Here is a 242,500-nt window from a genome sequence, read left to right on the forward strand (position 1 = left end):
TTATGGAGCGATTTTAGGTGCAACAGATGCTGTTTTCGTCAAATAATGACAGTATATTCAAGACTTTTCTTAGTTTTATGGTCAAATGTAAAACGGCTTTGACGCCATAAAATGCGTAGGGCTGTGCCATGCAAAATCCTTGTGATCGACCTTTCATCAACACTTATCAATGAAGCCTCCTTTTTTTTATTCTGTGGATATTTGTGAGCTTTGCCAGAAACTGTCTTGCTTTCTTTTTTATATCAATGAAATAAAACTTGTTTAGGTCAAAAAATTCTAGTCGATAAATGTCATTTAAAACCCTTATGTTAAAACCAGATGTATAACGGGAAATCATCCGAGTATAAAGTTAAGTGAATTTTAAGCAAATTTTGAAGAGAATCAATTTTATTAACACACAAAATCTTTGCATCGAAAATGACCATGTGAATGTTTTGGTCACTGTATCTGTGGTTAAATATAAATTACATTTTTTTTTTACTTTTCGTTCCTATATTAATATTACATAAATTTGTGATAATATGTATGTTAACATTCATCAAATTTGATGGACGAATTACAATATTATTCCTTTCCTTTTACTAATGTATACAATCCGCCTCTATGAGAGATTAAAATAACGATTATGGTACGTGATAAGCGGAAGTATAAATCAGAAAGATGGAAATTTTAGATGGAAATTGTACAGGAAACAAGAGGTTTGACTAATGTAATAATAAATAAATAAACAAATAAATAAATAAATAATAAATTCACATTTATAAACCGCCAATATCCAGAGGAACCCGAACCTTCAATGGCGCTTTGTGCTCAGGAATATGCCATAGAAAATAAGTATGTCTGGAGTATATTCTTGAAAACATTCATGTTTGGTGCTGAGATGATGTACGATGGGAGTTGGTTCATAGAGAAGGAACAGCATTGGTGAAAGATCTTCGATCAAAAGACTTGGGCTTCCATTTTGGAACATGGAGTAGTTTCTGAGAGGAGGGACGGAATGAACGGGCGTATGGAAAGCCGTTTTAACATTTAATAAGGTGTTTCAGATATCTCGAAATAATTTCAGATATCTCAAATTAAATTACGTATATCTCCAATTTATTTTAAGATATCTACAAATAATTGCCGATATCTTAAAATCAATTTTAGATATCTCGAAATACCAGAGAATTTCAGATATCTGAAATTGAATTCGAGATATTTGAAATTGAATTCGAGATATCTGCAATTCTATTTCAGACATCTGAAATAGAATTTCAGATATCTCGAATTCAATTTCGGATATCTAGAATTCAATTTCAGATATCTCGAAATCTATTTTAGATATATTGAATTCAATTTCAGATATCTGAAATAAAATTTTAGATATCTTGAATTCAATTTCAGATATCTGAAATAAAATTTCAGATATCTCGAATTAAATTTAAGATATCTCGAATTAAATTTAATATATCTGAAATAGAATTTTAGATATCTAAAATAAGAGGCAATTTAAGATATCTAAAATTCCCGATTAAGTGTTAAAATAGCTATCCATACGGGCGGTGAGCATGCGACTGATCATAGTACTCAGATATTGTGGTGGTAATCCATTCAGGGCCTTGGTAAGTGTTTAGGGGTATGTCATCTTGTGAAAAGTTTGTCTAGTGACGTCTGTTTTTCTTTTCTGTTCTGGTTTGCATTCTCTCTTTTATGCAACTCGTAGCCGTATACTCCGTCTTTGTAACGCTTAGGACATTTATTGTGGTATTATGATCATTATTGAGTAATTGATATAAATATATAAAATGATATATTCGTGACTGAAATGGCCAAAATTAGCAGAATTCAAATGTTTTTAGCAGTATTATTAAATTATAAACTTTATGATCATTTTCTTAATCAATCCTATACATCTATGTTCTTATATGAATAATTCTGATGGTAGTCACGTGTTTGTGTTTGAAGCTTATATTATCATAATATAAAAAACTTTAAGCAACTTTTTCATTTCTTTCCGAGGTGAAACCTTTCATACCGCATGATATGCTGGTGACAAGGTGAAAACGTTCTTATTTAAAAACATAAACAAAATATACCTCAAATATTCAAGTATTCCTTGACTGAATTATACCACAAGAGTAAACATTATAAAACTATAAAATAATAATTAAAGAAAGATGATTAATGTAATTAACAAATGATGTAATCACTTGTGTTCTCATATAAATATCTTTATGAATCAGTGGTATATTGTGTATCTTACACGATTTCGTATGTAAGTTTGAGAAATCATTATGTTTTGCTGCAACTGGGTGTAATCGCATCACGAGTGTTCTTTCAATGTTATATTGCTTCATATCCATTTTTTTTAACAATGTCTTGTCAAAATAAAGTAGACACCAAAACAAACTTGCTCTGTTTATAAAAATTCATGAAATAATATAATACTTCAAGAAAAAATGATTACTGTAATATATATAATAAATATAATTTACGTTATCATTTTTGTCTTCATATTTTAAACTATATACATTGTTTTACGATCCAGTGTAATATCTTTTTAATCCTCACACGGTTTTTTGAGAAATTTGTGGAATCATTGTTTTGCTGCCAAAGGGAATTCTGGATCACACTTTAGTGTAGTTGCCATGGTTATTGCGTCTTCTATCATATTGGACAAAGTATTGTCAAAATAAGGTATGGTCACGCCATGAATTTTTGTAAAATACATAAATAATAATAAAAAACAAAATATGTTTTGAAGTGTTATCATAAAAGGATTAAAATTCACCGTTATTAAATAGTGACTTGATACGTATTTATAGTTTTAAAATTAGTAGAGTAATTTCACCCTATAAGACCTAAATTTGTAAGACCGCAGTATGACGAGAAGACTAAAAAGAAGGGCTTTATTATGGACACTCTCACAAAGTGAATTATCCCTTTCTGGAATTAAGATAGTATGTCCAAGTCCAATGTATGTATATCTTACCATGTTACCGTTATACTGTCATGTTTAATGATGATTCAATTTCCATATAGGAAGAATACAAATATTATCTTTCCGCGTTTTCTGTTTGTGCTTGTATCATTTATTCATGAATTGCCCTAACATTGTGAAAACCTGTCAAATAAAGAGTGGTTTGAACGTATAGAGTTACCTATACCTATTCAGCGTTTTTTTTTATGTTTCTTTCTTATATTGTGTCAGAAATCATCGTAAAATAACATGCATTTATCCAGAACAATAAACTTGTTACCATAGTGATTAGTGTTGATTTTCGAGAAAATGAAATACTATGCGAAGTACAGTTTCTCATCCTTTACAAGTTTACATTCAAGAGCTAAATCTATTTTATGAACCAATAAATGTTAAATAATAAGTTTAGGCATATTTGTTGTGTAAACGTGAATTGTAAGGCTTGTTTTAACAAAAAAATTGACATGCCAGGTATATTCAAAAATGATTTCATCCAGGTATGAAATATATAAATGCTCTTGTTATGAGAATAGTGAAAAAGTAACAGTTTCCTTTGAATTACATTTTGCCGTGAAATGGAAACGTTTTATAATGAACGAGCTGAAGTCGTTAAATCTTGTAACATCATCTATAAAGGATATGCCATCACATATATGCAATATTTATCATTTTCACAGTGATTTTTTTCATTTTTCATCTATAATTTAAAGTGGTATCTTAAATCTCAGCTATGTTAGGAAGTCATTATAGCAACAGCGAAGGAATTATTATGTAAAACAACAACTATAAGGACATGTTTATAGATTATTTTATACATTTGCAGAACAAAAATCGTAATGTCCATATCTCAGATAGCGATTTATACACTGCAAGATACCGAGAAGTTACCGTATATCAATTATTACACTGTGTCCAAAACGAACGCTATAGCAGTTAGTTCATTTAGTATTTCTATACCCTTTGTTTCTTCTTTCTTTTGTTTCAAAACTTTTACTTTCAGATTATATAACAGGGACTTGTGTGTTGTACTAGTCACAGTTGAAATGAGCAATGCTTGAAGAGGCCATGACACGTAAATTCCAACTAATCGATAGTAATTTCCTCTGAATCTATATTTAAATCCGTTCTCAACTCCTTTAAAACCTCCAGGACTAATTAGCTAATAAAGTTTAAATTCGCATCCGTGAGCAAACCTCTGAAAAATGAGATTTCAAAACAACACAAGAAAAATTCCCCGTCCACCCCAACCCCCCCCCCTAACACCAACCCCTCAAAAAAGAAAGAAAATAAGCTAAGGAAAATAAAATGTTTCTTAGGGAGTCACCCTAGTTTAAAAGTCATGTCTGGAAGATGTCATTTAGTAAATCTGTGATGTCATAGTGTTACTAGGATCTGAAACCATTTACTTTTGTTCTAAGACAGGGCTGGGCAACCTTTTTGAATGAATGGGCCAGATATAAGGCGTGAAAAATTGACAGGGCCGCACCTAACCAACGACCTGCTGTTGACTTCAAACCTTTGATTCCGAGGACTTTCAAGCAATAGGTGCACGTGTGTACTTAATCTGTATTTACAAAAACATAAATGTCAATACAGTACAGTTGATAATTAATGGGGATAATAGGCCTACCTGACAGCATCATTAGTGCCGATAAATTCTAAGCAGCTAGCTCGTTTTCTGTGATGATGTAAAATAGATTGATTTTTTTTTTCTTTTTCTTGAGACATCTCACGGGCCGCAAAATAATCACTGGCGGGCCGTATGTGGCCCGCGGGCCGTATGTTGCCCACCACAGTTCTAAGATGTGTTTCACTTCATATTTTCAAGGTAGACTGTATAACAGTGTTAACACTGAAACCAATGTCATCGTTAGATCAATATTTAGATATTAAATTATTTAGATTCAGCGTTTGAAAAACCCATCTCCATTAACAGAAGATATTAATTTGATATTAATAAGATGTTAATTAATAAGGAAAAGCATAACAAAATTGAAGCATGACATAGGTAAGACTTGATCAAGCCTTCTACTTTGTGTTTGAAAGAACATCAGTTACACCTATGTAGCATATTGGGTTAGATTCTCGCAAGCGACATAACACTCATATGAGAAATGTTAAAACTGTATGGCCTCATATAACATGTTTGCAAGCATTAAACATTGTCAAGTACTAATGGTGTTGGATGTCACCAACAGGTGTTCTGTGGTTTGTACGAAATGAAACGAATATTTTTGGTTATACCAATACTGTAATATAGGTTACATTTTCTTTGGAGGCTGGTGAAGGAGTCAAGGAGGGTGCGGGGAAAGGCGGGGGGGTGGTAGCCGGGGCGGCGGGCGACGGGGTTGATGGGAACAATATTAAATTATTTTTTTCACGTGAAGACAGAATAAAAGAAAGACACAACATATCAACTTTTTTTGTAGTAAATTTACAACTTTCTTTTAATCGAACACTATAAACAAACAATGATTTAGAACATTTGATAGACAATTATAGACAAGACCTATGCATATGCATGATTCAATATATCATTGGTATATAAACACGTGATACCATGATATCATGCATATGCATTTTTGTGTTTTCTTCTAGAAGAAACCTACTCTGAACTTTAAAAAAAAAAAAAAAAACTATTTTGTCCTTCCTTATAAGTCAGGATATGAAAGAGAATTGCACCTCATAGGACCAAGGTGTCTGAAAATAATTCTAAAAGTGATTGTTTGGGAAATAGTTACAAGATAGAATAAAATAATGTTTTTTTTCCCCAAAGGTTCCTTTAGTTTAGCCACATCATGATGTAAATGTCTTTGGATGTCAAATATTCGAGCGATCCAAACGACGCTGCATTGCTTTCGATATAGATAAAGCATATTACCCTATATGGTCAGAGTATAAAAACAACTTGTGTCCCTCCAGCATGTCATGATAACCAAGTATTCATTAATCTGTCAATATTGATAAATTAAAGAAGAAAAAAATCTTTCACCATTTAGAGAATCATGATTACGCGCAAGGCTAACAACACGGTTGTGAATGAGGATAACATTTTTGGTTTGTTTGCCCCATTGAAGCCTTCATAAATTAATAATACAGTCACATGCACAAGAACACATCATTCTCAATCCCCATATTTTCCCGAGCCCCCTCATTGACCCAGGCTCCGGACTTTAACGATATTCACCCCACCCCCCACCCCCCAACAACACTCCTTCCTCTTATTACGTCTGTAGAAAGTCAATATTTCAGTTATTATCGATCAGCGAGTCACATATCGATACTAGTTACAGATTGACAAAATAAAATAAAATTTTATTTTAAATAAATTTAAATGTCATCATATTTCCCCCTATAGAGTCCGTGTAACTAGTGTTATGTAATTAATGATAAAAAATAACTGAAATAAAAAGATTCATTTGGCACTTAAAATTCACCATGGCAAGAAAAAAATGACATGCAATTTTTTTTTAAAAGAGACAACTGTTACATTAATTTTGTTCAAACAATTAGAATTATCAGTAAAATATTGATAAATATTTTCCCTTATTATGAAAGTGTTATAAAAAGAACAAACTGATAGCTAGAGTTATGGTTATAAATACGCTGATTGTCATTTCTGATAAAGTTCATATCAATACCATGCGCATAAGGGTTATTCTTCTACCTAGCATATAATAATGACCATTATTTGACACAAAATCACCGATTTGTATCATTTACGTCCTAATTAATGGTTCATATTTTAGTACAAAAGAACAAAACACAGATTTCAAATTCTACCCGTTGCATGGTTAACACCTATTCCGCGTGCTCTTTTGTATTTTAATTCTTTACATAACTACACAAATTAATTTTTTGTTTTTTAAAGTCATGAAAAATATTCGATACGTCAATATTCTTTTACTGTAGATAGGGTTACCAATTAAAACAAAACTAATTATAAGTTTCTTAAACAGAAACGAATTCTTCAAGTTTAAATCTTCTCATAAAATACCTAATGCACTTTTTGTTTTTTCTCTCAGTCAAGGGAAGTAGGTCACGATTAATTAGATGGTAAATAATTAATTACTTAGATAGAAAAGGATTATCTAGATTAAACAGATTTGATCAGTTGATCAAGACTACATTAATTTAAGATGAATAGTACAAACGGGCTTTTCTTGAAATGCTTACAAAAACCCTTCAAATTTTGAGTTTTAGAGTATTATATAAAGACAATTTACCAGTAATCGAAACAAACATGCTGTCTATTAACGAGGTGAGATAGTAGTTTGATGCTTAAAGTTTGCGAGAAACGAATTCATAAAGTATTCAAAACGCTACAATGCATACAATTCGTTTTAGGAAATAGAACAATTTGAATTATCAACTGGCATCATGGGTCATATACGAGTTCTAAGATCTTTAGTTTAGAAACATACATACATACGAGCAGACGGACAGACAACCCACATGATTGACTGTGTCACGTGATAGGAAAGTAAAAACCCTAAGAGGATGGTCTATAGAGGTAAGAGAATAACCGATAGAGGCAAATCTGGGGGGAGTCTATCCGAAACGAAAAGTTCCTTCCAGGAAAAATGATAAGGACTCACAATGGCAAATGGGATACATCATGTTGCACATGAGGTAACGATGTACCATATATATATATTTAGTGAGGGAGGTATCGCTTTTTGCGAGCTTACATCTATTAGTAATTATAGTAATTCACACAAAGCGCTAAGATTCTTATATTGATCATATTCAAATCAAGATATCAGTTTCTCTTCCTAGGCCATCCTTATCGCCCGATTATTTCACGAATTCGTGGTGATGTGGGGGTATTAGGAGGGGGGAGTGGGGTTACCTACAGCACCTTATGAGAACACCGACACACTACGCTGCGAAATCTTTCACAAGAAATAACGTTTGCCATTAACAGTTTCTCTTGATTTGATTTGCATGTTTTACGATAAAATCTATTATTATTATCCCTGATATTGATGGGGTCATTAACCTAAATAACTGAATTCCAGAAAGAATAATGCAAGTAAAATTCGTCGACTTTATTATCGAAACGATCGATAAAGTATGATAGAAAATTCTTAATCTCTCTATGTATTCAGACTCGGATCCAAAAGTGTGAGGTAAACACCCACCTATTTTTGAATAATCGCGGGAATATTAAACATATACACCGCAGCAAGGGACTCACTGGTCAAACACTTCTTGCCATTGGCATACACACACAAAATGGTACCCAACTGTGAAAGTTATCAAGAAAAACGAATTAACAAAGAATTAGCATATATGTTATCGAAATAATAATCTTCATAATTTATATAATTAGGACAAATTACTCATAGAATTTCTCAACGTTGCAAAGCTTAGGCCGGATTCCAAAAGGCGTAACAGTGTTTCTGCAATATTTGTAGCGTTTCATAAAAAAAAAGTTGGGGGGGGGGGGGAGTGAGCCACATATATATATATATATGAGCGATTCATTACGTCATAGACTTTGTGTGTGAGCAAAATAAAACAAATAAACACATCTTTTCTCTTCAAAGTTTGATGGTTCAACACAAATGAACAGCATTCCATTCCTTTCAATGCCTTGAAACATATTTAATATGTGCATTAACATGAAAACTTGTGTATTTGAAAGAAACACGTGGTATAGGAAGCAAACATTTTATTCCTAAACTCATTCGTCAATATACTATGTTTATTGATTTAATATGACAATGGGAGTTCTATTGTCTTCTTGAAACCTCAGAGTCAAGCAAACAATGACCCTATTGTTCGAGTATAAGATGAGAACAATACAATTAAAATGCAAAACAATGCAGCAAAGTTCACAGCTTCTTGACTGAGAAGATTTTGTGATGAAAATAACACGGCTTTTATCATGCAGTCGCTTAAAAGGCATCGAAAGAATATAAAACCGAACAATAACTGCTTTGACTGTCATGAGCTCGGCTTGAAAGGACCCCAGCTCTATAAATCGGGGATTTCATAGCTCACTGAAAGTCTGGAACTTAGGCAGATGAGTTATTCATTAAAATTGTCTAGACTTCGAATAAAAAATGAACGCTTAACTTTCTGGAGGAATCTATCCCTTTTTAATAATCTAATAACAAAATCCCTAAACAATTCGCTTTTCTGCAGAATAATGGACACCTAAGCGTTTTGACCAATTTGAACGAAAATATCCCAGTTAGCACAGTGTTTAGTGATATTTTTTGATAACATAAATCTGAAAAGGTTTTAGACATATAAACCGTAACTTGTTACAACCGGTTTGAACTTCAATGATTACTAAAAGTGAAAAAAAAAATTGGATATCCGAAAAAAAGATGATCTCCCCATCAGAACACGAAAACGTTCATTATCCACCGAGCTAAATACTTTTTGGATGTTAATCAATATACACCACGTGATACATTTTGTGTTCCTCCACTTTACGGCAAAACAACCCTGCAAACTACCCTCATCAAAGTATATTATCCAGACATTGTTTTTTTATCAGTTGTTCTTGTCGACTATATAGAAAGTTTTCAAATCATGTTCTGGATGACAAAAAAAAGGTTAAAGATCTACAATCACATTACACCGATGACACAAACTGACAAGCTAAAAAAAGTGACTTCTTGTTTTTGTGTTTTTGGTTTAATCCATGACCTAAAAAAACCCGGATGTAAAAACAGTGGTACAAGTCACATTGTTTGAGTGAAGAAAACAAAATGACAGTTCCATATCTAAATGATGTCAAAATGAAGTCAACACTTTTTTGCCCCCTCTTTTCACCTTTCACATCATTTCAGGGAGGCACGTGTACTTCTTTTTCCTCATAAAAAAATGGATGACGTTTCGCTTGGTCATTATCGTGACGTCATAAACGTGGCATTTATACGTTTGGACAGAAAACAAGACTCACATTTACGACATCATGACCTAGCGGTCGCGTCCATTAAATTAAAGGTTTGATTTTTCTTCTCTTCTCTTCTTCGTCTTTTTCATCGAATGGTATCTTCTCTTTCCTTGATTTCATGATCGTCGCCGGAAGAGGAAGAAGCTGGTCCTTTCTTACTGCTGCTGTTGGCTTTTTGCCTCTCTCGTTCGTCTAATTTCTTCTGTTTCATCCTTCTATTTTGAAACCATATTTTGACCTGCCTCTCAGATAAACTTAATGATTGCGACAGTCGTGCTCTCCGATCCCTTGTCAAATACTGTTGAGCCTTGAATTCCTTTTCTAGTTCAAAGATCTGAAGCTTGGAATATGGTCTTCGTTTAGTCCTACGTGGAAACGCTGCAAGTGTGAACATCCAACCAGGAGCATGAGGATCTATTTTTGACGCAAAAAATTGTCAGAAAAGAGAAAGAGAGATAAAATGCTGGTGAGATCATGTGGTATGGATACATACATATATATAAATATATATATAATACTAAAGTTAATAACTTGCTTCAATTTCTATGTGACGTCATTACTAAGTAGCCTACTAGGTATGATATGCAGCTTGGCCGGTAGCGGGGGGGGGGGGGTTCAAAGTTTAGTAAATTCTGTAATGTTTTGCAACCTCTCCTATGTCTGAAATACAAGGGAAAAAAACATGCCGGGACATTTCTGTTCTCCCCACATTCTGTATATTGGTACATGAGTGAATATATTATACTCGCACGTTTGACTTCAACCGACGCCATCTTTACGAGCATATTTTGATACTATAGTGACATGATAAAAAAAGAAAACGCAAACTATAGAGCCACGCTGTCGAAAATCATCGTATTGTTTATTTATTTGTTGTTATATCGTCCCATAAAATGAGCTAACACAGAACGATCCCTACCAAAACGTCGTAACCTTTGTCGACACACATACATTACACGCAACATACACACACACAAAATAGTAGAAAAAACAACAAGGGGCAAATCGTGTGTGTCTCTGTTGCCATGTCAACAATGTGAACAAAGAAAGAAAGTCAGAAAGCAGATAGCGTAATAGGACGCATTTATTGGTCGGCAACGTGTGATTGATCGCGAAAGGGAATGTATCCGGGACAGGAAGTAGGACATTTCGTGAAGAGTTAAATCCAAACATTTGCATCCATCTTTGAATCCATCTAGAAAATATTAAGTAGTAGAAAGTGACTGAGACTCATATTTTTTTTTTATTATGAACATTAACTTATAATTTAGCATCAAATAGAATATTTCATTAAATTCAGTATAAATTGTAAACCAAAATTCGACAAGACATATTCCATTCTGTATAGTTAGGATGCTTTGCTAGGTATTTTTGTTGATTTGAAATTCCTTTTAAATCCTGTTGAAGACACTATAATTCTCGTTCGTAGCGTCCGGTAGGAGTTGCTGTTGTCATAAATAGAGAAAGTAGACTTATGGCTTCCTTTGCATGCTTCAAAAAACATGCTGGGATTTGCTTACATCTGTGGATCTAAAACCAAATCCTCATAGCATTTTGTATGACGAAAGCTACGATTTTTTTTTCTAGTTATATGGGGTTTTTCAATTTTGGTAATATTTGTATTATGCATCTGGCAATAACAGAGTGAATGATGTCATCAAGGCAAAATTGCTTCAAAAAATTTAAAGATGATCTAACACAGTGACGTAACAAACCGTACTACCTACTGCAATGCACTCCTTTGAAGAATCAAGGGTTTTAGCTCGTGAAAATAGGCTACACATTCAATCGACAATATCTCGAGTTAGGAACAAGATACTGAAAGTGGATTTGCCAGTAACAGTGTGAGATAATTTACTCTTTAACATTAAGGAGATGCATTGTCTGCTACGAGCATATTCCTCCAACAGTATATATGTAAATCGTAATGTTTGAGAATAGTGGCGTCGTCGACCAGGGTCAGGCCAAGGGTGACAATTATTGCGCTCATTATTTTTTTTTCCATTTTAAGACCATAATGAATATTAGTATATAAATTATTCATTATCCTATATTTGTCCGGGGCCCTATCCATATATCACGACCCATCATGACCTATATTCTACCAATGAGGTGAAAGAACTCGGTAACAAAGGTTGAATGTGACATTTAATGAAGCGGGGTTCTATAATCTCAGATTAAACTTGTCAACATCACAAACAAATAGGAGGAAATGTCGCATTTAGAATTGATATCCTATATTTGCGACTGATTATGACTATCTATGACAGCAGAGGAAACAATTGATGCTAATTGTCGGCAACATCAAAAGGACTGTATCGGTGAGATGTTTGGGGACTCTGGGCAAATCGATGACCAGGCAATTATGTCAATAAAATATTTCAATAAGTATTTCCTTTGAGGTAGATTGAGCTCTTTTCTACCCTAAGAAGAACCTTCCCGTATGTGTTTTATAAGTTCTTCTTATGTTGTTTAAAAGAAGTATGTTGATTTCTCTTTTACAGGTCAAAAAGGGCAAAAAATCTTCGCTCAATTATTTTCTCGTGACCAGATACAAAATGATCAGCTGTGAAGAGTATAATTTTAAGCGGTAATTATATCTAATTGTCTAACCTCGCCAAGGTCATTAACCGGGTGATCTTTACCTATATGACCTATCATGTGAATGAAATTAAAATTTTATTTTCCATTTTGTCACGATCTGTATGGTGTTACCAAACCGTGACAAAACAGGTATAAGGTATACATGGAAACATAAAAGCCCGCTACTTTAAGTCTTTTAAGTAAAATCGCGACAAGAATTAGGGAAAGAAACCACAAATTGTGAAAGATTGGTAACGAAATATTAGTTAAATCAATTCTATATTTTTATTAGAGGGGTAACATATCTCGCTTGAAAGGAAACAACGTAACGAAATAAAGTGATTTAGGTGCATCCAACCATATAATTTTCGAGACGATAAAAAAGTGTGTAATATTTTTTCTTCAATATCATTTTATAGCATCTCCGAAGCAAGAATAAAACAGAGAAAAACACAAAAAGAAATAATTGTAATCAAATGGTGATTTTCTTAGCAAAGTTTCAAAAAAGCATCCCACATGGTATACGTGGTCTTATATTGACAAATTAATGATGAAAAGGGCATTTTTAGGTCTTTTACGAATGGGACAGGCGCCTGCTATAATCCATTAGCTCGCTCCTCCCCCCTCCCCCCCCCCCCCCGCACACACGCTCGTTCCGCTGCCCCTGCTTATATTCATTTCAGATTTTATGTTATCCCTGAGAATTAAGACCACTTTCAAAGATTAATTGACGTGATAGCTCCTTATAAGTTTAGGGCAATCAATTAAAATGGTAGATTCATGAATAGTATAAAACAAAAAGACATATTTGATGCACAACAGGACACAGGGAAAAAAAAACAAAGACGTGATAAATCGCTAATGATACACCGTTCAGCTCTTAGAAATCAATTTCATTTTTATTTTTAATAATCACTTAACGAAGCAGTTCAACATCTATCAAGAGAATGGTAACCATATCCATGTGCTTAACATTTGATTATATCCAAGCTCACTACTTCATTTAAAAAAAATGGCTCTTATAACCGCTCATTAAACCCAACATCAAATGTTCGAATAGTGTCCCTTGATGGTATAGGCTTTAACTGACCCCTGGGGTTAACTGTCACCAATCAGATATGATACAAAACGCCTTGGGTAGAGGAGAGTCGTAAATTTAAGTTTTCTTCATTTGGCAAAACTTTCTTCTGTCAAATTGATCTTAAACCTGACGAAATAAAAATTGATTTCTAAATGCTCTAAAAAGGTCCCTTGATCTCTTAGAGATCGTTTAAATCTACAAAATACGAACTTTTTATTTTTTCACCTTTCGATAGGAGGTTCGAATTATTTTCCGTCTTCTTCTTCTTCTTTTTTTTTTTTGGCTTTTTGTTTTTAATTTTTAAACCAGGATAAAAGCAGATCATTAAAAATCGGTTTAAGTAAAAAAAAATTTAAAAAAATGGTAATTGATCTGAGGTCTCGCGAGTGCTATTAAAGGATTTTATATCAAAGTTAGAATTACATGTATGTCTTGATATAAAACAGAAGGAAAAAAGTACAGAAAATTAGATTTAGGGATAAGCTATATCTATACTTTTAATCGTATTAAGGTTATATGTCTCTATTTTCCTCTACTTAAGTCTTTAAATATAACTCCCTATTCGTTCCTCCTTCTTGTTTAGGAGAAAATAATTGACGCCTCTAAGACGCCAATAAGACAACAAAAAAACAAAGTGATTTCAAAAATGTTCGCATTTGTTTTTGAGTGCATGTGTCCATGTATGCAAAAGGTCTTACTGTGTGATTTTCATGGTGTGTCCGTGTGACATACAGATCCAGCTGTGTGTATAACCATGGTGTATTTGAAATATATTTATTTTGTGCTTTCTTTGATAAAACGGAAACTCTATCCGTCTGTATTGTGAAGTTCAAAGTGTTCCCAAAGCTTCTTTACCTTTTTTATCTAATTTGTTAAATCGGTATTCACTTTTATAAATTTGTCTTGTTACTGTTCCTGAAAATAATAATAACTTTGCAAACCAAATTTCACCATTTTTTTTTAAATAATCGAAGATCGAGCCCCTCCTCCCCGCCCAACCCCTCCTTCCCTTCATTTTTTATTTATTTATAGTGGCAACAATCCATTGGAACCGTACATTAATGTGACAATAAATCGACGTTATTTGAGAAAATCAAATCCTGATTTTAACCCACCAAATTCGTGTCAGGCCAAAGATATTAAATTAGACATATGCTTTCAAGGTTTTCAAATGAAGCAGTAAAAAGGTCACATTAAATTTTATGCGAAATATATACTTTTGACGAAACTGAGATATCTCGAATATCATTCATATATGTACATTAGATGAATAGATATCCAATCATTTTAGACTATTTTCTGTTAAAAAAACGGGAAGTTATAAACTAACGTGAAAAATGATTTTTTATTTCAAATTCATTCTAGGTTACATTTGAGGATTGTTTACATTGTGCAATAGCTCACTGATGTAACCTAGCAACAAGAACACATCAAACTTTCTTCAAGTCGATACATCTCAAAAATGTCAAGAATAGACACAAAATATAAAACCGTTTTTCTCTTTTACAATGTCTATAATTTGTTATTTTGCATTAAATTAGGAATAAGAAGTTTTTCCTGCAAATTTCGCGTGACGCAATCACGTGAAAGAAATTAATGATAGGCTAATTTGCTCATATCTTTACTTGACGAAATAATTAACATCGCAAACGTAACAAGCTCCGTTATACAAAACTAAATATAAAAAATCCGCTGACGATAAAATAAATCATTAATATTCTCTATGCATATTCATAATTTTTGTGACATTTCCTATTCTTCTTTTGATAAACGTTCGTTCTATTCTAACCCAAAAGTCACTGCATCTGAAAGAGGACTCACAAACGGATTCTTAAAGAACACACCTTTTGTCATTTTGGGCGGCGCAATAAACTTTATCCAATTTTAGAAATATTTAATGGTTGGGCAGTAAAACGGCGACAGACTCTATTTATGGGTCCTGAAAATATAGAGAAGTGCAAGCCAAGAGGCACGGAGCCGTGACACTAAATAGAACTTCTAAGGTGATTCACAAAATAAGCAAAGGTCACTAACTTCTTGTCTTGTGCAGAGAACAACCAAAAGGGATTGATTTTAGATACATCTGTTATTCAAATTGGTTAAATTGGTCATATTTAACCAAAAAACAAAAATGAGAAGAAACCTAAAGCGAAAGAAAAAAAGGACGGAAATATATACATTTTATGTACCCCGTCCCCGTCCCCGCACCCACCCCCCCCCGACCAACAAAAGTATGTATGTCCTTCGCTGCAACTTACCTTACTTTATTTTATGATATGTACAGTTTTAAAAACACGAGAGGACCTTACCGCAAAAGACAACACCATTTATTTAATAAATGGTTTCTATAATTATTCCATTATGGTAGGTACTGTAATGTTTATCATTCGATGAACAATAAAATATAATTTGAAAATATCTTCTCTGAGGCTATAACCACGCTGTGTGGTAAACTAAGTTGGGCTAAATCCACACAAACTTTAACTTTATGGCAATTTCAAAATTATAACTATTCCCCCCCCCCTCCCAAAAACAAATATAACTTCACACTAAGGGCAGTATAGTTGAACCGTGCTATAGCCACGGGGTACATGGGAGACCGCAACATGCTCCCTCCCCCACCCCCAGAAAAAGTATATCAGACATTCTTCCAAGTGGCTTAGTCTACATGTTATGACGCCCCTCGTCTTACAATCGTCCCCTTAGATTCTGCCCAGGAAGGAAATGCGCCAAATTAAATCAGCTGAGGCTCATCAATGAAAATGGCTGGACTACCTAGTTTAACAGAGAGATCAATAGGCAAGTTCCTCAGATGCAATACAAACCTCTATAAGAAAACATGAGCATTTTGATGGCCTCAAATAACATGTTTTTCATTGCATTACTTATTCGTCGACGACAAATGGTAGGTGAATATCATTAAAACCCCCAGGGGTGCTCTGTTGTTTACGCGAAGATAAAAGATCTTGTTTGCAATGGGGCTACTATAAATTTCTAAACCAATGTAGATTAACACTAACATTTAGGTCTAAACTGAGGAGTCCGAATGTCATGATCAAAAGGAGTATTCATGATGTGAAACATATTTTAAAGCGAGTATATGGGAAACCAGGATAGTTATAGAAACATTATATTAGCACTCACTTTAAAGACTAAAATTCTGCCTAATTTCAGCCCTGAAATCGTATGTTTTTTTTTCTTTATTTAAAAAAAAGAAGAAGATATATATAGAGATATATATGTGTGTATAAATATATATATATATATATATATATATATATATATATATATATATATATATAAATATATATATATATATATATATATATATATATATATATATATATATAAATATATATATATATATATATATATATATATATATATATATATATATAAATATATATATATATATATATATATATATATATATATATATATATATATATATATATATATATATATATATATATTTATATAATATTATTAACTATATTGTTTGAAAACGTTTCTTTATTTATGATGATACGAGCCATTCCCTTTGTTTTTCTTTTTATGTCTCTCGCATAATATGACATCAATGTTATGTAATATTTAAGATTCCGACGAACACTCAAGAATCAAGTCAGATCAAAAACAGTGTGAACGTATCCGTGCGTCCGACGATTTTTTCTGTTTCTTCTCCTTCTTTTTATATATATAGTTCCTTTTCCGCCACGAGGGGCCTCAATGCGGCGACGGCCGTATAAATTTACTTTATGAATGGTTAAAGAGGATTCCAAAGAAAAAAAGTGTGTTTTTAAAGCTTCGTAAAAACTTGGCTAAAGCTGAGATAGGTAAACTCCGTCCAACGAACTTGCCTTTTTCTTTTATTCAATAGGGCAAGACAAGATTGTTGGGAAATCGTAAAATATTTCTGGTTGTGCGCATGCAGATCCCTTTGATGTGACCGACAAAGTAACAATATTGCATTTTATAGATACTCTTCGGCGCCAGTTTATAAGGTCAGAGTATTCTGTCGTGTGTGCTCGAAGTATACATGTCATATGTACCTACGTTTGACAGTGACAAGTCGAGAATTTTGATTAAAAGGAATGAACAAGTTAATAAAGAAAGAATTAAATATACTAGATTTTTTTCATCTGTGTGTTGTATCAACGGCCCATTGTGATATCACGGCGATATGACTGTTAGTTAAAACAAATATGTTATCTATATCATAACCCCTGCCCCCCCCCCCCCAAAAAAAAACTAGCACAATTTTTACAGCTCTTTATTAGTATTACTATTATTTTTTCTTCTTTCCTTAGGTTTTGAAATTTCAAAATATATCATCCTAGTTCTATAAACCCTTTTTTCATCATTTTAAACATTCTTTGCTATTCTTTTCATAGAGCGTAAACTCTACTTTTCACACTCCGTAAAGCCTACATTTACGATAAGTTGATTACCAATTAAATATAGTCTTCGAAAGAAAAAGAAAAAAACCGACCATATCATAGTTATTACAAGTCCTATATGATATGGTCGGTATAAGTATAAAGCACGCAGGTTACGACCTTAAGGGCACAAAACCATGGATCCACCCTATAAATTGAATATATTAGCGAGTTAAATCATGACAAGGATAAGTAAGTAAGACATTAAGGAATGAAATTAAGCAACTTTGAAAGAACAATAATTAACAATAAGACCTAAATTATTCAGAAGTAGGAAATATATCTGATACAGTTGGTATACTTGTTATTATTATCAAAATATTTGGATATGAAAGCATTATAATTTGTTTCAGTTTATGAAGAAGAATTACAACACTTTTTTACCCTTTCACTGTTCACTTTAAAATATGGAAGTCAGTGTTAAGGCCTTTTTACTTACTTCAACTGTGGCTAGTTTCCTTTAAGTTTTGACCAGTTTTGTCTAGTTGTTTGAGACACCTTTTTTTGTTAAATATAACCTCGCTTGTCAAATCCATTGACAGTATGGAAAGTTAGGGAGTAGCCAAACTAGCAACATGAAACCTGTATATATATATATATATATATATATATATATATATAAATGAAAATCGTAATGAGTTGGAAAATCAAGAACAGTGAAAAAACTTTCAGCCTCCACCGGGATTCGAACCACGGGCCTCCCGCTCTGTACGCGGACACCCTAACCACTAGGCTATGGACGCTGATTGTATGTCCAGAGGTTCGAAACCGGTAAGGAAGATCGTAATTCCACTGTAGGCGTTTGTCACCTATATCGAACAATACTAGTTCTGTTTTTGGTGACATATTTTGCCCTACTCTAGAGATCAAACATGATGCTATCCAACTCGAAAATCATTTGTGATTCCTAAAGCCGGATCTCGAAAGAGATACTTTGAACAGACTTTATGTTAATGCAATGGAGGTAAACGACAAAGGCAAATGAATATATATAAATGAAAATCGTAATGAGTTGGAAAATCAAGAACAGTGAAAAAACTTTCAGCCTCCACCGGGATTCGAACCACGGGCCTCCCGCTCTGTACGCGGACACCCTAACCACTAGGCTATGGACGCTGATTGTATTTCCAGAGGTTCGAAACCGGTAAGGAAGATCGTAATTCCACTGTAGGCGTTTGTCACCTATATCGAACAATAATAGTTCTGTTTTTGGTGACATATTTTGCCCTACTCTAGAGATCAAACATGATGCTATCCAACTCGAAAATCATTTGTGATTCCTAAAGCCGGATCTCGAAAGAGATACTTTGAACAGACTTTATGTTAATGCAATGGAGGTAAACGACAAAGGCAAATGAATATATATATAAATGAAAATCGTAATGAGTTGGAAAATCAAGAACAGTGAAAAAACTTTCAGCCTCTACCGGGATTCGAACCACGGGCCTCCCGCTCTGTACGCGGACACCCTAACCACTAGGCTATGGACGCTGATTGTATGTCCAGAGGTTCGAAACCGGTAAGGAAGATCGTAATTATAATCATAATATATATATATATATATATATATATATATATATATATATATATACAGTAACGAAACATATATGTGTTTTATAGAGTTATAGGCTAAAGAGTACTAAACTACAGAGGCAGATTTGAAATGAATAATAAAAAAGTATGTATAGACATACTAAGGTGTGGGTGGGTATCAATGAACAATTCCTTCTTTATAGAGCAATTTAAGATAATATTATATTTGTCTATGTTGATATAATTGTATATAACGTACGATATAACAGTGTTTCGGAATGCTTGCTAGAACTGAAATATTTCTATTCCGGAAATTTTGATTTCGTATACGAGAGTATGGAAATTTATTAAATAGATTCATTAAAAAAATTGTCAGAAATGTTTCACTTTTTTCATAATGTTTCCTAATGTTTCATGCTATACTTGGTTCACCTTTCATAATTGGACAATTATTAAAGTTACAGATCAACTTAACAATTTCAATAGAACTGAAATTGAAATCATGAAATAATATTGATGAGTAAAATATATACATTCACATTGAAATATTTCAAACGAGAACCTATACCTACAAAATAACTTGTGCATTTTCCCCCTGAAAATGATACTTTATAGCACAAAAATGCATATTACCTTACCCCGAAAAAAAGAAGCTAGGCGACATTATAGACATACCAAATATAAGAAAAAGACACATATTTTATTCTCATTTAAAATGGACAACAGAAATCCATCCTACCGTGAGAGATACTAATCCGTAGATGGCAAGATTGAGGATGAAGGGGCCATATTATGGGGTCCCAAATTTGCAAATGTGCTTTATTTTACAGTTTTTCTTGTAAGCTTTACATGATATTAAAGAAATGTTAGATATTTTCCTTGCTGGATTTTGATAGAACTTTTAAGCGATATAAGAACACTGCGTAAAGTTTATGCGTCATACTTATATAGTATTATATACATCAATGGGAAACGACAAATAAATGACTCGAAAACTATCATATATGTAGTTATCGCTACTTTCTTTTGTTTCAAATTTTGATTGGCATGTGAAGAGGCGTTTGCGTAGGCATATATATATATATATATATATATATATATATATATATATATATATATATATATATATATATATATATATATATATATATATATATATATATATTATATAGCAACGTGGGAATGGATGACTTTTTTTCCGGAATTTAAGCAATAACTCCACTTGAATTATCATTAAGTTTGACTATTGCGCGGCTACCGTACCTATAGGCGCTGCGCTGTAGGAGCAAGTGATGACAAATGATAACGCATGCAATATCGTTGCGAATTCTTTGAATTATGATGTTTTTCTTTTTATTACTGGTGGTGTACAAACCACTAACACCTACGATTGTATGATTAGTAACGTAGTCCGTAAATAACTGAAGTGTCTTTATAACCTCTAGGCTATATAAAATCGTATCTAAGCCGACAAGTCAAGTCAGATTTTAAAGAGTGAATAGATGTGTGTATTGTGGTTAAACGTACGGAAATAATTTGTTCCCTTTTTGCTAAACAAACTTTGATTCTACTGTTTACAACAACAAAAATATATATCCATTGTAATCCTTTCATTCAATTGTTACAGATATGCACTTTATATCCTTTGATCTTACCGACTATCCATTCAGGTTCATAATCGGATAAAATTCTCTCTCTTTTTTTAAATACCTTGTTTCTTTAATTTTTTCATCTAAATTGATAAATATCTACAACAATAAGATGCAAGGTTGAACAAGATTATAAACAGTTTTGTAAGAACAAAAAGAAACCCTCAAGTTACAGTGCAACCACTCTGCTTATGTGTGGTAAAGGTCATTGGAAAGAACAATAGTACACAAAGGTAGATCAAATTGAAAAGTCACTGAACCCCTTTCAAGCAAAACTCACTCCATAATTGACTCGCTACCGCAGACAGGATGCACCACCAGGTTAGCGTGCAGAGAATTCGAGCCAACAAAAAGCAACAACTATAAAAGTCCAGTTAAGGACACCTCATACAAGTACATAGGTACACCTACTTCGCGAAGAAAAATACTATTTTTTAGGCAAGAGAACGGAAGTAAACTCATCACAATTGATTGGATTGGCGAAACAGGAATAAGGTCCTAAAGGATGGTGATGGGAAGATGGGGTGGGGTGGGGTGGGGTGGGGTGGGGGTGGGGTGGATAACACATACGATCTAGATCGAAGTCACGGTATTAAAGGTGTCAAGTCTTCGACGCCAATTTAAGATAAGTTCACGACCTTATTTTGCATCTCTTCCGACACTCATACTATATTTCGTCTTCATTTCATATTTTGAATACAGTGTAATATGGAATTACTTTTTACAGAAGAAATTTTTAGATATATATTTACATAAACTGGATAAATCAATATGACCTTACCTTTTTTTAATTTCACTTGTATGTGCACACAATTCTATCTAAAGTATCTTTTTATCATTTCAAATTTTAAAACTATTGGCCTACATCTCAATTTCGATTTCTGTTGATATATATGCTAAAGTCGCATGAACCAAACAAAAATCAGCTTATTTATAGATTACCATCAGATGATCTTGATTGATTGTTTGGATGTATTGTGTCACGAAATGTTTTCTCCAAAGGATAGTAACTTCCCAACCCCTCCTACCTACCCCCCTCCTCCCCTCCCCGCCAACTAAAAAGGTCACTGGTAATGTCAACTTGAAAGCAGCAAACATGTGTTTTTGCTGCAGCCTGTAGAAAAGCTTACAAAGGAAACCTCCGCAGCTGCGGTATTGTTGACATAGTCAAACAAACCGTGTGTGCATAGACGTTAGTTTCTTTGCTACAATTGTTATCAAGAGTGGTATGATTTCATTTGCACGAGTATAAAGGGGAGACTTACTATACTGCTACCTAAATTAAACAGTCTAGCCACTGGGAAGGGATTTTTATTAGTTTAGTTTTTCTTCCGGGTTGGTGGTATTGCTAGGTCTGGGGCAGCCTCCCAGTAAAGTCTGCTCCCCACCTCATTGTTTTTTTCTAATTATTATTATTATGATTGTAATTTGTAAACTTGCTTCCGATCTGTTAATTACTTGCTTGTCTTCTCCTTAGAACCCCTTCTGCTTTATTAGTCTGTTTTTTTTCCATAATTAAAACTAACCTGCAGGAGCCGTTCGCACGTTTCGATCAGGCTTGCCCCCCCCCCCCACCCTCCCTCCTCATGCATTACTTAAAATAAAGGCTACTTTCTGTATTTCTATTTTTTTTTAACTTAAAATGAAACCCTTACCTATCGGAACTATAGCGTCTAACCATGTCTGTGTCTGTGATTTTTCTATATACTATCATGTAGTGATGATGCATGTGTACATATATAATACATGTCAAATCATTGTCATTTTCTAAAGAGCAAATGATAAGTAGGACACGTTCAACAGAGGCCTATTGCTTTTTTAACGAGAGTTCAGAACACAATCGAAACCTCTCTTCACAAATTTGAAACAAAAACTAAAATGCGGTTTCAAGTGGTATGATGTCGGAAAATGCTTTTTCATTAATTACTTTCTGATTGTCCTTTTTGTGAAAGTACTAATTGATTCCACTGTCATAAAAACGTAACACACTCAGAGAGATATCACCCATCACTTTAATAACAATCAAGATAGAACTAATTTAGTGTTGTTCCCTGACGATATATGGATTTATTGTCATTCCCAAATACGTCGTATGTAGATAGAGTAAATGGATAGGCGAGGCTGGTGGGTGGGGGACGTCATTCCCCAGGGGGGTGTACCCGTGCTCGTTACTCTCACATGCGGAACGATACCAAGGTGATTAGACTAATAGCGCCCGTTACACGCTCAGTGGATCGGGAAACGCGGACTGGGTAAATATTTTACGATTCGGGTCTAAAACATGACTTTTCTTGTCCACTTTTTTTCTCTCTTTATTCCTTTTCCTTCTGCCTGACTTTTCTTTTCTTACCTATTTCCCCCTTTTTTCTTCTTCTTCTTCATTTTTCTTTCTTTTTTGACTTTCAAACTAAGAAGATATTTGTTTCTTTCTTTCGTTCTTTTCCCCTACTGCCATTTAATATCTACTAATGACGTGGCGTGGTGATAGGAACTGTTTTGGGGTAGACACACCTTTGATGATACCCACGGGAGGGCTCTTAAACGAGAATCATACGCGATGTCTTTCCTGGTTGGTTGAGAAAAAAACCTTTTTCTACGTTTTAGGAAAAAAATGCAAGAGCAATTAAGGGATTTAAAACCCTCTCAGTCTAGCATTAAAAGTTTGAAATGATGCAATTCAAGACAAACGAACAAGCCATAAACGGATGCAAATGAATGAAAAGAATACACGCGCTTTCAGTAAAATTTAAGGAAAATAGCTTTTTCAAATTGGAAATTGACTATAAAATGGCTGGTTTATCGCTATCTCTCTAATATACGATTCGTCATAAAATAGTAGTATCAAAAACCATGCAAACTACTCTGATGACTAAACAATAGTCTGAGAAAACCGATTCCATCTCGCTTATCATTTTACTCTAGTCTCTCACCTCCCCCCCCCCCCCTCCCTTCATCATCTTTTCCTGTTTAATCTATTTAGGCTTGGCTCTGGATTTATGATTATTAGACAAAGTATAGTCTATATGCAAAGGAAAAGATGGGATCAATTCGAATGGTCGGGGGGGGGGGGGGTTCGTGAAAGGTCACAAGGATTACACGAGAGTTTAGAACTCCTGGGGTGCATTTTGCCTCACTACCCAGTGCATGCACCCGGAATATAATGTGTAGAAAGAGGTGGCGTTATATCTTCATATGGTTCCCCTGAGCCTATAGAGGTTCCACTTCATACATAGCTACTCTAAGAGTCATAGATATTGCATTTGACTGACATCCCATCCCCACCCCCACCCCCGTCCCCACCCCACCAAACTCCCCAACATAAATACGCTTGAAGTAAAGCATCTAGTATACGTTGTAATGTTAGTTTTGTTACATTACTGATCAATCAGAACATGAATAAACATACCAGATGCTTAAACTCTTGCGATTACTGGTTTCTTATTAATAAACCACAGAGAAAGTGAAGATCGGACTGGATACTTTTAAACAAACTTGAAAGGACGAATCATGGTTATAACAAGATTCGAACTATACTCAGTCAGCGGCAAAGAGTTACACGCCCTCATTAAGCTCTACAAACTGAGCTATCTAGGCCTTGAGTTGGTGGTTATCCCTGTATGATCATATCTTGAGTTGATGGTGATCCCTATAACATGATATCTTTGCTGTATATGTATCGGTCAGAAGCCAAGGTACTTACATACCGTTCAACCGGGTATGTCACCGTCAGAAGCCAATGTATAATTTGCATACCGTGTAACCGGGAATCGCACCGTTCAACCGGGAATCGCATCGTTCAACCGGGGATCCCACTTTGATTTATATTTTGGTACAATCCAGATAGCGGCGGGAAAGGGATTCCCAGAGAAAACAACCGGGCTTAACTCTTTCGTAACTTGGGTGCCTATTGGAGTATTATATAGATTATCCTGATCGTTACACGGTTCAAATCTTGCAATGCGGAGCATCCAATGATTCCAAGGCTTACAATACCGTCTACTCCAATACAACCCAACTCTATATATTAACTATGCCGTTTAAAATGAAGTGTTCGTGTACCATCCATATACATCTTAGTTTATATTTATGACTTTACACAGGTTATACAATATCATAGCAATTATACAACTGAAAAATCTGCTATAACCTCTAATGAAAAAAAATAAATATCCAACTCTTGACTCGTGACTTTCTTAAGCTGTTCAACTATTAATAGCCAGTCGTTAACTCGGTATCACTCTCTATATGCGTTATTAATTATAAAACTCTAAACTTTAAAATTTATGATTATGCCCTCGCCATTATAACCTTTTTGGGTTCATATCTTCCGTTAAATATATGTCAGATTTCCCAACAGGCTTAACGGACGGTCATCGGTGGACATATATCTCTTCCTTTTTGATGAAAAATTAACTTATTTTCATCAGTTAGTGTGTCGGTATACTAGTCTGGACGAATATTAAAAAAGTTTTTAGGTGTAATTTAGTGATACAATATTATTTCTGACTGATTATTATTATTATTATTATTATTATTAGTCATTGATTGTTAGCTTTTACCCGACCTCCATTGTTTACTTTAGGATATAATCATTGCCGTTCATAGTTTCAATTTTGAATGGTCTAAACCAGGGTTGTCCAACCTACGGCCCGCGGGCCACAGTCCGGCCCGTCGAAGGGTTGCGTCCGGCCCGCCAGAGATGCTGTACGATGCGAAATTTTAGTGAGCAGATTTATTGATAACAATTTGAAGCTATATAATCAATCATTCGAACCTTCTGGGTCCAAAAAACTGCATACAGGTCAGTTTGTGTGACACTCTCAGCGGAGGAGGGGGGGGGCGGCTGTACTTTATTCATTTGTTTTATCAGGAAGGTAAAATAAATCAGTTCTCTCCGCGCGCAGTGCTCACATTTTGTTGCCTTGGGCTTCGGGCAAAAGATCGAGCGTAGGGTTCATGTGGCCCCCTCCTTCATCATAATCATTCCATGTGGCCCTCCTCTGCAAAAGGTTGGACAACCCTGGTCTAAACGCATATGTAGTCTGGTCTGTTTAGCTATGTTATTATTGTATGCGAGTGCTGTTTCGTTCTTGTACAAACACATAACATATGTAGGTTAAAGTACAATAGATCATCAATCTAAAAAATTCTTGACCAGAAAGATTCAAATAAATCACTCTCCAAAACATTTTTAGTTTTAAAGAGAACTCATGAGCTATGTACATAACAGATCAACGTGAACCGATTCCATTCTTGTATTTTCATTCAACTCAAAAATGTGTGCGTTTTATAAATTCTTTCAATTCGCTATTTATTAATTAATTCATTTATTCATTCATTCATATAATTACATTTCTATAGGAATCAGGTTACACACAAAAGTGGATAATTGCAACTGTAATATATAAATATATACAGTCGGAAGAAAGTTCAAATGTTACTGAACCGTGAAATTCTTTTAACCTCGTAATCAGCTATATGTAACAGAAACTGCATACATTAAAAAATGACTAGGAAGTCACATAAAATTTATGTTTCCATTTTTTTTTTCGACGGAGTTGAAACCATGCACGTGTGCAATTGATAAATCATCAAAACACATGCAAGAACATATACACAAACAACTTAACATATTTATTAAAAAATACTGAATAAATATTTATATTTTATTAAAAAAGAAACTGATTTATTCAGTTTTCTAAACTTGTTTTGAGATATTGAATTTTTTAACATTCTAATGTACTTGTTTTAATCTCGTCTTTCTTTTATGAAATGGCATTCTTATCTTATTATTATATTATGCTGCATGGCCTATCCTATATTTCTCCGAAGAGATATAGGATAGATGTGTTTATTTTATTTCCTTCAAATATCTGTCTTCTTTTTTTGCCCTCTGTTTCTTCTTCTTCTTTTTTTATCTCACTTTTTTTTCGTTCTTGTCGAGTTAACGATCACATTCAATATTAAAGAAGTTATGGTTATAACACCTTTCAGGTTGTTTATGACATGTCTGATTATCCAAGTCAAAATGAGAATATGAATCTGGATGTCAAACTAAATAGAAGAAAAAAAGGTAATTTTGGGAAGGGGGAAAACTATAAACACACTGATGATATAACAAGATAAAGAGTGCCAATATTATATAGTATAATATAAATGTAAAATATATATACATATGTATATATATATATATATATATATATATATATATATATATAGATATTTATATTTATATTTATATATATATTTATAAATATATATATAAATATATATATATATATATATATATAGATATATATATATATATATATAGATATTTATATTTACATTTATATATATTTATAAATATATATATATATATATATAAATATATATATATATATATATATTTATATATATATTTATTTATATAGATATATAGATATTTATATTTAAATTTATATTATATTGCATTATATTGTCTATCTGCAGTATATATATTATATATTGGCACTCTTTATCTTGTTATATCATCAGTGTGAATATATATTCACATATATATATTTTAAAAGATATATATATATATATATATATATATATATATATAGCCTATATAGCCTATATAAAGCCTATATATAGCCTATGTACATACCAAAGCATATATATATATAGCCATATCCTATGTATATAGTCTATATATATAGCCTATATGTATATATTCTATATAGCCTATATAGACTTTATATATAGCCGATATATAGCCTATATTTGTACACACATATATATAGACTGATTCCACCTGTCAAACTGTCACCCATCGCAGACACACATAGACATTGATAAACCTTCCATGGGATTCAATGTTCATAGAAAAGCACACTCTGAAATGGTTTGGGCTCAGTATAATGACTTGAGGGCGATTTGATGTGAAGAAGGATAGCAAGGTGACCAAAGCACACCTCGTAAAACTTTAAAAACAAAACAGAGACAGATATAACTTTAAAAGAAATGGACAGGTGAAAAGGTAGAAACACCCTCCTAGTTTCAAAGATTGTTGTTTCTGGCATGATGCTTTGGATATCAGACCAAAAACGGCACTTTTCTATGGAATCTTTTATAGGAAGGAAAATATACAAACTTGATTTGTTTTTCTTCTTATTTGATGAGCAAGAAGCGATCATGGTTTTGTGACACTCAAGACTGAGTCACCAATCTACTAGCTAGTAACTATTAATTCGATGTATGGGTAAACCAACTATACACATTAAAATGATAGAAAGTTATAAAATGTCAGAGCCCTTTTAATTGGCTGCTAAAAAGGTATCTAATTAAATGATGATGTAAGACAGCTATATTTATCCTCCATGTGTCTTGGAAGATCGTCCCTCAGTAAAGAAAATATAAACAAATCGTAAGGTATTAACTTCCAATAGTTTCTGCTCATTGTTGTACCCAGTAACGTTCCTATGCAATGGTTACCATTGTAATGTAAATGAAAAAATCACTGTGTCGGTAAATTACAATTTTCGGCACTTCATCTTTTGTACATATTACCCGATAAAGTTACCCGTATTATATTAATATGAAAGTATTACTTTTATTTCAATCATCCCTCACCCTCACCAATCCTTAAGTAGCCGCCCTGACCTAGTACGATTCAGCAGAGAGAGACTGGATGCAACGCCTTCGCACCATTCAACCTCATGGGCTTAACATTCAGGAAGGACATGACTCACCTTTCTTCTAATCCCCTCCCCCACTCCATGTCCCCTTGTTCCCCCTCTGCCACCCCTCTTCTCCTAGCTCTCTTCCACCTCTTTCCTCCCACTTTCCTGTCGTTGTCCTTCTGCAATTTATTTCCTACCCTTTTCCCTTAATTTTCTCTTCTCTTACAGTTTATCTCCTACCTCTCCTCTTCCCCTCTCCCCACCCTTTGCCTACTAATCCTCAAACATCAATCTCTTTTGTATTCACCCTGCTCATTAACCTATATGTATCCTGTGCTTGTATTTTGTGCCTTGTAGTTTCTGTTACTTATCATTCAGCCACTGAAGAAGATCCTGCTAGGAATCGAAACGTCAGGCCCACTTTACTTTTACACATAAAAAAAACTTCAAACAGTATACGTATTTTGAAGTGACTGTTATTGCTGCATGCTGATGGTGTATCACACGATGTACAATATAAACTAACATTACGATAACCGCCCCCCCCCCTCCCCACCCCCATATTGCGGAACTGTGCGTGGCACCGGAAGTAAAACATGGTCGTCAGGCGATGTTAAGAAAGTCCAAACGATAACCCTATGAAAACAGGAATCTCCAACTAGTTTAGTTCAAAAACATTAAAGCTTATCGATATTGCGTGCTGCAACCACAGTTATTGAAAATGTTAGATTAGGCAATGTTCCTCGCAAATTTCCGTCAGGATATACAACAAAAGAAATTAAGGAAGGGAATTACTCCTCTCTCGAGTAAACATCCTCCTTATTCGCCCCCCATGAGCAACCTTAGAGATTGAACGTATTACTGATTTGAAAGAATGCGTTCGTGACGTTAGCAGCAATCCACATGTCTGTCGTTTTGTCCTAAGGACATTACTATGAAGATCTAAAGCTACACACACTTGTTTATAAATTCTTAACGCTAGACATGGGCTCGTCACCATTTTTTAGTACTGGTTGGAGTAAAAAAGCATTTCTCTTTGAGCTTTAACATTTCCTATGCTAAAAGAAGAAAAAAGTTTACAGTTCGTTGACTTCTGTGTTTCTAACCCTATTTAATGAGGAAAGGATGACAAAATTGGTTACAGTTATAAACTTTCTAAATGACATAGAAAGGTCATAATTATATCACATATATATTAATATGTGATATATATATATATATATATATATATATATTAGATATATATAATGTGATAAATATATATATGTGAGATACAATTATATGTATATGTATATGTATATTTATATATATATATATATATATATATATATATATATATATATATATATATATATATGTAATTGAAATCGTAGTGAGTTGGAAAATCCAGAACAGTGAATAAACTTCCAGCCTCCACCGGGGATTCGAACCCAGGCCTCTCGCTTTATATGCGGACACCCTAACCACTAGACTCTGGATATATATATATATATATATTTTGATTATTGTGGGGTGGGGTGAACAACCCTACCCCTATAACACTGCCGATTACTACGCCTCTACACAAGTATATTATTTTAGCTCCCTCACCCCCTCCACCCCACCCCCCCCCCACCCAAATAGGAAAGAAAGAGTCTTCTGTCGTTCTATTGATGTTTTATATGGCTCCAATTTCGAGGAGGAGGAGCAGACATATAGTGTCATATATGGCATGCAATAGTTGGCCATTGTCCACACACATTTAATAATGATTCCATTTAGTTACAATCGTGACCAGTGATTCTTATTAGCAACTTATGAATTGCATAATCACTGACAGAAAACAGTTTAGTTACGTAAAAATGAAATTGTTTCATTTGTATCCTTTGTTCTCGCGCGCTGCGATGTTGTCCTCCCAAACGATACACTTGCTCTTATTCTTTATTCTTTATTGATGTATGATGTATGATGTATGATGATGATGATGATGATGATGATGATGATGATGATGATGATGATGATGATGATGATGATGATGATGATGATGATGATGATGATGATGATGATGATGATGATGATGATGATGATGATGATGATGATGATGATGATGATGATGATGATGATGATGATGATGATGATGATGATGATGATGATGATGATGATGATGATGATGATGATGATGATGATGATGATGATGATGATGATGATGATGATGATGATGATGATGATGATGATGATGATGATGATGATGATGATGATGATGATGATGATGATGATGATGATGATGACGACGATCATGATGATGATGATCATGATGATCATGATGATGATGATGATGATGACGATCATGATCATGATGATCATGATGATCATGATGACGATCATGATGATGATCATGATGATGATCATGAATTCATGATGACTATTATTATTATTATCATTATTTTTGGGGTGGATGGGTGGGTTGGGGTGGGGAGGGGAGTTACTTCTATGCGTTTAAGGTCATATCAGCAACTGTTGTATTGCTGACTATATCAGTAATAATCCACAGTAAGTCAAGAACCAAAACACGTACAGCCTCTCTATACGCCAAGTATAGTATTCAATTTCAACTACGATATTTTCAATGGTCTCTCATTTACGAATGTTTTGCAGTGGCAAATATTTGCTAACTCTTGATACAATGGACAAAAAGATAAAGAAATAAAAAAAAACACCGCTGTCAACGTCCTATTGTAGATAGTCGTTACATTTGCTAGCTTCGATCTGGTAAGACATATGATAGCCTTTCACATTACATACACTTGTTTGAACGATAATGATCTTGTTAGTGTACAGTTTACAGTGAGTTTACTTTAATTACATCGATATAAAAATTAATTAAGGATTCAACAAGTTCAAATTCATTTTTTTCTTATTTTCTGTTTCACCAAACTAATATCCATCTCCATTATTTCTTTCTTCTTTCCTTTCATGTGACAAAGGGACCTTTCGATATCGCAATCAAATTGAACATTATATCAACGCGAACACATAAATTTCATACTGTATCAAAAAAGGTTACTATATATATCATATTTGATAATCGTTCGCGGTCGGGCTGACGCGCAAAAGCAAAGCCATATTAAGAGTTTTCTACGAATTCGAAACGCGCGTCCATTGATTTTGCAGTTCAGTCGCGAAATAATGTAAACAGTGACACGCGTTTTATATCCTCGTCTTATGACTAGATTTCTGGCAACATGTTTGCTAACTGTTATAAAAATTGTCAATAGAGAAGTAACATTTACAATCAGACGTCAAACGAAAAGGTTAAGAAGGCGTACAGATCCATTATAGTATCTTGCTTGTGAAAACCTTGCTATTAATCTTTGCCGATTGTAATGTTTGGTCAGGAAAGATTGATTAATGGACTAATATAAGTAGCCTCTATAGTATCTCATTATGTACATTATTGTGCAAAATGTTGCTCATGCTTTTTATTGGCTTTAAAATAAGAATATATATATGTATACATACATATATATATATATATATATATATATATATATATATATATATATATATATATATATAATATATATATGACTCTTAAACAAATATATTTGATGAACCATTCAAGGACTTTTGTTATGAATATTAATATTACAAATATATATGATTTACAGAATGAGAACGAATTGTATGTGTAATATTAAAAAATCATATATATATATATGAAGATATAAGCCTCGTAAATTTTGTATATATACCATTCATTTATAGTACAATAAGTAAGTTACATATCGATATTGTAATTTTCACTAATTTGTTTTGCTGTTTTACCTTTTGTTTTATTTTCACCTTTATTAACCCTACAGATTTCCTTGTATTACTCATTACTATATATAACAAAAATATCTCACACTATTGTTCGATAGACAGGTAGATACAGATAAAAGTGAACTCAGAGTGAACTCAAATTGAATCGGGAACTAGCCAACCATTTACTGACTATATACTTTCCTCTACCCCCCCCCCCTTACCCCTCCCCTCTCTCTCTTTATGTAAATAAAGGTTTTTATAAATTGAATGTGAAACTTATAATGACCTATTGTTCTGGCATTTTGTTATGACCTTTCGTTATGACCTATTTTTTATAAATAGAAAAATATTAAAGCTATATATTAAATCAGATGAACTGATTTTCTGCAAAGTTTAAGTGTGTGTTGTGAGATATAGTTGCTATAAATGTTAGGCTTCCAAGGGCGTAGGAACCGGGGGGCTGGGGGCGCCAGCCCCCCCCCCCCCGTGAAAAATGTGGAGGGGCGGAAGTATCATTCCGCCCCCACTTCGCAAGTCAAAAAAAACCCTTTTTCATTTCCAAATGAGAAAAAAAAATCTCATTTGGAGCACCAAATTGCATCTAAGGCCAGGTGAAAATACAAAATTAAGTTTACAAAATGGAGTGGGTGTTGAAGTGTGCTATATTGCACCAAATTGCATCTGAGGCCACCTGGAAATGCAAAAATATCCAAAGGGGGAGGGGACACCCCCTCCCCTTAGACCCCTCCCCCAGGCTGGCCATCAGTCTTCAGCCCCCCCCCCCACTCAAAAGTAACTTCCTACGCCACTGTAGGCTTCTACATACAGTTTGTACTTGTTCACTGCATTATCGCACGAAACGTCTTCTAGTGTATTGTTTGAACTTCCTCCATAAAATTTTACTCTCTCATATAGTAAATTAATGAAGGTTTTGTATCTGTATAGTATACATCACATGTCAGGGTGGTTTTACCTCTTTATAAAGAAAAACGTTCAGGAGTTAGGTATTAACTAATAAAATGCATGAAATATATCCGATGACAAGATGCCAAATAATACGCGTTTGGATGCTGTAGGCCTAATTACTAGTTTTTGAGTTACTATAGGTGAAGTGTCTTACAAACAATATATGCATGGACTATATATATCTATATATTGTGCTAATCGTACCAAAGAAAAGTTAACAGACTTAAATCTACTTTTAGGCTCGTTAAATACGTTTTCCCCTCTCTATATCCGACTACATATCCCTTTCTCAACCTGGGCTTTGCTGAACTCTACGGGATCCGTTTAGGGGGTCCGCGGACAAAAAAATGGGGTCCGTTAAAGCCGAAGGGGTCAGTTGACTTGATATTTCTTCCTAATAAGTGTCACAGTGTGACTCACGTCAATATCACACGTGTTACATAGTCAGCCCAAATCAATAAACTCGCTACTATTCGAACACTGAGTGGAAGGGAGTGCATAACCATTACGTATGATAGACACCTCTATATTTACACTATAGAATGCATATTGATGTAATATCAAAGCTGCAATTGGCTTTAAAATTTGAAACAAATTGATGTGATGTTAAAGTATGATGTGTTCCCACCCCCCACCCCATACCATTCCCTCCATCCCTACCCTCTTATGAAGTTCTACGGGCACATCCAGAAAATGGGAATTTGGTGCGTCTTGCCGGAAGCGTTCATGGTATGGCCTCTCTATATGACCCTCATTTGGGGGGGGCTTGACCCAGAGGACACCTGTAGACTATCACGTCATCTTATTATCGGATAATATAATAACATATAGCGTTTCACAAGGGAAAGAAAAAGGCACATGAACGGTTACATTTCGTCAATTCGTCATCCTCGGAATAATGCCTAAATCATAATGTAAGGGAATACTTTGTAAGATATATAACATTTTATGTAGTTGGATTAAACGGCTAATACCACAATGATTACGAGCCGTGAATGGATGTTACGAAACATTCTGCTAAGTTACATGGAAATGTATATTATTATTATGTGTAATTGTTTGCATAACTTGGATAGTATGATAATAATAATAGTACGAATAATCAACAGTTATTATAGACAAATGTGGGAGAATGTGGGAGAAACCCGCAAGGGCTTATGGATTACAACTTACACCTCGGTGGCTTCCAGTTAAACATTTTAACTCAAATTTGGAATCTTTTCAACTGTGAAAGTCTTCCCACCTTACCATGACCCGGAACCTCCCGAATGCAAAGCCTCATTGCTTCAAATGTCACCGCCTTTATCCACTCGGCCACAGAATCGGTCTAAAATGATGTAAAGTTTAGCACTCAATTCAAGGCTTGCTATATTGTCAATGTCCGATGAAATATTGCCACTACAGATGAAACGTCCAACCCCTCCCCCTCCCTCCCCCTCCCTCCCCTCCCTCCCCCTCCCTCCCTCCCCCTCCCTCCCCCTCCCTCCCTCCCCCTCCCTCCCCCTCCCTCCCCCTCCCTCCCCCTTCCCTCCCCCTCCCTCCCCTCCCTCCCTCCCCCTTCCCTTTCCACCTCCACCATTTCCTATGTGCTTCTTTTCATAGTTCCCAAGACACGTATACAAACAGTGTTGACATTTTGCCAGTAATGGCAGTTTTTAATATATACGCTATAGATATATGTTGTGGACTTAAATACGTTACATTCATTACTGATTATCGCTCTCTGTTATACAGAAAACAAATATTGTAAAAAAAATATATAAAAAAACTTCCATTCAACCTTCAAGCAAATGAGATTTGAGGATGTCATATTTAGACTCAATCAATTCTTTAGTCTTGTATGTGAAGTCTAACATTAGGCCGATACGCCATTGTCTCCGTCTCAATGGGATCATCATTGTTTTTGAATAGCTGTTTGGGGTAACTTATTATTACAAGGGCATATCTATTACATAGACCATTGATAATGTCTGTGTTTACTTCTATCATGAGTGTATGTGTGTATGTGTGTATGTGTCTTTATTATAATGTATGTGTCAAGACTGGCTCTCTTGATATAGCCTATACACATTGGTGACAGGCAAATAGCCTTATCCTTATCACTTTCTGGTTGCTATGAAATCTTATATAAACACTACATTCTAATTATTGTCTTTTTTAATGAACCAAGGCTACATGCTAGTTGTCAATAATCTTCATGGTCAGACCTCATAGCTAATTGCAGTTACTAAGTCATAGAAGCAAACCCCCAACAAGTAAATGGTCATCTTAATCCGTTAATTATAAACTATGTCGCAGAACTGCTACTTTTGCAGAGTGAGCTATACAAGAAGCATCGTAAATTTATATTAACAGACTGGATCAAACATGTTCGTTACACAGGAAGCACTCAACAGGCAGAGACCGTATCGGAGCACGGCTTCAGTTTATGAGTTGCTTTATTCAAGCTCGTAAAAAGGAGGCTTTGGTAAACTAGGTCTGAACAAAACGGTTTCCTCCATCGACAGCTTAGCATACATATAAAAATTTACTCGAAAATTTATGTCGGCGTAAAAGTGAACCATAAATATGCAAACGATACGCATAAACTTCAAGCTCATATAAAACTATAACAAATGCGTTCATATGAGAGTGCTTTACATTCATCGGCGTCGTGTCGCTTCAGCTTATATTCAGTTACCAACAGGAGAAGGAAACATTTCACCCTTTCATATGTTGTGACCCACTTACAACCATATTTGCACTCTTTCAGGGGTCAGTCATTTTTAGAGCGACAAGTTTTCAACCAACTGCTACAATCCCGTAACAACATCGAAAACACTATATATAGGCTATACCAGTACAAGTCTTAATTTCTATATTATAGCTACGGTGGGCATATATTTTTCTACTTCCAAATGGACATATGCTACGATTTCTCTTCTTGTTCAAATTTCGAATTGGTCATGTGACGACATTCTAAATTAGCCTTTACCAGTAACAAAGAGGGTTATCTCTAGGTTAAAAGAGCTTTTAAAACGAACTTGATAAAATTACTGCTTTAGAAATGGACTATAAAACGTTTACTGAACTTTGATAGAGAGGCAAACTAATATAAACCCCCATAATAAGAAGAGGGGGTGGGAGGTGGAGGGACAGCAGAGAAGCATTTTTACATGAAGTTATTCTATTACTTACGTAGATAACAGTGAAATTTATACATAACTAAATAAGTCTCCGTTGTATGAAAACACATGCACAAATAACACATTCTACACATTATTATGCGTATAAAGGCTAAATATACCTTTGACAGTAAACGAGAAGATTTACTCATCAATCAATGATACTAAATTGACGGTCCACAAACTATGTGGTGCGACACAAGAGTGGGTCGCAAACAATTTTCGGTGGGTCGTGGGATGTTATCTAGAAATTATATACAGTTTTCGGAACTTGTCAACATCCCAAGCCCATCCTAGCTTGGGCTATGTATACTTAACATCGCCGATTCTGAGTGATGGTCTGGGCGGGTCGTGGATCAGTGCTAATAGAAGCTCCTGGGGCCCTGGTCCTAAAACAATTCGAACTTCGAACTGCTCACAACATATGATGATACTTTGAACAATGTCAACGATATGTTCATAATGTACACTAACATGAGGCTGATGTCAACAGTTATGCTGCTTCTGTGAAGAAGTATCATGTACACGGCAACCATTAGACTAATTTAACGTTATATACATGTGTACCTCATCACATTTGGTGTGCCTATACTTTGTAAACTGATACATTTAATGTATATCACATGAGATGTCATTTTACAATAGTAGCCTCCATGATTACAACAGCCATATATTAGTGAATAACAACTACATGGACATAGCCTTCAGAAACATGGTCATATCTTGTGCGCCTTTATGACTTTCCATATTGCCAAAAAAAAAATAATAATAATAACAAAAAGGGCAGAAAAGATTTGAACATATTTCAATTTGCACCTGTGCAATGTGATCATGAAACGGTTTATTTGCACAGTAGGTTAGATTTAAACTAGAGCAACAGTCAACAGTTGAAATAGTAATTAAAATCAAGCGGCATGCTGCATGCGAAAATTTGCGACCTTTTTATAGCTTTTTTTAAATGAAGTCATGTGATCATGACAAACAAATACCTAAAATGGAGTATCCGAAAACTGAAAGGGTCGGTGCTTGTTCTTTGACAGTATTAATTAGTTAGTCGTATCACAATTGTACGTGGTAAGGTTACACAGCCTGACAAGAAAACACTTCTACATTCAACCGAAGAAGAAAAATAGGATGAATAACGAAAAAGTGAAATGGAAATTATAAACAAAGTGGAAATGGGCAAAGAATATTGTTCTTTGTTCATTTACTGATTATGTTTACTTAAAACCGAGTTTCTCTTGATATCGCTTCTCGGCCGCTTTCTGCGAGTATTGAATGAAAACATTGAGGTGCGATCATTGATGTTAACACGGTAGGCAAGCAGAGTGTTGTTAGCTCCCTGATGCAAGGTACCACTGCAGGGGCTCTTGATTGGCACCCCAGCAACGGAATGGGGTAACCATCGGCCAGTGAGGGATAGCCCAGCTGGGATACACATAGCTTGTTTAACCTCGAGTTACGGGTTCTAATCCCATTTTAGCCCAACATATCTTCCCACCCCCCATAATAATAATAATAAAAATAATAATAATAATAATACAGTTGATTACTTCTTATCACACACACACACAAATATCCGTAATATGGTGCTCGCCAAATAGCATAACACTATAACTAAGATTCTGGTCACACTAAAGGAGGTCACCGTTTAGCATACTAATATAAAGTTCCATTGTAAAATTACGTTATTTTAAGAGGGAGTCAATATTTTTTTAACCTACTTTAATGACGATTTTAAAATGCAATAAATATTAAAGTAGTAATGGGACATGAAAAGTAAGTTATGGTAAGATAAACTAAAATTGTTTGAAAAATGCACATGAAGGAGGGGAAAAAATACATGTTTACGACCAGGATGTCCACGTGACAAACAAGCACGATCAGTAGCCAAAGCAACTTTTTCACAAGTAATTTATCTTTTGTTTTTAAATAATTCGCTGTGGTATTTGTGTCATGTATGGAAAAATCAGCCATTGATAAAGGAAGCCATTACTATAAATGGTTCTTTTTTGGAAAATTATTTCTCCTGTTAAGAAATTATATGAGAATTAAAGTCAGATATTGTCTAATAGCTGCATTATGTAACAACATATATTGTCCAATAGCTGCATCATGTAACAAAATATGATTTAATACAAGCCAAATATGTTTTAAACGACAAAGACCGCTTGAGGCAAAAAATGTTTTGCCTTTGACCCCCCCCCCCCCCCATTCTACAATTATCAGCAATTTCTATTTTCTACTGTTTGTTGTTTTTTGGGTTTTTTTTTTTTTTGGAAGAGGAGGGACTCTTCTTCTTTGACGACCGTAAAAATTGTCTCAATTCCCACTATGAATACCACGGGTGGGTTTAGTAGTAGCCTATACATGTATTGTCACCACACTGTTCCATACATGAACATGAATTGTAAGTTCTTGTCAGCATTCTGTATGAAGACATATACAAACGTCGCGTGCTTTAAGTAAATATTACAGGAACACCCCCTCCCCCCCCCCCACCCACCCATTAATAAAAGCTCTCAAATCCAAATAAATACAATCGTCCGTGACAGAGTTCATCAATGTGTAATGTAGAAGATGTAACTTTTCCTCTGTCGATGGAAATACACGTGAATATCACCATAGTTGTCATATATCTCACGACCAGGGGCGTTACCGTTCTGAATAAAATTCGGGGGGGGGCTCAGCCTCCGCCTCTCCCCCCAACCAAAATGACAGACAGAGTATTACCCAAAAATTCCCACTTGTATACCTTAATAAAATTGTTTTCGAAGGTTGCAAAATATAGCACCGATTCGGCAATCCGCATCTAAGCACTTTCCACTTTACCACAATTTCTCCAAGGGGAGGGGGCCAAATTTTCCGACATACCCCTCCCCTGGACGACATAATATCTGAACCCCCCTTCTTACCCCAGTACAAAAGTGATCTTTTCCCTCTTGTTCAAGACCCCTCATGGAAACAAAATCAGCATGCAGTGCGATGTTATGGCAGGGATGTCTCACTAATATCCGCTGACGGTTACAAAGACTTGTTCATCAAAAACATTCAAATTCCGAATCTGTATAAACCTCAAAGCTTGTAGGCTACCGTATACCGCAATGGTCTATTAGGACTATACTACTTAAACCATTGTATTATTCCTCGGCTTGTAGGAAGAAATGCTCTATAACTCTTTGGCATTGGTAAAGTATATACTGTTTACGCAATGTGTGAAACCGTGCACCATCAAAAGTATAAATATAAATAGTATACGCTGATGATGTGTATTTCAATGTGTATTTCAAATGACTGTGTCTTCTTTTGTCCTTTTTGTTATTATTTTCATAATAGCAAACAGAGGTTTTTGCCCTTTCTATATATGATATAGTTGTATATAAGTTATATTATAAGGTTTCATAAAGGCTGTACATTCACTTTGCGAGATACCATTTTCTCCCAATAACTGCAATCATGACAACAAGTGTCGCTAATTAAAAACTGAGTTATCGTGTTAATAATCATAACCTTATGATGTAATTGGAAGCTTTCAAAACCACAATCTGATGCTAAGGGAGGAAAATGCATGGATATATCATGACTGATGATGGTGTCATGTGCGCGCAGTCTGCGCGCTCTCCTACTGTCATAACGTAGGCTACTTTAATCATAGTAAAGATGAGAGGCCACAGAAAAGACATATACGAACCAAAGGTAAAAACATCGGTCTAAAAACAGCAAAGAAAAACGAAATCCTGCTGCGAGAGCTGAGACATCTCTCCTGCTCAAACTTCAAGAAAAATTTCCCGCCATGCGCTAATGGTGGGAAAATTATTTTGGATGCATTATATATACTTTACCAAGATCTGTAATGTGGCTATGAGTATTCGTTATGTTGATGTTAACGTTTCTTACCTCACACACGATTAGTGAAAAGCCGTGGAAAGTGGGGGGAGGGGGAGGGGGAGGGGGAGGTGGGGCGGTGGACCCCTTCTGATTACCCTTGCCATTCCCTATACTTGTCTTACATGTAACATCTCGTGTGTACCATATATTTAACTTATAAAACTTGACCAACTGCTACGATGTGTCTATGAGGTGTTTTTTTTATTATTTTTATTTGGTGTCACTTCCTTCACACACGAATGGAGACAAGCATGACATAATCATACGTCCGTACAGTTCACTATAAATATACCTCCTGTCGGATCACGTGTGTCACTGTCACCATTTTGCCTATAAATTTCTCGCTTGTGACCAACAAGGATTTATTGGCGCCGTGTATTCAGCTTACGGAAGAATGATTCAAGAGCAACCCCTTACCGCCCCTCCCCCTCCCCCACAAATGATACTGTATTTGTGTGGCAACAGGATCACAAAGCTATCACTTTTCTTGCTTACTTTTTTATTCGCCGAAAGCAAATACTATAGATTCTGCACCACCGATCATTTACTCCACCTTTTTCGCATTTTAAGTAGGCCTATATATCGAAAATAATCTTAAACAGAATATTACGAAAACACTTTTATCATTTTTAGAAATAGACTTGACGTTATATAGATCATAAAACCTGAGCGAATAAATTGAATTCAAGATCATTACTGAAAAACAAGTACCTAACAAACCCCTTAGGTAAATTTAATAATTTACTTAGCAACAATCTTTCAAAGCAAATTTTGACAAGACAGGGATTAATCATCTTTGGATTTAATCATCTTGCTTAGGTCTAAATCTGTCATTTCTTTGTTCATTGTTCGAAGTGAATGACACAAAGTGTTGGAAAGAAGATTTAATTTTACTGATGATACTCAAAGCAGCTTTCTGAGTTTGGTTAGAATTTTCTTCCAAAATACAGAAGTATTTTCGAAAATAAGATCGCAATCAACAATGATATCTAAATAAGTGAGTAATAACAAAGCTGCATGTCTAGGGTATATGGAGTAAATATATCAACTTTACGTGTATCTCCTGGTTTTAACATCATTCTCGATGTGTGGTAATTATGATAACCGTAAAAACAAGAAAGAAACATACGAAAATACCCAAAGAAGCCCCTCTTTCAATGTCACGTGGTTATATAATCCTAAACCCTTAATGACAATGGTAACTACAGCCCAGATTGGTATATGCAAAACAGGACGAGATATACACATATAGGTTAAGTCTATACTTCTGCTATGTCACAGTGTTGCAAGCCTATAGGTTATAAGTTTTATTAATTTGTTTTTAAAAAAGGAACCGATATTCACATAATGTTAGATATTTTAGTAAATATTTCAGATTTTTACATACAGCAGGATAACGTAGAATATATTCTATGCACGAGTATCTGACAAACGGAAAGTTACGGCATGTTGGAAAACGCGAACGTCTGCCTTTAGGTAAAACTATTTCCTAAACATTGTAGTTCTTTGTAACATATTGCTTAAACATGTGCAGAAAATATATTTACACACGAGGTAAAACAACCAAATAAAAACAAAAGCGATGACAAAACTAGGAAATAAACAGGTTGACTATAAAATAAAAAAATTGATCTTAAAAAACTTTCGACAGAAACAGAATCTCACGCAGCCTCCAAATGTATATTAACTTCTATAGCATGCATGATGATTATGGGAAAACCGTGTATGCTTGAACAAGTCTGCTGTTCGGAGGCGAACTATAAAATTCCTCTACTGTTTGTTGAAAATTGTCAGACTTGACGAGACAACTCTAACCGATTTTGTGGACGCGATTAGCGGTTTTTGTGGTGAATAAATCAGTTTTGGCAAATATTACACACACACGCAAAAAAGGTCGGAAGCACAAACGACAACCAGATTTGTTCTGTTCTTGTTACATACATAGTACATTGGTGTTAACAACAAGGAGATGGCGTAACCATGGGTTTAAATAAAAACAAAACCAAGGAACAAGGTACCTCAGCAATGAAAACACTGCTTAGTTGTTTTTACCAGTGGTTAAGACTGGAACCTAACAGAGACACAGTATAATTTAAGATGTGGCTTTTCGCGTAAAGTTTTGTGCATCATGGATAAATAACAGCAGAAAATACTCGGATTTGTCACGGATCTATTCCTTTTTAGGTCAAATTCTGTCCCAGAGATGATTTGGCAAAGAGTTTATGATCTTTTGTAAAATTTCATGAGAGATTTACTAATATATGTCCTTTATCAAAAAGAAAAGCTGCATTGTTTGACGTTGGAGTAGAGAGTATAGCCGACATGAATGTGCTAATTATAGATATGTTACATAGTTTGATGAGAATCCTTATAATGTGCGTGATGATAGCCTGGTTGGGCCGGAATGAAACCAACCTTTAAGTATAACAATATAAAGGAAATATGGTAAAAACCTATAATCTCATAGATACATTGAAGAAAGAAAAAACACATCTAGATTGATCGAATTAGAATAAAACATCCAGTGACAACTGTTGCTAAGTTTCTTTGTTTAGGAAATAAGACTCATTTATAGCTATGCTTCATCATTACTGTACTTTTTAAAAAAAAATATTTTTTCCGACTTTTAACTATTTGAAATTTCACTTAAACATGTATTTAGTTATATACCAACGCTATTGATAATATTATGTAAGTCTCAGCTTAACATTACTTGCGTTAGGATACGTATATGCCTATACATTCAATATTAAATGACATTTAAGAAAAAGCAAGAGAACTGTCTTTTACTTTGATTGATTGACATTTCTTATCTAATATTTTTGTTAAATCCATACTTTATATTATCTACATCTCCATTTCAAGTACAATGAATAAATCAGTCTTTATATTTATAGGAAAAAATATTTATATATTTGCATATGTAAAACTAAACCAATACATATCAAGGAAGTTATTTAATAACTAGTTGACTAGAAAATATTTGTTTACTCTTTCTGAATTTTAAAATATATTTTTTATTTTAATTTTTTTTTGGCAAAATATACATATATATACTTTTCAACAGCGAGTGAGAATGTGTAAGTAAAAAAGATGAAATAAGAAAGACAAAGCAATTTATGGCTAGCACGGGATCACCCAAGTTACACGGTGTACAAGATACTATGGACGTTAATATGAATCTAAGAGACTGACTTAGGTCAGCTTGCGGCTTTGATAAGCCAATGATGGCTTCTTTGCGAGTTCCTGCTTGCAGGAGGATCTAAAATACATACATACATACAATAGCATCTGACTGGCGCCCCAGCACATAAATGATTATATATAGGGATATCTAGATAGCTCAGGTAGAGCGATGGGCTTGTAATACAGAGGTCACTGGTTCGAATCCGGTTCTAGGCATAAACTCTTTTGTTCTTTTCCATTGTCTTAAATGTCCCTGTCAATCTTCCATTAAATCATTTACTTACATAAAAAACAGTTAAAAAATAGCGTAATTTAGCGTCTCCAAATGAAATACCCGTCAAGGAAATATCGAACTGCGTTTTAGTTCAAACTGGAAGTCATACGGTTATTCTTTCTTATTTCAAATATGGAGCTGGACCCACGGAGTATATGTTAGGTAAATTTTTGAAAATATTGTATAAAATCTACTTATAAAAGTATCGGAGAGTTTATCAATAAAAATGAAATTAATATAGTTATAGCCCAATTGTTTTCTAACTAATAATAATATTAAAAAAAACACGAAGCAAGAAAGGTTATTAATTCAACCACATTGACGTTGTTTTATACATTTGAATACAACAAGTTTAATTCCAATTTTTATCACTAATAACAGGGTTCTGCCCAGGGTGGATTGAGTGCCGGCAGGACTATCTAACCGGAGCGCCACCATCGGTTGGCGCGGAGCGTACAAGAAAATTTTGGGTTTTGGAAACCCCCCAGATGGCCGGAAACGGCCCTTCCCGAGTATTCTGAGCCACATGTAGACAGCTTTGAAATGAGATCTCATGTCTGGAATTTTTCATAATTAATGAAAAAAGTTAGGACAAATATCTGGAGCACCAGAGTACAGACCAGCCGGTGGTGCCTATTAAATAAATCATTCAGGCTGAGATGATCATTTTAGATGGACAGTGAGTGAGAGTCCACTCCCAAATAAAGACGAATCATAATGAATTATGTATTTTCTCTCATTTATTCAACATCGGGCCTATGAAATCGGTCCATTGAAAGGATATCACATAATTACATAATTACCCTACCCAACTACCACGGTACATGTGCTGCAAATTTTCCCAGGTACCTTGCCAAACAACTGTGAGCTCATCCCCTGTCTAACACCTAAGTATGACACTGTGATGTGTTGGATATTTTGAACAGTTATGAACTGGATTTCCCCTAGTCTCAAACAGATTGTTTCTGTACGTTCGACCCTCCGGCTATGGAGCTGTTTTTTGGAGTTCCTATCGAAAATAAGTGCCGGTCGGAAAAGTCACTCAGGCAGATTGTGGCGGTCGGTAATTCAGCGTGCTGGTCGGGCCCGACCGGCGCCGACCGGCAGCGGCAGAACCCTGCTAATATGTCTTTTCTGGTTGTAACATTTTCTTTCTTTTTTTTTATAATTAGAATTTTGAAAAGGATTTTATGACTTTTATTTTGTCTTTATCAGAAAGACCAATATATATGGATAAATATATTAAATATCCAGATACAACCGTCATAATTTAGATCTCTCTTAATGACCATTTTACAACCAACTTATTGAGAGTTTTTATCTAAGTTTATGCACAGTTAATGACAGTGTTAAATGGCTAATTTTCTTCGTTTGTCTAATTTGCTTTCGGTATATATAGTTGGCGACCATATAGACTTCGACAAATTTAACTAATCCAGCTATCATTTGAAGGTGTTATTTGGAATGTAAGATTATAACAAATTAAGAAGACGATCTATGCATTCACACAGGATATATTTGAAGAAACAAGCCTATACCTTTGTTACCTAATATTTTTAGCTCGCAGTTTCTTTATCATTATTAATCAAACGCAAAAGTTGTTTTCATCCGGGGTATCCAGTTTTATTTTTCGGACAAGGAAACGTCTGTTTTTGAAAAAAAAATCATTTAAGTTATTTTTTTAAAACCTGCTAGGATCGTAACGCCAGACCCTATAACTGTTATACATTTAGCTCACAGGCTTTTTGCAGTATAGATGAACAATTCGTTAACAGTATCTTTTTTCTCTCTTTAAATTGCTAATTGATAGACAGACATTCATAAAAAACAAGGAATTTGCAATCTCGTGTGTCGGAGACAAGGTCCACTACAGGTCAAAATTAAATTAAGAAGTGCGCCATCGTTTAAGCAAAAGTTCGATTGTATAGAATTCCTCTGACCCGTAGAATTAACGAGATCGATTCAAGCTATTTTCATAGATTGTAGTAAACTCTTTCACAGACATGAGATCTGCCAGACAATCAGTTTCAAATACTTTGTAGCAAAATTCTTCCAGATTGTAATTGTTGGAAGTTTTATATTTGAAATTGTTTGGAAATTCTCTAAAATCTTTGATCCTTTTCTCTCTTTCTCTCCCTCGCTCTCTTTAAATTATTCACATTGCATATTTTAGATTTCCCTTGATCCCTTAGTCATTATAGTTGATATGTGAATATGGTTGATTATTGAAAACAGGTTGATATGTCTGAAATGTGAAATTTCTCACCTCGCACATGTTTATCTGTGGAATATAATATTGTGTTTGCTTCGTCAATTGTGTATCGTCGTCACAAGGAAATGCCTTTAAAACCTTCAAAAGCCCCGTTACCATATTAAAAGTCACAAGTGTCAAACGTTAGGCTGTATAGGATAATAACACGTTTAAAGCAGACCTATACCGATACAATAGTTGCCTCATTTTGTACATTGAGGGGTTACCGCAAACGTTGCCACACTATACGAACCCCAAGTCTCATAGATGTTAGAGGAAAGAACAGGTATCCTAAAAACATAATCTGTTGTTTTTGTCCACTACAGATGCAAATGAAAAAAAGAAAAAAACATTAAATTGTGGTTCATAAATGATTCTGTAAGGGATTAAATAAAGAATCAATAGCCCGGCAATTAAAGGAGAACTTAACAAAAAATAAAATACACATATATTGTAAGAAGAAGGATACCCATTAATGTGTGTATATAACGCAGCCTGATCTGCGGGAGGGGGGGGGGGTAGATAAACGCTTGCAGTCAAACTCAACATGCATTTTAACATTTATCATGTCTTAAGACTCAAATATAGAATTTGAATTATTAGTAGTATACTGGTAGGAAAATGTATTTAATTTCTATCAAGAGGTGAATATTTCTTTTTATATTTAATAAAAGTTTTATAGGATTTTGTCTTTTTTTGTCTGTTTTTTTTTTAAAGTACTTTGTGGGGGGGGGGGGTGGGGCTTTTATAACTTTGCTATTATCCTTCTTACCATATGGCTCTATTTGTTTATTGAACAAGGAAATTTTCCCGATGTCAAAGTATGGTCTTATTATTTTTCCCTTACATTTAAAAAGTATATATTTTTGTTATTTTTTTTCCTCTTATGTATTGTATGACTTGTTCTCATTGTAACGAAATTAACACTTCAAATGTGTCTTCCTAATGTCTTCCTGGAGTCGAGGGGGTTTATGGGGGGTGGTGGGGTGGGGGTAATATAGAGTATTTCTTTCTTGTCATGGAAAAAATGGAAAAGTTAACATGCCGGCTGGGCAAAACATTTGACACAGTTGTTATATGTTTGATCGCAAAAAAATAATTTAACATTAACCAACAGAGAATTCCTCAAAACACGTGATCATTTTGTGCATGAATATAACTTCGATTATTTCATGATCAGACACTTCTTTCATATAAGCATTTAAACTCATACAAAAAAAAATTGTAAATTGTCGATATTTACTTCATTATTTGAAATCACAGTATCACGGAATTTACTATAGGTTCGAAAAAAAGACATTTATCACAATCAATTTAAGAGCTATCATTTTACAATATTTTTCGCCAGTGTCTAAGTATACTTTACCAAAAACAGACGAGCGGGTGCAGTGGGGTGAAATGGGATGACATTCCCGGGGTCCGGGAAAATGTAAATATGGAGGGGGACCTGTGAAAATATAGAATAATGAATAGTGTGTTTAATTTTCATGATATAAGCTACTTCAGGAAACATGAAAAGTTCAAAAAAGGGGGATCAGGTGACGTCATTGTCTTCGATGTCCTACCAGGCGTTTGGCGCCTCTGCTTTTAACATACAAATCGGTTACTTCAGAAACCACCCAGATGGGACAATTCGTTCTATACTGTAGTGTTATATCCCGCATCAGAGCAATCGTATTGTCAGTACGAGCAGTATGAATATCATGTTTCTATCAGATCAAGGTTAGGAACTGTTTGTACTGACAATATCAGTGCTTTGAGAGCATGATATTGGAGTACAGTTTAGAGAGGTATTAGCATTAGGAAATTGTCCTAACTGGCTCCAGAAACAGGATGCATTTATCAATAGGCATAAACTATATGACCGTAGTCAATACACTATACTTTTCCATGCATATCCGACATATTTCGCTTTTTGCTGCTTTCGTATTCCTTAACTCATAATCGACAACAAAAGAAATATCTCAAACATTTGAAACATGACCCACAAAACTTATCTGGTAACATGAAAGCATACAACAAAAATAAACTGATTTTTGTTTTATGGGCCATTAATTTTTTCAAATAAAAAAGAAAATTCGAAACATCCATCACATAGAAACGTTTGAACTCTGACATAAAGATATTTTGCGAAAACAATTTTTAGTATCGTTAAAAAAGTTAAATTGTTTACATGTCACTGTTTACGTCCCTATTTTTACCCATTCAATGTTTTGGTTTTTTGGCATTATATATATATATATTTATCGGTACATTTTTGTTTTATTGTTCTATGTTCGATTTTTTTAGAGTTTAGATATGATGGCAAAACTTAGATAGCAGTTGAAAATTATTCCTTTAAACGTAATAATAATCTGTCCCTGAATGTTGTCACAACTAATATATTTTACCCTTCCCATTGAATTACCTTGGCGTACCACACCCTACTCCCTTCCTCAAACAAGAACCACGTCACTCCCCCCCCCCCCACACACACACCTTGCCCGATATTATATGTCAATGAACAAGGCGCTTTATTACGCCAAATCAGCGAGGTGAAAAAGAACAACCATGCGAAATGCGCCTATAAGTAAATCAAAACTATAAATAAAATGATATAGAAAGTTGTCTCATATTCAGAAATTTCAAAACATTTATGTCAGTTAAAATCAAGCAAGATACTGCAGAGAGATAAGTAACGGGTTCCATTGACTGAGGTAAATACACTAACGACCCTGGTCTGTTGATAAATTAGTATCAATTAAACAGTTTTCTCACATTCTCGTGAGATAAAGGCTATACCTTTGGCTTGGTTTGTAGAATGCTTAAAAGTAGCCTATTTTACTAATACTTTACAAAAAATTAAGTATGAAAGCAAATTAAAAAAATTATTGAAAATATCTAAAACAAGTTTTGTTGGTTTGACACAAATATGAACAGTTTTTTCTAAGAATAGAAGTTCGTTATGTATAAATTCATTTCATGATGACGAAGAAAAACCCCATCAAGTAGATATTTTAGCTTGATCAATCCTTATTTTATTTTGATTAAAAGTCATTGAGTTTGTTAAAACTTAAATTTGCAACCAAACTATATACGCATATAGGCATAAAATGGTCATTTGCTTTAATTTGTGAAAAGAAACAAGAATGGTCTTGAGAGATTAAATTATACATGACACAACACTTTATAATGAAGAATAATCTTAACGTTATTTAAAATACCAATATAGACAAGTTATATGCAGTTCGTTATATTTATTTCACGATTTTTTTTTCTTTATTTTTTTTTTCTCTTGGAAAGAAGAAATGTGAAATATTTCAGCCTTATGTTGATTACATTATACAGCAACAGGTAGGTACCTGTAACTCTTGAAACTGATGTACTTTTTTTTATTGTGCACATGCAAGCATTTTTATGAATATCCAGAATTTACAACCAATATGGAACCAGCATATTAAGTGACAAACAAAGCTATTATTTGTTGAAAAGTGGGTATGTGCCTTAAATTCAATTGGGGATTAGACGGAAGACGTAAAATATAACGTTTACATCACATTAGAAAAACACGCTTGAAATGTTCCACCATGAATAATAAGTATATGGAAAGGAAAAAAACAAGGCCGTCATGTTACTGATAGAATATTTGTTCTATAATTATACAGCTTATTTATAGTATTGATAATACCCTCAGAAAAGTCTAAAATTTCATTTTCAATGGGAGTCGGCTGTAACGACTCCAATGGCACAAAACCATGGATCCAACCCAGATCAGGCATGGGTAATTGCTTGCTTTTGCAGTAATTAAAAGTGTTCTTTGTTCTGTTAATGTGGTTGTGCCGTGGTCCGTTGTCTGTGTACATAGATATATATTGCTGTTGAATTTGCTGTTATTGTGGGCCCTTTTCTGGCACAATAATACCCCCCCCCCACCAACCCTCCCTCAACACCAACTAGCTCACACCCCGCATGACCCTCTCACGAGACTGTTCGAGTACTGAAGGAATGAGGGGTATGGTCAACTAATAACTAATAAACAGCTACAGTAATAAACAGATACGACCAGAAATATAGTAAAAGGCGACACGACCGCCTGTCCTTCACAAAGTTGTAAGTTTGGTTAATAAAACTATTTGGATATTATTGGTTTGTTTTAGCTGAAAACATGAATACATATTTATCGATTATTTGGATATTATTGATTATCGACAATAGTAATGTTGTCGATAATATCGAGGTGTTACAAAATTAAACGTTTATGTGAAACTAACGAAAGAGATTGCAAGACCGTATGGATATATTAATCAACTGTTAATCATTTGGACATTGTTTCAAGAAATATGGAACTGTTTATTTTCTATGTTCATTCAAGGAAAGAAATACATTTTTCAAATGAAATTTCTTCTTAATATTTCCATTCTAAAATTCAAGGTGTAACCGTACAGAATGAACCAAATATATCCATGTTGTACGAAATACAAACGGTTCCAGTGAGGTTATCTTTTCAAATAAAAGGGGGGGGGGGGAATGTCCATGCAAGCGTGCGCTTTGCGTTTTCTCATCTTAATATAAACTCCTAATACAGCAAAGGAATTAACTGCCGTGTGATGTTATGCGCTTATCCTACCCCCCCCCCCCTCCACCACACCCTTCAAGATTAGGTTTATAGATTGGGCCCCGTGTATAGAGAAGCAATTATTTGTATGAAATTTACAGTAAATTTCAGGACAATGGTGTTCTTTTACATGATTAGTACTTTCGATGTTACCCAATCCCCACCCCCACCCCCACCCCCCACATAATTCCTGTTTGTAGCCTACTCCTCTCATAAGAAATCTATAATAATCACCCCTCCCCCCCCCCACTGCATGACACCGTTGACCATATTATACGAAAAAGTAATCATATTACAAACCAGATTAATTTTGCAATGAAATTCCTAAAATTATGCTGAGTACGGTACTTTGTGTGTGTGTGTGCGTGTGTGCAAATACCTGTATTAAGCGTTTGACAATTTTACTTTCACGTTATAAAAAATTCAGGAATATATTGAAATAGTTTAATTTATTGATTATAACCTCAAACAAATTTGTGTTTTTTTTTTTGTAGTTATCTTTCTTTACTTTGGCTCCAAAAGTTACAGGTACAAAAAATATTAAAAGAAAAATGCTGGTAAGTATTTAACTTTGACTTTTCAAAAGGTTCAGATAGAGGTCATTTTATCTTTGACCATTGAAAGAGATATATTAATTGACATAATCCACCATGCCACTGTTCTTTTATCTGATTTCAAACAATTACAAAGATGGGAAGCTTGGAAATGGATACCAGTTTGTATCCCAAGTATAGGACTGGTTGGTATATATATTCGAAATACCAGTTCCTAACATGACTCATATTTGGTCTTTTAGTTTGAGTAGCCTATCTCGATGCAACAAACAGACAAGAATGGTCCCCCACCCTAAAGTTGCACACTTGTCAATTTATGCAACTTTAGGTTCGCGACCATATTGATTTTTAAAGAGATAAACTCAGCATTTATATATTTTAATTTTATATATATATACACATAATTTTGATGTTGCTTTTGTTAATGCTTTAGCAAAGAAATTAAATTTGCAAATAACAGACGCGTCAGTCTATGGAAATCCGTATATGAAAGGCGTCAGAGCACAAACACATAACCCCTTCCCCTCTTAATTGGTTCCAGTTGGATTGTATTCAATGGACTTAAATTGATCCCATACGGCGTTATGAAAATATAATTTATGAACTAGTCCATGTCGCAAACAAATAATTTCTTTCATAGTAACGATATATAGTGCTCTATTAAATTGTCATAAAAAACACACTAGACCTAATTTTCATTTCATAATATATAAAAACAAATATATTTAAGAATAATTGATTCATATCTTCAACTAACTTCTGATGGCTATTTGGGTTGAACGTATGCTGCATGACACACATATATTTAAAACTCATTTTAGGAGCAAAGACCTTTTTTTTTTTTTTTGACCTTCTATTTTGGAATCAAACAAATTTGAGCATATCTCCGGCATTCGTATTTATTCTAGCGATTAGCATTCCTAAATTAAAGATGGTTATTTAAACAGAAATAACTATTATACTGGTCACAGGTACTGTATATAAAGTATTCTAGCAGACGATGGACCATATAAAGAAAAATACATGTCATTTTTATGCATTCCATAATCTCGAGTTGAAGGTATACAGTACTATAAAGATATCATAAAAATGAAAGGGTAATTGTTATGTTTAGATATTATCATATTGAGCGGTTAACGTTTTGTACGATTCATATTTTCATATATTTACAACTGTTTCTTTGAACGTATGGTACAGTTGGAAATATAGATCAATATATTGACGTCAGTAAATGAAATTACGATGTGAATGTATTTGGAATTTACTGAAAACAAAGTATAAAAAAATGACTAAATATTTTAATTTTTAATCAAAGAAAATTAGCGTATTCATTCTTTTTTCCTGTTGGCATCTTGTGTCTTAAACAGAATAGACACATACATATGATGATTGAATATTTGTAATGAATTTATTATTATTATTATTATTATTAACACCAAAATTCGTGAAAATGTGTGTTTTTGTTTTATAATTTAAGATGTTTTAAGGCGATAATCAAATTTATTGAAAGAAATAGAAGAAGGAAAAAAGCAAGCATTAATTTGAACATGAGGAAACCAAATATTAAGACCAACATGTTAAACAATTAGATCCCCCAAATTTGATTAATATTATAAGAAAATGAAAAAACAAAGTGACTGTTATAATTATTATAAGTTAATACCTTAAAATAAGGTATCTTCCAAGGAAATGTCGGAAGAAAGGTTCAAGATAATATAGTGAAGTAAAACAAACGAAGGAACAGTAGACTTTTAAGGTGACTGAGCCCATTTGGTTATCACATTTTATATCTAATTTTCCTTATCAAGCTCAAAATATGGTTGGATTTTGATCAATCTAAGACACCTACCATAGTTATATCTTCACCAAATGATCCTTAATTGTAGGAGTAAATTAGGTTAAATAGAAACATTATACTAGCGCTCACTTTAAAGACTAAAACTCTGCCTAATTTCATCCCTGAAATCTTATTATTATTATGTTTTTGTTTATTTCATAAAATAAGAGAGGATGATTGTATATATATATATATATATATATATATATATATTAGATATATGTATATATTTAAATACCCCAATTAGCAACAATGACATTAATAAATGGGTCCATTTTGTATTCTTCATTAATCGTGTTCTTAATTAATTTCCTCTAATCTCAGATATAACCACTTTCGGCATCTATTTCTGTATAGTGATTCTAATGCAGACCGCACCGTCCAGTTTTACCAAGATCCACATATCGTTCGCGCTCTTACTGTCTAGTACACAATGACACACCTGTCGTTATCCCGCAGGAAAAAACCGAGTACCCCGAGAAATATATGCTGTTTTCTTCTTTTTCTTTACTTTTTTTTTCACTCCAAACTAATAGAGGGTTTCAAGAGACTTTTTATGGCCTGCTCTGCAACAGTAAATTTCTTCTGTTTTTTTTTTATAAAAGCACCCGTAATATAGGGATATGTGCCATGACTATAAAGCCTGACGGGAATGACCATACAAGATACTAAGTAGGAATAGTACCCGCCGTATACCATACAGCATAAGAACGTGACATACATCTTACTCCTTTGAAAAGTATAAAAAGACAATGTCTATAGACATAATAGACAAATACCCTAAAACATGAAGGACCTGAAGGGGAACTTCCTCCCTCCGCCCGCCCACCCACCCCCCCCCCCCCAAACTCAGCCACTGCCTCCCCTACTCGCAATGATACATAGACTAGTCTTATCAATGTGATTTTAGTACCGTTACAATATTTACGTGGATGTTTAAGTAAATCGATTTATAGAGATTGCAAGAATCAGTTGATCAGCAAATAAGGAAACATCCCCCCCCCTCTTTCGTCCCACACGATGCATAAGCTAATAATATTAATGTTTGGTTATTTTATGAAATGCCGGTACAATATTTATTTGTATTTTAACGTATAGTTGGAGAAGAGAGAGAGATATTTTCATACATTCAAACCGGATAATTACATATATGTTATTCATAGTATTACATCAATATTTGAAACAGGACTAAGCTATACTCCTTTTTTTTCTCCTTATTTTTAGCTCTCTTTATACATAACGAATAGCACGTCACTGACCTGATTCGAATAACCTTTCTGAATATTCCGAAACAAAATATAATCGTTTTGCTTATTTGAAATATTAACCTTGTTCGTGAAACCATTGGTCAATAAATAACTGCATTGGACCTGCTGTATTATATCAATGTCTTATGTAGCATTCACTAACCTAGGATATTAAGTTGCTATCATATATAAGTTTCGAAATTAAGTATACTGGCTTAATGTTTACATAAACCTCCGCGTAAGATATATAAATAAAATATGACATAACCCGGATCAAACCAAACAACTTCCTGTTGTTGTTTTTTTTTTTTTGTCGCTATAATTTTTTTCTTCTCCCCCAAATCCTTCTTTCTTTGTGTCTCTTTCATTGGCAACAAAACACAAAAATATGCTGGATATAGTTGGTCTCCTAAAAAAAAATTCTACCAAATTCTACACCTGACCACAATAATCAATTGTTTGTTATGACTCAAAGAGATACCGGCTGATCAATATGACATCTTTTCATCAGCCCGTATCCAATAATTTTAAAGACAATAGCAGATGAAACGTCGTTTCAACACCTATTTCACACTTCGGTAATTGATTTATACCCGTCGCGGTCAGGACAGATGGTATATAAAGGGGTCCGTTGGGTCACCCCGATTGGTATCTATATTCTGTTGACCAGCGGAAACAAGATGACCTTCGCTTAAACATCTAGTATGTGCTTTATCACCTTGCTTATATGTCTCAAAACTGATGTTTTTGAACACATTTGGGGGTGCACAGGGAGTAATTTCGGGCCTCCCCTTCTCTTTTTTTTCAAGGCTGGTTTTATAAGTTATCTCCTAATAGGCTACAAGAAAATCGGGATGCTTTGACATCGTAATGATAACCAAAATGAAATAAATTTAAAATACTCTGGAGCACAGGAATTCTCTATCCTCTGTACAGTGGGACAGCATAGCGAATCGAAGAGGAAACTATAGCCTACATTTTTATTGGTATAATAAAATATAGTTAACAAACTAAAGGATGTATTACGCAACAGCATTCTTGAAAACTAATTTTTACGATTATCGAAAATCGTCAAGATTTCAACATCATAACCACCCACAAAGACAAACAGAAAAACTTATGTTTGAAGAAAACACATGTCTTTGTGCCTAACTTTCAGATTTTCGAGGGGGGGGGGGGGGAACGGTGATAATAATTGTACGAATTAAAAATAGCTTCTATTGAATTTTGTTTTAAGAAGAAAAAAATTTACGCAAGGACTAAATATTCTTCTTTCAGCGTCAAGGAGCACTATGCGTTATAAAAATCATTCTGGTATAAGATCAAAAAGTATAACAAATCTTGTAATAACATCTAAACTAAAAACAAACAATTGGTTCAAATAAGTGATAAGTTAGGTAGAGCTTAGGCGACACATGTGAGTGTGTTAGTCAATTTTAGTATGTGTCAGGTTATCAAATATTCAAAAGAAAGGTTTCATTTCCTCGTTTTGTTTCTCACCAAAGACAGTTATTTTGATAATAAAATTATAAATTGTTATGACTAATATGAATAGAGCGATAGAATAGCCATGCCACTTGCAAGTTATCATTTAAACCGGCATTCTACTTAAAAATAAAGGTGTATGGTTTTGGAATATAGACTGCAGTGTAAGGCGGTATGACTTTATAGTTAAATCAACCAAGTTGATCAATCATGCAATTCAATTACTGAATGAATTCATTAATTCTTGAAAACAATTGAATGAAGATTGATCATGATCTGATGAGGATGTTTAATGATATTTTGTAAATTTATCTTTTACGAATTTAAAATTTATTCTAATTCTAATTAAGGGCTTCATACAATACACTTAGTTTCATTATTAATTATATTAGTTTTAAAAACAAATATATTTGTCAATTTGTTTGTATAAGATTATTACTTAATTACTATTACAATATTAAATATTATTAGATATGGAATGAGATAGCAGCTTTTGTTTTAAGATCAGAGATGAAAGAAGACCGACAAGATCAAATAACAGCATAGGCCCATACTAATACATGGTAGTATGACTTATACAGGTTGAACAGACTCTGCAGGGTTGAGATCATTAATATGATATTATATTATATTACACCGCTACTACTTCCTGTATATTAGGAAGGAGTCGGCCATACGATCCCTTCATGCCTTTTCTTTCTTCCTTCCTTTCTCAATTATTTTAAGAAACCCACGTGGATGGTTTAATTAAAAATTGTCGAGTTATTCAGAAATTAAAATAATTTGTCGGCCATCACACTACATGTTAAAGGCTGTAGTTTCCGAAATAGTTTATGAAATCCAAATGTTCTTTATTCTACAAGTGAACCTTGCTTTAGCAACACACAAATTGGGTATGTTTAAATCATGCGAAAAATAGCATATTTATAAATAAAAAAATCAAATGATAATAAAACACAAAAGTTACGTTTGGCAAAACATTTCAATTCCCTATCTGTACATGCAAAGACAGTTAACGCTTTCTGCTTAATAGCTAATTTCGATGAAGTAACACATACAACACTAAACATCAGTATTGATTTCGAGTGAACGAAAACAAATATCGGCTGACGAAACTATAGTCATTCAGAGAGTCATAGGTAAACTGTTATTTCCTCGTTGGACGTTGTAATACATTCCTATACACTATATCGAGTCAATACAATAATAAAAGTACCTTAACGAGCTGTATCGACTTATCAAAATCCACCTTAAAAAAAATACTGAATTCATACTCTTTTTCAATTCGAAGAAAATTAAAAGAAGGTTTATAATATTGTAATAATCTTTTCAATTTAAATTAGAGGTTAAAAGGTACTTCAAAATGTCTTCCTCAAATGATGGGTTTTGCATATATATTTAGCTGAAACTCATCACCTTAACACTACATATCTAAGGTAGTAGTTCCACGAGAAGGTGACGCCGGTATGTAGAAGTCGGTTCAGTGACAATGTTAACGCGTAACCGAATTGTAGTTTGAAAGTGATATTTGTTAATTATTTATATCAATAATGAATATGCTTTTCACCTTAAAGTGTGTATTTAAAATTTATATTCCATATTTGTAATTTGTTTAACGAGAAGAAGGAGTGAATTTCGTTTGAAACGACCTTGCCTTTACAAATGAAAACAACGTTATTCAATAATGGCGTGGCATAAAGTTGGGAATCTTGATAGTACCGTATGGGTTGTTAGAGAGCGGAAAAGGTGGTTAATTGCTGCAATACATAGAGGATATGTTGTGCAGTTCAAAAAAATCATTTAACATTTCTTGTAAAAGCATCGAAAACTTGTTTACAAAATATTAGTAATACACACAGATGTTCATATTTAATATCGTAAACGTTTGTAATAAAAAAAAAATAGTTGGAAGTTAATGTGTGTTCGCTTCTACTCGATTCTCTTTAAAGTTTTTTTTTCAGAATAAAATGTAGACCACAGTCAACATATGTTTTAAAAGATAAATTAAAAAACCAAAAGATTAAAAATACAAATGTTTATTTCTTTTATTAATAATTTGTTTCCTAATTTAAGCTTCTGACATTTTTGTCTGCAGACTAAATTTAACCAAAAATTTTAAAAATGGAATTATTATATGGTGAGAGGTCTACTCGAATTTCAATTCAAAGTTTCAACATGAGAAATAAACCCCTTTCGTTCACACAATTTATAAATCTTTAATCACAGCTTCTATGCATTTGATTGCCATAATAAAGGCTATGTAAATACTCCAATAAATTCGCTATGAACCCAATCGTAGATTAGAAAAATGCTTATTATTCTTGCAATACTCCTTTCTATCTATAAGTAAAATCGTACACTATCCCTATCCCCTACCCTACCCAACCCTTATGAAGATATGAGGAGAAAACAAGCATTTTATGGGGCGGAGGGGTGCTACTTCATAACTTACCTTAAGTCAATTAATAATAAAAATGGGTAAAATAAGTCTCTCTTTTTATTTTGAATTACAGTTATGAATATATTTTTCAACTCATGCTTCTCACTCCCTCGGCTTCTTTAATGCATTTTGTACAGGCGATGTGAATACGATACTCTTTTTTATCTCTATGTTTTAAGCCTAATACAATATTACAAAAGCTAATAGTAAATTTTCGGTATTTTAGGGACATTTTGTCTAATTAACATTAATATATTGTAACCTTCGTTGTCGATGTTATTCAATTTTGGGGGTTCATATTTCTACCTAATTTCCGCACGTTATGATAATAAAGGAATAATCGACAATAAATGGAAACAACTTGACAATAAATGGAGGGGTGAAAAAGAGACGTAGGAAATCAAATACTTTATCAAAAGTTTCTTAATAAGCTACACTGATTAAATTTAAATACTAAGATAAGTGCCTGCGTCTCATACAGAAACCTTTTCGACAATCTCTTGAAACTTACGTTTTGGGTACCTGTTTTAATTGTTGTTTTTACAGGGCTATGTAAAATCAAATATTTAATATTTGCAAGATTTCCGGTATAGAAAGCGAACTCTTAATATTAATGTCATGACTTAATGGACGAATAAAAAATTAACATTTACTTTTCACAGAATGACAGTGATATCTTGAAACAATTCTTTTTTTTTGATCTGTTACCCTTTGCGTTTTGTTTCTCTATTTTGTTTCTCTATTAATATTTCTTCGAAAAGACAAGGAACAGAGAAGAGGATATACTGACCAAAAATTAAGTTTGTAATATTCTATTTACATTTTTACAAATATTCCCTTTTCTTTTCATATTCGTCATTTAATTATAAGTAAATAAAATACAGGAATTGTCGAGAAAACAATGGGAATATAAAAACAACAAAACCTGTAACAATTTATCAGCAATTTTGAGCGGTATTCAACTTCATCTTTGTTTTGTTTTTTTGCTCGAAAAAATTTAACTTTCTATCATATTCATATTTATATCTATATATTTATATATCATTTATGCATATATTTTTCTTTTCTTGTTTATATATTTGTTTACCAAAATAACTTAGCTTTTCCCCGCACTGCTATCAATATGATCAATGTAGTATTTATTTATTTTTAGTAATTGATTACAAAGTCTAATTTTTGAGACGGTTTATAAGAAAAAATAACATTTTGATTGGCAAACATTGTTACTTTATCTAAATCCTAAAACAATAATTCTGTTTATCCGTTTCTATCATTTCCATATATTGTTTTTAAATTTTTCTCTCACGTTTTGAATAAATTTGAGATGAATGACATGGAAATAGTCTATATAAATTGATTGACTGCATATTTTTTTGGAAACATACACCATGTTCCGTGTGTATATGTTTAATCCTAGTAATGTACAACTCACATGTATTAATAAGTAATACAGACTCGAATAGTTTATGTTTTCTTTATTTCTTTTTGCTTCTTCGTTTTTGCAAAATTTGGACAGATTGGCCAATGGTTCCCTATTTCCTATCCTCGATTCATAGACGCTAGAGTATATGAAACATGTACCAAGATCCCTTGTGAAATGCCCTGGTTTGAATCTCTGGCCAAAAGGTACCTACAAGTTCATCGACACAAGGTTCCAAAATCAACTGTCTGGGCTTGTATACACGCTGTAACGGTCTAGCCGGGTGACCTTGAGATTTTCACAGCGAAGCTATACTGTAGGAATTGTGAGTCTAACGTCTGCTATGTTCATAACACAACATACACACACCATGCTATTCAGTTATGTACCAAATTTACCTAAATTCTTGGGTACCGAATACCAATTTTTCCCCGGCATTGTCTTCAGACTAGAATGTTTCTATTTATTCGGGTTTTGTTTTCCTTGAAAGTTCTTTTACCCATATGAAAGAAAGGAATATATATTGGTTGACTTTAGTTCCGAGCTTTGAATAAAGTTGTATAGTTGACAAGGAATATACCAAACCAACTCGACTGAAGATTATCAATAGTGTTCTTTTCTTTTCTATTTCTTGTTTAATGTGTTAGGGGAAGGGGTCGGGGAGGGGTATTGTATTTAAACGATGTTTTTATTTAATAAATAAAATGAGGCTGAGGTGATGTTTCATTTTTGTTTTCAACTTATTAATGGATATGATATAATTTAAAGACAAACGAAGGAAAGTAAATAGATCCAGATCCCCAATAGAAACCCCTACACCTCTCTATCTCCCTCCCTCCTCCCCCCTCCCCTTCTCCTCCCGCCTCAATCCAATCACGAGAAGGGGCAAATGCAGGGTGAAGGTCACGAAAGAATTATTTCCTATGAGGTAGAATGACCTTTGTAAATTATAAGGACAACATAACCCAAATTGTAGCGTTATAAACCAGACCTTCTGTAAGCAATAAAAACCAGAAGTGTTTTGCAAACAACCTTGCCGTATGCGGGTTGTGTGTACAAAATTATAAGTATCTCTTGAAAAAAAAGGTGTTTATGTCTTATGTAAAAAAAAAAAAAAGAATAAGGAATTCATGAAATATTTTGCTGGTAGTAGGATAGAGAAAACAATAAGATAAGCACTTTAGCTCTGGTACGACTTTGAAAGTACCGAATGAAAAGAAGAATACTTTTTAAGTTATCACAAAATAAAAAAGTGAGAAAGTTGTGACGTCACAAGAAAACACATATGGAGCACCATATGGTCCTTTCACTCACCCCAACTTAACATTTTCAAAGTTTATCAAAGGACAATTGTTCTTTTGCTAAAATGAAAAAGAAACTTTTAGCATTGCTCGTACAAGTATAGAGTTAAACTAAAAAGATTGCCATGTGCGTCATTGGTCGGTGATGATATTATTCAAACAAGAGACTGAATCGATTTACGATGTCATTGCTTCTGTCTCTGCTCCTATACCACCCCCATCCACATCCCATCACCTCCCCCCCCCCCCACCCCTCTCTGCAACCACAACTTTCAATCCAAACATATACCTACTCTCCTGATATAGCAAGTAGGATTTAGGATTTTATTTTAACATGTGAATAACTAATTCTACAGTCTCTTTAATTATGTTAATTTCTATTTTTCTGACTTTATGATAAACAAAATTAATACCATTATGTGTTGTACCTTTTCAGAGCGTCTTTTCTGTACTGGATTGGAAACCATATCTAACTTTGACTAAAACATTATCTCACATTTTCGCCTCTTGTTTTCTTGTTTGAAGAATCCACAATCTGTTTGACTGATGAAACGAGTTACACTTGTTTTAATTTTCTACTTTTGTTAAACAGTCTTCTTCTATTTGTTGTTGTTGTTGATCTGTACTCGAACTAGTCATAATAATTATATTCTCATCCGTGAAAAAAAAAGAATAAAATAATTCCTAGCTATATGTAAAGAGACAATCTATCAGGCGATGTCATAACTACAATACTAACAGACCATGCTTTTTATTTCAATTTTGGAATCAATAATAAGTCAATAAAAAATGGTAGTTGTACGAGTATTTAAAACAAAAATAATAAAATAATAATAGTTTAAATATTGAAGCTACATGTATAGGGTAGGTTATAAGACAAATCAGGATGAATATATTATACATCGATGTTTTGATATCTAGCCTATGTTGAAGAGTAATCAAATTTCCATCTTTTTAGAAAATGATATCATAATTTGTATTCTGAATTATATTCAATCTTACTTTTGGAAGGAAACTTGGATTTTTCTTTTTTATGTTTTTAGTTTCCAGCCAGCAAATGGTCTATGGAAATTCCAACTACTTTCAAAAGGATTAATCTTTATTATTTCTGTCTGTCTGTCTGTTTGTCCGTCTATCTGTGTGTCTGTCTTGCTTTCCTTATTTATTTATTTAGTTTCTTTCTCTCTCTCTTTGCGGGGAATTAAAAATAAAATTATTGCTTGAAAGTCAAGTAATCTAGACCCTAACCAAAAACCCGAACACAGTGTATAAATATACCCGTGAACATTGTATCATCGGTAAGCCCTCACTATGTATATATTCACCAACACTACAGTGCACATAGATATAGAACCTCCTTCCATGCTGGCTTCCGAAATTATTACAACATTTTGATTTTTCCAGTAAATATATCCATCATATTTTAAATTGAAAACATGTTTTTATAAGATTTTAAAATAAGGCGAAAGATTGATGATTAAACTCACCCGCCATTCCAAATGGATAACCTGCTGCGGGATTGGCATAAGATGGATAGTTTATGTAGGAGAGATGCGGCGCGTATTGGCTCGCCGTTTGGCCGGCCGCTGCCGCGGCGTTGTACATTTGTGCCGGGGAGCCAGGATAACGCATCTGGTGCCCTGTAGTAGTGAGGCCCATCCTGTGGGCGGCGTCTTGATAAGGGTTGGGCGTTAATTCCACGGAGGGACAGTGGAGAGACCCAGTTTGATTCGATCTCATAGATTTGGTTTGGTCCACACAGAATCCGGTCAGCGGTGTGGACTCGTTTCCAACTGGACTAGAGGTTGGCCCTGTCGGCTGTATGAAACGGCAGTCAGGCCGAGAGAAATGTCCTGTGGGGGATTGTTTATGAAGGAGAGATCCGTTGTCCCCGTTCCCTTGAAGCAAACGTTCGCCCTCCGTCGGTACCTGCATGAAAGGTCCTCTTAATCCGCTGGGTAAACCTCCCGAACATCCTGAAGAAATGCGGCAAGCCTCATTCCTAAACCCCGATAAGTTGCCATCCATACTTGCAGAGACTGCCGTGTGTGTGTAGGCCCTAAACACTATTTATTGCCACTAAACACGCACGTTATGCGACAGAGCCAAGCTCGAATGCACACAGGTGAAGACGATTGAGGCAGATTGTAAAAAAAAAAAAATTGAAGAAGAAGAAGCCGGTAGGCACGAGTCTGTGTTGACGAAAAATGTTATGTCACCTTTTCTTCCGCCCCCTAACAGCTTTTTATGAGCGAAATAGTACCGTGTTGGTCCTTTGGTAGGTGGTATAGATGTATAAGAAAGGCCGGGCTGGGCACCACGTCCTATGTCAGACCCAGAATATTTCTCTGCTGCTAGGTGCCAGGGTCTAACGTGCACGTCATTTAACGGTCAATATATGTGAGGATTTATTGCGTCTTCGGTAAATCGGTAAAACAGAAGAAGAAGAAGAAAAAAAGAGCCACTCTAACACAACAATTTGTATCGCTTACTATAGTCCGAGCTCTCTGGAAGCTATATAAACTTAGTCAGGTACGACGGACACTGTGCAGAGGCAAGTTTGACCATTGCTACTATACTACTACTACTTCAGACTGGTTTATGAAGCTTCGACGACTTTAATTCGCAGTCATAAGTCTGTGTATTGTGGAACTCTCTGTCAGTTCAGTCTCATTTGGTTGGGTGACCAGGTACGGAGATTTACTTCCGGGTCAATCAAGTTCGTTGTCACATTAGCTTGAAAGAATAGTCCCACAGGTGTACTCGCAGGAAGGATTTTGCTTCAACTTTTGACCAAAACCAAAAATAAAACTTGAGTCCTTTCTCCCATCAAAAAAACTGTACCTTTTGGATAAATAATTATTTTGTAGTTTGGGTTTCCTAACAGTACAGCAAAACCGTATACCAACTTTTGGGTCTTTCCCAAGCACTCTTAGTGTGAAAGTTCAAAACCAAAGTCGCCATCAAATCCATTTCTTTTTCCACGTTTTCATTCTTCATTTTTCTTCTTCTTCTTCGGGCTTTGGCCAATCGGAAGACTAAAGGTGAACAAGATTGCTTACGTCACACGTTTATTATCCACCGCGGTCACTATTGATTTAACAGCCATGTCACTTAATCAATCCATGGAGAGTTATTAAATATTCATATACAATCCAAATCTGCGCAGCCGTACTGTACAACGAGCCGGATACTTAATTTTTATTGGTCGATAAACAGACGTGTGTTAAGTGAACTCAGGGAAATATCAACTTTATATGCATTTTTTTTTTCACGCCCGCATACAGATATGGTGAGACTTTTTTTTATATTTATATAACATTTAATTTTTGTAGGTTATAGTATAGACTATACGTAAAAGTATATATTTTAATACAAACAATAGTGAAAACCATTGCCGTGTATTCTGTAAATTATAACAGCGAAGGGCGGATATATGTCCTTGTAAACTTACTAGAATCTTGTTGACACCACAATACCAGTGGCTAGTTGTTCACGGTACTTTATAACCCCCCCCCCCCCGGACCCCATCACCCATCCCCCACCCCTCCATCTTCCTCTGCATCTTTTCCTTTCTCTATCTGTCTCCCTTTAAAGTTTCCAATTCTGGGCATCTGAATCCAAAGTAAACGATTTTCATTTCAAACTTGGCTTTTCAAATTGTCCTCTGATTACAAGTAGTATCATAAAGAAAATTTTCAATTGTTGGGAATTTAATTCTATCTTTAATAAATATTTAACTATGATATATGAAGACATCTATTGCTTTTGCAATAACGTTGTTTTTGCGTTTCCCTGCTTCTTACGTGCGTTTGTTTTTTAATTCCTCTCTTCATCCATAATAGTTTGTCACGCTCTTTAATTCAGTAAGAGACAACCTGTTTCATGGTTAATGACGCTCGTTATGCACGTTTTGGAACGACCCCCTCAATTTGTAATTAAGCAAGTTTTTCACTATTTAATATTTGGACAAACGATACGTGAATTTGTCATAAAAAAAATATGGCTAGACAGACTTGAGGAATATAATGAGGGCGATATCAATTAATCAGTTGGTTCGGTCGAAATCATGACTTTGTAGGGATCAAAAACAACTATTGAATTAGGATATAATAATTCATATGATTATTCAGTGAACGCATATTAAAGTATTAGATTTAGAAGTATATTTAAGGTGGACTTAAACTGATCCTTTAGAATAACTTTCTTTTTCTTTATTCTTTTTTCTAAGGGAGAAGGGGGTTTTCTGTTGCGTTCTGATTAATTTACTTACTCTGTTTTGTTTTAAAATTTAAATTAAAAGGCTAAACAATAAATGTACTTTCATGTTTACTGTTATTTTGCATCTGAAAACTACACAATTTTAATATTTTCTGATTGGAGTATTTTAAGTTATACGCATTATTGGAAAAGGTATATAACAAGTGAAGTATTGTTTACATATATGAGAAAAACGAAATATTTCAAAGAGTGTGACAAAAAAAGAGAAACAAACATTAAACAAGCAAGTAAACAAACAAATGATGGCAGGAAGGTTTCTTTCAAACTAGAAAAGAAATTAAAAACAACGGTAAATTAAAACGTACGCAATTATTTCTACTGTATCTTGAAAATAAATCATTTAATTATGATCATAGTGTACCATTGTTGATCAAATTAAGAAAGCAGGTAAATTTTAAAAAGTAAATATATATTTCAAAAGGTTCTAATCCGTCTCCGTTTTTGTTTAACGTTTCCTTTGTTCTTATACTGAACTGAAATAAAATTATTTTCGACCAATTCTGATCCTATTATTCTCTTTTGGACATTTTGTTAAGTAATAATATAATAGTATTAAAATCTTGGGTAATTTAACACACAATAGCAAATAAACAACAGCAAAAACAACAAAATTAAAGCCGAACATTTATACAAGGCTTTGAGCAAAATACTGGGAAAAATAGAATTTATGAATGCAATATTATTAAAGTATACATTGTGACAATTATTACTACTGAGGAATATTTCAACTAAATCTTTGAATAAATAAAGTGGGGACTTAAAATCATAGTACACCAAAATTTTCTGAGTAAGATGTTTCCTTGAAAAAGCGAAAAGAGCGGACGAGACGACACTACTAATGTTTGGGCTTTGCATGCCCCTCACCTTTCCCCTCCCCATACATCGCAAACAAAGACAACGTAGCATTGCAAGTAAAATGCTAGAATTAACAAAACCACAAAAAATAGCCACAATATAGCCACGGACTTTGTCTTGAGTTTAACTGGATCGATCCTCCAAGACCTATATTTGAACATGCTATCTATTTGATTCACATAATTATATCTATACACACAATTATATTAAACATTCAATGAAGCTACATACTTTATTTCCTCCCAACTGAATAACTGGACTTAATTATCGTACAAAAAGTGCATTTTTCTCATTTGGGGGTGGGGTGAAGGAGGGGGGGGCTGTAAAGTAGGTGTACTTCTTCAATCACAAACTCACGTATACATATTTTTTTTTATTCCGTAAGTGGCAATCGACGCGGTTTCATTTCCTTGCGGAAACCGACCCCGACGTACAAGTCACGTTGGCTTACAGTAACGTTACATACTTTGATTGCGTGTATTTCGGTGTAGAATACAATTTTGTATTATCTTTATATAAATTATATTTATGTGCTTTATCTTTAAAAACAAAACGTTAGTCAAATTGTGAACTGAAGACTGTGTTTTTCCCTTGGGTTTGTTTTGCTTTCTTTGCACAACTTTTGAAAGGTAAGTCAATTCTGTTTGTCACTTTGTATGTATTTATATATGTATTTACATATGTATTTACATGTATATATATATATATATATATATATGTGTGTGTGTGTGTGTGTATATAAACATGATAAATACATGTTAATACATATATAAATACATACAAAGTGATTTGAATGTTTCATAGAAATAAGTAAATAAATCGAAATCACTTCTCCCTCGTTCGAAAATATTGTCTGCAAATCTTGAATTAATTTACGTTTTTTTCTATAACCTGAAACATGAGCAGGCTCTTTTTTATTAGGGTGATTGCATTATGATTACATTTGTCTTCGGTAAACTAATATTCTGATATTATAATGATAGTCTGTATAGTCTATACAAACTGAGATACATATTTACTCAGAGACAGTTAAACAGTCAATCGTCTGTATATAACGTCTTCTGTGAAGCTTAAAGAAATGTAAATACAAAAAATAAAAATAATTCTTACCGAAAGAATGAGTGTGCCTTTACGGTTTATGCATCAATTTGTATACATTATATATTTGTAATCCTTTTATCAATAAAATCATCTGACTTCGAATTTTTTATATTTTTTTATATTTTTTTATTTTTATTTTTTTTTGCTGAATCAAACCATGAGGTTTTTTTTGGTTCTTATGATGAAGTTAACGTTGCCACGTCCAGTTAGGTCTCTTCTCTGTCCTGGTATTTATGAAACACTATAAAAAAAATATTGGCAATTTATGTTTACATAATTCTTTCTTGACATGCATGCCATTAAAAATGTTCGTTTCCAAAATATTCAGAGAGTAATTTGAGATGGAAATTTATTTTGGAAGAAATGATCCCAAAGAATGTCATTTGTACAGTCAATGACATTTGTTTGTTATTGACTTGTAAATCTTAAGGATGTAGCAAGATAAATATTCAACAATATAGATTAAAATTGTAAACAGATATCCCAATCAATGCAATAATTCTCTATGTTGAATAAAAACAAAACTTACTCACAATGTAAACAATGTTATCGAATTCATATTCATGATATGTTGGTTAAAGTTTTACAGACGTTATGTATGGTTTTTTAATATATATTCAACGCGGCTTGGGTTTCATTTTATAGCGATAATGCATCGTAACCAGAATCCAACTTACGACCAAAACATAAATAAATAATAAAAATTAAAAAGAAATCTGAAAACATAAGAATATATACTAGTCCATATATATTAAGCAGAAACATTTATGACCTAATATCATGCCCGTAGCCAGCTCAAAATACTTAGCAAAAATACATATCAATTTCCATAAATTGATCGTATATAGATACTGTGAAGTTTGGTTTATTGTGGTTTGTAATCACAAATAAATTTACCAAGATAATAATTCCAGAATAATTTTTTACTTTGATGTTTGTGATTAATGCTTCTACTTATGATATCAGTTGCTGAAATTGCATTTTCCCCCAGTTTCCTCTGTCTATGTTGCTTGTTCATGTTGTTGGAAATTTTGTCATTTTACTTTCAATACAATGAGCATCAGGAAACTTAAAAAGACATTGAAATTCTTTAATATCAAATCATAAATGTAAAATATAAGATTTGTTCAATTATATTAAGAAATTATGTTGGTAAAATAATCTGATACTACTTAATTTGTTTATGGCGTAATTGGACCAATTAAAACGCCGACTTTAATATATTATTTATATATACGCTTTTCTCCCCGTATCAATCCACTTCATGTTTCTATTGTTATTTCAAACCATAAATTTTGAATCAAAATCTCATCAATCAATAAATACTCATGAATAGTAAAGACAAGCTTAAACATTCGCCGTAGCCCCAGTGAATTAAAATGATGAGAAAATGAATTATTAAACCCAATTCTAATCGCCACTGCAGGTGTTGGGAAGGAAAGTTACACAAAACCGGAGCGACAGTTATTTTTAAAACAAAATAACTAAAAACATTGCTACAAGAAAAAATATTATTCCTTCTGTTTGTAGGTCTATAAGGCGTTATGAAATTAATATTCAAATATATTAACTCTCTGTCTCTTTTATGAATATTCATGATAAAAGAAATATATAAATATAAAACAAAGAATTCTATTCTTAGAAAAAGGCATCTGATGGACTTAATTTCAAGACGAAGGCATAAAAATGTATTTTTATTAGTTCATCAGTTATGTCAAGTAATGTTTTAAAACCACCTTGTGACATTCTTTTAAATGATCTTAGGTGAATTTTGCATGTGCTTGTCATTTGAACATTTTTTTTCATTAAAAGGAGGAGGTAAACTATATCGATATGGCTGTATCAATTAGCCACAGAGAAGTTTGTAGATAAAATTATCCATATAAATATAAAAGAATGTCTGAACTTTAAGAAAAGTTATTTCTTCACACCTTTACAACTATAACAAGGACCAGTTAATTTATTCCGTTAATATAGTTAGAATATGTAACTATGATATGTTGGTTTTTTACCTTAATTGGTATACCTAAAAATGAAAATAATTTTCTTATGAAACACTACTTCTTCGCAGCTGTTACCTTTTCTTTTTCCAATATCAGCTCTGCCGATTTCGCTCTTCTTTAAGCTTTCTATCATCAAGATTTTACCAGTCACAGAATCAGGGGAGTGTAGGGAATCTGGTACACAGTGCAGTAGACTCAGAAGATGTTTAATATCTAGAGCAAGTCTACAACTTTCTCAAACCGAAAGTAACATACCCACTGTTCATAGTCCATGCCAATCTTTTATATGAAATGTATACCTTACATTATATAACCCTGTAGAATTTACATATAAGAGTCTGGTTTACAGTTGTTGTGATTGTTATTAAGTAGCTGAGCTAAGTACCAGCTTGTTGCACCAATTTGGGCAAAAAAATTACATCACGGAATTTGTATAAAAAAAGCAAATTTACTCAATCATTTAAGAGAGAAAATGAATAATTTAGTCCTCGCAAACCTGTAAATATGTGAGTAATAAATCAATAATCCAATTTTTACGCTTTGAGGTACGTTTTCAGAAAAGTAACCTATGATAGAACTTGGGAATATACGAAAGACGTGATCCCCTCTCTCTACCCCTTACATCGAGACCGTAACCATGTGATCACAACAGAGGTATTACGTCAAGTTTAGTACCTGGAGTCCCTACGGAAGGGAATATATATATTTCTAAAGCTATAAACGAACTGTGTTCGTTTAACATATATAGGCTACTGTGAGAGAATGCTTGCAATATTCTAGACACTTTAGATTAAGGCATAGCGGTATTTTTTTTTTTTTTTTTTGCTGTGATCCAGACATCCTGTTATTTCCAATTATTTTGTTATTATATATCAAGATTTCAACATACAAAGAAGGTAGCAGGGGAAGGGGTGTGGGGGAGGGGGTAAACATGAATAAATGGCATTTAAATGGTTTATGAATGTTACGTTACGCTCGTGATCAAAGGTTTGAGATGCACCCACTTCAGTTAGTTGACCAACACATAACACAATTGCATAAAATTAAGACTAATTTCATATTTTTTCTTTATTCACGTAATCAAATTGTAGAATAGATTTAAAGCTTTAATAATAAGCAAAAACATGGGGAATAACTTCACCCAAAACCTTAATATTAAGATATTTAGTAGTTTTCTTTTGTGATATTTCTTTATGAATTGACAATTTGGAAAGTATCTATCTTATTAATAAGCTTAACAGGTGTAGGTTAAATTTCTAAGTACATTACGTTAGCTGATATTTCCTTCCTTAATCAATTATTAATAGTTCTCTACAATTAAAAAATATTTGACATATAGAAAAGAAAAACATGAAAATGAGCTCTCTCTACTCTTCCAATTCTTCTTTTCAAAAATGACACCAAAATAGTTTCAAATATTAGACAAATGTCCTTTCATATGAAACTGCACATCATTTCACACCGGAGCAATCTTAACTACTGAATAGAAATTTCTCAACTATTTGTGAAACATGTAGGACTATTAAAACATCGATAAATGTTCTGCAAACGTTTTAATGTATCTGTGGCCATGCAAAGGAACCAAAAACAAAGCTATTAAAAATCGAAGCCACATTTTGACATTCAGTGGACCTATAGTGCTTCATCAATGTATCATCGTAGGCCTACACTGCAACAGAAATTTATTTTAAAAAACGACGAAAACAGATACGTTGTGTTTTGTCATCTCAGGTCCACAAACGTTTAGGCCCATGGGCTTAGCCACAATGTACCAGACCCACCCATCAGTAAATCGGTTGTCATGAGTGTATGGAAACTAGCTTGGACTATGGAAGCCTGCAAACTGATAGATATGTAGATAAATTGTTCAAAGTCTGGAGATATCCCCAGACCAACAGAACATTTTTTGGGCAAACAAAATCGTGTGGTCACACCCCACAGTTTGCGGACCGTAGCCTAATTTAAATATCCTAACTATTTGTTGAGAAGGTTTATTGGGTGTGTAAATGTAAGTGGGCCTGACGTTTCGATCTTATAGCAGGATCATCTTCAGAGACTGAATGACAAGTAACAGAAACTACAAGGAAAGAAAACCTTTGTGTACAAAATATGTTTACTTATTATCTGACTTTTTCTGAAGTTATCATGTATAAATTTGTCCGCACTAATGAACGGTAGGAAATGTGGATTTTAGTTTAAATTTATCAACTTTAGTTTAATAATTAAATATGTTAAATAACAATCCGAACTGACATTTCAATCGTTCAAGCTTTGTTTTACCTATTGTTTACAACTCCCCCCCCCCCTATTTTTTATCTCCTTGTTAGCTGTCGAAATAAATATAACCCTCTATTATTTACTTTCTAAACTAAAATTGCATTACAGTGAGTTTATTACTAACAAAGCCTTCTAATACTAACATATATAGATTTAACTAAATTTTTACAGAGGTGTATATGTTTCGGCTCGGAACCCTTGGGTTGTAATATTTCGAAAGTGGTTCATCAAATTCCGTCCATTTACATCTAAGTCAACATATCTTTTTTTATGTGAATCGTGAACTTTGCTGAAATAGAAATCCTGAATCTGTAACAATATTAACAGCATCGTTACGTTCTAAAGTTGCTCAAAAAAGGTTCAAACGTTATGCTTTCGTAAGTAGACTTAGGTTTATGTAAACTCTTATATTATATACAAACTCTGAGTTGGGGAGGATGGAGTGGAGCTGTCGAATCAAAAAACCGTCTTCAAGAAACCAACATGGAGACAGAAATCTCACAGTTATAAAAGTCATGAATAATGTTCAATATCCATTTTAGATATTTCCAAAATAATTTGTGGCATATCGTGATTATCATTAATCGTTTCCTTTTCGATGGGAGGTGGGTGCACCCCCTCCCCCTCACCCACCCCCTTGTGCCCCTTACTATTCTTATTCAATAACGTGACGGTTTTTACATAAAACGGTTTAGTAATCTAAAACAAAATAAATTCAAAATAATCCCCTTAATCTATACGTACTATTGCATCTGTGGCATAACTATAACAACAATTATAATGTTAATATTAATATTGTTGTAACTAAATTGATTTTTTTGTTGAAAAAATAGGAAACCATTAGAAGATCAGTCCAACGGCAGTGTAATAATGCGTAATAGTAATAGCTGCCATAATTACACTTTTGAAAACACTATTGTCAATAAATACATCTCAAATATATCGCTGCCTGTTACAACAGTAATTTATCATAGTGTATGAATAATTAAAACCAATAACGAAATTATCGACAGACAGATTTTTTTTTTACATATATACCTACAATTTGATATACCATGCATGCATGGTTGCGCATTCAATAGTGCTATATATATATATATACATATAATATGTTCGTTGGTGTATAATTTAACCACAACTGAATTTATTGAGTACGGACGGGTTCTGTACGCGCTCATATTATTGAAAAATAACACCTGCTTTGATATTAATTTGGATATAAATAATAAAATATAAATCATAAATTACCCAACACGTTAAACGTTTTCCAATTGTGGATTTTATTCTTCACGGATTGATCACCTAATGCTTTTAATTTTCAAAGTTGACACTTAATACAAAATAACCGGCATTTAATGAGAAAACGTGTTTTTTATATATTGTGTAAATATCATGAAAATCCAGTTCTGATTTTAATGGGTTTTTTTTGGTAAAACATATATCTGAGTTTTATTTCTCAAATAAATGACTTTCATTAACTAACTACACAAAGAAGCATTTCTTTCCGAGAAATATTGATTTGAAACCGTGACTGATTGCTTCAACTTTAACTTATGTATAAGATATGGGATTGGCTCCACGTAAAGACGTATGATAAGACAGCACGCTTGTCATTTTCCAAGAAAAAGCTGACAACGATGAAAAGCGTATTCTAATTACACACTACTTTATTTTAATTAAGAAAAGTCACCCAAGATATAGTCTGCAGGGCATGAAAACCAGACACTATGCAGGGTCCTTTCTCAACCTCAATCCCTTAACATCAAGCCTGTGACCGTATATAGATCATAAGCGCTTTTACGTATAGCACGAGTCCCTTATAGAAAGGGAATAAATAATGACACACTAACGATGTTTAAGGGCGACACAAACCTAGCCATCATCTTTTAGCATATATTATAGGTACCTTTTTGAGGAACATCTCCCCTTACCAAACTAAGGAAATCTAGCTCGGTTTTAATGTCATACCGGGCAGCTGTTATATTTTGTAAACTTGTGATGCCATAGTGTCCATTATAGGACCTGAAATCTTCTGACGTCATCTTTGTTTTTTGGTTTCATATTTCCAAAGTATGTATGTATATGTATGTATTTAAGATCCTCATGCAAGCAGGAACTCGCGAAGAAGCCTCATTGGCTAATCAAAGCCGCAAGCTGACCGAAGTCAGTCTCTTACATTCATATTTAACGTCCATGATTTTGAATTGTCAATTGTCAACAACTCTGTAACTGGACGACATACATTAATCTTGGAGTGACTCGAACTGGGGACCTTATGAAGTTAACTGTTGACTAATGGTATACAACCCCTTCCATAGTTATACCATGTTAAGAGCTTCGATACTTTAGATTCAGCATATGAACAACCCAATCTACATGATAGAAAATAAGCATTGTAAATTAATAAAGACCAAAAATAAGACAAAATGAAGCGCATGTGGCTCGATGACGTCATAGTTTACTTGATGAAGCCTGCATGCGGCATCTTGTGTGAAGAAACATTAAATTTGCGAATCTGCCAAAAGGGAATCATATTTTTCTTAGCTGTTGAAAGGAAGTTGTTCATGACTTTGATCTCTATCACACACATATAGACCAATAATGATGGCAAGGTGTATATATGTTAATACGAAGCCCTGTTGTCATAGAAGTGAGAATTTAGAAGAATTTAGTCTAAAGGCAATATGTAAGACTAAAGCATGTTGCTAAAGTAAGACCCGGTTCGAGGGCTCCATTGTTGTAAGTACCGTATTAAGAATGTGTCACATTATTATAAAGTTATTGCATTGTGTTGGCTCAATTACATTCTCACAGTAAGTAATATGATGATATAACATGTGCTATGTGCTATTACGAGTCGGTACGACGATACGACGGTACGACGATTCAATTCTTATCAGTGGTGAGTTAAATGACTCACTATTATAAAGTTATTGCAGTGTTAGCTCCATTCTCACAGTAATTAGTTAGTCTAATTTTTTTAATATACAATCATATAACATGCATAGTGATATAATTATAAATATATATAAATAAATGCATATGTATCTGTATATATCTGTATATTTATATATATATATATATATATATATATATAAATGAAAACGTAATGAGAAGGAAAATCCAGAACAGTGAAAAAACTTCCAGCCTCCACCGGTATTCGAACCCGGGCCTCCCGCTTTGTACACGGACACCCTAACCATCTAGGTCATGGACGCTGATTGTATGTCCAGAGGTTCGAAACCGGTAAGGAAGGTCGTAATTTCACTGTAGGCGTTTTACACCTGTATCGAACAATACTAGTTCTGTTTTTGGTGACATATTTTGCCTTACTCTAGAGATCAAACATGATGCTAACCAACTCGAAAATCATTTGAGATTCCTAAAGCCGGATCTCGAAAGAGATACTTTGAATATATATATATTCATTTTTATATATATATATATAAATATATATATATATATATATATATATATATATATATATATATATATATATATATATATATATATATATATATATTATATATATATATATATATATATATATATAAATATATATATATATATATATATATATATATATGCGTGTGTGTCTTCATATACCTCCTTTTCTGTGTTTATTATATCAGATTTCCAGAAAGTATTTTGGTGCACGAACAGACGCCACATCTCAGTCGGATTCAACGCAGAATTACAAATTGCTCTTCAGACATTTCCCGCATTGACTGGATCTCAAGTTCAGTCTATAAATGGCTTCGGTATTCCTTGGAGATAAATCCTAAATTGGAATGAATACGTTAGATTAACCGAATGAAGTCGAAAGCAAATTATTTTAAATCGAGCATGGAGTTTACCTCTTTTCCCAATTAAGAGATTATGTTGTCGCATGTTGGGAACAACAAGTTCAGCACTATTACAGGCATTTGCTTTCTTGATTCTTGCTCGGTAAGTAATTTATTATTTCTTTGAAGTCATTCGAAATAGCGAAATGTCACTTGTGTTAAAATATTTAACTTAATTTTCAGTTATACCGTATATGCAAATTATATGCTAGGGGTTGTGGGGGAATGATCAGGAGTTGCGGGAGCGAGCGGGGTGATGGGGGGGGGGGATGTGGGTTGGTGGGTGGGTGATTGGGTGCAGGCACAGTGATCAGTCAGTAAAAAATGACACGTTTCATCTGTTCTCTAACCTGACGACATTAGAGAGATGGAAGAGCGTTTCAATCCATCGGAGGGGGGAACTTCGATTGTCAGTGGGATATGTGACTTTGATTTGAGGAAAAAAACTAGTCCACAAATTTACATAGAACATTTCCGACAGAATTATGGATACTCCCGTACCATCAATTCCAGTATTTGAACAAGAGGACAATTTTGAAGTATATAGTTAATTCAACAAAGGACAGTTGTTTCAATAACAAAACTTGAAAGGTTAATTTATTTTGCTAAAACTAAATGCATGGCACTTTTAATTATGAATATGGGCACTTTTGAGACTTTTCATAATCAACGGGGTAATGCTTTGTTTATATTTACCCAGTTTCAATTTTCTTGACTATTAATATTTGGCATATAGGAGTTGGATTCCTGTCATATATTTTGTAATATTTATCGGTTGAAATTTATCTGCTTTTTAGTCAAACTTTACATCGGTTGTACACAATTCTCAACTTCTGTTCATTCTCCAAGAAGTTACAAAAAAGACTATAACAGATCAAAAATAAATAAAAAAAGAGGTGGATACCAATCCAAGTATTGACTTTAATTAATAAAATTAACGAAAAATAATAGGAAAGAAGACACACAAGGAGGGTATAATGTCAAACAATGCGTGTTACATCTTTCAGTTTAAATAAGACAAATTGTTACGAAACAGGAAGCAAGAACTATAATTAGTTTAAGACAAAAAACTCTCAACTAATCAACCCTTTCCTCATTTTGTAAAAGTCTAGCCAAATTTACACTTTCTTGATTTTTTACGAATTAATGTGTAATTTAACAATGCATCTAAAACTCGATGAGCATTTCGTAAAACTCTATTAGACTTATTGTGTTTGTGTTTGTTTTCCTTTAGCTGGAATATCCTACGCATGCGCGGTAGCTACTTCTCATGTCTCAGATAGAGGTCAGTTTTTCCCCCATGTATTCACTTCTGGTAATATAGTGTAGTATATGTAGGTGAGCTCCATCCATAAGTGGCGATATTTTCAAAAACCGAACTATTATACGGTTTATAATGGGCGTTGAATATAACAATGCGTTAAATAATCAAGAATGATTGTAATATAGGCAGAATTTTGATTTGCTCAACTTTTTGATAATAGCCTATTAGAAAAAAAAATCGCAAATTGCATGAAAGGGTTATCCGCGGTTTATATGCGTCTAAACAGGTCTTCATAATCTGTGAAGTGAAGAATCTTGAAAATATCTTTGTTGTGAACAGAAAAAAAAGGAGGTCATTTAAGAAAAATATTAATATTAATAATAATGATAATGTAGAGCAACATTAATTTGAAAGATACGTTTAAGTGTTTTTATGTCATATTTCCTTGTTTTCTCATTTTTGAATACCAGGGTTCTAATACATAATAAATATGCAGCCTAACCATCCTAAGCCTAACATACGTTCTATATTTATACGATATTTAATTTGATTTTTCCAGAAAATTTCCTTTCCAAACTACTGAACTGAACGATCACATGAGTTGAGCGCCAGCCAAACCAAGTCTCGACGTTTCATTTTCAACATTCAGCGTTACTTGTTTTTATTGATTGTTTTTCTTGCGTCGAATTGCAGATAAATAAATCAATTACAAACGCACAGTATTTTGATCTGCGTGTTACGACACCACGTGTAGGCTGTAAAGTGTCGTATATTGTCAGTTTGTAGGCTAATGAAAATTGTATTACAGCATCAGGGTGTCATACAATTCACTTGAGTTCGTTAGTTATGGAACGGAATGTACAAAGGGAAGGGCAGACGTTAAAACGACTTTCATTCTGTTACGCGAAGGTATGTCTGATGTTCAAATTATCTATAACTTAAGTCTTACCGTTTCCCTCCATTTAATAAGTGCTTCCATACGTAACTTGATGGATTAGAAGAAGGGAAAATAGGGAGAACATAAATTAAAATCTCTCAGAAAGAAATATAAGTTATGCAAACAGCCTCTCCACATATCTCTGTCTCTCTCGCTCTCTCACTAAACACATCTATCTGTTTCGTCTGATAACACATTTCTTTAGTTTGTACACAAAATGACCGATATTAAGCTATTTATGTTTGGTATTGAGGAACATACACATTTAAAAAATAATTCAATAAAATTTCTTTCTGCTTATAGGTTTTGCTTCAAAGTATTTTTATTTTATTTTATATATATCTGTGGCAGTTGGGAGAGGCTTGGGAAGAGGGTTTAGCTATTACTAACAGACGAGTATAACTTAACATAATTTTTCCCTCGTTTTTTGTGCGGCAGGGGGTGGGTGGGTTTGAAGGGGGGGGGGTTGTGTGGAGCAGTTCTTTACAATAGGCAGAAACGTTAGATTATGCTTCACTGGTAATACATACAAATTAAATACATACTACACTTATGGCAATGCAAGCGCCCAAATCAGTTCAACATTATTGCTCTGTACCCGATGAAAAAGTCACTCATAAATAGACGTTGTGACGTCACATTCGACGTAAACAAAGACACGGGTCAATTGTAACAGGGATATTTGCCAATTAAAGCTATCCTAGCCAATTTAAAAACACCAAGCTCAAGACTCGACTCACTGGGTATTATTGTCAACTATGTTACACTCCAGCATATAAGGGTTTGTTCTTATTCAATTTCAGCCAGGTTTTTCGTACTTCTGGTCTGTTCCTGCCTGGATCATTTTTACTGTCAATATTTCATAACTCGCTTTGGGTATTAGATCCCTTTGACCGACGACACTTTTTAATGAAGAGGTCAATGACTTTCGGGGGTTCGGGTGGGCTGAACTTTTGGTATTGCATGAGATCATTACCACGTAGTATTCATACACATGTAGACTTTTATATACTTTTATAGCATGGAAGGTAAACACTTTATATCCAAGGTCAACTGGAAAAAGGGTTAAAGGAATACGAAAAAGAGTAAGTGAGTAACCGAAGCACAATCTTCAAAACTGGAGAGAAAAAAAACGCCAGAGTCAACTTGTATTATGACGAAATCGTTAACTATAGTAATCCTTACAGAATCCAACCATTTTGCCTGAACCATTGAATATTTGACGTCTATTTCTGAATTTTGCGAGTTTCATTAAAAAAAAAATCCGATTGCTCGATGCATCTTCTTTGCATGATGTATAACATGATCATCCGTTATAGTGGTCTTTATTTTCTGATTTATAAGTATCAGGATATCTGCGGAATGGATTACTTATCTCTGATACCTTTCATTTCAAAGTCTGCTTAGAATTTACATCGCGAGACGTCAACGTAGGGCATACATCAGACGTGGCTGATCTGCTTGATTTGAACAATTTATTTCTCATTTTCGTCTGAAGCAAAGATAACCGAGGTAGAAGTTAATCCGCCTCACAACATGATCTATACTTAAAATTATGTTTGACTCTTCAAGACTGTTTCCGATATTTCTTTCCAAGAAGGTCGACTGGGGTTATAAGTCAGTAATTGTGTGTCTAATCTGTGTCATATTTTTCGTTTTATTCGTGTTTTAATTTTCTCTGTATAGGAACACATATTAAGTTTAGACCTAGCTGCTGTGGGTGATCTGTTTATTGGAGGGTTTTTTCTCAGTTACAATTCCTTAAGAAGAGGTCACCTGGGGTATTCAAGAGTTCTGTCTCATTTGTTTTATTTGAAAAATCTTGCCTCGGATGTGTTTTGAACTGATGGTTTGATATTTCTTGAAACAAGAGGCAAATCTGCATGCTTAGATCAATTGCGTCCTGTATGTTTTCATTCGAAATTAGGATTGTTCGTCTTCTTTGCAATAGTTCTGTTCTGATTCACATCTACAGAGCAGAGGTGTAATTATTTTTGGTTTGATCTTTTGTCAAGTTTTCCAAGTGAGGTCAAATGAGGTATTGATAACTTATCTGATATGTTTCATTAACATATTTCATGTTCCATTTATTATCTGCATGAGGAAATAATAATATAATAATATTTGTTTTTATATAGCGCTTTTTAGACGTTTTATTACCCCTGGTCAATGATAACATGTCCCAGAGACAATCCCTCCAGTCGGCAGCAGTTATATACTGCGCCCAATGACAAGTTACCTCACAGGTACCCATTTAACCCCTGGGTGGAGAGCGGCAAGTGAGATAAAACATCTTGCCCAAGGACACAACGCAATGAACTAGGCAGGAATCGAACCACCAATCCTTGGATCACGAGTCCGATACCTTAGTCAATTGGCCACCACGCTCTCATTAAATGTAATGCATAGATCATAACTTGTCTGTGATTATAATTGAAATGAGCTCTATTTCAATCTGTCTGTATACAAGAGGTGTAGAACAGCTTAAATGAGTTGGTTTCTTACTTGTTCAATTTCACAAACGTCTTCTTTGCAATAGACTTGTTATCAAAAGAGTGATTCAGGGATATCAACATTTTTGTTTACTAATATATATATATATAAACACACTGCAAGTAATGATATCATTAATTCGAATTCCTGATATCTTGATATCCTTTTATTGATATTATCAAATAGGACGTACATACCATTAATTAATGATATCAATTTGAATTCTAGTTAATACAGTAAATTCCAGTTTAATGTTACCATTAAATGGACGTAAGAATATCATATTTAATGATATCATAAATTCGAATTCTTGACATATTTGATCTTATTTAATGATATCGACGAATATGACTCACATATCACGAATTTTGGCATGTTTAATGTTATCATTAATTTCTGATATCATAAAGTTCCATTTGAGGATATCATCATATATATTATGACGCACATATTATCACGTATACCCCTCCCATGTTTCATGATATCATCCATTCTATTAAGAAGATATCTGTAAATCGTAAATATCTTAAAAGACTTCCTTAGTTAAAACTAGTGAAGAATCCTGGTGAATGGATAATCTGGAAATAATTCAGGCAAAAACCTGAATTAAAAGGTTACACCGAAAAAGAGGGAACATGACAATTCTGTTAGCAATCGACGAAATTGCGAGGCTGTTCCTTTTTTAATCTATATGTTTGCATACTGTTCTCTGGGTAATGGGAGGTTCCATAGCGCAACTTATAGAAGTAAACGTATAGGTATAGCTAACCTGTTATAGGCTCCAACACTTTTGAAAGAAAATTTCGGTAAGAAGCTCTAGAACAGACAAACACTATAGGAATAAAGTGGGGCTTCCTAATTTGGAATTAACGCATATATGATGGATAAAAATACTAAAAATCTTTCTTAATGATTTGTTAAGATTTGGACTTTGTGATTAATAAAGGGGTGATTGAGGATTTATGATATTTGCTCATGTTAATAGCTCTATTGCCTGCAGTTTCTTGCTCTCCTTCGGATGTAGAGAGCGTTCGACGATGGACATACGGTCGGTATTTACTACAGACTTTCTCTACTCACTGTACCATTACATAGGAATTCCATGTACTGTAGTATGTACCTTTATATACTATAAAGACGGTCAATGAATAGAATGATTAATTGAATGTAACATTTTTATTCCTTCATGACCAATTAAGTAAATTCTCAACACATTTTTTGCTTCAAAACAATGAGGGAGGGTTATAAAAAAATGTCCAAATCGAAGGAACTGTTTCGCTTTAAGCGGCCTGCATTTTCGAGCAAGGTGATCTACTTGAGTAAGGTTGCCGGGTAGTAAAATGTATTCGATATTTTTTCCAGATGCCGTTACTCCTGATAGTGCGTTCAGCTGGTACGGTAGCTTTTTTTTTCTTACCAGGTCGGTATCCAGTTTTAACCAAACAGGCCCCTGGAGGATGGAACCTGCAACATCCAATTTACTGTCGCAAAGAGCGCATGGAGGGCAAAGGGTCCGCACATATCCATGGTAGTGCTGTAAATAAGTTCAACGACTCTCAATGGTTACTCTTGAGGATTCAAGGTGTGAAGTACTTTCACCTTCCAGAAGTGAATGACTTTTCTCCAGCTTATTTTTTTTTTTGTATTCTGCATTATATTGATCGGTTTGTGTATGATGCTACCTGATATATAGCAACCAGTATAAACAGAGTGACTATACCACTTTATGAACAAGAACGTCGCAGAATTGTTTATGGGTGTACTGAATCCAAAAGGCAGCAAAGTGGTAGGGTATAGGATCAGGTCTCTTCTTGTCATTGGAAATGTCAAAAAACAATGCTAGTGTCTGGGGCAGGATTTCATAAGTCTCACAATTAACTGAGACAGTCAGGACGGCTTGTTTTATATATATATATATATATATATATATATATATATATATATATATATATATATATATATATATATATATATATTGAATTTATATATATATTTATATATATATATATATAGCCTATGTATAGCCTATATATAGCCTATATATACATACATACACACATAAATACAATCAAACACACACAAACTCTCCTATTTCTGAACTGTGCAAGGACCGTAACACCCTTGCTCGACGCAGCTAGCTAAAGTTGAATGAACGAGGTTCATAAAAAAAATAAAAAAATAAACTTAAGCCAAACATTCAATAAATGTTGAAACTAGTTTTGTGATAATATTGTCGATCGCAGCCGACTGTTATTTGTATCCTATATATCAGTGTCTACAGCAATCTAAACGCAAGCAACGTATAGTCAAAATTAAATTCTTGGATGAGTTCCGCCGCAATATTCATAACACAAATTGAAAACAAGTCGGTTAGCCGTCCAGTTTTAAAACCGTAAGTGTATCAAACCATATCAACATTTCGAAAATGAGAAAGAGGCTCCCATTTTACATCAAAGGGAAATAAAATTTTACCGCCACAATAACATCACGACAAAGTAATTAACAAACAAATTGAACACGGTTCGTCAGTATCTCGCAAGCACTTGTGAAGTTTATTGTGTGTGTGTGTGTATGTATGTGTGTGTGTAAATTAGTTGCAACCCACAGTTGTCGCTTTTGTTCCTGAGCAATCACCTTTGGAAAAACTATAAATTTGACCCCATTGGTACGGTACACTATATATAGGTGTATCCCATAAAGATGACCGAATTAAAAAGATAAAATTATTTATAACGCAAAGAGAAAATAGTATTTGAGTTTTCTCTCAAGTGTGTTACTAATGTTAACAGTCTGCGTATTATAATATATAGCCTGCCTAACGAAATATTATATAATCATGTTTCCATCTTTGTAGCCATGGGTTCAGTTTAGCAAATGACGGGGTAGAGTTTGGTTCAGTTCGTGCCCAACTTCTTTCTTGATATCTCATAATGAAAACGCACTTTTCTGGTTTCAAAGAAAATTGTATTTTGAGATTTCTATAACTTTATTTTAATTTTATTATTTTAACTTAATGACCACCCTTTAAACAGCTATGGGTTCATCAGTTAATGTGACTGGACAATTCAGTCTAATAGACAGACTACTAGATCGGTTCCTCAGATGTAACACAAAACTCAGTGTGAAACCATGGAACTGTATTGGCATCAAATGACTTTGTCAAGGACAAATAGCGTTGAATGACATCCAAGTGGGATCTGAGGTTCGTATGAAGTTAGAAGAACCTGTATTAGTTGAGTAATACGAATTTATGAAACAAAATGGATTCATTTTAACATTTAGTCCTTCACTTATAGTTGCCGATGACGTCATCGATTTAGCCTTAAAGGAGCCTTCCATAGATTAATCGTATTTTAATGGTAAATACCTTGAAAGTCAGTGGATCGCTGTGAAGAAATTACTCCTTTCCGTAATTCGACAAAACATCAGTGTTTTGTTAGAAATCACTTACTGATAAATATAAGAGTTGATGATAGTATAATTATAACGTGCACGCAAAAACGAGAAGCTATCGGCGTATTGGTTTTGTCGATGCATCAAAACAACTTTCTTTGAGGTCATGGGTCAGAACCTGGCCGATCTAGGATCAAACAGATGTTCTCATCAAAGAGTAAATGTCTTCAACGGAGGTAGATGAGGTACTGTTTGGTAACTTCAAATTATACCAGTTAGCTCTAAACCATCTGTCGAATTAAACATTTTAATCCACGAACGTAACCATTCCTAATTATTCGAAGATGATCCCTCTTACTATTATGAAAACGTTTATAATAAAATGTTGTGTTTATCTTGATAAAGTTTTCAACAGTGATTGACGGTAAGTTCCCATAACAATGTCGGCCATTTCTTTTTTAGTGGTATAAAAGTTGAAAATATATATATTTGTTTTTAGTTTGCAATTAAAATAAAAATTGGATATGCTACTTTGATAATTGTCTAGACGAGGAATGTTGTGGACGATCGAAAATACACCCCCTCCCCTTAGACCCCTCCCCCAGGCCGGCCATCAGTCTTCAGCCCCCCCCCCCCCCCACTCAAAAGTACCTTCCTACGCCACTGGTTTCATGACACTGCACCTGCAACATAAATCAATAAGTAATATATATATATATATATATATATATATATATATATATATATATATATATATATATATATATTTTGCGCATGGAATTCACTTAAGGACGTGGCATGACTATGATGTTACCAACCGTGTATTTCCTGGAAGGCAACAGCTGTTTCGGTGATTGTTTCTATCAAGAGAACACGACGGTCCCTAAAGATTTCATAACAATACCAGAGAGTAGTTACTCGCCAATTGTTCTCATTCTATAAAAGTTTCTGACATGATAGGCTGAGCAAATCGGATGACAATTTGTGCCATGGAGAGGGGGGGGGGGGGGAGTACGAAAAGCAAATTGAAAGGGACAACCTGATGATGCCTCACGCCATCCTCGACTACCCTCCCACCCCACCTCCTGCCCCTTTCCATGACAGGGCCCTTAGAAGTATACCGAGATATTAACAAATGTTGGTATTAAACGGTACAACCTTAGTGTGTTTCATTGTTAATTCCGGTTAATAATGATGATGATGATGATGAGATTCGGAACGTGCCATAAATATATATATATACTTTTTTTTACTTTGCTCTACAAGCTAAACCACAGTATTTGAAAACAATTGACCATAATTCATTCCAAAATAGATCGAAACGCTGGAGGGTCCTCTCCTTTTGTTAAATAAATCTATCGACAGACCGATGAAAGGAAAGTCATCGCTCTCCGATCAGATTATTGGGGGAAGATATATCGTTGCATAATTTCACAGTTTTTTCTCCTGGGACATTGTCGGTGAACAGGTACTTGTTACCACGGGACGCGAACTTGGACAAAATCCCATAATTATTCCTGATCAAATCCACAGAAATAAAACAAGAAAGGTCATGCAGCAAAAGTGTGAATTTATGACCATCATTAAACTGAAGAAAGAAAGAGAAAAAAGTGTCCGATAGGCGAATGACACGAGCCAATCAACTTGTATGGTTAAAAGTTGTCGAAATATTATCTAAACTGTAATAAGCTGGGAATGACCACAACTTTGATCGGTGGAAAAGAACCAATTATTCGTACGCCGAGCGCAATCACACCCAAATTTAGCAAAGAAATAATGGAATGTGATTTTGCGAAGGGACAAGCATGGGGGGGGGTGGTGGGTGGGGGGAGGGGAATAGTGGAACGATTTTCCCTTATGAGAAGTTCGTAGTTTCAGACAGGGAAGCGTTAATAGTTTTCGATAGAAACAAATAAATTATTGGGTGGTACACTGATTCGAGCCAGTTCCTTTCAGCAAAAACAGAAGGTCCGGAAACAATGAGGAGTTTCAAAGTGACTTGAAGATCTCGAATCAATAAAATACTTCAAAACGAAATCTGAGAACAACAAGTTGGGGTAGGTGGGTGGACTGGGTTGGGTTGGGTTAGGTGGAAGTATGAAATTATGAGGGGGTTAAAATTGAAAAAAGAGGGAGGGCGCGGTGTGGGAAATATATATCAGGGGTATGAAAGTGACTTGATGATCTCAAAACAATTAATTACCGTCACGAAATGTGGGAACAAGGAGTCCTTCTCGATTGGGAGGGGGGGGGGGTTGTGGTTGTTTGAAAACTACGAGGGGTTCCAAAGGAAAATGAGGATCTTGAGACAGTGTATCAATAGAAGGAATGGATTTTTGCCTATTCTCAAAACGCACTATCACAAACCATGGCATGTTTCAAATTTACATTGTTAACTAAAAGTGCTAACTGAACCACAAAGAGAGTGAATTAAGGTGATTTTTTATTTGGAAGGTGGCGGGGGGGGGGGGGCGTGTGAGGGGTTTTATTGGTTACATTTTTGGCAATTTATTTATAACCAATTAATCGTGTGCCGGGCAAATGCAGATATAATATATATATATATATATATATATATATATATATATATATATATATATATATATACATATACATATACACAAACGTGTGTCGTTGCCTTCACTCGGGGACTGTTGAAATAACTGCAAAATTACACGGTCCCGACAGAGCTGTTTCGGTGAATAACCTTTGGCGAGTTGGTGAACGTTCCAAGCTTAAAGGAGAAATGACCAGACGGGGTGTAAAGTCCGCCACCATTCTCCCCCTTTTCTTTTCTTTACCTCTTTTTTTTTTAAGCGCTCATCTGGGGGAGACATCTATGAAATACTATCGATGGTGAAGCGATGTGACTGGTAAGTTCGAAAACATCAATGACTGAATTCCCTAATGTCTTCAAGATTCGGTTATTATAAATCAGAGACGATTTGAACCCAGTCCCCCTAAGTACCCAAAAACTTTACTTGTCTCCAAAGCGGAAAATGTGTGAAAAGGCAGACCATAAAATTTTCTGGCCGTGTCTAACGGGGTAAGTTTGTGAGACTCCGGGGAGTGATCACCTCAACCTTGACTCCGGGTGTTGCACTTTTGGCTGCGTGTATTACCTTTTACCCTTCGTGACAGATTCGAGAGAAATCCTGCTGCGTGTTTCGTGGTATATGACTTTGGCCAGATGAAAAAGAAGGAAAAAAATCATATTTTGTTTATAATCATTCGATTTAAGAAGGAAAAGGAGGAGGAATATCAAACCAAATTCTGAAAATGCAGAATGAAAGGAAATATTTTTTTATCAACTCATGAAAAGCTTTTACGAGCCTAATATAAATACCCTAAACTGTAAGAAAATGCCGCGGAAAAGTAGAGATAGAGAAAGTTTCATTCGAAATATATTTCTCTTATTAAATTCAACCGATTGGGCGAAAAACGAAGAAACTTTTTTTTCTTTTTTGGCGGGGGGTAATAAAACGAATCTCCAAGGAGGTATAAAATATCTAGAATCATTCCTTGATCTGCTAAATGGATAAACGCAATACCGCTTTCTTAAGATGACGATCTAAACCATTACAAAAATAACATTAGTAATAACAATAATAATAATAATATTTTCAAAAATAAAGAAATATACGAACATGTATATGGTAATTACTTCAAATCATTTTAGAATTAAAATTTGAAAAAGATATAAGAAGAATCAATTAATAAGAATAATTGTCATGGAAGTTGTGGTAAGGTAAAGATATCTCTTAGGGAATATCAGTCTTCGTAGTTTACGGGACTGGTAACTCTACAGAGAGATAGATATGGTAACCTCTCCTTACGCCCTAGTTCCGCCCGGTGACCGGTAAAATAAAGGAAAGGCGTTTAAGTCAAAATTATTACTTTTCATCTAATTTTATTAACATTGCATTGATACCTACACGCTGGAATATTAAGTATCAATTTCTATTTTCCTTTATTCTTCGGAGGTTTTATTGTTGCAATGAAGGGAATTGACCAAACATTATCTTCTACAAACTTTTTTGAATATTGAAAAGGGTTGACAAATATCATCTTGCAGCGAAGCATTATTGGTTGCTTTGTCTGTGTGCAGCTATAGCGGACATTATATATTTCGAAATAACATAAAGTACACAAAAAACCATAAAATAACGTTGAAATAATGGTTGTAAAAATCGAGTCTGTACACTATATTCACGCAGTGTTGGTTACAACATCAACACTTTTGTGAGGTAGGCCTATACTTTGTGGTGTTTCTTTTCTATCAAAAAAATAAAATAATAAATAAAAAATGTCGTGTATGCGCTACCGTTAATCACATCTTTCTTGGTACTGAGGCATATGTACTTTGGTTATATGGGTTATTGACTACAATATTAATACTGTTGTTCAATTCAATACACTCACTTTATATTCTGACTTGCATACACAAGTCAATACAGAATTCTCAATATACAACATTACACAATACAATGAGTGTATATTCGATCTTTATCTTTGTTACTGATTGTATATGCATGACGGCTTAGAACCATCAAACACTTACCCGAGACCGTGCCCCACTCCCGTGCAGACACCCCCCCACCCACCGTATGTGGCACTATCAGTGTGTCACAAACACTTCACAAGCTACAGAACACGTCGGGTATCCCCCCCCCCCCCCCTAACTTGTTGGCGTCTTTACTGAAGTCGCTAGTATACATCTCTAACTCAGAATGTCTATAGCTATACAGTCCCTGATGAAGTTAAATCGTTTCAACTTTCCGATAATTAAATGCAAAAAAATAAGAAAATTGTATAGCCTATTAGCAAAAAAAGTTTAATTAAGCCTTAATAGTTAATAGCTTATTACAAATAAAACTTTTTATTTCATATTTTTGGCAGTTTTCAAAGTCAAAAATAGATCTTCAATGAACCACTTGAATTTGGATTTGGGTTTTTTGGCGGTCTCCTTTATCATAAGACCGATCGAGTTTTGTTATTAATTTGAAGATCATATCCCCTATAGATAATTCCGGTTTAACAAAAATGGACTATTCGTATATGCAAGTTAGACTAGCCCCAAATTAGGGCTAACAATGTGTAGTAGAACTGTAATCAGTAAGAATATTCGCTATGAAAATATATAGGCATATGCAGATTTATTTCTAGTATTTATAAACAGTTGTTGTGACGATAATACTGAAACGAAATATATTTTAGTCCTCATGAAGGGCAAGCCAGGGGCACAGCATCGTTTTCAACCAGTTGGGACAACTTTGTAATGCTAGTACCACTCTATACTGTCCTCTAATTCCATGGTTCAAAGCACTCTTACTAACAGTATGAACAGTTCCTAACCTTAAGCCGATAGAAACGAGATATTCGCACTGCTAATACTGTCAGTATAAGTGCTTAGCAGCATCACATGAAAGAAACAGTGTATAAAACAAAAATGTCCCAACTGGGTCTTATTTCTAAGCCCTGTTCATCAATGTAACATTATATTAATATCATAATCTATAGCATTGACCAAAAAAAGAGAAAAAACTACAAGTTTTGAGCACATGCACGTTTTAAATCCATCGGGACGAAGACATACATTTGAATTTCCCCCACAAAGTTTGTTACATTTGTCATAGCAACCAAATTTCTTGGTAACTATACCGATTTCACACAGTTCGTACGATTTTACTGTTAGATGGGTGTTTCATGGGTCCTGTGGGTCTATAACCATTATACCATGGAGGAGAAAAAGGTGATAAAAAGAAAATCATTCTTATTTGAAGAGTTAGTTACAACTCGATGATTCATCGTTTCATAGACAAGAGTACGCACAACCTTGCAACCTTACCCGGAGTTGATCCAAGAATGAAGGTGTTATACATCTCCCTGGGTCACTACAATTAAATCTTTGTAGTTGCACGCCCCCATTTCAAGAGACCTACCTGCACTAGGTGAACACATTTATAGGTTGCGTTGTGCGGCTTGTAAAGAATTTTGGTTCTTTATTATTAAATCAAGTCATATTTACACATGTTGCGATACCTATCTCTAAACCTGTGTATACAGCCATGCATCCTTTAAGACGGCAGGTTTATATGTTCAATATTGTATCAGAACTACTCGAAATATTTAGGTTTCAATCTTTCTCAAAATTAAAAAAAAAATTGGAAGTAAACAAAACAACAACAAATTTAACATAAATAAGTACTAATATAACGTTATAAGTATTTTTTTAAATTCTTTAGCCTATGTATATGTAATTTTTACGGCATTCATTATGTATTTGTGTGTGTTTTTTGTTTGTTTGCAAGATCAAGGTAAACCCTTTCAAGTACTGAATATAACGCTTCCTACCCCCTGGTTATTATTATTATATATATATTATTATTTACTTATAATATATATATATATATATATATATATATATATATATATATATATATATATATGTATATATATATATAAACCAATTAACGGTCAGATGCAGCTTATAGCTGTGAATGAATTTACAACCAGCGACGGTTGTTAATAAACGCCAAGAACAAGTAACCACGTTCGCCACTAAAATAGCAAAGATACAATTTGAAGAACATTCGCCATTATCAAAATGAAGTAACGGTATTCGTTAACACCAAAGAAGGACGAATGTTTCGAGAATATAACATGATATTCTTAAAATGTTCTTCCTTTTAATTTTTAACGACATTCACACCTGCAAATGACACTTCATTGGTTGCTCACTTGAATTAAAAACAAAACAAAAAATCAAATGTGGCATTTTTTGTGGGTTAAAAAACAAATGAGTAAATTGGAATTTCGAAAATCAAACAAACAATCCTGGCATTTATGATCAAACAGAAGACCATTAGATGTTCATTAGCTAACAGCTTTGAGGATTTGGTTATTTGAAAGGTTAGGATTCAATTAAAATTTCTGATAGACCTTAATACTACCATGCATCTTTAAAAAAAATGTGACTTTACAAATGTATAGATGATGTTACTTCAACGCATGCTATCAGCCACTGTATGACTGTCTGGAATATCTGACAACTTCATGATAGTTGAGTCTATAACTTTAAATGCAATATGTTGGGGTGTGGGGGTAGGGAGGGGGTATCACCTTAGTTTTCGGCATTTCGTAATGATGTTATCCCTTGATACATGACCCCTGTGACCTTAGAAACTGCAATGGTCACCCGGTTTCATGACCCACTTCCAACCTTCTATAGTATATCCCGCCATGAGGACCTGTTAGTCGTAAATTATCATAGCTAGCTGTTGATTGAAGATTTTTACGATCGAGGGACTTTCAACCTCAGAAGAAGAAATAGAATTTACCGTTGTCACTATAGAAAGAAAAAAAAATTGCAAAGTTCGTGCATTTTTTTTTTTGTGTGAGGTCATATTATTCCATTCGGCATTGGAGAGGAGAAAACATGAGTGTGGTGACCTTGAAAATAATGATTGCTTTGTCTCCCAACCGAGAGATGATCGTAACTCATTGATTTCATACTTATTGTTTTAATGCCACTGGGTACGTGAAAGTCCCATTGTAAAACCCACGGCAAATATTTCAAACCGGAGCAATAAAACCTGTACGTGATTCAAAGGTGTCGATAACAAATAGGAAAGATTCTTTTACCTGTTTCACACGGTCATTTTTATTAATTACGCGAGGGTTTTATTTCCCGGAAAAAGAAGAGAAAAGAAAAGAAAAGAAAAGAGAAGATATAAAAAAAACGAGTTATCTGTCGTAAATTTCTACCGTCAGAAGCTGAAATTTAGTTATGTAACAACGGGTATTTTGTTAAACGTATGATAGATATAATTTTAGCTAACAGTGAAGATGGTAAAACACAAACCTGTGTCATGGGCTGGCGGATCGTCGAATTGTGTGGAAAATGTTTTTTTTTCTTTTTTTTTCTCAAGAATATTTACGATTTATTTATTTACACAACATCATACATAACATGCATGTACAGATGTACACCGACCTGTGTGTGGTGTGAAGTTGATGGACGCTGTTTGTCATCCGTCTTTAAAATATTTTGCTTTGCACGATATGTAAAGTGTCTGTAGTTCGATATACTCTACATATCAATACATACATGTGTTGTATTAGGTTTGTTTGGCGCTATATTTCATCCGTTTATGATTACAAATATCATGATCGAAGATTATGTAAATCGTCCGAAGAAGAACGGACAGTACATAGCATACGTGGAAGCTGCGCGGCCAGGAAAACGTCAAGACAAGAAGTATTGGTTCATATGGTACCTTTGGTAATAACTTATAACATCCAGGCCTACCAAATTTAGGGACCGGGAGAGGGGGACCTGATGGACCTGTTATATGGAGTCCTCAGAACGTTGCACATTAGAAATCAAAGATGTACCACAGTTGATGACTTAAAACTTCATATGACCTTTGCCACGCGAAAGTGAAGGAGATCGCTAAAACGAAGTTTATAGGAACATACAGTTCATGTGTGTGGTTGGGTTTGTTATGTTACGATGTAGGCCTATGCAATGACCTTTGTCACGCGAACGTGAAGATCGCTAACAGTAATTTTAGAGGAACATACACTTGTGTGTGGTTGGGTCTGTTTGGTTATAATGTAGGCCTATGTAATTTTGCAGTTGATAGATAGAGATTCATTCGTCGGTATACTTCTTTGGTTAAGGCGTATGTTATTATTTATCATATTGACTGCCGCGAAGTTTAAAACTGTTCTACCGGTATTTGATTACTTGTAAGCGGCGTTGTTATAGTTTGGAAGATATGGAATATTGGATATGAGTGCTATAAGTTCAGGTAAATACTTTCAACAAACACAAACGAAGACTAATGGTTCATGCTATACTCTTATACACTATTTTTTACGCATGTGCAGAACAGACGAAAGCACTAAATGTTAGATACTAGTGAACCTTACTCAGTTTGTGTTACTATGATAGCATTTAAATCACCGGATTCAAACCTGAACTTTCCCGAATAAATGAAAAGTCTTGTGCTGGTATAATATTACAAAACAACTTTGTGTTTGCACTTTGTCGGCTTAGTAAGTTTAGTTTGTTTATGATGCCAATACAACATTTACATGCGTCCGAGTGCATGACACTTGAGATATAGAGATACATAGATAATAAAGGAACAAAACAAGGGTTGATAGTTAATTTCCTGTCTTCAACATCTGCTCAAGCCCCACTGTATAAGATGTTTGCATATAATGGGTAATTGTAATGCGTTTATTTATGGTCCCAGTTTCCTGGTCAGCTATATCCCTAGAAAATGACTTTTTTAAATGTTTTCCCCCATTTTTATTCTATTTTCCATAAACTGGAATTTTACAGAATTGAATAACATTAATTACTCGTAATTGAAAAAGTAATTTGAAGAAATCAGAAAAAAAAGGAACAACTTCCATCAAAAGTAGAATATTTTATAATTAAAACATTTTAATTTTTGTCGATTATTCAAAATTACCCCGGAACAATCATTAACATTATTTCCAACAATGAAGTCAAAAGCATGTTCATAACGATCCCTGTAAGAGACTAAAAAAACATTCTCTTTAACAATTACAAGTGTACGCTGACAACAATTTTCACATACATTTTATGTAGATATATGTCGAGGCTGTGTAAAACAACACAGACTTTGTAAATTTAACAAACTGTCTAAAATTACAACAACATGCAGAAAATGTATGTGAATCTTGTTACCAGTTCTTTGCACTGTAAAATTGCACAGACATGTTTCTGTAAAATTACAGAGAGGTTTGTCTGTAAATAATCTGAAGAGAGGATACGGGAAAGGGGGGGGGGGTGTTTACAAATGAACTTAATTAACATTAACTCTGAAAAGGTACCCAATGTATACCGTACAGTATTCGTGAATAAAAAAAGTAAAAAAAGTAGTTTTATTAAAATCGGCCAAATTAATACCTCTGGTCATTCCATGCAGTTTACACTTTCGCTTTGGTCGATCTGTCAAGCAGAAATATGGTCACCAAGCATTGTAGCAGTATATTATACGGTTGCTTAACGAGTTTCTTGTCATTTCTGTATATAAGTACTGTGTTGCATACATTGGGGGGGGGGGGAGGGGAGGGGAAGGTGGGGGAGCTCGACGAGCGGAAGAGTCGCTGATACTTAGGCCTACATACAGACTCAGAGAGATTAAAGTTAGTACTAGCATTGCATTTCCAAATTCCAATTCAATATAGCTTTACAGTATGTTATTAATACATAACAAACCAAAAAATATGGTCACTTTAATTTTTTAATTTTTTTGTCTGTTTTTTGTCTTTTTCGCGTGCGCGTGTGTGAGAGAGAGAGAAACGAAAAAACAAGACACTTTCACCAAGTTTTGATTTTGGGCGGTAAATGAAATTTATAATATTACAGAAAACAATTACTACAGTTTCTCCATTAAACAAATTTATGGTTGCAATATGCCCCCTCCACCCCCCCCCCACCCACGCCAATCACACCAATGAACTAGTCGTTGTGTTTGTGTTTCCCAATCTTTCATTTGTAAGTTGTACAGATACGGTAATGTGCTCAAGCACGGGCTGTTCTTGACAAAATATAGCGCCAAGCGACACTGACCTGCTGTCTAATTAAGTACTGATACACCATAACCATGTGTTTAGCGGCAATTAAGGCACAACTAAGTTCTACTACACGTAACCGAAGTTCTACTACGCGTAAGACCCATACGTTATTACCCCGACGGCTTGCCATATACGTACCACCACAGCGTCCATGACTTTAAAAGTTGTATGTAGGTGTGTATTTTAGATCCTCCTGCAAGCAGGAACTCGCGAAGAAGCCTCATTGGCTTATCAAAGTCCGGCGCAAGCTGACCGAAGTCAGTCTCTTACATTAATATTTAACGTCCATGATTATGAATTGTCAACAACTCTGTAACTGGACGACATACATTAATCTTGGGGTGACTCGAACTCGGGACCTTATGATTGAAAGGCACCGGGCGTTAACCACTGAGCGAACACTCCTTAAGTTAGAGGACACAAGTTTCACCACCCCCCTCCTCCCACTCCCCTCTAAATATGGCTCTATTTGAAAGTACATAGTCTTATCTCTCTGTATGATTCCACACGTGGTTTAAAAATGAACTCTAAGAAACAACTTCCCCAGATGTTCCCTGCATCCGGTTATCTGACGTCACACGGGTAATAAACAACTACTTGACGGTGATTACAGGGTTGGCGGTATGGATGCAAGCTCTATACAAGTCGTAAACTTTAAAAGGGATATTCCAGTGGCAGAAAAAGTCAGTAATTCCCCACATTTAAGAAGAAGAAGAAGAAGAGGAAATTATACTCTTATTTGAAAACTGCAATCTCTATATATAACTTTAGATATGCTGCATTAAAATGACAACTTTTTTAAAAGGTGACCAAATCATTCTTGATATATGTTGTTGACCGTTAAACACACTGACTTTATACTAGTGCAGGTTGTACTTCAATATCTTTTTAAAAAAAAATTCATTTCTGTTTATTTTTGAGAAATGATCCTTTAAACATCTGAGGCTCATAAATGAAAAGTGGCTGTACTACTTACTCCCACACAAGGATCATCAGGAGCGTTCATCGGCTATTATATTTAATTTTTATGGTCTGAAATATTACATATGAAGGGTGTTTACTGCAAGTTTGTTTAGCACAGATGGTGTCCTGAATGGTGGTGCTCTATATATGAAGTTAAAAGACCATGTTTTACGTGAGGTTTAAGAATTTGTAAAAAAAAAAAAATAATGGAATAGCAATACAACTTAGGTCAGCACATATAGTGCACACCACCATGATGAAACACATATTAAAGCAGAATAACTTGACAGTTAAAATATTCATGACTAGCATTAAAATGTTTCCTTTCTTTTTCTTCTTGGATTTTGAAACATCAAGACTAAAATTCTGCCTAAAATCATCTCTTTACTGTCCACTTCCTGTCTTCTTACTGTCCACTTACTGTCCATTTATCTACTATCGGAAGTAGATCCCATGCAGTAGTTGGTCTGTGACGTCATCACGGCAGGAATTCTTGAAAAGCTTTACTTTTCCTGTTATAATATTCTTGTTTGGATTTGTGTATACTTAGTTGCCCAACGTTCTCTGTACTTAATATCATCATTATGATTCATAATGAAACCATGCTATATATAGGTACACATATATAATTTCCTCTGTGAATATAAATGATAATGAATAAAATTTAAAGAAAAAACGAAGACATTTTCAACTCAAGTTACTGTTGACTGATGCATTAAAATAAAATATCACCAAATTTGCAAAAATTATATCTCTGCAATGCAGAATGCTTTGACCAAAATATTGCTGTCAATGCTAAAATGCTTCAAGCAATTTTGTTAAAAGTATGAAAGTCAACTACCCGAATATCCTTGCAAAGATTATCTTGAAAATACATTTAATTAGTTTCTCTGTGTATGATACTGATCCCGTTTATATTCAATTGTGCTTATTCAACTGGCAATAACTTCTCCGCCGGAGAGATCCAGGGGCAGCAGAATATCATCTTTGGTCGGACAGTCTTGAGGTCACTTTGTAGTTCGCCCCCTCAAATCAAAATTACATTTTCCACTGCCCCTAGTACTTTGCGCGCCTCCCCTGACCCGATTAAATCCTCTTCCGCAATCCCTGCCTCCGACCAATCGTTCATGTTTGTGTGTGGATGCGGGATGGAGGGGGGGGGGGTCGGGACAATTCGCATAGACAGGCATGTCCTATTTTAAGTATAGGTCCGAAGCATGCGTTCACCAGTACCACTTACAATACACAAGTGATTGGTGCAGTCACACGTGTACAGGAACAATGAGTTGCCAGTGCAATTGAATGTCAAAAATCATGGGTAAGCTATCAAAGCGTGCATGTGGAGAACTTGCCAACCGATAGCAACATGTAGTGTTGAACAATTGGTAAACATGTTTTTGAAATGTGCAGTAAGAGTTAGACATTCATGAAATGTAACACAAAAGTACTTTTATTTCCCGGTGGGGACCTGACTTGACCAATCCATTCTCCCCCCCCCCTCTCCATGCACCAGCCCCCACAAAATATGTTAGACCCCCAGTCTTTCTTTTACTGTCCAGTTGGGACAATTTTTTCTATACCGTAGTGTTATGTCCCGCTTCAGAGCACTCGTATTGTCAGTACGAGCAGTATGAATATCATGTTTCTATCAGATCAAGGTTAGGAACTGTTTGTACTGACAATACCAGTGCTTTGAGAGCATGATATCGTAGTACAGTTAAGAGAGGTATTAGCATTAGGAAATTGTCCCAACTGGCTGAATATGAAAGAATCTTGTCTTATGAAAGAGTCTTATGTATAATGTACTGAATATTCATGTAGGTGGAGCAGCCAAACTTCATCAATATGCAAATAACTCTGGCCACGCCCCATAGATTTGTTTCACCAAGTTATGATATGTTATTGTGTCATGTTTCGATTTACTTATTTATCATATTAACAATAAGCTCCCTTCCCACCCTCCCTCTAAAAAGAATTTAAACAAACCAAAAAACGAACAGACAGACAAACAAACAAACATTTTTATGTTTCTAATATTGTATTCAACACATCTGTGCTCTATTAAAATGAACAGAACAACATGTAATATATATGAAGTGAATATGTAATAGATGTCAACTGAAATAGATCATGTCTACAAAGTTTCAAAACTCATTCATTTTTAGTATTAGTCAAATAGTTGTAGCCAGAGAAGGAAATTCCAATCATTTGTGAAATATAAACTTGACTGGTTCTGAATTACACAAAGTTACAATAAAAGGCAAAAATTTTGCCAATTTGCAGGTCTAAGATGGCTAAATCTTTTATCAGACAGATAAAACCTATCCTTAGATGAGATTGCCCTGCATGTAGAATCATGGACATGTGCAGAAAAAGGGGTATATGAAAGGGGTAAAGCAAACTTTGGGTCTTCTATAACAGGAATAACCATCCAAAGAATTGAACGGGTAACCGGTTTACAAAATAACAAACTATTTACTGGTGAACCAGTGAACACTCAAATTTGAACCAGCTAACCCTAATTTTTAAGGAGAGAGAACATTTTTTCGGTCCTTTTTATTTTACAAATTTGATTTTCTCAGGAAAGAGGAAAGAGGGGGGGGGTAGGGTGCCAGGGGGTTGAACTTTCCCCTGTGCTCCACCTACAGACACCCATGGAGATAATATAGCTATCCTTTCCATTACACAGCAATCATCTTTTTGATGGACCACCTCTGCTATTTAATGCAACATGAGAAGCATAAAATGTATTCTGGGAACCAAGCAAACTTTAAAGATCACCAAGTTTTAGCAATAAAGCATCCTCTCCTTGCTCAAGTTTGTATAACAGTTTTGTGATGTTTTGTTTTTTCTCCCTTTGTAATCCTTTGTATCACAGTTTGTCATTTAATACAAAGGTTCTCCTGGAATTAAAATGATTTTACTCTTTAAAGCTCCAATTTGTATAGCTGTGAGGATTATTTCTGACTACAAATATAAATTACTTACAGATTAACTACATTTTTTGAGGAGATTAGTAGTCCATTTACTCTTTCTTTGATTTTTGGAATTATCTGTCGATCTCAAAGTTGAAGAAAACTTTCTGCAACATACGTGTATTTACAATCTGACGCAAGCTCAACCATCTATCCCCTAACATAACGTAAAGCAACTTTCCAACCCACACCACCCAACGCTTCTCTACGGCAAATCTGAACTCCGAACAAACCATTTGGAGGATGACATATGAACTTATCTGTTATGAAAGAACAAGTAAGAACAATGAACCATTATTTACACTAAAAATTAAGACAATTCTTGTCTTCACACTGATGGGTCCACCGCCCGGTCGGGACAATCCGTTGTATACCGTACTTTTCGTGTCACGCTTCAAAGGCTGTTGTACAGACAGCATGAGGGAGGTCAATATCCTGTATTTTTCATGTAAAGGTCAGGAACTGTTCATACTGTTAATACTAGTGCTTTGAAGCATGTTACAGGAGTACAGTATACAGTGGTATGTTTAAGCACAGGCAAATTGTCCATATCGGCTGATTAAATTTCATGATATAACTATTGAGTAATGTTCAAAGAAAGTGCATCACAATACCAAACAAATTCTCTATTCAAAGCCAAATTTCAAAATAAAATTGACTTGTGACAAGCTTTCTGGAAGAAGTGATTTATCTCACATGGAGGTGTAACTACTCCAAAAAGGGCACCAATGTAACATATCCAAAGGTGTACATTTATCATAGCCCCCAACCCTCACCCCTCCCCCTATCATGAAATCGCTTGTCCAATAATTAAAAAATAAAAAAGATACAAGAATCAACAGAACAGAGAAAAAACTGGGGAAGATGCTAAGTAATGCTAAATTACTACAGACGTAACACAAATTACTTTCAATGTCCTCAATCTCATCTCACGGTTCCAATCCATCCATGAAGATTTCTAAACGCCTATTAACGTCTGGAGAGTCGGAAGAAGAAAGTCTGTGCAAACGCACTTTTTCAAAGTAACCTAACCGATTGAAACCATACTCCTTGAGCGATATACTCTCCTTAAATTTTAAACACACTGACATCCATGTTATCCCGTCAACCACACGGCCAAACACAGATCTGTTTGGTACTTGACAGGCTATGGGTGAGGTTCCCTGGTCATCGTTTGCCCGTTTAACAAAGAGAGAAGAAGTTTAATCTGCGATATATTGATATGATGAGAGATCCGTCAATTCTTGAGAATGTTCCAACCAAATTGATCCCTTGCCGATTGAAATACCTGTTGAAGAAATAGAGGAAAGGTAAAAAAAAAAAAGTCCATAATTCAAAGCAAAACATTTATATATACGAGTTCAAAAATTTGAAACAACCATGCGCCTTAGCAGACCATGAGGCTGCAAAAATTGTGACCTAAAGCTGAATGAAGGGTTATGCCAAGTTCTGCGCTTTTTTAGTAGAAGTACGCTACAAGAGAAAGTTAGTAAGACCTGAATGCCATTAACCTATGTGATAGAGATATTTTGCGACAAGGAATGGCTACACCTAGCAACTTATCCAAATCTTTCCTCGTTTCGTTCCTGTGAACCCTGCAAACCGGCCAACTATCTGGCAAGACAGTACCTGCTCACGAATGTATTGACATTCAATACACAACAGTATTGAGCCAACAATAAAACACGATCGTTCAGACCGTGGAGATTGAATGTAAACTGAGGCTTGACTACTAAATTCCAGCCACATAATCCCAAATTTGCTACATTTCTGTCCTTGGGCAGGGCACTTAATCTCCATTGCCTCCTTTCACCCAGGGTATGTCCCACTGCCCAGGGGATTTCCCCACTGCCCAGGGGATGTCCCCACTCCCCAGGGGATGTCCCCACTGCCTAGGGTGTGTCCCACTCCCCAGACGATGTCCCCACTCCCCAGGGGATGTCCAGCTGTCCGTACAGCTCCAACCACGTTTGCGCACGCTATGGAGTGCCTCTTGACTTACATACCATCCATAAACATAGAACTTTGCCCAACAGAAGCATATGGAATTGGAAAGGGAAACCATAAAAACATCATAAAAAAATTAAAAAGTAGCTCCAAGTTCAATTCATGAAGAAGGTCGACGGATCCTCATGCAAGAGACCTGTGTGGCTTTAATACACAAAATCACTAGAAAGATGGGTGGGTGGGGAAGGGTGGGGGGGTGGGCTCACTGGGCTGTGATCACTGGGCTGTGATATGTTTTATAAGACACACCAGCTAGAAATTTCATATCTTCTTATTTTTGGATGAATGTCCATAACATCCTTCCAAGTTTAGACTTTGGGATGATGACAAGTAGCCTACTTTTCTCAAACCATCAGTGATTACCCAGTGGGTGGGTGTGTGTGTGTGTGTGCGGTAACTGCGAAATGTTGCATAAGATCTGGAGGTTATTTCAAACTTCCCCCCCAAAAAGTACAAAATGCTGAATACAATGCTGGCAGTTGCAGACTCCAACCTTTAGAGGGAACATAATATACTCCAAAGAAATAAGTCTCAAGTCTACCAGGATAGATACCGTTACATCATAAACTTCAGGAAACAAAAACGGGGTCATGTCCAATACCGTTAAGTGAAAGGCATTTTGCTCTACATTAATGTGAAGGATATGCTTCCACAGTTTTGAAAGACTGACAAGATCAGTTTCAAGAGTCAAGTGCAGATGTAGGCGAGGAGCGGGTCGATGGTAAGCCGTGCGGCCAAATGTTTTTTTGTATAAGACTAACATCTGGCTGGCTCGCTCGACTGCAACATCTTGTTTTATGCAATACATATTTTGACCTTTTCAATGCGTCATCTGCAGAAATTACAAATTGACATGTTTTAAATGACATCAATGCAAGAATGAATGAAACCAGGACTGCCAAAAAACAAACAAAAATGAAGGAAGGAAGGAAGGAATCAAAATCATGAAATTTGACATAATTATAACTTCAAACATTTTATACATTCAGTTAACATAGTATAAGCAGTCATTTTCATTCAGCATATACATGTTTCTAGTTATCATTTTTTTTTATACGTGAGCAAGACTATAATAGTTAAGACATAGCAATATATGGAGATAAGCAGAAATACTATACGTAATGCATATAATGTAAATCAAAGTGTAAGCCCTCCTTACAAGAAAATTCTAGATCGAGGTGACCAAACTGAATGGCTAGCTTCTTGGTATCCGCAACCTACTTCAAGAATACTGGCAAATGTCAGCCAACACCCCGAGGACCAAGATATCGATTACAGAACACTAGCTAATCCATGGTCGTATTTGGTTTTTCTTTGGGGGGGGGGGGGCAGTCAAGATAATAATTACATTCCATTTCATCAGACCAAAGCTAATTTGCATATTTCTGTGAACAGATCTCCAAATTATCTTGCTTGCAACTTTCCACTTTTTACTAATTATTTCTTGTTTGTGAAGGATATAAGTGAAGGACATGCATTCTTTTGTTCATGGAAATGCCTTTTCCCTTCAGATATACCCTTAAATTTATGCATAACTGTGGAATAATGAATATGCAAATCTAGTGCTTTGTTAAATTTGAATATAGTTTGAATATTCAATTTAATTTCAGGTTCTTCTGCTGCATTACTAACTCACTGTAGTATTGCCGAGGGAGTTCCTGCAGGTGTAGTAACACCGAGGTGATTTGGTTGTCTCAAACCACAAACAAGAAAAAACACACAACTTTTGCATTAAAGGGTGTGAAGACTCGCGCAAAAAGAAACGTCTAATGCCGGTAATCTGACCTAGTTTCTAATGAGGTGTAACAGAAGTGTTAGACACCACCATCGATCCCAGAAAATACACACACAGCTTGCTACTGTCAGTAATTAGAGACTAGTGAACAGTCAGTACACACAGCTGCGGTCAATACTCACAGCACAGTGTATAAACGATACAGCGATGGACATCTCAGGTCCAGCTAAAGATAACAAGGTATCACGTTTCATTACTGTCTGCATTTTGTAAGCAACAGAAAGTTAACTTTTTCAGATGGCCGCACAAGGTTTGGGGCGAGTGTTCAATGCCTTTAAACTAGTAGGTATTGCAAAAAAACTTGGCTCCATACAGGTTTAATTGTAAAGAGGGCTTTGTTATTAATGACAATTTCAGTGGAGAGAAACAGATGGTACACAAAGTTATTGTTGGAAGAGTTAAGTGAAAAAGGACTAATGTCCTAGATTAGCTTAGAACAAGTATTAATAACCGGTAATAATAAAGTTTGTCATTGTTACATGCAGAGATTAATACATTAGTATCATGTAATGCAAACATACACACCACAGAAGAAAAAAAGCAAAATCAAGGAAGGTATTATATTGCTTTATAAATGCCATTCACTACAAATGCCATTAAAATATTACATAAAATACTAGGAGTTGAATGATTTCATCAACAATAAATCACAATCTGTGAGTAATAATTTGGGTGACAAAAAAACAACAACTTCAATTGGCTTACTTTGTTATCTAATTATTATTTTTTTATGATAATATCGATTACAGTACTTCTGGTGAAATTATCAGACAAAAACAGCTAATTGAGTAGAAAGAATTGCTTGGTCTCATCAAAATATCTTATCCTCAACTCAACTGCTGGTATTTAAACTGGGGGGTCACAACCCCTTTAAGGGTCCCCAAAATGTTTCAGAAGGTCACCACAAATTGAGAAAAGAAAGAACCAGAGCCAATATTTTTGTGAAAAAAAAAAAGTGGAACACTCTTGAACAAATAGTTTAGTTCAAAAGTTACAGAATATAAAACCGTTTTGCAACTAAGCAGCCTCGCATCGTATATAAATTTCTCAATTGTGAAGGGGGTTCCTCCCCCAGTAGCTATCTTTCCCAGGCCAAGCCAAACACCAAGATAATCAAGGTGAAGAATTTGGGTCACCAAGGACGGAAAGTTTGACTACCAGGGCACAACAAACTGATACAAACACAACTCTTGTAGCTGGCTGGCCCTTCTTGCTCTCATTCTCCCTCCCTCTGGTTATATGAGTCTATGTGAAAGAGATCACTGCAAAGAACAGCTTCTCCGAAACCCATTAGAAATTTCTAATTCCATTTGAGGGATACCACAGGTCACATGATCCTCTTGAACCACAAGGCTGAAGACTTGATCAAGTCTAAAATATGATATTATCAAGCAATATATATATATATATATATATATATATATATATATATATATATATATATATATATATATATATATATATATATATATATTGTTTTGCATGTATTTCATTCACTTGTTATATACTGTCTATTTTTGCATAATGGGGGCGGGTTATGCAAATGCCTTTTCCCAAAGGTACTTAAGTTCTTAAAATGACCTATTGATGACCTGGTCCCCTATTTCGTTGTCAACACTGCTAACGTTCTACCACGAAAGTATGACAAGGAAAACACAGAGAAAGTCAAAAAGGTTTCAGATCATAGCATCATTTACAACACTAAATGACAGGACACCTACAGCTGTTTGAGGGAGTTCTCCATCACAAAGATACCTGTAAGTTATAAGATGATGCTTGCATTTGTATCCTCCCATACCAAACACTGTGCATACGGCTGTCCTGTATTATATACAGTAGTATACAGTAGTGGTATGCACTGGTCTGCCTTGATTCCATCATGCTCATAGGTTTAACAGCCAGAGAAATAGAATTACACCCATTCATATTACAAATTACATGCGGGATGCACAGCTGCTACTTTTGGTGTTTTTTGTTTTGTTTTTTCTTCTTTCTATTGTTCTGCAAAAGTCACCATTCTTCCATTGTGCAATACATACAGATGTCATGCAAATAGGCCTCCAAGAAAGCCTTCCCCCCCCCTCCCTCCAGGACCAATTTGTTTTCTTTGCATACATACAGAAGCTGTGAGGAGACGAACGGCTCCCTCTTCGTGTCAAGTGGGTGTGGAAAGAAAGAACACACTTTCACGGGTGAAGATGATATTAATTATCCTTTATACATAACATTAATTAAAATAATTTATGTATTCATCTTTCATCAGACTAAGAAGCTTCTCGTGATATTAAGAAATATGAAGACAAACTATCAACATTTAAACAACTGGTGATAGCTGGTCCATAGCTCGTAAAGTAGTATATAACTATTTTGAACTGGACATTGGGGTCTAGGCTGGTCACAAAGCAACGGAACCAATTCCAAATATTGTCAGAAAAAAGAATTCTGTTTGAAAAGACTCTCCAAAGACAATTTTGGCCTAGACTTTTAAGGATTTTGATGTCAGTATTCAATTTGTGTTAAGAAGACCAAAAACAGATTAGAAGCTTACAATACACTCAACTGTCTTCTTTCACTATTTATGTCGCACCATGACATCTCAAACCTAAACATTCTCGCCAAGAAAAACAACAACCAGCAAAAAAGCTGTCCAACTACGTAAATTCATTCTCGCCATTTTAGAGTTAAGTTATGAAACATTTAGCGTCAACCTGAAGATTTTGTTTTTTAAAAAGCTAAATTCGTCAATTTGGGATGCACTATTTAATGTGGAATAAAAGTACAAAGAACGCATTGACCATAGAAATGTGCTCCTACGCCCGTACACATTAATGTACCACTATTACCACTGAACCCATTCAAACCAATTCATGCTGGTTTATTATTTATCCCAAACAGTTGTTACATCCACCACATTTCCTTCCACCACCGCGATTGTTAATTTTATACAAAAACAATCTGTCTTTGTCTTTCAGAGAGGATGCCGACACGCCCACAATTGTCTTTCTCATTCCAAGAAAGTGACATTCTCAAACATTGTATCTGAAGGACCTACCGTACCTTCACTTTTAGACTCAGTGATCATCAAATAATATTCTTTCCTATTTCTTTCCTATATTTTTGGGGGTCCATTTCTTTGAAACTTTGACACAAAAGTTTTGATTCCTTGATGCAAATGTTAACATCATTAATACAATTATGGTGGAAGAGGTAATTGTCAGGATTAAAATGCAATTGTAATTGGTCACAACAACTTTTTTTCTCAAAACTTTTAATTTTTCTGAAGACAAGAGCATGACCTCTTTATTGTACTTTTTTTATAACTTAATTCTGTTATATATTTTTTTTTGGAGGAGGGGGGGGGGGGTTCTGAAAGGACCTTCACATTAAACATTGTTAGCAACATTTGAACCTTTACATGAAAAGTTGCTCTTTTGAAAAACATTCCTTTACTGTGAGTAAAAATCCGGAAGTGTTTTTATGATTCATTCACCAAGTTCCATTTCAAATTTAAAGATAGTTTCCTCTACTAAGAAAGTATGATACTCCCCATATTATTATGTCACTATATCCCTGTTTCCCTTCCCCTTTCTAACCCCCCTGCCCCCTCCCCCATGGCATTAGAAACAAACTTCTCATATTGTTCTTCATAAGGAGTTACATACGTTGCGTCAAACTTAGCTTGCAAAATAAATCCCTTCTGCCTCCCTGGATGAGATGAACACACAGAAAAGAATGATTCAGAAATTCTCATGAGAGGTCTTTCACAGATGTGTAATATGATGAAAGAATGGTTGTGATGTTTCAAAGAGGAGAATTGTATCCAAAAACAAAGAGGAAAATATGACACAAAAATAAGAATACCTTCATAGTGCGTTGTCCAACCTTTAGGAGGTTAAAAAGGAGGGAGAATCAAATATAGTCAATCAGTTCTCAATGATTTGTATCTCATAAATAGATATATTAATCTTCTCTTCTATGAAATTTTATATTTGCAAACACATGCTAAGCACACCCTGTCCTTCTTTCAATTCAGGACTTATAAGTTCACTGGCTCTGAGGGGGGAAGAACAAGAATTTGCTAAATAGATAAATGAATTAACGTAAGAAGAAAAAAAAAATATGGTAGAAAGGATAAGAAAAATAGAATCCAGTTAACATGACTCATGAGCATAGACCTTCACCTTAAACTTGTCTCCCCCCCATTTTTGGGGGGGGAGGGGGATGAGGGGACATTCTAGAATTTTGCAAAATTTGCACAAGATATGCAATAATTCAAATTAACTTATGATGAAAATAGGTTTTTTAGATGTCATGCAGGAAAGCTTTCATGGAATACACCTATGAGCAGCACGGTGTGGTATGCAAGGTAATAGTCCGAATGATAAAACCATACAAAATCAGAAACAAAACTACAAAACGCATAAAATGGTACGGAAGGACTTACAACAGAAGTTTTAAAACTCAAAACTCCCTTCTTGTATTGAACATTTCTGTGAAAAATCAGCTGGGGAACCTCCATTTCTATTATGTAATTGGAGGAAGTGGGCTTAGTAATGTTTGTAGGTGAGGGGTGTAATGAGGGAGGCTACAACCCCACCCACCCCCCCCTTTTTTGAGCAATTTTGTCATAGCACAGACAGTGTTTTTATGCATAATGGTCCATATTTTGGCAAGTTTTGTAGCAATATTGAATAGGTCTGAACTGCTCAGAATATGCTGTACGTTTGATTGACATTGTGTGTGTCCTGTACACTAGGAGGTTTCTTTCTAATAATGTTTGTCGTTGTCGGGATGGGGGAGCTTATCCCCCATGATTTTTCTTCCTGGGTGAGGAAGACCCCCTCCCGAGGTAAACAACATTGTGCCCCTGGTGCGAACTAGACACATGATCAATGTCTGTTGATGTTTACACCTGACTTCGATCGATGGATGGCTAACAGAAGTTAGGAACCTTTCAGAGAAAATATCGGTTAATTGGAGATGTCGGGTGAGAATGATGGGTGAAGGGAAAAGTGGGTGGGTGGGAGTGAGTAAAACCATTCCAGGGTTTACCAAAATAATTGCTGACATTTTGAAGTGACAGTTACTTTGTAACAACCATCCATAAATGTGCTTAGTTTAATCTGAAGTTCAAATTTTGCAAATGAAATTCACAATGTTCTGTACATACAAACGATTTTGTGGGTTTTTTTTAATTATTATTGAGAGGTGGTTCACCTCACGCTTAACCACCGGCCTGTTATACTTTGATACAATATTTTCCAATTAACCGACATTTCTCTGAAAGGTTCCTAACCTAATACTTCTTTTCCTACACAGAACAGACAACAATAAAACACACTTAAATGCATTTAATGTCCCTTCTGTGAAATGTTTGTTGCAAAGGTTTTATTTAAGAAGAACACACATAGACAGCGTGGCCTTCACATAATCTACCAGGCACCTACCCCGTGGTGAAAGACAAACCTATTTATTCGCTCTATCAGCCAACCATTGATCAAAGTCAGCTGAAAGGAACAATGCCGCAAATGTACATGGAAATGGCGCGACTATGTAGGTCGTATTTCAACACATGCAGTTGTGTGTGTGTGTACATATAAAGATATATAAATATCTCACTTTATAACATCGATTGGGCATAGATTGGGCATGTTTAGTGCATCGTTCAATTAAGAAGTTCTTTGGGAGATATGTTGAGTATTCAAAACGGTTGCACCTGGATTCTTAACCAAAATATGATCCAGTTTTTTTCCACAAAACTTCACAAGATGATCTACAAAGATCTTTGTTACTTCATGCTTCTCATAAAACAATGGTCTGCCTGATGTAAATTGATCTGAGGGCCATTTATTTAGACTTTACAAACTCCAATGTAGCACAACTTTAATCTCATCTTTCTGTTCTGCAGGCATGACTACATAACTTAACAAACCATCCTCTTTAATATCCTGACACTGAGATACTTTATTCATGAATAATTGACTGTAACCTTTGACCTTACCAAATCGTTTACAAATTTTTCACTAAATTTTGCACCTGTATTTTGGTTAAGTCTAATTCTCTACTATCAGTGTTTTTTGTTGATGTTGTTAATATTTCTTCCTATCCTCATCGTGTAAATGAACCTCAACTCTATTTTTAGCATCAGAGGATCAAAGTGAAATAAACCAAGGCAGAATCCTATGACGACTTTGGGTGAAGGATCTGTCTTTTAGCGTGACATACTACAAACTCCTGCTAAATGAAGATCAGTCCGGTGGGGCATTGCTCATCCCTCCGACGAGACGAAGGCAGCGCAGAACCGATCTTGCACGCGCACTGTGAGGGCAATTCTTTTGGGTCTGGCTCTAACGATTTTCTATCGTGACAGCACACGCACCTTAAAGGTGCGTGCCGTTTACACGTTTAAACGTGTAATCGAACGAAACATCGTTTAAATGTTTAATAAAACCTTATGAACGTTCAAACGAAACTATGATATCAACTGAAAATTAAATTATTGGCAAAAATCGCGTATCAATTCCTGTGTTTATTTTGTCTACTACGCGAAATAACAAAACAACTTACGATCAGTCGAATCATAAACCGCGAACGTAATCCTACTTTTGTCCCCCAAGCCCCCCAAAATGTATCTGGCGATATCAATGGCTTAAACTTGAACGCTGTTATCCTTTTGTGAAAACTTCCTGATTCGCGGCACAAGTGTACTTTATATCAAGCCGACAGCGGCGGCGCAGATAATCAAGTCAATGCATGTTCGATCGAAATGATTACAATCCCTGTCCATCACTTTGAACTCTCCGACCAGACAATACCGGGTCGAATACTCGACTTTGTAATAGCTGTTCAAATACATGATCAAAGGAAATGTATCGATTGGAGATCGTAAAAAAAACTCTGAAAATCAGTAGAAAAATTACCAATTGTGTACGAAAAGTAAGTACACCTTTCAAATTTTACGAAAGATCCAGCAAAACACTTTCGAAAAATTCACGCGAAACTGGCAAATCGTGCTAAATGCAACTAATGTCATGTATACAAGGCTCTAGTACACCCATTTATGAATAAAGCGTAAGACCACATCTAGTGTTAAGCGGGGGGGGCCATGAAAGCCATGTAAGGTGCCACCTTTCATGGCTTCCTGCTATGGAGTGAAACACCTCGGTTTTTAGGGTGTGTGTGCCAAAGAGAGATGGAACAAAGTAACAAGATAAGTAGGTCGGGGGATTTGTTCTTTCTTGCCCACCAAACAAGCTAGCTCCTAACTACCCTGCTCAATGACATGTATGACCTTTTGGAAGTATTTACTACTACAGCTGATGAAAGTCATACTGTAACAGCATTATAAAACCAGCAAAAGTCTCATTTTATAACATGTAGACAAAGCATGTGGAAATCCATGGCTCACACAACAGCTGACTACAAGCACTCTGGTTCCACCTGTAGTTTTCACTCCGGTCACGTGGGAGAGAAAGGAAGAGGGGAGAGGGGGACCATACGGTAAATGTACTGTTGCCAAGGTGACAAAATTTTATGGAATCCAATAGTCATTAACAACTTGCACAACATTCGTTACGTGAAAGAACCCCAAAAGGTCTTCTGAGTGCAACGACCGACAAGCTGATAGAGGTCGATATAAAGGTTTCCACATACTGTAACAGCATTATACATAAAACCAGCACAATTGACAATTTTTAACATGTAGACAGTCATGTGGAAATCCATGACACACATAGCTGGCTACAAGCACTCTGGTTCCACCTGTAGTTTTCACTCCAGTCACGTAGGAGAGAAAGGAAGAGGGGAGGGGGAACATACGGTAATTGAACTGTTGCCAAGGTGACAACATTTTATGGAATCCAATAGAGTCATTAACAACTTGCACAACACTTGTTACATGATAGAACCCCAAAAGGTCGCACAACACTCGTTACGTGATAGAACCCCAAAAAGGTCGTCTTAGTGTAACGACCGACAAGCTGATAGAGGTCGATGTTTAGGTTTCCACACTTCACCGAATTAGAGGGCAATTTCAATCATTAAAGGAGAATCCAGTTAGGCTGCTAAAAGTTTCTCAAAAACGCAAGCGACAGTGACATCGTCAAAGAGGATATTCAACTCATTTCCAAAACCATCTCTGCCTAACTGCCTACACTCTCCTAACTCCCATCTTTCTCGCTGATAATTCAGTAGAATACAATTCTATCGTACACATAATTCTATCATACACTATCTATGGTTTGCAGTGAATACAAAGGGACCTGAAATGTGGGAGAAACCATTCCTCCAGAGGGATGAGTAAATGAATGAGTATTGACTGCACTAAACATTATCGAGAAGCAATGGTGAAACCGAAACCTCTTGTCTAGATGAAAAACTATTTATCAGCCCGCCTTAATTTCTCAAAACTTGCATAATCATGTGATTATTCTTTTGTAACGTACATACTGTACAGGTATATAGTACAGTATCCTCTGATATCAGTCTACATAGTGTGAACATACTTATGAATGCATAAACCCGAACCACACCATATTATAGTTATGTAATTATCTAAAGCCATGAATGAACTATAAAATGTTTCCATATCACACTCCCCGATCGAGAAATTAGCATCAACCTCTACCCATCGATATTATTGGTCTCACATTTTTCCCCAAAAAATCTCTTTCCAGAGGTCTCACCCTCAGATGTCTCTTTGTTAAGGCAGGGAGGGGGCAGAAACCAAACTACATACATATTGAAGTGACCATTTTATTTGAGATTCTAGCATGTTTGGGGATAAAATACCGATGACCTATACAGGAAGCTGCTCAGGGATTCTGGGTCTAGTATATACTTGTCATAGCATATTGTACATGTTTTTGGCACAAATCAAAATCCAAAGCATCATAATGAAATACTGTAGGCCTTGCAACAACTCTATTGACTTTGACATACAGACCATTACAGTACTTACTTTTCATATTTAATAAATAAAACGCAAAACATCAATAACAAAGAACACAAAGAAAGAAAAAAACAAAAGAACCAGAAAAAGAGCAGATGCCTTTCCTCAACACCCTAACACTGTCTGAACTCTTTGCGATCACCATGGCAACCAAACAAATCAAATCAACAGCATGGTGGCTGGCTATAGAATGCAGAGACTGGAATCGTCAAACAAAAAACAGCCATAACTGAGTGTATATTGGCGAGATCAATGTGGCTTTCAATTCGGCAAGTTTCAAAGCAAATCAACCGTTTGAAAATGGAAAAGTAGACAGGTGATTGGTCGATTGCCACAGAGGTCACGATTATTGTTATCATACAAACAAACATAAAGTGAGAGAGAGAGAGACTGTGGGGTTGCATTTCTCAGTTGCCACCATTTGTGAATGTTATAGCTCTGTTGCAGTGTTTAGTTTGGATTTTACGACCAACCCTCTCCGACATTTACCACACACATACATACGTCTCACATACAAATAACCATTGCACACATACTGTTGTCAATGTTGACAGTTAGTGCGTGGAAGACACTGTCGCATGCCAACAATGGCGAGTTCTACATGTACACTATAAAGACAAATAATGTATCTGCATCTATGGGAGATCAGCAATTCTGTTAATGAATGGTTTCATAACCATATTTTAAAATTTATGCTTATATTTGTTATGTCACTTGTGTTAATACCTTTATCCTTCTCAATGACTGAGGGTAAAAAGAAGAAATTTCTTCACAATAATGGAGTGCATGTTGGGAAATATTTCTAACAATTTGAAGCATGCTAAAACTACTGATCTGTACTGGATTCAAATGTACAGCTTTACTCTTCTGGCTGTTGAATACATACGACAGATGTGTTAACAGACTCATGTTAGGCAGTAATGCCCACATGTTGTTGCCTAGGAGTGTGCAAAACAGTAAAACCAACAGAACTCATGTCAAAAGTGTCACAAACAACTCTGCTTCCGATCAGAATTAAAATATTTATTTGTGGATCTCTTTTAATATTGTGTAAAAGTGAGTGGGCCTGACGTTTCGATCCTAGCAGGATCTTCTTTAATATTGCGAGAAAATAAAGTGAGTGGTGAGAATGACTGCTTGTGACTCGATATTGTTTGTTTACTTATATGTTTCTGGTGCCTGTATTTAGGTCGATACTGACAAAACTACAGGAATGTTTTTGCCATGGTCCTTTTTTTCCATCACACTCATGTTCTCAACAGATATCCCCTTCTTCATCACAACTGAATACAGCAGATATCCTCTTGCTATCCAATCTCACGAAAAACTCTCACGATGACAGATAACATTTACAAACAGATGTTTCACAACGGAACAAGAGATGGTTTCGATGCCTCTTGAATACCAACACAAGATATACTCTTGATGCCAGAGAACATAAGCAGGGATCTCCATGATGCTTATTAATAAACAATGCCCCCTTCCCCCTTCCATTGCCATGACGACTAAACTTATCAATGAAAATGTAATTGCATTTATGACTTATCAATGAAAGACAACTATCTACTTGATGCAACATCAATGCAAAACAGATATCCTAATATCTCGTCAAATGGGGTCCAAAGTTACATTGATATTTGGTTACGTAGCAGAACTAACATGAAGAAGTATGATGCCCCCCCTTCCCAACCCCCACCAACATGGTGGGGACATTTTGCTTCTCAGAATATTCTCACTTCAGGCGCATTTGTGCTAGTATGCAGGTACGGGCTCTAGCAGTCGATCAGGGTCAAATGGAATTTCCAGCATATTCACGATTGTCATGAACATATGGCTATTGCAGGGTATTGTAAAAAAAAAAAAGAAAGATGTTTATAGCGACAATAGAATCAATTACATTGAGGATTTTTAAGCTTTAAGTAAACCTTTCGGGTAAAGTAACATGTTGCAATGAGCTATAAAGCACTCACTGGTCTCTACCAACTTAAAAAAAAACAAAAAAAAACTCAATACCACTTTCAGAGAACATGTGTACGCAGCTGATGGCGCTCTTCCAATAAATGTCAGAGTAAAAGAAATTCTGCGCACCTGTTTTGAATGACACAGACTAAGGACAGGTTTGTATTGTATCGATGCATCAAAATGGTGATAAAAACTATTGTCTCCAATATTAAATGGCTCAAACTTTGTGATACAATCATCCTATAGAAATGTTTAAGACCGATCAAATTGGATTTGTGACTACTGAACCTTGGTTTTTATGCACCATTCATTCCACTTTATGAGACTGAATTAAAGTCTCAATGTGGGTCTGCCAAATTTTTAACTTCGACCTTTTACAGCTTTCTGTCCTAAAAGCTTTAGTTAAAATGACACTGTTCTATGCAATTTTCATATTCATAATCATTAAGTTATCTGTCGTTAAACATTTTGAGCCCAGATTTTTGAATGAGTCCGTAGATTCTACAAACTTCAATCAAAATTTGCAAGCTCTGCCCAACAGATCATGCGCCAGTCAAATCTCTCTGTTTTGTTCACGACCATTGGGCCTGTGTGCTAGCCTGTGGTAGCTCTCTTCTCTTGAATAGTATCTTTCTTTCGGTCTTACCGATGTAGCTTGCGAAATTGTGTCATTTCCTTTCATTGCAAGGAATAAACAGGTGTTTTCAGACGTTTCCTCCGTGAAATTGGGTAAAAAAAGTGGACGATACGAGGATATGTAGGTTACATTTGTGTAAGGAACATGTTGATATTGGACGGTCGCAGTGATTTTACGGTAAATCGTTCGCGCCATAAGGGCAACAGAAAATAAATTTCTTTCCTGTGATTGCGACAGCTTTTCTCCATTAAACCCACCTGGTCAGAGTGCATTTAGAATAAGTAACATTGAAACTGCTTTGGAAGTTTGTTTTCCGAAATTCATCAGCAAACACGTATTGAGACTTAAAGCAAAACTCTTGCAAATTTACCATGTGCAGTACTGACAAAACATTCTAAAATTTGCTTAGTCTTTTACCCATGACTAGGAGCTGTTTTGAGATTGGCAAAAAGTCCTAAAAGTTTTCCCCAGATTTATCACATATTAGAAAAATTAATAAAAAAAACATTTAAGATCACAGTTGATTTAACTGACGACATAATAATTATCGAGTAAATATTAATGAATTTATTCCGCTCAAAAATCTTTCAAGGCTCAGAAGTTTGTCTGCACATTTCTCAGATTTATAACAAATACTTGCCAATTTTGAAAATTTTCAACTTTTTTGTCAGCCTTTGACAAGATGTTTGAGTATTGTTAATATAATAGAGTTCATCTTTATTGGACTTAAGTGTCTAATAACTATCATATGAAACCAAATGCCAGTGTAAGGCCATGTTAACAAACTTTTTATATTTCAGTTTCAACAAAACACCATCTCCATTAACAGAAAATAAAACACTGTTAATAAGTACCGAAAACCGTCAAACTTTCACACACATGAGGCTTGATGATGTCATAGTTAGACTTGCTCAAGCCTACTGTCTCGTGTATGTTAAGGGAACATTAAAACTGTGATATCTCTTAAATATGGAACAAAATTTCACTCAGCTGTTTGAGGAAGTTGTTTATCTATCGCATAGACCAGGGTTTTCCTAACTTTATCCCCCCACGTACATCCTAAGGATGTCAGAGTTGTCCACGAACCCCCAACTTTTCGAGACACGATCTGAGTCATTATTTTACTATAATACGCATGCATAACAGTGCTTCGTAAAAGATCAAGTTCATAGTGTAATATTGAACTGGTGTATCTTGTTAAAACAGGCTAGTGACTGCATGTTGTCACTCAACAACACTTTTCAAGCATGAATTTATGCTAACTTTGCTTTGTGTCGGGCAAAATGGAGGTCATCTGGAATTTCCAAAATAATAATAATTACTTTGGTCAACCTTTCAGTTACTTTCTCAGCTCTTTATCTTCACGACGTACTGCCATGCGTACACTAACTTCAACAAAGTCATGCGGCCTGTGTCTGTTTCATAATTAAGTTATCTATCACATGCACGGTACGGTACTACTTTGGCAACATATGCATATGGAACGCGAAAAGAGTTTGTTGATAGGTACGACTTTTGTACATTACTAACTTATATGATATATCAGATTTTAGTTCAACAAAAAGTACTCTAGTTTTGACTTTCAGATGGACCCCACGCACCCCCTGGGGGTTCATGCACCCCAGTTAGGGAACCCTGGCATAGACCAATGATGACAGTTGGGTTTCCTTTGATGAAAAAAAAAACAAGAAAAATAAAATAGAACAGAGAACAGATCACCAAATGATAAACTCCACCACAACATACACTCAAAACAAATTACTCTCTACTTGCAAATACCTCACATGAAGCTACACGAGATCTGTACTTAAACTTTTCTATTCAGACTAAATGATTACTGTTTGACGTTGAAAGGGAAAACAACAAAAGTAAGAAGATCAGTGACAAAGGCCAACCTTTAGAAACAGAAATCAACCTCCTTGCTAAATTAATCTACTTCTTAAATATTTAATAAAGAAAGGTAAGGCACTATGAATGGATTCACGGAAGATGAAAAGTAAAATGGGTAGTACTGGGCCTGTTAAAAAGAACAGTTTTTTAATGAGTACTGGGGTATTAAAGTCAAACTGCTGATAAATGATTTCATGCCTTCGCATTTTACCGGAAGGGTGCATGCATATTCCATAATTCCCCCCCAACGAAAGAGAACTTGATACTGCATACGACCACATGGAGGAAGGAGATTTAAAGAGGAAGAAGAAGAAGAAGAAGGAAAAAAGAATGACAACACATTTTACGGAGAGAGACAACACAGGCCACCATGGCAACGAGTATCCAAAATTGGAGAAAAAAACAAAGTTGCAAAAAAAAAAAAGGTAACAAAGGTTAAAATGAAAGAAGTCAGTCTGACTTTTGTTAGAGAAAAAGGAAAATTGTTAAAATGAAAAATACAGGAATTGAAAAACACAAATTAAAATAAAGAAACGGGTTAAGGAGAACTACGTAGGAGGAAAAAGGGGGCAACAAAATACGATGCAAAAAAAAAGGAAAAAAAAATAGAGGTCAACTTACTTCCAGCTTACTGGTAATGGCCTGTTTTAAAGGCAATAAAATAAGAAGTCAAGAAAGGAAAGAGGTAAAACAGAAAAAGGCAGGTCGGGAAAATGCGTGGGAATATGAAAAGGACATCAGAAACTCAAACACGTAGGGGTAAATCTCGGCATTGTGTCTGCGATCTACAAGAATACCAAATGGATGTTTCTCTTTCCGTTTGTCTACGATTTGTATCCCTCCTGTCAACTTGTAAACAATTTGAGGCTACACTCTGGATTAATTAGTAAACATACATCAAACTTATCCAAGCACATCAAATTCCCTCAACAAAAAAGCTTGTTTGCGATGATTTTTCATCATTCTAATCTTAAACCGAAGAACAGTTTAAGTTTTGACAATAACTAAGAAATGTCTTTCAGCCAAGGAAGGTTAACAACCAGGGAAATTATCCACAACAGTGATGTTTTAGAAGAAAATGTTATCACTTCTGAAGTAAATGGAAATGATCTGTCAACATCCTTCATTAAGATGCAAAACGTTTTCGTAAATTATTCACCCGCTACCGAACTCTGGAACTGACGAACAGCTTTTCACTTGGAAAGGCCTTGCAACAGATGAAACTAAATATTTGGTATTTGTGCATTTTTCAGTCCAGAACTTGTTTAATTCAACTGTTCTTACGCCCTTTATATGCCCCTCTCTGTACGCCCCTCTCTGTTCTATCATTGACATTTCACATAGAATAGATATGATTGCATTGCTATCATAGATTCGATATGATAGCGTTGTTCCACGACGAGAAAAAAGGAAATAGGGACAGCGTAAACAACACGACAAAAGAAAACATCAGAAAATCCCAGCTAAAGGCCAGAAAAGATGCAGGGATTAAAAGTCGGATTTATAACCCTTCTTAAATAAAGGACACAGATTTAAAAATAACACCTACCACCCCCTATCCCTCCCCCTCCTACCCCCCCCCCCCCCACCATCAGTCTACATCATCTCCTTCAATTCTGATAGGCAAGCTATGATCAGTTTCTTAAAATGTAATTCTTTAATTCAAAAAGGTTTTGGTTCTTTTGCACCAACAGGTTGAGCATATTGTTATAAAAGTGCAAAACACATGACTGTTCAGACTTTTGCCACGAACTGAAAGAAGCTACATTTCAAGCAGTCCTCACAAATCCAAAACCATATCAACTAACAGCTTCCTGGGCACTTTGTTGGCATTCATCCATTTCAACTATGGTTTGCTTTTTTATAATTTGTAATTTATAATTTGTAATCCAACTGCGAGTTGAATGGTAAGATGTGTGTACTCTTTGTTACCTAATCCCGATGTAACTGTGTATGAAGGGTACTCTATCTTAATCCAGATGTAAGTGTGTATAAAGGGTACTCTATCTTAATCCCGATGTAACTGTGTATTTAGGGTACTCTATCTTAATCCCGATGTAACTGTGTATAAAGGGTACTCTATCTTAATCCAGATGTAAGTGTGTATAAAGGGTACTCTATCTTAATCCCGATGTAACTGTGTATTAAGGGTACTCTATCGACAGCTGAACGTGGGGTATGTATGAGATGAGTGTAGTTCCAATGGTAATGTGGTGGTTCAATGGTGGAGAGAGACATCAATCATTACAATAGCAAACACTGTTTCTTTCTTACCCTAAGGATGCTAGTGTAAGATCTTTTGACTTTATGTATGATTTATGATATGACAGAGGAATGGATTGCATGCTTCGGACTGTGATGAACCATACATGTTAGATTATTCATGGATGTCACGCAGGGATATTAAAAATAACCACCTCCACCACCCCCCCCCACCCCCTGCCTGCTGCCAAATTAATGACCAAACTGGAGGATTACCTGCCTCAATGTGATTATACTCTTTTTACTCTAGACCCAAATATTGTGGGTAAGGCTAGGTGAGAAAGCCAAGGGGGGGGGGGGGGGGTTGGGCACAGAATTAGGGGAATTACTGAGTCAGGAGAGTGACTGACTGGGTGACATAGGTCACCAACTGGGTGAGGAGCCTAGAAGAGTCTCCAACTGCGTTAGGAATTCAGAAGGTGTAGTCCAGCTCTTAGAACAGCTCCAAATGTATAATCCATGGTGCAGAGGTCCATACACTGGTGGTACTTTGGGAAACATATTAGTGTAAAGTGTGGCTGAGTCACCAAATATTTAGAATGATCTTGCGTGATTTACAATCTTCTTCACCCGCAATCACTTCAGATGGTTGTGTAAAATCGACCCAACAGTTGGAGTATTTCACATTTGCATATCAAAGCTTTCAAATAATACTTCTGTTTGTGGTTGTTGTTGTTGTTATTGTTGTTTATTGTTTCTTTGTTCTCACATATAAATCTGTTTATTATTTGAACTATTCATTGTTCTGTTAGCTATTAAACACCTGCAATATTTTACACTTCAGAGTTGGAAGTATGCTAAAAATACAAACTTTAATTATGCAAAGAGTACTGTCAAACTTGAGACCGACTGAAAAGAACTCCCATCTAAATAACTTAGCGACCGCTGTACTGAAACGAGCAGTGCCTACTACACACCCAAACTTATCAAACTAAAGCAACCAACTTTATAAAACATCTACGGATGCGATAACTCCGACAGTTCTTGCCTCACCAAATAACTTCATACTCTTCATTTGTTGTTGTTTTGTTTCTTAATTGCTTTTGTTTTGGTGTTTCTTGTTTGTTGTTGAGGTTGCATACCAAACTTATCATACATTCAACATTCATTTCATATTTCAGTAACAACTAACAACAAGACCAGATCATTGTTCAGCAGCACATACCTTTTATTTATCATACTTAAAATCTCTCATTGATGCTTGATCGCATTTTAATTTTTGTACTTCAAAATTTGTACATACATGGATCCCCTTCCCCAAGCCTCTCTAAATGTGTCTGTTTGCTTTGTGCATGTGTGGGTGGGTGGGTGGGCTGATGTGTGTGTGTGTGAGAAACAAATTTTAGATTGTCCTACTGTACAAAGACTAGAAATCAAAATTATTCAACGGAAAAATAATGAAATATTTGTGGAACAAGTTTTACCCTATTGGAGATCTGTTCATCAAACTACAAAGAAGGCATAGAAACTATTCCATTGATAATTAATTAGAATGTTGATTTTAGGAATGCCAAATGAGAATATGGCAAGGAATTTATGAAAGGGAATTTGATGTGGGTGACAAGCCATTGTTCAGTTCTCAAAGCATCGAATGAAGCTAGTTCTGTTACTTCCCCCTGTTTCCTTCAATACACAGTTATTATTCTGTTTGTAAAAACTATGGTAGACCAAGAAACTGTATGTTTGGCAATGGTGAAATATAGTGTAGGCTTACAACACTGTAACAAAAGCCATTTTCCTCTGACAAATGTTTATAGAAGGAATTGTAAGGTATTGTCCATTGACAGACTGGTAGTTAGGATATTAATATGTTTAACAAAGATGGTAATGCATGTGTTTGTGTGACCAAATATCTAATATTACCATCTCCTAGAATACACTGCTATGTAACCATGGTGACAAGGCATGGACGTCCAAACCTACATAGTTATGAGCAGACTACTACTGAAACACCTAACAGTATTTTCTTGTACTCAACTGTTTGTCAAAATTTCACTTCCTTCAATAAAAATTTCCTATGCCAGGTCAAAGATCCCCATTCCAAATCCCTACCCCACACCTTCCCCCCCCTCCCCCGCACTCCCTTGATTAAAATCATCACTACTTTAGGGCAATGAAGGAGTTTCGGTAAAGCAAAAAGCCTCATGAACCAAGGAATACAAAATTTGGGGGAGAACAAAATAAGATACAAACCACATGATCACTTACATCCTTGAAATTTGGTTCTGACATATCATCCCCTCTAAGAGCCACTCGTTGTAAAATGGACGATGGGTCAGCCTCAAGAATGATACTAAAATTTGGAGGAGTAAAAGGAAGAAATTACAACACATCAGAAGTGATCAGTTAAATGCTTTCTGTTTCTTGCTAGTCTAATGACAGAGTTGTCACTGCACACAAGCAGCTGGTCCTACTCCCCCCTTCCTCCCCCCAAGGCCTATAGCAGGTCAGACCTGTTATCTCCCAAAGGTGTAAACCTGGAGGCTTCCAAAATGCTTGAAGATTGTTGCCCAACAGCCGGAGATTTTAAAAAGGGTTCTAAATGTAATATATATGTTTCATTAATCATGTAATATATACTGCATTAACAATTCATTAATGTAATATAATTCATTATAATCAATGATAAGATAATAATTCATTAATAAGTCTAGCCTACAATGATGATAAGAATCTCTGCTTAAGCTGTTATTGTCAAACTTCTATGGCTCATTACACAACTAAATTTGATAGTATCTATCACACTTTTCTAGAAGATGAACCTAGCCTAACCTTTACTGACTATATACTGACTAATGTAGAATCAGAAATGAAGCTGTTATTTCCATTATCTACTAGGTAATTGCAAATGAAATGGCAACAAATAACTAAGCAGATTCCATTGACATCTGATCACATAACTTTGAAATTGAAAAAGAAAAGACAATCAGCATGCCAGTAGCTTGGAGGAGATCTGCATAATCTGACCATCCTCTTGCAAGCAACTCTAGAACCCTGTATATAATAGTCTGGACAAAGACCTGACCTATCAAACCCAAATTTGGTAAAGCAGTGATATTGTTATTGAAGTAATTTTACTCCTTTTGCGTGTCGTTGTATTTTACTACTTAATAAACTGACCGCACACACAGCGGTCAACAAACTAAATTGCTGTCAAAGCATAGATACCAGCCAACATCTCTGACTATAAGTTTTCCTTTAGTAATTCCTTTAGTCATATTGTCCTTTATCATACATGGACAAATTAATGTACTTGTTTTTCTCCCCTTTTCCTACCCACCTACAGCCCCCTCACCCACCTACCTACAGCCCCCATCCATGAACAGTCCCCCCCCCTGCACCCAAATACAACCCATCCAAATAAACAAAAATAGAGAACACATCTTGAAGTTGTACTCACGACAGAAACAATGTCAGCCCAGCATTTTACATGCAATTTAGGCTAGGAACTCCACGCATTCACATTTTATTTTGTTTGGAAACTATGGGGCTTTACATTAAAATTTTTCAACTTTCTGGTGAGATATTCATGCATAACTACTACTCTTTTTATATGGCTCATATTGTTGCACTGACCATATTAATTTCATTGAAATGTAACACATTCCAAAACAGGTGTATGACTAATCAAATGCTGCTAACTACAGCAGCAATGCCTGTAAACAGTGGTTTTTAGATATATGTAGTAGCTGTAAAAACTCTGTCATTTGAAGTTTTTCTTACCCTCCATCGACAATCTCATCAATGGCAAGATAAACGCTGTCCAGGTGATCGAACAGGGCTCGTTTTTCAACATTTTTTCTGGAAAACAGAAAAACCAAAACATGCAAAGGTGTTAATAGACTTTATTCTAAGGAATCGTCATCATTCATTGCAGTAGCATACATGTTATCCCTCAGGACTGCACCAAAGGGAGGTGTGACAGGTGCATAACTAATCCCTCACAACCCCCAATTTCAAAAATCCACATATTCCTGGGTTGAGAATATCAGACAAATAAAGATCCTCTTAACAGGATGGTTTTCAACCAAAAAATACAAACTTCAATAAATGCACCACCCCATAGAAAATTCCCTGCCCTCGCCCTGTGCCATGCTTACCCTCCCAATCCCCCCCCCCCCAACCCTCTTCCACAATTCCTAGCCCGCACTGTGTCTGTTATGTCCCAGACTATTTCTGTTGTAGGCAAGAGAGTCTTACCACTTGGGACACAAAAACAGGAATTTAATGTTTCATTCAATTTGGACCAACAAACACCCACACATCCCTTCGCGGCCTTACTGCCTTTCAGTAGAACTGATATGTGACATTCAACTTGGTTACAGAAATGCTTTTACAAAGAAAAACAGCTAGCTGGCTTCTGCCACATATCAAACTGAAGTCCTTCTTTACAAAAGAAAAAAAATCCTTTCAAGTGCGAAAGAACATCTACCACAACCTGCCAGAGTTCATAGAAAATACTTAGTATGCAGATATGCTGCTTTGGGTTGTTTCTTTCACCATTTCCTACACAGTTTGGCTTTATGTCAAATACAAACATTGGTTTTTCACATTTTCCAAGAAATTCAATCAACTTAAGCAAATAATTTTCTTTTTCAGATTCTAGGGCAATTACATAAGCTTCACAAGGGGGAGTGGCTCATATGTTTGCGCCAATATTACAGATGTGTCCTTCCAGGAATAACTTTAATGGTATTGCACTACCACACGGTATTTAGCATCACCAAGTTGGTATGCACATGCCAAGTTATAAGTTAGAGCTTTTTTTTTTTAAACACAGAAATAACAGATTTAGTATTACATTATAATAAATCAATGATATTCTAAATTAGTATTCACGATGGAAAACATTAATATTATACCCTGCAATGGGATTACAGTGTTAAGAGTTAATCCCTTATCCGTCAACCCCCTCAACCGTCCCTCGAGATTGCTCCAATGACTGCCAGCTGGAACTTGAGCACCATATAGGACGACTAACCCAATATCTAAGGCACTCTGCTCGACCGCACCATTAACAGAACTGTTTTTCATGTCACTTATGAACAAACTGTTATTTTAATATTGGACTTCATGTGACACCACATATTACTTACTTCAAAACACTTTACTTTTTCAAAAGGTTGGGTTGGACAGAAATTTACCTTAATATTTGACTGGTGACTTCGTACAGGCAGTTCAAAACACTAACTAAGATCAGTTCGTTTTCTTGAGAGCTTCCAATGACGTAAAAGAATAAGTCCACGTTACTCCTGTAGACGCAGGTGAGCCCGTCCAGCATAATAATTTCAGCTGAGAGGAATGAGAAGAAGAGAAGAAAAGAGTCTCAACGATCCATGCAAACTAACATGTTGAAAGGGTTTGCTATTAAACCACTGATTCATTGTTGTTGGTGACTGATAGTTAGATGCCTAGAGAATACCGCTTTCATATATTCATGTGTAAAAGTAAGTTGGCCTGACGTTTCGATCCTAGCAGGATCTTCTTTAGAGGCTAAATGACAAGTAACAGTAACAGAAGGGACAGAAACACGCACAGAATACAGACAGGTTAATGAGCACAGTGAACACAATGAGATAAGATGTAAGGGGATTAGTAGACAAGGGATGGAGAGAAGAAAGAAGAAAGCAACAGGGGAAGAGGAGAGGTAGGAGATAAACAGTGGAGGGACAAAGGGAGGATTAAAGGAACGGGGTAGGGAATAAACTGGAGAAGGACAAAGACAGAAAGGTGTGGAAAGAAAAAAGAAAAAGTGGAAGAGAGCTGTGAGAAGAGGAGTGAGGGGGGGGAAGAGGGAACAAGGAGAGGAGGAGGGGGGAGAGAGGAATGAGGTTGAATGGTGCGAAGGCGTTGCATCCACAGCCTCTCTCTGCTGATTCGTACTAGGTCAGGACGGCTACCTAAGGATTCAATCCCCTGTAGGGACATGTCGTTAATGGTATATATTCATCGATACTTCCCCAAAGATTAGCAGAATTGTCAAGAACAAAGAGAATCAGAACTACCACATACAGTAAGTAACAGAACAATTAGGGAGAGGCCCTAACACCATCGTCCTGGACCAATAGAGGATGTTAGAGCCGGGGAGACCTGCAAACTACCAAATTGGGACAAGTTTTGAAGGGAGTGGACTCACTGTCAAGTCCAGAGAGGGGTTTGCAATGCATTGCCTGTACTATAGTGACTATGTCTATATAGACCAGTATGTACAGTACATGTAGTATTGTCTTATATAGGAAACTGACATGCTGTGACAATCCAAGATACGATCAATTGAACACTATCTATGTTGAGTTTTCCTTACGAGGCACTAAATGGTACATTCCTCCTGAAGCACTGGACGGACAAACTATGCAGGGTGACGAGGGGGGGGAAGGGGTTAGGGCACTACAGCCTCAGGGCCTGGGGTTTTTATGAGATGGCCCGGGGCAATATGCTACAATGAGTAATGTATTCTTGTTTTCATAACACACTGAAGGAAATGTAGCCTTCAAGAATGGGGGGTCCAGACCAATCATTGAACTCTGGGCCCAGGACTTGGTGCCCATGCCCCCTTCCTCCCTACGGTCTCTTCAACTGTCACCTGAGGTGATTCATGGTCTAAGTAATCCTCTCTCTTTCATCTTATCGGCCGTGAGCAGGTAGCAACAAGTATCAATTAGTGGACAATTAAGCTATAATTCCCACATCCTGATATTTCTGCGCTTGATCCCATTACAACGTGGACATGACAGTTTCCACGGAGCCCCGGGGCGATTTTTAACCCATTTTTTTATATTTTCGTTACGATATCCTTCCAAACAGAACTAATCTCCGTGTCTTGTAATATTTGTAATGACAGCAGAGGTGATAATCATACCAAAGGCTTCTTGGCTTGAGGCAGAAGGGATACAAAGTTCAGCAGTACTTGTATACATATTAGTCACCGAGCCAAGTGCGTGAGAAATGGGTCAGCTTCATCACAAAAGTCGAACAGTTAGATGTACGATCACATTCTTCTTATTACACTTACGCCTCTTTTTCTAAAGACAAAATAACGATGTTGGACGGTTTTCGACTAAATGACACCTAAAATCTCACTGATACAAGGTTTGGGCAACTCAGTACCCTGTATAAACGGTGATGAAGCCCTTGTCCTATTTGGGTCGTCCTACCAAAAAGGAGCCAAAAGGGCATAAGATGGAATATGATATCGTGCGGTTACGGTACTCTAGACTGAGAAAATGAAAGATTCTGAACTTGCGTAGGTTTAGACCTTGGGCCTTCACAGGCTGAGGCTTTAACAAGGGTCTAGAAAAGGTTGGGAGAAAAATCTTTGATCAATGGAATAGGTCTCTCCTTAGCGTGAACTCATAAAAACTCATAACAAGAGCATCAATGATGCAGTATCTCAATACTGGAAGTTCTAATTTCGATTCCTAGTTTCTTATCTTTGCTCTGTCTCTACAATTATCAATATCAATATATATAATACTTTTGATCATATAGTTTGACGTCAATGACAACAGTCAAATACGAAGAGGCGAACAACTCGACCATATTCTTGATGCCCACCTTGAGAAAGCTAGGCCTATCGACCTACTGTACGTTACTGTAGACTGTAGTGGTGACTACCATCAAAACTGTGTACACTTCCAAGTATGAAAACAACCCAGGTTTTTCCTTCTCAATAATTTTGACATGAAGATTTCGTGGATTTATGACTTGGAAAAAATAATGTACAAGTAGATTACAAGTTTTTAATTGAAAGTGATGGGTGGCCTCCTCCTCTCCTTATAGCCACCCCGTTCCTCTCCATTTTAGTATTTTCTTTTAATTCTTTGAATATTTGATGTCAAACATCACAGGTTCAAAAGAAAGCTAAACATACTCCTTATAACCTTATAGTTATACATCTTATATCCTTATAAATATAACATAACCTTATCCAATTTTTATAGTCTTATAAAAGTTGTGATGCTATGGCTGGCTCCTCTTTTATACATACTCCAGTGAAAATAAAATGTGATAGATTATAATTTTTGTTCTTAATTTTTTTTTGGGGGGGGGTTAAAGAAATATACCAAACAAGCTGTTAATTCATAATGATGCTTCATTCTAGAAATGCACAATATACACTCTATTCCAAATTAATAGTTGTTGTATTATACCATTCACATTATTTTAAATTTATGGAGTCACAGTTAAAATATAAGTTGGAAACTTACAGGTAAGTTAAAATTAAAACACACTGTAAGGCAATCGAACAAACTGACTGCACCCTGGCCCAAAACTGCCTGAACACCACCAGTACAATGCTGATGTGGCCATTACTAAATGAATGTCTAATATAGGATGCACTACTGTAGGCCTAGCCTAAACTTGTAAACACAACAATGTGTATACGTAATTATACAAAAATACCTGATGGGCAATCAAACAAACTTATCATGACTCTTGCTCTGAAAAACTACCTGAACAACAGTACAATCCTTAAATTGATATTACTAAAACCATGGAGCTATAAACAGATGAAGTCCTAATATAAATTAAATGTAGTACGACAATGTGTATGAAATTAGTGTGCAATACACTCCCAGTACCAGCAGCATATCTCACAACAATACAGAAAATTGGTCACGAGGGTGGCCATTTTCGTATATCTAACATGTAGCTGCCATGAGTCCTAACCAATCTGCTACAAACCAGAATTGGAGGCGGGGCTTGACTCATTGCCAATCTGCTACAAACCAGACTTGGAGGCGGGGCTTGAGTCATTGCCAATCTGCTACAAACCAGACTTGGAGGCGGGGCTTAATTATCAAAAACAAGGAAACAAACAAGTTTTGTAGCGTGTGCAAAAAAGCCTTGGTTCAACGGTTTTTCAGAGGGATTTGGCCAAATTTGGACATAAATCGGTGAAAAAGTCATGGAATGAGATACAATTCTGGAATAAAAAATAGTAACTTTTGTTGGCCTATATGATATATGCTTGCTCTGGAAATTTCAGAAAAAAAGAACTTTGTATGAAGACGCTGAAAATTTTTTAAGAGAAGAGAGAGTCCCACTTACTGTTACAATATCTCTATACATGTAATGTATTGAGATAAAAACTGCTATCAAACAAATTGACCTTTAAGGTCAGGTCTGTATGATGAAACCAATAACTTTTCGTCTGATAAAATGTTTGGTGTTTGAGAAATGGACGGAAAGCGTGCATGCTTTAGGTCAATATTAAGAGGAAGATCTTGGTGTGAGGAAATCACCCATCTACATAGTAGTCAGCATAACACATAAGTCAATATACATGGCAAGAAATGATGGATATTGTCCTTTCGGTTATTTACCTGATACAACATGATCAACAAACATGATCAACAACAACATGATCAACAAATAGGAGTGTTAGCTCAGTGGTTAACGCCGGTGCCTTTCAATCATAAGGTCCCCAGTTAGAGTCACTCCAAGATTAATGCATGTCGTCTAGTTACAGAGTTGTTGACAATTGACAATTCATAATCATGGACGTGAAATATGAATCTAAGAGACTGACTTCGGTCAGCTTGTGGCTTTCATAAGCCAATGAGGCTTCTTCGCGAGTTCCTGCTTGCAGGAGGATCTAAAATACATACATACATAAATGCATACATACACAAGACATACATATAACAAACAGGGTTCAAATATATGATTCATTCAAGGGGAACCCCATAGCCACTGGACCAGATGACACACAATACAGTATGCTGTGCAAGTGCTCCTCTTGTTACATTTTTGTCACATTGTAGGCCTCAATTCAACTGAGCTTTAATTTCTCTGCCAAATTATTTACTGACAACCTGTCTTCGGACATGATGAAATCTTCCTTACCATTGGCTTTGTGTGTTTTGTTGAAGAGATTCTTCTCAAACTCTTTCTGTTCTTTCACCGTCGGGAAGGTGTCATCGTAAAACTGAATGAAAAGAAAGGACGAAACCAAGTTTGGCACTGTTTGAGATGACACAGGCAAATCTAAAACTGAACTATTTTTTAATGTGATTATGTTTATTTTCTTGCTGTTTCCTATTTACCACTCTTTGATACAGCTGCATGGGATATGTAACTTTTTGAAACTGGCAATAACTGTTTCACACATTTTCCACGACTTTTGCAAGCTGCAACAAAAATATTTATGAAGATTTGGAGGTCACAGAACAAACATGCTAATCATCACCTTGCTTTCCCCAGTTTTGTTCTTAAATTTTATTTGCCACAATGAGAAGAATTTTTTGAGATGGATAATTTTAGCAATTATTTTTACTATAAATACCAATAAACCTATCACCCACTAATTTACATATCTTTACACATCAAAGACACACTAAAATTTCAGACTCACTGAACAGAATGTTTAGATTGACCAAAGCATACATGTACAAGGTAAACTCTCTGTAATAATAAGTTTTACTTTTCAATGTACTAGAATTAAGAATATTAAATAACATTTTGAGAGTTCATTGCTCATCATTTTGATTATAATAATTCATTTCAAACTTCAAGATATACATGGTACAACTTCCGAAGTACAGAACTGCAGAATTTTGTGGCCCATTTGTTGCTGTTTTGGTCAAGCACTAACTCAACATTAACTAAGCTTAGTCTATAAATTGACAAGAGGTTCATGGTGATCAAAAGCTTTTGCAATTTGCAATTTTGCAATTTGCAAGAAATCTGTCCTGACCCTCTGTAAAAACCTTAAGCATGTAAACAATGGGGTATGACTCATAAAGCAGGTCACAACATTTTCAGTGGGATGAGGGATTGCAGATGTCAGAAAATTTATCTACAGTTTACAGAGCTTGGTGACAGAGATTTGACCCAGATATATATATTTTTGTAACATCATGTCCAAACTAGCTGTCATACATTCTGAGCATCAACTGGGAGAGTGGTCCTAGTGGGCCTTCTCTTTAAATATGTAATGGTTCTCATTGCAGGGGTTGTCCACCTACAAGTAAATATTTCTTTTGGAAGACGAAAAGGATTCCTCTTGCAGATTAATTAATTGCCTTTGAAACAAAATGTCTTTTTACGAGACAGTTGGGCTTACTGAATGTTCTTGGCCACAAGTCTAACGATACAGGATAAATGACAGAAATCCCAATTTCCCATGGCATGACAATTTTCTGCATTATTCATAACATCTATCATAATAAACAACATCTGTGACTAAATGTTACTTCATGACTAATACTTTGTGAGCAAAAGATATTGATTACATACTTTTTGAATTAAATAGTCATCCCTCCCCTCCCCCTTTGAAAAAGGGAAAGGAAAAGGGAACAGTGGTTCCATTCTGCTACGTCTCAGCACAACTTATTTCAAGTTTACACTTTAGGTACCAAAATATTTAAATTCACTTCTGGGAAAGTACAGTAACCCAATTGGTTTCCCTAAAATTCAAATTAGGTACAGGAACAAGCTGGGCTGATAAATTTCAAATCCAAGCAAACTTCACACTGTTTGTATCTGGATGATTTTACACACATTTTGAGGCTATTTACCCAAGTGATTTCCAATTGATGAAAATTACACAAACTTTAATATTTTGTTATCTTCAAATATGTACTACTTCAATTTGCAAAATTTGTTACCTTTTTTTCATTATACTTTACAATAATTGCAAGAGCTCTGTAAGGCTTAAAGCAACTTTATACAATTTTGGGTCAACTATCCAACTGACTTGCTTAGTAGGGAAAAAAAAAGTAGCAATTGATTAAACCATGATATCATTCTAGGTTTTTTATATTAATCAACAGAATATCCACTTAAATATGGGACTCATTAAGAAATCATTAATAAACAAATGACAAATGATACCATGTGAAAATTTCCTCATTTGTCATGTTTTTTCATGTCGTATTTTTCACATGCTAATAGTAAACCTGAAAGTTTCCAATACTTGCAACTCTTTCCTCATCAGAAAGGTACAGATTCTGAAATAGTCAAGCTTTAAAGGGTGTGAAGACTGGCGCAAAAAGAAACATCTAATGCCGGTAATCTGACCTAGTTTCGAATGTGGTGTAACAGAAGTGTAAGACACCACCATCGATCCCAGAAAATACACACACAGCTTGCTACCGTCGGAAATTAGACACTAGTGTACAGTCAATACATACATCTGCGGTCAATACCCACAGCACAGTGTACAAACGATACAGCCATGGACATCTCGGGTCCAGCTAGCTAAAGATAACAAGGTATCACGTTTCTTTACTGTCTGCATTTTGTAGCGACAAGCAGAAAACTTCACTTGCAAGCAACGGAAATTTAAATACTAAAAAAAATCACTGTTGGAAAATGGTACCTTTGAGATCAGTCTTTCACCGTCATTGTCCAATATGCAAATGGCTTTGATGGTGTACAGAGATGCTTCCTACAGTGCAAAGATAAAAAGACAAAAATGTTACATGACGGAATATTGCAAATATCTAAATATTGCAAACATCCTCAAGAACCACTCTTGCCAATGATTCATTTTCTTCCAATCTTGCAGGAGCTCCCCACACCGCTGGAGGGGTGTTTGTTTTCCTCATTCATCAGTATTGGCAATTAAGCTGTGATTATCCGATTACAAGTTCTGCTAGTGTTAGTAAAATCAGCTGAATATTTGCATGACAAACACAAACTTTGAGGAAAAGAAAAAAAACATCCTTGTGACATAGTGATAGCTTTGTCTAACCGACAGTACTGGAAGAGAGGATTGAGACCAGGATGATGGGTATCTGTTAAATCTGTGTTCACAAAACTAACAATAAAACCTCTGCTATCTAAACCCTAGCATAAACTCTGATTATTCATTTGCATGACAGAACATAATAATTTTCAACATGGTTCTTACAATCATTGGAAAGCTAAGGATGTACAAAATTGGGACCACAAGTAATGTCCTTTACTTCCATTTTCCTAAAACAAGGCAGAAGAGTGACGAATGTTGTTACTCGACTAAAATTACAAACAGGAATCTGAAGGTCAAGAGATACCCTAAAATATCGCAATCATCCCAACAGTATGTATTCTATCATATCATCAAGAATAATCTCTCCATTGATTGCTGTCAAACTTTTAAAGACAATTACTGATAGTGTGCCGTAACCTAACACTACACACTATTGGGTTTAGCTACATCTGTGATGGTGAATTCATCTGAGCACTATAGGCTTAATACAGAGTCTAATCTTTGATAAAATTATTTGTATGGTGTTATATACAGTAACTTTTGCAAAGTGCAATTTAAGGGAGGCAAATATTATCTTTTAAAGGATAACAGTAGCTTGGGAATCTCTTTGCTCTGTGGTTTGGTTTTCTTCTTCTTTCGAGTCTGTGATTCCATCCATGGTTTGATCAGATTCTACCAGAATGAGTTGAATATATAGATCTGCTGTCACAAGGCAACTAACCATGCATTCACCATTAGGGCATACAACATAATTCTAGTAAAAATTGGTGAATAATCCAACAGAGAGCTTCAAATATAAAATAGGTATAATTTCTTTACTTTTGTCATTCTCAATAAAGCTGCTAACGTAAAATTGCATTAGACAAGTGTTTTAAGCTTGACATTCAAACACAGCAACATCATTGCAGAGCTACATTATAACACACAACTTTCAATGGCATCAACACATAACTGGAACCACTCTATGAAAGTATACATACATATGGACCGACTGTGTCAAATGAGGAGACACGCAAAAACATGTACCAACCATGGAGGGTCATGTGACCTGCTCCCTTGTAGAACTCAACTATTATAGTACTTACTCCTTGAATGTATATTCTCTAACAATGAATGTCCTGATCTCATATCTACCAATATCTTGGTAAAGCTATGCAAACAACGGAACCTAGCTAAGTGGTACATTTTTCAATGTTTACCACAATATCCAATTCCCAAATTTCCATTTTGGTGTATCTTCTTTCAAACAATTGAAAAACTGGAACACACGTAGCTTATCAGGAATGTACACAATGTATACAGACAAGAGAAACAGACGACACAATTCATTGTTCTTTAGTAGCTCACAGGTCTTCTTTCCATTTTCCTACTGTGGAGTGAGAGTTCCGGATCATATTTAATTCGATGACTGGTACACACTACACACATGCTAATCCTACATACTTTGGTTGTGTTAAGCATCATCTATTCGAACACTTCAAGCATGGAACATAAAACCTAAATGGCTTAATTTATTTTCCAAAGAAAGAGAAACATTAGCAAGTTACTAATTACAGTTAGTCAAACGAAAATGTTAAAAAAAACGTTGAAGTTACAATAATCATAGTTACATATGGCGTATTTGGCATAACCTAACTTAAGATGTATTTGTAAAGCTTGTTCCTGTTACTTAGCTCCGCAGCCAGGGAATAAGAGATTGCATCAAATATTCACCTTTGGATGTACCCCTAAATTTAAGAATATGGTAGGCCTGTGTGTGATGATAAGATGACATAACGATACGGACTTGAACTACACTGTGCATATAACATAGGCTAGGCCTGTTTAACGTATGTACTAGTTAAGCGATCATAATGATGTTGAGACTATTTCTCAATCGGAATAACGCTTAGGAAGCCTGGAAAAAGACAAGAAACGTATTCATATATCACCAGAAAGTAACTACAATAACTCAATACGATATATTTCAAATTTGAAACGAAAAGAAAATGAAATTGGTTTACTAAGAGAGACGTGTCCATCTTGCCAGCGTGTACTTTCTATCGCAGATATAGTAGAATTCAAGCAGTCGTTTTGTTAACTGACTTGCGATCGTCGGCGAATCGCATGGATAGAGGTTAGTATTGTTATAACGTAACAGGTTTCGGGTCATCTAACTTTACCACGTCAAATAGTTGAGCTTGTACAATGCAGTGGCGGATCCAGGATTTCGCCGAAGGGGGGGCCCAGATGGGAAATGCCTAATCGTCGTCCTGGGGGAGGGGTCTAAGGGGAGTGGGTGCCCCACTCCCCTTTGGAAAATTTCACAAAATATGGAGGTCCTCGGTGCAATCTTATGCTACTTTTCGTAAAAGTTTGGAGTAAAATTTATTTCCAATAAATCATGTATTCATGGTTTGCCGGGCATATATTTGCAATTTCGAGCAATGAGCTGGGATTTACGTCTTTGGGGAGTAGGTGGTGATGCAAACTACTTTTTACCAGGCTACTCCAGGCCATTTCATCTTGGATGCCCCTTCCAGATGGAGACTATTGATGCAGTCAGAGTGCCCCTCTCACCTTCACTTTATCAGAATGATGGTGTACTCTTTTTGCAAATGTATTTTTCCAAAAACTACACGCACAGTGGCGTAGCTAGGATTTTTTGAGTGGGGGGGGGCAACGAGGGCTGTTCTTTCTTGTGGGGGGCCGGAGGTTACTATCTAAGCGGAGCGCCACCTTGGTTGGCGCGGAGCGTACAGAGAAAATTTGAGATTTCAGCACCCCCCAGATCGCAGGAGATGGCACCTGTGAGGCAAAATAGCAACCAAAAAGATGTGCAACTTTGGTGACAGAAATGCAAAAAAAGTTTTTTCTCTTTCATGCTGACTGGCCTTGCCAACTCAGCCAGACTTTTAACTTGAGGGAAGTTGGCATCATTTGTCGTTTCAAGCTGTCAAGGTCTTTCTCCCAACTCAAACCCCTGTGGGCTACCGGTAGGTTTGCAGGATATGCCCACATGTGGACTTAAATAGCATTAGAGGAAGGGGATGGAAGACTAACACGTATCGATGTTTCGGTAATGGTCCACATTGGTGGCTCGGTGCTAATTTGGCCATTTATTGGGTTTCTTGAGGCAGCTGTCATCAGAATCTGGGTTTTTGTGCCAATCGATGACCGATAACATGTATTGGTATGTAAATTTCTTCTTCATATATCTAGCAACACTCTAAAAACAAATTAGTGGATTTCATTCCATTGGAGTGATCACTCGGCGCACTTCAAATTAAGAGTGAAATTTATTGGAGTTAACCCTCACTCCTAATATGAGTGAATATAACTCTACTTGGAGTTAAGATTTACTCCAATGGAGTGGAAATTCACTCTTATACCGGAATGTGCTCAGTGATCACTCCCATGGAGTGAAATTCACCTATGTTTTTATCAGTACAGTACAGTGCATATCATCATAGACGTACGTATGTACGTACTACGTACGTTCGTATATCAGACGCACTCGATACCCACGATACGATACGGTCCTGGAGAAACTATTTCCACTCATCATTTTTTAAGGCGATACAGTAGTGAGTATCGAACAGGCACAGCCGCATGTTTGTAGGAATTTCAGAATTCCCAATATTTTATATCTCGTGGGCATAAAAAGTTGTTTTGTGGAATATTCAATGACATATCAGGGGCGGATGCAGGATTTGTGACAGGGGAGGGTGGTCTGACTGGTCCAGCCGCGCCTGAACGTAAGACTATCTAAGCGGAGCGCCATGCATCGGTTGGCGCGGAGCGTACAAGAAAATTTTTGGCTTTACAAACCCCCCAGATGGCCGGAAACGGCACTTCCCGAGTATTCTAAGCAGCATGTACCTAGCCTGTAAATATGGATCTCATGTCTGCAATTTCTCAATTGATGAGAAAAAACAATCTATGAAATATGGTATTACATATCAGATGAGTTGAGATGATACAAAAATCATAATGCCTTTAGCCCCCAATCCCCTCCCGTTCCGTCACCACTGTTTGATGCAGGGCCGGATCCAGGATTCTGGAAGGGTGAGGGGTTTGCTCATGAAAAATTCGTTAGCGCATCCTAGCAGCCTACCGCTCTGTAACCTCACCGCCCAAAAAAATTCGAACACCACCTCAATTTTGAAACTTTTCGGTCTGAAAATTGAGATCGTTAGGCATTTTTGGCACGTGTAGCACGCGTGCACACTATAGTTCATTGGACGGAAAAGACACACCTGGATGACTTGTGAGGATAACCGCTTTTCTGACGTCCTACATGTTTAAAATTGGCGTTTAATTTAATTATTTTTTCTCTATTTTTTTCTCTCTCTTTTTTATTTTTGGCCAAGAGCAGGGGGTCCGGACCCCCCTGGATCCGCGCCTGCATATATTCATTTGACTCGAGGCAATATATGAAAACCTGATACCTCGGCTCAGTACAAACGGAGCCAATCTTTTGATAGATTGTTGCGCTAGGTGGAAGCACTGAACATATTTTCAGCAGATATCGATATCGCGCAGCACAACAAGGTTCGTGGTGTATGGTCGCAATTGTCGCATCGACCATTGCCATGCCATGCTGTGTGACCATTCTCATGATTACTACAGATATTGTATTATTTTTATTCTGCCAGATGCAGACGAGATAATTGTGTAACTCTATTTCCCAAATTATTGAACAAAAAATATAAGTGAATCGCACTTATTTTTATTTTTTTACAACATTTTTTTTACCCCATTCCCAGTGGGGGGCCAGCCTATTTCATGGGGGCCTAGGCCCCCCAGGCCCTCCGTAGCTACGCCACTGATCACGCATTGGGCCCTTTCCCTCGAACGCGGTAAAAAAAAAAAAAAAAAAAAAAAAAAAAAATCCGGATTTTCAAAAAGGGGGGGCCCGGGCCCCCCGGGCCCCCCCCCTGGATCCGCCCCTGCAATGAGTTGCAACAGCGTATTTTGATGAGCAAATGATACAACACAGCTGTATAAAGTTTTGATATATATATTGAAAGTTCTAACCGACAGGCTTAAGATATTAAACTCGTATATATTTTGTGATCTTTTACAATGTTGTGTATTTAACTGACAATTCACTGAGTATAGGGTCCGCAAATCAATTCATTCACCACCCAAAACGATCGGAAAGTTAGCACTGTTATAAGGTTTATTCACAATCCGATAAGCAACTTGCTTGGAGCTGTCACAGGACTATTCCAATGTTTCATGAGGGGTTTTGTGTTGCTGAGTACTGAAAAAGAGTAAAACCCGAACTACTGCTACTGAAATATTGCATTGTAATTGTGTACGATATGTGTAGGCCTAAAAGGAGTTATTGACTACTGTTGAATCAATGGGAAAACTCAATTTCACGTCAACTTGACATTGTATAAAACTAACTGTTTAACTATTTAGAACAAGCCAGCAATAACCCCCTTCATAAACATTGACTGTGCGCAGCACTGTAAAAAAACTCAAAGACGTAGCTAAATAATGTTTAAATAAATATGGTACATAGAAATGTTTAATATTTAAGAAAATATGGTACATAGAAATTTTTAATTTACTGTTTTTCTGTAATAGAACCTCTTTTCTCTTTTTCTAGTTTGGTTGAATGATACGTAAGCAGGCGCGTATCCAGGATTTTCTAACCCGGGGGGCGCGAATTACTATCTAAGCGGAGCGCCACCATCGGTTGGCGCGCAGCGTACAAGAAAATTTCTGGTTTTGATACCCCCCAGATCACCGGAAATGGCACTTTTCGGGCTTGAAAATGACCAACCAGATGTACACTTTTTGCCTGAGAACCAAGTATTTCCCAATAGTTTTTTTTTCTCCATCCATAACCTTTTTGAAGATTGTCACTAGTCACACATCATGTTCGACCTCATCGTCCTGTGGATCATTGCTTTGTAGGTGATTCTACGTCGCGGCCCACAATACCCGACAGCCCCACTTTTGAAGGTTTTAAGCCCATTATTTGTTGAGAATTTGAAAATTCACATTTCTCGTGAATAAACTCACTTCAAAACATACCAATAATGTTGCAAAAAAAGTCATCTATGGACAACCAATATAGAAAAACCTCGTTGAACCCCTAACAGACCGGCAAAAATTGCACGAGTAGAGAGAAGTATGATGAAGAGTGTTGGTCAGGAAATTTTCGAAAATTCAGACACAGTTCATTTATTGGTGTACAAATATTAAAACCTCTTATAACGACTATTATAAAACTTCGTTGAGGAAATGAAACAAATGCCAGATATTTCCGAAACCTAACACTACATACATAGGCGTAGCAGGCGGGGGGCTGCAACCCCCCCCCCCCCCAATATTTTTTTTCTGAAAATTCGGGCAATATGCTGAGAATTTTTCGGGCACCTACTGAAAGAAAAATAAATTGCAATACATAGCTACATCTAAAGGAAATGAATTAAAAATCATCTCCTTAGCCATTACTAATGTAAGAGAGAGTTTTGACATAATTGGACCTCCATGCTTTTTCTCCATCTGCATAAGACATTTTGTTGTTTACATTAGCATCCCGCGGTGTACTGCGCAACTTTCACGGATCGTACGGTACACGATGGCATGCGATGTAATAACCGATGCTTGCTTACATGATATTGACATTAACATGTTGAACGCGCGCTTCGCGCGCGAAAAATGTTGGTTATATTTCTCGGGCAACACGGTACAGCTTCCCAAATCAAATTGGGCTGCTTCGCCTTTGACTACACACACAGACAGTTTTGAAGCTGTTCATCCTGGAACGCCATTTTCATGCTCACTGATATGATTTGATATCTGCTGTTTGCTTGACAAATTCGAACAGGCGCGTAGCGAGGAATTTGCCAAGGGAGGGGCGAAGTCTGTAGGCAAACTATCTAAGCGTAGCGCCACCATGAGTTGGCGCGAAGCGTACAAGAAAATTTTGGCCGAAAAGGCCGCCCAGATCGCTGGAAATGACACTTCCCAGGCCTTGTTAGTTGTATCTAAGCCTTTTCTATTTTGAAATTACTAGCGATATCATAAAAAATATGCTCATGTGGTCGCCCCCTTCCCGAAATGCGTCATGTTCCCCGACGACTCGGTCGAGTTCGAGACCAGCCACAGTTGGTTTCAAAGCACAATTCTACAATTGTTTAAGGCGTCCATACACACACACACGCGTGATGATAGACCATATATCGTATATATATAGATACATTAGTGAGAGAGGAAAAATGGAAACGTCAAAAATGGAGTTGGGCGCACGCCCCTCCCGAAATCCTCGATCCGTCACTGGCTACCCTGTGTATATAATAGGGATCAGCGCTATAATGATGTCACTGTTCCTCGTTCTCTTCCCGGTGTCTTGGCGTTTTTCTTTTACTCCCTCCTTTTCTCCTTTTTCTCTCTTTCTTCTTTTTCTTTTCCCTTCCTTCCTCTCCTTCCTCCTCCCCTTTTTTCCCCTCTTTTTTCCCTTTTTTCTTCTTTTTTTTTCTCTCCTCTTTTTCTTACCCGGGGGGCGCGCGCCCCAAACGCCCCCCCTGGATACGCACCTGGTAAGATTAGACGCAAGCTTGTTGTGCTCACTTGCCAATATACTTGTGTATACAATGCAATGTGGAGATCAAAAGATGGCTCAATATTCTGCATATGGCACAATGCTTCTCATTGAACGGTCAAAAAGGCCGTCCTACATTTTGTCCAATCACCCTAAATTTGAATATCAATGGGAAGGAAATTTTGATCTTCTATTGTTATTGGAGAGATCTAAGTAAGTTTACTTTACTGTTACAGTGATTACGTGCGAACCGAAAAAGGAAAAAAACATATATATGATAATTTTGATGTTATGTTTTTCTTTATGTTTCGGTGTCCGTTCATGGATGAAACATGCCATTTGATGACTGAAAATGAGAGTGATAGTTGTTCAAACTATTAACGGAAACGGTGTAAAAACGTTAACATTTTGAAAGCATTTATTTTTGAAGGGAAAATTGCAACGATTCTCATAATATGAGCTAGACTACACCTATAGATGTGAGATTAGATATGAATAATGCAAAACTAATCAGCGACAGTGTCACTGGTGTGATAAATGCATACATTTCAAGTTTTAGTTTTAGATTCCAAATTTGTTAAAATGTTGAATTGAAAGCCACCCTTCTTGCATGATGATGTAATCCATAAGCCCCTGTGGGTTTCTCTCACATTCGTAGCCTTAAAAACAACTGCCTGTATTTGTTTATTTAGCTCCGTCAGCAGTATTCCGTACTGCATGACAAGTTATGCATTCTGCAGAATTATATAGTACACGCTGATCCTGTTAGATATAGTAGTAGGCTGTTTTTGTTTTTCTCCTCGACTGGATTCTTTATTTGCGTTAAGATTTATCACCTGACAACTATTTTCATATCATGTGATTTTATAAGCGAGATTATTGCTGAATTGAATATACAATAAAGTTGGTAAGTAAGTGTATGTTCCTTCGAGCATGCGCATCGTCGAACGTCAGTTAGAACTTGAGCTAACTGTCTGTTAATAGGCGTATACTAGTACCATACTTAGAATTAAGCCTCTAGTTAATTCTTAGTATAATATCAGTAGCTTAGTAAAAGACTTAGTTTGATAAAGTTACGCTATTTAGGCCTAGTCAAAGGGACATTTTTAACATGATCGAAGGTCTGTGATACCAAGTGTGTAGTATCATGTGTGACCATAGGCTATATATAGGTTTTACACATGTAGGCCTATTACTGTTGTCACTAGTCTGCTAGTCGCATCGACGATCAGTTATTCATTGGAACTGAATATGCATACAAATAGTTCTCTCGTTGGTGTTTGAAATATGTCTTCAGCGGATAAATTTTTACACTTTCGATCATTAATTTCTTAATTAATGAAACGTTTTTTGGCAAAATTAGCTTAGTAAAACCATCTCATTTTTTTCACAGTTCGACAGATAAGCAGTTTAAAGGAAGTTCCATGTTTTGCAAATGTAAAGTTTTATGTATTTCCTTTTCCAAAACGCACATGATTACTTTAAAGAACACAACATTGCTTTGAATGGAAAGACTCTCAATTTGTGACATGGATTATAATTTATAATACACTATTTGTAATTGTGAGCGAATAGAGAGGTAAAATTATCAGATTCATTCTTTTAAATAAACACGAAGAAAAAAAAACGGTTCTAAATAGCCCTTGTCGTGACGACTTAAAACTAGATAGTCGACGAAACAAGTTTCTTTTCTATTTACAGCAAGGTCGAAATCAATCGATTGGATAAATGCTGAGATATGACGAAATAAAAAATAGTCCTAACAGTGTATAGCATATAAGACGAAGGCTGTGTGTAATTTCGGGCGTACTGCACAAAGAGAAGAGCTTATGGGAATTGGTATGTATAGATGCGACACCATCATGAGATCCGTAGAGGGTGTTACACAACCAATCCTCACCCCAGACATTAGCTTTACGCAACAAAAAGAAAACCGTCTGCTTGTCGGTACGAAACTTTGCAGATTAGTTTTCGAAAATGTGGATGAGGTTAGGTCACAGCGACCAATGCGGTTTGTCTGGAAGGTCATTACGTTCACACAGGAACATTTTCGCTAGTTGTTCAGAGCATAATATCTAGTCGCCATATAATAATCACCCAGACGGTTGTAAGGTAGATTTTTCATCAAGAACAGTGAAAAACTTCCAGCCTCCACCGGGATTCGAACCCGGGCCTCCCGCTCTGTGTATATATATATATGTCTATCTATCTATCTATCTATCTATATATATATATATATATATATATATATATATATATATATATATATATATATATATATATATATATATATATATATATAGAGAGAGAGAGAGAGAGAGAGAGAGAGAGAGAGAGAGAGAGAGTTGGTTGGTTGGCGTCTATCTTGGCGCAGAGTGCTCTGGTCCAGTGGACAGAGCGGAATATATGTTGATACTAGTTGAGACTAGTGGAACACTAGTAGTTGTAACTCGGAGTTTCACGCGTTATAGCGATCGTCAGACAACTCTTGTTGTCAGCACCCCCGCCCCCCCCCTTCCTCCAACTCTTGTTGTCTGACGATCGCTATAACGCGTGAAACTCCGAGTTACAACTACTAGTGTTCCACTAGTCTCAACTAATATCAACATATATATATATATATATATATATATATATATATATATATATATATATATATATATATATATATATATATATATATATATATATATATATATATATATGGGTTGTAGGAGTCAGCACCCCGCCCCCCCCTTCCTCCCCTCCTGCCCGTCGTCGGGCCTTCATGACTGTTTCAGTTGATACACATTTTCATCTCTGGAATTTGTCAAGCGTGTCAAAACTTTTCAATTCTATATATGCCGTATAGGTAAGTTAACGTACCGTTACTTATCACCAGCGATATACCGTTACCCATCATAGCGATATACCGCGGAGAATATATCTCACTGAAGAATATCATAGCTGAGGAAATGAGTAATTTATAATCCGAAAAAAGTCCGACATTATAAAAACAACGTTTCAATAACGCCCACAAATTACCTGATTGAACAAAAGATTGACATTCGACCAGGACCAAGTTGTTTGTGCATCATTTTATTCACCGTATCAGGTATGAACCGAACCGACTTGCAATGTATTTTAATACCAGGCCTATCATATTCATGATTCGCAGAATTTAACACCGCAAGGCCTCTATTATAGTTGTACCCCGCTTCCGGCCTTGCCTTGTTTCTGTTTCTATCTGACAAAGTTCAGTTGCCATCAAATGATCATTGTCGCTTATTTTCCGTTGCATCATACCATCGCCTTTATGTTACAAGTAAAGTTTTGAACACGAACCAACGTAAAACATTGTAAACGTGGACTCAATTGTAGGTTTATATAAGTTTCTAAAGGTCAACTTTGAATCACAGTCATAAATAGACCAAAAAATGAATATTTTAACGGAATTAAGTTAATTATTCCAAATATCATAAAACAAAGTGTCTGATATATTTAATTAGGATTCAAACAAAGAAACAGAGAGAGGGAGAGAGAGAGCAAGCCCAAACAAGTTCAGATACTATAAGACCAAATGAAGGAACCGTAAAATGCCGTAGAATCATAATAATGTTAAGCTTTACACCGTAGCGTACCTAGAATGTCTCATTCCTATCCCCTTTGACTCCCCTTGCCTTCTCCTATCATTTCCCCTCCCCCCTGCCCCAAGTTCCATCCCCTCCGCCTGTACTCCATCCTCGTTCGCACTCTTCGTGGAAACTCTTTCCCCCTTTCTGGTCCACATTCTTCCCTTTCTTTCCCCAGCGAACATAACCGTTCCTTCTCTCCTCTCCTCGCCCACTTCCCCTCCGCTTTTATTCTCCCTCCCTCCAAGTCAGCAAATACAAAATTATAGTTAACTTCCTTTGAAAAAAAGAAACCACATTTTCATCTCAATGCAGAACTGTCTTTTAGTCCAAATTTATTCTTAATCTATTGTTATTCATTTCTACAGACTTAACCCCGTGTTGGTCCCGTTTTGTTTTATTTATCATGATCATGTTTATATATCAACTCTTTTATCAACTTTTTTGGCTGTAAATCGTAATAAATGTTGTCATAGTAAAACTTGGAAACTATAGTCCTTAATATTAAAAGGAAATAGCGCGCAGTACTTACAGGTCGAAATGAGTTTCAGTCAACATTGGCATAAAGAGGGGGAAGAATCCCTTCAAGGGTGGTCCCTTAATTGTTCAAAGAAAAACAAACAACAAGAACAATCGAGGAGACAAAATGAAGAGTCATCACATCGCCCCACACCCACACCACTCTAACCTATATAGCTATATATGCACCGGGCACCATCCGCTCAAATAGCATTTACTTTCATTCTGATGGGAATTTCCTCCAATAGTTCCCATAGTTACACAAATATACTAGTACTGATAACTGTTCCGAAATGGAAGTTTGGAGGAAAGCGTAGGTATACTTTTAAACTCACACACTATTAAAAAACAAAATTAATCATTTTCCATCATATCTTTGTATTTTTGTTTGTTACTTGGGAGACTTGATGATTCGAAAACATCTTCCATAATCATGGGTCAAATTCAATTGGTGCCGTGGAATGGATGCGAACTCATCACCTTGTCAAGCTATCACGTACTACCCACACAGGAAGCAATCGGCGTCTAGGGCCTATATATCGTGATAGATAACACAACACAACAGTTTTCTCCTCGTCGATCAGATTTAAAAAATTCATTTGTAATTAATGGTTGTTTGTTTGTTTGTTTTAAATAGCGTGCAAGGTGATTACAATATTGGGAAGGGAACGATGATTTTAGTGGTTTGCTTTGTTTTACATTAAAAAAATGAGCTATTTGAAACAGACGAGTTGAACTAATGCCGACACGCCACTTAGTGCAATCTTTTCGAAGTATGTATATATCTTTTTTTTATTAAATAACATGATATTAAATGGAAGGAAATCATACATCTGACATGATCACGGTGTAGGATGACCTTCCATTTAATATCATTTCATTTCATTAAATTTTCATTTCATATAATTATGCGGTTGCAAAATGCTGCATAAATCTGAAAAATATGGTAGAATAACGCCGAAAACGAACTTGGTAAAGAGGTCAATTAATAGTTACATTACCATAATACGAACTCTGAAATGCATTTTATTAAAATGGCAATAAACAATATTATTTCGTTTACACTCCTCCTGTGAGGTATAGATATTCTATGTCAATATTCGGCACCTTTATACCAGATATTTTTATAAGTAAGTTATGCTTTAGGTTTAGGGGGAGGGTTGTTTCACCTCAGACCCTGTGACGTCATCACTCACACGTGGATGACGCATGGGTAAAAGGAGGTGTGTTTCTGGATAAGAACCCCTTTAAATTCAGCAGCAAAATATCGCAGCTAGCAAGAAGAAATCCTCGGTGTACTATAGATGAAGTCATGAATGACTAAGCAATTCCTGAAAACTACAATATGATTATCAATTATGTACAAGTATACTTTCGACAACTAACTATGTATTTCCATTCAACTCAATAAATATAATACCCAATTAATTTTATGGCATCCTTGAAAACTGAACAAACAGTCAACGTTTTTCATTCGTTTTTAACGACTCCCTTGTGAACGTTTGATCGGAAGACCGCCGAGGATCCCCGACACGAAAGGTGGGTTTATTAATCGGGTCCCTAAGGATTGGTTCAGATCTAGCTTTTTGACGAATAGAAGAGTTGATTCCCTCTTCCCGGGATGCATGAATAGAAAATAGTTTTTTTTAGTCGAGGAAGGGTTTGTAGCAACATGGAGCTATCCCAGGTTTATATAGCTCCATGGTAGCAAGCAGCCTAAATGGCATGTAGCGAGTTTTAGCCGAAGTATAAAGCCTGACAGTACTATTAACACTGTATAATTCTAGTTGAATACAAGCACGTTTAAACAAGAAAATATAACGACAAACTTCCTCAAAAAGACGATACATTCAGGAGAGAATCAGTGTTAGATTCCCAATTACCATTATAACATAAACATGGGAGTTATTCTGTCGTGACTCATAACATCTATAGTTTAGAAACGAATTAGGTTTCTTTCAACATACTTAAGTGTTTATTTTCCTTTTGTTTCCTGTTGACTTGCTTTGTTTTGGTTGTCTATTGTTTTGCTTTCAAGAAAACATAGCAAGTATGGCCACTTTTGCCATTTTCTTTTCGTGGGGGCGGGGAGGTAGGAGAGCGGGGGAGGGCAGGGAGAGGGGGCAATGAGTTGTATAGTAACATAATACTGTAACGTATCTACCATCTGAAGTTTCACTTATTTTGCCAAAGAATCTCTGTCATTAATTGGACTACACTACATGGTACATGGTGTGATCGACTCGTTTACATGGTTTGTTTTTAGCGAGTATATTTAGGCCTAATGCAGTTTTGTGTGAACTTGCCTGTGTGTGTATGTGTGTATGCATCAGCTTGAGATCTGCACTGGTAATAAACCAAGATCGCTGATCTCCGTTTGTATGTGTGTAAAACTAATACTTACGATTCTGTCTGAGTCAAAGATATAGCACGGCGTAATAAAAACTACAGCATAAAGAAATTATAATCATTAGGATACATATTAATTTCATAGATGCATGTGAAAAAATGTTATTGTAATTTTATGGTTATTATAGGCAATATGTGCCATGGAAACCATAATATAGGCCTATATACTAATATACGTACACAGAAATATTTCTGAAGTATATTTGCACCCCCCCCCCCCTTCAATCTCTCCAAAATGGTCCTTTTGTTGTATTATATATTACATTTCATTACTGGTTTTTGTTGTTCACTTTACTTTCCTACAAGTCACTTCACAGGGGTTTTTCAGTGGTGTGTATTTTCGTTGTGTTTTTAGGTTTTTTTGCTATGAAGGATTCTTTTAACAGAGATACCTTTTAAATGTACATTACAGGAAATCACTCAGGCTAGCAAACCAATTGGTGACGTCACAGACTGTTACACAAGTTACCATATGTACTTGTATAACACCACGGTTATTTTTATGTGTAAATCTAAGCCGGGTGAAATAATATATAGGCCTACTGTAATATTATACCCATATATGGTATATATGAAATGTTTCTGCAATTTTGGCTTAGTAGAATATAGACGAATATTCTTAACAATTATAATGTAACCAGTATTTCGAATATAGAAAACGACTGTTTCATCTGTACTATAATTATACATGGAAATGTCGTCTGCAAAGCAAGTCACGACAAGACTACTGTGTACGCCCGCCAATTTTCCAGTATTCTCTACGGATATTATTCATATCAAGATATCAAGTCAGCACCAAAGTTATATATAGGCCTATAGAAGACTTTAAGCAAATCCTTCTCGACATGAAAATGATAAAAAAGTGCTTCATTTTCCAACGAAACGAATCGAAAGTATAGTGAGGATAGGAAAGAAAAAAACAAGAGAACAAAACAAGAACAAAACATAACATAAAATAACCACGTGAGGTGGTTAAACCAAAAAGCTGTTAAGGTGTCGTCCTTATATGGGACGGAAATGCATTATTACTTCAACAGGAAGGTTTGAAACGAACTTTTGAAGAAATCACATGTTGATATTTATAACATAGCCTACTGATTTTATGATTTTGCAACCAAAAGATTTTCGCTAATGAGAAAGGAAGTAGGGTACTTAACACGTCTGTCATCTACCCTAATCCACTTAAACTAGTATAAAAGGCAAATTTATAGTGGAGGGGGACGTTCAAGTATTTCATTTTAGTTGTGTATCAATATACATATATATATATATATATATATATATATATATATATATATATATATATATATATATATATATATATATATACTCTCGTTTTACCAGTATCGATATCACCGTCCTGTCACTAAGCAGATATAGAAAAATAAGAACGCGTCGATAGGCATGAGTCACTCAATCGTTTAGCTTGAAGTTCGGCTCAGTAAAACTACCTTACAAAAATCTGACTTGCGTATAGCCAAGTAGGAACCAGACGACACAATACTACTGTAGTACTATACAATAAATTTGACTTGTTTGTTTACCCATTCATTGCCGGGATTGCACGAATATCAAATGGAGTGGCAACATATGCCGAGAGACATGCAGTTCTTCAACCAGTGGACAGAAATGAATCAATATCACCAGCATCGGCATTCTTATCGTTATCACCAGTCGATTGCTAAGTGGAATGTATGGCAATCACGTCTGCAGGGTCCCGATGTTGGGCCATCGTATGAACAGAGAGCACAGGATTGGATGGTCAAGAATTATTCAACGGTCAACCGGTCTTGGACTAGAGGTCAGCGACGTCCACAGGTAAGAGTAAATGGAAACCGTATCATTATACATGGGTGGGGTGGGCGAAATTGACCTGCCTCTAACCCAAAAACGACCCGATACTCCTGCCTTAATTAAACCCTGTTATCATATATAAAATAATAATAGTAGAATTAGTAGTAGTAGTAGTAGTAGTAGTAGTAGTAGTAGTAGTATAGTAGTAGTAATGATAATGATAATGATGATAATAATAATAATAATAATAATAATAACAAATGAATAAAGTCAAGTTTTAAGTCAAGTTACGCATTACAGGATTGCTTATGATGCATGTATGATAGGTAATTGATGCTGAAGTTTCACTTTTTATAAAATCAAAATGCATGGTTTAACAATTTGTGATCTGTCTATTGTGTAGGTTTATACAGTATCGATCGCTTTTGTTAAACTGATTAAAAGCAATCTATATGTCAGAGACCCCCCCTCCCTCCTCCTTCCTCTGGATGGGCCCAAATGAAAATGAAAAGTTTCAATCCAACAACAGCTGACGAAATTATTTTTAAATATTTTTGTCACGTTGTTCAAAATTCAAAAAACAAAAACGAAAATACTGGCCTACTGTAATGTTTCGTCTATTTTATGTTTCAATAAAACATGAGTAAATTTCTTGGGACCTTGGTCTTATGTGTCTAAGGGGGCGGGTTCCCCTCCCTCCCCCACTCCCCCTTCAGAAATTGTGCTAAAATGGCTGGTGCTTATAGATGCAACATGTCGTTGTATTTTGTCAATTTTGTAGAATATATGCTATGTTTATATAGGTTGTACCGCTTGCATGTGTCTGTTTACTGTACAGTAAATTTTCGTTGTAATATTATTTCTCCCAGTTTTGGGTCCGTTGAACCCTTCTAGTAATTGAAACATTTGATGGTAATTTGTAGTCATCGTAGTAATTTCCAAAAATACCCACAGTACGAGTATACATGTATACATATCCATGCGGGCGAGTATCAGTATGTACAGGCAGCTCTTAATGCCCCGCGGAGAGGAAAATACGGCGTCCGTATCTAGTCATTACATGCAAATGTATTGCGCCTGGCCATGCACTCAAGGTCAATGAACATTCTATTTTACCCGTGTCTCTAAGCAATTGACCTCTCCAAGCCATATCACAGCCCTCGTCCAGTCCTAGTCTGCGAAAATTTGAATGACCAAAGACGCCAGGACATTATTATAATATCGTTGTCAACTTTGAGAAAGTTTGAAAGGTGCAACTTGTGTTAGAAATGTTAATTAACTTTGTGTACCTCTAGTCACTACATGTAAGAGAAATTCATATGATAAGAAAAAGGATATACCCCTCGCAATGAAGTTCTATGCCGGTATACAAATTTATTGTAATGCTCTCTTTCGGTTGCAAACTTTTTACAGTTTTTTTTTTCTTCTTTTTGCTCAATGTCATTCTTCCTGGTGTGTGTTTGGTGGGTGGAAGTAATGTTTTAAGTTTTCCTGTTTCAGGTCTCTCTCTCCACCTCTCTCTCTTTCTTACAGTTCAGTAAATATGGTATAAGCAGATGTTAATAACATGCAGATCCAACACAAAAATGAATCAATACACGCTGAAATTTGTAAACTTTATATCATAATTCTTAAATACGATACCGTAAATTTACTTAGCTATAGACCGAAGCAATATATAGATATGCACGTCAAAAGCATATATGCCCCTTGTGGACCAACCCCCCCGTCTTGCATGTTACTGAGGTCGATCAAGTTTGACGTGTTATGATGTAGATTATAGTAGTTTATTCGGTAAAAATGTCACTGTGAAATATGGCATCATTGTATACTCTTCATTAACAACTTTCGTCCTAACTCTCATATGCACATCTTTATATAACATGTTGTTTAAGTGTGATATGTCTAGCGGAAGAGGGCTTTCAGTATCATAGACGGATTTCTGAGGAGTTTAAGCATTAGTCATTCTTTTTTGTTTTGTTTTTTTCATTTATTATTGATATAACAATTCATTTTAGTGAGGGGGATGGGAGGTGATGTTGCACTCAAAATACACTGTACAAAAATTTGTAATTGTTTACTGGAGAAATGGTTTGAAGTTGCTATGGCGAATATTTGTGTTTCTTCGGATTAATCGTGTGATAGGTTAAACGTTATACCAATATTTCGTGTTCCATCCAAACCGAGTAGCTGCAACCGTGGTCTAGTGTTTCCTCCATAAAACTATTCGATGTTTTCTCAGAAATAACTGCTTTAGTGTTACCTTCAACTAAGTTGGTTTAATTACCCCTGTTTTAACAAATGATTCTTCCCTGGCAAAATATTACTGTGTGAAATTGTTAAAGTCAATGGGATTTTTTTCAAAAAGTGGGTGTCGAACTCTCAGGATGTATGCCCCTTCCCTCCCCTATTATTGAAATATATTTCCAATGATTACTGCTTGTGTTGATTACACGAGGCTTCGCATGTTGCCTTAATAATTTTTCATCTAAGCATATCATACACAAAAATGTTTCAAAACTTTGTTTCTAAGAATAACTGTTCTGACAAAGAATAAAACAATTACTATATTTACATCTTGATTCTTTATCATCATTGTTTAAGAAAAATAAACCAATTGAAAATTAACCATATCCACCCCTCCTATCGAGACTGTTAAGGAACTGGATGAATTATGAATAAACCCGAATCACTTTTATCTTTTGGTAAATTCAGATGCACTTAAAGTAAATATATATGTCTGGTATATATATTATAAAATTTCATTTTGAATCAAGTCAGATGTATCCTATGTTGATTGCGCCCCCCACCCCCTCTAGAACACTCCCACTACTTTTACCATAACATAGATGATTTACATCACACCAATCAAAATATTCTTCAGAGTGTAATATAATTATAGATTACTGATATTTGAAACATTGTGTCAAAATTAGAATCTATGACATGCCATAGCAAGATAGTATTTGAATGATTTTGTGGATTTTAAAGTCTAAGCAGTTTCTCAATACTGATTAGTGCAAATGATGAGCATCTCAACATTGGCAGATGATTAAAATGTAAAATAACTTCTAAAAAGTCTAAATCAGCACAAAAATAAATGAAAGAAGAACTGTACTTCCATTAGAAGATAACAAAAGACTCACTCATTTAAAAAGGCAGAATTCTATTAATTTGCTGCTCGAAAATCTCGAATATGTGATTTTCACTGTTTTAAATCAAACAGAACAAGGGTGGGAGGGGCGGGCGGGCGGGGGTTACTCCAGTGCTTTGGGGAATGGTCATAGAGTAGGATATAGGCCTATGAACTCGAGGGCGGACTCAGAATACCGCTAACGCAAATCCGCTGTGCGCCCATGGGAAGCCGTCCGCCATTACCAAACCGGGCAAGACGCAACACACTGTGCGCGTATGTGTGAACAAGCTGAAGTGACCTAAGCTATAGCTCAAAACTTGGGGGAGGGTGTACTTATCACGTTTTTCCTCTACATAAGCCATCACAAGAAGGAGGAATTATCCCGGGTTCTTCATAAATTAAAACAATGACATTTACCTTTTCTTATTGTCACCAAATCCGTGAGAATTTTCCTAAACAGTTTATTCCGGTATGAAAATGGTGACACTATAGGATACGTTAAATTTCCTCGATCCACAGAACAAATTATAGCCTAATATTGCTGCATAATCCATGTTTTTACAAAATGATCCAAATAGAAATTTGCATAGAATAATTAGGTACATTTAACGGCCAAGTTTTCCATTTCCTTAAAAAACTTTAATCCATACGAAAATAGCATTTTTTTTTCAATCATTTTATAATACAACTATATAACACCGCGGATGGTTTATTCACATTTCGCGAACATGAACTGATTGGGCGTTTACTTTTCACGATCAAGATATTCTTGGAAAGTATTAATCTGTATGATAAAATGGTGACAATTTTCCTTCAGATTTTGATCCATATAAAATACAACATGGATAAGCCACTTTCCAATTTCCATGACACAATTGTTCGTGTACTTTTCACAGTCAAGATATGTTATTAATCTCATTCTTCTGCATGAAAATGGTGACTGCTTTCCTTTATCCAAAGAAAAAATTATAACAATATTATTCCCTTCAGGGCGTATCCCCCCCCCCCATGTTGTGTTTTTTGGGGAGGGGGGAAATCAAAATTTCCGTACCCATTTTATAGCCCACACTAAGAGCCACCGCCAAACGCGAAAACATACGAGCTCTTTTAGACATTAATTATCACCAATTATGACTGAAAACAGTATTTTTTCCTTATTTTTGGGGAAGGAAACGTTTATTATTATTTATGGTCATTCAATTGTTCATCGCGTCATGATCACATGTCTCCAGTGCTTCAATCACTCCATTGGCTTCCAGTAAAACATCGGTCAATTTATAAGCTCCTCCTCTTAACGTACAAATCACAACACTCCCTTGCCCCTGGTTACATTACAAATTTAATTCCTCAGTATCATCCTCAACGCCAACTTCGCTCGTCTACAAAGTGTCTTCTTGCCACCAGCCATACCCCAAACACAAAGTTTTATGGAGAAAGAGCCTTCATCTCTGCTGCACCTCATCTCTGGAACAATCTATCATCTTCAATTCGCAATGCACCATCGGTTGACTGTTTTAAGCGTCTCTTAAAAACACATTTATTCCAAAATTTACAGTGATTTGTCTTGCATATTTGTGTACTTGTTTTAAGTGCTTTGAGGCCTTTGCATAAAGCGCAATATAAATATTTGCTTATTATTATTATTAATTATTGCTAGAGGAGGTTGGATGTCAGGAAACATTTCTTCTCGCAGAGGGTTGTGGATGAGTGAATAGTCTGCTTGATTCGGTTGTTGTGACTAAAAGTGTAAATGCCTTAAAGAATGTACCTGACTGAGGTATTTACAGCAGTGTGTGAGACTATATACTTTCTTTAGAGTTTTTTAGGTTTGGATTCTTCTTTTTTTTTCTGTGCCTATTTCTGAGGACCTGTCCTTCCAGGCTGACCATTTTCTGACCTAAACTAAATTAAGCTAATGATTCACTTGTCTAGAAGGTAAACAGTGATCAGACGACGTTTACATCTTGCGCAATTTGCCCGGTTTGGTGATGGCGCCGGAATCTCCATGCTGACACAACAGTTTTGGTCAGTCCGCCCTCTTATGTTATATCCTGCTCTATGGGAAAGATGCTGGTCTCTCAAAGCTCTCTAATAAGAAGTACTTTTTATCCTGATAGGATAACATAAATGGGTAATAATGACATACCCCATTTATCTCCCCCTGCTCTCTCCTATAAAGAACCAAAATGAAACAAACAAGTAGGCTAAATGTGACTACTCTGGCATGGCAGGGGTCTTGTTTTCAAGCTCGGGAAGTGCCATTTCCTGCAATCTGGTAGGCATTATTTCAAAATTTTCTCCATTACGCTACGCGCCAATCATGGTGGCGCGTAGCGTAGTTTGACCTACCAAACGTCCCCCGATAATTATGATAGATGGCCAGACTCTGATCTGCCGTACCAATCCCAAATAGCTTTCGACGCCCCTGCATACACATACAAAAGGTCTCCCCCACTCTCCTATAAACGAACATACACATACAAAAGGTCTCCCCACTCTCCTATAAACGAACATACACATACAAAAGGTCTCCCCACTCTCCTATAAACGAACATACACATACAAAAGGTCTCCCCACTCTCCTATAAACGAACATACACATACAAAAGGTCTCCCCACTCTCCTATAAACGAACATACACATACAAAAGGTCTCCCCACTCTCCTATAAACGAACATACACATACAATAGGTCTCCCCACTCTCCTATAAACGAACATACACATACAAAAGGTCTCCCCACTCTCCTATAAACGAACATACACATACAAAAGGTCTCCCCACTCTCCTATAAACGAACATACACATACAAAAGGTCTCCCCACTCTCCTATAAAAGAACATACACATACAAAAGGTCTCCCCACTCTCCTATAAACGAACATACACATACAAAAGGCAGCGGTTACTAATGATAAGCAACTCTTGTTATTTAAAGGTAACCAGTTTCCATCTTTGATACCAAAGACCTCCCTCTAGAGATAGGTAAATGTGTAAGTGCACGGCTGCGGGTAATGAATATTGACAATATAGTGTATAGGCTCATCACGTATACTATAGGCACTCGATAGCATGCACGCGTTTCTACGATTACTTCTGACTCCACAGTTACGGCACATGGATCTTTATTCTTAAGTAGTTTTGGATTCGACCCCCCCCCCCCCCACCCCACACACACTTCCCTGCCTCCTGCCGAAATGCCTCACGTTTCTGCAAGATACGAAATTACAGAAAGTAATCACTAAAACAGGCATTGTCTAGCCTTGCTATTAAGCTAGATCACAAACGGATGGTAATATTTGCACCTCACAAGGAAGGATTTTTAAAATAACATTTAGCAATGATAGATTTGCTGAATTTCGTTTTTTGCTTCCGTGGCTCTATCGACTAAATGACACACTTCTTTTGGATATTCACAAAGAAACAAAATATTATTATGCTCAAAATGCGACCTTCAACCATTCCTGTACTCCCCCGCCCATCCTCCGACATTTTCATATATGTATACATATATAACTCATTTCACGACATCTGATATATAAAATAGCATCTTTAAGTTTTAAGTTTAACTCAAAATTTGCTACCTAAAAAATACGACTTTTCAAAACAACGGAATCGTATATTTTCATGTTCTAATAATATTCTGGAAATCTATCAACCTAGACATGTACCGATACGCCGCTTATTTTAATATCCATGTATATATTATCGTATATATTATCGTATATATCATCGTATATATTATCGTATTACTTGGTTATAACGAAAAACCATTCACCATCAGTTGTTATAGAATTTCATAAGAAAAAAGGATTAACATTTACAATAAGGCTGTGTCTAAGGAGCCAACGTCATCATCAATTTAGCCTTCAAGTTGCACTCCAGAGATTACTCATAATTTAAAGGTGACTACCTTGAAACCTGGAATAGCTACAGAAACATTACTAACACTCATTTGTATTCTTTTTCTTTTGTTTCTTGGACAATAACATAGAAAAGGCCAAACATATGGCTAAAACTTTTAAGGTTGGGTAAGCTCCTTCAACTGACATTCTAAGCGCCATGCGTCATTGACCTGGTGGGCCGCATGAATACTTTGTACCCAATCCATGGATGGATCCATTGGATGATATCACAGGTGGCGCCGTGTGTGGCAGCCTGTAATTTTGCTCTCGTCTTTTTAACGATTTTAGGCGTATTTTAAGAGTTCTGGCTCTTTGAATTTCTGCAGTCAGTTTTCTCTTTACATGGACATCACATTCATGTTTTTAATTTTATGTGAAATCTACATTGTGATGAATTTTTTCGGAGAATTCTTATTTTGATATTTGCAATATATACGAAGCAAGAAGGTGCAGCCGTCACGCTCCAGTGGCATCTTGTAGGCCTGCAGATAGACTTGCATACTCCTCTACAACACTGAAAGCTATTGGAAGTTCATTTCTGGAGCACAATGGAGATGCTCCTTTGTTATCAGATGAAGTGCTTTCTACTGTTAAGCGGCTTGGATTATCTGCTAAGAGACGTGGTTGTAGAGGTGGTAAAAAGAAGTTCAAAACCTGGGATTTTAACAACGGTGTCATAATCAATAATCTGATTCAGATAAGAATTAATGAGCCAAAATCTCCAGTTTCTTCTAAGAAACTTAGATTCAGTACAGTGAATTGTCGTTCATTAAGGAACAAAATTCCAGACTTTCTCGATTTTATCTTTAACACTAACATTGACATTTGTACAGTTACAGAGACTTGGTTCAGTGAAAATGATAGTGTACTTCTTGAACGATTCCAATGATTATTTGGAGGTTTCCTGTAGCGTGGATAAAAATATTGTTATCTGTGGTGACTTCAACATTCACTTAAATGATGCGGAAAATAATGAGGTGTTGAAGTTCATTGATTTGTTGAACACGTTTGGCTTTTCTCAAAAAGTAAATACATACACCCATACTTCTGGAAATACACTGGATTTGATTTTATCTAGGAGTAATGACGATGTCATTATAACTGAGCCAATTAGTGAATATTTCATTTCTGATCACTGCTTTGTTACCTGCGATATTGACTGCCCAAAACCTGATATTACCAGAAAAACTGTTAAATTCAGGAAAATTGCAGGTATAAACAATGTCAGTCTTGCTCATGACTTACGGATAATGGCTAACTCCGCGATGGATATTGATCGTTAATCAACTTGTGCAATTTTATAATGTGTCGCTTACCAGCATTTTAGAAAAACATGCCCCTTTAAAAACGAAGACTATCACAATTCGACCGAGACTACCATGGTACACAAATGACTTGAAGGAATTAAAGCTTCAGAGGCGGCGTGCTGAACGGAGATGGCGCAAGACAAATGATTTATCCGATTTTCAAGTATTCAGATCACTAAGAAACCTTTATTCCCAAAATCTACAGAAATCAAAGTATATTCACATTAATGACATGGTAAATGAGTGCGAACGTGATAGCAAAAAGTTGTTCAAGCTTGTGAATAATCTTACTGGACGAGCTAAAGTTAATCAATTTCCTGATGAGAATGCGGACGTTCTTGCATCCAAATTTTGCGATTTCTTCTCGCAGAAAATTGAAGACATCAGGAAAGAACTTGCTCAAAATGAGGTCTACAAGCCAACTCTTACTTATTGAGGTAAAGCTTTTGATCAATTTTTTCAAGTTTCAGAGGACGTTATCCGGAAAATAATTTCAAAATCTAAAAATACTCACTGTCGCCTTGATCCTTTTCCAACAAAACTTATAAAGTTATAAAGTTTTGTGTCCAAAATCTGTGAAAAAGCTGCCTTATCACAATTTTGCGATCATATGGAACAAAATAATTTACTGCCTTCGTGTCAATCGGCCTATAGGAAAGACTTCAGCACTGAAACAGCTTTGCTCAAAGTGTGTAATGAAATTTTGTGCAATATGGACAATAACCATGTTTCAATGATGGTTATGCTGGATCTTTCTGCAGCTTTTGATACTGTGGACCATGACATTTTGCTGAGTGTTCTTGATCAAAACTTTGGTACTAAGGGGCTGGCTAAATCATGGTTTGATTGCTATTTAAGACTACGCACACAAAGTGTTCAGGTTGGTGAATGCATTTCTACGAAATCCACCGTCCACCAGGGCGTCCCACAAGGATCTTGTGCTGGCCCTGTTCTCTTTACGGCTTATGCAAGTACTCTATATCATACAATCTCCAGTCACCTTCCCGAGGTCATGGGGTATGCAGACGATCACGCCCTGTACCTAAAATTCAGACCAGGTAATTCCGACTCTGAACTTAGTGCTCTTAATGCTATGGAGAGTTGTTTATTGGACGTTAAGGCTTGGATGAATATGTGTCGCTTAAAAATGAACGATACCAAAACTGAATTTCTTATCTTTGGTTCACGAACTCAACTTGCAAAACTTGAAATTGATTGTATTAGCGTGGACTCATCTATTATTAACTGTGTAAATGATGTGAAGTATCTTGGCGTTTATTTGGACAACACCTTATCAATGAAAAAACATATCAATGAAAAATGTAAAATCGCTAGTTTTAACCTGTATAATATTAGAAAATTACGTAAGCATCTTTCAACTGATTCTACTCGCACTTTAGTTCAGGCACTTGTCACATCTCACTTTGATTATTGTAACTCTTTGTTTTATGGTCTTCCCACTTCTTCCCTTAATAAGTTACAGCGTGTACAAAATATGGCTGCCCGTATCATCCTAAATTTGAACAAATATGACAGTATATCTTCTGCTTTTAAACTTCTCCACTGGCTTCCGATAAAGGATCGTATCGATTTTAAAATTTTATTACTCACTTATAAGGCGCTTCACGGATCTGTACCATCTTATCTGAAGGACCTTCTTAAACCACGATCAGTGAGCTACTCCATACGATCTCATGACAGTTTGATTTTAACTACCCCCCGTACTCGCTGCAAGTCCCTTGGTGACCGATCTTTTTGTGTCTGTGCCCCCAAATTGTGGAATGCACTCCCATTTTCTATTCGCAATTCTAGTACTGTAAGTTCATTTAAATCCAGTCTTAAGACTTTCATTTTCAAACGTGTTTATAATTAATCTAGTTTTACTTATTTTTCTCATTCTTTTTGTATATATCTCTTATTATTGTTTTATCCTTTTTTCTGATTTTGTGGCATGGTATATGCTGACTTCATTTTCTCCATCGTTATTGGTTTTGTTAAGTCTTTTAGGGTTATCTGTTTTTGAGATTTTTACCTCTTTCTTATGATTAACTTGGTTTCTTAATTTTCTTTAAGTTTTTTACCTTTACTCTTTTAAGTTTGTACAGAGCCATAGCTTATGTTTTTACATATATATGTGCGCTTTAGAAATATTTAACTAATAATGATCCACGCGCCGTAATTGGATGTGCACTGAACAGTGTTATAGGCAATAATATGTGAGAAGTAAAGCATCAGATATGCTATACATGGAAATGGATAGTCTGCGATAGTTGAAATAATTTATTTTAAGAAGGTCGTTTATATAAACTGACCAGAGATGAATTGTTTAAGGTTTTCCATTCCTTTAAGGTTTTTCCGTGGCCTTCACTAAAAGGGTTGATTGTAAACATTCTCGCGGGTCCACAGAAGGTTTTACCTGCGGCGAGCCCTCTATGACTTTTGTCAAACCTGTGTTATATAGCGAGTTCCCTGATTAAATGCACGTGTTTCGTGTTGGTTCCATGCATGTTGGGACAAAGCAAGAGATATTCGTATAGACTAATAATAAAGTTATAATTAATTAAAGTTCGACACAAAAAAAAAAGATTTTAATATAGAATTGTATATAAAGAAAACTTCACAAAAGCCCTCCGTCGTGCATGGTTTCATCAATGAATGCAGGGCTCGCTTCCTGTCATATATATATATATTTTTGTTCATTTCACAAGAATAATAGACTAGCTACTGGTTAAAAAGAAAAAAAAACACCAAACCAAGCCACTAGGCAAACAATTAGTGGAAAAGCATGAAAAGGGGGATTTTCTACATTTTTACAACGTAAATTCAACAAAGTGATGTCTGTTTGCAGAAGTTGATTTCCAACAATCTAAAGATGTTTGTCTTAATTTTCTTTGAAGCAATCGTTATATATGGATTCCGAAAGAAGTTATCGCACAAACATTTCTTAAAATTGAATTTAACACAAAGTAAAAAGGTTAGCCCACGTGTATACAAAACACGGTGTCTATTAACAATTCTTTAGAAACGTTTTTTACCATCAATATATATATAAAGGAATGCCAAAGTTAATAGTTATAAACAGTATTTACCAGGGGTGTCATTTTTTTTTACGAGTGTGTTATACTAGTAGCACATGGCGACGGTTTAGAAACTGTCGTTGTGTGCACTGATCGGTCGGTCAGTGTTCGGGGAAGGGGGAGTGGGGGGTGGGGTGGATTATAACGGATCTAGCGAAGGTCGAGTTGATCCTGGATCACGGAAGCCATAGGTCTGATATAAAGATATACCAGATGGACAACTCCTCCGAATAGCTAAGATTGTTTATCATTTATTCTAAATGTGGTGATATCACAGGTTTAGTATTCCAATCAGGCAATTACATAAGACCGAAGACTTGAGTAAGTCTAACTCTATGACATCATCGAGCCACAAACAAACAAAACACAAGAAGTAACACGTTACTCCAAATCATCCATCATTTTCATAAATCAACAATGTCTTTCGCTGCAGGCGTCAAATGCTTTAACTTTGTAATTAACCGACCGATACCCTAAAAATAGCACTGACTGATTTGAAAACTAATATATTTAGAAAATTCAGCAAAAAAAGTAGTATCGTAGTTCATTGACAGCAAATTTCACCCGGAGTGATGCACCTTAAATCAGCGTTTTGTTTTGGTTTTGATCCATATTCGATGCTGATTCGAAAAAGAAAGGGAAAAAAAAACATAATAATTAATGTATACTTGTATAGGTTAACCTTGACGAACCAAATTTAATTTCAACTGTTGTATAGTACAAGTTGCAAAGTTTGAATTTGGCCAATTTGCTTTTAACAAGGTCTGAATACAAATTCTGTTTTACTAGATCATTAACAGACGGCATTTCGTGAAAGGAAAAAGCAGCATGGAGTGTATCTTATATTTTCTTAAATCTCAAACTTGTATCGACTAATACTGTAATAGTCGGTCATTTCGGAAGATTTTGGTTTTTCTTCAGAAATTTGATTTTAAATCGAAAAGTATAGCCGGTTTTTTCTTTAAAAACAAAATGACACCTGAACTACAGGAATTGCCCGTTCAGGAACTTTAATTCTTGATTCATGTCACGAAAGAATCTGTAGAAACTATATATCATAATTATCATACACTTTATGGATGCTCTTAAGTTTAACACCGCATATACCACGAGCTACATATACCATTTGCAAGATTACTAATCTTAAAAGTCGCCACGACATTTCCGTCTTGTATTTATTTATATATTTATTTATATATTTATATATTTATTAAGCGAAAGGAAGTGTAATATCTTCTTTTCTAAATTGAGTTTGTCTGACAGATCGTCTGTAACCGAAAAACCGTTACATCCTGGTCTGTATAACCATATACCGCATATAGTCATATATGCCGTCATGGGCGGCGATCCGGGGGGGGAGGGGGGATATATCCCCCCATGAAAATGGGTGGAGGGGACGTAATACACCATATCCCCCCCCCACCAAATGCCAGGGATAAGAATTTTTTCATGCCTACATTTATGCATCATCGTGAATGTACGGCTCTTTTTTAGCTTCATTTCTCGCCTACCATAAACGCAGTGCGATCTTTTCAAATAAACCGTCTTTATAAAGCAAGAATAGTTGACTGTAGGCTTCATTGGCCCTATAACAACAAAATGTATTATTGCGCCCATGGTATTGATATAGTACATATATGCACCCTCATAGTATTCATATAGGCCCTATAGTAGGCCTACACACGTACATGTTCCCTCGAACAGCTGAGAATCTCATGTTACCAGGGTAATGCTTAATACACGTTTCACCTGGATGCCCTAGCAATCGGTACCTAGGAATGTAACTATGTGTAATTGTGTATTGCATGTGTATAGGCCTATAATAGCCTGTATGAGGCCATTTTCTTCATCGAATAATATAAAAGAGCTCTCGAACATTCTAACGTAGCGCCTGAAACAAGACTGACAGGGGCAATTTTCCCAAAATAAAACCCGAAATTAAAAAAAAAGTATTTTGGATCCTGATTATGAGATATTTCGGACATGATATCCCTATTTTAAAGTTGGGTATATGCCGCTTGGAAACCTCGGGAAGTGCCGTTTCCGGCCATCTAGAGGGTTTGTAAATCCCAAAATTTTCTTGTACGCTTCGCGCCAACCCATGGTGGCGCTACGCTTAGATAGTCAACAAGGTCATATCCCCCCCCCCCCACTCGGAAGTACGGATCGCCGCCCATGTATGCCGTATATACCAACGATAATCGAGCCGTACTATATCGACAGGTCTCTAACCTATAAACTAGACTTTATACATGGTCTTCCCCATATAGAAGTCAAATCATGAGTTTAGTTATCCAATCACTGTAGTACGCTAGTCTATGATGCAACACAAAATAGGTTGTATAGTGTACACACTGATCACTGTAGTACGCTAGTCTATGATGCAACACAAAATAGGTAGTGTACACACTGTACAAAGTCCTTTGTTTGTGTGTGTTCCGACAAACCGGGTTCACTTCAGTAACATGGGCGCATTTATGTTACACCAAGATCGCCCATTTACGTGCAGTAGTACTGTATTCAAATCATACAGTTCCATTATAAGATACATTTCATTGATTTATTATCATTCAAACTGCAATTTTATTAATACGTTAAGCCAATGTTTATGTTTTGCGGTGTCATGCAGCAGCAAGCTGACATATAGTAAAGCATATGCACATTTGTCGAAAAATTTCGTCCTCATTTTTCCTTCAATAAATAAGTTCGACACTAAACATGAATTCATATTGCTGAGTTGCTGCAAGGGCATCATCAGTATATTGAAATTGTTAATAATAGACATTCTAAAAAGGACTTTCCCTATCTATTAACGTTTTCTTCATAAGAAGTTTCCTAACAAGGATCAAATATCCCATTAGTTTCAACCCGATTGTAGCGTTTGCAACGTAATGCTTCCCTTATGAATCATATAGTTTGGTTATGGTGTTTACTGTTTAGTTAGCAGGTATAAATAGTGACACAAAAATAATGAATGCCTCGTTGGTTTCAAGATAAAAAGGTCGCCAGAGGTGGATCCAAGCTTTATATATATATACATATATATATATATATATATATATATATATATATATATATATATATATATATATATATATATATATATATATATATATATATATATATATATTCGAACCTCTGGATATACAATCAGCGTCCATAGCCTAGTGGTTATAGAGTGTCTTCATATAAAGCGGGAGCCTGCCCGGGTCCGAATCCCGGTGGGAGGCTGGAAGTTTTTTCACTGTTCTGGATTTTCCAACTCACTACGATTTCAATTATAATATCAGTCCACGTTGTATATATATATACAACAATACTGTTGACTTTCGAGAAATGACCCTTTAAAGAGATGAGGCTCATCAGTTAAAGTGACTGGACTATATAGTCTAATATACCAACAATTAGGTCAGTTCCTCAGATGGAACATAAACCTCAATAGGAAAACAACAGTTTGTTTTAGCCTCAAATGACATGTTATAGTTTACACAAGTGTCAAAAACCAATCATTTTGAATGTCAAACAAGTGTGTTCTGTTATTGATATATGAACTTAAAAAATAACATGGTTTTGTTGAATTATTAGAATTCATACAAACAATAGATTAACATTAACAGTTAGACCCTGTACCGAGGAGCCAAATGTATCAACAATTTAGCCTTAAAGGAGCAATCCAGAAATATAACAAGCTATCAAACTTTGTCTTGTCTTCTCTGTCTCTCTCTTGGACTATAACAGATAAAGACTCAAAATGAATCCTAAACTCATCCTTTCACTATTGAGCTAGGTATAGCGTCATTTGCATATAATTATGAGACACAGTTCACTCACGTCAAATATTGGTATTGTCATCGAATGACCTAAAGGTAGATTTATAATTTTATTTTGTCTTGTATAGCCTTTCGGGGATAATTAGTAATAATGTGATAAACAATTGTTACGTATAGTTTATAAATGAACATTTTCGATTGTAAAACAAATTCTTCGCCCAGACTTTTCATATATAATATACTAAAATTTTAATGATACACAACAGAAAAATGTACATTTTCAGATTTACATGTTTATTTTGGTTTCATGAACGTGTAACATGTAAACTAAACGAATCAACCCCCAGCGGCGTATCACAAGGTTCTGTTTTGGGACCTCTACTTTTTGTGTTCTTATTTATGTTAATGAGTCACATTCAAAATGATGTATACCCAACGTATCAACTCGTACCTTCGCTGACGATACAGACGTCTTCCTAGCTAACAAAGACTATGCGAAATTACTTGAAATGGTCATTGAAACTCGGAGCCAACTGGACATTTGGTTTGAGTCAAAACAAACTTACTCTGCGCATTGGAAAAAACACTTACACGATCTTGCATGCTCATAAATATAATAACCCATGTATGTTCTGAGAGCATTTTTTAGCTGTCCACGGAAAATAACTTCCCTGTAATTATTGTTATAATATTTGACACAAGCTTTCCCCCGATGTACAATCGAGCGCTTCACTTCGTTCTTTCCAATAGAATCCCAAATCTTATCTTATGGTCAGTTATCATTTCTAAGTTAGTTTAGTTTAGTAGAAAAAAATGATCAGGAGGGACACTCAAGTCTCCAAGTTCTATAGATGTTCAAATCTAACTGCTGACAAACCCTGACAAGTTACTCTACTTTCTCTCCTTGAAATTTTCTTTGATGACCAGTATTGTCCATCATATGATATATTATGTAATTCTTTGTTAAAACTACTTTTGTCAGTGAGTTATGCACACATGAGAAATGTGCATGTATGGATTGTCTGTGAGTGTTGTTCGATCGATTCCAGCTAATGCATGTATAAACCACATTCAGTGGAAATTATTGGAGGGTCGGTCGTGGCATAAGCAGAATGAAAATACTGTCCACTATTCACTTCCAAGTTAGTCGCATTATGCATAACTTTCCGGTATACCGTATATGTTATCCCAAGAATTTAAGCCAAAGGTATATATATATATATATATATATATATATAGCCTATATATATATATATATATATATATATATATATATATATATATATATATATATAGGGAGCAGCTACGAACTTTATAGTCTGATTTAGAATAAAACTCCTTTTTATGGAAACACTCATTTGTTATTTTTCTAACGATCTGACGTCAATGGTTCTGTTGCCATGTCAGTACAATTGTTAAGAATGGTTTTGTGGGGGTATGAGTCACATCAACCAATCACAATACACACACTTCCAGTAGAAGGAACCATGACATATCCCCTGTCAATTTGTTGTGTTGTTTTGAATGTATTTAACCTTCCTCTAGCCCTGTTTTGAAATGACCTAGGATTTTCAATATAGTACGGGGAATCTTTTCTTCAAATGAATTTGCAATATCATTACGTAATATATATATAAACATATAAATAAATAAATATATTTATATATAAACATATATATATATATATATATATATATATATATATATATATATATATATATATATATATATATATATATATATATATATATATATATATATATATATATATTATAAAAACAGAGAACACCACAGACTTTAACGAATACATCTATTAACAAAAAACACTGCAGAAAAACGACATGTTTCGAAGGTCACTACTTTCATCTTCATGTTACAAACTACTAATGAACGAATAATGGTAATACATGGCTAAGTAGCAATAACATGAGGTGAAAGTATGTCACTATTTTGAAGCGCTATCCACGATTCTTTGAATGCATATCGTCCTACCGGTAGACCTCTATAGATTTAATGGCGTCATAATAGATCATGTTCTTCTAAGGTGCATCATAAGCTACCTACACCAACATATCAGTCTACATGTTTTGTTTTTGTTTCGAATCGGAGGTTAATACATGTGGGCGGATATACGCCCTCTTAAAAGGTTGTTGATACTCAGATTTTTAATCTTTAATTTTGAATCTTACTGCAGTACTTTGAAATCGATATTATATATCTTGTCGTGTATATATACGCTATAAAGGGGTATAAGGCTTTTTATACCTCAAAATTGGTTAACATACCGACTCATATCTGTTGATAATAGATAATATAATCAACACAAGGATGTAATCAGAAACGTCTGCCTGTATATGTCTATTTTAAGCAAACAGGGGTCGTATTCGTAACCTGTTTACAAAATATAAAAGAAAACGCAGTCTCACGTGCATCTATATATAGGATATCATATTTGGATAAGTTTGCACACTCTCTTTCCGGGTCACTAAAAAACAAATCGTGACATAAACAAACAGTTTACAATGGGCCTTTTTTATTTATATGTAAATCTAGATATTCGCGTGCAACTTCCTATTCTGTAGATATATTGTTGTGCATATCTATTAATCGCAAGGTAAAACAGGTTGATTGCAAGTTAGGACAAGTTATGTTTATATTAATATACACGTGTAACTTTCTTTATAGTAGTTTTGCTTAATGGACTGTCCGGAATGCATGACCGGAAACACGAGATTTAATTCGTGTTCCGACAAGACAACGATACCGTTTTGCATTTATAATTGTTAACAACGCAAAGTGGTGTGCTTACATCCGATTGGTTGCTCCTTATAAGAGAATTATGTCAGAGTTGTTAAACATGTTGTATCCCATATACTAATTGTGTTTACTGTTCACAAAGCGTAGTGATAACAAATATTTGAAATTATTGCCAATAATATCATTTTTTTAACAACTAAAGAAACACGTGATGTTTCCAAGTACCTTATTTTTCATTTCATGGTTTACTTTGGTATCACCAGAATCCAGCAAGTTCGTCCGTATCTTGCATTAATGCAGTCTAAAAAATAATAATAATAACTGCCTGATTATATTATATTTGTATTATATTAATGCATAGTCAGTACAAGTGAAAACACTTATTTGTGGAAATTAAAAGTATTTGGACACTTAAGCGGAGTTCCGATATGCTTCTTTCCATATGTTGGTCACATTTCCTTTTTTTTGTATAATGTAATTTGTAAGCTTCCACCCCAATCAGACCCTTTCCCACCCACCGTCCGACCTACCCTCTCCCCTGGGTCCGATCGCCAAACCCATTCGCAGTGCATTTTTTGTGTAACCGTGTGACAATTCCCGAAGACCTCAAAACACTACATATAGTCTGTCACACACAAACGCACGCATGCGCACACACATATAGCACACACACGCACTCTCACACGCACGCGCAAACGCACACAGGTTTGTTTTACATTCAGACTGAGGAACCCCATTTATTATCCCATTGTTCAAGTCCACCGACATACCCTAACCCAAACAATACCCCTAAAAAGATGAATTCTTCTGAGGACGTGGTGATTCTTTTAAAATGACATCAAGTCCTCAGTCTGCAGAATTCAAAACAAGTGCACGCACATACACATACGAACGCGCGCAAACGCAAACCCAAATATAAATGGTATGTTCAACAGCTGTCGCGCAAAGTTGAGTAAATTCATCAAGCTAGGATGCCCTCCTAATAAATTGTTTACGAAATGAGCGTGAATGAGCAAGTGGATGATTACCTGTGGCAGATATTAATATGTTGTAGACCGTTAAATCACACTGTAATATATATATATACATATATATATATTTATATATAATCCAGAACAGTAAACAACCTCCAGCCACCACAGGGATTCGAACCCGGGACTCCCGCTTATATGCATTGATGTATGGATAAACACACACTTCCACAGATACACAAACAAACGCACACGCACACGCATCGATTTTTATAACGGTCAGTGGAACTTGGTTAATTAAACATTACATAATGTACATGGTATATGTATACTGGTACAATGAAATGGAAAAGTATTGCCTGAACGCTTTGCTTGCATGGTCCTTTGTTGATATAGCGCTAATGGATTTTCAAAGTAAGTTAAACTCATTGATTATTGGAGCGAGTTTAAATATCGAGGCGTGAAACAAATGATTAGTCTATATAATGGCTGACATGATAAAGATTTTGAGCGAACGAACACTCATTATTAAGAGTCAGTGGACAGTGTTTTTCAAGTTGAATGCAAAAGATTTATACCCTTATTATTGCAGTTGAACATTATGTACATGAACAACACTTTGAAATAGAATGTTTTAATTCTTATTCCACCCCCCCCCCCCACCCACTGCAACCCATCCCCTCTCATTCGACAGAATATTCTATTAGAAAGTGAACCCTGTGAAGCATCCTTCGTTTGGCAATGGATCAGAATTAATCGTGCAACAAACTATAATTTCAAGACAAAAAGAATAGAAAAGAAAGCTCAGATAGATAGCCATTACATATTATGACTGTTTACATCATTTCATCGGTTGGTTAGAAAGTAATAGATACACGTTCAAGATATATTTAATCATGTTAAGAGGGCACACGAACCATGCCATCAATATTGGTATGTGTCATAGAGATCACTGTCATGAAAAAGTTCTCTAAACAGCTCAGTGAAATCTTATTCCCTTTGGGTAATATATGTCACAGGTTTAAACGTCCTTCCAACGCAAGGTTTAAGATATTGATCAAGTCTAAATATGACGAACTCGAGCAACAAGAGCTTCATTTTGGATACGTATTTTCTTGATTTATTTAAAATATTTATTTTCTGTCATAGAGATAGGATTTGCAAAAGCTAAATCGAAATTATTGGCAATCTTAACTCGACCCAATGATGGCAGGTGTTTCAATGTCAACGCCGGCTATCCACAGTTTAACTTGAAAATATCAAAAGAGAGAAAAAATATGAAAAAAAAAACACAAAGAGAAAATAAAACGGTTTCAGATATTTTCGGCACTATGAGTCTATGACGTCACAAATTTGCAAAATACCAGCTAGAAGACACGACTTTAAAAATAGGATATCGCTCAAATGGAGCAAGATGTTTCCTTGTATATATGAGGGAGTTGTTTTGTACAAAGATCTCTGTCATGTATACGCTAAATATGACTGTCAGGTTGGTGTCTCCTTTAAAATACCACCGGTCTACAGTCTTAACCAGGAATAATCCCCAACCCCCCCCCCACCCAACGCATAACACAATTAAGGTATGTGGATCATATTGGTTTTAGAAGCTTGAGAAATACTCGTAAAATTTCACACTAGATGTAGCCCATATGTAACCAAAACATGTACCGGTATTTATATTGTTGGCGGAGTCATTTACCATACTGTAATATCCAGTGGCGTAGGAAGGTACTTTTGAGTGGGGGGCTGAAGACTGATGACCGGCCTGGGGGAGGGGTCTAAGGGGAGGGGGTGTCCCCCTCCCCTTTGGAATTTTTTTGCATTTCCAGGTGGCCTCAGATGCAATTTGGTGCAATATAGCACACTTCAACACCCACTCCATTTTGTAAAGAATTTTGCATTTTCACCTGGCCTTAGATGTAATTTGGTGCTTCAAATGAGATTTTTTTCTCATTTGGAAATGAAAAAGGGGTTTTCTGACTTGCGAACCGGGGGCGGAATGATACCTCCGCCCCTCCACATTTTTCACTGGGGGGGGGGCTGGCGCCCCCAGCCCCCCGGTTCCTACGCCCTTGTGTTTCATCCATGAACGGACACTGACCGGCGGTACATCGAAACATAAAGAAAAACATAACATCAAAATTATCATATATATGTTTTTTTTTTCCTTTTTCGGTTCGCACGTAATCACTGTAACAGTAAAGTCAACTTACTTAGATCTCTCCAATAACAATAGAAGATAAACATTTCCTTCCCATTGATATACAAATTTAGGGCGATTGGACAAAATGTAGGACGGCCTTTTTGACCGTTCAATGAGAAGCATTGTGCCATATGCAGAATATTGAGCCATCTTTTGATCTCCACATTGCATTGTTTACACAAGTATATTGGCAAGTGAGCACAACAAGCTTGCGTCTAATCTTACGTATCATTCAACCAAACTAGAAAAAAAGAAAAGAGGTTCTATTACAGAAAAAAGTAAATTAAACATGTCTATGTACGATATTTTCTTAAAAATTAAACATTTCTATGTACCATATTTATTTAAACTTCTGACTTGCGGAGCGGGGGGCGGAACGATACTTCCGCCCCCCCCCATATTTTTCACTGGGGGGCTGGCGCCCCCCCAACCCCCCGGTTCCTACGCCCTTGGTAATATCTAATAGTATATAAATAGTAATATATAAATTTGGCAATGATAGGCCACTATATGTAATATAGCCATAGAAATTTCTATGAATATAGCGCACTGTAGCGAAAGAAACATCAAAACGTATAGGTATAATGATTTCATTGGGTTCCCTCCGTTATACGCGATTCCATGCAGTATAGACCATTGAGTTTGAGTATCCTAATGGTAAGATCGCGAGTTCAAGGCTTTAACTGCAACTATCCTTGGCCGATATGTGCGTTGTACAGGATACAGCTAGATACGAAATCAGCCCTCCTGGAATAAAGTGATGATATATACTGACGTCATTCACAAATGGACAACCGTCACGGTCATATTGTTTTGTCACTCTGATAATTTCCCGTGCAATCGTCGCCACCTCCTGAGCTCAGTGTGTCAAAGATCACGAGTGCCATCTCTGTTAATGCTGTGTTTCTAACCATTGCCCATGCATCACGATTGAATAACGTGTGATCATGCGTGGGAACACAGGGTTATAACCCCTGTAAATCTGTGGTCCCCCCCCCCCCATCCACCCCAACTGAAGCTAGTCCTTGAAAATATCCTCTGAGTTGGTTAATTGTCGCTATACAGTCAGGGGCCATTCCAAGGGCGGCCTATATGGCCAAATCCGGCTGGAGAGACATTTCAATCTGCACATCGGTCCTCAATCGTGCACTAACCAGGTAAGCGGGCCCTGAAAGTTTTAAGATTGAGTGTTCTCTATACCAGCCCATCCTGCCTTTTTGTATAATCGTTGGTATGTTGCAAGTTTGATTTTGTATGGTTCTTTGATTCCGAAAGAAGAAAGTGTTTCTCTCTCGTTGCCCTCGTAGAAAATTAATTGAAACACCTTTGCCATATAGAGCGTGGTCGGACCAGACGACCGATGACTAAATAAAAAAATAGCATATTTGTTGATGTCTTTTTTGTTGATACCGGACTCATGGAAACATATGCATAACTGTTTTCTTTGGTGGACATGGTTCTCTTTTTATCTGACCCAAAGTTCACCATTCAGTCAAGGATGTAAATTATACGTCGTTCAAACCATGATCAAGCAAACGACGCTATGTATATAGAGACATAAAGACAAAAATCTACACATATATATAACAACGTGAGAATATGATTCATAAATCATTGGAAATCGAATATGGTGACACAGAACATAATTATGAAAAAATGACATCCTTATCCCCCCCCCCCCCCCACACACCAAAAAAAAAAACCCCATAGCTTTGTTCGTAGCGGCGTTTGCTATACCTTAGTGCGTATAGGAAAGAAAATTGATTTGAATCCTTGGTGTCCATATATGGATACATGTGCCCTCTTGCTATAATTCCTTGCTAAATAGACTTATTGAAACTGAGCCCAGTCGAATGTATCGTGAAAAAGAGTGAACTATTTTGTTACTAGTTTTCCTCTTTTTTACGTTCCTATTTACTTGTGTACAGTGAATTAGTATAGGTTCGATGTGTAATTTACTAGACACCCTAGTTAGCACCCACCACTTTACACAGTACCGTTGTTAAAACGATGTGAAAAGGGTGAGCAAACAGATAGTCCACGGAAAACCAAAAAACAACGGTAAGAGAGTGAATGGTTGACGGACAGAATCATATATTCTCATCGTATATACCTGTATAGAGCAAATATGCAGCGTACACTGCAGGTCGGTATATGGTTTGTAAGGTAATCCAATTAATGGCCCACATATCCCGATTAGTTTCAGATTGTGGACCGAATTCGTCTTAGGGGCCGAAACTAAAAACTCACCGGGCCGGCTTTGGCCCAGTGGACCGTCTATTGAGTACCTCCTGGAGTTTATATTTACCGAAATCTACTTTCCGTCCGACGATACACACCATGGAGATAGGGACGGTCGTCTAAGAGCTTTTATTCAACCAAATTGTCAGAATCCCCCTCCCCCTCCCCGCCTCCCATCTCCGCGCCCTCTCCCCTCACCTGCTACCGTTGCCTCGTTTATGACCTCGTGATTGTCGATGCTCGAGACCAAGTACCGCACCAGTGGGTGTCTCTGTGGAATAACGATCTGGTTTTTACCTCCATGGGAAAAGCATGCAATCTCGTTTGAATCGGACGGATGTTCTTATTATGACAGGGAAGTGGAATAAACCGAATGGGGATGATTTAATCCGTAGAATGTCCAAATTCATCTTGGTAGACCGATATCTTTCAAATTAACATTGCTGTTCAGTATTGTCTTCCGATCTTGTTAGCTATAAAACTTGCTTCACGATTTGCTAAAGTATAAAGTTTCCTGGAAAGGTTCTCAGCATTTGTAGGACTCTCAGTCCAGGGTATTCTCGGAAACATTGAGAATGGTTAGGCCTTAACAAGTAATGAAATGACTCATCGAGGAGCTCGAAATGAAATTGTTTTTTTTTTAGTTTTTTTTTTAACAGAATGACTATTGTCATGTTTTTTTTAGCGTTTTCTCTGTATTGCAAGATTTGACCCTCCGAACGTTTCTTTAGGGCTGGTATGAGGAAAATCACTATAGCATTTTAAAGTAGATGCATGGATTTACAAATTTACAGGAGATGTTTTAATCAACCTCAGTCGACGTCATGTGACCTTAAATTGCCTCAGATGATTTTAGCCTCGCCTCCTCCGCCCCTAACCCCATTAAAAAATTGTGCACAATTTGTAAGCTATATAGTGTTAGTGACGGCACTTGTTTTGTGGCGCTTTTAGTATTTTCACTGGTATTGGCTGTTTGACCTCTGTAGAATCACGATATTCCAACTAGAATCATAATTTTCAGACTGGGTGGATTCGTAGGATAAGACTGAGATGTTGCATAGATACAATTTCCCGATTGTCGTGTTATTGATCCCATCTTTTGAAGATTCGAGCCAATTATTAGCTACCGTGTAGCTACGTCCCTGTGCGTCCCACATACGCCATTAAAGCAAATTCGTAGACCTGTATATACGACGATTTACCTTAGTTATTTACCTGCTTACTCGCATGTCTACGGCAAGTAACAAACACGGCGCATTTCCGTAAGTACTTGAGAACTGCTACTTTTCTGAAGGGTAAAGCCTGGGGAAAGATACCTTTTATAGTACTTCTGCTATCCAGGGAACTCCCGGCTTCAACTAAATCCTAAAGTGGCAGGAAGTTCTGGTGTCCACCACCACTACTTCCAAAATTGGAGAAAATAAAACTGAATAGGCATGCATTGACGTCATCGAGTATTTTGATTGGATCCCTATTAGGTAATCGTTAACGTCACGTCACGTGACTGTAGTACAGCATCTCTGCTATTCATAGCTTCAATTCACAGCTAGCTACGCATATTATTGCTGTTCATGCAGAAACGTGTACAGAATATGATATGTACGCGTTGTATCGTTCACACTGATTGCAAAACAAATTGGAAGAAGGCAGTCGCATAACAGCAGACCACTTCAAAAAATACTACGCTAGATTGTCGGTACAATTTCTATTGTTCTTAGATTGGTCAAAACAACAGTCACCAAGGGAGTTTACAAACACTTAGAATCATTTCGTTTTGTGCCTTTTAGTAGATACTTTACCACTGATCATTTTACCGACAGTGAAGGTTACGAACATTAACAAGTGACATTAGTAGCTTGTTACTGTAGACTGTGTTGGTGTTGGTTCTGATACTAACTTGACCTCAATAACGTAGGCTAATCCTAGCCTAGCTTGTGTATCGGACTTCGGAGTGTTGAGTCTTGGAACTCTTGAAACTACCTTGCAATATGGACGTAGATATTGGTCCCACCCTAAGCCACGGCTGTGTAACAATGCCGAAAACGGTAAGAACGTTATCATGGATCAATTCAGACTATTCTTAGCTGTAGCATACGTGTTAGCTACATTAGCCTAGGTAAACTTCAGTATTTAACCTAGCCAATTTAATTAACCTAGCCAAATCAAACTCGGCGAGGTCTACTAAATTTGGTACTTATTCGGCTAGGTTGCTTGTCTAAGCTAATACAAGCTAAATAAACTTGGCTAGCGTAATTTAAACTTAGGGAAAGCTAAAGAGCCAGTTTACCATTTACTCATTAGTAGCCCCTTGTTTATCGTTGTAAGATGTAAGTTTGATTGCTACAACCTAGTCTAAGCCCTGGGATCATAAGAATAGGCATCGTCTAACCTAGGTGTATTCGGAAAATGATGGGACCAATTAAAAGGCAGTGACAACCACTGATGCTATTTGATTAAGGCTAATAATATGCAGAATACCCTGCAACACAAAGCACTGAGCTGTAGCTGGCTACACCATCGCACAAACTTGGTAACCCAAATTACCCTTCAGAAATATCCATTTTAGGTTCAATTAAGTCCCATACCGTAGTACTTATTATAAGGATACAATGATGGGATGTTTTTAACAGGAATGTCAAAAAATGAACCGTCCTGACAGTTGAAGTGCTGACAGTTGTCCTACACTGTCCTGACGGTATATATCCACAACAGCATAATAGTGCATTGGACGCTTCTCAGTGTATTACTAGACTCGCTGTACGGACGGCGTAGCCAACCTCTTTTAAGGGTGTTGCTTCAAAGTTGCAGGTTATTCTGCAATTGCTCCTTGATTTTGAATGTTTCAGCCAGTGTTAGAATTGTTCAGGCCTGATGTGGATCCTTATTAGGGCCTATTTGTAAGGTAAAAACTGACTGTTCGGTAGGAAGTTATTCATCACTGTCATTCAGTATGGGGATTTATTGTCAGGTAGTCACAAATTCTTGTCACCTAAACAATAGAATATCCTGCAAATGTGGTATTTGCCTCTTTGTTTGTAAAAAGGTACTAGGGATGAGTATACATACCTCTTTATACAATTCATTAGCATTGGGAAACTTCAGCTATTGACCAATAGTTTAGTTTACTCATTATAGTAAATAGCATATCTTTCAATCATATCACAGTAGTTAAAAGACCACATCTTCTCACTTATATTAAACAGGTTTTTTTTACCCAAGGGAGAAGTAGGTCTCATGGCATCAAATTTGTGTGTTATGGATGTTTACAATTATAACCACTTTGTGCATGTATTTAACACATGAACATCAGTAGAATGCGTAAATACAGCAACTACCACCATGATTATTTTTCAAAATTTGTAAGAGAGTCAAAATCATTTTGTATAAAGTTATCTCTTTAGCGTTGTTGCTATTCATGAGCTTCATGGTCATTGTTAGACTTTGTTAATTGTACTAATAGAAAGTTACTGCACAGAAAGGGATGTGAGTCAGCTTGTCCAAGAAAAAGTGATTCCACAATCCACAAACGCTGTCGAAGTGAATACTCAGTATTGTTTTCCAGACGGTCCAGACCAACACATTTTTGCAAGCTTTTCATTTATAGGCTTGTTGAAAGATGTTTTGATCAGAACAGTTTATATTTAGCATTCAGATTCCATGTTTAGATCTTCATTTTTTTTAAGTCCTGTGCAAGCAAGCTGTGATTTCTGAGAAAAGAGATACATACAGTAGTTCTTACAAACTTTCCTTTATTGCGAAATGTTCTCCCGAATTAAGAAGTTACTTTCTGTTTTGTGAAAGGAATCCATCTAACAGTTTCGTATCATTTCACATAGAGGAAGTTTATCTTTATCTAGGTGTGTAAACTTCATTCTTGTAAAATGTGTTATGTAATTTTGAAACCCCCACAATATCAATGTATCCATTCCCGTTTTAGAATTTCATTTTTGTTTGTTTGTTTGTTGTTGCTTTTTTTTTTTTTTTTTGTAAATTGAGAATTTCTGGAATGAAGATCAGACATGAGAGCCAGGGAAGGTTAAATAATGTTTGCCGATTTGAACAAATTATCAATTTGTTCGACGTAAATACATTCAGTATCTGTGTGACCTTGTACCAGTGTATCCATGGTACAATGGCTTTGTCAGTTATAAGTCATCCACTCATCCAGGCTGTGGACAAATAATTTAAATAAATGTGGTTTTTGTGGGGAATTGTTTCTTATTGTACCTGGAAAGTTCAGTGGTACTATTGCGTTACATGGAAACTTTGAAATTTCCTATTTCAATGATTCATCTTGATCAATTTCTCATTGATCACAAGTTCTCTACCTTTAATGTTGGTGGTCCACAAAAATTGTCATAAATATAACCCATTTTGGCTAGTATGGGAAAAGATAAGTCAATGTTATACATGTGTAAATGAATTTTTAGTATTGTAGCACTTAAGTGTAGCAGTTATACCTACTGTATAAGCCAATTTGCTGCAAATGATAAAATAATTTCCTCATTTGGAATCAAACTTGAGTCAGGTTTAATATTCCATCAGTTCTACATCCAGTTTATTGATAATGCTAACAGAAAGAATTTCTTGCAAGCATTTCTGTCATGGAGTTGTTACGTATGTCTCTCTGTCAAAGAATAACGTCGCACCTACAGTAACATCACTAAAACATGACCTATTCTACGCTGCTCTGATTCTAACCCGCTTTTGTAATGCTTTCAGGAGTGAATTTTCACTCTTTTGTCTGAGTCTAAAATTCAAATATTTTGTTGGACTTATTAAACAAAATTTGCTGGTGTTGAGGTTTCCTGATTTTGCAAGTTCCTCTGCAGTTTCAGAAGTTGATTCCTTGCCACAGATGCATTTCACATTATCATATGCTATGTTTCAGAAAACCAGCAATTGTAAGCCGAAAACCTTCACCCAAATTTTTTGGACAAATGTTCTTCTTTATCATCAAAATACCCTTTGGTTGTGTAAACTATTTATTGGATAAACCTGAAAGTACATTTACAGTAAGTTAGTGTAAAAGTTAGCCAAAAGTAGCCAGTGGCATTGAGTTTACAGTGTATTTGCTAATTGGGGATGAGTGAACAGTATTTCAGATAATCTAGCAGCTACCCACGGCATGAACTCTGAAGATCACCTACCGTACGAAGGGTAAGATTGGTCGTTCGATGTCTGATTTCATCATGTGTCACAGATGTTCAAAGTCCCTGACATGGTGTGCGGTACTCATGATTTCCTGCCGGTCGTTATTTGAACTAGATGAGATCTGAAGAAATTCTTGGTAATGTAAACCATCTAGTTTGGAGTGTTGCATCAATAGGTACCCCCTATCAGGTCAATAAAGATAAGCGCTATTCAACCCAACCTCTGTTATCAGCGGCTATCGTGCAAAATTATAGTCAAACATTGTGGCGATGGTGTGAGGATTTCTTTTCTTTTCTTTTTCATACTTTTAAATTTAAAGGAAAATTTGCATGAAACAAAACAATCTTACAGTAATCTTGAAAAATATGATACAACTGTACACCACCTCAGTTTGAATGTGGTGGCGATTTAAGTTAACATGAATGTATTTTCTCTTCCATGACGGTAGCTAGAAAGGAAATTGTCTGTAGTGGAAATATGATAATATAAACAAGAAAACGCCTTTAGAAAAGCAACATTTAGTTGAGGTTCAGGTTGTGTCCATTGAGCATCTTTTTGAAATTCATGGAGAAGGGACGTACAGTACATACTTTTGTTAATACTGGGAAATGAAAATTAATATCTTGATATGGAAAGTTTGGCAAAGGTTTCATACGATTGATGGTATTAAATTGTACAGCAGAATGTTTCATTGCCTGTGTGTGTGTTTATCAGTGTAGTCTGCTTAGAGGACTTACACATTTATCCTGTTTCCTTTCGGAGAGAGAAATGTTCTCAGAGTGAATCCATGCTTCTGGTCTATGTCAGGCAGGGAAATGCCAGCGATTAAGTTAAATTTTTAATGCAAGTGTGGGTAACTTGTGTGCCTTGTTCCAGTACCCCTTTAAAGGTTTTGGAATGAGATAGTAAGGGGAGTATCTTATTTGCACAGCACATATCCAAAACAAATAACTGGTTCGCTTGTTAAAAGGGTAAGATTGCAAACACAACCAGGCTGCTACAGAGACCAATACATAACGTGTGGATCTACACAGAGTTTAGTAACTGTTAACTCTCTGTCTGAGTGTGTGTCTTTCACGATGTTCATTCATGCAAAACGTTTGGATCAATAGAAATTCTTTTCGGTACCATGCAGTACCAGTTTTGTCTGGAACAGTGACAGGAGGGAGTTGTCTAGCTGAAGGCAGGCCTTGCAAGTTTTTGTTTCCAACTTCACGCTCGCACATATAATACCTTTTGAGCATTTATGGACCAACTCCCTGCAAATTATCTCCATTTTGTGCAAAATCTGTCACAGTTCAAAACTAAAATGAAAGGAAGCACAAAAACATGTGACACCTTCTGAACATGTGCAATAGGTGTAAATCAATTAGTATGTGTACAGCCTACATGTGAGCCCTATTGTTTAGAGAAATTAATTGGGTGGACTGTGCTTGTAAGATGTGTTTGGTGAATCCTCAAAGGAAGAATTGGACGGAAAGTCTTGTTTGATTTTTAAATGTAATTTGTATGTGGTATAGCAAAATGGATTTGTACAAGGTCAGGTGCCTTGTTAGAAACCATCTTGCCAAGGATTCCACATTTAATGTATCTACATTTTAACTACATTTGAAATAAAATTCAAAGATTTCTGTTCTCCCAATAACAGTATCATTGTACAAGGGATGGGGATAGTGGGGCTTTCTGGACCTAGGGATCCTCAGAATAAAGTTCCTTTATCCTCATAGACATGGGAATTAGTATGGTGTTATCCATCATGTTATACCATGCCTTGGTTGGCAATGCTGCTTCCAAGAAGGAAATGAATCCCAACAAATCATCAGTTACTACTATAGGCATAAATGCAGGCCCATAGCAGGCCCTGGGGCACAGGAGGGCCATTGCCCTCCTGTACAGACTACATTGCCCCTCCCATCGGTTTCACCATCATGTGTAAATAACCAAGTTACATGATGGATATTTGTGCCCCTCCTGAAATTGTTGGTACCCCTCCTCAAAGTTGTTGGTAGCCTTTCACACAATACTTTTTTGCTAAATATCTGCATAAATGTTATCCTTATTGACTATGCTGTGCTGATTATGCCAAACTTCATGAACCTTCACAGGTTTAAGAATATGATTCCAACAGCTCTCTGACATTTTTGAGCTTCTATAGTAGCCAGAAAAAAAGGCATGTTTAGTGAACTCTCCAATTCTAAAAAAAATTGAGCACCTAACTTTAAAATGGTTCCTAAACTAAGGGTGGGAGTATATAGTGATTGGCTGTGTTTGAGAGAATTTTTAATCCAAAGTGTTTAGGAAGGAGACAACACCGGGCTTTAGCAAGTCCTGAACAAGATGCAACAGCAAACACACATCCACTCCAAGTTCTTGTTGCTTGAATACATTATTGAGTTTCAGTCATCCATCTGGTACTTTTGTGCATCCTGTATGCATTCCTGCATTTATCAGTGAAATCTTCCAACTGCAACCCCTCTTTCTCTCTAGAATTCTTTGAAACGAGATAAAGGGACTCTGATCCTAAGGGTGAACCACATCTTAGCATGTCATTATGTAAAACAGACAACAACGACATTATTTTGATGGGTCTGTCCACTACCCTGGTTATATTGGCACTAAAGTTGCTATTATCTCCTCGGCAACTGCTTGAGGCCTGCATCTGTTTGCCTTCTTGACAGTTACCCCCAAAATAGATAATCATTAACGACTTTTCATAACGATAGTGTGTGCAACAAAACTACAGGCAAGCTTCGCAGGCCATTTTGGATTGTCGATTCGAGAACGTTCTACGATGATGAAATATAGTGACGTCATTTTCTAATTGCAGATATGCTGGGCTGATATTGATTGTAATGCGCAGAATCTGACCTTTGTTCTCTTATGTTCTTTTTGTGCATAGATGATAGGGATGTGCATAATACACTCGCTACACGCACACTAAACAATGTACGTGTAGGTTTTACCGATCCGCGTGAACGTAAAGAACAGAAGACTATACAGTACTTGATCGAAATTTTACTTAAGGAACGTTTTGCTTGCGATTTCTGGTGTTAATTATTGTTTGAAAGAGAGAACGATCATATGCTCTTTTGCAAGATTCAAGTGAATCCGGAATATATCAGTGAACAGTGTTCGGCAGCTTCTTTTTATTGTCACATCGGCTAGGCTAAAATAGCGTAGGCTTATATAATAGTGTATGAGCCTATCTATGCATTAGTCGTGTGACAGTGTTAGTTACGCAGGTTGTTTATGCACAAAGGGAATACAATCCAGTTGAAGCACTACGTCGTTACTGTGACGTCTTTTTGGAACTCGGGTTGTATAAATTTAGCAATATACCCAGAGAATCTTAAACAACGTGTGCATGAACTAGATCAGCCTAACATTAGGTTAGGCCTAATTCAGTTTCGAATTTTTAGGGAAAATAAAACTAAGTTAGGCTCGCCTACATTCATACAGTTTTGACTTGTGTTGCATTGTTTAACAGGAGAGTTCACATGATAATTTTATAGTCAGACAACAAGCATAAGAAGACATACTTGTATGCTTCAAAAACCTACTAGGCTACAGACAATGCCACTCATTTTGTGAAATTTTCTGAATTAAGCAATAAGCTGCTGAACATAAAACATTAACAATGATTAATAAACAGCTCTTTCGAGATTCTCTGTTGCCCCTTAGTGTGCTTCTGGCATTAATGAGATTGCAATGGGACCAAAGTTCACAACAACATGGAGTTGAAATCCAAGGTATTCAAGAAATTATTTTAGGAGAGAGTTTTGCACTCACAGAGACTCAATTTCATAACTGGCATAGTCTATACGAAGATGAATATGTCCATATACATCCAAAGCAAGTTGACAATGGCATTTACTCTAGGTCAATATACAGTGAATTACATAGTCTGAATGATCGAAATAGGTTACTGAGTTTAATACCCGCCGAGTTAGAAATCACAACACTACTGCTTGATAACAACGATGAATCGCAAACCACGGGAGACATAAACATTCCATTTCACTCTGACGTGTCGAGTGACAGTGACAGTAATGAAGAAAGTGACAATTTAAGTGGGATATCTGAAGTAGGAAATAGTGATGTAAACAATAATCTGGGATCTGATGGTGCTGTAGCATCTCCTGACAGTGGCATCATGGATTCTGAAGATATGTCACCAGAGGTAAAGTACTGTGACCAGCAACATTGGCAAACACTGTTGAAGTTGTGTTATGTACTTATGTGGCTTGTAAAATTCACAATGATCTGTAACTTAACATTATCTGTGCCTTGTGTTGAAACACTGGGTAGTATTCTGACAAGACTACTTTGTACAGGTTTTTTTTTTTTTTTTTTTTTTTTTTGGTCATTGAACTGCAATTGTTACAAATGGTTGTTATATTGGTATCTAAAGATTACTTTTGCCATCCATAACCCCAGTTCTACTGAACAAAGTGGCAAATCGTAATGGTATAGCTTCTTTTTCCCCATTTCCTTGTCCAGGTACCAGAAGAAGGCAAAGGTTACATATGGCTTGTTGACTGTCTTGATGGATGATAGATGGATGAATTTTTATTTAATCAGTCTTTTTTTTGTTTCTCTCTTCCAGGATCGGGATCTTATAGAAGCCTTATGGAGGCAAGACATCGATATGGGTATCACGAGGGAAGATTCTTTCCCAACAAAGGGAGAGATGGAGCTGGAGAAAACCAAACCTGTCCAAGAGAAAGCTCCACACAGTGATTGGCAATATAACATAGACTGTGAAACTGGTGAACAGCTCCCAATTCCTCGCACAGGCCCACCCACAGAATCTACCCAAGTTGTTCCCAGCCAGGATGTTACTGTGCCAGACAGCAGGGGTCTTTCATTCGAAGATTGCCTTAATCTCCTGGATAGCTTCAACCCACAAGTAGAGGACCCCTCCTCCAGTGTCGTACCTCCGTTGGTGGATGCAGTTGAAATTGAACAGAGGTGGCAAGATTTGGCCAGCATTTCCGAACTCCAGATGTCCCCACTGCTAGCGGGTAATAACTCTGTAGATGCCGCACCAAGTGGATTTCCAAATGCCACCTGGAACAGCAGCATCCCGGCCGATGAACAGAATGTGTTTGCCTTCAATGCCACTACCAATGGCAATGTGAACCTCCAGAATGCCACCAGTCCACAGATGTCATTGTTCAACAGTACCTCCCAACAAATGGCAACCAGTAGACTGTTGGCGGTCGATATTCAAGACGGTGAACTATTCTCGAGTGTCAACGATACCCAAATGAACACTTCCAGTAGTGCAGAGCTGTTTTCACCAATCAGCAGCTTCAACAATATGTCCATCAGTGCTGTACCCCCATCCCCGGCCAGCAGCCAGGGGTCATCGGTCAACCTCACCATGATGATGTTGGATCAACAAGAAATGGAGCAGGAAAACAGCACCGTCTCACCTGTCCCTGCTACAGCGCCACAAAATCCCTCGCTGCTTTTGGACCTCCTGAATTCCACCAAGAGTACCATCAATGAGACAGAAATGGATTCTGACATGCACGAGTTGGACAGCATGATCACCATGTTGGCTTCTTCTATCAATGGGGAAGATGGCAGTAAGTATATTCTTAACCATACATAAATGACCAATCAAACCAGTGCTTTAGTGTTTTGCATTGACAGAGAAGCTTCTGAAGATCATAAAACTATAAATACCTCTATGATTTAAAAATCATAACCAGAAAGGTTTAAGTGTACCATTGTTAGAGTGGAGCATGGTGAATGTGAAGGCAGAAGCAGCACAGTCAGTAGAAGACAGTGTTAGTGAAAATTGTCTAGCAAAGTGCACGCTTACAAGTAGGTAAAACAGTATAGATCTGTGTTGAACAATGAGAGATCTTCATCTTATGTTACCTGACTGAAAAATGAACATGAAATCAAAGATCACAACACTGCACTTTCCTTTGTAGTTAAGATGTTCCTGTGGATCATTAACTTTGTTCCAATTGGTAATTTTTTAATTTTTTTTTTGTCTATCTTTCTTCCTGTATCAGGTTTGGAACTCTTGAGTGAAGATGAATCCTTCAGTGCTGACGAATCAGAAGGCAGCCTGGAAGGTGCCACTGGATTCAATCGAGAAGCATTGAAACAAGAGTTTGGGAAAGGATTCACCCGAGGTGGGTAGTAGTTTTAACTTATTATTTGGGTATTGAACAACATTGTTGGCTTACATGTAATGTTTTTTTTTCTTTTTTTTCCCTAAATTGCCAAAAAGGCCGTTCTGATAGAAGCATATATGCTAATGTACCAACAAAAAATTTCCAATAATTACTACTAATGGTCAGTTGGACTGCCTGCTATGGCATTAGCGCTAGAGCTACTTTTATACGAGTGATTGAACTTTCTTGTATTCCTTGCTAACCTTTCTCATATAAACATTGAAGCTCTCTCTCTCATAATTCCATTGTCTAGTTTTGGCATACCTGACCTAGCAATTACTAAGTTGTAATGTTACAGTATGTCATTCAGGTAGTGTCCAAAGTAAGTGAATATTCACTAGTTGTATGTGGACGAATCACAGTGGTTTTTGCTAGTACTGTCAAGATTTCAAATCTCCATTTGCTTGTTCTTCATTATAATTTGTGCTGCTCTAGAATTTTCACAAATCTTGTGGATTGATAAGATGAAAACGTTTTTCCTTCTTGCTATTGTTTGTTTAAGAAACTTTTCTTTTTTCGTCTGGTTGGTTCTCTCGACTTCTTTACTGAAATCGCTTGTGATCTTGGATCTCCTCCAAATTTTCCTGAGGATGCAAGGATCAGGTGGTTTGGTCTCATATCGATGAATGGAAGAAAAGAGTGAATGCATGATGCACTATGTGCTTAGAGGAAAATGGATAAAGTTATGAATTGTGTTAGTTCTCACCGCTAGTCTGTCATTTCGATCAACATTACGTTTTAGTTCCAATGTTCTGTGAACGGTTCGAAACATTTCAGTGGAGCTGGAGATTTTATCCTCTAGACCGGGGCAGCGTGTCTCCTCGCTAAAGAAATAACCTTCAAATCAGACCAGGGTCACACTAATCAAACAGATGGACCTACATTGTAGAAGCCACCCAAACAAAGATTCACTCTAGCTTTGTCAGGTGATATGGCTCATGGCTTGCAAATTTAGAAGAAAGAATCCCAAGTGGGTCAAAGCAGTAGTGTGCTGGTTGAACCCATGTCTTCATAGTTGCTGACAATTTGAATGGTTTATTTTATGGAGCAGGAAGGGTAGAGAAAAGATGTATCTTTCAAGGTCACAGAAAAAAAAAACTTTCTGCTCCCTCCAAAAGATAAGCTTTTAGTTGTTTAGCTTTCAAGAGTTCGAAGAGGGCAACTTTCCAATCAGTCAGCCTGAAAGACCAGAACACCTTAACTAAAATTTTAAAGGTGCTCAATGCAGGGTGGTGGCGTCTAGTATTTGTCGAGTGCAGCTTGCCAATGTTTGTAAGTGATTGGTCTAATTAAAACTTTCCATTGATATTAATCTGTATGATAGATTTTAAATATTTCCAAGGAATAACCAGTATATACTGTCAAATTTCAACTGCATGTTGGGAGGCACAATGGCAATGCTTTAAACCAATTTAATCCGCTCTGACCTCTATGTTAATTTCTTACACCCTTCTATGTTTTTAATGTGTTACACGATCAGTACTGAACTCAAATGCGAGCTGCTTGATATGTATAGTGCAGGAAGAAGTAATGTACAGTGCTGTGCCTTGAGTGCAGTACTATAACTTGGGCATGTGACAGCACATACATAATTGACACTGCACTGCAGTAGAAATACATACACACACACACACAAGCAAGGTTATGGAACAGGAAGTGTACAAAAGGTTTATGATATTAGGAATAACAGGACTTTTCTATTTTGTTAAGTACCACATATATAGGTATTGCATATTGGTAGTACGTATAACAACTTTGTAGGAATTATTTGTTTGAACTTTCAATGCACTTCCTTCTGAAGAAATGTATGTTGAGTTGTATAGAAACAATCTGCTCACCACAAAAGGGAGGGAGTTTAACACAATTGGCTTGAGTTTCCACGTTATGACTCATATTCTTAGGAAATACTTCCATGTATAAAGTTTGTGTAGCTCAGTCTCGACGGCACTGAATTTTGTGGCTCTTTTCAATAGGTTCCCAGCTTCCCATGTACAGATACTGATGTACTTCCTTGCAGATTGTATGTCCATTTTACCATTTTGCGATGCTGCACTGGATAAATTATTCCCCGATCCTCGACTACTTTTAGATTCCTTGCCTGAAGGCTCAAGGAATCTATGCGATGGTGATTGCATGTGTGTATGTGACACCCTTGGCTAGTAAACACGATAACTCAACAATGGCAAGTTGGATTGAAGTGGTACTTGGTACATAGAATCCTATCGAGGTGCTCATGTCATGAATAATAATGAGGTCATGGGGTCTAACGTAAAAATATTCAAATGCTAATAACACTGCAACCAAAAGTCAAAATTTATTTATACTTGGTATTAATGTGTTGGTAGATAGCGGGTACATGGTGATATATGTTCAAGTTGATATTATGCATATAATTTATTAGGGGCGTAGCTTAAGTTAATTTTCACTAAAATAGCTTGTAAACACGGGAACTGAACAACGACAAGTTGGATTGAAGTCATACTTGGTACATATATTTGCCATAGTGAGTAGAAGAGCCCTTCTGAATTTGGTGCTCATCTAAAGAATAATAATGAGGTCACAGGGTAAAATGTAAACATTTTCAGAATTGAGTCATACTTTGTGTGAATAGTGTTGGTAGATAGCAGGTACATGATAATAATGTATGTTCAGTGTGATATTATGCACATTTATTTGGGGCAGGGCTTGAGTTGATTTTTGCTAAAAATAGTCTAGTAGTGTCTGTGACCAGGATTGAGTCGTGTACAATACTGCAACATTCCATGTCTATGGCAACTTTCGTTACTCTTCCTGGTTTTACAGTCTGCCTTGTCAAGTAAATCACAACTCTCTGTTCTTTTGTTATGTCACTTTCTCGCCAGATTGTGTTGCTTGGGTTTTTTTTTTTGCTGAACTGGCCAAACTTTGTGTGTGTGTGTGCTTTTCAGTATTTTGTTTGTTTGTTTGTTCCAGTTCACAGAGATAATCGGGTAGATTAAACTTTTTTCTGGAAATTTTAATCAATGCTTAAGTACAACTTGTTCCTTTCTTTGTTAATTTCATGTTAAACCTGATAGAGCAGCATCACAGTGTGTATGAATTCTAACAAACACAAATTAGTCCAATGAAAAATAGTCAGATTGATACCCATTCAACTTCATTAATTTTTTTTTCTCATAAAACGTTTTTTGTAAACCTTAAAATTGCAATGCAAGTTGATATGTAAGACAGTACCCCAGGATCATAAATTCTTTGATTTTAATCTAATGGTTGGGTTGATTGTGTTGCCCAACTTGTTTAGCTATTTTTGTGGTCTGTGATGTTGTAACCACTATTTTTATGGTGATGAAAGGTTGAATTTAATATAAATTTTTGTATGGAGATGAATCATCGAGAAACCCTGGTATTGTACTGTCCTGGCAACCTGAGCGAGGTTAGTGACGTCATGACTACGCAAGTTGGCCGATGGCTTTGTTTGTCTGGTTATAGTCAAGTGACTTCTGTGAATGCACTCATCCAAAGTACTAACCGGTGGAACCCGTAAGCAATGGTTCATGCCTATTTCAGGTCTTCAGAAGTGATTCATTCGGGTAGATTATGATGTCAGCACAGTGACGTCCACAAATCTCCCACAGATTACTTCCTTTTCGGGCATAAAGCCGGCAGCTCAGTCAGGAAATACTGCTGCATATGCATGACAGGAACAAAAACAGATGACTCGTCATTCAGTTTACCAAATTTTTCTGTGTGTGACTTTCTGTGGTTGCATTGGTTACCCTTCTGAGGGGCATTTGGAATCAAGCAACTGTACGGAGTTGCTGCACAAACTTTAATCGCTATCTGTACTGTGTGTACCTCTTGTGTTAGGATGGCTGTACTAACCTCTCTGATAGTCTCGGCTCATCTTCATTTCACATCTGCTCACGAGGAAGACATGTCATATTTTACTTTAGGTGGGGCTATCTACCTCTTTTTTTTTTTGGCTGTGTTAACTTTATTTTGTGTGTGTGTGTTTTATTTTTTTATTTTTTTGTAGCCTTCACTGAATATTGTTTGACTTACTAAACCATGGTAGTAGTACTACTATAAACATTTATGTTTTAGTACTTTTTTTATGTATTGATGTTCACTGAACATTGTTTGACTTACTAAACCATGGTAGTACTACTACAAACATTTATGTTTTAGTACTTTTTTATGTATTGATGTTTAGCATGTACAGCACTGGTGCTAGTGCTGTATCAAAGTCTTTGTTTTTTATTCGTAAGCTTAACTGCTGTTTACTACACCCTTGTCTGGCTACTGCATGCATCATCTGTGTGTTAGTTGGTGTCACAATTCTGTTTTACATTGGACTTGCTGCAGTATATCTCTCTACAACCGACCATAGGCCTTTTTGTATCTGTGTAACTGTGTCTTTCAATGCCATTCTCAGTGCAGCACATACACTACTCTAGTTACCTGTCTGGTACTGTTTGACTAATTTCATCGTTCCTCCTTTATTTGTATATTGCAGGTGGAGCCTCTCCTTGCCACAGTGATATCAGTGCATCGAGTTCCCTCGACAGTAACCAGAATTCGGACAGCATCCACCACAATCATTCCTACGCATCTTCATCAGAGGCGGGCAGCCCGAAAGGTTTCCGGTCGTACAACCGGTCCAAGAACGGCAGCTTTGATGAGGACGGTTTCAACCGGCCCTCCAGGGACGAAAGACGAGCCAAGGAGCTGAACATCCCCATTCCGATCGAGAAGATCATCAATCTCCCCGTCGACAGTTTTAACGACCTCTTGAAGAAGTACGATTTCAACAACAAACAACTACAGCTCATCCGTGACATCAGGCGCCGCGGCAAGAACAAAGTCGCCGCCCAGAATTGCCGCAAGCGAAAGATATCGGCCATCCAGCAGGTGGAAGGTTCGGTCGGCGCGATGCAGAACGAGCACGACAAACTCCTGAAGGAACGCGACAAGGTTAACGAAGAGCTGTCCGTCATGCAGTCACGTTTCGACGACCTCTACAACCAAGTTTTCCAAACCATGCGAGACCGTAACGGGGACCTGGTAGACCCCAGTCAATTCCGGTTGGAAATAATGGAAGACGGTTCAGTCATACTGGTGCCACAGAACCGCACAAACTCGACAGGAAGGCATCACAAGACAGACCGAAAATACAGTTCAAATTAGACTTTGTCTCAAATTTAATGTCATCTATTATAAAGATCAAATAGTAAGTACACATTATTCTATCAGAATAGAATCCATATTATGTAGAGCTATGTAAGGAAGAAAAGTTCTAGTATGGCATGTGCCCCTCGCCGGTGGAAGTTAATTCGGCAGATCTTGAATTAACTAACGTGGGTTAAGTTCGTCTACGTATTCCGATACACTTGTTCTTCCCTAGTTCATCTGCAAGTTTACTCTCATGTTGATAGGCCTCAGTGTTGCTCATTCTTCTGGTAAGGTGTTTTGTACTCAAATGCAATATAATATTGCAGAATTATTAATACAAAAGAGAAAAGCTGTTGTTTCTCTCTTTAAGCCAGTGAGAGAGCTTAAATTCGGCACTACAGTGCAGTTCCAACAACGTTCTACTCGAGACAAGTTTTAGGTTCAAAATTTTATGACAACTTTTGAATTTGGCACTTGATGGGATGGATGTGTCACCGGCAGGGGTGTTCCTACAGTACATAAAGATTACCAGAACTATTTGTAAATAGTGTGTGTATATAAGGTACATCCTACAATGTATATAATCTGTAAAATCAACAAAGTTATATTTTATACAATTTTTTTTTCTTTGAATGATTGGGTGAGACCTAATTCCATTGGCAAGCATATCTGTGCAGTTAGATTCAAAAACAAACTGTACGATTTTAGCATCAATTTACTGTGCTGCAATGACATTGCTTTTACTGGATGTGTGAGAAATGATGTGCCATAGTTGAGAAATATCTTAGTAATTATTCCTATGGCTTCATCCACTTGCATAGCAACTGAACTAAGCTTGTGTTGCAATATGCAGGGTTGTATCGATAGCTTTATCGTTTTCTTGCAGACATTCACTGCGGATGTAAAAGGCAGTTTTTACTATCGAAAATGGCAAATACCTTAAAGCAACATATTTATGCTCATAGAGTATTTGGGGTGGGGGTGTGGGGGGTGGGTTCATCTGGTTGAAAGGCTGCTGACAATGCATTCATTTCAGGCAAAGAGGAATGATTTCGGTCATTCTAGCTCTTTCCTATTGGATGACAAGAAGAGAAATTCTGAATCCCTCACCCTGAACAAATTTTCATCGTGCAAAGTTAGCGGCCATGACAGATCCAAGCTTGTATATAGTGTAAATAGTTTGTTCATAGAATTGAGAAACTGAATGGAAGTTGCAATGGGGCAACCCTTTTGTTCTTTACATGTCATGTTGCCTAAGATGTTTGGAATTGAGTAAATAGAGAAAAAGAAAGGATTACGAATAATGTTAATAATGTGTGTAATAATTAATAGCTGTAAATTATATATATATACTGCTATACTCGGAGTCACATTTTTCACCGTAAGAGTGGCGTAGCAAAGGGGGTGAAATTCCTAAATAAAAACAGATTTATATCTTGTCTCACTAAAAGTGGAAAACAGTTGGGCAAAAAAGGAAATAACATTGTTGTGTTCGTTGAAGCATGGCATATGTGGTGGTTATTGCAGTTCTCATTGATATGTATTGTGCTATGATATGTTATTGTTCGTTATCTATTCCTTCATAAACGGTGTTTCATGTTAACATGGATAGAAGTGCACTTCTGAATTCCAGTAAAGGAAAACACTGGATGTGGGATTTAATCTAATCTCACATGTAATCTTAAATACCACCTCAATGCAATATTCTGTGACAAAGTCAATAAGTAGGCGCGATGGCCAAGGAACATATTTCCATCTGTGGAATCAACAGTTGAATTCGCTATTTTTATTCAAACTTCATTCACTTTATGTCGAGATTGTGCTATATGGCCACTTGTAAATTATTTATAGCCAAGTCTTCTCGGGTAACGTAGCCAGAGGGTGGTAAGGTGAAGCGTCAGATGTGTTAACTTGTTCCTTCATGTTTCATGTGAGGAAAATGTTAACACGAAAAAACTCAAATGGGTAATTGAACAAAAAAGAAGAAGAAAGGCCATTTGTCCTTATTAGTGTGTTGCCTGTCATGTGATGTGATCTCAATAATTCCTTTCTTATAATGGTTGAAACTGAATCGTAGGATGTTGTTTGTAAAGTCATATATTATAAAGAAAATACTACTTCATTCATTTGGCCAGTATGTTATTTTCACTTCAGTAGGTACGACTGTGACACATTTCTTGGTTTTTGTTAAATGCCAATGAGAAACGTTTGCACTTGTAAATAAGTGTTCATGTTGGGTTGTGAGGGAAAAAATAAAACAACTAGTATTATGTTATAACAGTCTTTATACTTCATTCACTTGTTGTCTTCAATCTCTTGTCACATTGCGATATTTGCAAAATTATCCTAGAATGGAACAATGCAGTCAAAGCTATCCTTTCGTGCATGTAAAGAACACATGCGATATCATATGGTACTGAATACTCTCACCCTTTTCACTCCCCCCCCCCCTCCACGAACCCCATGTATTCTTGCAATTGAGGAGCTGGGTTATAGCCCAAACAATTTTGCACTTTATGGTTCGATTCAAATAGCGAACGCTTATGATAAATCTGCCCTCCTCTGTTCCTCCTCTACTGATTATATTTGGGAACGAGAATATCACCCACAACATTTTACATGAAAGTTTAATAAACCTCTCAAACGTTTTTCCCATCTTCCGCCCTTCACCAATAAGCGGAATTGGTCGAAATGTATCTGAGTAGAAAATGCCTACCACCCTTCCCTTCTCCATCCCTCTACGACCCTACCCTAATTCATCCTACCACCCTCCCCTGCTCCATCCCTCTACCATTGTTCCCGTTTCCATCCCTCTACCATCCTCTCTACCCTTCCCAACTCCATCCCTCTACCAACCTACCCTACTCCATCTCTCTACCAACCTACTCCACCCTCCCATACTACATCCCTCTACCGTCCTTCCCTTCTCCATCCCTCTACCATCTACCCTACTACACCCTACCCTACTCCATCCCTCTACCAACCTACTTCCCCTCCCCTACTACATCCCTCTACCATCCTTCCCTAATCCATCCCTCTATCAATCTACCTTACTACATCCTACCCTACTCCATCCCTCTACCAACCTACTCCACCCTCCCCTATTCCATCCCTCTACCATCCTTCCCTAATCCATCCCTCTACTAAACTACCCTACTTCATCCCTCTACCATCCTTCCCTACTCCCTACTCCCCCACCCCTATCCATCCCTCTACATTGTTTTGTTTATCCCCCCCCCCCCTACAATTTTACCAAAACTCAACTAAGATTGCAATATCAATATAAGGACATTATCATGATCAAAATCGACCCTTCCCAAAGCAATTGCTTTTATCAATACGTTCGTTTATGTTTGTTTTGTTATGCAAATGAACTTACCACAGAAAATCATAAATTGAGACAAGTAGACTGCTACCTTCCACTATATTGTTTCACTTTATCGATCCAAATTATTCATAAATCATGAAGCGCTATAGACTCTGGTCTGTCTTGAAAAGAATGCTCCCCATAGATACAGTCTGTAATTAAGAGGATAATAATAAGGATGACTCCCTGTAGGTTATATACGTGAGCAATTTTAATCTTTCTTGTAAATATGGCGGGCATTGCCAGTTGTTGCACATTCGAATTAAGTCCCTACACACGTTTGCAGTCATTTTGACGCAAATCTTTAACTCGGTCGTAAGTTATGTCACCTCAGTCGGTAAGTATACGTGGTTACCATAGCAGATTATCTACACAATCGTGCAGGGTGTGTTTCTCGAGCCCCTGTGAATCTTATTTGAACAATCCATGACGTCGTATCGTATTTATCATTACGTACGGCGCATCGAAGGAGAATAAATAGTCGCTTTTAACTTCTGTCATATAGGTGATTGGTGGGTGGCATGTCGAGTGCTCTCATGGATTGATTCAGTTCAGTTCCGTGATGGGAGTGTCCTATGTAGCGTATTTACCCACGTATCTGCGTATGCTAATCAAGCATACGTCTAAAGGGGGTGTGAATGAATGGTGCAGTATGGGTGTAACCAATCATAAGAGCGTGTCCATATCCAGGTAACGTCGGAAAGTAAATAATACAAAAAACTTGTTCACTCTTTCGTGACCTAATTTTTTTTCTGTAAATACTAACATTTAAGTGAATGAAATCAACCAAAACTTCCTTCAAAAGTTGTTACCACCTGTAGTCAGTTTTATAAAGTCGTTAAGAAGTTAGTGTCTGAATCTCCATATAATAATATTACAAGCATTTTCGTTGACACATCATGGCATGGTGATATATGTACATATATGTGCGAAGTTGAAACGGGATTTGTTGGTTGGAAAATGCAAGGGTTGTAAATGTCATCTTCTTAGTCCCGATAAGTAAGTTTGAACCTGCCTCAAAAATGGTTAAAAAGTTAACGTAGAACCTTTGCTACACGTTCTATATCAATTATAATCAGAATAATAATCATAATATAATCAGTTGCTTTGAAGTTGTAGAAGGAATTAGCAATCGTTCTGGCCTAACTATTAAAATACAATGCCCGTCACACAATACATCAACGTGATATCCTATGGAATATGGAGAAAACGCGAAACAGAGCACCGAACCCCTCTACCCGGATCCCCCCCCCCCACCCACCGTTTTGACATTTAATGGACGATTCAGGGGGAAAGTTCAAGTTTTTAATATATTGTCGTTATTTGAACTCCAAATACGACTGTTTAGATGAACTGTTTTATCAAGCCGTACTGACACCACTTATAAACTTCCCAAACCCTCGGACCCCATCCCCTCCCCTCCCTATCCTGCCCCCCCCCCCCGGAATACCAAGACTGGGGCCGCGGTGAGGATAATGCCTGCGACGCATATCTCCCGGCTGAACCGATGTCTTATGTACACTCTAAGAAAAAAGGGTTCTAGAGGGGGTTCTCGAAATGAAGAATGGTTCTCGTCAGAACCATGTGCCCTTGAAGAACCCATAAAGGTTCTTGATTCGTTTCTACTTGGTTCCATACCCACACAGAAAAGGTTCTGGGTACAAGATGGTTCCACAAAGAACCCCTAATTGCACGAATAGGGGTTCTAATCGTACTTATCACAAGTGTGTACATGATCTATGAATAAACAAGTTCGGCAATTTTCATCGGGAAATGTAATTGTAAGGGAATAATAAAGTGTATAGAAGTGTTAATAATCCCATTTTCTCACTTTACCATGGAATTTGTTTTGACTTGTGAACAAAATCGTTTATTTGAATACAACGCATTGAGTGGAATTTGCGTAATAATTTCGACCACTTTTCGCGGGCTCCAAAGTTCCGTCTGACCAAACGTACATGTTACATGTAATAGTATAGTGAGTGCACCGAAGTTCGCCGCCTTTACGTACATAATATGCACTGTGTATGTAACCTACGTGCTACCTACGTACATCATTATATGTATATTGCGTGCAGTTCTTGCGTCACGTACCGTCGATCATGTTCGAGTAGAAGTTGAAGCCCCGGTGCGGTGAGTTTTTCAGTTTTAATTTAGAAACATGTAGACCGAAAATTAAATTCAACTCCAGCGCAGACCTGCTAATAAGTTATCGGGTCGACCCTTGGTGAATAGACGTGAATACCAAACGATTCCTTCATCGACATTAATGTCCATTGAGCAAATAATATTCGGCTTAGGCTAGCCTAACGTACTAGGCCTACTTTATAATTGTATGGGCATAGCCTAACGTTAGGCCCATTCTATAGTCAACAGAATTCTGTAGGGCTATAGGCCTAGTCTAGGCCATATTTGTAGGAAGACCGGACATTTAATTAATTAATTACGATAACATTATAATAGTCTCAAAGAGCACTAGAACCTTACTGTCTCTGCCACAGCTCAACCGGGTTTCAGCCACATACGATGGAGTAGGCCTAGGCTAGCCGATACTATAGCATGGGAATTGGGATGCCTGTATAGTGCGCACCTAGGCCTAGGCCCCCCTAAGCTTTTTCAGCACAAATTTCTTCAAAATCCCTTAAAAAAAAATCAGATGATGTCTGTACCGAACCTTTAGCATCTGATACACCAACCCACAATCCTGATATGAATCTTTATAGTCGAAATTGTAAAATATGGAGCTATTAAAAAGACAGTTCTGTCCAACTTCCAAGTTAACGTTTGCTAAAAAGACCCGTTTACTGTTCTTAATGGAACAAGCGGTTGTGAACAGGCACACAGTACCTAGGCTATACCTACACTACAGTATTGATACGGTAATATCCTTTAAAAAAAATAAGCGTTTTTACCAGAATTTTAGGGTTACGGGGGAGGGAGGCCTAAATAACAAACTTAGCTTACACCTGATTAAGCAGATGCAGTGTACTAGGCAAAAAAGACTAAGAATGAGGCAGAACTTGGAGTAAATTTACAACAATTCCATTCGAAAATTTCTTGGAAATGAATATTTCGAATTATCATACAAAATCTAGATTTATTTGGTCAAGATGATGAAAAACCAGCCTGTTTTGCATATATTATGGTTGAAAATAAGTAGCTAAGTTGTTATTCGTTCATAGCGCTACTAGAACACGTTGCTATGGTAATATTGGAATGTATTGTTAGGTCCCCAGTATTCGGGCACCCGCAGTGTTCGGATACCTTGTTATATAGTCCTAGCCTAAGCCTTATTCCAGATATAGGCTACTGAGGGTGCTTCAAACACGGGCAAATGTCAGTTTTTAGACAACATTCCAACTTTAGTCAACTTTAAAATATCCATAAAATATGTTTTTGACCAACCAACAGTTGAAACCATAGAATAATAAAAAGAATACATTATGATGAGCTCATGAAGAATGAATGCATCACTAACATGCAGAAAATTGAGGGAAAATTAAATCAAAGTGTTTCTGGCCACAATTTGGCAAAATTTATACCACAATGCATTGCGATCACGTCAATATACGTCATCCGGAATAAGGCTTATTGGTGTGACCATGTGTTGACCACCTAGGCTAACAAACAATCGAGCTAAAAAATAAAGGAAGATGTAGGCCTACAGTAGGCTATCCAAAATGGATAAAACATTCTAGGGATCACCACTGATGTGTTATTCTTCTTCCCCAATTTAGCAAGTTTGCTTCGTATTGGAATAGGGTATGTGGGGAGAGCGGCAATAGTTGGAACATTTTTCACAAAAATCTCTATTTTCAGAAACAACATCAATTCAGCAAACACTGCCTATCCTGTTAGGATAGGCAGTCCATAAAACTGCTACAATTGTTGATAGTTCAGGAGATAATCCAGTGAGAGGGTGTGTGCCGTGTGTCTCATAGCATTCTCTCCAACCAGTGCCGTGGGCAAGTCTATTCATGTAAAATTTTGTCACTAAGATACGAACTCCCTAGCATTTGATATAGTATTAAAATTAGGCTTCTTTAGAAGTATTTCAAAGGCGTTTAAGCGTACATTTGCCGGCTATATCACCAGGGCGTTACTGTATTCTGAGCTCAGAATTAGTTTAGCCCCAAGTTTTATCTATTTCTTCGCTAGCCAACTTTATACCACTCACGAGCGTGCCACCATAGACGAGCTTTACCGTGCATGGTTTTAGTTTAGCGAATCTTTATCATAGCAGTTAGTATATGCGTACTTCATATACAAATATTATAGTAGGTTTATGATATAGGCGTATTTTGCCGTTGCGTCGCCATTTAAGGAAGTGAAGTATAAATAGGACTTTCACTGTGCATCCCAGCTCTGCAAATGACCTGCTGAGGGAGCTTCAAGTTGGACTTCAGAAGCAACCCTGCAACCCCCTTAGCAGAGTAGAAAACTGATCTCTAATTAATCAGTCAGGTGGATATTCCTTTTCAGTGTGGCTTGGAGGGAGTCCAAAGGGCTGCCTTTTCAACAAATCATGTCTAATTTTGGTATATATTTCACTTTTATCTTCATATACAGCTTTGCAATGAGTTGGAAATGCTGACAGGGAGGAACGTTGTTGTTGAAATGAAGACTGCATTAGAAAAATATGCACCAAAGATAATCCAGAACGGTTCCAAGAAGACCAAAGCAAAAGAGCTGATGCGTGCCTACCGGTAGGAGGAGGAAGTCCTTCTTGAAGAGGACAAGAAGTGTATGTTATCACATAATTTTACCTTACAATTTACTAGTAAGTCGATCAGAGTGGAAAATGATGGGCGGGAATTACTGGAGGGTAAGCGAGAACCCATAAAGATATTTAGGTAGAAACTGGTCCAAAAAACCGTCTTGCCTGAAAGTAACTAGACAATTGCAATCAAACTCCCATGTACTCTGTTCTATTGTAGACAGAGAACGGGGAAATTAGATGAACAAGTGAGAATAAGGTGTGAGCAGAGCAACTTTACTGGGGTGAAGGAGCAGCTGAACAATTTTGATCGAAAGGGGAATATTGTTAGGAAATTAGGATTGCAGGGAGAGTGTACTCACAGTGCAATCATTGCCCTCTTTGCATTCAAATTTGTCTAGTTACTTTTTGGCGGTACTGGTGGTCTGTTATTGCATAAGGGATGAAAAGGTGTCTGTACTTGTTGGTTCTGAGACACTGGATATCTGCTATTCAACAAGTAATTAGAAAGAGGCTAAGCTGCAGTCGACCAGCATTTGACACTGACAGTATGCCTACGTATATCATACTGTCGTACTGTACACTGACTGTACAGTACATACTACATAGGCATAGTACTCCATATGTACAGTGTGTGTGTGCAAATCACGAACGACAACCCTGTCGTTGTTGAGGAAAAAGTTAAGAGGAACTGCTGCCTGCTCTCTGTATGTTGAACTGATCGATTTTGCATGCTATGAGTTGACCCCAATTAACCCGTCAATTACAATGTTAATTACAAAGTCAATTACAATGTTATTCCAACGTGGGGATATTTGTGCTAACTGCTCATGTAATTCCATAAATCACTGTTCAAAGGCTATTTGTCGGGCCGACAAATAAACTTCCAATCCGAGTTATAATAAATTATCTCAGGCAAATGGGACAGAGAGTGGTGATGATTGGGTTGTTTAGAATCCTTGGCTCATGAGGATTAGAAATGGGATGGGTGAAATTCACATACAAGCAACTTCGTTTTTTGCCAGTCCAGAGCAAAGTCGGCAAGGATCTTTAACATGGAAATCCCAGTTACTAGCCAGAAATAAAAAGTGTAGCCGATAAAACCACAAGTATAATGTTGTTGCTCTTCATCATGGGTTTCACAGCAGTTGGAACTACCGACAACAGAATATGGTTATTGGGGACAGGGTTCATAAAGAATCTTGACTTCATGCCCCCTATCTCATGATTTCAGTGACGAATGATACTGATTCATTTCCCCGTTGGAATAGCACAGGGGGGTATAGATTTGGTGTTCATTTGGTTCATTCGGTGACGTCATAGCCTCATAATTATGAATATTTGGCTCTATTTTGGGAATGACATCTCTGGGATATTCACAGTTTGAAATCAATTTTCTCAACAACGGTACCTCCCATTTTCTTAAAAATGGTACCGTTGGAAAGGGAAAAAGCTACTCTGTTTGCACACATAATGGAATGGCCATGTTATGCGGTCTTTAACGTTGAGCCTCGGTGGACTCCGGCAGTGACGGCAGATGCATCTATGGTTCTCGCGGTACATTCTCCTGGGTCAGGTTGCCCTCGTACAGATCCTTTATCAGCTGGATGTACTGCTTTCTCTTTTGGGCATTTCAATACTTCGCTTTGGGGCACTCTCTCCACATCTATGAAGATACGCTGCAGCTGTCGTTGGCCTTCTCTGTATTTTTCCATCAGTTGCCGCAATGCAAAGACACATACATACATTGTACCATGGTGGTAGTAACCTCTCACAACATTGCTCATTGTCTGATTATGACTGCTGCCTTATAACACTTGAAAATGTAGTGATACAGAACTTTATTTTCCAATCTTAGGTTTTATTGGCAGACCTGGAGTATTCTGTCGCTCTGATGGCTCTACCGTACATCTTCGACGAGAAGCCTGGGTTCTTGTATGTTTCGGACAAGAAGGTAAGTTCCTCTTGTATATGGTCATTTTCACAGTAAAGGGTGTAAATTGACGCACTCTGACACCAAAGTTTCAACATGATTTGTCATGAACATTTCCACCAGAATCATGTACATAAATATCTTAATTATCGGGAAAACTACTTATGAAGCTTAAACTACATCATAAAGTATGAAAATAGTTGTGAATGTCCTGACAAGCTATCATGTGGCAAAGTGTCCATGAATTGAGTCGCTTCATGAGGCCACTACTGACAAAAGGTCTTAAAACGCAAAGTTACACCATTTACTGTGAAAATGACCATTAGTCCAGGAGCAGATAGGTTGTTGCTGCTGTTTAACATTTAAGGTGTGCCTGTATTCAATTGATTATGTCATTTTGGAACTCTCAGTTCTTCAGGAGTGATCAAAGATTGTCTATTGTAAGTATAAGGCTCGTATCTTCAGGATGCCAAGGAGGGCTGTATCTGGCATTGTGAGGCTTGACCCCAGCCAACTAAAGGACCTGACAATGGTCAATGATTATACAGTATAGCTTGAGTACCCGCTCTGGGAGCTGGTAGCGAATGTATTCCTGGAACACCCATGGTCAGACTCCTTGTGTTCTAGAGATAGCAGAAGAGTGCATCACTGAGCTCCCAACAGCCCGGCAGTTAGGGAGTATCCTGTGATCGGGTATGCGAAGTGAAACAACCCCCCCCCCCTCAGAGGTCTGGACCCCGATCTATGGTCTGACTTCTCACACGGAGGCCGCCGTTACTAACAATGTGCTCTACCCTTGTAATACATACAGTGTAGACACTGGAATTTGAACAGAAAAGGGCAAAAACACAGTATATGGGGAAATGTAATCACTACCATTAGAAAATACACATTGACACGGATCGACAGTGTCAGTATTCACTTTAACCGTGCAGTTGCGTTCAAAATCCTAAACAGTCCTGCCTTTAGATGTGAATCAGCCGCTTGGTTTTCACTTGTATATTGTTTTTTTTTACTAACTCTGCCGAGTGCCGATACCTGCAAAATGTTCACATATGTTTGGCACAAAATTGCCTGCAGCTATTGAAAAAAAATAGTACCACCATAACTCTGACACATCAGACAGTCCCAGAGTTAACAATGGAATTTTTGTGGTCAACCATATGTCAATGTACTCTAATTGTTATCTATCATTTCCTTTTTCAGGAGTTAGTGTCGCCAACACCAGTTTTAGTGCTACAGTGTAGTACCATCAAACCTGATGCCATCTCTGTATGGGCCAAAGGATGACAAGTCTGTCAAGGGATTTCCAGCATCTGGTATGGAGTGGTACTCTTGATGGCCGTGTACTATGTGCATGGGATCGAGTACCCCCCAGAGGCAGCCAACACTCTGGGATTCCTACAACGTTACATGATGAGTATCAAGAAAGAAGATGAGGGGCCAAAAATACCAACTCCAATACTGCGACTGCTTTCTGCATTGATCTGAATCAAATTTCCACAGCACAATGCATATTCCATATGACTGTGACTTTTGCAGGGGTACTCGTCAAAGGCATTTTTTCTCACTGCAGAAGCTTTGTCGACACCTCGAAATAGCTCATGCACATCAACCCAATATCGCAAAATGGGATCTTACAGAAAACATATCCGTCGTTGCCACAATGCTCGGCATTCACAAGAACCTGAAGCTGAGGAGCATAATGATTGCTTTGTGGTTGAGTTGCTTCATGAAGAAGAAATCCCATTTATTTGTTGAAATCAAGTATATCTTATATTCTTGTAATATGTGGCTTATTTGCAGCTGCATAATGATGGCAGAAGCATTTGTAGAACATTACATTGCCTATAAAGTCAGAAGAACCACTGAGTAGTTAACCTTTTCACCAGGTGAAGAGTATGATTACCATGCTCTGGATACCATATAGGAATGCTGGAAATATGTACATTCCATTGAGGTATAAGGTAACTGCTACAAGATAAGCCAGAACAACATACATCAAAGCTTTCAGTGTTGGTTCACAAAAATTGTAGGTGGGATTGTAATATCACACTGAATCGCAATATACTAGTCGAATTAGCAGGGATGAGTAAATGACCACTACACAGCTTATAGTAAATGTAGGAGAAGTCTTTGAGAACACATTGTTTCACCTGATTAATTTCACTTACATGCACTTGCATGTTTGAATATTTTGTGGTGTGGTGCAGTTGTTATTGAGTTATTCTTTAGTTTGTATTTCATGATTGTGCATGTACAAAGCATACAGCATTTGGCATAATCCCAACATTGCATTCCTCAGAGAACTGTTAAGTGATTGAATAATTCCACATTGTATATCAGCTCATTCTACAATTTTTGGATGTAAATCACAAAGCTGTTGTGATATGACGAAAGGTAATGTCTTTTTATTGTATTTCAGCATTTTGAATCTAATTGATATTTCATGCAATAGATAATTGACAAGATTTGTTTGTTTCGTGGTTTGCTGAATTTTAAAGTGAATAAAGTTATTTGCAAGTTGACAGAACATCATCAGACTTCTGACATTATTGTAAGCAAAAATTGTACACATCTCACAATAGCTGCAACTTAATACTATTTTCTGGTCTTCATGGCTTCTGTGAACAGTAAAAAGTAAGAACCTTCCAAAGAACTTGTGAGAACCATTTCAAAGGGGTTCCCCTGAGAGCCATATTTGAAAAGGTTCTCGGTAGAACCTTAAGGGTTCTGCACACAGCTACAAATTGAAAGAACCTTTTATGGTTCTGGTGAGAACCATTTCAAAGGGGTTCTCAAAAGAACCTTAGTCATAAAAGTTCTTGATAGAACCTTAGGGGTTCTGCATACGGGACAAAATGAAAGAACCTTTTATGGTTCTTTCGTGAACCATTCAAAGGGGTTCTCAAAAGAACCTTAGTCATAAAAGTTCTTGATAGAACCTTAGGGGTTCTGCATACGGGACAAAATGAAAGAACCTTTTATGGTTCTTTCGAGAACCATTTCGTAGGGTTCTTATTAGAACCATCATGAAAAGGGTTCTCGTTAAGAACCATTGAAGGTTCTGCATACGGGACAAGTCCAAGAACCAGTTTTGGTTCTATGTGGAACCATATTTTCTTAGAGTGTATGTTAGTTTAAAAGTTAATCGTGTGTCACAAGGTCTCAAATGAAAACTGTCACCCACGTCTTATCTTGTATACATTTGTCACTGTTACACTTCACAAATGATTTATTAATAGTGTGTTTAGTTATTAATTCATTTATATATTTAACAACTTTCAATAACTATAAGGATACTGCGGTGGGTTACAATGGTTAGAAAAATACTTTTTGGAAGCTTAGGGCAACTTATGAAACATAAACTTTGAGAGTACTATAGTTATTCCTGCGTAGATAAAATCTCCATTATTTATAAGGTCTCAATGAAAACTGTCACCCACGACTTATCTTGTATACATTTGTCGCTGTTACACTTCACAAATTATTTATTAATAGTGTGTTTAGTTATTAATTCAATGATATATTTAACAACTTTCAATAACTAAGGATACTGCGGTGGGTTACAATGGTTAGAAAAATACTTTTTGGGAGCTTAGGGCAACTTATGAAACCTAAACTTTATGAGTATTATAGTTATTCCTGCGTAGATAAAATCTCCATCATTTATAAGGTCTCAATGAAAACTGTAACCCACAACTTATCTTGTATACATTTTGTCGCTGTTACACTTCACCAATTATTTATTAATAGTGTGTCTAGTCATGTAATTCAATGTTATACTTAACAACTTTCAATAACTAAGAATACTGCGGTGGATTACAATGGATACAAAAAATACTTTTTGGAAGCTTAGGGCAACCTTTGGAACCTAAACTTTATGCGTACTATTATAGTTATTCATCCGTCGATAAAATCTCCATCATTTTAACCACGATCCTAATGACAGTAAAATCGAGTGAAGATAATAGAGGACGCTATTAACTTACCAGCTTCAGAGCCGTATATAGAGAGTTTGGCCAACCATGTAACCGATTTGGATTGGTCGAGAGGGAAAACGCCCACACAGGGTGGTAAAATAGGTCCACTTGAAAACTTTTTAGGAGGCGACACGCATACTCACAGTGTATAGACTATCGTTTGTGTACACGAAAAAAGTACGAAATTATGAAAGAAATGGTGCTGGGGATGCTGCAATCGGTCAGAACATGGATATTGTTGTTTGATTTTCCGACTGACCATAAAAGAAGAGGAATTTTTTGGAAGTAGAAAGAACAAGATGGATATCTAATGAAAAAAAGTCTGTGTAGCCTAGGCCCATACTAGCCATAGGCCCTAGTGTAATACGAGTAATGTACAAGCAATGCGAGAATTTTACGTTCAGACTGGTTTCTGTAATTACATGCATGGCTATTCTCTCTCGTTTTACGATCCACAAATTCGATTTCATTATGCCAGCTCTTCTAATCATAGGCATGGCAGTTTCAGTCGCACATATAGTTATCCTAATTCCTAGTTATTGTATGCCTAGGCTATGCCTAGCCTAAAAAAGTATCACTTTTAGTTTAATGTAAAAGGGTGGGCTAGCCTCTAGGCATCACGTAAAGCCCTAATCCTTAGTTAAGCCCGAAGCATAAGTTAAGCCTGGGCTTAGTTAGACCTGGACCATTCTTGCTATTACTACAACTGTTATAGCACATTACATAATATGGCACAGTATAAGGCCCAATTAAACTAGGTCTATGGAAAACAAAGTAGCCTAGGCCTAAACTAGTTAGGCTAGGTCTATACTCATTGGCAACTTGTGGGTTGTGTACACATACAGGCCTAATTATATAGACCCTTTTAGTATGCCATAAACAAGTGCCCAAATGGTTAAATGATCTTGGTTTGTGTTAATTGTCAGCATTGGCCTAGCCTTTTTAGGCTAACATGAATTCAGCCTAATTTTTTCTTCTTCAAAAGTATAGCCTAGGCCTTGGTTTAATTTGGATGCAGTCAACTATCATTTATCAAAGTTGCATCAGTACATCCTTATTCCCTTAATTGACACCCACATTGACGATTGAAGTTAAAAAAAATCTTTTTAAATTATCTTTAGACAGTAAATTTTAACTCCCTGAATTTCAGGACTTTTTTTACAAATCAAAGGTGACATGTGCTCTGAAGAAAAACTCCTAACATAAAAAGCCACAGTTAGCAGACTGTGATAAAGACAAACCTGGTGAGTGACTACTAGACTGAAATCCAGTTCCTGCAACCACAGCAATAAAGTCTTTGTTTTAATCAATGCACTTGTGTGTTTGAAACTTTCAAATGGACACTCAATGGCAGTTGGTTAAGATATAAGGTTTTACCTTCATCATGGAGAGTTGAAGGGAATCTGCCTCATCATCTGAATAATGGACTCAAGGACAGCAACAAATCATGATTGGATAATGACTTTGAGCAAGTAAATATCTGGCAATTTGAAAGTTTGTATTATTTTTTTACATATTATTTAAGCTGTTTAGCTCACACACAAGCAAATGATCAAGTGACAACAACCGATGCAGTATATTTAAAGGTATTGAAGACTTGCCCTAAACCGCATGCCGCGCTCTGAAAAAGTTTACTTTCCGTTGCTTGCAAGTGAAGTTTTTTTTGTGTCGCTACAAAATGCAGACAGTAATGAAACCTGATACCTTGTTATCTTTTATCTAGACCTGAGATGTCCACGCTGCTATGTGCACTGTGTTGTGGGTATTGACTGTGATGTTTGTATTGACTGTACACTAATGTCTATTTACAGATGGTAGCAAGCTGTGTGTGTATTTTCTGGGATCAATGGTGGTGTCTAACACTTCTGTTACACCGCATTCGAAACTAGGTCAGATAACCGGCATGAGACGTTTCTTTGTGCGGGAGTCTCCACACCCTTTAAGGAGAAGTATTTATATCCCATTAATAGAGAAAGAATTATGTTTCAATTGGTAGCATGCAACTTAAAATTTTGCAAACATTAGATACAATCAAACAATAACAAGGTTCATTTACAAGGTAATCTACTGCCCTTTATTTCACATTAGTCTGTCACATCAGAAGGTCACAGCTTTCAATAATTATACAAACAAATTCCCTTGATGGGTGCTTCGTTAGATTCCTGCAATTTTCAAGTTTATCAATGTAATAAGTTCTGAATGTGGCAATGTGGAGAAGCTTTGGGATAATCTGTGGATAAGACTGCCAGACTATCAACAAGATTCCACATCCATGCAACTCCAACTGCTTCCTTCACCTCCTTGCAGATGTACCACATGTCCAAAAAAAAGTCAGCATTGGTTAATGTAATTAAAATCTGGCTTCCTCCTGAGCTGGCAAATACACATGAATTGTCAAGTACAGAGGTCAGTGTGAAACCACTGAAAGATCTTCTCAGCTTTCAAGAAAACAAAGACTTGAAGCCAAATTGACAGAGGCCACACTGATACCATTCCACTCTCATAAGATGAAGGTATCACACACACTTCATTTTGCTTCTGCGATGCAGTGCCTGGTAGACTGTGAGGGTCACCCAATGGATGTTTTAACAACTGCCTGGTTTATAGAGCTCTGCAACAGATAATTCATCCTAATGTCTAGTCGTCATCCTGTCATGGCCTTGAGCAAGTTGAACCCACTTCAACACAAAGCAGCTATTGAATTCTTGTCTAGGTACTGTCAAATCCACATCACCATCATTGCTGGTTCCAGCTACGCTGACCATGATAAAAGAGTACAATGAGGGTTTTTTAATTCACCCAACAGAGCTTGCATTCCAGTACCTTTGGGCAGCTGAAAAGATATTCAGAAATTGTTATATATGAGTGTGTTTGTATGCATGCATATGTGTGATTTTCTTGCTTTACAGAACAGCTCCATTTTGATAAGCTATGTAACGTGGAAACCTGCCAATCATATGTTTGAAATAGGACAGGCTGAAACGATTCTTAAATGGAAAGCTTAACGACTTCTTGCATTTTTATACATCACTGTTCAGGTAAGGCCAGTAAGGGCAGTATGAAGAATAAGTAACAATTAATAATTATCATTATGGCCATTTGCTGTCTGCATAATAACAAACTGAATGATGTCATCAGCCCTGTGCTCAGTTGACAACACTGACAAGTAGGCACACTATGTCAGTGTGATCCATGAAACCTTATTAAGGACATGACCTTATAGTATATATGTTAATGGAAAATACATAAGCTACAACATACACAGTCTTCAGTTGTTGCAGGTTTTTTTTTTCTCGACAGACCCATTCAATCTGTTGCACCTACTATAGCCTAGTACTACATTCCTGAGAAATGAACACCACAATATCAGTCTTAGGTTTGCCCACAGACTCCCAACTATTGCTAACTCCTACACTCAAGTATATAGTTTAGTTTAGTAGAAAAAAAGACCAGGAGAGACATTCAAGTCCCCATTAAGGACCCTAAGGCTATATGAGAGGAATAAAACCGAGGCCATCAAATGTCATACCCAATTACAATGCTTAATGTACTCATCCAAAGTATTCTTAAACCCATTCACACTACTTGCAATTCAACCTTCTCAGGCAAACCATTCCATCCATTCACAACCCTTGTATAAGTTGTATTAGACTTTAGAGAAAAAGTTATGCCGAATATTAATCCTACTATGTAACTTCTGGAGTTTAATACAATGACCTCTGGTACAACTACTTTTTCGCAAACCTGAAAAGATCAGTGAAAGCATAAATTGTCATTTTATGTGTAGGCCTACTTAATTTAGTTGAAGGATCTATTAATGTAGGCCTGATGCTATAGTTGTGCGTCTGTAATCTAGCCTAGCCAGGACTGTGATGTGTGCTTTTCGTTTGTATGACTAAAGTAGGACTAGTAGTATGAGGCGTAAAATAAAACAAGTGTAATGACAGGTTTTCAGCTAGTTTTCTATGCATTTCAGGTGTGAAGATAAACGTAAATGTGATTAACTAACGCATACTCTAATACATTACCTGATATCCATTTTGTTCCTCGTATGCCTGTCAAAATCTGACATTCTGAGTCGCTTCGTTTGTTCGCAACGAGCACAGTGTGCAAAGCTGCTATATATTGTGTGTGGTGTTTTTCGTGTTTCGCGCAACTGGTAACGACAACTGGACCTATTTTGATGCCCATGGTTTGCGTGTGACGTCACAAATCGCCAGTTGGCCAAACTCTCTCTATATACGGCTCTGACCAGCTTACATAGCATCTACGGTCTGACCAGCTATACAAATAAAAGCCGTAGAGCCCGCAGTTGATCGTCCCTAAACTCGTACAGTGTATATATATATATATATATATATATATATATATATATATATGTAGAGAGAGACAGAAAGTAGTGTTCGAAATGGCGTATTTGTAAACGTATGTATGTTTGTATTTTTTTAGATCCTCCTGAAAGCAGGAATTCGCGAAGAAGCCATCATTGGCTTATCAAAGCCGCAAGCTGACCGAAGCCAGTCTCTTAGATTCATATTTAACGTCCATGATTATGAATTGTCAACAACTCTGTAACTGGACGACATTCATTCATCTTGGAGTGACTCGAACCGGAGACCTTATGATACTCATTTAACATAACATCGTTTTGATCATAAGGGGACTGCGTTTGAAAGTGGATCAAGTTGTTTGGTTTTCGTGCCCAGATTCTTATCTTGGCTGACTTTTCTTAGAATCAAAGTATATGTAATGTGTAATTAATTGAAGCAATGTCTGCAACAACCAACTGCGCCCGTACTCTTGAATATTCGCGCACGGTACTGGACTACCCTATGGGCCTTCTTGAATTATCCTTTAGAACCACAAATCTTTCTTTCTATTAAAAACTTAATACGTAAAAGCTACGAAGTACCGACCCTGATCTAGATTTCAAAGGCTGCATAAAAACCACAAATCTCTTTCTGTATGAGCCACCATGAACACTCTTCATGCGCAATCAGGAACACCTTTCGCGTGCACCTGTGCATGAGTCTTCTTGTGCTAACATGTGTGGTTACCCCCCCCCCCTCATCACCATATCCCCCCCATTTCATCCATCATAAATTTTCTTTATGTATCACCGAGAATAAACTCTATTCGCCACTACGAATATTCTTCATGTTCCACAATACGTAATCGCCATGTACCACCATAAATAGTTTTCGTGCACCAAATATTCTACATACACCCAAAACGTTGGCATATTATAGTCATCACCCATCAACCATGAAACATCGTCTCCATGTGTCGCCGGTCATGGATAGTCCTACATCACAATATATTGCCCTGTTAGTATCATTGTATACAAGGCAATCCCATACATCTTATAATTCATAGATGCTGTCACACCATGGATAGTTTGCATGCGCAACCACATATTGTATTTATCCAGCACCATGCGTAAATATTATTGGTGTATATCTGGATAAATATTTATGCCTCAGCGTAAATAGAGTTTTAAATGCCCCAGCATTATTAGGTCACTGGTATTTTCAAATTTTTTATGTAATCGGTGTAAGTGATATAGGCGTACATTTCATTACAAAGACCAGTGATTTTAATTAGCAGAAACTTCAAAAGTTGAAGAAAGAATTGTTAATAGGCATTTGGAATTTGTAAGATCTTGCTCATGCTCAAATCTTCTACAGATAGCAGATAGGCCTATTTTTGAAGCCAAAAAATTAGTTTCCCATGAGGGTCCAAATTGATTTAGGCGTATGTATGGAGGAGATTATGCTACCGTAGGAAGTTAATTTACGAGGTTTCTTTCGTATTTGCCTGTAACTTTTTGTCCTGCTTTTCATTCATCTCTTATAGTCAATTAGTCTAGCGCCCTCTATTCGTCATCTCTGATAGCAAAATTAACTCGACTCCCTCTATTCGTGTACTGCGCCCTCCATTCGTGTGCAGGCTTGACGGGATAATTCTCTAAATATTGTAATGTTATGCACGTTATCAAGTTTCTGTTTCTAAGACCAGAACGAGATATAAAATCTTGGAAATAATGTTAAAGCTGATATGAGTGGTTTCGAAATTTTCGAATTCCTTTTTTTTAATATAGTACTTGTAATAGAAGTTATTGCTATGATCTAATCAGCTTACAAATGTGTTTTCTTTGTGCATTGTCATTTCAATTTGAAGAAGTTTGGCCGAATGGGAGAGACATATCAATAATATCAACCAGATATAGTTACTTTTACTAAAACTCACTCTACACCTGGTTGAGGCAAAGATCTAAACGTTCCTTGCCTTTGTTTGGGTTAGAGATTACTTTCATTTTTAAGAAATGTCACCCAGCATAGAGTCTATAGGACGAGAACCCAAACGACTTGATTCACACTCAACTCAACTCAAGTCAAATCCGTGTGATCAAAACGATGTTATGTCAAAAGACGTGTGTCGCTTTGGTCAGATAGTGTATATATAGATATGCTGTCTTTGCTAATTTCACCCGTCAAACTCTGTAAACCTCGGGATGTTTGATTGATAAGGAAATGTATCCGGCATGCAGACGGCTAGATGAAAACATATTATATTCATTAAAACTAGTGATTATTGCCCAATTGCGAAAGATACTTTCTGGAAACACTCGTGGGTGCTCCAGTTATATATAGCTGCGTGTCATTCCATGGGTACTGAGATCATATTATGTAGTATCTGAAGTTCTTTTCAGATACACAGTAGACATACAGTGTAGATCGCTCATCAACATTTTTCGAATATTATGGACAGTATCTCATACTTTTCGAAGAAACTCGTGATATTTCACTTGACATAACATCGTCTCGATCAATAGGTTATAGTCTCGATGTAAGGGGACTTGCTTGATGGTGGATCCAGTTGTTTGGATTTCTTGCCCAGACTCTCTCTTTTTCTCTCTCTGACTTTTAGTCAGAAGGCCGTCTAATCCCTGATTTATTTTAGTGAAGAAATTTTCATTGGTCATTGACTACATTGACTAACATGCTGCATTAATTGCCTCTTTGGAATATATATATATATATATATATATATATTTTACCGTCGTATATGAAACCCACGCAACAGTATTGTTCTGCACAACACATTATTTGCATATACATTCAGTTCCGTAACATGTAACATTTATTTCCATCACCAAATGTTCGCCAATTACTTAGCAAATATTCGCCATTGACGACCTGTCTATCACAGTATGTTTTGAAATTTGCTATACGCGCCTTTGTATATTATGCGAAGTAAATGCATATACTTATTTATTTCAGTTTAGAATTTCAAGTTTGGACATTGAAAAGCAGGCTGCATTGCCTCACTTGTATAATATGTTCTGAATGTTTGAAAACCATATGTACGCAATTAAACGACCTAACGAGAATACAACCCACAAATGTTTGGGTAACGTCTTCATTGTGAATATGCAAATTGACAGTGTCCCGATGTATTGTAAATGATACAGAATGGTAAAACAGTGTAATAATTGTACATTTACACAAAAGGTTAAAAACAATGGGTGTCAAGTCATTATACCATACAACCATTAAATACATTTTGTCTTAATTAACGATGTGCAATTAAAAGTTGGTATTTTACCACGAAAAGTGATTGTTAATTTACGGTATTTTTACGTTTATCAAGTCCTGTTATTTTACAGAATGGCCAATGAACGCTAACGATGAATACACATGCTTATACTAACGGTTCCAGTTATTTTACCTTAAAACACGTACTGTTATATTGTAGAAACGGCTTGTCACAGTAAAATAACGTAAACATTTTACTTTTTTTTTAATTTAATTTTTTCATTTTTCTAACAGTGTAGAACCGTCAACATACAGAAAATAACATCATTATAATATAGAGAAAAGCAGGCGCGTAGACAGGAATTTGCCAAGGGAGGGGCGAAACTGTAGATTCGGCATTGCAAACTATCTCAGCGTAGCGCCACTATGGTTGGCGCGAAGCGTACAAGAAAATTTTGGCTAATTTTAATGCCTCCCAGATCGCTGGAAATGGCACTTCCCAGGCCTTGTAAGTTGCATCTTAGCATTTTCTCTTTTGAAAATACTAGCGATATCATAAAAACATTAAACATTTATTTAAAATATATGCTCAAGGGGGGGGGGGGGCGGCTGCCCCCTTCGCCCCCCCTTGGCCACGCGCCTGGAGAAAAGTAAAGAAAAATATATGATTATGTGCATACACAAGCGAACATCAAACTCATCTCTCCTGCAATTAATGTTCCCCTTTTGGTTCTCACGAAGTGACAAGACCTGTAGTGTTATTAGATCACTGGTTAAACTGTAGGGTAACTAGCTGCAGTAGCGATACCACACTGGTTATCCTTGTTTCTTGACATCCAGATGTACCCCTGCTGACCCCAGCTTAGACCCCAGCTAAATAGAAAAGAAAATGGAGAGGATGTGAAAGATTAAACAACAAATAACTAACAAAACTATATAAAACAATGCTTTTGAGAGAAATAGATCCCCTGTATGCGTATGTGTGTGTTTGTATATAGTTTCGTGCGGCATTTCATTGCAACAACAAAATTTATCAAATTAACAATGTAATTGTCTCGAACAAATAATAGTTAGAAAGCCAATCTTTCATAATCTAATTTGCATATAAGATTCACGTCAAGCATTGCATTTGTCATAAACATAAGATTCATTACCTGAGAATTGGAGGACGAAATCATTATGTTATTGCACTAGATATGTGAGAAGGTCCCAAAGTGGTCACGTAAATTAAATGCTGCTTCAACTTTCTCCATGCAAGCAAAGAACACACAGTTATCTGATGCCACTTCGAAGTCAGACTAATTTAAAGAGTAAACTCTCTGTTAACTATAGACATAATTAAACCTGCAGACAAATACATCAAAGCCTATATAGTAACTATGTTATATGGGTATCAGTTTTAGAATTGCCCCACCGCTGTGGGGATGTCGAAATTGTTCAGGAAGTTCTGCCAGTCATACAGTGTAATAATGATCCACTGTTATAATGAACGCACTTTCAAAAAAAAATACTGAAGCTGTGAAATGAATGCTAAGACAAGAAGGCAAGTATATGCACCAACCTGTTTTTAACAATCCAGTAATCACCACCTTCGGGATCAGTACCATACCCAACGACTAACAATGCATGATCCACCTCAGTGCTACTACAGGATCGTTCATCGTAAACACCAGATTCATATAACTGAAAGGACCCGTGGCTGGCATCAATGACAACTGCGATAGGGCCAGTGGTGGCACAGGCTATTGCGAGGGCGTGCTCGTCACCGGTGGGAATATCGACATATCCAGTAACCTTCGCTCCAACGTGCTTAGGATCAAATCGGCATGGACCTTGCTGTATATAAACCAATAAAAACACAAGTAAAGTTTAAGTATATGACTAAATTTAAAACATTTAACTCATTTTTTTGTCTGTACTTGCCAGTTCATTCGCTTTACATTGCGGCAAAGAAAACGTTGAAATTTGGTTTTCTGTGGCACTTGCCTTTGAGCGATTGCACGAAAGACATTGACCCCTGAAAAATTTCGTCCCCCAACTCGGACCTAACCTGTCAAGCATATTATTATACGAACGAGGTAACTTACTAAATATGACAAACTACATATTACTACAACATATTTTGATGATTGCATGCATGTTTTTTTTTCTGCCTTTCGAGAGATGTACATACCTGCCCTTCGTACGGGTAACTCTCTTCCGTATCAATACCACCATTTTCCTTGACGTATTCAAATGCGGCATCTCCGGAGGAGGGGACACAATCTATCAAGTTTTGCTCACTCAGAGCTGTAAGAGTGCCCACGGACCTGGCATGTTGCCCTTCAATTGAACCTGTGGCACTGAATGCCCAACTCGCCCCACATTGGCCCTGTTTACAACAAAAGGCGGAACAATAGACCAAATATGTTGTATTCAAAAACTGTTTTAACAAAATAATATGAGTCCAGTTCTGAAACTAATTTGAGATTATAAATTTAAAAAAAAAAAACACGTTTCCATAAACGGTCCTCATGCTTTCTAAATAAAAGTGAAGTTATTTTTCGGCCATGGATCTAAGATTAACAAAACAGTTCTTTTGATTAGCGAGATTAATGAGTATTGTATCCTATACTATATATTGTGAAACCATTATCGATTATCTATATTGTCATTTTCCTTTCAGCCCCAATTAGTTCTAATACTGTCGAGGCTGTGCATTATTTTCTGTGTGTGGAATGACCAGTATATATAGGGAGTATACTGTATACCTGATCTTTAACTGGGGTGACGTAACCTTTATCTCTCCAGTCCACAGCATTCGGAAGCTGCAATTTTGCATAGCTCGACAATAATTCAATTCTCTTCCTTTCGCTAGAGGCATTCAGTTTTAGGCGGTTCATCAACGTTATCTTCACAAACTCTTCAACACGCTGTAAATCAAACGGAATGACGTTATTATCTATATTATAAGATGAACGTCTTCCATCTTTATACGATGACATATCATCCTAAATATGCCAACATTTATCAATTTTTATCCTACCTAGCCTATAGTGAAATTGTCAATTAGATAAGGTTTACCGGTACTTCTCTTTACTCAAGTTTGGTTCTAAAGTTACAAAATAATACATCAAGTAAGGTACCTTCCCAACACCAAAATTCAGTAATGAATGTCTTACTGTCAATTTCTGTCAACATGAAAACTTGTAAAAATGGCGGTTTTGTACGAAATGTGAATGCAATTCAACTGGACATTCTAAAACTATTAAAGAAACGGCTGAAATGTGTGTTTGCAACGTATTGGAAACTTTGTGGTCATTTTGCAATATCTATAACCTCTTGTCTATGTGTGTGTTTTATTATATTCCCTTTATAGCATACAGAAACTATTTTGGTAATTGGGTGATGGCATTGGTAAATAACCATTGTTTTTACCATCACTGTAGTCTGTACCATCGGATACCTCAGCGATAGAGAATGGTTAGGTAACATTATTACTAGCTCGAAATTAAACGTTATGTTATAACGATTTATACTAAGACCAGTACGAATCAGAACCAAGTATAAACACCATCAGTTAGAAGTGACTTCATTCAAAGGAACCTCATTTTATATATATATATATATATATATATTTCAGATTGACAGCTCTGTCAATATGGCATATAATAAACTGTATCCGTGGCGTAACTATAGTAGTTGGCACCCGGGCGGATCCTTCCTATGTAATCCCGTGAAGGGGCTGCCATCCTGGGAAGGGGTGTATATCTGGGGAGAACTTTTTGTTTATGTAAGGTGGCTTAATTGCAAAATGCTGCTATCTTTGAACTGCAGGGTATGATCAATATGTGGCATGGAACCCCCTGGGTGGTCCAGGGAGGACCCTCCCACCCCCCCCCCCCCCCGTTTAGTACGCCGCTGAACGGTATTATCAAGGAAACGACTCGAGAGTTAACCTACTAATTTATCCAAAGGACAAATGGATTCTTTCCAACATGACCTTTTGTTTTCAAGGCATAAAACACTTTTCATTTGTTTCACATCGTATAAATTTTTTCATTATGTTTATTATACTTCAACCCAAACCCATTAAACACTTTTCATTTGTTTCACATCGTTATAATATTTTTCATGTTGTTAGTATACTTCAACCCAAACCCATAAAACAATAGGCAAATAAAGGGTCAGTTGCATTGTTTTACTTTGTTTCGTTTGCTACATTTTGATTTAAAAAAAAAAAAAAAACTTTGTTGTTAAATGTACCTCGTGTGCATATCATGAGAGTGAAACTGAGTATCCACTTAAATTCTTTGCCAAAACAAAATCTTTTTTTACCATTAAAGGACGGAGATTTTTGACCTATAGTTGGAAAATCGAACACAAGACTGTTTTACTAGTTTATTTTGCCAATATGAACTCTAAAACGTGAGTAAACGTGAGACATGAGACTTATTGACCGTTGTAGAAATTTCGTCCCCGGACACTTTCCTTTTATGGAACATTAAAAACAACACGCAGATAGCAAATCAAAATGTGCAAAACGTGGCAATTTATTCAAATTTTTTTCTTCTTCTTTTGGAAATCAAACACGATTATAGTCAAACTTATGCAACAGCTCCATTGTGACGGCAGCCAGTTGGGACAATTTCCTAATGCTATAGTACCTCTTTAAATTGTACACCAATATCAAGCTTCATAGCACTGGTATTGACAGTACATGCAGTTCCTAACCTTGATCTGATAGAAACATGATATTCATACTGCTCGTACTGACAATAAGAGTGCTCTGAAGCTGGAAATAACACTACAGTACAGAAAAAATTGTCCCAAATGGGTGGTGACGGGACGTTAGTGTACATTTGTCTGATCATTAAACAAAAATACTGACAAGCTGCTATAACTCTGAGGAATTATTCCGCGTAAACTACAAAGATTGTAATTATATAAACTATCAACGAATTGCACGTAAGTCAAAGGTATATAGGTTTGCTATAAGGGTAATCACTGTTGTCCAAAAATATGCTAGAAAGTAGCGTATTATGGCAACTGATATGGTCACAACCAAACGTGAACAAGTATTTCACCCTTAGATGTGAGAACATTTCCCCTCACGTGACCTGTTTAAAACTAACTTTGAGGACATTTCTCGACTCATGATTATTTTCGATACATATCAAATTAGAAATCATATAAGAATCATATAAAAATCATAAGAAAAACGGGGTCTTATATTTCCAGTTTCATTTTCAGTTAGCGAAGTAAAAGTACCACATTTTTAGAAGAAAAAAAATCAGTTTGCTTTAAGGTTAATTAATATTACTGCTCACAGGAAATGAAAGGGGAACGAATAATATTGTCCTGACTTCGAGCGTAATAGACCGTGAGAAACTGTCGTAATTTCCTTATAGCGAGGCATCTAAAAAATCCAGGGACTCTCCTCAGTGAGGGTATTTGGGACTTAAAAGAGCTTACAGACAAAAAAATTAATATTCCATATACTATGACAATGTTACGTGACACATTCTACGTGTTCACCACCCCCCCTTCCCCTCCCAACCCTATCCCTACACGATAGCTTAAGGGAAAATAAAGATTTAATAAAGAGAAATGTTGTTTTTCCTTAAATTACAAGTTTCAATGCGTTGGAAAATCCAAGCTTCATAGGCCATTTTTTTCTCTCAGGTGTATGGGAAAGAACTACGTATGTGTCAAAATATTTAAAAATACAATCTTGAGAAAATCATTTCCTCTCTTTTGACGTCAGCCTTGGAAGGCAGTTATTTTTAAGAAATGCTAAGTAGCCACAAACCGTACCGTACATGAGAGGAGTCTAATGGCTTTATTATTTACACTTCACGTCAGGTGACTATCCAATTTTACAACTTACAGTTGCAGAGGGATGCACTGGCTGAATGTTTGATGTAGGCTTTTGAGTAAACCATGCAGAATCTGTTGTCTTATAGCTAGAGGATAAATCATGTTTTGTTTCATTGTCCCCCAGAGTGTGACTGCACAGAAAAATCAGTTCAATGTATTTTTGGTAAGTGTGTTTGGCAAACTTTGTTCTGCTTGATATGAAGTAATATTTCCAAATATTTCAATTACACACTGCAGCCACATTAAGAATGATCAAAGTATTTTTTTTCTGTGCATGAAAATTGAAAACTCATCAAGGATCTAAAACGGGTTAGAAAATCTTACCAGATCGGCGTATTTGTTCATTCCAAGGGTGTATGAATGGAGTCCGAGTGAATGTTCTGTATTGTGCTTGCTAACTTTCTGGAGGTTGTCCTCCCAGATTTTTCTCCTGTTATCTTCTTCCTCTTTGGTGTACTGCTTGGAGTGTGTTTGCTTCCATGCTTCCCAGGTATCATCAAAGCCTTTGTCAATGACGGTGAAACATAGAGCGCTGGCTACGCAGGCAAGGAAAACTGCTGACTTCATCATGATTTTGTTTCTTCACACATATGAATAAACGCTGAACATTGGGACGAAAAATCGAATTCTTCATTTTTACATTTTACAGGATCCACGATACCGAAAACTAGGGGGTCATAACCCCCAATGTTTCCCAGCAATGATGTACATGTTGGCTTGGTGCCATCTCGTGCGGCAATTTCAGCACCTCTGACTTTCCCTACTCCCCCTACTCCCCTACTCACCTACTCCCCTTACTCCCCTACTCCCCCTACTCCCCCACTCCCACCATCTCAAACCTGTTCGGTTCCCTGTGCAACTTGCATGGCACTATGCATCATAAATAGTTTAATTACTGACACGGATAACTACATGCTTCCTGTAATGGAGATGTGTTTTGCAAATGTTTTAACCAATTAAATAATGAAAGTAAAAGCAAAAAGAAAGTAAATGGCTTTAGTTCCTAGTGTCACTATAATGACATATGTTTACACAGCATATATAACACAGATTTACAAAAATAAAGCTACAAAATGACAGCTATATATATCAGACATGATTTTTAAACTATAGGATATATCCCAAACTAGATGCAATTATGTTTTTTTCTCAGCTGTTTGGGGGGAAGGGGGAGGGGTGTTGGCAATGAAAACCCTGCCTTCATTACGTTATATTAAAAAGCTTTAATATTTTAGATTTAGTATTTGTATTGACGGATCACCTCGTCCTTTTAAAGAAAATGACCAACATATTGAAATCTCGCTACCAGTACTTTTTCCATAACACGTAGCCTCAGTCGCGGGCATATTTTACGACGTCGTTACGCTGTCGTACCCTCCTTTTGTGAATAGCGCCATCTAAGCCATACTTACCGAGTTTTCAATGCAACTCACACTAGTGTGTCTCTCCGTCTGTGCGACACGAACTTTTGTCCTTCAACACGAACCGATGTTGTAAAGCAATTCGGAACCTACAGCGATATGACTTCAAACATGGGCGGCGATCATGGGGGGGACGGGGGGGACATGTCCCCCCCAATATTTTAGGTGGGGGGGATATAGTATCTAATATCCCCCCCAATATTTGGTGGCATAGTTTTTTTTAAGCATATGTTTTGTATTTTTTTATGATATCGCTAGTAATTTCAAAATAGAAAATGCTTAGATGCAACTTACAAGGCCTGGGAAGTGCCATTTCCATCGATCTGGGAGGCATTTCGGCCGAAATTTTCTATTGCGCTTCGCGCCAACTTATGGTGGCGCTACGCTTAGAAAGTCTGGGTACAAGCTTTGCCCCTCCCTTGGCAAATTCCTCGCAAGGCGCCTGTCTAACCGTGTCACAATTTGTTACTCTATATGACCGAAAGTAGCTTTTCCTTTTTTTTCGAAATGAATAGCTAGACGGACCGCATCCGTAATGAAATAAGTACGTACAATCATATATGATCCACATCGATATGGGTTCGCTGGGTTTCCATTTGGCCTGTTTCCTACAAGATTTCTAACCGCAGGTGCGTAGCCAAGGGAGGGGGCTGAAGGGTGGAGACCGCCCCTCCCCCTCAAGCATATTTTTTTGGTATTTTCTATGATATCGAAGTTTTATAGTAGCCGTTATAAGAGGTTTTAATATTTGTACACCAATAATTTAACTGTGTCTGAATTTTCGAAATTCCTTGACCAACATTCTTCATCATACTTCCCTCTACTCGTTCAATTTTGACCGGTCTGTTAGGGGTTGAGGTTTTTTTTCTATATTGGTTGTCCATAGATGAAATTTTGTGCAACATTATGGGTATGTTTGAAGTGAATTTATTATTCAAATTCTGAACAAATAATGGGCTTAAAACCTTGAAAAGTGGGGCTGACGGGTATTGTGGGGCGTTACGTAGAATTACCTACAAAAGCAATGATCCACAGGAGATGCAATGAGGTCGAACATGATGTGTGAATGGTGACAATCTTGAAAAAAAGGTAATGAATGAAAAAAAAAACTATTAGGAAAAACTTGGTTCTCAGGCAAAAGTGTACATCTGGTTGGTCATTTTCAAGCCCGAGAAGTGCCATTTCCTGTGATCTGGGGGGCTATCAAAACCAAAAATTTTCTTGTACGCTGCGCGCCAACCAATGGTGGCGCTCCGCTTCGATAGTAATTCGCCTGCACCCAAGCAAATGTCCCCCCCAATATTTGAAACAGATCGCCGCCCCTGACTTCAAACAACATGAAAACCTAATCACGTGTCAAATTCAAATAACGAACTTTCTCTTGTTAGATTGACAGAGTTTCACAGATAGTTATACAACCAAAACAGAGCTGAGAAGGTTTTTAAACTGTTAAATTGTTGGATTCATCAATTTATTCTCTGAACTGATCAGTTACTGTCCTGACTTCCGGGTTCAGAGTCCACGGCAATACGGCATAATAGAATGCCGCGGTTGCAGTCACATGTGTTACACCGTGACTATAAGGATATGCTTATCACTCCCGTGACTTTGAGCAAATATTATCAACATAATAGAAATTACAGGTATAGCCTAGCTACTGTATTATATATCGGACGATAACTAAGTAAAGTCCTACAGTCAGTCAACAAGCATTGTTCATTGTGATTCCAATCTGTAACTGTTTGCGGTTTGAATTGAGTGACGTATATAACTATTACCAAAATAAATATTTATAGCCTGCTACAGAATACCGTGCAGGCCAATGGTCACGCAACAATACATATCATTGCAAGAGTGTGTAAATATCTTAGTGAAGGCCTGTATAGATCTACATATGCAATATATATATAAAGCCTATACACTGAGTTTGGTGCAGAAGTTGATATATTGGTTATAAAGTACTCGGCGGGCTGTCTATTACAGCAGTTTCAGTGGAAATTTGATGCAAAGGTTTTATCAAGAGACAGAATTATATTCAATGTAAAACTGAACCTAAAATACTTATTGGTTTATTCAGGGGCGGCGATCTGTTTCAAATATTGGGGGGGACATTTGCTTGGGTGCAGGCGAATTACTATCGAAGCGGAGCGCCACCATTGGTTGGCGCGCAGCGTACAAGAAAATTTTTGGTTTTGATAGCCCCCCAGATCACAGGAAATGGCACTTCTCGGGCTTGAAAATGACCAACCAGATGTACACTTTTGCCTGAGAACCAAGTTTTTCCTAATAGTTTTTTTTTTCATTCATTACCTTTTTTTCAAGATTGTCACCATTCACACATCATGTTCGACCTCATTGCATCTCCTGTGGATCATTGCTTTTGTAGGTAATTCTACGTAACGCCCCACAATACCCGTCAGCCCCACTTTTCAAGGTTTTAAGCCCATTATTTGTTCAGAATTTGAATAATAAATTCACTTCAAACATACCCATAATGTTGCACAAAATTTCATCTATGGACAACCAATATAGAAAAAAAACCTCAACCCCTAACAGACCGGTCAAAATTGAACGAGTAGAGGGAAGTATGATGAAGAATGTTGGTCAAGGAATTTCGAAAATTCAGACACAGTTAAATTATTGGTGTACAAATATTAAAACCTCTTATAACGGCTACTATAAAACTTCGATATCATAGAAAATACCAAAAAAATATGCTTGAGGGGGAGGGGCGGTCTCCACCCTTCAGCCCCCTCCCTTGGCTACGCACCTGCGGTTAGAAATCTTGTAGGAAACAGGCCAAATGGAAACCCAGCGAACCCATATCGATGTGGATCATATATGATTGTACGTACTTATTTCATTACGGATGCGGTCCGTCTAGCTATTCATTTCGAAAAAAAAGGAAAAGCTACTTTCGGTCATATAGAGTAACAAATTGTGACACGGTTAGACAGGCGCCTTGCGAGGAATTTGCCAAGGGAGGGGCAAAGCTTGTACCCAGACTTTCTAAGCGTAGCGCCACCATAAGTTGGCGCGAAGCGCAATAGAAAATTTCGGCCGAAATGCCTCCCAGATCGATGGAAATGGCACTTCCCAGGCCTTGTAAGTTGCATCTAAGCATTTTCTATTTTGAAATTACTAGCGATATCATAAAAAAATACAAAACATATGCTTAAAAAAAACTATGCCACCAAATATTGGGGGGGATATTAGATACTATATCCCCCCCACCTAAAATATTGGGGGGGACATGTCCCCCCCGTCCCCCCCATGATCGCCGCCCATGGGTTTATTGATTTATTACAATATTAATTTGTGTAATATACATAGATTTTACAAGCGACGACTCAGTTTTGAAAATATTGAACCTCTTAACTTGTCCAACTGTCTGACATCGGTTTAATTAAGTTGTCAACACTGTTAACAATCCAACTACAACATCTGAAAAGAGAGAGAAAAACAAAGAAGAGAGTTTAAAGGGTCCCTGCAGAAACTCTATTGGAAAAAATGACATCACATATTTAGAAATTGACGGCTCACAGATACAACTTTTAAGCTAGGATATCTCCCAAACGCAACAAGTTTTTTTTCCTTCTTTTTTCTTCCGGATGTTGTTCTTTACAAAGATCTCTGACATTCAAGCTAACTACCTACGATGGTTGGGATCGTATCCCCTTTAAAGTTTATGCTTTGCCCTCACTCACATTGCATAGTGTAGTGTGTACTGTATGTGAAGTACAAGGTATTAACCATTCGCCTTTAGCCTATACATACATGATCCTATTTAGGCAATAAGTAATTTGTGGATGGAAAAGAAACCTTAACGATACGTCAGTCGCCTATATATATACAATGTTATCGCTTGCCTATCTTCCGTGTATTATCTGTGGATACCGTCATGACATGATCCTTTCACGGAAGTTTATCATCCCAGGTCTGAAAGGGAAACAAAAACTTGGTAATTTAGTTAATGGCAAATATCACGTTACAAAAGTCACAAGGGTTTCGGGCTATTTAAAACATGATCGCACCATTAAATGTGTACAAGGGAATGTATAGTCACGGGTTAAACGTGTCCTTACTTTATTACCTCACTCTTCAGCTTGCTGTCCGTCATCCTGCTATCCGTGAACTTTCGCTAAGGTCACACTAATAACAACTTGCCTACCATCAACGTCAATACATGTGAAAAATATATCCGTATATCGTAATGTGGTCACCATCATCATTCATTATTAGTATCACTATCATCATATGTAGTCTTAAACTGGCTAACATTGAAGAAGAAAGCATGATAGAAATATGTTTCTATAATAACAATGGACAATATAATTACATTACATACGTGTGCACTACACAACATGTAAACAACGTACAGAACATCAAAGACAACTGTACATACGGGACACTTGTATTTTTTTTTTCGCCAATCCGAACTGTAAACATGATGTATGCATTTAAGTCAATTGACCACATCTCTTAGGTCAACTAATGTCTCTTAGGTCAACTAGCAATATCTCTATAGGCCCACAGTGCTCCTTATTTGCTGAGTCATCTTACCTAGCTGAGTTCATCAATTGTTGTGTGGCCTTTGCAGTGCCCCTGCGTTTAAAAAAACAAAAGAAGACATTCATCAGCACGACAGCCGCATGCAGTGTTACTATATCTGCCATGGAACGCGAAAAGTCGCGTTTGTTGGCCACATCGCTTTACTTGATTTCATTCAGTGTCAAGACGTTGCTCTTACAAGCATATAGTGATTTGTTACAATGCAAATGTGACTGACGGAGGCGGGAAGGCGGTGGGGAGGGTGGGGAGGCTGGGGAGGCTGGGGAGGCTGGGGAGGCTGGGGAGAGGGGGTGATAAACATGATAAATTACTACTGAATAATTACTCTAAAAAAATATGACAAGTTCTTTCTAATGACATGTAGATGTCAAGTAACTATATATGCTACATTCAAACGCAAACTAAATGATCACTTTATTGAAAATTATACAGACTAAATATTGTTTCTCTCGTTTACTGACTGTGCATACACTGCTTCTTTCTTCTTCTTTTTTTTCTTTTTTTCTCTTTCCTACTTTATTTTCACTTTCTTTGTTTTTAATTTTGGCCGCTAGCTCGATAAACTTTCCTTGTTTTGTCTAGTGTCCTGATTGTACTCGTCTACATTTTTAATGTAAGCATGTATTGATGAAATATATGAAAATGAAATTCAATTCAAGTGAGAGCACTAGCAATGAGTCACTACTGACCCTGACGAATACAGCTTCGGGTGGTAGATGTCAAGGGTGGTATTTGTATTCAGTGTGTACATGTTGTCCGAAAAGTTGAATTTTGATTCGTCTTTTTCATGGATTTTTTGTTGTTGTATATATTATTTTATAATAGATGTATATATTTATAATAGATGTATATAGATATATATATTTATAATAGATGTATATAGATGTATATATTTATAATAGATGTATATAGATGTATATATTTATAATAGATGTATATAGATGTATATATTTATAATAGATGTATATTATTATAATAGATGTATATAATACTACAATAAAGCATAGCATAACCGGTCGAGTCTATCGGTTACCCAACTGACATTGGATAACCCTAAGTATAACCATGCATCGAAACACGGATAGAGAAATGCATGCCTCGAGTATATTGCAAGTCTCATGCAGTAGTCTGCGTGAGCTGTGCTTTAAGGCCTAGGTTATAACTCTTTACATTATAGGTTAAAGGTAATACTCGTGATGTTTATTGCTCTTATATACTTATCTTGAGCTCATCCCAACGTTTTTAGTAACAACGCTTAGTTGTTGTTTGTTAAAGATAGCAACTCCTGTAAAAACTTAGACTTGCACAATTTGTTTCGGGTCCATTTTTAATGAATTTATTGCATTTCGGCACGAATGCACATCATACACGTGACGTTATATGGAAAACTATATGATAGGCTACCCTGGGAACTAGGTGATAAAGTTCGGCAGAGTAACGATTGCAGCTGCGCATCTTTCAAATTGTCGGATCGGAATTAAGTAAATGTCATAGGCCTACAGGCGTCGTACCACAAGTAATCGTTCCATTGACCCCTCCCCCCCCCGCCCACAACACCTAAAGCAAATATTGAAGTTTTCAGCTGGCATATATCGTATCCACCACTTGCAATGTAACTGACTGCTTCGTTTATCATGGCACCTGAAACTTTCCTGTGGAAGAATTGGACCAATAGCCTACTACCGTTGTACACTCACAACCCCCCATCCCCCCATCCCCCCACCCCAAACCTACCCACTCCTTTTCCATCTCACACAAAGTATTGATTAGTTAAGCTTTGCGTTTAGGGATATTTATATAGACCTAATGTACAGTCTATATAAGCCTCAAAATGCACTGACCTTTAGGAAGGTTTGGCGTGCATGTGCCGTGATAAAGTAACCATATACACATTTCTGACTACATGCATTGTGTTCGAAGGCAAGGTGCCCTTTCGATCTAGGGAGACTCATGCAAACTGTAAAAAGAGACGGTTTGATAAGGAAGGAGGAATGGAGAATAGACCCACAAACGGTTTGTATAAGCACATATTTGAAGAATTAGAGAAACATCGAATTTGCTGTATAATCATTTCAACACATAATTAAATCAGGGTACATCAGAATATAATTTGAAGGTTTGTTATATACTGCCCTACATGAGGAAATGTCGTACAAACGTGCACTTAACGTCCTACAGTTAGTCCCTTACTTTTGCCGACAATTTGTTCATTTTGTTTTCTTTTTAATAGCAACGTTGTGTTTGTTAACAAGCAACGTAAAATAGTTGAATATGTCAAATCCATTTTATGGCAAAATTTGACTTCCAAAGGTCAGGTTCCGCCTCATCCGCCTCGCCAAGCAAGCCGTAACAGTAATCCATCAAAATAATGTTGAAAATATCATGACATTCAGACACATAAACTTATGGCAAGGCGTAATGTTAGTGGGATCCGGATCCCACTCATCCACCCACTCCTTCCTATTCAAGTCAAGTCACTCTAACCTATTTATATGAAAAAGCTAAACGATGGATCATACAAGCAATATATGTACAAGAGAGGAGGGGGGGGGGGGGGGAGGTGGCGAGACCATGGACCCACTTCCTATCGTGTTTTTTTTTGGGGGGGGGGGGGGTTGGTTCAGTCGGGGATTATTTCTCTGGAGGGCCAGACAGATATTTTGGAGAGGAGGTTCTGTCTCCCCGTACTAACCCCCCCCCCCCTTAGGCTACACCACTGTTTCCAGGGCCCCTAAGCCTTGGTTTCAAATGACACATTCTACCCCACATGATAACTGATAGGAATATCGTGTCACTTGTGAATTTCTAATACAGCATGACCGTTCAGATATCAGTGGCGGAGAAACAGGGGGGGTTGGGGGGGTTTTAACCCCCCCACTTTTTGAAGAGGGGGGTTGGCCCACATAATCAACCCCCCCCCCCCTAGTTTTTGCCAGTAATGTTCTGCTATAGCCTATGTCATGTGCTCCAAATGGCATAATAAATCAAATTATTAAATTTGAAATTGTTAAAGTCATTTCAACCTTTTACCTGGTAGGCTACATCAACAATTAACGACCGAAAACCGAGTTAGAATTGACCCACACATTATTTCTAGCCCCTTTCCCCCACCTTGCGCATTGGAACTTGTAGCTCATAGCGCTAACTAATTCACCCCACAACAGACATACACAAAACGTTTTGGTGCTGTTGAATAGCTTTGGAACTGTATACACTTGCCAACTTCAACGAGGTGAAGGAAAAGAAAAAGAAGAAAGAGAGAAAAGGATGGAGTAGAAAATACGGCAAGAAAACGGGAAGAGAAAGAGGAACAGTGACAAAATTATTCGAATTTGTAAAGCAAACAGCAGATATCACATCATATCAGTGAGCATGAAAATGGCGTTCCACGATAAACAGCCTCCAAACCATGGGCGCAGATCCTGGTGAGGACAGCGGGACGCGTCCCCACCAACTTTTTCAGTAGTGGGGACATGATATACCGTGTCCCCACCAATTTGTCTTGACCAATAGCTGCATTTCAAGTTCCCCTGTATTGAACTTTGGTGCACTTTGATCCAGCATTGTGCAAATGACATGCAGCAGTTCTCATTTTATTGTATTTTATCCACAGTTGTTAAATATAGGACGGAAATCGCATTTGCGGCAGTCTATATTTGTTTTCTGGGAGAGGACCCCAGACCCATCGTATATACAAAAGTCTACTTGGATAATTTGTCTCCTGATTTTCTTTCTGCAGACGCCCATGTATTTCTCCAAACTAAATTTCTAAGCCATGAGATCTAAAACTTAAGGAGGTTTAGGAGCATCATTAGGTCTGGGAAGTGTTATTTCCGGCGATCTGGGAGGTATATTTGCCCAAAAAAATCGTGCGCTACGCGCTAACCCATGGTTGCGCTCCGCTTAGATAGTGTCATAGAACAGACATGCGTCCCCACCATTATCCAAAACTGATCTGCGCCCATGCTCAAAACTGTCGATGTGTGTAGTGTTCGGTTTCGGAAATATCTGGTATATTTTTATTTCCTTCAACGAAATTTTTTAGTAGCCGTCTGAATTTTCGAAAATTCCCTAACCAACATTCTTCATCATACTTCATCATACTCGTGCAATTTTGACCCGTCTGTTAGGGTTTGAAGGAGGTTTTTCTACTTCGGTTGTCCATAGATGATATTTTGTGCAACATTATGGATATGTTTTGAAGTGAATTTATTCACGAGAATTGTGAAATTTCAAATTCTGAACAGTGGGGCTGACGGATATTGTGGGCCGCGATGAAGAATCACCTACAAAAGCAATGATCCACAGGATATGTGATGAAGTCGAACATGATGTGTGACTGGTGACAATCTTCAAAAAGGTTATAATGAGAAAAAAAGTATTTGGAAAAAAAATTGGTTCTCAGGCAAAAGTGTACATATGGTTGGTCAGTTTCAAGCCCGAGAAGTGCCATTTCCGGTGATCTGGGGTACCAAAACCAGAAATTTGCTTGTACGCTGCGCGCCAACCAATGGTGGCGCTCCGCTTAGTTAGTAATACACCCCCCCCCCCCGGGTTAGAAAATCCAGCATACGCCCCTGGTTAAATGCAGCTTTTCAAGGCCTTGGCAGTGCCATTTACTGCAATCTGGGAGGCAATATTTGCCAAAAAATTCTTGTGCACTTCGCGCCAACTTATGGTGGCGCTCCACTTAGATAGTGAGCCAGCAGTTATGACTTTTTATTTCATCAATGGCCTGCAACCCCCCCACTTCTGACAAGAAATCTCCGCCACTGTCAGATATTCAGGTAGAAGACGAACAAGTTGTAGCATACTGCATCACATTCGCATTCGCTCGTACTAATATCAACATTTAACCAAAGAGTTTTTAAAATACTATCAACTTCAATCCTCCTTGCTTTTTTTCACACCATGTGTGCTTTGTGTTATGTTCTTTAAGTATAAGTAGAGAAAGAAACAACAAAGCTGATTTCTGAAAAAAAGCCAAAAATCTGTTACTAAATTTGGTCATTTTGTCACGGGGTCTTTCAGTCTTCCGACAATGGTTAATTAACCTATCATCGAGCGGATGTACGTTACTGTATAACCTAATTGTCATGTGATGTCCTAGACATGCTTATTTGGATAATTGGTCAACAATATGTATAGTGTTTCCGTCACGATAGAGCTGTGATGATCCCTGCACACTGATAACAGGAACATCAGGTCACACTTTAAGCAGAATGTTGGTCTTGACATACAATAATCCAAGAAAAACGATGATTGGGTAAAGGTTGTATAACTGTTATTCGCTTTTCAAGGTAGGCCTATATATACATCTTTGGCATTCTCCTTTCAGGCTAATTTGATGATGACGTAGCTTGACGATGACCTAATGTATGTCGTCCAGTTACAGAGTTGTTGACAATTGACAATTCATAATCATGGACGTTAAAATATGAATCTAAGAGACTGACTTAGGTCAGCTTGCGGCTTCTTCGCGAGTTCCTGCTTGCAGGAGGATCTAAAAATACATACATACATACATACGTGGGCTCTTCGGTACATGTCAATTTTAATCCATTGTTTTATCAATTCTAATTACTCAACCAAAAACATGTTCTTTTCACTTTATATAAACAACAGAGTACCCTTGGATGACATTCAACACGTCTTGTCTTTGATAAATTTGTATTGAACAGTCGAAATGTCATTTGCGACCATGAAAGTGAAATTAATTTATGTTGCAGCTGAGCCTGGACCTGCCCTAATGGAATGTGTGCTAGACTTAGTAGGCCAGCCACTTTCATTGATGAGCCTCAGATGTATAAAGGGTCATTTCTCAAAACTTAAAAGTGGTATAGCTGCATGTACAATCTGGAATGTTATAACAGTGCTTCAACAATCTACAGTCTATAATCTATATATAATCTTCAATAATGTCATGTATGAACTAGAAACGTGGTTACGCAAATCGTAACAACACTGCCCATGAATATGCCCATGAACACTGCCCATGAACACTGCCCATGATAAGAACTTTTAGTAAGTTGCTACACCGTTGTTACAAGTACAGAAGATGGCGTGGGAAAGACCATATGCATGCATAGTGTACGTATGCGCGCACCGTATACCCGTATATCTTCTGGTAAACAACGAAGCCATTAGCAACATATTACATTACATTTATAATACGGAAGCTTTCGTTTCATGTTCTGTCATTTTTGTCGAATAAAGATGGCTGTAAATATTTGCATATTGTTCAAAAGGGAATATTTTCTCGAAATTGTGCAGAAAATACAAGTACAAGTACATGCAGAATTACAATTGAGTCAAGAGGCCGTTTGTATGTAAATCAGGCTCATGACCTATCCTATCACGCAGACAGGATCATGCCCAAGCCGCGCCAGATAACAAATCGTAAATCAGTCTTGAGAAATTGAGATCTTCGATAAAATCGACTTTAAAATAAGAGATTTGACTTAACAAAATAATTCCATAACTCATTTCTGTGCCGTCAGCCCGTGAATAGCGAACAGATATTATTTTATCGTTTGGGGATATTCACTTTATTTCTGTGAAAAGCGAACATTAAATTATGATTAAATTTCATCGTACATTTTACTGACTCTCATCCTTATTCATGTGGAATTCTTTCTTTCGGATGTTATTAAGTCAATAATTTGTTTACTAAGCTAAAGCCAATTGTTGCCTCATCGTCAATACGTAAAAGCCATTGTTGATGTATACGTGAGCGTGATGTGTGTTTGGAACGCCGGGATCTGTTAATCTTCGTTGTATTATGTGCACATGTGTGTACGTGTGACATTGTAGCCATGGCTACACCGTGGACAAACGTGTTGGCGGGATAGTTGTACCAATTCAAACGTTATGCGAAACAAAAGACAACAGTATGTTTGCAATATAAACTGACAGCAATTTTACAGCCACATTCCAGTCAAAATTGACGACCAAATTTCTTTCGGGTGCACATGATTACCTGACACAATGAGCCCACGTGTAGACCTAAATATGCAGTATAAGTCGAGAAATAGGCTTACTGAACGAATGAAAATGTCACGTGACTTTTAGGCGAAGCCCAATACCAGCCCATGTTTCTCATACCAGCCCATGTTTCTCATGCCAGTAATTATTTTTGTGCCTATAAAGTCATCCTTTACCAACATGTCTAATACGTGGATCTTGAATGGTCTGTCATCATTACTTCTTAAACATGACACGAAACATGCTAGATATGCTAAAATGGCCATGAAGATCCACACATAATGCACCGTTTGCATGGCATATCACGTTCGCACTTCTAAGAATTATAGTTGAATTTCACAAGCTGTCACTGTAACCTACCTGACGAAGGAAATAATTTTGTTACGAACGTGCAAGATATACCGGTATATAGGCCTAGCCTATACCTTTTGTGCACTTTTGGTTTCACTTTGTAGTCCTTTTTAAAGGTCTCTCCATATATGGTTTGATTATGGAAGTATAACAGATTTCGGAGTTTTTCATCTCGATTTGTGACGTTTAATTGTGACGCTTTATGCCGAAATCCGACATTTGCCATACGAATTAATGTCTACATTTCCGCTTGTAATGAAAGGATTTTTTTTGTCGAAATTCCCAAGTTTAACTTGACATTTGGATGTTTGTTGGTTGTACATAGTATCTATCTCGAAATTGTTGACATTATATCTGGAAGTATTTGTAATTTTTATCTCAAGTTTTGATCCTTTTTTTTGTAGTTCCTTTAAACTATCTCCCCATTGTGGTAATAGTGATGGAAGTTTACAGATTGCCGCCGTGTCCTGACCACGAGTCATACCATGATAACATGGTGCGGGCCGTTAAAATGTTCAACAATTGATATGAGTAGCAGGCTATATATTTTGGGGAGGGGGGGGGTATCACTGCAAGGCTCCCTCGGGAATGAAATCCACAGTCGCGCCTGTGTATATGTCTGCATGCAGCGAAGAGTGAGGGATCCAAATGGAACATAATGATGTCATTTGTTGTTAGACTTTGGTAGTCGGATAATTCCGTTAGACTCTATCAGTGCAAAATGGTGGTTCCATATGGGCACGAAGCAGGCAACCCTTACCAAAAAATCATTCTGAGCATCAACATAATGTCCCTTATGTAAACAAGGACTACCAAAGGCATCTCAATTCAAAAGTAATATCACGTAGTTATTTCAAGCAAGAAGACGACAACTCCATCATTGAAGTTAGTTAGAGAATAGATTGATAGAAGTTATAAACAGGCTTTGACCAGGGAGTTGCCATGAACTGCCTGCTTGGACCAGTGGCGGAGCTAGGGGTGTTGGTCAAGGGGGGGGGGGGGGGGCGAAAATGGTCTGTAGGGGCGCTTTCGACACTATCTAAGCGGAGCGCCACCACAGGTTGGCGCGGAGCGTACAGACATTTTTTTAGTCAAGATACTCTCTAGATCGCCGGAAATGACCCTTTCCGGGTCTTGCTAATTTGCAGGTAAACGAAGAATAAATAGGTGTCATCGCCAACAAAATGTGACAAATGTCAAAAGGTAGATGAGAGCGCAATAAAAAAGTCAATCGCGAATAAGTAAAAAGTGGTAAAAAGCTGAAAAGGGCGCCAGCAGGCCATTTGAGTCCGTCAGAGGGGGGGGGAGCGGATGCCCCCCCCCCAACTGTATGGACGCTCAGCCACTGGCTTGGACAATCATAGCTCTTGCAAATCCTCTCACCGCCCTATTGAGTCGTTTAGACTGTGCACTGTGGGCTAGGAGAGGTGAATATGTAGTATGGTGTCACCTTTAATTCTGATTGATTTTTTAAATCATAAGTATAGTATTCCTCTCTCTCCCTCTCTTTCTCTTGCACTCTTCAACATCCAAAGATAAGAAAACAATGTCGACAACTGCAAACGTGAAAACACCGCACTATAGGTTCAGTGATTCGACCGTTTTTCATGCACGGCTATGTGTTTGAGCAAGTTGTTATCACGGGAGCGAATACTTCCGTTACAGAAATATATAGATACATTTTCTGTGTTCCATTGTGGCAGTATACTTGGTCTCCGCTGTCACTTTAATCTGGTAAATATTGTACTTGTCTTGCTAGAACAGTTTATCGTGGATTTTCAGCATAGAGACGAAATATACTGCTACATCGTTGCAAGTATATGGTCTTTGACCTATACAGAATACTATGGAATCCAATTTCAGCAGCTGTTCGAAGAAACTTGCATCATCTGTATACGGAAGCCTTGAAGATCATTTGACAGACGCGTTACTGGTAGAATTTGGGAATTTTTTGTTGATATGAGTACCACTGATGCCTAGTCAAATTCTTCAGCAACTTGATATGATACATACTTAGCCAAAATGTAAATAATTTATTCGGAATTTATAAACCAAAGACACTCTGAAATATTACTTTTGATGGTCATTTGTACGGTTTGCCTGCTCACTACCTACAATCACCGTACATGCATCGTTAACACTAAAGGAATGATTTCAATGCGGACTGTGGTGATATCATATGACAAGTAGTCGGAGTGGAAGGGGCGGAAAATTGTTAGATCATCTGAATCTGAATGGGTTAAGTCGGCAAAAATCCTACTACAGGACATAAACGCCTACCGAGCGCTACAAAGTATGAGTAAGAGTTATAAGTTATTAGATAACAAAACAAGAGTTACTATAAGCTTGTCTTTGAAACAGTCTAGACTAAGTGCATGCAACATGTCTGCTGGCAAAGCATTCCTATCTTTTTAAGGTGAGGGGAAAGAAGGAATATTTATATAAATTCTTTCTAACCGTAGGGAACTTGGAAGTTTAAGATCATGCTTATTTCTACGGTGTTAACACTTTTTGTTGGGATTAGGTTGTCTTTATCAATTGATACAAGATTATTATTGACTTTATAAAGCATTTGTAGACGTGTGAGCTTTCTTCTTGTTTCTAGCAAGGCCAATCTAATTCCTAGTCAAGCATATTTGTCACACTGGTATAAGCGTATAAGCTCATAAGCGTAGTGATGCAGGAACGTAGGGAGGGTTCTAATGGCAGGGACCCAGCTGAGTTGCAAAACTGTGCTATATGTTTGGGGGCAAAATGGAAGAATTGTTAACTGTTTATAGGTTAGCCCTCACAAGCATTTTACATTTGTACCGTGTATACTATGATTTGCAAATGTTAGACTCTTCTTCCAATTGTGAAAAAAATCGTACGATACGTCCCATAGTACTTATATTTCCCACCGCCAGCCTGAGAACCGAAAGGCTGATAGGAATTGGCGGCTAATTCATTACCAAATTACATAAAGGACCATAGAAACCCTTGTTGTAACGATTCGATAACCTCTGACCCATCCCTTACCCCTACCCCTTCCCCATCTCCACACAATATATAATTTTTCCGCAGTTGTCCACACAGCACGTCCGTACTTAATGGGGGGTCATATGATACAACAACTCGTGACACCCTGCTTTTGTCCGATGTTTTCCCTATTATGCAATAATATATTTTTACCACCAATTAATAATGGTACGACTTACAATCGTAAATGAAGAACACAAACTAGAATAAAATTTGTTTTAAGCCAGTAGGTGCATAACTGTTAAATAAAATTTTATATTTATACTACTTGGTTACTAAGAGCAAAATAAAAAGAACAAAACTGTGTTGAAAATATCAATTAATAGCTATACCATTTATTATAAGGGAAATATGTCTACTACTTCCGAACACGTTGACATTGTACCTACGTACGTAACAACAGTGTTACAGTACACATCATGCCGAGTCATTCCATATCAATTGTTTCCCTGTGATTATCCTGATAAAGGTAGTTTACGACTCACCCGGTTGGTCACAAAGACAACCCTCTCGGCTGAATAACAAACAACTTGAACTCATTCCATTCCAAAATCCTGTTCAGCAGCACCATCAAATCCAGTCGTCGATTTATTTTGTAAGTTAAACAGAGAAGTTTGTCAACGTTTTGTTAACTTAGTTACTTACTTAGTCTAAGGAAACGTCATGGTAGCATAGGGATTTGGAAGGCATATTTAGTTCCCAGTTGACTTTGAATACAGAACGAAACTGGTCAGGCCTAAGCCCTACTTAGTCCAATGGTACTATAATATTTAAGTAGTCTTAGCCTTCTTCGAATGTGTAGTTTAGTATGTGAGGCCTAGGTGTTTGTAACATAGCCTAGGCCCTAGCTGTATGAATCATGTAGTACTTGAGAATTAAAGTGACAGGCCTATTTACCTGGTCAGGGTTCTAGCCGGCCTTTTTGTCAAACCATTTGGAGATCCAAATACGGCTATCAACTCCGATGCTGCAGGCATTGGTGCAATTGTATTTTTTTGTTATTTGCAATGAAATTTTGACTGTTTTGGTAGGCCAAGGTGATTGACAAAATTTACCAGCAGTGCTTAAATAACAGATGCTCATTCATAATAAGTTGGAAATAATTGCATATTTTTTATTTTCACAATACCGTTGTTCCAACTTCCATTTTATTGCGGCAAAGTCCGATGAACATGTGTTCCAATTGCAAATGGGTAGAAGCAGTATTATCATCATTTATCCATATGTGAACTAATGCTAGGCGATAGCTTACAAAATGTACAAATGGTCTGATCAATCCTTCACTGGTTTCACTTTTGAGAGGTAACCTAAAAAAGGGTTAAACCTCTGCCACTTGCTAGAAAATTATTGGCTCCTTGCAGAACATTCTTTTCTTCTTGCAAAGGAATGAACAATTTTGCAATGCCCAATGTTGAGTATGATGATTGTAGAATTACTGAATGCAAGCAATTGGCTTCTATTCCATGGGGGGGGGGGGGGGCAACAACCACAATCCGTGGCCGTTTCAGTCTTACCCCCATGGTAACACATAGAGAAGCAAACAATAGGTTTGTAACTAAAACTATGTCACATTGACGTGAGTGGTGTATTTATTGCCTCATCGAATAAATCATGTTAGCAGCCTCTACGTTTGCATGTAGCATGATTTATTCAACCAGTTAATAATTGATCGATGTGTCAGACAAGAAGATCGTTTTCTATATTAGTGATGGGCAGGACTTTCCTGTTTTAACAGTGATTATGCTACATGTAGGTGGATTGGCGGGAAAAAAAATCGGAAAGAAAGTTTTGTATGTTCTTTGCTAAGGTATGTGTGTGGTGAACAGTTTTACAGTAGTTACTGATGTTTGCAGCACTTATGTGATACTGCATACATCGTACAAGGAATAACCACAAAAGTTGGAAAAGAGAGGTCTAAGTTTAGACACTACGGTTGAAATTAGGAGTTAGATGAACTGAAAAAGGGAATATTTTAGTCTATGTATCAAAGTAAATAGGTCCACACGTTTTAGCTGTACTTGTTAGCGTAAGTTATTCATTACACTTTTAAAACCAGGTGATCATCTTTCAACCCGGGTGCAAAATTTTCAAAAAAGGGCGCAGAGAAGCAAACTTTAATTCAAACCTGGTGCATCGCCCAGTTTAAATGGGGTGGCGAGAATCCAGCTGTTAAATCACAAGCTAGTCAGCTGCTTCTTAATGTACGTTGTCACACTCTATTGCATGTTGACATATGTTCAGGAACACCTGAAACAAATACAAGTACTAGGCTAACATGTATACTATAGGCCTAAGCTTGTACAATCTTAAGGTACCCCACACCATAATATGTCTTTAACACTGTTGCGTGATCAGATTGACTAATTATTGATGTCCCATTCTGTTTGACTGTGTTGGGCAAAATTAATCAGACAATGAGCATTGCAATGTTTTCAGGAATCATTTGGTTTGAGAAATAAGTGATTCATTGGTCAGGTATGGCCGCCAATACTTTGGTAAGTCTGGCCTTAAATTCAGAGTTCTACATAATAATACATTCTCTATTCTTGCAGTGTGTTTTTTTTCATGTTTGTCAATGCCTTGAAATTTGAAAAGTTCTGCTAGTTTGTTCTCTATGCCCGAGTGTTCTTCCTTTTACTTTTCAGTGTGTAGAAGTTTATCTGAAGAAAAAGCATCATGTTGAAGTCAGCAGTTTTCCTTGCCTGCGTAGCCGGCGCTCTATGTTTCACCATCATTGACAAAGGCTTTGATGATACCTGGGAAGCATGGAAGCAAACACACTCCAAGCAGTACACCAAAGAGGAAGAAGATAACAGGAGAAAAATCTGGGAGGACAACCTCCAGAAAGTTAGCAAGCACAATACAGAACATTCACTTGGACTCCATTCATACACCCTTGGAATGAACAAATACGCTGATCTGGTAAGATTTTCTAACCCGTTTTAGATCCTTGATGAGTTTTCATGCACAGAAAATACTTTGATCATTCTTAATATTGTTGCAGTGTGTAAGTGAAATGTTTGGAAATATTGCTTCATATCAAGCAGAGCAACATTTGCCAAACACACTTACCAAAAATACATTGAACTGATTTTTTTGTGCAGTCACACTCTGGGGGACAATGAAACAAAACACGATTTATCCTCTAGCTATAAGACAGCATATTCTGCATGGTTTACATTCATCCAGTGCATCCCTCTGCAACTGTACCCCCCCCCCTCCCCTCATCCAGGATTAACTCTCTGAGTTCTGTTGTTTGATCTGACAACTTTCCTTAAGGGTTTATTCATATTTTGTGCCATCTATGCCAAAAAATTGTTTATAATACAACAAGCTTAAGTTGTAAATTGGATAGTCAGCTGACATGAAGTGTAAATAATAAAGCCATTAGACTCCTTCCATGTACGGTTTGTGGCTACTTAGCATTTCTTAAAAATAACTGCCTCTCCAGGCTGATGACAAAAGAGAGGAAATGATTTTTTATCGTAGTTTTGAATATTTTGACACATAGGTAGTTCTTTCCCGTACACCTGAGAAAAAAATTGGTCTATGAAGCTGGGATTTTCCAACGCATTGAAACTTGTAATTTAAGGAAACTGGAGATCACGTATTTGAAGATGATACCTTGCTATGAAATTAGACATAAAGACAAGAGCATCAATGACGCAGTATCTCAATACTGGAAGTTCTAATTTCGATTCCTAGTTTCATATCTTTGCTCTGTCTCTACAATTATCAATATCAATCATGGTACAACGAATACAGAACTTGCATTTACGCTACATTTAAAGAAAATGAAAAAAGAAGGAAGCAACCTGAAAATTAATAATTACTTTGGACATTGTTTGCTTTCATTAGGCATGGAAATTTCATTCCTTGTTTCGAAAGGCGTCAAGTATTACTTTTACTTACATACATAACCTCCTGATTTTGTTTTGACAGTTATTATGAATATAATGATCTTTTCAATTGTTTTCCTTGTTCTATTCTGGTTTTGCTCTTTAAATTAGCTTAATGAGAGATTTCACATGACGTATGTGTCATGAGGCTTTCACTTTTGCTTTCCCTTTTCTTTAACTTTCTGTTCTGTCAACTTGTCCTAGCTTTCAAGATGACAGATATTTCTTTGAAGGTCGCTAGGTTTGTTGTTCCCAATTATGCGAAAAGTTCAAATAATGACCACTCGTGTTCAAATGTTATCAAGCATTTTACAGTCAATTTCCAAAGCAACTGTTCCGTCCATGACTGTGAGGCATTCAGTTAAACATTCTTAATGCTCCTCACTGTTTGGAAATGATTTGATGTCTCAGAACTTTGGGTAAACTTCTTCTGAAAATCATTCCCAGCTCTAAGTAAGAACACTATAATTTGGAGATTATTATCTTTTGATGGCCTCAACTTCCTTTGGTGGCCAGCTAATAACATTTCAAAAGTTTCAATGGTGTTATCTGCAGGATGTAAACAGTACAGTTAATATTACAATTTCAGTCTGTTGGTCACAAGACAATATGAGTGGTGGCAAATGAACTCTGATGCCAGGGCAGGATACCGCACCACTCGTGACTATTAACAATCCATTGTATCACGTCCATTCGTCTGTGTCAGAAATTTTCCCGCCCGTGTTACTATTGTCTGTCCGAGTAATCGTACGATGACGCTTTTGCCAAGCTTCATTGGTACTCAACCCCGGTGTCACTTCCTGATACCTGTATGAAAGCATTGTTAGTTTAGAAAACTTTAGGAGGAACTAGGAAGTACTGTATGAAGATTGTTCTGGTTTTAGATAAACTCAGATTGACATGTACTTGTGCAGGCTGCCTTTCATATTCATGACTTTGATATTTAGGGAAGTAAAGTCAAGCTGTGACTGAGTAGACAGTGTATATGGCAGGTTGTTGAATTTGATAAGGAATTAGTGGATGGGGGTTGGGGGTGGGGGTGGGGTTGTCATCTAGTTAACTTGGGATAAGTAAATATACTGTGCAGACGTTTGCCTACCATACAGTATAGTTTACAGTACTTGAAGTTTGAACTTCCGATTGTCTACCCACTGACTGACAGTGTCATGTGAGGTGTAAAGGTTGTAATTCCAATAAATTCGGTGTGTACCTCTTCTCTACATATACAATCATCTGAGGGAACAAACTACATTGTGAAGGAAAGGTTATGTTGTGGTTAGTGCTAAAAAAAGTAAATCTGTGGTCTGGAATCAATACATTTATGTACCTGTAGTCTATTTATGGGCAAACCTGTGATGTTCTATGGAAGTACAGTTTGATTGGTGCAGTTAAATCTGGAAAGTTTCCAAGGTTCACTGAAACCCACAGAAGCCACGTGCATGATCTATAAAAGCCACATTGTTCTTGACGGAAGGTCAGGAAGTAGGAAACGAGCAAAGACAATATATTTTAATCCTGTATCCTGGATTAATGAGCCTTTTGGTTTATCAATTAATTCATCCGAAAACTTCAATTGTTTAGCATGATGTCATGAGTGCCCAAGGTTAGTTAGGTTGAGGTCTTTACCCGGTCACCTTCATATCACTGCAGGAAATCATTGTGTTGCACCACAGACAGGTGCAAAACAAGATGGTGAAGTCGCTAAAATATAGTTTTACATGAAAGTTACATAGCCATGTGTGCACACAGAACATTTAATATTAACTGTATGCAGTACATTATACATATATGTACTGTACATAATCTAAGCACCCAAATTATTCATTTTGCTGTTTGCATTATAATTTTTTTTAGAATGTACAACTACTGTAGTCTACTGTACCGTAGTTTGTAATATGAAATTGAATTGTTCTGAAACTTGGGGAGAAACTGGGGGGAAAAAGGAAAGAAAGAAAGAAAGAAAAAGACCTCACTTACGTACTTTCAGTCACATGCCAACAGATAATTGATCATAATAATAGGTCTGTAAACAATGACTGAGACGTTTTCTCCAAGTCAGGTCAGGGTGGTAAAGTTAAACAATGCAGTTTCACGTGCCCTAATAAACTTGCTGAGGCATTCAGTTTTTAACTAACTAGTAATCAATATACAGCATAATTTAACCCAGTTCTGTCGTAGTAACAATGACAGCTTGTCAACAAGCCCATGTCATGTTTAACCTAAGATCTGTTTCCTTTCTTACCTTATAAAGGGGTGAATGTGTGCACCTTGCAGTGGGAATGTTGTGAGTGTGTGGGATTGTGGATGGGTGGGAGGGGGTGGTGGATGAGGGGAGTCAGCAATATAGTTTGTGAGGGAGGAAATATGGTGGAAAGAGAAGAATTGAAGACTTCTTTAGCTTTAAAAGTTGGTACATGATTAGTAGGACTGATTCCTTGGCAGTTACTGCAAATCTGCCCCTTCCCCTTCCCTTCTCTCCACAAGAAACCTTTAAAAGTCAGAAGTAACAGTTTGAGTTAACAATGAACTGCATATTTTTTTTTAATGAATGTTATATAGATTTGTAAATTTTTCCTGATAATAAAATTACTTCAAATGATTTCCATCTTATCTTTATAAGTTTGTGAATATACTATTTCTGTTTATCCACAGCGTGGTGAAGAATTTGTGCAAATGATGAACGGCCTCAAGTTCAATGCGTCCCGGGAAAGGCAGGGAATCAAATTTCTGAGCTATGCCAAATTCCAGGCTCCAGATAGTGTTGATTGGAGAGATGAGGGATACGTCACCCCAGTGAAAGATCAGGTACAGTGTGACTCAAATAGCGACTATAATTTCAGTTTTTAAGTCACAATCTACATATACGATATGACAGTTGCAGCCATTTTTTTTCTTCCTTCTTCGGAAGGATCGAGGGAATGGTTTCGAGTGTGTGAACGAGTTTGATAGAAATGCTGCTGTCACGGTATTCATAAGTTCACTCTGAAATTAGGTCTTTGCTGGTTTGAGGAAGTTTTTGAACTATTTAGGCACTAAGATCATAGAATACGGTACATGTTTGTACTTAATTTGCCAGATGTTTCACTAATTCCCAAACAATGCAATCTGACACATTGTGCCTACAGTATGATTCAATTCTGTATTAGGTGATAAACATCACTCTCTCAGTTTCTAGCCATCCCCTCAAATGTAAGTAATTTTGGTAAGTTCCATCTCATATTTAACAAATCTGCATAGTAACCTGTGATCTTACTATTTCTTTCTGTTTCCCAAAACTTTCATAAACAGGGCCAGTGTGGATCATGCTGGGCTTTCAGTACCACCGGTTCTCTGGAAGGGCAACACTTTAGGTCAACAGGCGTACTGACCAGTCTCAGTGAGCAAAACCTGGTGGATTGCTCTATTTCTTATGGAAACAACGGCTGCGAAGGAGGCCTCATGGACTACGCATTCCAATACATCAAGGATAACTTGGGCATTGACACTGAAGATAAATATCCATATGAAGCTGAGGTAAGCACACTGCAGGCTACAATGTTTTCCAGTCTCAAAGTTTCAAAAAGTGTTATTGTTTTGCTAGAAGTTACAGGGCTATAACCTATCAGGATTTTGTTTACAAACGGTGTTATTATAATCTTATGACTTTATCATTCTTTCCAAGTTATTAGAGTAGTTTTTTTGCATTTTAACTTTGATGAAATAGAGATTGTAATTCTATGATCCCATAGAAACAAATTTGACTGGCATGACTACTGTATGTTTCACTTTGTAAGCATAGAGGAAGCCCTTAAAAATTTACATAATTTATGGTAGCCTTTTGCCAAAATGGAATGATTTGATGCTAATCATGATGAATTGTGTGGATTACAAACTGTTTGAAACCGGTTGGAAGCAATAATTTCATGCTTGTGCCTGTTGATGTTCATTTGGAGAAACAAAATTGTAGGAGGGTGGGTGCCTTACTTTACTTTATCAGTGGTGCCCATGGCCCGGGATCTTCCATGTCTGCCCAGGGACCCACCAGTCGGCTCCCCTCAGAGGTTATGCTGAGAATGCATGGCACCTACCTTGGAATATGGACTTGATTAAAGGAAAGGAACCTAACTCAATTGATTTCCAACGGAAAGCCCTGAAGACTAGATCTATTAAGTGTCGTCATCTGAAAGAGCTGTGCGACCCTGCTTTGAAGATGAAATCAGTTATTTGTGAAAGGATTTCTTGTCATTGTTTACCATATAACTTCATTACAGTGATATGCTAGGTTCAGGTTGCCATATATCAGAGACATTTGTGCTTTGCTGAATGAAATATTTCAAAGTTCCAGTGGTTCCTTGTTTTTTCACTTGTTCATAATCGTCATTATTAATTTTTGTTTTGTTTTTTTTGTTTTGTGTTCATTTACAGGATGACACATGCAGATTCAGTCCTGACAATGTTGGAGCTACTGACAGTGGATATGTCGATGTCGACAGCGGCGATGAGGACGCCCTCAAGGAGGCCTGTGCCGCAAACGGACCAATCTCTGTCGCAATCGACGCCAGCCACGAGTCTTTCCAACTGTACGAATCTGGGGTGTACGACGAAGAAAGTTGCAGCAGTATTGAGTTGGATCATGGCGTCCTGGTCGTTGGATATGGCACTGATTCTGTGGGTGGTGATTACTGGATCGTCAAGAACAGGTTGGTGAATTGTCAGATATATTCAAGACATGAAATCTTTTTTTGTTTTTTGGTTTTTTTTGGTGTGGTTATAACTGCAAACCTTTTCGTACTTGAGAGATGTTTACAGATTAGAAATGTCTGTTCAGGAAGGAAACCTTTGTTTTTCGTTATCAGTTTTGTAGGGTGTAGAAGATAATGATGGTGGTTGTATGCTAGTCTTCTTACAAGATTATTTTGTCGCAGTCAGCAAGGAAATAGAAATTTTTGTCTTTTTTGGACCTGACAATTTACTCTCTTCTGTTGGTAACTTGGTAAATTTTTATCTAGCAAAACCACTTTTGGCCTTTCCACATATCTAGACATTTGAGGGAAACTCTGGCTTAGCATGTATTTGCATGGAAGGTAGCTTCGAGCAACTCCCGTGCTGGGCACAGTTCAGCCGATACGAATTTGTCAGTAGTTTGTGATGACTTGTGCAAATCTTTCCCTTTTTGACGCTCATTATGAGGTTCCCCAAAGGGTCACCAGATTAATTAACAATGAAAGCACAAAGCTTAATCAGTTAAGTTCCTTTACTTTTTGGAAAATTTTGTTTAATCTTGAAGGACAATCCTGGCTTTCAATCATATCTAATGTTACTTTCATGACACCCCCCCACCTCCCCCCCCCAAAAAAAAAATTCTGCCATGAGAAGTAAAGGCTCAAATTTCTGTTTTATTAATTAATATTAATTTCATTTAACTTTAAACTTCATTTTCTTTCATCTTTCTCATTTTCTTTCATCAGCTGGGGTCTAAGCTGGGGTCAGCAGGGGTACATCTGGATGTCAAGAAACAAGGATAACCAGTGTGGTATCGCTACTTCAGCTAGTTACCCTACAGTTTAACCAGTGATCTAATAACACTAGGTCTTGTCATTCAATAATTTTTCTTCATTTATATCGGAAGTTTGTAAAGTCAGCTTAAAAAAAAATTTAAAAAATGGGCGAATTTACGTTAAGCTTGTATATTATTCGGAATTTAAACGGGGAAAAAATTCATTTGAGCTCTTATTGAATTTTTGTACATATGTTTGTTTGTCGCAAATTGTACTCTGCTTTGATTTTGTCTGTTTTCTTCCTTACTTGAGCTACTGTGTTTCGTCTCTTATTTAAATACTCAGATTCCTTATCTTTCTTGTCTGGTCATCTTCCACAATGATACTTTGTTCTAAAACACTTGTTTCTATCACAAGTCAAACATATTATAATCTACTCTATAATTGCAATCTGGAGTTAGCTCCTTTGCAGAAGCACAGGGAAGGTTAAATTTCAAAAAGGAAGTCTTGTGGATAAGTCTTGTCTTTCATCTTGATGTAGAGAGTGAAGGAATTGTTCGAGGTGGGGTGGGGTGGGGGGGGGGTTGTTGGAAAAGCTCATAGAGGTTTTGTTGTAGTTTTTGCTAATGAGTCTATCAGAGTTCTTCTAAATAACGCTTTATTGCTGCATTACATTTATAAACGATAGCTAGAATATTCTGATTTATTTTTGGTTTAAGGTTTTATTTTCACCGGAGTCTCTATATTTTGTTGTCCTCCGGGAGCAGATTTCGTGTAGTAATAAATGTGGATGCTGACACAGGTGTGTTTTGATTAAACATTAATTCTCAAAGCAGTCCAGTTGTGCTAACTACAGAGGTTTAGTTCAAGAGAGGTTTAGTTCAAGAGAGGCTTTTTTCCATATGTCCGACATCTTTTTCGTCAAAATTCTGAAAGCGAATTTGCATCTAAAACGAGAAAGAATCAGAAACCTGAATCGGTGATCCCTGTAGTCTGCTCCTCGAAGACGATTCTCTTCAAAAATGGCTGCAATTTGATCTTTCACCTCATTTTGCTGTCGTGAGCTTGTGGTTTTCATTCCAGAAACTTACCGTTCAACTTTAAGACTTTAAATTTTGATGTTTGATGAGAGAGGATGGTTTTGAGAAGGAAAAGTCTTCTTCTTATCTGCTACAGCAGCAGAAGTAATGTTACCACTGAGACCACAGTTTTCTCTCTTCCTGTTGTTTCTGTTTGGTGCTTTTTTCAGTCGACCGCCAAGCTTGGTCTAAAAGTTAACCAACTCTCATGAGACTTGCCATGCAGTAAGAGCTCTGCCACATTTTTGGTGTGCTTGGTGGATTGGACAACTCAGTTAAACCATTAGCCTTAAGTCTTCCTATAAATGTAGGCCCGGTCTTTCGTACATAAATAGAGACGTCCGATGCAGTATCGGGGAGCTTGTTTTTTGTTTTTGAGGTATCATGACATTTATTCAAATTAAATGATGCGTAAATTATGCAAATTCTGATAATGCACAGTACTTGGTATGCATCAATGTATTCACCTTATGTTTAATGTTTGCAGTTAGTCCCTTTGTTCTGTTCACAATGATCATCTGAACCCCCATTAAACATCTTACGGTAGTTATTGGTTAACGACGCTTCCAGGCATATCATCCCATGGCTCCCATTACCTCTGGTACAAATAGTCAGATATAGCCAGTACAACAGTCCTAGTACTTACATTACTCCGGGTCAAGATGGTTAGGTATGGCACGTGGTGTTACAATCGTGCCTGAAAGACACCCCACCAGGCCCACCACCCTTGGTGTGGTCTCGAGTAGTGAGCGAGTAATAGGTTAGTGTAGTGATTATTGTGATAAGCAAACATACGACTGTTTCATAAGCAGTCTTACAGGTCTGTTAGTTTACGAGTCTCTCGGTGAAGGGTATCATTAGAACTGCCACAAAGGGATATTTTGATTTTACATAGATGCCTTACTTTACGCTTCTCTTTGCTGGTATTTATCACCCCATTTGTCAAAATCTGTTACTGAAATTCGTCTTTAAGATAAGTAGTATAGCATGTCCATCCTTGCTCCTTTAGGGTGATCTCAGATTTCATTTCTCTTTGCCTTCGGATAATGTCTCGTTCTCATCATGTGTAAGGAGTAGTGTTTCTGGTAGGCCACCCTTAGAGAAGATATACAAGTGTCCACCATTTAGTTGATGGGAGAAATTGGTAGGAACAAGAATGAACATCCTTTTTTTAATTATAATTTAATTAAATAAAGGAATAAACACCGTTTTTGTAAATTGTGGAGTGTAAATAAAACCTGCTCCTTTTTTTATGAAGAAACTATCATCTTTCTTGTCTTTGCTGTGCACACTATGTTCAATGTTACTCTTTCCTTATAAGAATTTTCTAGTCAAGATTTATGGCAATCTGACTTTGGCCACCATCTTGTTATATTTCGCTATGACTTCTAGCAACACCGAACGGTCTACGATCATTTGATCAGTAACATGTGCTGAAGGAAATCAAATTTTTGGACATATCAACAAATCAAGGAGTACAATGGGACCAAATAAAAGTCTCTCCTCCAACCACTACGGCCGTTCAAGGGTCTAACACATCATTTAACATCATCAAAATTTTACAAAGGTATTATATCCTCTACTGTATGATTTGTGTTCTTACACTGTTGTTGGTTAGCGCCATTTCCCGACATTGTCTATGAAGGAACCAGCACTTCCAACACTTAACATTCCTTCTACCCAGTAAGACGCGTTCTCCGAATTGTAACATATATAAAGCAAATAGGTTCCACCACCCTATAGAGTAAAAAAATGTCTGATGTTCAGAAAGGAGTACATACCAGTTTCTTCCCCCTGTTGTAATTAGATAAACTAGATAATACTTTATCTTAACAGTTCATGATTACACCCAAGCTCTTTAGCCCTGACCCTAATAAACAAATCGAAGGCTATGCTACATACTCCAGCTGTGCTACTGGTAGCTCTAAATCCCGATGGTTTTCAAACTAGTTTGCTTGGTGACCCCAATGATGACCTGCATCACATTGGCAACCATCCATTAGCCGGATGTTGGCTGCCAGGGGAACGCTTTCCACGCTTTTGTGTTCAAGATCCCCCCCCCCCCCCCACAATTAAAGGCAGTTTCGTTTTCTTTAGAAGTTTTAGAGGACCCTCCAAAAATGATGGCGGGCCTAAAACGGGTCGCTACC

At 36.6% G+C, this 242,500-nt stretch overlaps 5 protein-coding genes and 3 long non-coding RNA genes across 16 annotated transcripts; 4 read left to right on the top strand and 4 right to left on the bottom strand.

Moving 5' to 3' along the window:
* Positions 1–7,621: 7,621 nt before the first annotated feature.
* Positions 7,622–63,807, bottom strand: LOC139966297 (homeobox protein Hox-C8-like). Its single transcript, XM_071969150.1, has 2 exons — positions 62,687–63,807; positions 7,622–10,292 (listed from the first exon to the last, which is right to left on the bottom strand). Exons 1-2 carry the CDS (start codon positions 63,225–63,227, stop codon positions 9,964–9,966), a joined length of 870 nt encoding a protein of 289 aa, XP_071825251.1. The 5' UTR covers positions 63,228–63,807; the 3' UTR covers positions 7,622–9,963.
* Positions 63,808–64,026: 219 nt separating this feature from the next.
* On the top strand, positions 64,027–82,146 carry LOC139966298 (uncharacterized). Of its 4 annotated transcripts, XR_011792539.1 has the most exons (5): positions 66,734–66,964; positions 75,349–75,664; positions 76,796–76,846; positions 77,385–77,734; positions 81,676–82,146. It is a non-coding gene; the product is annotated as an uncharacterized lncRNA (long non-coding RNA). The 4 variants fall into 4 exon arrangements; XR_011792540.1 differs by lacking the exons at positions 66,734–66,964; positions 81,676–82,146 and adding an exon at positions 64,027–64,491 and having other exon boundaries at positions 77,385–81,334; XR_011792537.1 differs by lacking the exon at positions 81,676–82,146 and having other exon boundaries at positions 77,385–81,334.
* A 15,104-nt stretch (positions 82,147–97,250) lies between these two features.
* Positions 97,251–132,517, bottom strand: LOC139966299 (coatomer subunit zeta-1-like). Of its 3 annotated transcripts, XM_071969151.1 has the most exons (9): positions 132,410–132,517; positions 130,035–130,103; positions 127,559–127,640; positions 122,854–123,001; positions 121,433–121,510; positions 119,918–120,002; positions 116,069–116,089; positions 105,870–105,890; positions 97,251–99,494 (listed from the first exon to the last, which is right to left on the bottom strand). In XM_071969151.1, exons 1-9 carry the CDS (start codon positions 132,425–132,427, stop codon positions 99,444–99,446), a joined length of 573 nt encoding a protein of 190 aa, XP_071825252.1. In that variant the 5' UTR covers positions 132,428–132,517; the 3' UTR covers positions 97,251–99,443. The 3 variants fall into 3 exon arrangements, with proteins under 3 accessions (XP_071825252.1, XP_071825253.1, XP_071825254.1); XM_071969152.1 differs by lacking the exon at positions 105,870–105,890 and having other exon boundaries at positions 132,410–132,500; XM_071969153.1 differs by lacking the exons at positions 105,870–105,890; positions 116,069–116,089 and having other exon boundaries at positions 132,410–132,500.
* Positions 132,518–146,066: 13,549 nt separating this feature from the next.
* On the top strand, positions 146,067–188,430 carry LOC139966301 (nuclear factor erythroid 2-related factor 2-like). 3 transcript variants are annotated; one of them, XM_071969155.1, is made up of 4 exons: positions 146,067–146,309; positions 179,411–180,398; positions 180,837–180,959; positions 185,497–188,430. In XM_071969155.1, exons 1-4 carry the CDS (start codon positions 146,067–146,069, stop codon positions 186,165–186,167), a joined length of 2,025 nt encoding a protein of 674 aa, XP_071825256.1. In that variant the 3' UTR covers positions 186,168–188,430. The 3 variants fall into 3 exon arrangements, with proteins under 3 accessions (XP_071825256.1, XP_071825257.1, XP_071825255.1); XM_071969156.1 differs by lacking the exon at positions 146,067–146,309 and adding an exon at positions 171,225–171,695; XM_071969154.1 differs by lacking the exon at positions 146,067–146,309 and adding an exon at positions 177,635–178,984.
* Positions 188,431–191,036: 2,606 nt separating this feature from the next.
* LOC139966302 (uncharacterized) lies at positions 191,037–198,704 on the top strand. The gene is made up of 4 exons (XR_011792541.1): positions 191,037–191,652; positions 194,089–194,263; positions 196,095–196,190; positions 197,376–198,704. It is a non-coding gene; the product is annotated as an uncharacterized lncRNA (long non-coding RNA).
* A 3,495-nt stretch (positions 198,705–202,199) lies between these two features.
* Positions 202,200–204,401, bottom strand: LOC139966303 (uncharacterized). Its single transcript, XR_011792542.1, has 2 exons — positions 204,181–204,401; positions 202,200–202,985 (listed from the first exon to the last, which is right to left on the bottom strand). It is a non-coding gene; the product is annotated as an uncharacterized lncRNA (long non-coding RNA).
* A 2,871-nt stretch (positions 204,402–207,272) lies between these two features.
* Positions 207,273–215,076, bottom strand: LOC139966304 (cathepsin L-like peptidase). 2 transcript variants are annotated; one of them, XM_071969158.1, is made up of 6 exons: positions 214,962–215,076; positions 213,874–214,150; positions 210,441–210,602; positions 209,864–210,061; positions 209,252–209,526; positions 207,273–208,563 (listed from the first exon to the last, which is right to left on the bottom strand). In XM_071969158.1, the coding sequence occupies exons 2-6, from the start codon at positions 214,117–214,119 to the stop codon at positions 208,464–208,466; spliced, it is 981 nt and encodes a 326-aa protein (XP_071825259.1). In that variant the 5' UTR covers positions 214,120–214,150; positions 214,962–215,076; the 3' UTR covers positions 207,273–208,463. The 2 variants fall into 2 exon arrangements, with proteins under 2 accessions (XP_071825259.1, XP_071825260.1); XM_071969159.1 differs by having other exon boundaries at positions 214,983–215,051.
* Positions 215,077–230,305: 15,229 nt separating this feature from the next.
* On the top strand, positions 230,306–241,601 carry LOC139966305 (cathepsin L-like peptidase). The gene is made up of 6 exons (XM_071969161.1): positions 230,306–230,490; positions 232,541–232,817; positions 236,447–236,599; positions 237,083–237,307; positions 238,199–238,473; positions 239,242–241,601. Exons 2-6 carry the CDS (start codon positions 232,572–232,574, stop codon positions 239,339–239,341), a joined length of 999 nt encoding a protein of 332 aa, XP_071825262.1. The 5' UTR covers positions 230,306–230,490; positions 232,541–232,571; the 3' UTR covers positions 239,342–241,601.
* Positions 241,602–242,500: the final 899 nt, after the last annotated feature.

This window comes from Apostichopus japonicus, chromosome 4 (assembly GCF_037975245.1).
Source record: "Apostichopus japonicus isolate 1M-3 chromosome 4, ASM3797524v1, whole genome shotgun sequence".
NCBI classification, from domain to species: Eukaryota; Metazoa; Echinodermata; class Holothuroidea; order Aspidochirotida; family Stichopodidae; genus Apostichopus; species Apostichopus japonicus.

Coding starts and splice junctions, on each gene's coding strand:
- LOC139966297 (XM_071969150.1), bottom strand. CDS start 63,227: ATGGATGGCAACTTATCGGGGTTTAGGAATGAGGCTTGCCGCATTTCT. Junction 10,293..62,686: donor TTATCCATTTGGAATGGCGG/GTGAGTTTAATC, acceptor CGTCAAAAATAG/ATCCTCATGCTCCTGGTTGG.
- LOC139966301 (XM_071969154.1), top strand. CDS start 178,442: ATGATTAATAAACAGCTCTTTCGAGATTCTCTGTTGCCCCTTAGTGTG. Junction 178,985..179,410: donor CTGAAGATATGTCACCAGAG/GTAAAGTACTGT, acceptor TCTCTCTTCCAG/GATCGGGATCTTATAGAAGC. Junction 180,960..185,496: donor TGGGAAAGGATTCACCCGAG/GTGGGTAGTAGT, acceptor TGTATATTGCAG/GTGGAGCCTCTCCTTGCCAC.
- LOC139966299 (XM_071969151.1), bottom strand. Junction 127,641..130,034: donor GTGAAAGACTGATCTCAAAG/GTACCATTTTCC, acceptor CTTTTCATTCAG/TTTTACGATGACACCTTCCC. Junction 123,002..127,558: donor CAAAACACACAAAGCCAATG/GTAAGGAAGATT, acceptor CATTCCTCTCAG/CTGAAATTATTATGCTGGAC.
- LOC139966304 (XM_071969158.1), bottom strand. CDS start 214,119: ATGATGAAGTCAGCAGTTTTCCTTGCCTGCGTAGCCAGCGCTCTATGT. Junction 210,603..213,873: donor TGAACAAATACGCCGATCTG/GTAAGATTTTCT, acceptor TTTGATTTACAG/CGTGTTGAAGAGTTTGTGAA. Junction 208,564..209,251: donor TACTGGATTGTTAAAAACAG/GTTGGTGCATAT, acceptor TTTTCTATTTAG/CTGGGGTCTAAGCTGGGGTC.
- LOC139966305 (XM_071969161.1), top strand. CDS start 232,572: ATGTTGAAGTCAGCAGTTTTCCTTGCCTGCGTAGCCGGCGCTCTATGT. Junction 232,818..236,446: donor TGAACAAATACGCTGATCTG/GTAAGATTTTCT, acceptor GTTTATCCACAG/CGTGGTGAAGAATTTGTGCA. Junction 237,308..238,198: donor AATATCCATATGAAGCTGAG/GTAAGCACACTG, acceptor GTTCATTTACAG/GATGACACATGCAGATTCAG.